The sequence below is a fragment of the Thermobia domestica genome, chromosome 9 (genome assembly GCF_964235325.1).
Source record: "Thermobia domestica chromosome 9, izTheDome1.hap1.1, whole genome shotgun sequence".
Classification (NCBI taxonomy): Eukaryota; Metazoa; Arthropoda; class Insecta; order Zygentoma; family Lepismatidae; genus Thermobia; species Thermobia domestica.
The window spans coordinates 33,264,444-33,508,236 of NC_137462.1; the positions used below are offsets into that span (position 1 = coordinate 33,264,444).

Below are 243,793 nucleotides of genomic sequence, written 5' to 3' on the forward strand. Positions count from 1 at the left end.
TTCCCTAAAATCGGTTTGAAAATATCCTCTCGTCCTACCGTCGCATTGAAATCCCCTAATAGTATGTTCGTATGGTAGCGCGGAAGTTGGTCAAATATCCGTTCCACTTCTTCGTAAAAACTGTCTTTTATATCGTCATCCTTATCTTCAGTTGGGGTATGTACACTTAAAACTATAATATCGCACCACCGTCCGTGAAGAGTACTAAAAGAAAGTCTGTCAGTAAAAAATTAAACCCGTTTAATTGCTGGTAATATACGTTTATTAACGAAAATCCCTGTTCCTAACTGGTGATTTTTATTTCCTTCCCCGTAAAAGAACGTAACATTTCCGGAATTCACAGATCCATTTCCTTCCCACCTAACTTCCTGAACTCCTACTACGTCCATCCTGTATTTCTCTAACCAACTCGTTACGGATTTTAACGCGCCTGCCCTATAAAGACTCATAATATTCCATGTTCCAAATCTCATGTCCATTTTCTTTTGCTGAGGTCGTGCCAAGTTATCAGTCCTTGTCCGAGGCTTTTGTGAATATTTCTGAACAAGTGCTTTTTTTACAGGATGAAGTTGTTAGCCTTACCCAAACCCCCAAGCTGGAGGACCACTCCTAGTCGGCTGTCCGCGACTGCTTATTCAGTATATTCGCAGCTAACTTCCATATGTAGAGGCCTTCTCCTCGATCCGCAACCTGAGGACGTGCCATGCCGTGGTGACAGGAACCCACGTTGCACGGTACCATTTCAGTGTGTGTTAATTGCAGTAATCGAAGTTAGAAGCGTAAGAACGTTGCCTGTAAACCAACTTCATAAACATTAAAGCAAACAATTTCTTTTCGCCGACAATACCAATAGTTGTATGCATTATTTGTGAAACTTGTGGAAAGAAATCATGATTTGAAAGCCATTCTGCTTTTTTTTCATTTCTTTTCTTTATTTTTTTAAAGGTACCATAAGGTCATGAAGGTCGTGAGCAGATGTGGGGTAAAGGAAGTGTCATGGCCAATGCGAATATAGTAATATTTGTTAGTAGCACTTAAAAGTTCTTTCCAACTAGCCATTCGTTCAGAAAAAAAAACTCCGGCGACCGAAATCGAAATCGTAAATATTGCTTCAACAATTGTGCAGTTGGACCTCTTATTTAACACTATTTAAATTTGTTTAATAATTCTTTCATGTATCTTCAGAATCGTCAGAACTTGTTATGTGTTCGTATGTTATTATGTTCCTATTCACGTTAATAATGAAATTCCTAATAAAGTTGGCAAAATCTATATCTATATCTATCTATCTATCTATCTATCTATCTATCTATCTATATATATATATATATATATATATATATATATATATATATATATATATGTGTGTGTGTGTGTGTGTTTGTGTGTGTATGTATGTGTAGGGTGTTGGGAGTTATAGGCTGCCGAAAACATGAAAAAATGAACTTTAAAGATCGATGGCTTCAATACTATCCGACCTACCGTAGTCGGTTCAAGACTTCACTTAGGAATTAGTATAAGCCCTATCCAAAATCTATGTTTCAGAATCCTGCGGTACTTCTGCAACAATTTTTATACCTGGTAGAGGTAGTTGGTGAGTACTTCAAATTACACTAGCCTGCGATGGTTCTGTTTTTAAACATTTGATGATGGATTCCTATGTATCTTAGTGCAACTAAATTCAAAAAGAATCTTAGTATGTTTCCACCACGTTAGACTTGTTTGAAAATGACAATGTACCAATATGTCCAAAAAATATCAAATATGCGAGTTAATGACAATGTTTGATCATTGATATTACCGTGAGATCACCACACATTAACCATTGATGATCGTCATATTTAATTTTCTGAAGCACAAATTGTTAATTTTCGTAACAATTCTTGTAAGTGTACAGAATGTCCTATGGGTATTGACCCCTACCTTTTTCCGTTGTGAATCCAACTGTCAGGCTTCGTTTCGAAAAAATTGATGAATAGTCTGCAATCAGTGCTTTCATACGGAATGTTAAATGGGCTGAAACAGTCCACATAGCGTTGCAGAATATTAAATGTCCTTTTTCCGATAAGTCCGGAAGAAATTGATGTTCTCTGTGTCTGAACCAAGACAACGAAGTGCCAGTTGCGAGCAAATTCTTTTCTTTCAGCCTGAAACTAAGCAATTCTACCGCCTCTCTGGTGAGATGTAAGCCGCAATTAACATCGTTTAGTTCTAATTGTGTAAATGGTTGTGGTCCAGACATACCAGGTTCGTAAGCCTCCTCGTTCTCGTCGGTGTCTTCACGTCCTTCGTTTTCAGAACCATCTACGTTAGGTGAATATTCTGGTTGCATAGGCACGGGCACGTCTGTACCATGAGGGACAGGACCTGACGCCCATGGCACATTTAGATAGACAATGTTCTTTTTAATTTTGATATTGAAACCGTAAACACTCTTTGTACAAAAGTAACAATCAGCACTGTGATTTTGTGTCTCGCGCCAGAACATCAGGACGCCAAATCTGAAAGCCTGTTGTTCCCTCATTGATCACCATCTTAGTCTTTCAGCACAGTGTAACAAACACAGTAGGGTGCCCAAGATTTGTCTTGATGTCCTACTTGTACACCGAAATACGCGAGACGCACTTGCCGCACGAACGTTATCTGTCTTTTTGCCTTGTCAACATGAACTCACCGCAAATGTAACAAAAATAATCTGCAGATGTTTCTCAGCCTCTTGATGCCATGTGGAACACTATGTTTGCTGCTCCGTCGACACACATACGTTTGATCGCGAAAAATATGTTCGAACGGATGCACCAGCACTACCAGATGCAGTGTACATCACGTTTAAAAATGCAAGCACTGTCATCTGCCGGTTTATGTCGCCAACGATTCGTTTTCATCATAAACAAACAGATGGCAGCAATTCCTATGTTCTGACATCTGTTCGTACGTCTCATACTTGTGATGTTTTTAGAGCGTTCGAGCAGCTTAAGCACGTTTTGAAGTGTTTTATCAGGTTTCGGAATGCCATAGATGTGCAGCGTGAGTGGAGAGGGGAGTTTGGTACTGAACCACCAATCCGCCTGATAATCAAACGCATAACAATCGAACGTCAAGTGTCCACCTGCCATTTTCTTATCTCACTAACCGTGCTGAGAGTACGGACATCTGTTGAGGGGAAAACCATGCTACAACATAAATTTAACTGAAAAACAATTGACGAAGCCGACATCTGTTGGGCGAAAAACCATACTACAACATACTTAATTTCAGAACAATTGTCAATACCAGCGTCCTGATACAAGATGACAAAGAATTTATACATTTTTATGTCGGACTTTGTATAACACACTGGATTTGCAAACAATTCTGACGTGATAGACACAAACTACGGTCATTTTTGGATTAAGCATACCAAGATACATAGGGATCCATCATCCAATGTTGAAAAACATAACACAATCGAAATAATGCAGGCCTGTGTTACATGCCCATAGCCAAACTCACTGTATAAAAGTTGTTGTATTCTGAAACATGTATGTTTGGACAGCGCACATATTAGTTCCTAAGTAAAGTCTTGACCCGACTACGGTAGATACCATAGTATTGGAGCTATGGACCTTTGAAATGTATTTTTTCCATGTTTTCGTCAGCCTATAACTCCGAAAGGAAGCATTTATACACCCAGGTTGGTCTATACTTTTTTGCCTTATCTTCGTGTATATATATATATATATATATATATATATATATATATATATATATATATATATATATATATATATATATATATATATATATATATATATATATATATATATGTATGTGTATATATATATATATATATATATATATATATATATATATATATATATATATATAGGAGTAAAAGGAAGAGGGAACGCGGGGAACGCCGTTACCCCACTTCCGAAAAGATCTATGGCATCTTCCATTTCCTAAAAAATACAATGGGCAAAGATAGGCACGGGAGATGGCGTGACGTCATGCATCCTCCTACTTTTTCAGATCTACTTTAACCCCTATATATATAAAGGTAATATCGGAAATAAATCTCTGATTGACTGTAAACTAAATATCCACATAGATACAAAAAAAAAAAAAAAAAGGCTACATCTAAAAATTGTTTGTCCAGGAATACTCATACGGAACATGATGCCAATTGTGTCCTTAAAATTTTGGGGGGGATTTCTTAATGTCCCAAATAATTAAAATTCCCTCATTTCACACAAATACAAAACATAACATAAAATCTTACTACATTGTTATACTGCCTGTTCCCCTGCCCCCCAGTCATAATACTATCACCATTTTAATGAATGTTTTTCTGCCTTGTAATATGATTTTCTCCGATTAAACACATAAGCGTATAACAAATGAAATCACACTCCTTCTTCCCACAAATTTCTAAGTCTACCATAAATTCTTGCCAGTACGAATAGGCAATAATATTCAAACACATACATAACGAAAATTCACTTAATACTTATTTTTATAGGAGTGAAAAAATAATTTTGTAAACAGGAAAACAGAACCATTTTAGCGTAAAATGAACACTCTACTACCCCCTCCCCCGTAGGACTGCCACTAGCTCCCTCGACTCGCCTTGGATTGCACCCACCAGACACCAAACAATTGCTACCTGTGAGTGGTTATTAAAAGAAGAAAGTTTGTGTAATACTGACTGTGCTTTTTGAATTGATTTTGAACATTAATTGTATTCTCATCAGAAATGCCTCGACCATTAAAACGGACATACAAGTATAAATGCCTCGAACTACTGTGTAACACAGTACATCGGCGGGATCAGTGGGTCGAACAGTGCAAGAAGAAGAATTGCTTCCCTTTCAGCAGCGAGGCTATATGAGACGTGGACCTACTGATTAACGTGAAATCCGAAACACACGAGCTCCCGCCGGGAATCGAACTGTGGTCTTCCACATCAAAGGCGTGTACGTTAACCGTTTAGCCACGAGATAACTCTGCAAGAAGAAGCATTATTATAAGTGATTATAAGTTGATATCGAGGTGTATAGAGAGTTTTAAATTAGTTAAAAAGTAAAATAAAAGTAATTTTTAATTAAGTGTACCGGAGATTGAAGAATTGCTCTGATTAAAATAATTAAAGTCGGGGATGAATAGTAAAAATTCTTGTCAAGGGTAGTCGAGCGTCACATAAAAATCAACAAGCGAACAGAAGAAGGGATTATATCATTCAAAGTTGATTAACATAGCACACATTTTGCCTACCGACTAGACCTATTAATCTTAGTGTCTAGTTTTAGTGTTGTTTTAAGTTTGTGATGTCTAGTTTTAAAAATAAAAGTAATCAGCATTGACAAATGTATTTTTGCATACTTTTACAAAACTGATCAAAGTGTGCAACCTCTGAATATTATCCAGTCTTTTTGAAATTTGTATCGTATATCTTTTACGTCACTGAGACTCGGTCATAAGCAAAGTTTGCAAAAATTTTACATTTTAGTTTTAGCATTTTAGTCTTTAGTTTCCGTTGTTCTTCCGATGAATAAAATCTATGTCTAGTTGAGCTATAAGCCAGTGTTTCCGTTAAGGTTGTTGCCTACCTCTAGTATATGCAGAAGGGTAAAATTTTCAACCTTTTTGACTTTGAATTTACTTTTAGTTCATGTTATCTTTAAGTATTTTTTTTAGCTTTTATATGTTTAACAAGAAAGAATTAAAATTAAATAAGATCTTAATATCTGCAACTTTCACTGCAAAATATTCTATATCTACCTACTTTCTTGTCATACGATGCTGTATCCACTTACCGACCCTAAATGTATGTATCAATTATTTTTCAGAATTCAAATTTTATATTAAAAATATGCATTAAATATATAAAAGAAAAATATATCAATGATATGATAAAGATATATTTCATTCAAACAAAGTTAAATTACGTTGTGCAACAAAAATAACGCTTATTGTTTTCTCCTTCTTCGTGAAAAATCTGTACCGTGAACATATTTTGGAATCTCCTGCCGAAAAAAAATCACCATTATTTCTTTTGGAAACAATTATAAATGACTGTATTGCAAAAGAGAATGTCAGATGATATTTAAAAGATTGAAAGATAAACAAAACCAAACAATGCATGAATAAAACTCAGAACAATTAAATATCTAACAAAAAAAATCAGTTTCCAAATTACCTGATCAAATACACGGTGCATCAGAAGCGCGTATAAATTACTACCCAAGAAAATATCCATTTTCCATACATAATTTTCCTGTTTTGTTATATACAGTATGGCGCTAAATTCGTTGTACAAAAGCAGAGTAGTGATTACTGAGAGTAAAAGAAACAAAAAAAGTTCCAATAAATATAGGGCGAAAACCTCATAGTTTACGTGTTAAAGGCTGCCGGAAACATGAAAAAATGAATTCTGAAAGGTAAATAGCTCCAAAACTAAGGGACCTACTGTAGTCGGATCAAGACTTCACTTAAAAACTAGTATTTGCTCTATTCAAAAATACATGTTTTAGAATCCTAAGGTACTCACGCAACAATTTTTATGGAGGTAGTTGGAGAGTACTTTATATCATAGGCCCGTAGTCAAAGTCCCTCTATAAAAATTGTTGTGGAAGCACCTCAGGATTATGAAACACGCATTTTTGACTTCTTCTGCTTTCAAGAGATTGTAATAAATATTTGTTTCGAAGACCTTCGTAATTCTCAAATTTTGGATATATACCTGTTTCTTTATATGTCAAAAAGCGCACAAATTTATTTTGAATGTTTTCGATTTTATTTATATATTTCTTACTATTAGAACCCCATATTATCGCTGCATATTCCACCTTAGACCGTACATTGGCAGTGTATAATGTTTTGAGAGCATTAGTATTAGAAAAATCACCTCCTAATCTCATCACAAAGCCAAGATTTCTAAAGGCCTCACCAATTACTCTGTTGACATGAATATCGCATGATAGGTTTGACTGCAGAGTGACTTCAAGATCAGTAACATAATCCACTCTCTCAATTGGTGTTTGATTAATAGTATACACATTGCGTACATAGTTTATTTTCCTGGTGTATGATACTACTTTACATTTTCTAATATTTAGTAGCAACTTGTTTGATTCACACCATTGGGAAATAGCATTAATTTCATTTTGCAAAGAAATTGCGTCTAATTCCGTGGAGATACTGCGATAGATTTTTAGATCGTCAGGAAACAAAAGTTTGTGGGAAGATGTTTTGACAGGTGGTAAATCGTTAACAAATAGTATAAATAACAGAGGTCCTAAGTTCGATCCCTGAGGCACACCAGAGTCTACGACATATTCCTTAGTTGAAATATTCTTGTATCGAACGCGATGTTTCCGCTGGTAAAGATAGGATGCTATAAGTTGTTGAAGATTTTGTGAAAAATTGAATGTCACAAGTTTGCTTAGAAGTATATCGTGATTAATTACGTCGAACGCCTTGGAGAAATCTGTATAAATTACATCTACTTGTTCCTTTTTATCAACTTGATTAGCTATAAAATGTGTAAGTTCTGAGAGATTAGTTACAGTTGACCTCTTTGGCATGAAACCATGTTGAAAGGGAGATATTACTGACCGTACATGTGAATAAATTTTTTCGTATATAATAATTTCAAATATCTTAGATGGGGCAGATAGTAGGGTTACCGGTCGATAATTTTTTATTTGGTCTGTAGGACAGCCTGTTTTGGGAATGGGACAGACGTCACCTATCTTCCATTTCGTAGGAAATGTAGAAGAAGCTATTGACTTGTTAAAAATAACTTGTAGGGGATGTTTCAGTATTTCTGAGCAGCCTTTAATGATATATGGTGGTATTTTGTCTGGTCCACAAGATGACCGTGGTTTAAGTTTTTTAATAGCATTCTCCACATCTTCGATATTTATAAAGTTAATGTTTAATTTGTCCAGGATTTCCGAATTATTGTGTTGCTCCATAGGAATAAGATTGTAGCTCGATTTATTGTGTGTAACTTGAAAATTTGTCATAAACGCGTTTGCAATATCAGTAACGTCACTCAAAGTTTGACTATCATAATGAAAGATATTACTTCCCGAATTACTCTTTTTATTCTTAACATACGCCCAGAAAGTCTTAGGATTATTTATAATATTGGCCTCACAGTTGTTTAAATATATATTGTATGCATTAGAAATTTCTTTTTTAGAAAGAGCTCTCAATTCTTTAAATTTATTATAGTGATAAAGTGCGTCCCGAGAACCCTGCTTTCATTTCTTATGGTGATATGATTTGCTCTTAATTAATCTAATTATGTCACTTGAAAACCAAGTAGGATAATTGAATTTAGCTCTTTTTCTCGGGATGCATCGGTCAAAAATAGAATAGAGTATATTATAGAAAAAATCCACAGAGTCATCTACAGTCAAACTATCTGCGATAGGTTCCCAATTTGTTAGTGATATTTCGCGATACAGTTTATCAAAGTCAGCTTTAAAAAAAATATAGTCTCTTACTTCGCTTTTGTTTGTACACTTAGCATTTCTAGAATTAATACATTTATATTCAGCTAGGAGGGCTGGGTGATGAGCATCCTCCGGTAAAAGGGGAGGGTGTTCGTGTATGACCTCTACGCTGGTAAGATTCGATAGTATTAGGTCAAGCGTTTTGCCATACGAGTTTCTAATATTATTGTAGGTTTGTAAATTATAAAAATTCATTAAGTGAAATAATTCTTGACAGGTTCCAGTAGATGTTAAAAAATTGAAGTCAGTTCCCGTGATCTGTGAGAGATTATAGTCGCCTGTCAGAAGAATGTTACTCTTTGGTTGTAGTACACTAAATATGTATCCAAAATATTCTCTATATATTGATTGATTTGACCCAGGTGCAATATATACAAGACCAATATATATATAATTAACCGTATCTACAAAAACTTTTACTGTAATACAATCAACACCAGGAATGTTTGGGGAAGGAATTTTCTGCACACGATGTTTTTTATTTACAGCTAATACAACACCACCACCCAATTTCTTACCAGAAGTAACAATATTTCTGTCAGCTCTTACCACGACATACCGCGAATCAAAGAGTTCAGAGTCATTATGACTGTTAGTAAGCCAAGATTCAGTTAATGCAATTACCTGATAATTGTTACTTAATACATTTTCGGTCAGCGTTCTTAATTTGGTACGAGTTCCCCTTACGTTTTGAATATATATATTAAAATAGCCATCTTTCCCCTTAACTATATTGTCACTTTCACCTCTCACTTCGAATGTTTTTGTACTTACGGAAGTGTCCTTGGTGCACCCCCCTCATGCTGATATCTTTCTGCCTGCCTTGGAATGTCCAGATTGAGGGCTAGGGGAGGGAGCGGATGCTTGGTTTTCTTGTCGCAGATGCTGTCGAGGTTTTCCTTGTTCTTGATTGACAGTTGCTTTAGGCGATTCAGGTGGCTGGTTGTAAATTCCCTCGGCTTGGCCAGTTTCTTGGAAATACCTGTCTTCACTGTTCTGCAGTTCGGCAAGCGTGAATCTTTTCCCTTCAATATACAAATATCGGAAATTGATATTTGCATATTTTCCTTCTTTGCGCGCTTTCATTAAATAATATTGCACCTGTTTACGTTCCTGTCTTACAGAACTAGAGTAATCTTGGTCCACATAAATGTTTGTACCCCGAAGTTTATTTCTATTTTTTAATACGTGTTCCTTTTTCTTATCACTTAAAAATTTACATACTATGGGTCTTGTTCTGCCCTGACACTTTCTTCCAACGCGGTGAGCCCTCTGTATAAGTTGGTCATCAGTTTCCATTTGCAGTCGGTCGTTAAGCAAATCACACAGTTTTTTTCTGTAGTTGCCCAGTCTTCATTCCCTTCTTCCTTCACCCCATAAAACACTAAATTTTGTCTTCGTGACCTGTTTTCGAGATCGTCAATTTTTTGTTCTAAGAACGTAGTATAGCGATGTAGCTCACTTACTTCACTTGTCACTTCCAATAATTTCGTCTCGATGGTATCTACTCTGTCAACCAGTTTTGTTACTGTTTCCCTTAATGTTTTGATTTCAGTTGTTAAGCGTTCATTAGCTGCACAAAGGGATGCCACTTCAACCACTACTTTTTCATTGGACGCGCGAAGAGAAGATAATATATCTTTAATTTCAGCAATGTCATTACGTTGAGTGCTAGGAGGCCCAGAATGCTGCTCTACACCCCCGATGATTAACAAAGTAAATATTATTAATCCGTAGGCAAAAAACACTTTCGTATAGCCTGGTGTATTCACTAACACAGAACATGATGATTCTTTCACAGCAATTCTGAATAAGCCTATTCTGGCCCTATAAATTCCAAGCTCAACACCCATCACGGTTCACTGCACTCAGGAGCAAAAGAAAAACACGTCCACTCGCTACCACTACCACTCTCATTTAAAAATACAACAAACTTTGTCTAAATTATTATTTTATCTAATTAAAAAAATTGTTAGAAAACACATTTTATATATCATTATTAGTAAATTTACAACATAAGAAAAGTATAAATAAAATTATCATCTATAACACAATTACTCTCCACATACACAGACTATTATTCTCAAATCTTTCATCAGTTATTTGTACTTTGTAAAGACCATTCATTTTTTCAATGATGGAGAATAAATATAATAATAGTCACTATCAAAATACATCATAACTATCTGTTACCCGTTAAAGAATATCTGTTGGAGTAGATCCTAGTGTCAAGGATGTTGAAATAAGAATGCAGCAAAACAGCATTTGTAACGTTTACCACACTTAATGTAAATTTCACCACATACTTATAAAAATTAACTAGTATCACAGATTTCAGAAGCATCAAAACAGAGAAAAGCAATTTGAGTCTTTATTTCATTGAATATACACAACAAGCAATCTTCAAGGAGACATCTGGATGTATGGATAATCACTATTTGTGTATAATTGCTATTATTTAAAGGCAAGGTAAGGGCAGACTTTATGAACATTTATTCATTATGAATATCACAGTCATAAAATATAAGCATTCTTCGCACTTCATATTTTCATAATTGTATTACATACATGCAGCATGAATAATGAGTTATATTTTTATTATATTATCATACTAGAAGAAGATAACATTATAGGGAAGATGGAATTGATTCAATTGTATTTAAAAATAAATATAATTTGTGCTTCTATTCTTTTACTCGTTCCTAAGAGTGTTACGTATCAATATATAAGAAAGAAGTGTAATTTATTCTGTAAAATTAAAACACAAACCATAGTAAAAAGAAATGAAAGATGATAGTGTACAACATAATAGTAATTAAAATCTTAACTACGATGATGGATTTCTGAATATAGCACCTAATACAGTGCTTTTTAATTAAAGTAGAAATAATAAAGAAAGATAACTTTGCAATAAAGAAGTTAAATATAAACTGAAAACAATATTTGAAAGGAATTAGTTTAGTTACTGATATGTAATAATTTTACTTTAGAAGGAATTAAGTATATTTTCATAGATTAACATATTAATGGTAACGGTAGCAAAAATTTCTATTAAAAATACTATTATCTTTGTAATGCAATTGCAAAGAAATAAGTTAAAGTAATTTTCTTTATAATTATGGTTTATAATTTGTGTAATGTCAGAACCATTTAGCTAAACAGCGATAAGAAAAAAATGTATTAATTACTTGAAAGTCAATGAACAAAAATAACAATTACAAAATAATATGAGTAATGCAGAGAAAACGTAGATTATGTTTTGCAATATAGCGTGAAAAATAAAAAACAATGTTAAGGTCTTTTTGTTCTGAATTATCAGAGTGATTTAATGTATGTTATTGCCTCAAAGTAAAATATTTCAGGTTTTGTTTTTTTTATTTTTCTGTATGGTATTTGTTTTATTTCAGAATCCAATTTCTGCGAGAATTGGACAGAGAGAAAGGTGAAATGTTTAAGATATTGAGAAAATAAACTGAAGCTGCAAGTGTAATCAAAGTTTGGTTCGAAACAAAAGTAATTAGAAAAAACAAGCGTAAACTTAGATATAAATCAACAAAAATGAAGTTTAAACCTAGAAGAAGAATACATTTACACATTAACCTGGATGTTAAAGAAGTAACTAAATCATTAAAAATCAATGACGTTCATTTTACTCGAAGCATGCTGAAAGATGCTTCATTAGTTTTGATTCCTAAAGATACAACACTATCATTGTCAGAACACCTCAGCAACACTTCTGAACAACATAAAAACTTTTTTCTTTAAAAATAATGCTACAAATACAGCAGTATCTCAGCTCACGATAGTTAGTGGGTTCGTCATTCCATCGTGATCATTCATCTCACCAACACCGTTGTATCTCAACATCATCATCAGACTTTAGTGCATAAACGTGAAACGTTAAATGAAGAAACATCAGCAACATTTCAAATAAAACAGGAAGTTCCAGCGAAACTCGACATGAGAAAAGAAACTGCACGAACAACAGTTTTACTTGGTAACAACACTAATACAACAGCAGCAGTAACAAGAAGAAGAAAAAGAAGAACAGAGAAACATCAACATGAATAACAACAAAAAACATCAATCATCAACATCAACAGCGCAATCGAAAGATCTGCCCTTTCGAAAGATAGTGGCAACTTTATCAAAAATTCTGTAACTATCATTAGAGGAGTACTGTTCTGTGATCAAGTAAAAAGAAATAGTCAAAGATCAGCAAAATCATCTCTATCACAAAACGCATGTAACTTTCACAAAAATTCACAAAAAATACTTCCTAAAGCATCTTCGCAAATAGGAAACAATTACTGGAAACTACTTATCAGACAGAAGAAAAGTGCCAAATACACTCGACTGAAAGAATCGCAAAAAGTCCTTCAAACGTTGGAACTAAACTTAATAAAAGTAAAACAAAATTCACAACTGAAATTCCGAACGTTGAGAGACAGAAAATCGCCAATGTCCTAACATCACTAGCTGAATTCCTCAGTCTGAAAAATGTACATTTGCTACATTAATGAAATTAACCATTCATAATATTCTTGTAATAAAAAAATCCTCGTTTCAACTACAGAAACAACAATTTCAACAACTTCAACAATTTCAGCTTAAGCGTAGATGTAAATATACAATATATATTCACAAATATCACTAACTTCGGTCAATTAAGTTCTTTACACAATCAGGTGTTCCGAAATCTTTTCTCGATTTTCGATTATGAGTAGTGTGGGAAAGTGGCCATAGGTGACACTAAGTTCACACACAAAAAAATTCAGAACAATTCCTTGATTTGTGAAAATGCTTTATAGTTTTGTTAAAACGCTGAGTTTCGAAATGTTTAAACAATATCTTATTTCTTCTCTTTTGGCTGTATCTACATGTATGTTGATGTTTAGTATGCTAAATGTCTAAATAATGTCTATTAATTATTATTTTGGTTTTATGTGCTTTGATCTTCTTGTGCTCATTTGCCATTGCCAGCAGTAAATTCTCAGGATGGGCAGTAGACAGTGTCCTGGAGGACTTCAAAGCAAAAGCCCAGGGCGAATTGTGTAATCCTGTCGCATCACAAGTGCCTCCAGAATTTTATGCCTCTACGTTGGTACCTTGAATCCTCACGAAAGTTTCAAGTATCTCACGCGGTACTTAATACTAGTTTATGCACCAGTATAGTTTGCCATAAAGATATGGTCAGGGCATGTAGATGGACTTACACATGTGCGGCCGATAATTGAACCCTAAGGACAGTTCACGCAGTTTTTCAGACAAGTGGATAATATGCTCTTCCCCAAAAATTTACTGGTAGCAAGGACAAATGATGAAATACAATATACTAGATAATTTTCATGGAGAAGAATTTTAAAATGTCGAAATTTACAGAAGAAAATTATCAACAAAGTGCGATAGTTCCAATCCCTAGGTTAAAGTTTAATGCGTAAGTGTAGTATGACTGGAGACCTCAACCGCTATCAGTGAGCTTCCAATTACGAAAACTCTGTCATCAAAAGAAAGTAAAGACAACATAAATTCACGATCGCTGTTAGAAAAAAAAATGGTTTGCTTCCCATAGGCTGTTGATAGAACGGTAAAATTGAGAGAGAAGTTGCTTCGAAGATACATGGAAATGAAGAGATGCCTTCATGTCAAAACAAAGCTTCAATCACAAACAGAAGTGCCAAAGCTCACTTCGAAGAAATAGTTCGTACTAGAAAAAAAGACAAAACATTGTAAATACAATATTCAGCAGGTTCGACCGTTGTCGAACTCAGCGTAAAGCTATCTTCTCGTGGTGAGTTCTGCATTCTTTTGCGATAATTAAAAACAAAAAACAAGTTTAAGGTATATATTTTCAAAGCACATATAATTTAAATAATACTTAATCAGAACTTATTTAGGGATTTCGTACACTAAGCATGAATATGAATGTAGATGCAGCCAAAAAATAAAAATAAAATCGTATTGTTTAAAAATTTCCCAAATCCACATTTTAATGAAACACATTTAATAAATCCACATTTAACGCATTTTCGGCAAATGAAGTTATCCCCCCCAAAAATTAATATGTGAATTTAGCAATAAAATATACCTATGTATATTCGACAAGAACGAATAAAATATACAGCAATAAAATATACCTATGTAGAAAGAGAGACACATTGCTCCTATATTCATTAAAAGTCTTATTCGTTCTTGTCTAATCTATGAATAAGAATTCAAGCAACCTTTGCCATGGAGAAAGTGTAAGTATATTGTTCTGCGGAATGGTGTGGAAACAATGATTTGAGGGGCATGTGCGAGTTACATAAAATTGGATGTCTTCGGGACAATACTTTACAAATAGGTAACTATAATTTTTGATGTGGGGTGACGGAGATAATACAGAAAATCCTTGGGGACGAAGACTTCAGGCCTATTATACCATACGGAATGTTATGAAGAACACTTACTGTTTTCTGGGACATGTGACCATATAATTGTCTAGCATTTATGGTGTATGTCATTCAGAATCACAAGTTGTAATTTAGAGAATGGTACGTTGCAGTTATCCAAAGTTGGATATCTTTTCTTTCTTCGGGATAACCTAACATGAGTATGATGTTAATTTAGCTTAATATTTTGCAAAAATAACACTGTAAAATTCTACATTAAATGAACAATGTTAAGAAAACAGGGAAAACGGAGCTTCGAGTATGACGTCAGAAAACTTGGAGTTGGATGCTTTATTTATATATACAAGGACAATTTACCCAAAGTTTTTAATACGTTGACTTTTAAACATTCTTTGCTTTATTATGTGTGACTTGGGAGCTTGAATATTTTTCTATTCGTTAAATTCCAAGCATATTGAACCTAGTTGATTAGATATGTAATATCTTCTAATTGCAACTGAAAAGGTGTACTGCAAATGGCTTAGAAAGAAAGTAATGAAACATTAACATTTCACAAACAATTTATTCACTAGCATGCGCTTACATACTGTTTTACGAATGAAAAGAATGTTGGAAATATTTATCAAACATGAAATTCTTAATTTCTAATATTTCATCTCTATATACAAGAAATTTATTATAATTGCATTTTTCATATATGTATGAAAGAAGTATTCTATCTAAAGAAGTTTGTATATGATATTACTTTGTATTAATTTTGTTGTGTGAATAATAATAATTGTAATCTCACAAAATAATTATAGAGTATAGTAATTAACACTGTACGAATAAGAAAATTCGCATCCACATATAAATGATCACTGTAAACACTGAAATCAAATTTAAAAGTCTTTAGAAAGTCTTCATTTTCTATGAATACTATGTCAAAAATTCATAAAAAGAAACTAAAGTCAAGAGAAAAATTACTAGTTTATTTTATGTTCATTGGGTACACTTCTTGAGTTCTGGTTGTCTTATGGTTAAAAGAGTAAATATTTCACGCGATCACAGCTTGCCATAGGTTTTTACTGGTTAAATTAGAAATTAACAAAGTAATTACATTCAATACCGTGTTTACTCACATAATGGTCGCATTTTTTTTTGTATCATTCTTTAAATATGAAAATCCAACTGTGACTATTACGCGAGGAAAGCTGCCATTCAATTATCGCTATGATCAAAACAATCTCGAATTTTGATACATCCAGCATTTTGTCAACATTAAATGGAGGTTGGAAGTAGGTTGGCACATAGGTCATGATATTACGTATCAGCAAGGAAAATTCCTTTGCTTGGATTCACGCAAGATAAACAATATCGAAGGAATTCTCGTTCACAATGACAAAAATCCCATAGACTTTTATGCGGGTACATTTTTTGGCGAATATTTTTACTTCAAACTTAAGGCGCGACTATCATGGGAAGGCAACTATTACACGAGTAAACACGGTAAATACACTCCTTCTACAAATAATATTGCTCCTTTCTATTGTTGTACGTAAATGGTGTTTCTCTAGGAACAAATGTTTTGCTTTACTATTGGAATTAACTGCAGTAAATGTGCTAGTAGTTCGAATGAAAACTCTGTGTCAAAATAAGACTAAGAGAAAATGTGACCAAATGGCAGTAATGAGCAATTTTGTCTGATCTTGCCCCTTGGTACACAGTAAATGAAGTTGACGTATTTCTTAGTGTATCAAGGTGGACTGTCCAACATGCCTGCAGAGAATTCTCGAACACGCATATGAACGCATATCGTGTCAGAGCTATGATAGGATAAAATATCCTAGCACGCAAGTGCTGTTCATGAGTCTGATGAAGGAAATTATTTTACAAATATACTGATTTCACTTGTCTCGAGATGCTGGACAAGTCCCAACTATTTCTGAAAGAACAGTGCTAAAACGTTTATGCGATGACTGTTTGGAGTAAGATACAGCGAAAATATGCAGATCTCACTGCAATGAGGTAAAGAAAATACATAACTGGGTTGTAGCAGTCTAGAAGCGTGTAGTTGGAGCGCAGAGTGCCATTTTTTAAATCCACTATTGCAAGGCACTGAGAGCACTTACATATCAATGATGTATTTCACCCGCATTACATACGGAGTGTGTTTCTATCTGGAGGAGGTTTTGATGTCGACTATAGTCAATGTTTGGAAAATTTTCATTCCGTATCCTGGGCTTGTCGAAAATAGTCGCCGAAGCTGTTCTATGCGAAATTTTGCCTTCTACTGTTTTCGATAGTGCTGCCATCACTCGAGAACTCCGGAAACTAACAATGTAAATAAAAGGCCATTTGCAAGCGAAACTGAAATCGACAACTACGTTGCAGAAACGTATTCAACATTTTCGTATTGTTATTGGTTTTAATAATGACTAATTGGAGGAAAAGAGGATTAGATGAATCGGAAATAAATGAACTTATAGATGAAGACACGCATTCTTAGAGGAAATGGACTGGGAAGCCGAAATGAGTGAAGGTGAAAATAGTGATAATTATTCCTTAGGTTTGGATTCTGTTGTGAGTGAAGATAGTGACTCCTCTTTGAACGAAATCAATGATGTGTGTGATAAGAATGCTGACGATCAGTGGAAAAAAATCAAAGATGCGCAGAGTGCAGTTATACAGTTTGACTCAATTCCTCCATTCAATACTAATAGTCAAATAAAGAACATAACAGGGCTTGGTCCTTTGGAATGTTTGCATAAACTCTTTCCTGAAGAATTGTTTACGCATGTTGCGAATGAAACCAACAAGTATGCTGATCTATGTCTTGATTCTACGGTTGAGAATCCACGTCGTTCACGATATTGGCAATGGAAAGGAGTCAATGCAGATGACATAAAAGCTTTTGTTGCACTTGAAATGGGTATGGGATTGTGTAAGAAACCCACTCTTGATTCATACTTTCGAGATAACTTTTCGTTGACAGAGATTCCAGGATTCAGAAAAGTAATGTCAAGAGAACATTATTGTTTGTTACGATCGTTCCTTCATTTCAATGATAACACGCTGCAGCCGGGTAGAAATGACGAAGACTATGATCCCTTGTACAAAGTGAGACCAATTCTAGATGTAGTGGGTGACAAGTACATAAAGATTTATGAACCAGGACGTGAACTGACCCTAGACGAGACGATACTGAAATTCAAAGGCTGTTTATCATTCAAGCAGTACCTACCGAGTAAACCGTCAGCAAAGTGGGGTATAAAGCTGAGGTCATTGCGCGATGCAAACACAGGTTATCTATTAAACTTTAAAGTGTATACTGGGAAACAAACGGAGCAAAATTAGAATGAGGGACTGGCTTCTTGCGTAGTGAAAAATCTTACAGAAGGGTTCGAAGGTAAAGGACATGTTGTGTACACAGATAATTTCTACTCAAGTCCGCAATTGTTCAAAGATCTGCTGTCGGAAGGTATTGGTGCATGCGGTACGGTTCGTTCAAACAGAAAAGGACTTCCAAGTGGAATGAAAACGACAAAATTGAAGAAAGGTGACAATCTGGTCATTTGGGTTAATGCTGACAAAAACATGATGGCGTGCACGTTTCAAGATACTGGACGTGCTAACCTATTGTCAACTATTGGTGACATCGGTTTAGTTGATATTGAAGTGAAATCAAAGAAAGGGAGTCGTCTAGTCAAAAAAACCGCCAGTGCATGCCCTGTACAACATGTATATGAGAGGCGTCGACAGATTTGATCAGTTGTGCACTTCGTACTCATTCGAACGCAAGACAATGAAATGGTACCAGGTTTTGTGGCACTTTGTCGTGGAAACTGCATTAATAAATAGTTGCATGGCACACAACATAGAAAACCCCACAGAGAAACATACACCAGGGGATTTTCGTGTCGCAGTGGCTCAAGGCTTTTCCAAAGATTACAAGAAATGCTCGGAATTGACCCAGAGGCGCCATTCAGTTCCTACACCCAGTCGGCGGCTCTTAGAACGTCACTTTCCCGCACAGTATAAAAATAGAAAGTTCAAACCGGACTGCGAGGTGTGTAGTGTCCGAAAAGCTAAATGTAAAAAGTTGGGGAAGGGGTAATGCAAGGGGAGACAAACACCACACTCTTGTCCGGACTGTCCAAACAAGCCAGCGCTTTGTGTTATTACGTGCTTCAGAACATATCACACCAAAGAATAATTCCGCAAGTATTGCCCCTGTTGAACTGTAGACGTTGTCGAGAGTTGAGAAAATGTAATTTGTTTAGTTTTAAGTTCTTTGAGTTTGTATTGAATTATTTGAGTGTTTATTCAGTTCTTTGAGTTTTTATTGAGTTCTTTGATTTTTCGGCAGGACACGTGACAGTTAGAAAGAGCACATAAACTTTATTTGTGTTAATTCGTGTCTCCTTCGATTAGTAACATAACATCAATATTTTATAGTACATGGTCGACTGCAGTCGACTTACGCAAGAAAGGGTTAATAGTGTTCCACTGTTGGTCGACTGTAGTCCACTTACGCATGAAACGGTTTAATAGTTTCACATTGACCATGAACTCAGGTTACAATATATGAAAACAAAAAAGGTGGGAAAATGATATATGTGTTAGGTTTAATAAAAAATAAACAAAAGTTAAGTGAAATTACCATATTTGGTTTTTGGCGGAATTTGGCAATTTATAAGCTATTTTGTGTCACCTCATGTCCCCAGTGAAAGGGATAATAATCGGTAGTTTTTTTTCTGTATCATGGTTTACTCCAGTTCATAGGAAATATGAACATGAACCAACATATTTATTTGTACATTCTAAATTGACAGACTTAAATCTGATTAAAATATTTGTTTTGTAAAATAATACGTTGATTGTACAAATATATTAACGTGTAACAGATTAGCCAATTATCCGCTTCAGCCTCATCAGGCACTCACTATGAATACACAGGTAGTGAGATATTTAATATAAGGCACAGCAAAAATAATCCTGACTCCTTGTTGATCACCATAGGCTACTGCAGCCAATCCCCTTTCATCACAAACCAAAATATAAAACAAACAAAAATCGCTAATTCCATACCCACACCCCTGTTGATACAATATACATTCATAACTTATAAGTATGCCTAATCTAATTTTAAAATAACCATAACAAACAACTCTCAAATGTGAATAATAAATAAATAAATAATATAAATAGAAAATAAATAATACTACGCAATAATACTAAATAAATAAATACTAAATTTACAAAAAAACACCTGTACAATTATGTTATTTAATCTTTAAGGCTCCTTAAGAATTTACTCTACTGTTCATCAGTTTTAAGTAATGAATTCCGGTTCATGATTCTATCGCTTTCTATTTCAATAATTCTAGCTTTTTTTTTCATTTCCTAACTAACCTTCTCTCCTCTTGGTCCAGCATTTTCACTTCATTCCAATTAATTGAATGTTCGGTGTTTCATATGTGTTTGTAGACTTTATTACTGTCTCTCTTCAACCTAATGTCGTCCTTATGTTGTTTAATTTGTTCTTTTACTCTCTTTCTCATTTTCCAATTCTGACCAAAGCATATATTTAATATTAACTAATAAATAATTTGCCGGAACTGTAACGCTATTATTTATTAGTAAATACATGCTTTGGTCAGTATTTGTCTTTTATTATATACAAGATATGAATGTATGTGTTATCAGCAGGGGGAAGGGAATTAACTATTTTTGTTTATGTTTTATAGTTTGGTTTGTGACAAAAGAGGATTGACTGCAACATCCTAAGATAACCAATAAGGAATTGTTTTCCGCTGACTCTTATATTAAATCTGTCATATCTGTATATTCATAGTGTCTAATGAAGCCAAAGTGGATAATTGCCGTAACCGTTACACGTTAATATATGTATATTTTTTACATATAGTTTTGCTCAGCGAATAATTTAATCAGATTTAAATACGTTAAAACCAAAGCTTGTACAATCGAAGATCAATTGGCAGTTGTTGCCATTTATGTACCATCTTTATAATGGATATACAGGAATTCTCCAATCTTCCAAGATGATGACAGGGGTTCCTAAGGATAGAGCATTTGATATCATATGAGGAACATTCAGTTATCCTTTCACACTGGTTTGACCTGCGAAGTCCGTTGTTCTAAATCCAACTAAAAATTGTAAAGGTCTTTGGAGCAGCGGGTGAAGCACATATATACCCATCAGCGTATTTTGCGAAAACTGTGTAAAGTATTGATGAGCGAGTACATGCAACACCTCGTGCATTCACTTTTGAACAATATTCTACGCGATTATTCAGACCAGAAGTTGTATTACCCAATATCAAGCAAGTTGTACAGGAGAGAATTTATTTTTTATACGCTGTGCCTAGCTTAGGTTGTGTCTTTTATACAAAAATACACAGGGCATAAGATTAAAAACGTATTTTTCGTACAAACGATATATAGGAAGCAACTAAATTCATTCTATGTCACACATATGGAAGTTGTGGCTTCCATAACTACACAAGTCGAGCTAAAGAGATATTGAGAAAATCAATAAGAACTTTATATTTCTTGGAAATGTGAACTTGAAAATCAGATTTTACACTTTGCTTAATAAAAAATGTCACCAAGTATTAAAATAATTAGTATTACAAGTACATTGTCTATAATAAAATAACGAAAATAGCCGAACTTAAGTTATTATAGAACTTTTTAGTCTGTTACAGTGGTTTTAGATACCATAACTCTGATTTGGAAAAGGAACCTACTAAGGTTTAAGCAACAACGTCTGGAAATAAAATAACAAACCTAGTGTATATTTTCACAAGAACGTAATACAACAAACATAACATTTAGTTTACTTAGATCTTTCCTTCAATTAATCACAATCCCAAACTTCACTTTGTAACGAAACACCCTGAATCCCCTTTCTTTCAGTATGACCACCCCGGGCTAAAATTCGTACTTGAAATAATGAGAGAAGAGCACATATCTAACCTTCAAATTACAGACCTGCCCACCGGGGAAATAATACTGAAAAAAAGTGGGGAGAGTTTACGCCGGTACTGTATTAAAAGGCCGTGTAGCGCACCCAAATAATGTATATGTATCACTCTCAAGTTTAATATGCAAAATTCAGGCAAAAGAATATTTACGTTATTTTAGGAAGTTACTTATTAATGACAACCCTACTATTTCAAATTAACAAGGATAAACAATTTTATTATAAACAAAGAAAAAAACTAAAAAATCCAAAAAAATAATACACAAAATATTAACAATTGGCTAATAATAAAAAACCTACAGTTCCTGATGGAAAACAGCCTAAAATACATTTATTTGTCAAAAGCGCCATTCCAAGATGGCCTACAGCAACCTCCAATTTTCTCATCTTTAAGTAGTCAAATTTTTAATTAGCAAAATCATACACTTGCTCGTGTCTAAATATGTCAATCCTTAAATAATCGTTTTCCAAATACATTTGATTATCTCACGGAAATTCCACTGATAAATTTTTCACCATTTTCCACAAAAACAATAATTTAATTTAACAAAATGTAAAGAACAAACACTACGTACCTTAAACAGTGACCAACTGACGATCTACGTCAGTTGATCCATAGCTTCCATTCCGGGTTCGAAACCAACCAATCACAATCCGGATTCTAGAGCACGAGTGTCTCGTCATTTTACATTACCAGCTGGTACCAGATCTTCGAATATATTTTCTCAAATCATTACACACCTGTTTGAGATCAGAAAGGGCGGATGGAAGAGTTAAAGGGAAAATAAGGTCGTATGTCTCCATAAAATGAAAGATGGCGAAATCTACTTCCTAATAAATCCATAATGATAAGTTACCTATTTATATATACATAAATCCATATTACATTTTTGTAACAATCCATGTCGTCACACATCCCCCTCCGTAGATGAAAAATTACACTCAAAGAAATTTTTCATTACTGCCCAATTCTTAATTAAATAAACTAAATCATCTTAACCAGATTTGAGGAGTACCTTACACATTTTTCAATGAAGATGAAATGATGATGGGAAAAAGTGTTAGTAGATGATTGATTGATTATGAAAGTGAACAATAACAACAAAATATACACACAAAACCGGTACACCCAATTATCATTATGCTTTTCAATTTTCGCTGATGTTATTAACATTTCTTTGTTCTCTGTATATTTTTGTTAAACTTGTATGGGTAACAACCATTTTACCATCTTCAGTCTTACATTGAAGTGAATTGGCAGTAGGTTTCGATACGACTGTCATTGGCCCCCACTAACTTACTAGTAGCATTGCGTAATGGAACTAAATGTATATAACGACTCGCGTTATCTAAGCACAGAAGGACATACTGATACCCGAAACTAGAAGGCAACTGCTCCGCTAAGTCCGCATAATAATTTCCTTACAATATTTCGAAATTAGTTGTCCTTGCGGAAGAGTATTTCGTGCCTTTACTAATTGACACTCATGGCACGAAAGGACAAAGTCCCGCACTTCATTGAATATATTTGGCCAAGAAAAATATCTACAAATCTTTTTGTACATTTTCAATAAACCTAAGTGCCCGCCATTAGGCAATAAAGTATGATAATAACTAAGTAGTAAGTATCTCAATATACGCAGGACGAGCATTTTATAAGGCGACACCTTGGCCTTGGTTTTTATGTATAAAGTATCACTCATTAACTTATATTGTTGATGCTCTCCTCCATGGCTCTTTACCATATCATAAACATCCTTAGTATCTGCCTCTGATTGCTGATACTGTTTAATATCCTCATGTGCTAGCGGTAAATTCCACAGATTATACATATACCCCTCTGAGTCATTAAAAGGACAAGGATCAACATCTATATCATTCGGATTTATCTCATAAATCCTTGAAAGAAAATCTACCTGATAGTTCTTATAACTCGATACATGTACTATTTTAAATCTGAACTCAAATAAGTTTTGCACAATGTTGGCATATCTTCCCAAGTTCTTAGGGTTTCGTAACATGTTAACTAAGGCACTATTATCCGTGAAAATAGTAAACTCCGAACACAAAAACGGACGAAATCTCATTATCGCATTATATATAGCAAGAAGTTCAAGTTGAAAAATAGTGCGATTAAAATCAGCTGGTTTCAAAGTTTTACTGTAGAACCAAACATGACGCAATAAACCTTGCTCATCCTTTTGTGACAATATAGCCGCTTGGCAACGTAAAGTTGCATCAGTATGGAAGTAAAAGCGCTTACTCATGTCTGGAATTCGCAAAATAATTTTTCAGCAAAAGCCTCTTTTATTTGCGCAAGGCTCGCATCCTGTAACGGACCCCACTCAAACTTCACTTTCGGAGATCCTAATCGATTCATCGGTTCTACGATACCTGCATAATTATCGCAGAATTTAGCGTAGAAATTTAAAAATCCTAACATTTTACACAACCCCGGCTATTTACAGGCGGACGGAGATCCTGTATGGCTTGCAACCTATCTGGCAACATAGATATCTCACCATCTTTAATAAGAAACCCCAAAAATTCAATACTACTCCTCAAAAGTAAACATTTATCGGGTGAGATGGTTAAGCCCTTTTTCGCAAAACGTGATAAGACTTCTTTTAACAACTGATTTTGTTCTTGGATTGTGGAACCAAAAATCATGTCATCTGCATAGTATTCTACCCCGCGTCCACGTAGGTCTCTCAGGATATCATCCAAGGCCCTCATAAGTGCTTGTACTCCAACACAGATACCTATTGGGATTCGCGAATATTCGTATAGTTTATCCTGTACGGCGAATGCTGTGAGCTTACGGCTATCGGGAGTCAACTGTAGCTGAAAAAAGCCTTGTTTCCATCGATCTTGCTTACATATTTAGCCTTAGCGAGCGAGCTAATGCATTCATCTATATTAGGATACGGCAAACAGTCCCCACAAATGAGCCTATTCAGTTTAGAGTAGTTGACTACTAGATTAGGTGATCCATCTTTATTACGCACTAGGAAGCAAGGAGATCTATATTCAGACTTAGAAGGTTGTATCACATCATTTTCTAATAATTACTCAATTCAGTTCGATAACTCTTGTTGCTGACTTTTCGGAAAAAGATATTGGCGCTCCCGAACTATTTCATCAGACTTTAATTGAATAGTGTATTCAAAGTCGCTGATAGTACCAATTCGGTGGGTAATCACATTCGCATATTTATCTAATAAATATTCTACATACTAAACCAAAGTAGGATCTTGTTTCACAATTTCCTCATCGATACCATTCAAAATCTTAATCTTCTCATCTGTACTAATTTCCCACTTATCGCTTTTACAATTATTAAATGCTAATAGTAACGGATCCCCTTCCTGACCCAAAACATCAGAAGAATTATAATCTTCATTACTATAACAAGACGTTACATCAATATTAACATATTGTTTTTCTCCCTCTATTGGCATAGAACTAACAGAGCCACCTACATCCGCGACACTTTTTCGATTAGAATTAAAGCTGGAATTCTCTTTTAGTTCCGCAACCGAATGTTTGTTGTTTCTCAGACCATTTACTGTTTTATGTTGTTTCTTCTGGAATGAATGCTTTTTGTCAAACCTGTTCTTTTCCTCTCCATTACCAAGCATCTTCGGACCACCAGACGAAGTTCCAGTGTCGCTCTCCATATCAGCAGTAGTTTCAGGAAAACTCGAGCGAGCGAAGACCAATTGCCTATTTACTCCACGCTTGTTCTTTCTTTTGCTCCAGGGCGTACTATCGGGACTAGAGAGATCTCCCAAAAATAGCCTAGCGGATGACCCTCCGTCACCAGGACCCCTGGAATGACAAGAAGCCGCAGAAGAATTCATTTGGAAAGATGAGGGGGAGGGGAAGTCAACAAGAGGGGTAGTAGCATTTCCTTTGCAAAAAACAACCTTAGATTCATTGAAATCCACTAAACCTCCTTCCTGAAGAAAACAGTCTAGTCCCATCAAAATGGGAAATTCCAAATCTTTAAACAAAAACAGTTTGCATTTAAAGGTGTAATTATTCACCGTAAACGGAACCAAAACTGAAGGTCTCAACACCATTGATTCTTTATTTATAGTCTTTCCTTTAAAGCACTCTTTATAATTTATTTGCACATCACTAGAGTTTTAATTTTCTTGAAGAGCTCCAAATTCAAAAGATTAGTCACACACCCACTATCTAAACAACTATTCACTGCAATCCCACATACTTTAACTTCAATACACGCCGCATCATCTTTTTCATTTAAACGATTTAAGTTCCTATCAGTCTTATTTGAAAAAGAAGAAAAGGTTTTCGAAGATTTATTTTCTGCGCATAGCCTCCCTGGATGTGGACCCTGACATTTGTAACAGCTTATAGTTCTACGAGAATTCTTAAAGTCACTCTCTACCGGAGCATCCGGCAACCCTGTTTGGGACCTCATTTTATAAGTAAACTGCTTCATATAAAGTTCATGATACCTATATTCACTAACTAGTTTATTAAGTTCATCTATAGTCTGGGGTTTTCTATGGTAGAACAACCGCTCCCTTATGTTCGGAAGAACGCCACTGGTAATAAAACTAATCAGGTTTTCGTCCCCACAACTTAACTTCAAAAGTTTATCAACAGTGGTTACACGCTTTACAAAAGCTTTTAAATCCTCGTTATTCTCTTGATGGCGGTACATGTATTCTCCTATTATTATCTGAATAGTACATTCTGATAATAAATTATGAAAAACAAAATCACGTGCAAAATCCCAGGTTTAACATGTATGTGGCAGCTGGTTCAGAATTTCCTGCAGTGGGCCCGTAACTTATCCACGCAATGAATACAAAACCGCAGAAAAAGAAAAACGCTCAATATTACAGAATTCATCAATCTTTTGAATAAATTGATACAATTTTAAGGGATGCGTACCATCACAATTTTCTAATGATTCCATGAATGATCGTAAAACTAAAAATGCTGATGACTGTTCTATCTTATTAAAACAGTTGTTTTGAGTCAATTCAGATTGAGGTTCAGCTCTAGCTTCATCGTTCACCGAGCTAAGGGTTCACCGAGTAAATGACCTGGCTGACTGCCAACTGTTTGCACACACACACTTCCACCCGGCTGTGTGGTTGTATTATCAATGCCTCTACCCTGACCTACTACAACACCCGAACCGACAGGTGCAGTCTTGCTGTTATCAGTTACAGCAAACAGTATTTTCTTAGCGTCACTTTCATTCATAGAAAATATTTTTGATTGCTTTTAGTCTATAGTCATATTCAAAAACGCATTATCATCCACAGGAATTTCGTCTACAAACTCTTCTTCAAGAAAGAAACTAGAGTCACCACCTACAGTCATTTATCTATTTTCGATACAATTCTATACTTATATATCAAATAGCATGGGTTCGATCCCCGGAAGCAATTCCTTGAACTGCCCTACAAAGACTTTCTACAAGATACCCAATTAATTTATACAAGTAAGTAACTACTTACACAGCCCTGACTTTATATAACATTAACATGAAAAGTAAACAACTGAATTTAAATTTAAATTTTATAAGTGAGAGAATTTTAAGTGAGTTGGTCACTGTTTTGTAACGAAACACCCTGAATCCCCTTTCTTTCAGTATGACCACCCCGGGCCAAAATCCGTACTTGAAAGAATGAGAGAAGAGCACATATCTAACCTTCAAATTACAGACCTGCCCACCGGGGAAATAATCCTGAAAAAAAGTGGGGAGTTTTCGCCGGTACTGTATTAAAAGGCCGCTACTCTAGTAGTCAGTAGTAGTTGGCCTAGCTATAGGGAATACCTTTCCAACAGGTTAACACCTTTATCCGCTCCAACTTCAGAGTCTGAACTATACGACACTATTGCTGAGATCACTGATAGTATTCATCAGGCGTCCTTGCAGTATATCCCTCAGACTACAATCGATCCCTATAGACCAAAACTACCGCCACAATACTTACCTTTAATACGTCGATCACGCCAACTTTATCGAGATTTCACTCACACGGGCAATCTGGAATCGCTTCGTCAACATCGTCAATACCAAAGGGCAGTGCATAATTATCTCGTAGCATACAAGACCAGAAGCTGGATAAAAAAAATGCAATACTCTCTCTGATACAGCACATTCTAAGTACTGGAAGTTTCCTAAGTACTGGAAACGCTTTCATCAGCTCACTGGTAACACCACTCGCCCTTCATATCCACTCATTCTCCATGATACGCCATTACACTCTGACCTGGACAAAGCCAATGCCTTCGCTGACCAACTTCAAGGAGTCTTCACACCTCTTGGACCTGCCCTCTCAGTTCGCACTCATCCTACTGACCGGCTCAATCTCAACTCACCATCACTCCAACCTCATGTTGATCATCTTCTACCCGACAATTCACCATGGACGGTTCCTGTTACCGTCAACGAAATTACTACCACCGTCGCTCGTAGACGCAACACCGCTCCCGGGCTAGATTCTATTACGTATCGCCATATCAAAGAAGGGCCATACATCCTCCATTATCTTCTGTCTCTCATCTTCACGTTCATCCTCAGAACTGGTTTCATCCCTAACGACTGGAAAACATCTAAAACTCTAATGTTTCTGAAACCGAACAAACCAGCTTCATCTGTGTCTTCTTATCGCCCAATTCAACTCGCCCTTGTTTTCAGTAAGGTACTCGAACGGATACTTGTCTCTCGCCTACACATACATCTCGCTGATCACAAAATAATTACCTTTCATCATTCAGGATTCCGTCCAAATTGCAGTATTAATGACCAACTACTCCGCCTGACCACGTACATCATTGCCCAGTTTAATCAATCTAAGCCTTCCTGTCTTGTCCTTTTCGATTTAGAAAAGGCTTTCGATAAAGTTTGGCATCTTGGCCTTCTCTATAAACTATTTTCTTTTCGACTGTTAATGTGTTATATTCGCTTCATTTACCATTTTCTTTCAAGTCGCCTGACTTACGTTTCCATTAATAATGTTCACTATCACCCTGTATTTATCCATTCTGGTGTTCCTCAAGGCTCTGCTCTATGAGCACTTCTTTACTTACTCTATGTAGCTGATTTCCCTACTGAGCTCCTCGGTGGCTAAGCGGTTAGCGTACGCGCCTTTGGCGCGGGAGACCCGGGTTCGATTCCCGGTGGGAGCTCATGTGGTTCGGATTCCACGTTAATCAGTAGGTCCACGTCTCATATAGCCTCGCTGCTGAACGGGACGTAAAACTCAAAATCAACTCAACTCAACTGATTTCCCTACTCTCCATCCAAATGTCAGCCTTTTTCAATATGCGGATGATACGGCTTTTCTGGCAACGGCAAATACCATTCAACGCATCAACCATATTCTTCAAACTGCCATCGATGCTTTCCTTCAGTGGTGTGATACGTGGCGGCTCAAGCTTAACGCCAATAAAACTCAAGCCATTATCTTTCTACCACCAGGCAAACGCAGTCGGATCCATCGCAATCCCTCCAACCTCAATATTGAGATTGCAGGTATGCCACTTGCTGCTAGTCCCACAGTCACGTACCTTTGCATCATCTTCGATTCACATCTGAAATGGTCTGCGCACCTGAAAAGTCTTGCTCTAAAAGCGACCAACCGACTGAGCTTACTTCGACGCCTAACTGGGACTACCTGGAGACTGAAACCTAAAGTCCTACTTAACACCTACAAGACATTTTTACGTCCTGTTTTGACTTATGGCTTTACAACCTGGCTTTCCGCACCTGAGGCATACTACCGCCGACTCCAAATTCTTGAGCGCCACGCCCTACGCCTTGCCTTCCGAATTAAATTACCCAGCCCTACCCGGGACTTATATGACAGAACACCTTTTCCACACATTCTCTATCACCTAGGAGACCTCAGACTCAGGTACATTACAAAGCGATTCCAGACACACCATCCATTGCTTTTTGATGCTATGCATCACGAAGCCACTCTCCGTAAACCTTCAACAATTCTCCGGCATTCTCCACTCTCTCTGCTGTTTACTCTGTTCCACTACGTTCTCCCACCAAATAGTCCCGACTTTCAACTCCTTGAAGACTTCCTCATTGCACTCCCCCCCCTCATCACTCCATCTCATGTTGCACAGTGACTTTCCCGCAACAACAGGGCTCCCCTCGTCTCCATTGCGTCTAGAACAGCCCCTGGACAGAAGATAACACTCATTCGTCTCACTAACCCTCTTCTCTGTATTGTGTTGTGATGTCAAGTGTACCTCATAGTTTCATTTTCATTTTCACCGATGCTCTGCTCTCTCCACTCTCATGTTGAATTGCTCGCCAGTGTACATTTCCTTTTTCCAGACCTGATGATTATGGTTAAAGGCCATAATGTCCTCTAATGATAATCAAGTTCCGATATAATAAAGTTAATAAAATCTCCTTTGCCTGACGACAATAGCCCAACACCTAAAGTTCCTGTCAACTCCGCATCCCAAATAAAGGGCGTAACCCTTTGGGTGGGTGCTAGCTGCGGCTAGCAAAAAAATCTAATAGGCTTACGTGGTCATCATTGTTTTTCGATGTACTGTAGTTCTCATGGAGGTCTATGCACCGTCGCCACTTTGTGAGCAGCGAAGAAACAAATAATATTTGTCATGGCCTGCAAACTACTGGGGAAAAGCCTGTTAGACCTCGTTGTACGACGAAAAACGTTGTCTCCGATGGTGTTTCTTCAGGTTTCGGAAGAGATAATAGTCACTAGTGAGAAACGAGTGAGAAATTTGATGACCGAGCGATGATCCAACTATCTGAAAATCCATTGTTAACGGCGTTACACAAACATTCGCTACGCGTTATGACACAAATACTCTGCTCACGGCAACTGCGTTGATCCCACTGGCCTCCAACTGCGCAGCGGGGTTCTCCACAGTGGGCTTGGCGCGCATGTCAAGCACCATTATGCTCCGCCCCTCCCTTCCTGTTTAGGTAGACAACTTATTGGACGCTCCTCGTAGTTATCATTAATTGGTTGGTAAATGCTCGGAAAGTGGCTTTAGAAATTGGATGGTCAAGTATTCCTTATAGTTGGACCTAAAATTTATATTTCTATGAGTGTAATAACTGACAACAATAGCGAAAGAAAGGAATAAAATATACTTTAAGAAAAAAAAAGTTTTGTGAAATAATTCCTTTCTTCTTTCATTACAGCAAGGGACAAATGTAGAAATAGGCCAGAGGAACGAACTAAGTGAGGCTGACATTGAAAAAATTAACCGCATGTACAACTGCAGTCAGGCGAAAGGTAACAAAACGGAGAGAACTACCGCGAAACGAAGCAAAAAAGAGACAACTTCAAAATCAAAAACTTCAACTGATTCCTCAGAAACAACAGATGCAGGTGAAGAAACCACAGATTCAGTAACATCTGGTTCAGAAGCAACAGATTCAGAAATAGATGTAACAGACATCGATTCAACAACAACAGATTCAGAAACAACAGATTCAACAGAAATAGATTCATCAACGACTAAGCCAAGTGGTAAAGGCTGCAACAAAGTAGTCGGAATAAAATTAAAGCGAAAGTCTTCTAAGGGTAAACGTACTACCAAAAAGCCAGGTAAATCTACTACGAAAAAGCAGGGTGAATCTACTAAGAAAAAGTCGGATAAATCTAAGGAAAAGCCAGGTAAACGTACTAAGAAACAGACATCAAGTGGCAAAAGAAGTTTCTCTGCAAAACAGGCAAACTCTTCAAAAACCTTATCCGACAGTAACGATTCACGTCCGGCCAAAACATTGAAACGCCAGGCAGAAATAAACGGTACATTAAACACACGCTCGCAAAAATATGAAAAAAACAAAAGCAAGGGCCAAGAAACCATAAAAGGAACACGTTCCGAAACTTGTGACACAGAAGAGTAATAACTAAAAACACAATATCGTTATGGTCTATTGATGTAATTTACATATTTGTTGTGTACACTATTTTCTTATTCTCTATACTGTTTCCTTATAAACTTTGTTACAATATGGTATTCACAACATACTCTCATATGTAATTTTAAAGAAATCAAATAGTAAAAAGATGAGATTAGGATCGGTAAGAAAGGAAATAATACATAAACTCTGGTGTACCTACAGATAGAAAAGAAATTCAAACTATGGGTTTCATCAAACAACATATAATTATGTATATGTGTATGTAATAACCATTTGTAATAAACTTTGAAGAGGGCTGAAGGAGAAATTCGAATGTGAAAGCTAAAATTAAATAAATAAATGTAGAACAATTAAACTTTGAAATAATTTCAAATAAATAAGATGATATTTTACATGAGTACAGATATATATCGATACAAATGACGTTCCGTATCTTTTGAATAGATGGTTATAATATTGGTACTATTTCCAATATGATGAAAGTTTAGGTGAACATACTTTGGTCCTTTTTCTATAAGGCTATATCACTCAGTGTGGCCTCCAACTTCTGTAACACATCTCATCCAACGTTCTTTCCATGCATTGAGTGCACTTTGGTAAAATTCAGGTGGCTGACAGCTACACCATTGTTTCACACAATAGATAAGGATCTTGTCATTGTCGTATGTTGTTTCTCGCATTTATTTTTATTTGACAAAGATCAGACCAATTAATAGGTCACATTGAATAGAATAGAATGATACGCAACAGTGTAAATCGCTCATGCCCAGTTTTCGAGTAAAATGAAAACAAAATACTTTGTAAACCTAAAAATTGATACTGAAGCTAATATTGAACTGAACTGAAACTGATACTATTAATGTAAAACTGTTACTGAAATACACGCTCATGAAGCTACTCATTGGCACTAGGGAGATGACAGTACATAGTAGAGTTAATGAGGTATGGCCAGAAATTTTAGTTAACTCTTTAGGTCGTGTCTTCTTCTAATAGTGATACAAATACCCCTTACATCACATATGCTTCTAACAGCTACAAACATTCTAATAGTGATATAAAAACCACCCCTAACATCATACATATTTCTAACAGTTACAGACATTCTAATAGTGACATAAAACCACCCCAAAAATCATACATGTTTCTAAGACTTCCAAACATTCTAATAGTGATATAAAACCACCCCTAACATCATACATACTTCAAGCAGTAACAAACATTCTAATAATGATATAAAACACCCCTAACATCGTACATACTTCTAACAGTTACAAACACTCTAATAGTGATATAAAACACCTCCAACGTCATGCATACTTCTAACAGTCACAAACATTATAATAGTGATATGAAACACCTCTAACATCATACATACTTCTAACATTTACAAACATTCTAATTATGATATAAAATACCTCTAGCATCATACATACTTCTAACAGTTACAACATTCTAATAATGATAAAAAAAGCACCTCATGATGTAAATATCGCCAATACCTAGTGGCCCACTTGACTTTAAATGTCTATCGTTGATATAGCGACGCGTCGAAGGATTGCCGCTAGTGTGCTACTAGTGGCAGGGTTTTGTCAAGTCGAAACATATCTAGAGTCGGGGTGTTGAAGTTACCACCACGTAACACCGAGGACTTCATTTCGGTCCGCGCTCCTTCGATTCGTAGCGGAAAATTGCGAAGGGACCAACATGAAGTATCGTCCCTCATGAGAATGCGCTTATTATTATATTATTTTTTCATGACAAATTCTTCCTAAATTGAGCTCAAGAGGTCAAGAGTAATCCCTATTTCTACATCATGAAGTGAAAGATCTTGAGATGAATGCGTATACTTGTATGAACTTAGATGGCAACTATCGCCGATGATAAGAAAGTGAATATGGGAGAAGTATGAAATGAAGTAAATAGACGCGTGTTATTTTGTTATAAAGTTAGGATGAATACATTTTATCTAATCCCAAACGCTTATGGCCGAAAATACACGGTCAAAGAAGTATACTGATTAGCCAAATTAAAACGACTTCAACGACTTATCACTATACAACCGATATTTTACTCATCGCCTCCGTGGTGAAGTCGGAAAAGCACGTGCCTAATAATCACTAAGTTGGTGGTTCGCGCTCAGAAATTTGAGTTTTATTTATTTTTAAAAAATTGCCTTTTAGACTCATCTTAATGTAAACAACTCACTCAAATATGCGATTTAACGTATTTTGGGGGGAATAATTTTATAGTTCATTGGCGTTACGTCGTATCTCTGCGGCTGGTAGATCGCTCGTAGTATAATTTTCAAAACGGAAGAGGAGAAACTGCGTAGCGTCACTGCGAGGCCGAAAATTTTTGACGAAATGTTGCTGGTTCTCCATCGGTGGTCCATCGACGCTTACGGCATGGGTACTCTTAACATCATACATACTTCTAACACTTAAAGACATGTTAATGGTAATATAAGAACACCCCTAACATCATACATACTTGTAACAGTTACAAACATTTTAAAAGTGATAGAAGAACACCCCTAATATCATACAAAATTCTAACAGTTACAAACGTTCTAATAGTGATATAAAACACTAGTAATATCATACATACTTCTAACAGTTACAAATATTCTAATAATGATATAAAGCACTCCTAAAATCATACATACATCTAACAGTTACAAACATATTAATATTGATATAAACACCTCTAACATCATATAACCTTCTAACGGCTACAAACATTCTAATAGTGATATAAAACACTCCTAACATCATACATACTTCTAACGGTTACAAACATTCTAGTAGTGATATTAAAACAACCCTAACAAAATACATACTTCTAGAAGTTAAGAAAATTTTAAAAGTTAAGTGAAACACCCCTAACATCCTTCATATTTCTAACAGTTACAAACACTGAAATAGTGAATTAAAATACTCCTAACAAAATAAATACTTCTAGCAGTTACGAACATTTTAATAGTTAAATGAAACACCCCTAACATCATACATAAATCTAACAGTCATAAACATTCTAATAAAGATATTAATACAACCCTAACAAAATACATACTTCTAGCAGTTACGAACATTTTCATAGTTAAATAAAACACCCCTAACATCATACATACTTCTAACGGATCCATACATTCGAATAGTGATATTAAAATACCCTAACACATACATACTTCTAAGAGTTACAAACATTCTTAATAGTGATATAAAACCTCCCGTAACCAAATACACACTTCTAACATTTACAAACATTCTAATAGTGAAATAAAAACACCCCTTACATTATACATCCTTCTAGCAGTTACAAACATTTTAATAGTGATATAAGAGCATCACTAACATCATACATATTTCTAAGTCCCATATATTCTAATAGTGATGTTAAAACATCTCTAACGTCATACTTCTAACAGTTACAAACATTCTAATAGTGATGCAAAACAACCAGTAACAAAATACATAGTTGTAGCATTTACAAACATTTTAATAGTTTTATAAAACACCTCTAACATCATACATACTTCTAGCAGTTACAAATATTTTAATAATGATATAAACATCCCTAACATCATACGTACCTCTAACAGTTACAATATTATAATAGTGATACAAAAACACCTTAAGCTAAATACATACTTCTAACAGTGACAAACATTCTAATAGTGATATAAAAAACCCTAACTAATTATATACATTTAGTTACAAACATACTAATAGTGATATAAAACACCCCTGCCTAAATACATAGTTGTAACTATTACGAACACTCTAATAGTGATATAAAAACACCCCTAATATCATACGTATTTCTAACATTTACAAACATTCTAATAGTGATACAAAAACATCCTTAACTAAATACGTACTTCTAACAGTTACATACATTCTAATAGTGATATAAAACACTCCTACCTAAATACATAGTTGTAACAATTACGAACACTCTAATAGTGATATAAAAACACCCCTAACATCATACGTACTTCTAAGATTTACAAACATTCTAATAGTGATACAAAACACCCTTAACTAAATACGTAATTCTAACAGTTACAAACATTCTAATAGTGATATAAAAACTCCCCTAACTAAATACATACTTATAACAGTTACAAACATTCTAATAGTGATATAAAAACACCCTTAACTAAATACATACTTGTAAAAATTACAAACATTCTAATAGTGATATAAATACAACTGTAACAAAATAGCACTTGTAACAGAAACCTCCTAATAGTTGTATAAAAAACACTCTTAACATCATACATACTCCTAGCAGTTACAAGCATTCTAATTCTGATATAAAAACACTTCTAACAAAATAGATACTTCTAGCAGTTACATACATTCTAATAGCGATATAAAAACACATCTTACATCACATTTACTTCTAACAGTTACAAACATTCTAATAGTGATATTAAAACACCCCTAACGAAATACATAGTTGTAACAATTACAAACATTATAGTAATATAAAACACTCATAGCAAAATACATACTTTTATCAGTTAGAAACCTTCTAATAGTGATATAAAAAGCATCCCTAACATACACATACTTCTAACGGTTAGAAACGTACTACTTTCATATCTTGCAACATTTCGCTATATTAGTTCAGCTTTCACCAATTTTCATGTACGTTTTCCAAAACTAGAAGTCAGGGATTAAGAAAGTTGTACAGTAACCGGAATTTCGTAATGTAGGAGTTGGAATTCTGTAATATTCACTATTGTAATTATTTCAAAAGTAGAGTATATAATACTATTTAACATATATTAACAATATGACAACATAAATGCGAAACAATTTAGTCAAAGCAATCAATTAGCAGAACCATTTGCAAAATAAGAAAATTGAACAGAAATTAACATGAAATGTATAAGCTGTAAATTACATTAACAAAAAGGAATAGTATATAGTTAACATTTCATGGGAAAAGCTATTGTAACGGAACGGACAATTACCTGTTACCAGTTATCAGCATGCTAGATTTCTAGTAATGCATAACGAAAAAAACAGGCCCAGGTTCTAGGGGGCCGCCCCCCCTAAATTTTTGAGGGCCCCTAAAAATTTTCACGGTAGGTTTGCAAATGAACTATAATATGGTGATGAACTATAATATTTTTGGCTCGGTTCCCCCCCTAACTTCAGCCGCCCACCTACATTTTTGGGATGGCTACCTTCCTGGAAAAAAACTCCAAAGATGAAACATAACAATCGATAGATTTCACTGAGCTGAATCAGTGTAAATCTTCGAACGAGTTTTCCAGGAAATAATAATAATAATAATACGCTCCGTTGTGATAAACCTATATTTTGAAGCTGTACAATAAACACTCTACTTATTAAGATGAGACTTACGAAGTGTGATTAAAAAAATACAGTTAACCATTTTATTAGAAACTAAGTAATAAGCTTACATTGAATTTGATATAATCTCCTTCAAAGTACTGTTCTTGACTAGCAATGCGCTTATTCCAGTGTTGAATTTATGACTGGAAGCATTTCTGGAAGGCTTCTTTTGGAAGGGCGTTTAGCTATTCTAGCATGGCCCTATCAATGTCATGAATGGCGTCAAAACGTTTTCCTTTAAGCACAGTTTTGATTTTTAGGTAGAGTCAGAAGTTGCGTGGCGCTATAACCTATCTAAAGCACAGCAGATGTGGACAGACAGGAATATTTTTTTTTGGCCAAACACTCGCGGATCAAAACCAAAAGGTGACAAAAGCGCGTTTTCGTGGTGAAGAAGGAAGCCATTTGGTAATTTAATCAACGCTTATAATGCTTTCTACGAACCCACACGAGATGTTTAGTTCCTCGGAAATCTCTCGAATAGTCATTCGCTTCTTTGAACAAATCATTTGTGCCACCTCCTGTGCACTTTCATCTGTTTTTGATATCGAAGTACGTCTCGATCGTCGCTTGTTTCCAACCGACTCCTTGACGCTTTTGAATCGCTCATAACCACTTGTAAACAGTCTTGAATGCCACCGCTTCATCGCCATAAACTGATTTGGATATTTCGTGAGCTTCTTTTTCTTCTTCTTCTTTTTTTTTTTTTTTTTTTTTTTTTTTTGCAGCTTAGATAAAAATTTAATGTTGAAGCGCGACTGACACTCTTAACATGTCCTTACGCTTCTACCTCTAGAAGCCAACTAACATGTCACAACTCGTTCAAACTCGACACTGACTGTACCAAAGATTTACGCTGCTGGGTTTACTAATTAAAATGCATACAACGTCGATAGATAGTACTGTTTAACTATATTCACCGTACGTTTTGATCATGTCTTGTATACTGAAGTGTACAATAATCAAGCTTTTATTACATCACTAGCAGGAAGACGGTATACAATATAGTTACTCTTCAAATAATGATCTACTCCTAAACTTCACTTTTTCTTTTAAAATGGTATTGCCTAGAGATAAGACATAGAGTGAATTATAGATGACATCGAGCTGAAGGAAGTAAGATGCTTGAAGATATATTCACATGCATACTTTTTGAAACAAAATCAGGAAAAGAAGACTAATTTTTTATATCCTTTAATGTGTGTTATTTGTGGCCACTCTGGTTCAATTGATGTTTTTATTCTGATTGAAACGTACTTTAGGGTTTCGAAGCAAGTACTTTATTTTAACGTCCTCTTGTGACCTCGAAACGAGATTAGAGAACAAGTAAGCACGGTTCTAACGGTTGCATATAAGTGTAGGATGCAGATTATTAACAATACTTATATCAATAACTGGACAGAGATAAATTTAACATTTATTTTGAACAAAATTGAAATATAAATGGCAACAAGAACAAAATTAAACTTTTCATGTAATAAGCAACAAACATGTGAAGTAGGATACCTATCTTTGTAAAGCATCAGAAACGTACATTAGTAATGTAGGTATTTAAAACAATACGTTTTATTGTTATATGTGTAGTAGAATGGTTTAATTTTGTAAATTTTGAACTTCAAATTTAAAGTGGTTAGATATATCAAAAGGATTGTAATACGAATTACTCAAATCCAACTAATAGTAACTCCACATGGCCATTGGGGATTACAAGTTATCCCTAATCAAACCAAGTATGCTGAAAGTTAACTACATACAAAAAGAAAAATAAATAAACAAAGACTGTAAAGCTGACTAAAGACAACCTATAACAGGTTTCTTACAAATTTTCCCTGACTTTTCCCTGATTTCCAGGTGCAAGACCAACCATTTTCCCTGACCCAAGACACCTAATAAGATAATGATGTACTGATGATAAATGCCTGTAAGAGCTAAATAAAGGCTGAGGCCAGTGATTTTCAACCTGAGTGCTACTTTCTGTTTGTAACACTATACAGTAGACACAGAGCCATAGAAATGGTTAATTAATAGTAGACAGGCAAACCAGTGTAAGCGAACCAAAGAATTACTATTTGAGTTTGTGAAGAAACTTTATAACACATCTTCAAATAATATTACACATGAACGTTAAACTTCTTTAAAAAAATGCGAAGAAGAAATTGGCCACCCTTCTCTCCAATGAGCAGCTATAATTTAAGAATTCTTTTTTTAAAAAAATGTAAACAAATTTCGTCTGGTAATTTAGAAGAAATTAATATGCGGTCCTAAAAATTTAGTGAACAAAAGAAAAACAATACTTTAAAGGAACTTCTCAATATTTCTTTGAATTCAATAAAATGAAGAAAATTAAATGAGTTAAATTTTTCAAAAATAATGTGTAAATGTATATGCAATTGTGAGAATGCAAATTCTGAATTTTTTTTTCTTTCAAACGCAAAAATATTTTAAATTTTAACATAATGAAAGTTATGGGAAACGGACATTACAGCTGCCCATGTCAATTCCCTAAACTCTCTTTCTTGTACCGATTTTTTTCAGTTATTACAACAGATCCTAATTGTTATTACAATAGAACATAAATTAATTGTTACTAGGCTGAACTTGCGCTCTCTACACAGCGCATCATTCACATATAAGCATGAATCTCCTTGTCATTCCTCAAATCTGTACATGTTCCTTTACAGACACAAGTAAAAGACGACTTGATAAAAAAATCGGCAATGGATATCATAAAGGGGAGATTTTTTTCGATTATATTTTCCTCGCACTGTTTACAAGATTTTAACCTACTTCCGGTTAGAGTTTCTAATTCATGTACGATCAGTGTTTTCTTTCTTCTTCCATGCAGTATGTAATAAGCAAATACATTACACACACAATTAATTATAATGTCAGCGATATATGATGTTCATTGGGCAAAACACTCCAAAAAATAAAGATTCATCTTAGACTGGAAGAATGGTTATTCTTCGTTTTTCATTATAATTTGATCATAAAATAAACATCTGAGAGGCATACAACCCCTGTCTACAGTTATGTTGAGTTGGAATGTATAACTCGTAGGATACGATGCTTTTTTAATTTCAACACTTCCAGTTTACCGCTAAAAATGTAATAAAGAAATAACGGCTATATTTTTTAAAATATTCAATTAGAACTGAACAATCTACACAAAATTTGGAATCGACTGCTGAAAACGACACGTTTCTAGCACTTGTGGGTTTCAAGATCTCATTGTCGAAAGGATTGGGGACAAACATATAAACTTTTCTTTGGAGACAAACATAAAAATCTAGCATTTTAATATATTATCTAGCTGAACCTGCGCTCTCTACACAGCGCATCATTCACATATGAGCATGAATCTCATTCCTCACATCTGTACATATCCCTTTACAAACACAAGTGAAAGACGTCTTGATAAAAATTAGCAACAGATACCATAAAGGGGATATTTTGTCGATTACTTTTTTCAATATATTGCATTTACAAGATTTGAGCCTACTTCCGGTTGGAGTTTTTAATTCACGTATGATCAGTGTTTTCTTTCTTCTTGGATGCAGTATGTAATAAGCAAATACATTACACACACAATTAATTGTAATGTCAGTGATATACGGTGATCATTGGGCAAAACACTCCAAAAAATAAAGATTCAACTTAGAGTGGGTAAATGGTTATCCTTCGTTTTCATTAGCATTTGGCAATGAAACAAACGCCTGATAGGTATGCAACCCCTACATAAAAGTATATGGTGTTGGAATGTATAATGAGTAGGATATGATACTTTAGTTTTTTCCCTAATTTCAACGCTTCCAGTGTACCCGTAAAAATGTAATAAAGAACTAATGGTCATGTTTTTTTAAATATTCAATTAGAACTGGACAATCTACATAAAATTTGCAGTCGATCAGTGAAAACATCATCTTGCTAGTGCCTGTAGTTTCCGAGATCTTATTCTCAAAATGATTGGCCACAAACATATAAATGCCCACAAACGTATAGTTTAAAAGAACTCTAACGATGGCAGCACAATTCATTCGTATTGATTTTGGAAAAGGCGTATTAAAATACAAAGGCTTTGAACAATAATTTAAAAAAGATAACCTTTATGAAAAACGGATCTATTTAAATTATTTATTTAAAGTACACATATTTAAAAAGTATATTTGTCTTTATTAAACGTGAAATTACAAATAACCGCAAATCAAAGGTTATAGCTTGGAGCTCAGGCGCCTTTGTTGCTATTGTAGCATTTAGGGATGCACGCGAGACGAGACGAGACGAGAAATGGAAAAGTCTCGTCTCGTCTCGCAGCCTCAAATATTGGTCTCGTCTCGCAAATGTGAAGTCTCGTCTCGCGTCTCGCATAAAATTTTGAGTCTCGTCTGGCGTCTCGCGCGAGACTTTCTCGCATCGTCTCGCAGTCTCGCATATATTCTAGTCAAAATTTTGCAATGTGTTATTCTATGGCTGTTAATGAATGATGATGTGATATTCTGTCAGAAGGCAGGTATTTGACCTAAAAGTCCCTTGGCAAGGTAATCCATGGTGGTTTGCCATTGCTTTCCATGGGATGAATGTTCATAACATCCTAAGGAGACGGAACCTGGAGTTCAACATGGTATCCGAACTTGTGTCCCCTCCGCTTCAAATTAAAAGAAAAGTGGTGCTGGAATTTGATTCCTGGACCATTTGCTTTAGTCAAATTAACCCTTTCCGGTACCCGGCTTTTTGGGCTATTTTTTTTAGACTTTCAGTCAAGCAGCTACTGCATAGGCACTATTTATCCTAGGATCATGGTTCATACCTCATTCTCTTCAGAATGAAGCTGGCTTTCAAATGGTACCACTTGCATGCTCATACCATATACCAGGAGCGGGAAAAAGATGTCAAAGGGAAAATTACGGAGGGAATTTTTTTCGCACTTTGGGCCCCTCTGGAGCGGCCCTGTGTGAACGTATCCATCTAAAAAAAATCTGATAAATAGTACTTGGTATACTAAATGTGTGTGCCAAATTTCAAGTTTCTATCTTGAATAGTAAGGGTGGAAGAAATTTTATCAGGAATTCCCACCATGCCCAAAATTACCGTAAAACATCATGATCTCAGGTAAAAAAAATTCCTGAGACATCCCTAATTACCCTAGGGTCATATTTCGCCCATCATTCTCTTCAGCTTAGAACTGCCTTTCAGGCGGTATGACTCACATGTCTCCATCATGTATCTAAGGCGGGAAAATCCCGAAAAAAGGGATTTTTTGGGTCTAAATATCCTTTTTTTCAACTTTTAGCTCCTCTGGACCCCCCTGTTTTAACGCAGAGATCTGAAAAATCTGATAAATACTACTACGTGGGCTGAATGTTTATGGACATTTCCAATTTTCCAGGTGCAAAAGTAAGCCCGCCAAAAAAAGAAATATATATACCGACAATGTCCCATATTCCCGTATACAGAGGGAAATTTTTAAACATTACCTGAGACATCCATAATTACCCTAGGATCATGGTTTGCACATCATTCTCTTTAGAATAGAACTGCCTTTCAGGCGGTACCATTCACTTGTCTCCATCGTGTATCTAAGGCGAGAAAATCCCGTAAAAGAGATTTTTTGGTAAAAATCTCCCTTTTTCAACGTTTAGCTCCTTTGTACCCCCATGTTTTAACACAGAAATACGAAAAAAATCTCGTAAATACTCCACGGTGGACAGAATGTTTGTGCACAATTTCAATCTTCTAGGTGCAAAAATAAACCCGCAAAAATAATACCGAAAATGTCCAAAATTCCCCTATACAGAAGTATATTTTCATAAAAATTCCCTGACACTTCCCTAATTATCCTAGAGTCATGTGTCGCACATCATTCTCTTCAGAATAGAACTGCCTTTGAGGCGGTACCATTCACTTGTCTCCATCATGTATCTAAGGCGGGAAAATCGCGAAGAAATGAATTTTTTGGTAAAATATCTCTTTTTTCAACTTTTTGCCCCTCTGGATCCCCCCTGTTTTAACGCAGAAATCTGAAAAAAAATCTGGTAAATACTACTAGGTGGACTGAATGTTTCTGCAAAATTTCAATCTTCTACGTGTAAAAATAAGCCCGCCAAAAATAATGAACATAGACCGGCCCCGCAATATTAAAAGAAAATATATATTTTAGAATTATGACGTCATCACCTCCTATGTCTCGACGCAGGAAGGTGTGAAACCATACTGTAACGGGATATGAAGGCCTGCCCACCAGCCTTCCCGAGATTTCATCTATTCTTTGGAAGTGCTTCAGTCATCGCCCTTGGGAGTTCGTCGCCTGGCAGATGTCAACAACACCAGACCACGTCGCCCGATGTCAGCGTTAGTCTTTTGAATCATTAAAATTGAAAACTGTTTGCTTACTACAAGGAAGCTCCTTGTATGTATTTTGTGTAATAAACAGTGGTAGCAACCTTCAGTATCTTAACCTCTAACAGTCTCATCCGCGTTTGCTATTTTCCGTACTTCTGGTTTGATCAGCTGCTTTCTCAATAAGTTTGTTTCTACTGGACTCTCATAGTCATGCCTTATTGTCGATCAATGGACGCTCCGAACATTTACCCAGGGTCTGACACAACTAGGAAGCATCACTACTAAGTAAGTCTCTCTGAACATCACTACTGTTCAGAGAGACAGTCGGAACAAATAGACTTGAGAAAGCTTGATCTTGGTCATTTTGCGGGTCGACTTGCTGAGAGGAGACCAGTCGATGGTAACTTAACCGCAGTATTACTTCACCGAAGGTTCACTTGGCTGCCGGAGAATTCCAGACCATCCTCAGAAGGACCAGACACCGGCCTGCTCATCTTGTTAGTGTGGGTGAGACTGAATCTTTAGTTGCTATTCCCTTGCTCTACCATCTATCCCTTCACGCACCTTAAGCTACCATTCTCTAATTTGAAACCGTTCTTTTATTTGTTATATATTTGCTCTACCATTGCCCAGTTGCTTTAGCCCTCTCGAGCTACGCAACCCCCCATTTTTCCCTTTGTGTTGCAATACGTAAAGGTCTTCTACAATGCCTCTGGACTTGAAAAACAAACAAACAAACAAAAACAAAAAAAAAAAAAAACGGACGAAAAAGCTTAAATAGGAGAGTTATAACGCAATGTACCATGAAACATCCCGTATGGTACAGATTGTACCATGGGATCCCCAAAGGGTTAATAGCATAATTTACAGCAAAACCAGCATAAATTGTTGCTGGATCCAACATTGTTTTCCAGCTTAGAGGTCTCCAGCAATATTTGGCTCTTCTAAAATATCGTCGCCACTATCAACATTTACACGTTTTGGTCGTTTCCTTGAAGGGTGATTTTCCATTATAAAGATGTTTTTATACCACCAAAAGCGCTTGTAGCAATGTTGCATTATCGCATTTTATCAACTTTCGCTTTCAACTTATATAGTGTTGCCAGATCTAGAAAATAAAATTACTGACAGATATAGGGCCATTCATACTATCTCGCATCAAACCTATAGGGCCATCCTACCAAGCCAGTGTTTGAATTAAACTTCCGAACTAGAGGGGGATGTTTTTGATAAATATATAGAAAGAAAATACTTATTCCATGTAAAAATATCATGTTATTTCTGCGAGCCGGACCCGGGATAAACTTTGACGAGAGGGGATTTCCCCGCCATCCCCCAACATAAATCGCTAGTAGTAATGTGAAAAAAACAAAAACAACAGAAATATCACATTTTGCAGCAATAGGGAGTTTTATTCGCTTTTCAGACCAAAAAACATTCATGTATTCGTGCGCCCCCGCGTTTATGTGTTTGTGTCGCAAAATAAAATCCTAAATCGATGCTGTAATAAATTTCCAATTTACAAAGCTTTTCTTTTTTAATGATGTTTAGAAACTAAAGAAGGGTTTAATTCTGAAAATCAACCTTGAATGATAATGAATCTCATAAAATGTCTATTGCTCCAATGCCTTTTTTGTTCCTGGAGGCATTAACGCTCAACTTACAAAATTCTATAAATGTAAAATCACTAAATATATAATCACATGTAACTCATAAATGTTGCGAGACTGCGAGAAGTCTCGCGAGACTTCTCGTGCGAGACTTAACTGAGTCTCGTCTCGCGTCTCGCATAAAATTTTCAGTCTCGTCTCGCAAATGCGAGACGAGACGAGACTTCTCGCGTCTCGCGTGCATCCCTAGTAGCATTTTAATATATTATCTAGCTGAATATATATATATATATATATATATATATATATATATATATATATATATATATATATATATATATATATATATATTGTACAACATATTAAAAGGTAAAAATAACTTAAATGGCATTAAGTAAGTAGAAACACTTTTAACAATAATAGCTACGATTACTTGTTTCAATTACTTAGATTGACTGCTTTAAACTTTTGGTCTTACTTTCAATTTCTTCTGATTCCAATGGTCGTTTTTTTTCTTAACTTCATCTCTCTTTTTTTCCCTAGTTCTTTTAACTCAGACATTTTCCTTCGTTTAAGTACTGCCTGAGACCTTTCATTTTCTCTTGTCTTCCAAAGCCGAATTATATCTTGTTTTTTCACCTTTTACAGAAGTAAAGAGTTCTGGATCTGAAGCATTCAGATATCTAATTTCACTTATGTAGTCCAACTAATCTACAAGTTGTCGTTGGGCTACTAAAAAAGCCTCTTGCAAATTTTCTACCAAAAAAATTTTGTTAATAGAGAAACCAGACTCTACACTTGCATTTCCATGTGAAATAATTAATATCATTTTCACAAGACTCAAGAAGTGTTTAAATACATTTTTGCCACTTAGAACTGATTTATAAAACTCATCAAGTATTGTTTTGCTTCCACCTGAATTATAACAAGACGCCAACATATTATAGAGGGCTGAAGGAAAGATTCGAGCTTTTTCTAAATTAGCTCTGCTTTAACATCATCGAGGCGAAACGACTGATGGAGTATTTTCAAGCACTTCGTCATCTTTATCTGGGCATTTTTAGGTTTATGCAAGATAACCTCAGGATCAAGGCACGAAATGGCACGAAATGAAAAATGAAATGAAATCTTTAAGTTTTACGTCCCACTCTTATGCCGGTTAGGCTAAAGGAGACGGTGATGATGAGTAACGAATGAAATGGTGGAATGAAGAAAGTGGGAGGTAATAAGAGAATCCCTACAAAACCCACGCACCCGAATGAAAAAATGGCACGAGTAAGAAGATATCTAAGAGGACATTTTTCGAGTATTTTTTCAGTAGTGCCTATCAAAAATTTTTAACAATCATTGAAGAAAGTGTACTTGTTTACTTGGCATCTTTAAGCTTTCGAATACGTTTTTTCCTTCTCCTCGAATCTTATATCTATGTTCTTTTGAGCTTTCAAATTACTTTTAACTTTTAGATCTATAGACATTTACTTATTTTGCCGTTATGATAAAGTGAAGAATTTGTTCTTTTAGAAAAAGCTTCAGTAAATTTACAATAACAGTAAACAATTCTTCATATAATGTTAAGAGAGAGCCCATAGGTTTTTCGGCCTGAAACTCAGTTAAAAATGGCTCTAGCTCCAACGCCACAGATTTGAAAATTTTAAGTTTAGCAGGCATGAGGGGATCTTGAATGCCTGATTTCACTCTGTTCACGGTGGAATTTTTGGGAAAGTTTAATGTAAGGACTTTCAATGGAACCTTTCACATTTTCGAATAGTTTTAAAGCTCTGTCTACACAATCAGCATTTTCCACACATCGAACCTCACTTTTTTCTTTTCTTTTCTTTTTTTTAAAGAAGGAATTTCCTCTGAATTTTCACTGCTTCTACAAAATGAGACAAACATTGCTCTTCGGGCTGGTGACTCACTGCATAAGTAATAAAGACTTCATAAAAACTTGTTGAGATTCCATTCAACTATTTAATGCCCCGTTAAAAGAGCACCGTGTAGCACATGGAAATCACAGGATCAAATCTGTGGAGGTTTGGTTTCACTTTCCTGCACCTCTATTTTAGTTTGTAGAGAAGTTAGAAAATTCCAATTAACATTGGTTTCGCCCATGCTTATTTGAAGTATCTTGGGCAAATCAAAACTCCCTGGAATAGCATCTTTAAATTTCAACAAACCATTTGCACCTACCCACCTGCCGAGGTTAAATACCTTTTTGTAACACTATCTTCAATTTGATCCCAAAATCCCACATACAGATTCATTTGACTCTTCCCAGCAATTTTGTTAAAACCACTCGTCAAATGCAACAACAAAATATTCGCATTTTTCCAAGCTGCTTGTAAAGTTTTTCTGGTTAAATGGGGTAATTCCATAACATACAGTGTAGCTATATTTAACAGGCTCAATGTGAAAGTTCGCTACTATGGTATTGTCTGGAAACATAGTCTGAAAAAGATAGCCATTATTTTTGCACAAATTGTAAGTATATTTGCAGTTGATGAGTCCAAAGCACCCCATAACTTCAGCAGCTGTAGCTTCTTTCAAAGTTTGGAAGGTCTGCAGTGGTTTTATTGTCACTTGGAATAGCACCATGTACACCATGAAGTTCTTCAGAAGACTTTACGAAATGGGTTTTTGTATAACTCAACGAAAATCATCTATTTGTGGTGCCTCTTTCAAAGAATAATGAGTGAATTATTGGCTTATTTTAACAAATAAGACGGACAATAGTTACATTTCCTGATAAAAATCCCCAATTTTCCTTGATTTCCAGGTTTTGCAGGTTAAGCACCATTTTCTCTGACTTTCCCTGATATTTGGCCTTCGTTTCATTTTCCCTGACTTTCCCCTGTTTTCCAGATTTGTAAGAACCCTCCTATATTGGTTTAAACACTTGCAATTCCTGTTTAAATATTCGATATAACTGTAACTAAATGCCACATCATAACAATAGAATAGCTAAACTTCTCACTCTTCCAAAAATCCATGGACAATTCCAAGTTTGTTAAATTCCTGAGAAATTTTATCGTCAAATGCACGAAGCTCAAGGAATGATTACATTATGTTACATCATGTAGTTCACTGTTCTCCCGCGAGATGGCATCATATCTTAAGAATTCATAAAACTAGTATTTTTTCTCAGCCATCACACGGATAAACTGTTAACCACAATGTCTCTATTACATTACATTTTCACAATTACTCAGTTACGTGATGGAAAAGTTATTATTAATACTACTTTATGTACTGTATAAGATAAACATGAACCATTAAGTAGCAGATTATATTAATTGTTATTTAATTTCTGTTAGTAGTGATGCAAGTACTACTTGTAATCAATCATCTTTATTCTTATACTAAAAGAATGAGCTTGTGGGACGGATTACTTGTCACTAGGACTCTACTTATGACCAGGGATAAAAGTGTAGGGGAACGCGAAGTACGCCGTCCCCCCACCTCCAGAAAATATATACGGCGTCCCTCCAGTTCCTGAAAATATAAAATGGGCATAGATATATGTATCGTTTGCTATGATCATTAACTAATACACTGAAGTGTATAACACAAGAACTTATTTATTATTAATTTCTAATTCACATTACAGCGAACACACATTACATCACATGACCAGTTCCTGTGCTGTCACAGACTATATCGTAACTACAAACTGTCAATGTAGCCAGAACCACTTGACAACTATTGCTTACATTACAATAGACAAGGGGGACGCCATGATGTCATGCCACTACGTACCGTCCCCCTACCTTTTCAGATCTACTTTTAATCTTGCTTATGACTAATCCGTGGAAGCTGGTTGTATAGATGTAATCCTCTTAATTAGAGTCAAAATAGTATGGAGAACGATCTATACCATGAAGATTGACCTGACAGTATTATCCGTGCACCCGCTAACTGCACAGTATTTAGGCCCATCGTGCTTTAGGATTGCCAACTCTGGAAAATGAAACACCCAACACCCGTCAGAATTCCCTATGATATAAGTCGAAGTGTGAAATATCTCTGTTCGGACCCATCCATGAGAAGGAAATGTACTATCGTGAAAAAAAAATGCATGAGCACCTATATTCTGCATATCCTTAGTACATTCACGGATTGATCATTTTATTGTATTTACCAGTAACTGCCACTTCTTTAAAATTATTGAAGCAGATAAACAAAAGTATATTAATCTTTACGTGACAATTTTGGATTTACAAAATGAAATTTATTCTTTAAACTTATACTTCAATTACAGGAAATTGCTTTAAGAAGTCTTTAATCACTCTCAATAAATGTATAAAATTCCTTTCAAGTAAATTTCAAAGTTTTCCTGATATAGACCCTGTCATCTCTTTAAAATTATCTAAATTTTTAAACAATATATATTAATCGTTGATAGATGGAGAAAGCTGCTAGTTTTCGATTTATAGAATGAAAGCTACTTTTTAAATCTATACTTCGAATTAGATGAATTGCTTTGAACTAGACACAAATAAAAATGGTCATAAAGAGGCTGGTAAGATGTTTGTACCGATCACTGGCTTTAATCAAAATAATAGCAATATTTCTGGCCAGGCCAGTGAAAAATCGGCTAGTTGGTAACACTATCGTGGTTGAAATCTTCGTTAATGATATTATAACCTTAAGGTGGATCACAACGTGTTCTCGGTGTTATACTAAACGGTGCTTGAATAGTGCGGCGTTGCCAGATACACTGAGAAAAATCTATTCTCCGGACAGCGGTATATTGTACAAAGGCTACTGCAGGATGTCCGATATCTAACAGTTTTCCGTATATCACATGCATATACTTATGTTATATTCTCAGCTTTATGTTATATACGTCCATTTGTATGTGAGATCCTGACCGCCTACATTGTTTCATACGGAAAGTACGTATAGATGGAACACTTATAAGGAAAGTATTATAAAACATGCGTTTTCAGTTATACGTATTCTATACGTTAAGTCCAAAAACTACAGGAATTACTCATGTGACCTACCTTTTTAAGTATGCCACCTACATTTTTTTCTCAGTGTAGTGCAGAGTGTTTACTGATGCCAGATAATAAAGGAAGTAATCATGGAATTCTGCTTGGAAACTTACTGGTGAAATTAGTTTTTGACCCTTGCCGCAATTCATAACTAAGTTCCGCTTCTTGAACTGCAGCGCTACGATCCAGGAGTTTTCTTATTGTGACTACTGCAGTAAACGCACAAATTTGGCAACAAGGCATTACGGTGTTCTGCGAAAATTTCTTCTCAAAATCTATTTCCTTAAATGTCAATTAATATTCAAATAAAATGTGAAACATAACACGAAAAACAGTCAAACAATATATCTATTTCGTAATAAGATCGTTACTTTAAAATGCTTTACTCATACAAATAAGCATTTCTTAAAACTGAGTACTTCTAGTAAGATCTAACAGAGAGTGCCATCTTGTGTGCTCACTGTAAAAGGAATCAAATATTTTATTTTATTTGGTATCATTTTCTATATCAGACGATACAACCAAACGAATCAGAGTCTTGTGTTGTAGCTGAAACATAACTCTATCTTATGGTATATACGATATTTATAATATGTAACGTTTCATTGCGCACTAGTTAAGGGAACGAGCTAAAAATTTGTACTGATTTCCGGGTGGTGATTCACCTTAATCTTGCATAAGGACAAGAAACAGAAAAAGCAATAAATTAGAATACCCAAACTAGGCTAAGAAAAAAAAACCTTATGAGCATAATAATCAAACTTGGAGAAGGAGTAGTTCTTCATATAATAAGCCCAAGGGCGCCCATCAGGGGGGCAAGGTGGGGCGCTCGCCCCAAGAGAAAATCGTACTTGGGAATATCGAAAGCCCAATAGAATTTTTACATTAGTTATAGCAAAATTTGAAACTATATTTGAAACCTCGCTTATATTTGCCCCCCCCCTGGAAACCACAACATGGGCGCGCTTGAATAAGCCTATTACAAATGTTCACAAGAAAACTGTACCTGGTGTCGGTAACGTAGTGGCGCAAAGTAGTGTGGTGAATAATGGCCTAGAGTGTAAACGATGACACTGCACAGTTTTTTTTTTTTTTTTTTTTTTTTTTTTTGCACCAGTCAACTCCATTGAACATAAATAGTTTATACGAACCAACATTGTTAGAAAGTCCCGTATTTCACAACCTTGAGTTTACATAATGGTGCAAAACCTAATCTAAAATTAACCAGTTGAGAATGCTCCTACAGCACTGCCAGAACGAACTTAAAAAGAATTAATTTTTCTTACTAACCTCTACAGGCTTTATACCAATTGTTCTATGTACTTTATTATTATACTCATTAAACAATTTTTATAATATAACTATCCATTTATAATTTCCTTGAGTACTGAACTTTTTCTACATGTTTTGTTTAAGAGTTCTGTTACAACGTTCTACGATATGTTGGTTCACGAAGACACATGCTCAAAATGTAGGGCTCAACATTGAAAAATTCACAAAATATTATCTCTTTGCGACTTACGGTTCCCGAGATATGGGTCCTCAAATCTCCCGAAATCGGAAATTTTTTGGCCAATGTCTCGGGAACAGGGAAAGTGACGCGAAAAATTCCATCACTTCTTTAGGTAGTTTTTCATGCTCTATCAAACTGGAAACAATACAAAAATTCGAAAAAAAAAAAAAAAAAAACGGAGTACTCAGTAACGAAATTTTTAACTTTGTTGAAAAGCAAATCTGATATTTGGATTTCCGTAAGGGGGATATCCTCAGAACTGACTTCCCTATCAGTACATTATGTTGCCTCACCAGGCTTAATATCGAACTAAGGAAGAAGTTGGGGAGGTGCTATATATGGAGCATTGGAAGGTATGATTCAGAAATTTGAACATTACAGAAGTTAGGGAAGAAATATGTAGAGACCTTCGATATATGGCATTTGAAATTATGAAATGTACAAGATAAAGTGAACAGAGAAAGTAACAAACGAAGATGTATTAAAACGGATAGATGAGAAGAGAACGTTTTTAGCAGTATCCTTCGTAGGAAGATCAATTGGATTAGACACATCTTGCGAAGAAATTATCTTCTTCATGCCGCCATAGAAGGAAAGATGGAAATAAAGTGAGGAGTAGGAAGAAGAAGAACACAAGTGATCAATGACTTGAGAAATAAAAAAAAAAAAACTATCGGGTGTTAAACAAGGATCTTATAAATAGAATATCTGCCCTTACAATACAATCTTGAAGCCATACGTCACAGCTTCGCCACCCCTACTCTGCCTACTCCGCTCAATAGGATCGCAATGTTTTGATCCAACAATCATGGCGGAAACGAAAGTAGCCAATCAGACGATGGCGGAAACGAGAGTAGCCAATCAGACGTGCCCATGCTCGGTTGTTTTTTGGTTTCATCGATTTAATAGGATGAAGATACATATGGGCAGATCCTCTCTCTATTTATGACATCCTTGGTGTTAAAAGAGGAAGCTGAGGAGAAACGTGAAATAAATATTTTCAGTCCCAAACCTAAAATAAAATAAAAAAAAATATTAACCCCAGAACCTGCCAAAAGGCAGAATAATAATAGTACTCACCTTCGATTACGTCATTACAGTCGTTACTACAAATTCTCTGTGTATTTTTCTTTCTGATTTCATAGGTTCAATTGCAAAGAGTCGATTTGTTTCTATCCAGTTATTAATTAAACATGTTTATGTTTAAAAGATTCCAAATCTGTACTGTATAATTTTATGAATTTTCCTGGCAATTAAGTCGACAGTTTCATAGTTACATGATGTGCATCTGAAAAAAATAAGAAATTATAAATAATATTTGAAAGGAAATCATAACGTTTTTATAACTTTATAAATTCCAAGAACGGATCGAGCTTGAACGCGACGCTATGATAACATATTAAACTCTACATCAAATTTCTATACTAAATTGAATACACATTTCTACTTAGAATAATTCAAGATTTCTTGGATCCTTCATGTGGGACCCATCGATCCAACTTGTAGTGCTTCCTAGTCCAGTCAAATTATATCAAAAACGGGCCAAACCCAGACATTTAGAATAAAAAGATGGGACCTGCTGCAATTTCTTCGCAATCTCTTTTTCATCAACCTCCAGAAAATCTAAGAAAAATCCAGTTGCGGGTTTTCCGCCATTTTGAATAAATAATCTCCCATCTTGGATTTCTTACATACACTTAGTTTATGCCACATAACTTCTAAACTAATTATCGTAGAATGGTCGTTCTTTCTTTATTTATTATACCTCTAATATTATAGGCAATGTAACAAACGATTATCACTTTTCTCCGAGTAACCATTTTTGCCCAACTTTAGGATAAATTGAAAAATTGGGATCTGTATTATGGGACATATTCTTTTCATTGCCTCATACATCTTAACAAAGTAGAAATATGAAGAAAGTGTTCGAATAAAAGTTGTTGGAAATTTCATAAGCTTTAAAACGATGTGTATATATTGTCACTATATACAATGCCAGAGATGGTCAATGAAGCTTTGAACGTCACCAGACTGCGCACAGAAACATATAAATGAATCATTTAACATGAATAAAAAGATATTTAATGATTTTAGAGGCAGGAGATGCGCAAGAAACCTGAAAATAGACTTTTGCACTATCTTTCTGTATATAGGCGCTATGTGTCCATTGAAATTAGTGTTTGAGATAAACCTTTTAAGAAGAAAATGAAATCTATTGAAATAAGTTTTACTACATTAAAATAAAGTCGCACGTTTTCCTCCTTTTTGTATAAATAGCCGTAGTCCAGTGCAAAAGAAGAGAGCTAGATTGTACATTATTTTGTGGGCAGAGTACTGGAGACGGATGTGGTAATAGCAGTACTTTAATTGAAGATGCAGATGAAGGGAATGATGATGAAGCTGTAACCAAACCTAATTTCTTTGGGAAGGAAGTTAACGAAAACTGTGAACATTTAACTGCAAAATGCCATCGAGAGAAGTAAGTCTCAAGGTACTTAGAACTTTTGTTTAAGTTCATTTATCATCGCAAGGCTTTTTACGGTGCCATATACACTGATCAGCAGTTGAAATAGAGACAGCAGAACAGTTGCAGAAACCGCCCTGCAGACGCTCCATCAGTGCATGTGAATGAAAATCATAGTGCGTGTACTGCTGCCGTGTGCTTCCTCTCTCGACATCCGTATCAGTGCAGTGTGTGATGGGCAAGACGAATGACCTGAGTGCATTTGACCGTGGTCAAACCGTAGTGGCCAGATGACTTGGTGGTTCGATTTGAAAGTGTCTGCAGCACTCAGATATTCAAAGCCAACTGTGCCAAGAGTGTATCGTGAGAGCCTGGCTTCTGGCACCCACACGGGCAAACTGTCAGGGGCGTGTCAACGACAGGGGTAGACGCCGACTGTCCCGCATCGTAACAGAGATAGACAGGCCACAGTGCGTCAAATCGCGGGCAGGTTTAATGCAAGACAACAACGCCGTGTCAGCAGTCACACAATTCGCAACCACCTGCTCGCCATGGGGTACAGAAGCCATCGACCCACGCGAGTATCCCTTCTAAGAGCACAACACAAGAGACAACGTCTAGCGTGGGCAAAGGAACACAGCCTTTATACCGTGGAAATGTGGAAAAATGTTGCCTGGACAGTTTCACATTGGTACATGCCGATGAACCGGTAAGGGTGTGTTGCCAACCGCAAGAGGATATGGATCGATTGTGACAGCAGGGAACTATGCAGGCCGGTGCTGGTGGTATTCTCCTCTGGGGCTTGTTTAGGTGGATTGAAATGGGTCCCATAACACGTGTAACACAGTTCCTCTCAGCTAAACCCTACCGCGATATTCTGAACGACCATGTCATGCCATTTTTTTGGCTGCTACATCCAGGTGGTGACCTCATCTTGCAACAGGACAATGCGCCGATCCACCACTCTAGGATGGCATCAAACTGGTTTAATGAGCACTCCTCTGATCTGGCAACACTTCAATGGTAACACGGTCTTCTGACCTCAATCCGATCTAACACATCTGGGACGCCATGGAACGACGTCTTCGGCCCTCTTCCAACTAACCTGGAAGCTATGTGGGAAACTTTGCTGCAGATATAGTTTGAGATTACACAACAACACTTCAGGCGACTAGTGAAGTCCGTTAGCCACCGTTATCAAAGCGAAAGGTGGTGTTACATGCTATTAGGTAGGTATCTATAATTCAACTGGTGATCAGTGTATATTGTCTTCCTTTTTATAACTACAATACTTGTAAGTTTAGCAGTTTAATAGGTTCGCAGAAGTGGTTTGGGTACAAAACCTCGCGGCCAGAATCTCGCGGCGACAACCTCGCGGACCAAAACCTCCCCTGGCCAAAACCTCGCCTCCCAAAACCTCGCGGGAAAAAATCTCGCGAGGCCAAAACCCCGCCTGGCCAAAACCTCGCAGCCCAAAACGTCGCGGGCCAAAATCTCGCGGGGCCAAAACCTCGCCTGGCCAAAACCTCGCCACCCAAAACCTCGCGGGCCAAAATCTCGCCGGGCCAAAACCTCGCGTCCCAAAATATAGCCATACCCAAAATCTCGCCTGACCAAAATGTAAATGTTCCAATAGATGATAAGGATGACGGTATAAAAGACGCTCTTTCAGAAGAAGTATCACGGGTATTTGACCAAGTCCCGCGATACCATATGAAAATTCTATTTCTGTATTATAGGATTTTAATGTGAAGGTAGGGCGACAGGATGTTTTTAAACTGGTTATAGGGAAAGAAAGTCTGCATACGGAAAGTAATGACAAGTAACGAGGTTAGTTTCGTGAACTTTGGAACATCCAAAAACTTAAAGTTTTAACAAAAATCTTATAATATTTATGAAAGTATGAAATAATATATGAGTTTTTACGACGTCCCTTGATTATGTCCTATAGGTTAAAGGAGACGTAGATGACCGGGATGAAGGAAATGATCGAATAAAGAAAGTGGGAGGAAACGGAATAACCCGAGAAAGCCCACGCACACAATGTTTTGTATCTTCTTCTTCTTCTTCTTCTTATTATTTGTAATGTGGAATTGCATATTAGGAAACACATTGGGTAAAATTTAAAGAAAAGTTTCATTCGCGGCGAGGTTTTGGCCCGGCGAGGTTTTGGCCACGCGAGGTTTTGGCCTGGCGAGATTTTGTCCCGCGAGGTTTTGGACTGGCGAGATTTTGTCCCGCGAGATTTTGTCCGGCGAGGTTTTGGCCACGCGAGGTTTTGGGCGGCGAGGTTTTGGCCACGCGAGGTTTTGGCCCGGCGAGATTTTGTCCCTCGAGGTTTTGGCCGGCGAGATTTTGGGCGGCGATGTTTCGGCCGCGAGATTTTGTCCGTATACCCGCAGAAGAATCTAAGCACAATTATAAAAGCTAGTACTTATAGTGAAATGGAGAAAATCATGAAACAGGATATGATGGTACTTGTTATAAATCGGATACAAAATTCATCTCAAATAATTCCGGTAAATATACTTTCCATCGTTTTTAATAATTAATCCCTTCTTTTAAGTCACCATTTTTATTTTTCCTAAATTTATAAATTGAAGCACTAATAGATAAAACTTGAACTTTTGGCAGATACACTGAACTTTTGGTAACACACGTACCCAATAAGGCAACCCTTCGAAACCAGAAATGACATATAGACCTACATACAGAAATCTTGTGCGAGAGTCTTCTTTCGGGGTTCTTGCACACACCCTGCCGACGTCACTGTTTGCGAACCATTTATTAAACCAGCGGGCTTCCAAACTTGTTGATACTTACCAGAAATTGCAATGAAAAGCCGTCTAAAATACCTAAATATCTTTTCCTTCAAATTAAATGATTCATTCATACGTTTCTCTGCGCAGCCCGATGACGTTTAAAGCTTCATTGAGCATCTCTGACATTATATATAGTGACAATATATACATATATATATATATATATATATATATATATATATATATATATATATATATATATATATATATATATATATATATATATATATCGTTTTAAAGCTTATGAAATTTCCAACAACTTTTATTCAAGCACTTTTTTTCATATTTCTACTCTGCTAAGTTGTATGAGGCAATGAAAAGAATATGTCCCATAATACAGATCCCGAGTTTTCAATTTATCCTAAAGTTATACAAAAATGGTTACTCGTAGAGAAGTGGTAATAATTTGTTACATTGCTTATAATATTAGAAGTATAATAAAGACAGAACGATCGTTCTACGTTAATTCGTTTAGAAGTTATGTGGCATAAACTAAGTGCATGTGAGAAATTCAAGATGGCAGATTATTTATTCAAAATGGCGGAAAAACCGCAACTGGATTATTTTAGATTTTCTGGAGGTTAATGAGGAAGAGATTACGAACAAATTCCAGAAGGTTTGATCTTTTTATTGTAAATGTCTACCTCAAACCTTATTTTGACTGCACTATTCCTAAGTTCCACTATTCCATGGACTGCACTATTCCATGGAGGTGCTGCCGAATGGTTTCTCCACTATCACTGAATTGTAGTCCAAGTTCCATACATGTCTGGCCACTGTTTGCCTCAATTGTTGCCTGAAGATCTTCCTTTTGTACATGTGTTGGTCTTCCGGCACATAGTGCGTCTTCGAGTGTTTCGTATCGTTCTTAAACTTGTTAAATCACCGCAGCACTGACCGCACACTCACGATACCCTATTAAAGACTTGGCATATCTTCCGCCCCGCTGCAGCGGCGTTTGACTCCAGTTTGAACACGTACAGCATACAAGCCCTTATGACGCTCTGTGGAGGTCCCATGTTCACTCTGTCGTTACGCAAATTCACGGTGTAATTCAACTGCCACAACCATGAAATATGTTGGATATACCAATACTAACAACTGACCTTCGTCTTATCTCCATTTGCATTCAACTCACCGTGTGAGGGCCAATTCAACACACCTCCACAAAAAGCGACAGAACTTTGTTGGTTACCTTTATAATTCGTATTGAATTTTAAATCTCTTCATTTCACTAAACATTCTTATGAAAGCCTTCGCAAATGAAACCATAAATGAATAATAAAGTAGTTTCCGAGCAAGCACAAAGGAAATACCTTTAAAAATTATGGTAATAAATGTAATTAAAGGAAATTTTCAAGTACTAAAAAACTGGCAACGAAAAAATGAAATTTTAGTACAATTTAGAAATATCAAGTAAATTCGTGTTCGATTTAAACATACATGTATGATTAAGATCCTAGTCTAGCAACACTGCAGAACACACTTTTTAACTAATCGATTCATTAGGTAAGTACTTTATCGCCCAGTTGCACACAATTGTTCCAACGATCATTGAACAATTAATAGGATATTTATAAATTTTGAAAATGTTTTCAATTTTTTTAAAATATTAAAGCTGTCAAACTTTTGTTTTTCACTTTCTCACGCGCACAAGTAAATATATTATAACAAATATATAATTTTTAGAATTGAGTAATTGAGAATTAAAGTTAATAGGCTTTTATAATAACCTATTTTATTTAAAATCACTAATAAAATATGTTTTTTCTTTCAATTATAACGCATTAAAAATCATTAATCTTCTGGTACTTTAACAGCTTTTGTAGTTAATTAGAAGGAAACTAGAGTAGGGGAGACCGGGGACAATTGTAACAAATTGTACATTTTACTTTTTTCTCACATGTTTATGCTGCAATAAGTCTGAAAATTATAGGCTACAATATTTTAAGTGAAACTTTGTTGCTCCATTCAATTTTTTTTTCATACATGACAATTTCTAATATAGAAAATTACGAAGCATTTTATAACAGCATCTGTCTTGTTACAAACCTTCCACGTGCCCGGGTGAATTTCAACAGAGCTTTGGGACGATTGTAACATGATGCTACTCGTATATGACATACCAAACAATAAATATGGTTAAATAATACTGATACTACTAATAATGACTGATAGGTTTAACAACGGATAGGGACAACAAAATAAGAGTGTAGACTACATCTTCAAATTTAAAAGTAGACATACAGGGTGCGGCACGTAAAACCGGCCCGTCGTAATATTCTGGTATATTGTGTTTTTGGCAACACTTAAATAATTTACCTTCCTACCAAGAGATGGCGTGTCGAGGTCGGGTCGACTTACGTGACCTGCAGCAGTCACGTGCAGCCGCAGCCAGTGAAACTTGTCGAAACCAATTGAGAAAAAGGCCTCGTTGTGTTAAGCCGGGTGAGTGTCAGTGTGTGATAATGCCGTATTCGATACCCGAGCGTGTTGCCATTGTTGAAGGGTTCATTCTCACTGGATCTTTTGTGAAAACAAAGAATTTGTTTCGGGAGAAATTTCCAGGACGTTCTGTGCCAGCAAAAAGCACCATTCAGGAATTGATTGAAAAATGGCGGCGTACAGGATTGGTTCAAAATGCTCCCAGGAACAGGCGACCATCTGTCTGCACACATGAATTAAAGATGCAGGTGAGGGATATAATAACAAGGAGTCCTCGAAAGTCAACCAGGAGATTGAGTCAACAGGTTCATGCAAGTGAGAGAAGTTGCAGACGTGTTTTAAGGGGACTGAAGTTAAAACCGTACCGGATAAGTGTTGTGCAAGAACTGAAGGAGCCTGACCTGCAGAAGAGGAGCATTTCTGTTCATGGCTGTTGAGCAATGTTGCCAGTGGTTTCTTGGATCCACTAATGCTCATCATGAGTGACGAGGCGTGGTTCCACCTGTCTGGGTACGTAGATTCCCAAAACAACCGGTATTGGTCGACAGAAAATCCACACGCAATACACCAGGTACCCTTGCATGATGAGAAGATTGGTGTTTGGTGTACCATTTCCACCACACGCGTTATTGGGCCCATATTCTTTGAGACGACAGTGAACAGTGACGTGTATATGGGAATCCTGGAGGGGTTTTATACACACTTGACCGAAGAGGAGCGTCAGTTATGTTACTTTCAGCAGGACGGTGCAACATGCCACACATCAGCTGCATCATTGTCCCTTGTGCATGAGATGTTTACACCAGAGAGGACAATCAGCAAAGGCTTGTGGCCTCCTCGGTCACCAGACTTATCCACGTGTGACTTTCACTTATGGGGACTGTTAAAGGGAAGAGTATACGAAACAAATCCACACACAATTGAAGAACTCAAGACCAGGATCCAGGATGTCACCAATAGCATTACAACACAAGAACTGACAAGGGCATATATGAATCTCCTCAATCGTGCTCACATGTGTGTTGAAGTGGGCGGAGGACACTTTCAGCACCTGTTGTGAAGGCTGCTGTCAAGGTGAGTAGTCATATTCAATACATTACATTTCATTTATGTGTTGTTGTTAATCATATTCAATACATTACATTTCATTTTATGTGTTCACTTTACGGGCCAGTTTACGTGCCGCACCCTGTATTTAAAAGTATACAATTTCCACGCGTCAATAAGATGCATGAGTGATGAGTTACTTGTTACCGGTACCGTGCCACATTAGCTCGAAATAACTTTTCATTGGCCTAACTTAAACATGGACAAGCAAGTCAAGATTAAAATATGACGTAACCCTAAAAGTTTCGTAAAAATCGCTTTGTTCTTTCTAGAGAAATAAATATATTTGTATGTATACTGTGTGCACTGTTTATTGTACCTGATATTAATGCTTTCAGATCTCCTGAGTTAGGGTAAAAACGATTTGCTTTATTACTACAAACACAGACATAAAAATGAATATTTACAATAGTTACAACACACTTGTATTGCTGTCTGTAAATTAGAAACGTGTATAAAAATAGAATGTACTTCCAACGTATATTTTTTTTTAAACGTACAGTATATGTATATCTTAATACATATATATACAATTCTCCAAGTTTTTTCGTTTTGTTCATGAAATGGTTATCAATATTTGTTATCAAATGTTTTTTATGTTTATGGGATAGCCGAGCTGATGACAAACATTATGAAGTGAAGGAATGGGAACCTAGAGTGAATTACGTACCTGGAGAATGCAACGTCAAATACGCTCCTTTGGTAGATCCTAATAAGATATTACTACCGCCACTTCATATCAAGTTAGGACTTATGAAAAACTTTGTCAAAGCCATGGACACATCTGGTGAAGGTTTCAAGTATTTGCGAGATAAGTTCCCTAACCTGAGTGATGCTAAGATTTCAGCGGGAGTGTTTATTGGTCCCCAAATTAGGAAATTAATGCTTGATGATAGCTTTGACAGCAAGTTAAACAGTGCTGAGCTAGCTGCCTGGACAGCATTTAAGTGCGTTGTGCGCAACTTTCTGGGCAATAACAAAGCTGAGAGTTACACAGAAATCGTACAGGACATGATACAGAAATACAAAGAGTTGGGTTGTAGGATGTCTTTAAAAATCCACTTTTTGCACTCCCACCTCAGCTTCTTTCCTGCTAACCTAGGTGCTCTCAGCGACGAACAGGGGGAAAGATTCCACCAAGATATAATGGCAATGGAGAAAAGGTACCAGGGACGATGGGATCCTTCAATGATGGGGGACTATTGTTGGTTTCTTGTTAGAGAATGCAACATTTCTTACAAAAGAAGGAAGTAGTGTACGTTTATGTAACCCAATGGAAGTTTCATATATTGTGATAGTTTTGATTGTCTTTTCATGACCTTTTGGTACATTTGTATTATTGTTTATTGTAAATTGTCACACTTGTAAATTATATTGTATTATATTTTATATATGTGTTTGTGGTAATAAAGCAAAACGTTTTACCTCAACTTAAGAGATCTGAAAGCATTACTATAAGGTGCAATAAACAGCACACAGTATACATACAAACATATTTATTTCTCTAGAAAGAATAAAGCGATTATTACGAAACTTGGAGGGTTTGTTAAACATGAATCAAAGTATACTTAGGTATAATTTCTATGTTAGTATATGCAAGGGGACAAGATCTTGGGGTGTAAAATAAACGAAAAGGGAAATTTTTGAGGGATTTTATCGAAAATCCCTCTGTTACGGGAAAATCGTACGTGATGGAGAAAAACCGAGTGCATATTCGAATTCAGCGCAAAAAGTTCCTTTAAGAACAGGTATTTCCTTTTATGTAACAAAACCTTTGTTAACTAGTGTTATTTGTGATGAATCAGAAAATGAGTCTATTTGACAAATGAATCTACATGCTGTTGAAAGACGAGAGACTTTGCATATATATATATATATATATATATAGAGAGAGAGAGAGAGAGAGAGAGAGAGAAAGAGAGAGAGAGACTTTGAAAGAGTTGAGTTTTAGTTTAGCGTCCCTTTCAGCAGCGAGGCTATATGAGACGTGGACCTACTGATTAACGTGGAATCCGAATTACATGAGCTCCCGCCGGGAATCGAACCCGGGTCTCCCACGCCAAAGGTGCGTACGCTAACCGCTTAGCCACGAAGGAGCTCAGACTTTGAAAGAGTATGAGTGCCATTTTGTATCAAAATCGCCACCAAATTTGTTTTAATATTAACGTAAATAGCTAACATCGAATAGAAATCATCTTTACTGCAGAAAAACTTTTAGTTCCTGTAATAACATTTCTGTCAATCAAAAAGAAGCTAAATGTATCAACAACTTAATATAGCACGCCTATGGACGCAGGAGGCTCATTGTCGCGTTTAGGACAGCTCTCCATTGATTTCTACTTTATATTTCAATCTCTGCGAGAACCATTTTAATATTGTCCTCCCATCTGCGCCTCGGTCTTCCTAATGCTCATTTTTCTATTTGGATTTCCAGTTACAACTTCGAAGGTGTTTCTAATTTCTTCCATTCTGGCTACATAACCTGACCATTTGAGCCTTCTAGACTTGATGACCTTAACAATGTTTGGTAAACGGTATAAAATTATGCAGTTCCTCCTTATGAAGTTTCCGCCTTTCCCCATTCCCGTTCCTTTCGGAGTTCGAATATTGGTTTAAGAATCTTGTTTTTAAATACTTTCAGTCTGCGATTTTCCCTCAGAGTCAGTGACCATGTTTCGCAACCATACAGCACAACAGGCATGATTATCGTTTTATATTTTGAGCTACAAATTTCTCGACAGAATTAGCGAAAAAATGAAAAGATTTTTAATTGAATAATAGCACGAAATCCCGGAAATGAACTTTTGAAATTGTACTCAAAATCTGAGATATATTCGTTATGTTAACATACACGCTGGGGATGCGCACCTAGTGAGCAGAAATGTGAGGGTGAGTAAGCGCATAATTGAAGATTCGTTTCAGCATTTGCTAATACGACTGGTTCTCCATGTCATTGTCTGTGTCTGTACAAGCACTTCAACTGGAGGGGCTTTTTCCATCTTTCTTTTCGCTGTACAGTTTGCAGTCCACGCCAATAATGTTGTCTGGAAAACTTCAATGTAATGTTTTACTTTATTTGAATAACGTAGCACATAGTGAATCAACTCATCTGTAACCTAACAGTAAAGTAATTGTTAGTGTTGACTGCTTGTGCTGTCACGGAATCGAACTGCTTAAAAGGGGCAGCGGTGGCTCAGTGGTTGCCCTCCCCGCTGGTCTAGTGGCTAGCACGTGCGCCTTTGGTGTACGGGGTCCCGGGTAAGATTCCCGTTCGGAGAGCCTTTGTGATTTTAACTGTCCTCGATATTTCTGTGTTTGTGTCCCTATCGTTCTAGGTAATTGGGTAATTGGAGAAACCAAGTTAAAAATGAGTAAAGCAGGTAAAATTAGTTATAAGTAGTTTAAGTAAGTTACTGGAACACGTTCGGTGAGTCAGTTGACTTTAAAAAAAAAAACAAGTGGTAGAGCGTTCACCTCTGGTGCTTGCGGTCCCGGGTTCGATCCCAGCCCCCGGCAAGTGAACTTTGTGGTGGACAAACACCGTGTGCGGGGTTTTCTCGGGGTTCTCCCGTTTCCTCCCACTTTCTTCATTCCACCGTTTCATTCATTACTCACCATCACCGTCTCTTTTAGCCTAACCGGCATAAGCGTGGGACGTAAAACTCAGATTTCATTTCATTTCATTTCGATATTTAAAAAAAAAAAACGTATGAAAAGTGCAGCTTTAGCGGGGAGTAGAAGCGCAAGCCGAAATTTGAATTGAGATTTTTCAAATATTTGGCCTTCGATTTGACTTTGATGCCAGAAATCGGGACCAACAACAATCCTTTTCTCGTATGATAGGCTAATACCTAGATTTTTTTTTAAAAAAAAAGTAAGTCCGGTTTAACTGATAATTTTAGTGGTTTTCATAATACTGAAGTAGTTTTTTTTTTTTTTTTTTTTTTGCTAGCTGTGTGTAATAACGCGAAATAGAAGATTTCAATATGAGTAGAAAAATTAACATATGCTTGTGATCATGGCTATCGCTTGGGCCGAATTATTAAGTAAATGAACCTTAGAGAACTACGGGCACAAGAGTGAGTACATTTAAACACGTTCAGAAAGATTAGATGTGGTGTGTGCATGTTAGACAACATATACATACATAGTTATTGTCAGTAGGTTATTGAATAAATAAATCTCTTACTTATTAAAGATGTCATATTTATGTGTGTGTGTGTGTGTGGGGTAAGACATTATTGTCTCATTTTGAAGTATTGCACCTTCAGACTTTATGTCCTGTTGGCCTAATTTTATCCCCCCCAACATACATTATCTAATTCGCACACTGATTTTACCTAAGTCCGTCCTGATAATCTCCAATAATTTCATCTGCGTATGGAATCAATCTTGCTAATACAATTTTTAAGAGGATTTACTGGATGTTGTCAGAAGAGAAATGCCTCGATAATTATTAAATCTGTTTTGTTGCTTGTAAATACTGTATTTTTTTAATCGCCATCCTTATTTTCTGTTGGGGCATGTGCATTTAAAAAAATAATGTTACACCACCGACCCTTAAGAGAAGTAAAAGAAAATCTATCATTAACAAATTCAACCTATGTAATTGCTGATATTACGTATTCGTTTGTGAATGGAAAGCCCTGTTTCTAGTTCGTAATTTTAATTTGTTCACCGTAAAAGAACGTAACATTTCCCGACTTGACTTCTCCATTTCCTTCTCATCTAACTTCCTGATACCCCACTAGATCCAACCTCTATTTCTAAACTCATTTTTTACAAATTTTAACGCGCCTGCCCTATAGTGACTTCTTATATTTCATGGTCCAGATCTCATGTCGATTTTACTTTGCGGAGTTCGTGCCAAGTTATCAGTTCTGATCCGAGGATTCTGCGAACTTATCTGAACAATCTTTTTTTACAGGATGAGGTTGTTAGCATCACACCAAATTCTCAAGCTGGACGATCATCCCTTGTCTGTCCACGAATACTTACTCAGTATATTCGCAGCTAACCTCTATATCCCAGAGGTCTTCTCGATCCACAACCTGAGGACGTGCTGTGCCGTGGTGACAGGAAGACCACATTTTACGGAAATTAATACAGCTATATTTCAGAAATACAACAGGTACTGATTATCCGAACACTGCTTTAAAACACACAGGAACAATCCATATGCTCGGATGTATGGATGCATATTAAGACTGTGAAAGCTTCGATGCCGTAAAAATCGTAAATTAGAGATTAGTGTCAGTGTAGTATTACATAAATGCATCGTACGTTTGACTAACCGAACTATTCTTGATGTATGACATTGTTCCGTTTAATAGCCATATAACTTTATAATATTTTTATAAGTGATTCTACTCTTTACCTGCTCAATGCCAATAGCAACTGTATGAATTTATAATACAAAACTGAAATACAGAAGAATAAAATTTTAAAAAATAATGTGATATTTCGCAGGGCATCTTGTATTCTTCATAGGTTCTGTACTACCAGTCAGTATTTGAATTTATTAAACAAAGCTGATATACAGGATAACTAAAACCACTTATCTATAATGTGACGTTTCGTAGGGCGCCTTATGTAAAGGGTGCACTGTACCTTTCACGGGTTCTTCGCCAACAGTAACTGTGTGTATTTATTGTACAGAACTGTGCGATACAGAAGAGTAAATAAAATAGTTAATCTTTGATGTAATCTCGGAAGGGCGCCTAATGTAAAGGGCCCACTGCGCCTTTCACGGGTTCTTTACCAATAAAACTGTAAGAATTTATTACTAAAAACTTGTACCTTTATTTATACTGTGATATTTCGGAGGGCGCACCGGGACACGTCCCGGTGTCCCGGTGGGCCAGCACGGGCCTGCAAAGAAGAGACATATTGAAATCCTTGTTTCCATGTTTCAATATCCATGTTTCGAGGAAATATCCATGTTTCAGAATTCACCGGTACCAGCGAAAGCAACGCAACGTTAGTACTTAAAGGAGTATTCCTACACTTCAACTTCCTTTTTACAGTTCGTTTCGCGGATAACGGAGTATGGTAAAACATGGATATTTAGATAGAGCGCATACTAGTTCCTGTGTAATTACTTAAACCGCTTGGGATAGGTCCTATAGCTTCTAAATCAGGGTGTTTTGAAACATGATTTTTCGAATTTTCGGCGTTTCATAACTCTTAAAGGAGACGTTTTTCGACCCATGTTTATAAATGCTTTTTCCTTCCATTCCACGTAAGGAATCACCTCCGAAAGTTTTTCGGTGGAGTTACCTACAACCCTGTATAATGGTGTTAATGAACTATACCGACAAACTGTAAGAGGTGATTCCTCACATCAAAATAAGAGAAAAAGTTCATATGGACCTATGGCGAAAAGTGCATAGTTTCAGAGCTAGAGCTGACCAAAATCGCGAAAAAGCCAAATTTCAACGGGCCCTATTTCGAATTCTAGAAACTGTGGATGGTAGTTCTTACGAGCTTAAAGAAAGCCACGCATATACAATCCAAAAGTGCATATTTCATCAATTGTCAATGGGTATTTCCTACAGGGTGGTAATTTTCAGATATGTTTTCAATAGAGTTTTCATTGACGAAATACATATCATCACACGTTATTCCGAACACAAAGAAACACGGGGCTGCCGGTTTCTAACACTTTTGCTTTCCTTCCGAAGCATTAGTTGTCCTGAAAACCCTGATTTCAAGAAGAATCCAAAGTAATCAGGAGTTAAACCTTGACAACAATAGACATCCAATGCTTAGGAAGGAACGCAAAAGTGTTAGAAACCGGCAGCCCCATGTTTCTTTGTGTTCGGAATAACGTGTGATAATATGTATTTCGTCACAGTATATTTCATTTTTTCTTCACCTATAAACGTGAAAGAAAACATCGCATCATCCGTTTTCTCGAGTACAAGAGACCATGCTGCTGACTATCCTTAACACTTCCGACATCGCGCCAAAGGAATCCGTGTTCACTGCTATCGAGGCTTATCGTTTGCCTACTTTGGACCAATAATAAAATAAGAGCATATCTCAAAATTTGGTTGATGGCATGTCTTGGAATTTCAGCATGCAGGGAATAATCTGTACACCCATTGAACATTAATGAAATATGTATTTTTGGATTGCGTATGCGTGACTTCCTTTACAGTGATAAGAACCACCATCCACAGTTTCTCGAATTCGAAATAGGGCCTCTTGAAATAGGGCGATTTTGGACAGCCCTAGCTCTGAAACTATGTACTTTTCGCCATGGGACCATATGAACTTTTTCTCTTATTTTGATGTATGGAATCACCTCTTAAAGCTTGTTGGTATAGTTCATTAACACCCTGTATATATATATATATATATATATATATATATATATATATAGATAGATAGATAGATAGATAGATAGATAGATTAGTTCAAATACCCATTCTTCGCATGGGTCAGACAAAATATCTAGGTAAACAAACTGAACAACGAAAAAAATAGAAAAATATCGGTGATTTTTCTACTACTTTTACATATTCCGGTAAACGTCCCCTCAGACACTCTGATTCGAATTAAAAAAAAACGCCTCTGGTTCACAGCCGATGGAGGCTGTATTTGGAAATCAACGCTTGTGGGAGTATCACTATCCATCTCAGCCACCGCGAAAACTATGGATTTGACACTAATATCGGTCATTTAGGATTATTTTTACATGTCCCTGTAAACGCCCCGCTGAGACTCTCCTGTTTTGAATTAAAAAAACGCTTCGTCTTGGTCTGGGACCTGGACCAAGGTACCCGTGACTAAAATTTGGTAATTCTCGATCCAGTTGTTTGGTCCCCAGGCCGCGCACAGTAACAGACTCTTTATTATATATATTGCAATGTTTTTGGTAGAGTCTGCTGAAACAGACCGTAATTAAGGCCTTCACCTATTTATTATAAAAATAAATCTATTGTAATTTTCAAAGTTTCTTTCTAATATTCAAAATGTTTTCAGAGTCCAGTGTATCATCAGCACACAGTAGTGGCTTCGGAAATATTGGTTCAATGAATTTTAAGTTATAATTGAAATTCCTTCCCTCATCGCAGCCTTCAGGATAGGTGATTGCAAGAGTCTCCAATGTCCACTGCGACCTCGCGAGACAGTTATAGGATTTATCCGTAACTCATTGCAGCCCAAGGAGAAAGGTGGTTGTAGGATTTCTCTTTCGCTCACTGCAGGTTCCAGGGATAAGATTGACAGGGAATCTCCATAGCCCATTGAGGCCCTCGGAGAGAAGTATTGGTAGGTTGATGATCAGCTGTAGATGATACTTCTGTTCACTTGTGGTTGTCTATTATAAGTGTCCTCAGAAGGAGTGGTCGTGCATCTTTGGTTCCTTTCCAAAACAACTTCGAGACTTTCTGTTGTTCTCCTGCCATCGTCTCCTGGTGACAATGTTTGTACATAATAGCACATGGTTGTGAATGAAGCACGTGTTTATAGAGGTTGCTTACACGTGAGTGTAGGGAACCTTACAATATATATATACCAATCAGTAGATCTCATTGACTTAAGCGAAATCATATTGGTGAATATAAATCCTTATGAGTAGTTTTCGAGAAGGTCGGAAGAAAGTATTCTTTATAATAGTCTGAAGCTAAATATCGATGCTGTACGATACACACATTACCAATGTGCCCCTAAAATATACCCTAATTATGGTTTTTATTACGGCACTAGCAAGATGGCAGACGCAGTATGGTTAATAAGTTATAGACTGTGATTGTTATTAAGTTTAAAACTGTAATGCTCAGCTATAATATTGAGCAAAGTTACATTACATAGATACATCATACAATACATCAATCGATTCATCACTTTAAGCTGAATATCATGATACGGTTAGGGGCAAATTTTCATTCACACCTTTCGAATAAATCGAGGAAAACGATACCTTACGGTACTAAAAAAATCGTTTTTTTCTAACCATAATAAATTATGGTTTATATTCAGATCATCATTATAATTGATGATTTATATTTAGATGAGTATATTGTTTATTTACTTAGGTACTTCTATGTAAATAAAATACTGTATTTAGGTAGGTGTAAAAAATATTGTAAGGTTCCACTCCCACACACACTATAACCACATGGTTTTATTATAAACACGTGGTTTTACAACGAACATATGTTACTACGTTCAAAATATAAACGATAACAGACCTAAGATGTAGACTACCGAGAAGGTACGAAGAGGAATCGAAAGATTTACGTAGTAAACCGACCTTCTGTTAACGGTCCTCCCTCTAAGGAAAGGCCTATAAAAGAAGACCACAAGAAGAGAAGACTATCAGTTGACAATTGATCACTCGCCTATTTTTAACATCTTTCGTCTGGAGTCGCCATGAGCTACAGAGAACTCTATTAACTGTCTCCCAAAGCTGCTATAGGCAAAGGAGACAGCTTATAATCACCCACTCCGGAGGCTGTAATGAGCGAAGGAGTTATTCACGATATCTATCTAAAACCAAAGAAACATTAGAAGCTAAAGACAATTGAATCTTTATTTTGAGTCTACTTTGTGTGTGCTGATAACTTTATTGAACTCTCAAAACATTTAGAGCTTTACAGAAACTTTGTCTGACTTTTATAAAACTCTATCTTTGGTAATAAAAGGTGATGTGTTTAAGCCACGATTTCGTTGTTTAAGTCTCTACCAACAAAACATTGCAATATGCTATACAGTTGTAGATTGTATCTATTGTATTTGTCTTATCCTAACGATGACACACTGACAGTGACACAAATACTTCTAACAATCACACACAATCACTTCTAAGAGTGATACACACTCCAAACAGTGACATATACTAACAATGATACATATACTCCCAACAATGACACACAAACTCCTAACATTGACACACATACTCCCAACAATGACACACAAACTCCTAACATTGACACACATACTCCTAACAATGACACACAAACTCCTAACAATGACACACATAATCCTAACAATGACACACAAACTCCTAACAATGACACATATACTCCTAACAGTAATACACAAACTCCTAACAGTGATACACACACTCCTAACAATGACACACATACTTCTAACAGTGATACACAAACTCCTAACAGTGATACACACACTCCTACCAATGACACACAAACTCCTAACAGTAAGACACACGGTCCTAACAGTGATACACAAACTCCTAACAACACTGACACAAATACTGCTGAGATACACATGCTCCTAACAATGATACATACGCTATACTTCTAACAATCTCACGCGAGCACTTCTAACAATGATACGCATTAGTTGTAAATAAAACAACTCAGACATTCTTATAAATTTATGTGTTCATTTTATTTGGAAATGCATCAGTCGATTTTGCAGTGCATTAGTCAAGGATAAACGTGTTTGTGAGAAGCATAATTTCGTTATTGTATTGTATTTATTTATTTACTTTTTAGTGTTATTATCAAGAGTCCATGCGAAATTTCTGTGATTATGTTATTTTTTGATAAGAATTACTAGCATTCGGTTGATATTATTATGTATTATGTAACAAGCAATGCCTAACCACAGGATCTCGTGTAAATGTGGTATAATAATAATAATAATAATAATAATAATAATAATAATAATAATAATAATAATATTTTACTACTACTACCGCTAACAATACTAATAAGTAGTAGTAGTAGTTCTTTTAAAGTCCCGTAATTATGCACGGAAGCTGAAGAACAAGTGATGATGAGATGGACGAATGCAGGCCTAAAGAAAGTGGAAGAAAACGGGAAGACCAAAAGAAAACGAATGTACAAGATATTTGTCCACCACAAAGCCCACTTGACACAGTTGGGAGGGAACAAGGGATTTCACGCACCAGAACTGAGCGTTCTACCACTATGGCACCAGTATTACAACGTGATTTTTTAAAAACACACGGATTTCATTTGAGTCTAGAATTTCTAATTGAAGTCCAATTTCCATGTGGTTTGCGGCAAATGACCAACGAAGGATGGGAGATTTATGAAACTATGTTTACTCGTTTAAGGTGGATCACCACCCGGAGTCAGTACATATTTTAGCGCATTCCCTTAACTAACAAACTGAAACGTTACATATTACAAATATTGTACTATAAGATAGAGTTATGTTTCAGGTACAACACAATGCACTGATTCGTTTGGTTGTGTCATCTTATATCGAAAAAGATAAAAAAAAATAAACAAAATATTTGATTCATTTCACAATGAGCACACAAGATGGCACTTGCTGTTAGATCTTTCTAGAAGTGCTCCGTTTCGTGAAATGTTTATTTGTGTGTGTGTAAAGTATTTTAAAGTAACAATCTTATCACGAAATTGATATATTGTTTGACCGTTTTTCGTGTTATGTTTCACATTTTATTTGAATTTTTATTTAGATTTAAGGAAATAGATTTTGAGAAGAAATTTGCGCAGAACGCCATAATTCGTTGTTGCCAAATTTGTACGTTTACTGTGGTAGTCACAATAAGAAAATTCCTGGAAAACTCCTAGAGTTGCAGTTCGAGAAGCGGAACTTAGCTATGAATTGCGGTAAGGGTCAAAAACTAATTTCACCTATAAGTATCCAAGCAGAATTCCATGATTACTTCCTGTATTATCTGGCATCAGTAAACATTCGGTACTCTCTGGCAACGCCGCACTATTCAAGCAGCATTTAGCATAACACCGAGAATACGTAGTGATCCACCTTCAATTCATCCGGGGAAGTATCGGCCACATCTCAAGACAAAAAGCAAATATTCACCAGTGTACATTAGAATTGGAATGAGGTGCGGTGCGGAGATATTTTCTTCGTTAGATGACAATCTCAATAAGAAACAGGAAACTGGGCCTTTGTATTGGGAATTGTGCTGTACAGTTCTGTGCAATTGTATAAGTAAGATTACGACACACGGAGAATAATGTATTCTTTGGATAACATGAGTTTATCGTTAAAAGCCTGTCAAGAACGGAATCTGTTGTTGTTACGCAAAGGGAATTTAGAAACAAATTCGCCTCACGTTCTGCTCAGACAGGAACATAATACGGTCACTAGTGAACAAATTGGAAGAAACAGGATCGCTTCTGAGTGAGACAGGGATGCATCGGACTCCGCAGGTGGGTATTGTGGAAGATACCGGTTATCGACTCTTTAGGTCGCCTAAGAAATCTCTCCGTCATTTGTCGCAAGAAACAGGCTATAGCTGTTCCACATGTTAAAAAACTAACACTTCATTTGTATTCTGCAATTTCGCTTCAAAAATACAAAATTTCATTCCAATTGTAAGGCATATTAGCGATTATTTGCTGTTTTTCCTGAGGCGTGGTCGATATTACTCGGGATGAATTTAAACTAGTAAGCATAGTTCCATAAATCTCCCATCCTTCCTTGATCATTTGCCACAAACCACATTAAAATCAGACTTTAGTTAGAATTTTAGACTCAAATGAAATTCGTCTAAAATTTCTATATTTAAAAAATATATCACTCTGTAGTAATAGTAATAGTTGTTTTTATTGTAATACCTAATAGGGGCGATATGCTGATGTCACAATTTGAACATTTCGCAACCCCTATCCCCGAACGAAAATTCTGTATATCATTGGCCAAATCTTTCAGTCCTTGTTAGATATATTTTTCAATCTCTTCTTTCCAATAGGGAAGAGTCCATTATCGAAGCATAAAAAGTTCTGACAAATATGCACAGATAAACTACGTTACACACAGAAGTCACAATCCTGTTGCGTCTCTAAAACGTCGCATGGAAAATAGTTCAATGGGACAGGTGTAAAAGGTATACTATATTTTTTATAGGTATATTTCAACACGTTTGACAAACTTTATGCCAAAAACTGGATATCTCATGTTGCCTGCTAACACATAGAAATCCTAGAATGTAAAATGTTATTATTCTAATCCTAGCATAATATTGGATTTATTATTTTCAAATCACAACATCAATCCACGTAAGTATTCTCTAGTTTTTAGTTACCATAGATTTTTTCTCTAAGTTGGCTGGATAAAGTTCAAAATTGATGCCTTCGCTACACTACTAGTATAGAAAATCTTGGAGTGAAGTTTACATACTTCCAAACAACGCACACCAAAGGGAAAAGAGAAAGTTGGAACAGTTTTGTCAAAGAGGTCAATAGCTTCTTAACACTCAAGAGGTGACTATAATGTGACACTAGTTGAGGCTCTAGTGTAGAATTAGTCCCTGGCAACATGAGTTGCACAACATCCCTGAATGATAATATGTTTGTAGATAATCTTGTTCTCTATCAGGAGGACATACTGTATAGTTGAAGCACTTAGAGGATAATTGTGTTATATGACAAACTGTACCTTTCGAGAAAATTAACGTCGAAGTTTCTTCTTAACTGCATTTTTTTATTGGATCAATATACATATTGCAAATATAACTTTCCTTGTTGCTATATGTACTGTATGAAAATTCGTCCTAAGGCTTTACACTTTCAAATGTTTCATTTTCACTCTCCCATGAGAGAAATTGTGTACATAACCCTTTCATCCGCTAATAGTATAAACAGTATTGATATCTCCAAAAAGTTCTTTAGGTGCTATGAATAAAGTTACGATAAACGGATGCACATGCTAGTGGCGTATTTATATTCTTGAATAAAATAAAATGGGAGGAAGTTCTTTATATAATACAGAACAGCATATTAAAGAGAAAAAAATGCTCACATACTTTTAACACTAGTTTCACTCATTTTTCAGAATATGTTCTTTGAACAAATTATATAAATTGTAATGCTCCTTAATATCTTGCTTTTTCTCTTTCTTCAGCCCTCCAGTTTTGTGACTAGCCCTTAGAACTACAATGTTGTTGTGGATATTAGGTTGTCTGTGTGTTTCATATTGACGAATGTCAATATTTGTAAAAGGTGTGAAAGTGTGATAGCTTTCTTTGACCAAATAAGACACAAATTGTTTTACTTGTATCCACTTAATGCCATCCCTGAAGGCAAAATTTTCACCAAGGTTATCCTTTTCCTATTTATGAGTTTCAAAGACGAGCCAGACTATCAATACTTCTAAAATGTCCTTGCATATCAATTATATGATTTCCTGTACTTGCTTGGATAATAATACTATGATATTCCTCTGATATATATATATTTGGATGGTGTCTCATTTTCTTCTCTATCAAACCAAAACCACGATCAAACTCCAAGTAGGTGTGAATCATTCGGGAAATTTGTGTTTGACTGACTTGTAGTAACCTTGCAAAATCATGTATTGATACACAGATATGATTTGATTTTTTTTTTAAATTCTGTCCAGCATATGAATTTGGCCACCTTACAAGATCGTTTTTCTTTTTTTTATAAGACATTCATCTAGCTCTATGGCAGGTATTAGTGAACTTGTAACTTTAGTACTTCCGCCAGAAGTAATATTTTGTGTCCAAGTAGAATATATAGTTGTACCCTATCTTGAAAGATTGTATGCAAACCACATCTCATTTATATAAAACGCTTTCGAACTGCTCGTTTATAGATCTTGCTACTTTTCTATCACATTTTTGAATATTGAAAATAATTTTAGAGCTCAATATACTCTTCGATACACTGTCCACCATCAGAAGTGCAACACGTGTTGCTTTTGGGACAAGCGGAAGCTAGATTAAATTCACTAAGCAATAACTTCTTGCTATGCATTAGCACGAGCTAACTTCAGAATTTCATAGACTCTCTTCATTGTGGTGGTACAGAGTAAAATAATATGTATAGATGGCTCAAAGTAAACGAACCAGTACCGAAATGAACTTATAAACTTTTAAGTTCGTGTAAAGTCAGTCGTCTAATTTTCAACGAAGTTAAAAGAAACTAAGCGTTTCGTTTTAGTATTGGTAGATTTACTTTGTGCGTGTTTACACATTATTTCACTCCGTTTTCATTTTCTTGCTTAATTTTTTAGCTCTATAGTATTAAAATGCTATTATATTTACCTAAAAAATTAAGTAGATAATGTGTTTTAGTTCAAAGTTTTCTCCTCTTCACAAAAGGGTATTGGCGAAATCTTTTGAAAAAGGAAAAAATAGTACCACTTTGTTAATACTATAACATGCTTACCTAGTTTCACATTGTATGTAAGTGGATAAAAGAGCTAAAAGCACACATTTGTTACATGACATCTTCTTCCACAAATAAACTCGTTTATCTGTGTAACATACTTCCATTTTATTTCAATCTCTTTAATGGAACGAGGTATCACTTAAATGGAATTGTCGTAGAGCAAGAGGAACATATAACACTTTCATCTACCACCAGAACTCATTTTTTTCGCAAAATGTAACATGACATATTTATCCTCTAAGCACTTCAATTATCCCTGGAGAGAAAGGCAAGAATACATGTTGTAAGGCAAGAATTCTGAGTACATGTTGCTAGAAAAATAGATTGAGATTATAGCAGACCAAACTGGGAATATAGTAAGTAAAATCATTTATATTATAGCTTCTCGTCTCTAAAAACATCTTGCTTCTAAATTTTTTAAAATCGTATTTCCAAACGTTAATTAATTACAATATCTGGTACTCAGGTATCTCAACTGAATTTTGAAAGAATTAATGACTGTTTCATATACTTTAACTGCACAAACAATCGAGAAAGAACATGTTATTTAGACACAAAATATGATAGGTGTTTATCTAAAGAAACGTTTGATAGAAGTTTACACTAGTAGGTTTATTCTTATGAATAATAATAAAAAATCGTAAAAAAGATGCAACAAATGATAATTTAGTGTATTACGATAAAAACTCTCTATATTTTCAGTATTTCATCATATTTGTTTGTTTTAAAGACTTACGCAGCGTGTATTCAACCATAAGTTAAAATAATTTATAAAATATTACGATCACAATAAAAACTTGTTAATTAATTTAATGTGTTTTCTTAACCATTTGGAAATCTACAACATGAACTAAGTCGTTAAGTTATATAAAACCAAATGGACACTGTACCGATACATATAAATTATATAGACATATTATTATTATATTACGCTAATGAGCAAACAACTCTCCAAATGCGATCTAGAATTTAATCGCTGTAAACAGCCCACAAGATCCTTGCAATATAATGATCAAAAACATTATGCTACAAATATGATAAATTAATATTTTAATAGATCATCAAAGATTTGTATTAATTATTCTTTTCTCCTGGAAACCATAGTGCCGTTTTTCATTATAACATTAATGTGTATACTGTTTTCAATATATTTTAATTAGTTCAAAAACCAATAACCGGTTATTGATATTAAACATACGTGTGTGGTTTTTAATAAACATAAAGTAAGATATAATAAAAAATATAGAAGTATTAGTATGATAAATAATATAAAACAATGTGTAACATTAAAGTTACACAGATAATTAATATTTTTAATTTGATTAAGTCTGAAAACAAATAACATATTATTTTAATGTTTCCATAAACTGAAGGCCTACATTTTATATAACATCGATGTTAGAAAAACAACGTTAAAATCTAAAGAATCATCAGATGAAAATGACACAAGTCGCAAATGTTGAAATATTTCATCACTACCTTGTCATTGAGATATCATCAAGTCTAACAATATTTCTTCTGAATAATAGACATTAAATAAAATGTTATTATTTAATCAGGATTATTTATTTAGAATTAAAAATTATTCAGGACTACCTTTATAAGACTTATAAATATTATGCATTAGCAGAATATCAGTTCTTCCCACGGGAAGAATATGTTTAATTTTGGACATAAAAAGCCGAATTTGGCTTTAAACGACATCGGAAGTGTTACTGTTCGTCTCAGCAATAACGAAAACTATGGATTCCACACTTATATCGGCCATTTTCGATCATTTTTATATATTGTTCCTCCCCTCCTCCAAGTTGACTGAATTTGGATTAAAATGGCATCGAAAGTGCAACTGTTCATATCAACGATTCCGAAAACTATGGATTAGGCACTAATATAGACCATTTTCCATCATTTTAATATATATATCTTCCCCTCTCCCAAGTTGCGGGTCAGAATTTGGATTTAAACGGAATCGGAAGTGTTACTATTCATATCAACGACCACGAAAACTAGGCATTCGACCTAATATCGGCAATTTTCACTAATTTTAAACATCTCCACATCCCCTAAGTTGCACCGTCAAAGTAAAACGATAGAAACCATCCCACACCCAAACATAATCTATGTTGAAAATTTTATCGAAATCGGGCGTGTGGTTCAAAAGGTATGACATCACAAACATAGTAACTTTCATTTTTATATATAGAAAAGATTAAAATGTTATTACATCATCAGAAAACCATACCTAGAATTCAGTGCGTGATTAACCGTTGAATAGTTGTTTGCACACCGGATGAAGTCAGTACATGCTTACTTTCTATTTAACGTTTCTTCGGACATGATCACCTGTTGTTTAATCAAGCTTAAAGAAATTTGACAGCACTTCTAAATTGTCTATCAATCTTTCAACTGCCGAATTCGTATAAAAATAACAACTCGAGCACTCAAAAATGTTAATTTTGTGTGTATTAGCTTTTTTGAGCATACTCTTGGAATCGCATGCATTGTTCATGTATCTGCCCACTTCATATACTGAAGGACGAAATGATACAAAGTAAATCCTACAGAATGCTAATGAAGCAAATGTTGGCATAAAGATATAGAGACTTGGGGAAAACAAAACATATAAATAAAATGTGTTCAGATGTTGCGCATGACACGAGTCTCGCTAATTTTGTAGACATTACATCTCGAGTCTCGAAGAATTTTTTCTCCTTTCGTCTTGATTCTCGTAAAGCTTTTCTCATCTCGTTTTGTAGATTTATGACTCTTTTTGAATGCTTCCGCATCCATTCGGAATTCGGAATGAAGAAATTAAACGTCACTAAAAGCAGGGAATTCGTGTTACTATTTGATTGAAAATCTCTTGTCATCGCGAATTCTGTAGAAGAATCTGAAGCTTAAAATATACAAAACGATAATCATGCCTGTTGTTCTGTATGGTTGCGAAACATGATCGCTTAGTCTGAGGGAAGAACATAGACTCAAAGTATTTGAGAACAAGATCCTGAGACGAATATTCGGACCCAAGAGGAACGGGAATGAAGAATGGCGGAAATTTCGTAATGAGGAACTAAATAATTTATACGGTTTACCCAACTTTATTAGGGTCGTCAAGTCTAGGAGGCTTAGGTGGGCAGGTCATGTAGCTAGAATGGAAGAAAGTAGAAACGCTTTCAAAGTCTTGACTGGAAGACCAATCGGAAAACGACCGTTAGGGAGACCCAGGCGTAGATGGGAGGACAATATTAAGATTAATTTCGCAGAGATTGGAATACAAAGTAGAAACTTAATGCAGTTAGCTAAGGATAGAAGTCAGTGGAGAGCTTTTGTGAACGCGGCATTGAACCTCCGGGTTCCATAGGCCAGAGAGTTAGTTATTTAGTTTGAATGCTTCCGCATCAAGAGAGATCTTTAATGAGTGTAGTATAAACATTAAAATCATATGTTTATTGGAGTTGATTGTGCAATGACTTGTGTATCATTAAACGTTGATAAATGTTATTTACTGTATATGTACAACCACTTATCAATTTCTAATTTTTTATACAGGGCTGTTGGAAAGTCCTTCTTATAAAACACTTATAACTTTTTAAAATAATGATATTGCAGTGTAATAAATGTTAATATCTTTAATGAGACCTATATTTTGTATCATCATCCATAGATACACCCCTGCGATCATCGCCACAGCTCAGCTGGGCTTCGGTGACATCCATACATTTCTGCAACATCTAGTGAAATCCGCGAATGCTATTTTGTCTGGCGTCTTCAGGAAACTCATTGGATACTTCACTTAGCTTTCAGGTCCCGCAAGTCCTTTTGTTTTTCCGTATACACCTGTGTCTTAAAATGTCCCTACAACCAAAAACACAGGGTGCTAAATCGGGGAATCTGGGGGCCAACTTGTGGGGCGCCTGCGTTCAATCTACCTGTCAAATAGCTCACGGTCTAGGTAGTCCCTGACGACTTGTCCATAAAATGGGGGGAAGGTCTCCGCCTTGCTGGTAGTGGATGGGATCCTTGATTCCTAACCTAACGAATACGGACATCATGAAATTTGTAAGCATTTGAAGGATGTCTGCCCTACCACAGTGTTTTCGTCGAAGTAAAACGGGCCTATGAGATGGTCTATTGATACAGCACACCACATATTCACTTTCGGGCTGTCTCTTTTGTGCGTTATATATTCATGGTGGTTTCGAGTTCTCCAAATAAGACAGTTGTGGCTGTTTACCCACCCTCAAACATGGAAAGTTGCCTCCTCTCAGAACATGAGAAACTACAGAAGTTCCCTGTCATCATCCAATCGTTTCAGCATCAGTTTACAGAACCCAAGTCTCGTGTCTTGATCTTCTTCTGTCAGTTCATGCACAAATTTGCTCGTGTACGGTTTGGTTTTCAAATGTTTATGCATTATCCTGCATGTTGATGACTGAGGGATCCACAACCCCTGTGACCGCCGTGGAATCGATTTTCTTGGATTTCCCCCAGGCTGTTCGAAACCCTATGCACCGTGTTTGGGCTCACTGGAAACCGTCCACTTCTTTGCACATCACAAACTTTCCCAGTAGCCGGAAACTTTCTGTACCAACTGTTTATACTCCTGACATCAGGAGGTACTTTTTCTGTACACTCGTCTGGTTTCGTTACACCAGCACACCTGATTTCAGTTCTGCATATCCAGTTAAGATTTGCTATTACACTAAATCCTATCCTAAATAAAAATAAGTCCATTTTTGTTACTTCATTTCCAGTTTATACACTCTTGACGTACCGACCTTTCGACTATTTAAGAAAGCATAATATGATAAAGGCTACAATTCGAAAATCAGATTCCGTGGAGATTAAAGTTTGGTTTATATTTAATCCATATTTTTATTCGTATTACTTATAATTGTTTCTTTCATATGATGCTCCACTCTCCCAATATAACATACCAAGATGGCATCCTTATAAGCTGCACATGTAACATAAACTAATTACAATGATCCAAATCAACATATAGAACTCTGTACGTAGGTTATGATCCAATCCAAACTGGATCCCTCGTTTACATCTCGCATACTGTTCCAGCGACTATTTCAGTTTGAATAGGGAGATCAATCGGCGTATGCGCTCTTGTGACAGTAATCAGAACTGGATTCATCCAAGTAAGGAACTTAGTCCTACAAAGGTAGTGGTGATGGGACCCAGCATCATTGGCCCACCTTCAATGACATCAATTTAATGGCAATAGCATTTGATGCTCCTGCGGAAACATGTGTTTCTGTCCTTTCTGATCCCGACGATAATATTTCTTCTTACTAGAACACGATAGCACCTTCCCCACTGTGGAGGTGACATACATCAACGGCTCGAACCAGAACTACCACATAACTGGTTGCCGTTATATTGTGGAATGGCCGATCTGACACCCATCATCTGATCTCACACCCCTTGATCTGTGAAGCAGCTAGTATACTGAAAAACCCTGAGATTTAAGGCTGACAGGAACGTATTCAGCACGCGTTATCATTTATGTTACACCGAATATTTTGCTATGTGTGCAGTCGGAGTGGATCCGTGATGATTACTATTGTGCATTATACAGGATGGGCACCATATAGAACATGAACTCCAGTGTGCTGTTGGTAGATTATTTTCAAAGTTCCAATATTGATAACTTGTAAACCATACAAGATGTGAGAGAAACAATTACATGTTTGGATTTATGAGCTCATAGTAGTGTTACTTGATATGTGACATGTCTCACTTTCCATTTGAAATTTCAAACTTTGATTCAATATGCTGGCCCTATCCATGTGCCCTAGAGTCACTGCTCTCTCTACTATAGTCTCCCATTTACAGGTTTTACGTTTTTTGTCAGATTTCAAAATAACAGTGTGTCCAAAATCTTTTGACTAGTAGACTATATTTATAGTACTTTAAGAGATTTTGACTCATACTGTGAAATTTAACAAGGAACCTGCTTGAGTGTGAGGTCGAGATAGTAAGAAATTGTCAGTTGCACGGGTAATCCCAGCTCAACAAACTACCGTATACAAAATATTAGCTGCTATCCACGAAAGGGAGTAAAAGGGAAATTTACCTTTAAAAAACAGGTGAATTTTTGGACAATTTCAGGAAGACATAACGGACATCCGCAATATTGAAAAAATGTGATGGGAATAAATAGTCAAAACGAAAATAAGGCATAGGCCTAATATTTCGCGGGAAAAGGTGTACAACGACCGGGTAAGGGGTCACAAGCATCTGAAGTGTGTCGGACGGAATGGAATATAGGAATAGCAACAATACACCAGATGTCCACTTTGCTTAAATACAATACCTACAGTATACCATTCGACAATTCCAGCATAAATAATGAGGAAATATAATAGGGCTGCATTAACTTAACCCATACAGATGATACTGATGGAAAGACAAGGCCCCATTGTTAATGGAATATCCAGTCCCATGCGAAACATACATGCTGCACGTCACAAAAGGGTCCAACAACACTGGCACCCCACCCTGATATTGGCACTGCCAGTTTCAACAAGGAATAAAGAATGAGGAGAAACATGGATAGCAGAATGTAATCTCAACGAGTTCAAAGACAAACTTCTTCGGAACCATGAGGTTTTTTGAACTACTACAATTGTAGCCATTTCTATAAAATGCATACGTAATAGCATTGGTACACGGAGGTGAGGAATACTCGTGGAAGGTGTTTGCAAAGAATGGAATGAGAAAGTCTGTCATGAAATGGTTCTTGTATTGGGAATTTCGAATATCACAGCTACACATGGTGCGAAAATCTATCTTCTATCGGTTCAAGAAAATATACGTCCAACAGCCGGATTTGTTCAGTGCTTTGAGTAGAATGAATTGCAGCGTCACACACTTTACTGGAGATATAGCTGGTTCCAGAATATCATGATTTTTATAAGCAGATCAAGGGTTCAGTAGAAATATCAGTAGCTATGGGCCAAAACAGTATTTATACGGCAGCCATAGTTCAGGTAATGTAGAAGTTATAGGTTATTGAGATGAGAAAAGCTCAGATTTAAATCACATAAAGAACGTTATTAGAAACAAACATATGTTTAAAACTTACATTCAGAATACTAATTATAATCGCTTAAAACCACACATATAATCAATAATAATCTCACTTGTGATTTTGCTTAATCACACTTTTATTTAGAACAAAGAGTGCAATTCCTCCACAGATAATGATTATTTCTACCGAGCTCTCCGGTAACAGAACTCAAAATTATTCCGGTAACTTATTATGATCTCCTATAAATCATATTTCTCTATCCGAATAATAACTGCAGATCAAACTACCAGTTCTCCTAGTAGTAACTAACATATTGATCCATTGGTAAGCCATTTTTCATCCTTTCTGAAAATGAAAATATTTTTAATCCTGAACCTCTATTTTATCACTCTTCCTTCCTGTGTCTTGTACCGCTCTTAATGTACATATGAGTTCGTCGACAACGTGCCGAATGGTAGGATAGAGAACTCCCAACTTCACGCAGGACAATAAATAATTTGCCCACTAATATCCCATACAAACTAACAAGCGGCCTTATAATGAAGGAAAATGTCAGAGCGTTGATGTTTCTTCTTCGTGCCACATTTGTCTTGATACCAGAAATAGTCAGAGTGCTCTTCTTATGCATTTCTTCTTCGAGTTCTGATTGGTATTCATTGAAAGCATTTCCCCTGGTGAACATAGGAATCCGTCTGTTAACCTCATGTACAAATCCTCGTACAGACATTGTAATTTATAGTTCATTATCCAGTTGTCGTCTTATTTGACATTTTGTGATCTTCCATATACCACTTCGTTTTTTGTTTTTTTAGTTTTGCATCTACCCATTACTTGCTTGAAATCATCGAACATTGTGCAATTTGTTGTATTTTTGTTGAACGGCGGAACATCAGCTTTTGTAACAATTTGGCTTAATCCCTTGTGACTCTCTGTACTTGAAGTTTTATGCATATTTCTATCATATTGCTGTGAACTAATGCAAATTTTATTATAATTGTTTTCATTTTATGATTTGGATGTTCAATCATGTACGTTATTGTTGCCTGTACCATTTTCCCTTCAATTTCTGGGAAGGAGTTCGTGACATATAAGCTTGTCGATGATGGCAGTCACTAACATACACCTACTCGTCTTAATATACCTCTACGTTTTATTACAAATCAGACTGTATACTGTTGTGAAATCCATTTCATCATCTTGCAAAGGTGCTTAGAATGTAATTTGTCACTTCTTTCTTCTTACCTGATTCTCCCTCCCTAGAACTCAAAACTTCAACTGGACCATACAAGGATAGTGTATATTTTGTATGTAATTTTAAGTATTGTATTTATTTACGGGTAAAAGTGCTATTTAAAAGAGCACAAGCGGTTAAGAAGAAGAAGAAGAAAATATATAAAGAAATAATTTAAACTATTTTGTATTATATCGATATATTTCTTGTTTTCGTTGCTATGACAACTTGTTTATCTTGTTGTTAAGGTAACTAGAAAAAGATAGAACGAAGAACCATATTGTTAGTATTAAATGTATATTATTTTAATGTGAAGAATTAACGTTACATATTTATATGGTGCCGAAACCGTGGGAACCTTGAGATTAGTCAGAAGTTTTAGTAAACTTTTCCAACATCATGGATTACATTCTACTACGTAATAAAAGAAAAATATATCGAAGAACTAAAATGAATAGCAGTACAGGAGTTGAAAATGTGAATATTACAGCAACTGAGACTTCAACGGATGTGGTGGATCTTTTACTGCAGTTAGGACAGCAGAAGAATTCCATGACAAAATTTGGAACAGATGTATTCCAAATTGGATTCCAGATTAGAACAAGTAACACAAAATTTGGATTTCAGATTAGAACAAGTAACACAAAATTTGCATTCCAGACTGGAACAAGTAAAACAACAAATAGGACAGCAGATGGATTCCAAATTGGAGCAAGTAACGCAGCAGATAAATACCAAACTGGAAATAACCGACAATAGGATAGAGCAAATTGTCCATTTTGCAGTGGTGAGAAGTACCGTTAATGTAGTAGAAATGCAAGTTAATGAACATACAAACCAAATTCGGAGACTGCAAGAAGAGGTACATACCATCAAAGAGAAAATCAGTACAGCAAAGTGTAATCCTGATCCTGCCCTCAACGTAGTGTATGAGGAACATAGGAGAACTGAATCAAGACCTTGTGAGGAAGACAGCAATTCATCAGACGGATATTCTGAAAGGGAGGTCACCATCTCTAATATCGAGCACGAAGAAAGAAGACCACGTCGAAGGAGCCATACACACGTAAAACCTAGACATTTAAGGTATTTTAGTACTAATAATCGCGTGAAATTTAATGAAATAAAATCCTTAACTAAATTCAGCGGTAGATCGGAGGACATCCCAGTGAGTACCTTTTTAGAAAAAGTTAAAGAAGAATGTGAACTAATTTGTATATATAAGGCTAATTTCCTCAAAATATTGCCACATATTTTGTTACCACCTTGTAAGTTATGGTATAAAGCAATCAGAGGTAGTCTGTGTAATTATTCAGATTTTAAAAAGGCTCTGTTAGCAAATTTGGAAAACGATTTTATGTTAGCAGACCGGGATGCTCAAATTAGAAACCGACGTTTAGATCTTAAAGTGGACAAAAGTCTTACCGATTTTGTAATTTCAGCATATAATGACTTGAAACAGATCAATCCATATCAGCAAGAATTACGCATCATTGCATCAATGAGAATATTATTACCGTTTAGGCTACAGGAAGTATTGATCTCTTCGCAGTAGATTAATTTCAATCACTTAATAATGATAGTTCAAAATTATGAGAGTCAGTCTAGGTTACAAAATAATAATAACAGAAATCAAGCTAGCCATATTCCTGTTCAAAATATCAATGTTAGAGAAGATTGTAATCATAATACGAGAGGTAATGTTGGATTTTCTCGTAATGGCAATACGACCGAACCTAATTTTAGAAGAAACAGAAATAATAATCATACAGCTTTTAGAAATAATGTAAATAATCAATCTGATTCATCACGTACTCCCAGATTTTGTAGTAATTACTTAGGTGGCAGAAATTTTTAAAATAGAAATCAAAGAGCTGGTGAAGTGAATAATATACTGGACTGTACTCAAGATTGTGCCATTCAATGCAACCTAATCGAATATTTTGGTAATGTCACTTAACCTAAATGTGGTTGACGTGGAACTGGTTAAAGCCACATCAGCAATTTATTCGCAAGAATACAAAATTGTGGTTTAAACATATATGACAATGTTTCAAATTCTTTGATTAATCTCTCTGTAAATATATAAGTTCTAAAGTGCATAAAAATCTAAGATCAATGTAGATAATGTCGAATTTTCAGATTAACTCTTAGTGTAACAATTTCTTTATTGTGTAATTATTTTTTGTGATATCAATTGGTTTTTGTTTTGTTTCACTTTGAATACTCTTAAGATTTCATTGTAATTTTTACTTCGTTCACTAGTGATGGGCAAATGCAAGACCAAGACCAAGACCGGGGTGGTCTTGGTCTTGCTTGCAAGAGTCTTGCAAGTCTTGCTTTTAAGAAATCTTATGCCTTTCATAGGTAAATTTTACTCTGAATATAAGGGATAATAAATTCTACAACGCTCCAATAGTCACGGTAATACAATGTATCTTTCTAAATGTAACAAAGATAAACTATGTTACATTTAGAAACATACATTGTATTTCCGTTACTATTGAAGCATTGTAGAATTTATTATCCCTTATATCCAGAGTAAAATTTAGCTATGATAAGCATAAGATTTTTTAAAAGAAAGCATTGCAAGACTCTTGCAAGCAAGACCAAGACCAAGAGCGAAGGTTCCAGTGTAGTTTATCTTCGTGTAAGTATGATAATAGTGTACAACATAAGTGAGGACCTTTATTTTTTTTATTGGGTGCCCACGCTTTGCTACTTATAAGATAAATCACGACATTTCGTAATCTTTTTTATATTTTTAAACAGATGCAACACTCCACTGGTTCCCAAACTGGGGAGGCTACCCCTGAGACGAATGAAAGAAAATTAAAACGGTACAGATTATTAAAATACCATGAACTGCAAAAATATTTTTACACTCTAAATGCGTCAGATTTTTCTTTACAACCACGATTAGCTGATCTTTGTATTAAACAAACTTATAATAAAATATTGAGATTTTGTTTTACTGATCCCAATGGGGCAGAAACATGGACATTACGCAAAAGCAATGGAAAAAATTGCAGACTTTCGAAACCTGGGCATGGAGAAAAAAAGGAGACAATTAGCTGTGTTGAAGGGAAAACGAATGAGATGGTGTTAGAAATATTAGCAGTAGGAGAGAAAAGAAGAATTTTAGATATTGATAAGAGGAGAAAGAGGAACTGGTTGTGATATTGGCTGTGGAGGACGTGCCAGAGGGTATGGTGAAAGGAAAGAGAGAGAGAGAGCAAAGGGGATTGTAGTTGAAGGAAGGTATTAAAACAGAAAATTGCTACATTAAGAGGAAGAGACTAGCTGAACCACTGTACATCGAGGTTTCTCAGTTGCAGCAACCAACCTGCCAATAATGGCAGAATAGCTTTGATGATGATTAAGATGATGATATGTTTAGCATATCGACCAACAAAGGAAGAAAAAATTAAAATAATTTTTATAATCGAAACTTAATATTTTAGAATAATTGAGTGGAAACTAAAAACGACCCAACTGTCTATGTCTTTTCTGTAAACTCAATTTGTATAAATACTTTTGACCTATATTAGAAATACGACATGAAACTACAAGTTATTTAAAGTAATTGTACAAAATCAGTCTCACTTGTGAATATGGATTACTGGCATCAATTACCCAGTTCGTTGCGTTAAATTAAAAAAAATAATAATATGTTTTGTTAATCAGTCACTTTTTATTAATACTAAAGGACTTTCTGATATCGGTCATTTTCGATTATTTTTATATTTCTCCCCTCCTTCTCCCCAAGCTGCGGGGCTGAATTTGGGTTTAATCGGTATCAGAAATGTCACTGTTCATCTTAAAGACACCGAAAACTAAAGATTAGGCACTAATATCGGTCATTGTCAATAAATTTATATATCTCCGCCTCCCCATGTTGCAAGACACGGCATCGGAATGACGATGATGACTGTTCGGAATGATGACTGTTCATCTCAATGACCTCGAAAACCACGAATTTGGCATTGATAATAATGGTCATTTTCGATAATTTTTATATATCTCCTTCTTCCCCCTTCCCAGATTGCGATGCTGAATTTGCTGAAAAGTATCACCGTACGCTTTAGCAACACCAAGAACTATGAATTCGACACTAATATTAATTTTTAATCATTTTTAGATATCCCCCTCCACCGCCAAGCTACGGAGCTGAATTTGGATTTAAACAGCATTGGAAGTGTCACTGTTTATCTCAGCGGGCCCCAAAACTAAACTCCACTCTAATATCGGTCATTTTCCATCATTTAAAATATTTCTCCTCTCACCGTTTACTAAGCTCCGGCGTCAGTGATGTGACAGAAACCATGTGAGGTCCGAACCTCAGCTATGTTCAAAATGTGATTGAGATCGGTTGGATGGTACAAGAGTTATTAAGTTTTATTTTTTTGTACACTTCACTTCCCCTCCTCCTTTCCTAAGTTCTACTGTCAAAGTTATATAATAGAAAACACCCTAAGTCCGAACCTCATCTATTTTGAAAATTTCATTAAGATCGATTGACTGTTCAAGAGTGATTAATTCACAAAAACAGTCACTTATACCTTCATTTTTTACATATATATCTCCCTCCTCCCCATCCCCTATGTTGCACCGTCAAAGTAAAATAAAAATCGTGCCAGGCCTGAGCTTCATTTATGTTGAAAATTTGATTGAGATCGGTCAGGTGTTTCAAGAGTTATTAAGTTTTATTTATTTTTATATATACCTCCCCCTCCCATAGGTTCTACCATCAAAGTGAAACTATATAAACTTTCCAGTTCCGAACCTTATACATGTTAAAAATTTGATTAAGATCAGTCTGGTGGCTCAAGAATTATTAAGTCACAAACTTCGTCACTTTTATTTTTATTTGTTTTGAGTTTTGTATGCCTCCTCCTCCTACTCCTCCCATACGTTGCTCCTTCAAAGGGAACTAACAAATAACATTCCAGGCCCAAACCTGATCTATATTGAAAATTTGATCGATCTCGAACAGGTGGTTCAGGAGATTAGGAGTCAAAAACATAGTCACTTTCAATTTTATATCGCTCAATCCTCGATGTGCCGTATACCTAAGGAGGCTAAAAGGTATATTGGTAAACAATTATTCAATGTATAAGCATCCCCCCATGAAATCAAACTTGCGGTCAGATGCACCAAGTGTTTGTCAATGTCATGAAAATGTTATTTCAATATTAATTTTATGAGCACACATTAAAAATCTCCAATGGATGCTTGAGTCTCGAAGCCAAGGTCATACCCATGTAGTCAGCACCTATGGTGTACGGAATTACCGATGTTCAATACCACATTTCTCTTCAGTTTTGGAAGAATAGCACCACTAGTATGCTTTGAAATTAAATGAATTATCTAGTTTAACGTCCCACAGTTATGCACCAAGGTTAAGGGAGACGGTGATGATGAAAAGTGACTGAAATAGTGGAATGAAGAAAGTAAGAAGAAACGGGAAAAACCTCAGAAAACCCACGCACACGATGTTTGTCTAACAAAATAGCTTACATGGCGCAAGATGACACCTGTGTGGCTTGAAGACGAGGAATATCTACAGAAAACGCGAACAACCAATTCAGCAAACGATATACTGTAGCTATATGCTACAGGGGCAGTTCGACTCACACGGATTTCATAAAACTACTGGGAACACATTCAGTCCAGTCGCATTTTTAATGAAGCCAAAAAATTCAAGTAAAAGATGTAATGATTTTTCTCCTTTTTTACATTCTATAAAAAATTCAAGTAGTACCAGTACTTTTGCAAGACTCCTGCGCCAAGAGTCTTGGTCTTGCAGGTATAGTCTTGGTCTTGGTCATGCATGCAAGACTCTTGCAAAAACTGTAAGACCAAGACTCTTGCGCTCATCACTATCGTTAACATTCTATGCAATCACATCTACGCATCAAGACAAAATACTATCTATTAAAATAATGCTAATTATGCCCGAATAAATCAAACATGTTATGTTGTATTTTAACTTACACCAACTTTATTGTTAACAAGTATAAATGATAGTGAATTAAAGAATTTATTTAGGACCTAAATAATCAATCAACTTATCATATTTTGAATATATCTTTCTCATCGATTTTTGTAAAATTAAAATAAAATTGATTATTGGACAAATATAAAAATGATATTGACATAAGAAGAAAATAATATATAATATATAAAATAATATATAAATAATAATGTATGTATTGTAATTTTTATATATATATAAAGGCTATTCAAAAAGTAAGGTAACTTGATATATGAAATGTTTAACGGTCCAGGATTCTTTCTTCAATTGTAATCAATTCAAGGTCCTATAGTTCGGGAGCCATACATACAACGATAATGTATATTTTGTATGTACTTCTAAGTATTTTTTATATTTACGGGCAAAAGTGCTGTTTAAAAGAGCACAAGTGGTTAAGAAGAAGGAGAAGAAGAAGAAGAAAATATATAAAGAAATAATTTAAAATATTTTGTATTATATCGATATATTTCTTGTTTTCGTTGCTATGACAACTTGTTAAGGTAACTAGGAAAAGATAGAACGAAAAACCATATTGTTAGAATTGAACGTATACTATTTTATTGTGACAAATACGGTGTATGTTGAAAAATATATATATATCCAAAAGTGCATTAACTGTGTTGTGTGATTCATTGTAATCTCCTGTCCTATTTGGAACCAGGAAATGTAACAGAAGAATTAACGTTACAGCCAAATCCTGTTGCAGGTACAATGCAATATCTGCCTTGTTCAGAATTTCTGTTACTATACTGTCATTTACACATATATTACAGACCTGTTATTCTCGTCACTGCTCGTTCATGTCTTCTGGTATTCGAACATTTCAAGCCTATTCGTCTACTACTCGTCCGAACTCATCTACTTATTCTCACCTATTAGCAAGCTTACGCCATCGGCGGGAACAGGTGACGCTGCGATCGCTACTAAAGCACGCTTCCCTGCGCTCCGTTGACCTCTGCTCTATCGTTTCAATTACTATACTTTGTCTCGGCTCGTTGTAACATTTTTCCTTGAAATACACATTCTTTACTTTCGTTTAGTCTATTTATTACAAGAATAATGTTCCTATCATATTCTGTGTGTACGTTACGTCCTCCTGCAATGGCCCAAAACACATTTGTTTTCTTTTTTAATTTCCCCTTTGTCTCCCCCTATGATGACCATTAGTCATTAATATTTTGAATGTTTGATGAACGAGGGCTTAATGAACCACCGACAATTTCTTTCACTCTCGACCTTGTATTCAAGTTTATTCCTCATGATGTTTAGATGCTACTGTGACCATTGGAAGCTAATATTTTGAATACCGTTGTTTGGTGAGCTGGGACTTCACGTGCCACCGACAATTTCTTGCTATCTCGACCTTGCACAGAAGTTCATTCTTTATAATATTTAGATGCTAATCTTGCTGAGAAACTGAAATGCAAACACATTTAATTTGGGTTAAAAAAAACTTTAAACTTTTAAAATAAGTAATGAAATCTGTATGGATAAAACTGCTTACATTACATTGAAAAAGTTGAATATAAAGATTTGAAGGGGCAGTTCTTTCCTATTGAGTCTCACACATATACAGATAGAAATAGTTTTATATCTTGCAAGCACAAACGTAATATTTTATAAGAAACATGTCTTCTAATTTGACTGACTAAACATACAAAGGTTCTAATTTGACTGACTATACATACATTATCCGCAAGTTGAATTTATCTATTGAAGCTAATCACCATTATTATAATTCCAAGCTTTCATTATTTCTCGGTACCTAATTTATATCCAGAACATTCTGTGGGCATTGTACGATTTTTATAACTAAAACTAGAGAACATTTGTGTTAGTAAACTTTGTATAAGCAACTAAATGCTCCAATTGTAGAAATTGAGTTTCATAGCTCACATAAATTAAGACGCAAACATTTTCATTATCATACACACTTTTATTTATATCCTCTGTTGATAATTTCCTTTAATGTACTGCAACTAAATCATAAGTTTCTCCACTTCTAATTAAAAGGTTCTATTGTTGTCCGCAGTTTGTTAAGCTGTGGTAACCAATATGTGAACATGCTATAAACCTTGAAAGCCACACACACACACACACACACATATATATATATATATATATATATATATATATATATATATATATATATATATATTGACGTAAAATGAAAAGAAAAAGCACCGTTTAATGTTTTTCTTTATGTTTCTTTTGTACGCAACACAAAAATGGCACAATTATTTACAACGTCACTAGTTTGAATATTAATAATTTCCATGAGAATATTTAAATCTCCTGAGAGGCTTATCTGCAAACATTGCAATATTTTAAATAAAAATAATAAATTAAAAAAAAATGTTAGTAGTAAATATATGATACAGAAAACTGAACGACAGTAGTTAGTGTTTGCGTTTTATACATATATGAAATAGTACGACGTTAATATTCCTTACATCCTTAAACGAGAAAAATTTCTCTCTCTTTCTCAAAGTTTATATATATAAAGATAAAATGATTGCGTAGCTAAAGTAAGATATATTACAATTGCTTTAAGAGGAACTACCTGCAATGAACGCACAACATATTTTCTTAGTTATTTTTAGTTTTATTGTGATACCTTCACACCAGTGTTGTTGATTCCCATTGAAGAAATCGAGGACATATATCAAGACGGTAAGACACGTTAAATTATTCTCACGATACCCAAAATTATTACTAAGTACTCATGTATAATAGAATATATTTGATTACTATGGGAAAGTCCTTCGTGGAAATATGAGAAATATATATATCTATATATATATATATATATATATATATATATATATATATATATATATATATATATATATATATTAATAATTATATATACTTTTTTACCTAAATAGGATATCTTTTCAAAATCTACAAAAATATTCCGTATGATTTAATTTGTATTTTAAAAATGGTGTATGATTAAATGGCTTAACAACATTAGATTGTTTATTTTGTTTCCTATTCAATTTAACATAAAATAGTTTTCAATAATATCTAATAAACAAATATCTAGTATATTGAAATAGTCTAGTATATTGAAATCTAGTAGTATTTCAATAATATCTAGTAAACAAATATCTAGTATATTGAAATAGTCACTGTGTTTATTTCAATATTACTAAACTGAGTTACTAAATAGCTGAAAATGATTTGTCAACTCCAATCACAGTAAGTAATGGCCATTACTAATCATAGCGCATCATAGTTGAGATGCTGAGATGATGCTGGAACTCATAGGAAACAAACTTACTTAAATGAGACGAAATTCTCACATCTACTAGTTTCCATTTTAGTTTGCTAATATTTGTTATGTGTTTGTATTTGTCAAATCTTGTGTATGTTATGATTAAGTTTGTGAGTGACACTCCTGTACATGCATTCATAAACTACACACACTCATTATAATGAAAATACATAAACATCTTGACACTAAATGTGTAATGTTAAACTAGTTAAAAGATTTATATATTCAATATAGTATTATTTGCCACGAAATTTCACATCACCTCATCCAAACGTTATATTTCGCAAAATAAAACATCACTACTGTTGATGTTTTTCACATACGGAATCTGAAGGAGACAGTTCTTCATCTTAAAATATGAAATTCAATCACATTTCAAACTAAAAATCGCCATTTTTATGGTTATAGTTATCACTATAAATATCCTTCCAATGCTAGTTTACTAATATTCTTATTTTATGAATGATCATTATTAATAATCAAGTTTTCGACTATAAACATACTTAATCTTCGCAGCTAACTGTATTTTTACTTATTAGAATGTTTTATTACTGCTTTAAGTAAAAGTTCTTAATGTATCTAAATTATCCAACAACGAGACTCATTTTCAGAAGTTCTCAATGATGACTTTGAATTATTGATATACATCATGCAAATTGTGTTTTGTTTAGAACTCGGTCTCTCTCTCTCTTCGGTAATAATACACTTGATACAGTGATGTTAAGTTTTTATGGAATTGCAGGAAACCACACTCCTTTAAACGTTTAAAAAAAACTACTCCACTGATACTTTAAGCTCTTTGTTTCAAGACAATTCCATTCTACAAAGTGCTTTTTTCAATTTGGGAGTAAGTGGAAGTATGATGGAGCCAAACTGGGCAAATAAGGTGGATATGACAACAATAAAACCTCAACTCGTTGATATTGACCATTGCAACATTTGTAAGAAGAAGGACTATTGCAGTGATGCAAGACGGCTCTCTTCTTTAATCAACTTAACCTTTCTCCGGTTACCTTTTCATGTCAGTGTTCCAAAAGACGTAGTTTTCAGTGGTAATGTGTTTACCAACTGAGATAGTTTTAATTAGAAAGATAACTTTTCCATAATAAAGATTACAGCTATTATCTTCTCAGGAGACTTTGCAAAAACGCTTTCATTGGAAGAAATAATCAGGATGTTGTCGATCAATGTGTGGCTGTTGTGTCGTTTCTGGTGTACATGACATGGGTCTTCATTCATCGATGGCTTTGAATTGTCGAAAAAAAATAAGTTGTACTTTCCTTTTTTTAAAAAAAAAAAAAAGAATTATAATGTCCTTAGAGATAAGCACTTTGATTCGTTTTTGGACAAACGAAAGCAGTCATGATATCCATTCTGCAGGCAGTTACTTCATGCACAATTCTTTGGCCAACATTGGACATGCTTATTCACCTGAAGATACTTGAACTCCCACAGCTACATTTACCTTTGACTAGCAATTCTAGGTGTAGTGACATATTTTGGTCATCCACTTCGCTGGTTATCTTACAAGGTTTTCGCGTCAGAAAGAAATATATTCGTTAACATCCAAACGTTTCCAAGTAAAGACAGTTTTCTTAAGACTCTTTGAAAGGCATTTCGCTATTCTAGCTGATCACGGATGCTGAAGGAAGTTTTTCATCTTCTGATACCGCCTGTCGTTAAAAATTTATTTCAGGTTGTACAATAATATCCACAAGAATATGCATATCCGACAAAACGGAGAAATATTCAGACATTAATTTTTATACATACCGTTCTACTTTTGTGTCATCCAGTATGAAAGAATTAGAAGTGGTGGCTTTCTCATAAAACTTGTATGATCTTTTCTAGGTTTCATCCAGATCTAATTTTTTTTTATCCTAACAACCGACTGTGTTTTCAATGTGCAAGTTCCACTTTCTTCTGATTGCTCACGGTTAAATCTTCAACACCTTGAAATGTGAATAGGTTTGACACTTTCACAAACAATTTATTTGTTTAATCTGCCATTCTTTGTTTGCATGCTGCGAGCTCAGGGCCTGAATTTTGTAGTTTCTCATACTGTCATTGCCAGAAAACGTCGTTCGACAGGATTTACACTATAACGGATGGACGGTTACATTATTTTTACCCGAGTGTGCAATTGATTTTAAGTAGCATTTATCTATTCGTAACAATTCTCATTTTGTTTGACAAACGCAGAAGCTAAAACATTCTGAAATCGTTCATTTTCTTTCTTCTTTTTGGCAAGGAACAATGTATTCTCTATGCGAGAGACCACTCAGGTCTTCTCCAGATATTTTGTCACCAGTCAGGTGTTGATAAGAGACGTTATAGCGTATGGGAACAATGACATTTTGTGAATCTCAAAGCGTAACTGGACAGAAAGCCTAACTAACATGTTACACTCAGCATTGCCAATTTATTATTATTATTATTCGGATATTTTTGTGTATCGTTAATGAAAACATTTATAAACTCAATACATTCCCACCCAAGATAATTGTAAATTATGATACGGAAGACATCTTGATTGAATTTTTGTTAAGGAGGTAAAAGCACGTAGCGACTTTCAGTGTTACTCGAACTAAGCATATCCGCCTAAGTGTGATTACCATACATTCATATATGGATTTTCAAACGTCAACGAGTAACATCTCAAAGATGGTACTACCAACACCAGGATTTTCCAGTTTCTCTAATGTAGTCCAAAACAATCGCTGAGAATCTCCTTATTTCTGATGCATTCGTATCTTTGTTGACATAGAAGAATCGCCAGGCCGTTCTTCATTTGAAAATAGCACAATAACGTTTAGAGTTTGTCTTTTATACAGATAATATAGTGAACAGACGCTGAAAAGGAAGCTAATGGTTTTCCATTGCGGGAGAAGTTCTAACGTTTCCAACATTGTTTGCAGGCTACAGGTACATGGAGTGAAATTACCGTCAAGTTGTTAAGACAATTATAATTGTCTAGTCAGCCTTCTTCAACGTCTTCACGGCACTTCGAGGGCTAGTAAAATCAATATGGAAGAAATAGAATCCATCATAGTTTTGGATAATCACCAATCCATCTACACCAGTAAACCTTTGAATTATACTCCCTCTCGTGAAATAAAAATCGGTGTACTTAAGTGATCAGAATTGTGAGAATACCCGTGAGAGATCATAATAATAGTAATAAAATATTAAATGTTTAATAAACCCATAATTTTAATATCACACTTAATTCATGCAAATATTCATGTTATATTTTCATATATCATTATTTGAATATACACTATAAATATTCAGTAACCAGGTGACGTATTCGAATTTTTATGTGGTTGTTGACATTTCATGCACTCCGATATCGTTGCACGTTTGACATTTACCGGTTTGCAGAAAAGAAACCTTATCCGGTCGATATTTAAGATTTACATCAACAGTTTTTTTTTCTTGTATTACGAGTATTAAAGCATCCAATTCTCCGATCACTCAGAGAATTGTTTGATTTTTTTCTCTTTCCGTTTAACATACTTGGTCCCCAAAGAGTGTATATCTTGATCGAGGTATGTCATAATTACTAGTCTTCCAGGCCAAATTGCAATTTTAATGGTTACCATGAGAAACCAAGTTAGACATTCAGGATTCAGGATTTTTTTCAAAGGACTGGAAAGTAGTAAACAATTACAACATCTTGTGCTTTGAAAAATTGAGATAATATCAAAGCAAGATTGTCTTATTCGGAAACGTAGCCGTCTTGATGTCTGTTAATCTTTGCTTTCGGCATGAGAACCATAGGAAACACACAGACTATATGTTACACAGCGCGATCAAAGTGACATTTCATTCCTCCCTTTACCTCCCTCAATTAGTGGCGCCCTTCACAAGTTAATCATAGTAATCCGAAACCAAACAGAAAATTCATATTTAGAAATAAAGTAAGTCAAGTATTTCCGTAAAATATCTGACCAATTTACCCTCCCACGGCACACTTGTCCTTTTTAAATTTAATGTTATGTTTTTATCACACAGACCGGGGTATCCTCGATTCCAAACTTTAGAATTCAAAATAAATGTTCAAGTACATTTAACTAAATTTACCCGTACATAGATATAATTACGAGTATAATGTTTGAGTTCAGTGATATAGCTAAGTCTTTAAATATATTGTTAGCTGTGTTAAATGATGATAGTATCTATAATTTCTTTTCATGAAAACAATAATACAGTATACTTTTAAATTCACAGAAAAGGAACCAAAATAGGACCAATTGAAATAGTTCTAGTTTTCAATGACAGTAGTGGTTGAAGATTAAGATGTCAAAAGTTTGTTTGTCATACTCCAATAGGTTGAAACGTCGTGATTGGGAAGACACTCTAAGTCCTCGCGATCTTGAAATTCTAAATATTTAATTATCGAATATGTCATTTCAATAAACAAACTAAGCCAATTGCTAAATCTCATGTTCTACATGTATTTCTTTAATGATCATTCATTATCGGATTTCCGAAGAGAAACGTATTAAACTTATTGACCGCGCCTATAGCGACAACTCACAGTCACAACTTTCTTTCAGTTTTAATTTAAAGTAGAGAAAAACGGAGAAAGGAATATAGGGAAGTAAAGAAGGTAAAAGAAGAAGAAGAAGGAAAATAGAAGGAAGAAAGAGGTTTAGGAAGGTCTCCTGATGGTAGTATATTATGTTAGAGATAGTGAAATACAAGGGAAAGTGTTACAAGAAATGGATTGGATAGTCTATAGCTAAAAGAAAAGAAGCTATTAGGGAGGGAAAGAAAAAATAGAAACGAAAAAATATGGGAGAATTATCGAAATATAGTAAAGAAGCTTAAATAGGTGCTAAAGGCACTTCATATCCAAATTTTGAACTGCTCATGATAAAACATATTTCCTCATACAACTCTGACCCAGATCCAGGTAACTGCATAAGTTGGAGTTACCCTAACCCAGCCCAGATGATAAGAAGTGCTAAAATAATTGTTTTATTTGTTGTTTCTGATAATTAAATGTTTCCTTCATTTACTGGCTCTTATGCAGTGAACCAAATACATGTTCAAGTTAGCCAGGAAAAAATCCAGGAGATAATCACATCCTCCAAAAATTGTAGTTCTTGTTGAAGATTTTGGACAAACTGTTATCATCCCTAGTTTCAATCTGTTACTTCGGTTTGCCTTTCAGAGCCGATTTGAATTAACTAGAGATTAGTCATCTTCATAATGTAGGTCATGACTCATAGGAAGATACATTTCTAATTAGTACATACATATAACAAAAATTATTAATTTGCATTAAACCTTACAATTCACTACTTAAAACTAGACTTACCATTCACTCGCACACATTCGTATCTTAATTGACAATGTATTGATATAGGTTGGGTTAAATATTGCTTTAAGAAAGGAAACTATCACCTAACTACTGTTTCGTAACATTTATTACATTCACTAATAATAAAAATACAAGAAAAGATATCAGTTACATGCAAATATACACACATATATTAGTGTACATATAACATCAAAACATATCAATCAATATTTAGATGATGAAAGGGGGAAAATATTTTAAAAAGTTACTAAAGTTTAAACATTGGTAACATGAGTTCGAATCTCGTTTGTTATAGTTTAGAAAAAAGAATTTCACTCAACGAGTTTATTCTCTCGTTGTTTTAGATAGTGTGATTTATATAGCATGTTCATATTTCACTCGTTTGGTGTCCATATACGCGGCATCATTTCGCAACATACATATAATGAGATGCTTATTTATTTATTTCAAACTAATACACATTCAGTCTGAATAATTGGCAGAATATATACATATATCCATTTCTAAAGCTACTTCAATTTCTTTATCCAGTTTAATTAGACTGAAATTGGTATTTTCTTCATTTGGTTGGTTATCTTCAAAATCGATATTAATTGAAAATTTCAACGTCAAAGTCACATTCGTATAATTTAGAATACACGACGAATACATAGGATACTTTGTTACGATAGTTGCCCAAGGTTGACTTGTCATAGAAAACTTGGAATTGTATTTCAGACATTTCTTATCACTTTCAAAATATAATCAAAATGTAATCCATAATGTATAGGTTGATTTACATCACAAGGACAAAGATGACATTTAAGTACAAGGCGGTATACTCTACGTCTACATTTTATATTTGTTGAATTTATGAAACTAGAGCAACGAACGTATTTCTTATATTGCAGGTAAAATAATGAAACCATTTATCTACACCAGACAAAGTATTTTAACATTATATTATACTCTTAAATATAACACGTACATTCATTACATATCTATCTTTGAATATAATCTCAAGGTTGCAAATCTATATCACATAGAACGAAGAAACTTGACAAGTGGAATGAGTAACCGCACGAAACCACAAAAGAAATGTTCACATTTTACTTAATCCTTAGTGATGCAAATAGTAGGTATAATGAGTAGCAGTCAGGCATGTAAATTGGTTTATAACACTGAAAAGTTTACAGTTTAGAATACAAATGACAAACTTAAAATAAATTAACAATAAATTCATGGGACCATGTAAACCTAAGGAGAAAGATTCATCTCTATAATATGGTGTTGAAACAAAAGTGGACACAATGACCACGACGATGGTGGTGCTGATGTCCGGAATATGTTAACGAAAAAATGTGAAGAGTATTTCAATGTTATTTCACCGTGGAGAAAATCAAAGCAAAATTAAATTATTCACCGGACGATCGCTCACAAATACAGTAGGTCAACTAGCGATGGTAGACGGTACCATGATATATGTCGAAAGTATATATATATATATATCCCCAAGAATTATAACTTGCAACATCTCGTGTAAATCCAAACGAATATCTAGATAATATCTCTAAATTTGAATCAGTTATACTAAATTCTTATATAAATTTATTCGTTTAAAAGATGGAGCAAGTTGGAAAAAATCTTAGGAAAGGAGATAAGAGGATAGACAGACAGAAAGAAGATAAATGTAAACAGAGGAAGGTAGAACAAAAGAAGTATTCGGAATAAAAAAATGTACAAACGTTGTGTTGATTTCAAACCAAAATATTTCTATGCCAAAGATATAGGGGGGCTCTCACAAACCGGCCTAAATATCCACTCGGAGCCCGCAATTAGTCTGTGTCCTGGAATATCTTAGAAAGGGAGTAAATTTAAAAACTTCCCATTTTCAACATGCCCTTATGTTACCGTATCCGGTTGAACGTCCTCCGAGGGTCTGACTGCTCCAGGGTGGTGATGTGGTGTCTTAAGTTAGAGATTTCTAATTAAACAATTCGACTCCTTAGAAAATACTAAGGAGAAAACGTTAAGCAAAGATACGGAGAGAAACAGTTTAGGAGTCAGTAAGTAAAGAGAATCCTAAACGCGGAAAACCAGGATAAAAAAAATAACTTTGTAATGGCAAGTTAATATAAGCCTAATCTTGCTAGTCCCTCTCAGTCCACAAGACTTGTGAGGTCTTGAGACGTCGATTAATTTCGATTACTACATCGTTTAAAAATAACGAAAATGAAGATATGTGGACGGGGGACATCGACAACCTGGTACGGGACAAATAAACTTTTACTCTAGTAAACCTAATATATTGTTCGCCCTTATCCATCCTGTCACCTGTGTAAAAAGTGACTGACTTAATTCCGTAAGGTAACATGGAAGGAAGAGAGTAAAAATCTCAAACAGCAAACAAGTACTATTGCGAGTCGAAGGTTGACGGCACGCGTATACATTAACTGTACCGTAATTTACTAATTGATTATACTTTTCTGTAATTCCTCTGTAGTGTACGAAGTATACCAAAATATTTAATAAACAAACGCTACGCACCTCGTCAGGCCGAATGTACTGTTAATGCATACAAACATTCACAACACAGGTTTATTTGAGTCACTAATATGTGTAAACGGGGAAAATTCTATAAAAAAATTACGAAATATTAAATCGTTTCCAGCAATACTACTCCGTTCATATACTTATACGTTTCAATTTGAATAATTACGGTTTCCCAACCAAATTACAAAGTGTAAATATAGCTAACCATATATACAACAATCCCTTCTTTTATATATAATAACTTACTTACATTTATTTATATTTCATATCGTAGAGATTCATTTTCATACTGAATAATAATTATCGAGGCATTTCTCTTCTGTCAACATCCTATAAAATCCTTTCAAATATGCTATTAGCAAGAATGACCCCATACGCAGATTGACCCTTATACAACGTTCTTACAGAACTTGGAATACCGAGAAAATAATTAGATTAATTAAGATATGATTAAATGAATCCCAAAGTAAAATGCAGATAGGAAAATTTTTGTCCACGAGCTTTCCAGCCGAAAATGGCCTGAAACAAGGAGATGCGTTGTCGCCATTATTATTTAACTTTGTGCTGGAATACGCTATAAGGAAAATCAAAGACAGCAACCAGGGCCTAGAGTTGAACGGTATTCACCAGGTTATGGCATATGCTGATGATGTAAATTTAATAGGGGATGATAGAAGAACAATCTTAGATCTTCTTAATGCAGAGATCTTCTTAAATGCTTGCTGGGACATGGGTTTAGAAGTAAATGCAGAGAAAACTAAATACATGCAAATGCGTCGGGACCGTAATACGGCAAATTGTGGATGCGTTAAAATATTAAATAATACTCAAATTGTGGATGCGTTAAAATATTAAATAATACTTTTGATAAAGTGGATACTTTCAAATATTTAGGATCGATATTAACAGACGAAAATCATATTCACGAAGAAATTAAATATCGACTAAAAGCAGGGAATTCGTGTTACTATTCGGTTCAAAATCTCTTGTCTGTCGAAGAATTTGAAGGTTAAAATATATAAAACGATAATCATGCCTGTTGTTCTGTATGGTTGAGAAACATGGTCGCTTACTCTGATTGAAGAACATAGACTGAAAGTATTTGAGAACAAGATCCTGAGAAGAATATTCGGATCCAAGAGGAACGGGAATGGGGAAGGGCGGAAACTTCATAAAGAGGAACTACATAATTTATACGGTTTACCCAACATTGTTAGGGTCGTCAAATCTAGGAGGCTTAGGTGGGCAGATCATGTAGCTAGAATGGAAGAAAGTAGAAACGCTTTTAGTCTTGACTGGAAGTCCCATCGGAAAACGACCATTAGGAAGACCTAGGCGTAGATGGAAGGACAATATTAAGATGGATTTCGCAGAGATTGGAATACAAAGTAGAAACTGGATCCAATCAGCTAAGGATAGAAGTCAGTGGAGAGCTTTTGTGAAAGCGGCATTGAACCTCCGGCCATAGGCCATAGAGTTATTTACTTAGTTAGAGATTCATTTTCCAGACACGTTATTCTTAAATATGCCCAAAAGTATATACGCCACTATGAGTAATACTTAAGCTAATCGTTATAACCCATATTCACATTATCCAATAAGAATTATAGAGTAAGGGCTATACACTTAAATCAAAATTCTCAAGCACTGACCGCTACGTCGAAAGATTCGCATGAACCAAAATTCACTTCTCCTAATACGAACAACCCTATGTTAACACTCTTGATAGAAGTATATATGCAAACTCAATTTGTTACATCGAAATAATAATCCATATTTTATAATTATCCAAATGAGATGCCCACAAATAAAAGTTTACGGGGAAAAATAATATACCATCACCATCATCATAGGTATTCTGCCATTATTGGCAGGTCACTTGCTGCAATTGAGAAGCTTCCATGCTCCACGGTCTTCCGCTAACCTCTTCGTCTTCACGTACGATTTCTCTGTTTTGATAGCGCTCACTAATTGTATTCTCCTTTGCCCCCTCCCTCTCTTTCCCGCCACCTACCCTCTAGGACGTCCCTCATGATACAATCTCTTCTTAAGCAATGTCCCAACCAGTTTCTCTTCCTCTTCCTAATAATATCTAAAAGTGTTCTTTTCTCACCCACCATTACTAAAATAATATATAAATAAAATAAATTATTTTCCGAAAACCTACATTTTTTAATTATTGTGACACTTCTAAATTAATCTTATTTGGACAAAAACAAAACGGATTTAGTATGTAAACTGAAAGTTATACAGTAAAACATGATAATATATACTATTGTTATACAGTATGGTGGAAAATCATTCGTACCGGAAAAAAATTGACACTACCACAGCTGTAATTGAAGGTTACTAGGTTTTCTTACAAATCACTTCGAAATTGGTTAATGTTTACTCTTGCTCGGTATTCATCGCCTATAGTTACTTGTATAGAATCCTCAACTGAACTTTTCTTATGTTCCTCTTTCTCCATGAATTTCTACATTGTCTACCTCCTGTTGAGAATCCTCACTCTCTATAAAAGAATGAATTTCCACCTCCAAAAACCACTTCTATAGTTTTTTTTTAGGTTGAGAGTTCGTTCTTAGTTTTATATGGTTGGTTACTGTACGTGACTTTGACACGGGAGACCCTAGTTCAAATACCAATGAGAGCTCATGTTATTAGAACCCCACGTGAAATTGTAGGTCTAACTTCTCATTTAGCAATGGTACTGAAAGAGATAATGAACTCCAAACTTAACCAAATAATAGAAATATGACTAAGAAAGAACATATTTTTTGTTAAATTTGTTTGTAATTTAAAAGATAGGTAGTTGAATTTTTCCTGGCGACGTGATTTTAATAATACTTCTCGGGCTATTAGCCAGACATCAGACGTATCAAAAGACATCGCATACATCTTCAGGCATCGTAATGAAGAGACCGGATACGTAAGTATGTATATATACAAGATGGTCCGGAAGTGGGCATACCCCTCTTTAGCTTCATCAGTATAGTGTTAGTTATGGTAAAATGTCTGTACACTTTTACATTGAAGTCTTAAGAGTCTTAAACATCGGTATGATTACCATCCATGTCGTAATACAGCTGAATTATGCGCGCCAACCTCTCGCAGATGTTTTGCGCAGATACTCCGGAGTCACGAGAGTGAAGGCGTGTTCTACAGCTGTCCGTAATTCTTACATTGTGTGATATCGAGTGTTTCTTACTTGTTGCTTTATGAAACCCCAGAGAGCATTTCTGATGTCGTTAGATCGGGACTTCTTGGAAACCAGGCTAAGGGAGCTGGTGAAGATGCAAAACCTCTTCCAATCCAGCTGCAGGTAACGGCAGATTCAGGTAATTGCGCACGTGAATCGCGATTCGCGAAGTGCGCTGGTACTCCATCCTGCTGTATCACAACAGTGTCTTTGATACCATTTTCTTCCAGTTGAGGCACCAATCACTTATTAAGCATCTCCAGGTAAGAATGTACATTAACATTGTGTTCGAAGAAGTAAGGCCAAAAATGTGTGTTGCACTCAATCTAGCCAACACCATCACACGCGGTGGGTTTATCTTTATCTCTTTTTAAAACCGGGGCTTTCCTTACACCACACTACAACCTTACGAGAATGCATACTCCGGTAGATAGCGCACTCGTCTGTAAAGAGGACTGCACTACGGGACCGTTTGGAAGGGAACGCCTTAAGGAGAGTTCTGCATGCCTCTTTCCGCGCATGCATGTCGGCGTCACTCAGGTCATTCACATGCATTGGACGGTAAATCTTCAATTTTAGATATTGTTTCATGTGTCTCGTCATGGTGGTCCGAGGAATAAAAAGCTCTAAAGACCTTTTATGTGTTGACTTTGAAGGCGAGTTCTGCACTGGTGCTTCCACTTCACGGCACGTTTCCCTCCGTTTTATTGGTCGACCGCCTCGAGGAATGTCTCGTTGCAATTGCACGTTTTTCCCACCCCAACATTGTTGGTTTTCTTGGTGTATTAATACCAAAGCGATCTGTAAATTTCGCTTTAACACTTTCCATGGTGTCACCTGTGTAAGGCCTTTCGTAAAGCCAAAACGCAATAACTAATCTTTGCTCAATGCTATATGGACTTTGATCACACATTGTTGATTACTCCAACCTCACTGTAAATAACTGTTACCAACCAGAAAACAGCAGAAAACAAATGAACATGGATAGTAATGTTGCCATACAATGCCAAGCAATGTTACAAGACAATGCCAAGCAACGTTACAAAACAAATGCGGGTAAAACCTAAAACCGTCAGAAAACACCAATTAGGGGTACGCACACTTCCATCCATGCTGTATAATGACCATTTAGGGCCAGAGCTATGAATGGGGCTTGTGATTGGCAGAGGGAAAAGCTAGCTTCTGACAATACTGACATCTCTCCATTTCGTGTATAGGCCTACTAATATTTAGTTATATGTAGACAAGTGAAACAATTTCAACAGACAGGAGGTCAAACTGTGAACTACCACACGTCATTATTGACAGGACAAACGGCGTCTTCGAAGGTTTTACGAATCCTTTCCAAACTGTTAATAGCATTACTACGAAAATGAATCGGAAAACTGATAGGCATGCTTCCAGGACAGCAGTAGAGAACTTTGCTGATTATGAGACTCCGCAGCTGACTCCTATACTCAAGAAGGTTATTCGAGAATAGCTGCTGAAATGTTCTAACTAGAATCGAAATTGAACCTTCAGAATGGCAAAAGGCTGCATTCTACGATGAGTCTGTATTTTGGTTCCACCGAGTGAACAGATGATGAGCATCAGCTGCAAGCTCTCGAAATACAAAGCACTCTAACACCGAATGGGTAGAACACATTTTTGCGGATCTAGGGTCATTGTTTGGGAGAATAATTTCATGATACTCTCCTGCTCCTCTAATACCTATAAAAGGTAATCTAAGGTCGCTTTGCGTATATGTCCAAATTTGCTGATGCCGTATGCCATAAATGTTTACAATTTCCCCTGATAGTGACAGAGACTTCTAAATTAATACTTCGACCTGAAATATTACTAAATCATCAAAAACAGGTTCAAAAGACATGATCAAAGTTTGAAGTATTCCCCTGACCTTCAAATTCCGCATATCTCATCAAGAATCGTTGAGGTAACCTCGAAAGACCTGTAAATTCTCCACCATCATCCTACATTCGCTCCTGAATTATAATCTTTTGGTCTCACACGTCATTAATAACATTCTAAAACCTCATTGAATTTCTGTGCTCATTGCAGTCCTTGTTGCGAAATTATATTAGGAACGTGTTTATGGTGCTGCATATAAAGTCGTTGAAAATTACTACAATGATTAAATACGTTTTACGATGTTTGAATTAAAGCAAGGGGACGTAAAACCAGATCAAATGTAGTTGTGCTTTATACATAATAAAATATAATAATTTCTAATGATAAACACTATTTTATCTAATGTATGTTACTTTACCTTAAAAGCCCTTCCTGCTGTTATAATGGGCAGAGCGTTCGCCTTTGGTTCCCTGTGAAAGAACAAAAAATTTAAAGATTATTCGCTTTCACCAAGCATTCGTCTTCCTTAGGGCTAGTGGGATCTTAAACTTTTAGAAAAATCATTTCATTCTTTAAATTTTACCTCCAGGTTGTCTTGTAAATCAAGACAAGAAATTATTGAGCACTGTTTAAATTACGCAAATTCCATCCTTGAGACAGTTATGGCTCTCTGTGACACAGCTTTCCTGTTTAAACTCCGGGTGTTAAGAGAGTATCATGACTTCTCATCGAGAATCTTCGATTGGCATTTCTACAAATCTTGCTCATGATGTGATCAACAATAACCAAAACGAAACGTAAAGAGTATTCAATTCTGAGGAAAGGTGAAACGAATACTGAAATAATAACTTATTAGAAACAATGAACAGGATGAAGTAAATTTCATTATTCAAATAGAAATGTTCCCAAAACGCTAGTAAGAAGAACAAAAGATTACATTCGATAAAGTCCAGCACATGCTGTTTACCAGGATACATGCTGGATTGAGAAATCTCAAGAAGGCTTCCGAAATATTTCCCAAATCCACACCACCAGCGCGAAGAGGAATGAAGAATACAATATTATAACGTATCTACAACATCTTTAAGAGCTCATTGTTTTTTGTGTTTTATTCCTCTACAGTGCTGTACTGAAAATGAAATTAGTATATTCTATTACGAAAGAAACATAGAACGTCTCAAATATGGTATATAATTGAATGGATATGAAATAAAAGAACAATGTAATACACGTTTCAGGGTAGCATCCTGAAATTATCGTCTTCGTTATTATGAAATTTGAAGTTTTATGTCCCACGCAGACAAGTAGCTACAAAGCTCAGTCCTTTCTGAGACCACCTTCATCTCACCTGAAATTTTCAGTTGTTTAGATAAACGCATGTTTGAAAAATAAGGAGTCAAAGACGTAAGGTGAACTTCAATTATTCCTTTCAAAATTCTGTTGGGTCCTCTGTTTTAATGTTGTGGCTACAGACTTGGCCCCACAGCTATGTCTTTTAAGCTGGAGGGCAGAGATGGTGAATTCAAACAAAATGTAGGAGAAAGCAAGAACTTCGACATATCCCACGGACATAACGGTTCTGCTAATATCATTAAATACTGCACGGAAAAGAGATGTATATTTATGTATGGTACTGAGCTATGAGCAGTTGTTGAAATGGTTCCGTTTTCTATATTATGCAAGTATATTACCATTTCAGTAACAGATATGGCTAGTTCTTTACCTAAATTTTGATTTCTATCATGTCATATACTACAGCTATCAGTGATACTGTCGATTTCAGGAAGTGTTAAGTTATTTAGTAGGCGTAGCATGCTCGTACCATAAAATTGCCAGTGAATGTAATCCCTTTGACCTACTTGAACCAGAAGCAGGACTTAGGGGTTAATCTATTGTGAAAAATAAAGTTGAAAGTTAAATATAAGATGTGACTGAACACAAAGTACTAGTTCCGTTACTATTATAAAATCAAGGTACATTCTAACAAGTCTAAGTTTTATAATATATGAAAAAAATACTGTTCAGAATTTCTTAATACAGAAAAGATAATTTGAAAGATAAATAAACGACATAATTTCATACATTCTTTTATTGTCTATGTTTTGTTACTTTTTAACAAAAAGTTATTTGATATAGATAACTACGTTTTAATGAAATCACTTGTGTAAAATCTGGATGCTAAACATTCATCTTATAGAAATCTTGATAAATACATCTATTTCCACGAAGACGGGACAAGCTTCATCTTGTGGGGAAAAATCATTTCTCTATACTTCTTTTGGAAGTCGCATCAATAGCTAATATACTCCACTAAATTTCTGAAGTACTCTCTAATTTGTACTCTAACATATTCACATGTATGGAAAGGGTTATTTATTTTCTTCAAGTAATTGTGCTTCCGTAATAGTAGTTCAAACAATATTTGAATACCACTCATTTTAGCTTTGAAACTTCTTGTATAAAATACAAGACAAATTCTTAACAAAGCATATACTATCTAATAAATAATAGCGTTACAGTTTCAGCAAATTAACTTTACCTTCATCAGACACGTTATCTATTGCCTAGATTGTCTATTATATATTATCACATCAGATAATGTAAATGATGAAAGATACTTGATCGAAACTGTAATGCTATTATTTATTACATAGAATATATTTTGATCAGAATTTGTAGCATCAATTACCCACTTCGCTGGGTTAAATTAAGAAAACATATGATATGTTTCGTTAGTCAGTCACTCTTTACTACTACTAAAGCGCTCGGTGATAGACATGATTTTATATTTCTATCCCCTCCTCCTCCCATGTTGCATGGCTGAATTAGATTTAAGCGGCATCGAAAGTGTCATTGTTCATCGCAGCGATCACGGTAATTATGGATTCGGCAAAAATCATCGGTCATTTTCGATTATTATTATATATCTCCCCCTCCCCTACCTCATTTTGCTAGGCTCGGCATCGGTAGTTTTATTGTTCATATCAGTGACCTCGAAAACTATGACTTCGATACTGATATCGGTAATTTTTCCATCATTATTATCAATCCCTTTCCTTCTCTCATGAGTTGCAGTGCTGAATTTGGATTTAAACAGCATCGGAGGCGACATTGCGTATCTCACCGATCCCGAAAACTGGGATTCGACACCAAGATTCGTCATATTCATCTTTTATAAATGTCTCTTCCAGTCCCCTCCCCTAAATGACATCGTCAAAATGATATGACCAAAGCTATCTCCGGTGCAAATTTGTTCGAGATCGCTTGGGTAGTTCAAGAGTGCTGAAATCGCAAAGGCAGTTACTTTCAATATATATCTATATCTATATCTATCTATCTATCTATCTATCTATCTATCTATATATATATATATATATATATATATATATATATATATATATATATATATATATATATATATAGATGGTGATCAGAAAAATGAAAACGCCTGTAATTGTCAACACGTCAGATGTACGGATTGGCAGTGGTGTCGTGGCGCCCGCAGCGCCGGACCGCTCGTGGTGGTGTGTTAGGTGGGTCTCCATAATACGTCAGGCGCAGTAGAACAGCAGTGTCCAGTGGCTGCAGCAGACGGAGGTAGTGTAAAATGGGAGATCTCACAGATTTTTAAAGAGGGCAAATTGTTGGTACGCGGATATGTGGAGTGAGTATGACGGCAGTGGCTACTGTGTTAGGTGTGTCGCGTGGGACAATGTCGAAGGTGATGACGGCCTACAAAACACACGGGAAAACCACATCGGGGAAGCGGAACAGTGGACGGAAGAAAATCATGAGTGACAGGTCACACCGGGTATTAAAACGCATTGTCACGCAGAACCGTCGTGCCACTCCGGAGCAAGTAACGGAGAAACTCAATCAGCACCTCCCCCACCCTGTTTCGACAATCACAGTCCGCCGCGAATTACATGACATGAACTTACGGGGTCATGTTGCAGTTGCCAAACCGCTCATCAGGGACCATAACGCTTTCCCACGCCGCAAATGGTGCCACGACCATGCAACTTGGACCGTTAGGACTGGAAACGTGTGATATGGTCGGATGAGTCATCCTTCACCCTATTCTCAACCACGGGCCGTGTTTATGTGTGGAGAACGTCCAAAGAAGCTTGTGATCTGCAGTGTCTCCGCCCAACTGTGAAACATGGCGGCGACTCGGTGATGCTGTGGGTCGCCATATCATGGTTTTCATTGGGTCCTGTGGTCACACTTAGCGGACGAATCACTGCCAACGATTATGTCGCAATTTTAGGAGACCACTTGAATCCTATGGTCCGGATGTTGTTCCCGGACAATGACGCCATCTTCCAGGATGATAATGCACCCATTCACACAGCTGGCGTTGTTGCAGCGTGGTTTGAGAAACATCGGGATGAAGTTCAACACCTCCCCTGGCCGTCTTGAACATCTGGGTCCGTCTTGGAAACACGACTCCGGCGACGATTTCCACCTCCACCCTCTCTCACAGAACTGGCCGATGCCCTGCACGAGGAATGGTGTAAAATTAAACTTGCTACCATTCACAACCTCTATACCTCCATCCCACGTCGCATCAAGGCTGTTCTGAAGGCGAAAGGTGGCCCGACAGCATATTAATCTGGTAAGTTGCAAATTCGTTCAAGTGTTTCCATTTTTCTGCTCACCATCTGTATATATATATATATATATATATATATATATATATATATATATATATATATATATATATATATATATATATATATATATATATTTATTTATTTATAGGGTATTCAATTATTATGTAGCCAAAATCCTCACACCTAAATAATAAAGAACGTCCATATAAACATAGGGCAAAAAAAGCGTTGTTTGAAAGTTATTAGATTCCGAAATTGAGAAAATTGTAAGTTTGAAGCTGCCTAGGTCGAAAACTATGGGAGATATCAAAAGCGGTTAAAGAACTATTAAAGGAAGTAGTATACTGTCGCGAAATGTCGGATCTTTTGGCGCGATGTCGGAAATGTTAAGGATCGTCAGCAGCAAGGTCTTTCATACTTATAAGTGAAGCTTATAAGTGAAGAAAACATGAGATATACGGTGACGAAATTAATCGCATCACACGTTATTCTGAACCCAAAAAACATGGACATGCCGGTTCCTAACACTTCCGACTTGCCTCCAAAGCATTAGATGTTCATTGTTATCAAGATTTACTTTCTGTCTATTTTGAACCATCCTTAAAATTAGAGCATATCTTAAAATTCTATTGAAAACATATCTGAGAATTACACCCTGTACACCTATTGAAAATTGATGAAATATGCACTTTTGGAGTGTGTGTGCATGGCTTCCTTTACGCTGGTAAGGACCACCATTCACAGTTTATGGAATTCGGAATAGAGCCTGCTGAAATTTAACTTTTTCGCGGTTTTAGACAGTCCTAGCACTGAAACTATTCACTTTTTGCCATAGCTCCATATGAACTTTTTCTCTCATTTTGATGTGAGGAATCACCTCATAGTTTGTCGGTATAGTTCATTAACACCATATATATATATATATATATATATATATATATATATATATATATATATATATATATATATATATATATATATGCCCTTCCTCTCACCTAAGTTCTACCGTCAAAGTAAAATTATATAAAAAACTTTCCAGCCCCAAACCTCATGTATTTTGAGAATTTGATTGAGATCTGTCGGGTGGTTCAAGAGATTAAGAGTCACAAACATAGTCACTTTCCATTTTAAAATATAGACTTGTTTTGGTATTTTGAATTCCATGTTCCAATGTTCAAATACTATGTACAGTGTGGACAAGGTTCACTTCTGTGCATACAATAAAGAGGGAGCGATCAGATAGGCTTAACAATTATGGGAAATGTCCACAATTTAGTTTTAGTGATACACTCAGTATTTCAAGGATTTTCATTCACATACTAGCATTTTTGTAGATCTTTACGTGCGTAAATTTTATTAAAAATAATAATATGATCACAGTGTTGAATACCGTAAATGCCTATTAAAAATCGTGTCCAGTATTCATCTGTCAGATTAACCTGTCAGATTCCTCCAGTATTTAGTTTCTAGAATTGCTAGTAGCAGTAACTTCCAGTAACCTAATACACGTATCAAGAATTGTGTAATGTGTAATTGTAGTACTATTTCAAGTATTGACAGTGTAGTGACTAACGCACCATGATCACTGGAATTGCATTAAGATGTATATATTTTATGAAACTGTGTATTTCCGGCTTTTAATACTACGTACATATGAATCTTTATTTACTTTAATTTCAGTTTCATGTAGACTGCGATTATAGTTTATAAAATATTCATATGGCTTGATATCAAAGCGAATATGTATACATAGCTTAATTGAATTAAATATTTCCCACATATTAAGTTTTCTTTCTTAAAAGGCATAAAAAATTCATTTGACTTTAATATAGCGGAGTAGAAAATAGAAATTCCACATTCTTGTGCATTGTAACGAAATAGCTGGAAGGCAGAATTTTCAAGAACTGGGGAATATAGAAAATATATTATATATTAGAAAATGAGATTCCTTTCTCTGAAGGAAAACAGGAATTAACAATATAATTTTATTTCACCATGAAGTTGTAAAAATACCTTATTTCACGTGAATTTGAAATTGTATGCAATATTAATAATATATGTTGTTGTTCCCCACAAATGAGATGTAAAGTACAATAAAAAATTAGGAATGAACATACTTTAAACATATTCCTCTGTAATTTCCTTTTGTTAGGACTAAGTACCCACATGCTCAAAAAATGCGCGTATAGTGTGACTAAAGATTTTTCACATTTATTCCATTTTTCTTATGTTTATGATTAAAATTGAGTTATTAGTATGTGGAGATAATAGAAAGATATCCATCTAAGGAGATATTTAGAAAAAAATATAACAAAATAATAAAAATATAAGCAAAAAACAAAATTACGCTCGGTTTTGTGTATACTGGCAACGATGATTTCTAGGGATTTTTCAGTAGCAGAGCACGATTGCGAAGAGAAATTGACAATAGGCAGTGAAGGAGCTGGCTGAAGGAACTAGAAAGTGGAGTAAAACATTGAATTTATTGGTTTAAACCTAGTGTCTAGATGGTTTGCCAAATATAAATTAGCTTCTGTAACTAAGATGTCGTGCGAAAATATAGAATTAAACAGAAAACATCTTATCTTAAGGTTCGAAGCGATACGCACCATGGTTATGCAGATTATTTTTTAAGAAAAAAGAGCAAAAACAACGTAGCCTCCGTGGTTAGGTGAATATAGTGGAGGACTAGTACTTATTTTATTATTTTGACACCACATCGAATCCCATCCCATCCCATATTTGTTTCACAAAACACTATAGGAAATGTATAATTTTGATGTTAAGAAGAACCGAAACAATATAATAAGGAAATAACTTATTTAATGACGTATTTATTCAGTATTAGAATACGTGTACTATTGGAAACAGTTATTGTTTTCAGTTTATGGTCGTGTATTTTACACCTCCCCTGTCCGTTCTTGAACAGCAGACAACTCACTTCGGATTTGTGTGTCAGGAACAGGAAAAAGAACATACGCGATCTTGACAGTCTTTCTAGTCTTACTCCTTGTTATATCGACATGACGTTACATCGAATGATGCTTGTTGTTATGAAAAAAGGAAGACAGGAAAAAGCTGATGTCAAATTATCGTTTCTGTGTGTGTATGTGTGTATGCTTGTGTTTTCTCTTTTAGAGTATTGACTTTCTCCCTCTCTCTTTTTTTCATATCCACAAGTGCAAGAAATGCAATCATTAGTCTGTGTAAGGAATGTTTTCGTTGATCAAAACTAAATTATACAGATCTATGTATGCGGAACACGAATATTTCCAAAAGATAGCATGAATATGAACGATAATCATACCATATTTCTACATTATATAGTAGCGTGAAAAACTGATATTAAAATTATATAACAAATAGCCATAAGCTTTTTTCTAGCGTGGCAACAAATTAAACGTAACTCATTAAATTTTGGGAATTACAAATCATCACCTTACGTGTCGTTGTATTTCTATTCGTTTTCACGTTCGAGCGACGAAAAAGAAATGGTAGTGATAGTGATAAAAATCGAATTCGAGATTTCAATGAATTCAAGTTTAACGCCCCCACATACCGAAAAAGTTATATTGATGTCTGTCCATCTGTTCGTCTGTCGGTTTGTCACGCTCTTACATGCATTCAAGTAGAGGCCATACTGTTCGACGTATCTGGACTGAATTCTAGACATGAAGTTTTTATAACGCTTTATCGTTTCGAATTCTATATCCTCCGACACCTAAAAATAAAGATAGTTTACTGAAGGATGAAAATTTAAAATAATTAAATTGTCTCAAAAACAGCTGTAAAGATTTGGCTTATTTTTTTACAAATGTATATTTTATTAATAATCCTTCACCCCAATATGAATCATTGCTCTGAAAAATACATAACGTGTAATTTACTGTATGGGATGCGTTTTTTCGAACAATTTTCTCAATCACATTTCATAAATAAATGTGTGATTAATAACCTAAGAATATGACACAACTCGTTCGTCCTGTAAGCATTCAGATGGAGTAGTTTACTCTTCTCTGACGATTTTCCCATTAACGCCTGACGCAATTTTGTTCGTATTTCATAAATAAATGCTACATAAATAACCTAACGATATGGTATAATTCCATCATCCTAAAAAGCTAGAAGTGGTATATTACTTTTCGGAGCAAGTTTTACCCTACGATTTTGTCGAGAACGACTCAGGCAATTTGTTCGTATTTCATAAATAACATAACTCGTTTGTCCTGAAAAGATACACAAGGGATATTTTATTCTTGAGGATGACTTTTTTGACGATTTTCTCAGAAATTACTCAGAAGCTTTTGCTCATAGTTCACATACAATTATTTCCCTAATAATTCTAATATATGGCATAAGTTATTTCTAACAGAAATATTACCAATGAGTACTTTACTTTTGGACATAAGTTGCTTCGAACAAAGTTTTCCAAAACATATTATTTTATTCGCATATCTCAAATAAATGTTTAATAGCTGCAGCCTAACACGAGTCAGTTTAAAAAATTCGAGCGAGAAAATTCAGTGCCTTTCATCCGTACCCATTCTTAAATATATTTTTAAATGTTACACCTAATCGCAAATTTCCTAACAAAATCGAAACTTCTTTTTAAATGTGCCTTGTTGTGGCCAAATGGTTTAAGTGAATTGGTTCTGGAGTTGATTCCCGGTGAGAGCTAGTGTATTTTTATCCAACGTTAAGTTATAGGTAATAAGTAGGTGCAAAGAGAAAACTGTTTAAGCAAGCCTAACCAAGCTAATGAATGATACAAAGAAATAATACAGTATTACGAAATTATAGAAGAAACGTTGTTAATATTAGATATTTGCATGTGAAATGTTCATCCTATGACTGTCAACTCCAAAAGTAGGAAAGTGAAACATCCAATACTAGGTTAATTAGTGGTCTCTAGGTAAAGCTATCCTACTAGGAAGTGATTGAGATACCGAAAAATGTTGTAATCTCTGGGAGACATATTAGGAGAATACATTGGGTAAGAGAGTTTAATACTGCAACTCATGAATAGTCTGCACCTTCGTTGAGTATTGAAGTGCATAGGCTTATGTAGGTTTGCATTGAAATAAGCATTAATATACAATATCTGTTGAACATTACGGGAGGCTTGCGGACAGGTTTGCAGTACATTTCACGGGGTTCGATATTGTAATGATCCTAGCGAACTCCTGAGCCTTCCCCACTGTACACTATAAGTTAAATTCGTGCTTAATTAAAATTATTTGTTTAAATTTAATATTGTTAACCGTTATCACCTGTGCACTACGGGCAACAATCCGCCAGTAATTCTTTATTTTTTCCCTTTGGTTTTAGCGACCTAAATGTCTTTGTTCATAAATTTCTTTGTCTATGGTTTTGCACATTATTTTATTATTAAATATTATTTTTCCCTGACGAATTGTTATTATAAGAACAATACTTGAGCTCCGGGAGTCAAGAGTAACTCCTGTCTTTACATCATGAAGTGAAAAATCTTGAGATGGGTGCGTATAATTGCATGAATTTAGTTGGCAACTGTCGCCGATCACTAGCAAGTGAATATGGGAGAAATATGTAAAAAGTAGACGCTTGCCATTTTGTTATAAAATTACATGACGAATGCATTTGATCTGATTCCAAACAGTTAACGTCAAATATACACGGTTAAAGGAGAACTCTGATTAGAAATATTAAAAAGACTTCAACGATTTATCACTCTACAAGCTGTGTCTTCATAATCGCCTCCGTGGCGAATTCGCAAGAACACGCAACTAGTAACCCTAAGGTTGGTGGTTCACGCCCAGCTCAGGGCACTTTTTTTACTTTTTAAAAAATGTTTTTAGATTGACCTTAATGCAAAGAAATTACGCATATAGGCGATTTAACGTATTTTAGGGGAATAATTTTGTGGCTCATTGGCGTTCCGTCGCTTCTCTGCCGGTTGTGGTATAATTTTCAAAACGGAAGTGGGACCAATTTTTGGCTGCGGAACCGCCAAGTTTTGGAAACATGTCGCTAGGTGCCTATCGGTGGTCCACCGACGCTTACGGCATGGGGTTGTCGCCTCCAAGAGAGGCAGATTGTAATCGACCTAGAGTGTTTTGGAAAAATGGGGAACATCTTCCGACTTCGACTTCTGAATAAGCCGTTTAGGATCAAGACGAATCAAGGCTGCGCCACGGGAAGGTAGAACAAGTGAGGCAATTGTTCCAAGCACTACGCTCGAGAGCCTCCGTTTCATTCAAGACTTAGACTCTTCAGGAAAAGTAACAAGTTTATTACTTGTAATTTATTCTTTGAGTCAAAGTATTTTGCAATAAATCATCGTTTTGTAAGATATTTTTTACGATTGTATACTATTAATTTCGAAACTTGTACTCATAATATAATTTCCCATCATGGATTTGAAAAAATCAAAGTTCGAACAAAGAAAGATCTCCAATCAACATGTCTCTTCATGTTTGATATGGAAGTCTCATCTTCATTATTGACCCTTAATTTGTTTTAGCCCTAGGCAACGCGAATCGACGGGATGGTTCTAAGTGAAAACATTCATTTAGATGGTTAAGTAATTAGGAAATTGCTGCTTTTATTTCACGATACACAACAGATCTTGAGGAAAAAACAATTTTACTTACCAGGGGGAGGGAGTAAATCATCTGCTTACATTTGCTTTACTAGGAAGAAGGCAAGGGCGTCGATCTTGGGGGGCCGGGCCCTTCCAAAGCTCATGTAAGCCCCCTTTATATTTATGAGTATACAATATTTGGCATATTGCGAGTTCAATTTGTCTTAAAATCCTCATATATATATATATATCTTCTGCATTTGAATGCCCTCCCCCAAATTTATAGAGAAATCGGTGTCCTTGGAAGAAGGTCTAGTGAAATGAACAACAATGTGATAACGTAATACTTGAACAACTCTAATTGAGAAACGTAAATTAATATTCAACACTTCTTTCAATTTTAAACATTTCAAAGATTATCGTAATTTAGTAGCGTACCGGATTTGCATTTTTGAAGTACGAGAACTCTATCTATATCTTAACGTGGGAATCGGTTTCGGGCCATGCACTTAAGCCGCTTTGCCACAAGAGGCACATAGGAGTTTTTCTTTCGATCTCCTTAGGAATATTGCGAATGGTATGACTTAAAACTATGTTTAAAAAATAATACACATCGACACAATAAGATGATAATCTGATACCTAGGAAATATGTTGAATTGTTATTAATTTGTTCTCACGCTACCAAAACAGTACCTATTCTTTTATTTATTCCAGCCTTTTAATATAAGCATTTCACACTATTGTCTGTTCTAGGACGATACAATTCTAGTTCATGTATATACAAGCTTTGGAAATACTGTAGAGTTTCGCTTATCCGACATAAACAGGCAGGGAAAACGCTGGATAATATGGATGTGTTAAGAAAAGACCTATTAAAAGTAAAACTTATGATATAATTTTACATATTACGCATCTAATAATAATGTTTTATAACAAACAACTGCACTGCACTGAATCAGAGACGTATCCAGCGTGAGGGCCTGAAGGCTGCCCCCCTCCGAAACTCAGGCACTTTTTAATAAACTTGCTTTTACCCTTTTAAGGTTCTTTTATATCAGTTTACTAGTAGTCAGTGTCCAAACTCTGGGCAATGTGCTGTTGTCTTGTTATAATTCTAAGAACATATCATAATTCCATTATACCACCTGGAATTAAAGAACAGTTTTAAATAGGATTGACATTTCGTTTCCGTTCTGTTTTTAACTTTAATATATTAGAACAATACACTAAATGTCTTCTTGTTATTTTTGTTATGTAATATACGTAGCAGACAGTTTTCTTTATTTACATTTCTCTCGAAAATATGTTTCATTTTGTTTGTGCTATAATGCAGTTTCCAAGTTAAACCGGTTTATAAATGAAAAGTAGGAAAAAATTTAAGAGGAGTACAGAACTCTTGCATTATTATTATTATTATTGATATTTTAAAAACATTAGAATTACGTGCTTACGAGGATTCGTGTTGGGCCCCCTTAGAATAGAAAACCTGGATACGTGTCTGCACTGAATGATAGACGTATGAGTCAAAGTGTAGAAAGGCGCGCTAGGCGATAGACTCCAGAGCATGAAAAATAGATTAAGACCACAACTTGCAGTTCTTCTTGCCGATTGGTGCTATCTACAATGATATATCGGATCATACGGTATGTGAAACAAAGGATGGTCGGATAAGCGAGACTATGGTGTATTGGCGTTTCACGCACCTAAACCTGTAAAATGTTTGTATAAACAATTATCTTTCACTTCCTAGCTACCTTTGTGGGTATGATCACTCAGCTTGCCTCATAAAGTATAGTCTTATAAAAAAATATTTTTTTTAGCTAAAAGCTAAAGAGAACCCAACTTCAATAATTTAGTTTTTTTTTAAATAATGGCAAACTAGTCCATTTCATCACGATAAACTACGTTTGGTATTTAGATGTCTTTTTCTGTCCGTATATATCCTTCACACTTTGTTGGAGACAAAATTGTTCTTTTCCCAAGTAAACAGGATGAGAGAAGCTATACAACAGCATGAACTGAAAACAATAGCTATTACCAATAGTACTCTAATCCTGGATAAATACGTCATTGCAGCAAAATATCACTAAGTTGTCATTATATTGCTTCGGTTCTTATTAACATGAAAATTATGTTTTGTAAAAAGAAAAAAAGAGAGAAATGGATGGGATGGGATGGAATGGGATTCGATCTTGTGTCAAAATAGTATAAGAACTACTAATCCACCACGCTACCCACCTAACCACGGACACTACTTTTTGCTTGTTCTCTTTTTCTTAACAAATAAATGCTAATATCCATAGCGCATGCCACTTCCGACCACAAGACAGTAGTTTTCCTCTTTGTTTCTATATTTCCATACGACATCTTGCTTACAGAAGCTGATTTATATTTGCCAGGCAATCTACACACTAGGTTTTAACCAATAAATGTAACATTTAATCCACTATCCAGTTCCTTGATCCAACTCCTCGACTCCCCTACTGAATTCCCTCCGCAATCGTGCTCTGCTACTAAAAAAAATCCCTAGAAATCATCGTTGCCAGTATACACAAAACCGAGCATAATTTGTTTTTTGCTTATATTTTTATTATTTTATTATATGTTTTGGAAATATCTCGTTAGATGGATTGCTTTCTATTATCTTCACATTGAAAAATCGCGAGCTACAGTATACGTGAAATTTTTATTGCTCATGGGAGTACGTATTTTCTAATTTTCAATATAAAACAAACTAAGATGTAATGATACATGAACGTTATTCACTGTTTACGATTCTCGAAATTAACTTTTCAACACTTTCGCACCCTAATCTGTAGTTATCATTTATAGGTCGACATTTGGTAAGAATTAATTGCATCAGTCGCTTCATTGGTGGTCACATGACACTCAGATTGAATGAAATACTTCAGGCTCTGTGAGTTAGGAACTGTTACTACTGTTGCAGTCTCTTATGACGTTGTTTGCTACTAACAGGATATTCCGAAAATTTTTCGTTCATACTGTTACTGATTTTGACTATTTCTCCACATTTATAGCTATCTTTCATCTTCTTGTTACGTAATACAATGTAGAGTGTTTGTTTGTTTATTCGTTGTTCAAATTCACGTCGTGGAACCGTTCAAACCGAATTTTGGAAAACAGTTAACTCTTGAGTCAACTTGAGATATTAACAAATTACTTTAACTAAAATGCGTATCACAAGACGGAAATCACCGTTCAGCTATATGCCATAAACAGAGCATCTTACGAAATGAAATGAAATAACATCTTTTAGTTTTATGTTCCACGATTATGCTGGATAGGCTAAAGGAGACGGTGCTGATGGGATATGAATGCAATGGTGGAATGAATAAAGTGGTAGAAAACGGGAGAACTCCGAAAAACATACGATCACGGTGTGTGTCCACCACAAAGTTTACTTGGCGCTTTGCTGGGATCGAAACAGGGACCCCACGTATCTCACGAGTCCCTTAAGTTAACCACATGAAAGTCTCTGTAAAAAGAACTTGATAAAAACACATTTGAAATGTGTCCCAGCGTTTTAAAGAATTCCACCTAGAAAGGGCTGAAGGGACATTTTATATAACATTTTAATCTTTCATCTTGTACTGCATTCATAAAATGGCAAAAGTAAAGAAGTGGTAGGACCGTTTACAATACATTCTTGAACATAGTTGCCACTTGGGTTGATTGTATCATTACATTTTGATTGTAATGCACATCCTAATGGGGGGAAAGGATTCAAATTATTATGGAAGAATAACGGCTGCATCGTCTGAAATGCATTTCTGAACAGTAAAACTTGATTTGAGTTTTCCATTTTATTTTATATCAATTCAAATACACATCATAAGCGGAGAAAGGAGAGGATTTGAAAACACGATTGAAATATTTTATTTTATATATAGATCTACCTAGTCTTCTCATGCTAGGAACAGATATTTCAGCTAATATTCAATAAAGTTTAGAGTATTCTTCTTCGCCCCAGTATATTCAATTAGATAAAATAAAGTGGATTGAAATCTACTTCAGTCTAACAAATGAATCTCTTAATTCTTCATTTAACTAGATGACATACAAATACTGCGAAGCGTTCCGAACACTAGTTGAATAGAAGAGACATGTACGAAGTTTTGAGAGGAAATGATATAAAATTTAGCGGTACTCTTAAGCACATAGAAAACTTAACAATGTTGTTAACATATACGAGTTATCTACAAACCTGGACCGGAATCTTTCATAATCTGAAAGGAGCTTTAGATATATTTCTTAAAGATAAAGTATGTATAAAACTAGAAAAAAAATGTACTTGATTCCTTTGTGCACTTAGCACATCCTATTGCGATTTTGACAAATATGTAGTATATTTAACAACGTAGTTCCGGCAAATACAAAGACAAATATACACATAATCTCACATGCTTAAATAGTCTATAGAAGAAATATTTATTAAAGGTATTTGTGGGTAAGTTTGAGCATTGAAATAATTAAGAATGTTAATTACATTTTGTCTATGTATGGTTTATTATTTTAAACAAATGTGCAGCTTGAATGAGATTTCCAAACGGAATTTTTTAAATAAAAAATATTAGTATTCAGTAACAGGACAGTGTACGAAAAGCTGTTAAACTTATGTATTAATTATTATAATAACTGGTAATGAGTTTCTCAAGTTAGGAAATGATTCGTTTTTCATAGACTTTAGTAAATATTTATTGTAAGTACACGCTGCATTAACTTAACGTTTAACCTTAAATTACCGATTAACCGCTTATTATTGAAGTGGTTAACAAGTAATGAGCTTCCATTTTGCAGAAAATATTAACTCTTTATTCATTTTAGTAACCTTTATTGTAAGTACACACTTCATTTACTTAATATTTAAGCTCAAATTAACATTTAACAGATTTATTCCTTGTATTTTCCCCTAATTCTCCTTCTAAATTTCACCCACTTCTTCAAATTATTATTTATACTTTAAATAGTCCATTGTTTTAACTCTTAAATAGTACTGAGCTTCTATTTTGCAGAAAAAAATAACTTTTGATTGATTTTCGTACATTTTTATTTTAAGCACACTTCAATTACTTAATGTTTAACTTCAAATTAACATTTCACAGATTTATCCCATGTTTTTTCTTCTAATTCTTCTTCTAAATTTCGTCCAATTCTGTGAATAATTTGTACTTTGTACAGATCATTGTTTAAGTGGTTAACGCGCAATAAGCTTTCATTTTGCAGGAAAGATTAATCCTTTATTGATTTTAGTAAATATTTATTGTAAGTACTTAATCTTTAACATCAAATTAACATTTCACAGATACATTCCATGTATTTTCCCCTAATTCGTCTTCAAAATTTCACCCAATTCTCAGAATTAATTATACTTTGAAGAGATAATTGTTTATGCAGATAATGAGTAATAAGCTTCCATTTTGCAGAAAAGACAAATCCTTCATTGATTTTAATGAAACTTTATTGCAAATTCATACTTCATGTACTTAATGTTTAAGCTTAAATTAACATTTCACAGATTTATTCCATATATTTTCACCTAAATCATCTAATTCTGTGGATTATTTATACTTTAAAGCAACCATTGTTTAAGCGGTTAATGAGTAATGAACTTCCATTTTCCAGAAAAGATTAATCCTTTATTGATTTTAATATATCTTTATGGTAAGTACAGATCGTAGTTATTTAAGGTCTACCAGGTTCATGTTTTTCTTCCTTGTGAAACATTTCACTATCTTGGATGCTAACACTCAGTAAATCATTCTCATATTTCTTATCATGATTCTGCGACCCCAAAGAACACATGATATTATACTTTCTTTCTATTTCGCCATCTCTCTCTTCCTTCTATTAGTTATATCCACGTCCATATCATCATTCATTCTTGGTAACAGATGTGCCGTAATATTTTTGGAATTTCAATTTCATTGAATCTTTCTTTTTATATAGCCTTACTTCTCTATTTCCCTTTTTGTTAAACTAGGATACTTCGTTTTCTTTCCACTAATTTTCGGCCTCTCATTTCAGAACACTTCCTCGAACAGCTTTTCTTTCCACTTTTTCCTAATGTGTATTGCACAGTACAACAACGTCGGCAAACATGATACAACACGGTCATTCATCTCTCACATCTTGTGTTATAACATCCACGACAACATACAAGAGGTATGGACTTAAGGCTGAGCCTTGGTGTAATCCAACCCTAACAGAGATTTGGCGTGTTAATCCCATACCACTTTGTACTTGGATCGTATCTCCTGTATACATGTCTTAGATGATCGTTACGCAATTCTCTGACACTCATTTCTTCCTCAGCTATCTCAATACTTCTCGTAGTAAGCTGTTTTCAAATCAGTTAGACCATATACAATCCCTCTTGTTTCTTCTGAAATTTCTCCGTAGTTTGTCTTAGCACAAAAATTGCATCCGTTATGCTCTTTTCTGGCATAAATTCACATTGACCTGTTATTGACGCTTCCTACCATAATCCTGCCCTTGTACAATTTTGTTTCAAGTTCCAATTCATCGAGTGTGACAAGTTTGATTCATTTGAAGTTTCCAGACTCCTGTACATTTCCCAACACCTCAAAAATCGGAACAATAACACTATATCTTTATTGACTTGGTTTTTATTCTTTCTGCATGAGATTCCATACAATATTTATACCTTCCAGTCCCAAGCTCCTCTATTCCTCTACTGGTATACCATCTAGACCTATTGCTCTTCCCGTCTTATTCTTAATGTTGCTCTAACATTTGGAGTTCCAGCACTGAAAACATTCCCCTGATTTTCCTCATTGAGAACTTTACAAAATAAGCTTGCACTCTGTCTTTGATCCTCTTTTAATCGGTAAACACCAATTAATGATCATCTTTTATTTTTCTCACATGAATATTATTCTTTTTTGCCTTGTCTCTAATTTTTGCTAACCTGAATAGCTTTTTCATTTCACCTGATGTTTCAAGTTTGTCATGCGTTTCAACCAATGCTTGTGCTGTCATTCTAGCCATTGCCCTCTTTGTTGGTTTTTTAGGCACTTTAAAACTACTTTTTTCTTTTCTGCCCAGAAGAATTACATTTTTTTCCTTGCTTCTCTTCGCGTTACTATTCCCTTGCACTTCCTCGTTCCACCACTATGTTTCCTTTCCTGCAGGGGAACTCAAAAGTCCCTGAAATTTTATTCAAAGTTGTTTCTGCTGCTATTAGTATGAGTCTGCTTACGCTCCAACAATTTTTACATTCCCTTCTTGCAGGTTTATTCATTCTATAATATTTTCTTTAAAAGATCTGCTAAATGTTTCCTCTTTCGGTTTCCACCATCTAATTTTCGGATCTCTATTCTACGACTCCTGTTGTGTCTATTTGCAATCGATTACCATTCTGTACTACGGGGCAACGTTTTTACCATTTATTACCTTGTAGTTCTTAATTTCTTTGAGATATTGTCTTCAGCACAAAAGATAATCAATTTTTTACTTTCTTCTCCACTATTCTTGCAAGTGAAAAAGAATCTCCTTTCTCTTTTGAAACCATGTATTGGAATATTGTCGAATCGAATGCCTTCACTAATTTTATTATTCTTTTTCGTTCCTCGTTGCTTTATTCAACATCTCAGACATCATATATGATCTAAATTCCTTCCGAGCTTGTACTGACATGCTAATTAGTCAATAACCACAGTGACTTTCCACTATCGGAATGCTGCGAAGTTCATGGTTGACGGTACTAGGACTGTGGATGTCTACCTTCCTTTCATCTCACCCCTTCTTGCGGATCACATGCACACACTATATTGATCATTTCGTCCTTACATATCTTGGTACTCATCACTCTGTCGCTCTTTCTATTCACAACTGCCATACTATCTTTCAGATCACTAGAAAGAGCAATCCCCATGTTGCTTTTTCGTTGTCGATTTCCTCTACTATAGTAACTTGTAGCTGCCTCTTAGGTTACTTGATTTATTAATTTCCATATTCTTTCTTGAACGTACAACATTCACAGTTACCTTCTTTGCATCAGATCTGCAATTTCTCTTGCTCGTCCATTCATGGTCTGGATACTCTTTCATTCTTACCCTCACGTGAACTAGTTTCGTTAACGATCCCGTCTCCGACTCGGTATCCCTTGCCCATTTCTCACACAAGCCGGGTTAAACATCTGTGGATTGACTACGGAAAACACCATAATATTTTCTAAAGGTTTATTTAGAGGACCGATCATGATGGTTTTGACGTATGTTTTAGGACCGAATGCCGTTCCTGACGTTATATTAATCCTTCTCTTTTCCTCGAGCTGAGGACGAGCATCAAGTCGGGGTGAATTGTCTAGTCTCCCTCTGTTCCTATAATGGCTCAGTTTAAAAAAAGTATAATAAATGTGTGGATTATAATACTCACATGTCAGTATAAACTTAAACTGTAGTAACCAACAATAGGCTATATCGTCAATAACTCTTGACTTCTTTATTAATTATTTAAAATGATGAATTGTGTACAAAGGTTTATTTGTTGTGTTAGGATCTAAATAAATAAATGATTAATGAATTTTCTAATTCTATACTTTTAGCTGTTCCTGAAAATTTATACCCAGAATTAGGAGATTACTTTGAAGGAGATATTATATTATCCAAAAAGGGAAAGGGCGGACTGATACTTGAAGACGCTCAGTGGCCAAATGCTACAATACCTTATGTAATGAGTGATGATTACAGTAAGTTATTCTTGGAGCTTTTCTAAATATCTTTCGAAGATTTCGTAAAATTTTTACGGATATTTAATGCAATTTCGAGAAGTATCCGCACCTAACTTAATTATTAATCACACTATCGTGGGTATATATTTGAATGCAGAATAGCACTCAATATCTTAAAGCAAATATGGTTCTAGTATAACTAAGATTCACCGACTTTTTCTCTATGTTGTTCAGAAAAATAATGCATTAAATTATGTAAAGGGTAGTTCAATCTTCAAGTGATTTTTGTTCACAATTGCACATGGTAAATATTATGTTTATGGTTTAATAAAGCTTTGAATACAACATTTATCCTAAAAAGCTATGTTAAATCATCATCATATATCATCAAGTACTGATAAAATCTTAATTAAAGATATATTGAAAACAAGTAACTATACACAACGACATCTAAATATTTTCATATATAAATATACGACTGTGTTCAAAAAGTATCGAACCGTATTTTTCCCGCGTAAACCAACGAAGCCGGGATATTTTCTTCAGTGTAGATGTGGAGGGGACACTCATGTACAGTCATGACTTTTTTCCCGCCCGCAAAAGGCGTCAATTTCTGCCAGTAGGCCAACGAGTGAAGACGTGTAGTAAGAGGTAGTCACATTGTCTTTTTTTTTTGTAAAATGACAAAAAAAACTTGAGAAGCGGTATTACATCAAATTTTGCTAAAAGGTTGGCGATACCCAAGCGGAAATCATTCAATCTGATCGGTACACTCAATTTTTAACGAGAATATGGGCATGAGGAGAGTATCCACGAAATCTGATGCAGGCTTTCATCGCCAAACGCAACATTCCTGTGTTTAATCAGGCTTCCTACTTACCCAACACGGCTCCGTGTGAATTTTAGGTATTTTCCAAGCGAGAAATGTCACTAAAAGCGACCCGATTTGAGTCAAGAGAATACATCGTGCGGAATGCGATGGCACGTGGCTCACCGTTCCAGAGACTGCGTTCCAGAAGTGTTTCCAACAATAGTGAGAGCGCTGGGAGAAGTGTGTGCATTATCAAGAAGACTACGTTGAAAGGGATTAGTGTTTCAGATTTCCAACTCAGTAAACATAGGGGCCGCGGTGGCTTACCGGTAGAGCGTTCACCTCTGGTGCTTGGGGTCCCGGCTTCGATCCTAGCCCCCGCCAAGTGAACTTTGTGGTGGACAAACACTGTGTGCATGGGTTTCCTCGGGGTTCTCCCGTTTCCTCCCACTTTCTTCATTCCACCATTTTATTCATTTCTCATTATCACCGTCTCCTTTAGCCTAACCGGCATAACCGTGGGACGCAAAACTCAAAGATTTCATTTCATTTTTCAATAAACATATTTTTGCCAACCAAAGGTCCTCAGTGTATGAACACACCTTGTATGTATCTAAATACTCTAATATTATTCTTAAATCATAACCAAAATATCGAAATTCATTGTATACTTAATATAACTTCTGATTTGCAATAGAGGCCACTATACGGACATTTAGTCGGCTTAGAACGGACCAAAACGACGTTTCAGAGATATGTGCCATAGATAAAAACGCCTGCAAGATTTTGACCAAGGAGGAGCAAAAGTCTGACAGAAAAGCGTAGTCATGAATATGCATACCTTATTACTTAATGTAAAATAATAATTACTTACGCATATTGTATAACTGTATTAAGGTGTTTGGTTTACCAAAACTCCTTTATATATATTTACCCTGCCCGTTCGCAAGGCAAAGAATCGCATGAACTATTTTACCAATTATAACCAAACTTGGTGTAAATGCGAAAAGTCAGGAATTTAGTTTCTTTTTGTAACCAGTACTCAAATCGGAAGTGGAGAAAACTGTTTCTGTTTCTGATTTTAACGTTTATCGCTATAGAGAAAACTCACGGTAGAGAGACACGGTTTTCTGAATTCGATTAAGTCTCCCCAAAATACAATACATCTCAATCCATAATCCTCAACTATCCAACATTGATAGAATTTACTATAAATTATGGATTCAATGTTGATTTGCGTGGACCAAAAGCGATAACAGATAGCGAGAAGTGAATATTTGGGATCGATTTGGGGTCCTAAGAATACGTATCATTTTCCCTTTTAATCTTCCGTAACTTAATAATAAAAAGAAAAACTCTATGGACTATGGAACTCGGAGTTTCATTGTCGCGTTGACAAAAGCTCTCGATTGACTTTTGTATTTAGCCAATTAGATCCACTTTCCTATTTCTGCGAGATTCATCCCATCTGTCCTTTTATCTGCGCGTAGGGTTTCCCAATACTGTTTTCCCCATTGGATTTATAGTTAACACTTTGAAAGCGTTCCTACTATTTTCCATTCTGGCTGCAAGACCTGCCATTTGAACTTCCTAGACTTGACGACCCTAACAATGTTTGGTAAATGGTGTAAAATATGCAGTTTCTCGTTATGAATTTTCCGCCATTTCTCACTCCCGTTCTTCTTGCATCCGAATATTCATCTCAGGATTTCATTCTCAAACACTTTCAGTTTGCATTCTTTGCGCAGACTAAGCAACCATGCTTCGGAACCATACAGAACAACAGGCATGATTATCGTTTTATATATTTTACAGTACAAGTTCGACGACAGAATTCGCGGCTACAAAAGACTTTGAAGTGAATAATAACACGAATTCTTTCCTTTTAGTCGATATTTAATTTCTTCGTGAGACCTTAGCGTACCATTCAAAAGATTTGGTTGAAATCAGCCGCTTCGGGCTTTACTCTGTGAGCGTGTAGACTCCTCACTCCCATTCCATTTTAATTTTCCCAGTTTTTCTTGGCTGAATTGGAATAAGGCTCCATGTACTGTACGTTGACGCAAGTTGTGTTATGGTTTTATCTTTTTCTATGAGTTGGCAGTCCTGTGAGTGGTGACTTGTGCATCCTGTTCACCGAACAAAGGAATGTGATGTGGTCGTGACGTTATAAAGAAATAGTACGATTGAATCTAAATCAATCGAAGCAGATTTTTACTATTTCCAACATTTTAATCATCTTATTATAATAGAAAATACGTCTAAAGCCGTTCAATGTATATATTCCTTATAAAGAATGCTTCTTATGGATATTTTTAAAATATTTTTCTGTCGTGACTAGCGCAAACTTACTGACGCTTAGTCTGAAAGGCGCGAAGGTGTGCTTGGTGATGATGGCTGTATAAACTGTCCTGCATATGTTGCCTCCATCGAAAAATCCAAGATTTCCTTTACCATCGTTGAATATATTGTGAATTTAATCATGGGAAGACCAAGTGAAACCTACATAAGTATTTAAACGTAAAAGTTTCAGAAAATCTATGTGCGTGTGTTAAAACAGCGCCTAATATGCAATACAATGAAAATCCACGATGTATAAGTAAGGAATCGACGCAGGTAAAAGGTTGATTATATTCACAGTCGAAAAGCAATAACTACAACGGAGCCTAAATCATGACCATTCGACGGACAACAAGAATCAATAGGAAATCTCATTGCTGAGAATAACTACGAGGTCCCCCTCCCCCCAAATCCATCAATTTGCAGTGCAGTGAAATTTAGTGCTAACAAATAGCGTGTGTCGAATGTTAAAATATCGTGTAAAGTGAATTTTAGCCGGCAACTACAGTGTGCTATTTACCTTAAGAAAAGAGATAAATCAATCTTTCATAATTATTCCTTCGTATAAATCTTAAATAAATTACAGTATGGGCTTATAAGGTGTGAATATATATTTGAATAAATTTCTCAATAAAATATAGTAAAGTTGTACACGTAAGTAATATGCATAACTTGAATAAAGGTTAATAATAAAGGTTAATAAAGGTTAATAATAAATATGAATAAAGGTTAATTAATGTATATGTTATGATTGTAATTACCTTTACTGCATTTACTACATGAATCACTATCGAAATGGTGGATATCATATCTAGAAACTTGTGTACATTGTGTTGATGAATGCTGGCGTGACTAGGACGTTGGGCACCCGCAGTCGCAACCTCAATCAGAGTTCTAATTGGTTCGAGATCCAATTGGGAGGTCTGCGCATCTTTTCATTTAGTATTGCCGGCTGGAGAGTGAAATGCTTTTTCCCACTTACCATTAGAATCCACCATAAGAAAAGCGTACCGAACAAGATTCGAACCCAGAAGGGTTATGGGAATTGGTTATCCCGAATGGGAACAGGTAAGGATCAGACCCTTCCGGTCATAACTCTTGATAATCTTAGAATAAAAACCGCAGTAGATAGCATCCCAAAAACATATTACATCTCTGCTAAAACCAGAATTGGCACACTCAACCATTTCCGGCTTTGACGTTCAACATTAAAGAATTAAAATGGTAATAGCGAAAAACGGTTTTCTGCAGTAGATTAAGCAACTCAAAAATCCATTCAATCTCTACTCTGATTTCTCTATTAAGACCGCAAATGGCAGAAAATTAACAAGTTCCAGTTTTATCGTTGATTGTTATGGAATAGAAATGGTAATATATAGAGAAAAACGCTTTCCTGGAATCGATTAAGCATCTCAACAATATATACCATTTCCATGACTTAAATATCTTTCCTTAGGGTCAAATTTTTAGAAATTCACTGCAACTCCCGGTCTCAATATTGATTTACACAGTGCAAAAGCCCTAAGAGATAGGGAGAAGTGCTAAAAATCAACCACTTCCAGTTTTAACGTTGGTGGTTAATTTTTGCGTATTCGTTGTAGAATGAGAACCGTAACCGATAGCAAGAAGTGATTTTACGTAATCAATTAAGCATCACGGGAATATACTGTATTTCGTCTCGATTCTAATACATCAACTAAAACCGGAAGTGCTAAACGCCTATGACCACTTTCGGTTTAAATAATAGTTTAGAAAATGTCAAACGATAGAAATTAAACTCCTTCACGTGGTATACAAGTGACACTGCTATTTATTAGTGATGTTCCTTTATCTGTGTCGTTACCACATAGTACAATTCACGTCTCTCATTGAGAACCAGAAAGATATACAGTTATATATACACAGGGTTATTATAACGATTGGATGATTTCACAACCCTATAATAACTGTATTACCGTATTTATTGCGATAATTTTTTCACACATAGAAAAACTCAAAAAGTTTTTGTTAACAATTACAAATGTTCGACATATGCCCCCTTAGTGATTCGATAGAAATCAAGCCGAAAATCAAGTATGTCACTGTCACCCGGCGCAGTATGTCATTGTCAATGAGTTCTAAAGCATTGCTGATGCGGGATCGCAGTTCTGGTAGGTTTGCTGGTGGACGAGGTGTGAACACTGAATCATTCACATAACGTCACACAAAAAACAAAGGTCTACGCCACTGCTGTGGTCCCGTGGGAGAAACCTGAAGCAACCACATGCTCAAAAAAGGCGCATATACTGTAATTCACGATTTTTCACATTTATTCCACTTTCCTTACTTTTATGGGTAAAATTATGTTGTTAGTAAGTGAAGATAATAAAAAGCAATCCATTTAAGGGGATATATCCAAAAAATATAATAAAATAATAACATAAAAATACAAGCAAACAATAAAATCATGCTCGGTTTTGTGTATGCTGGCAATCATGATTTCGAGAGGTTTTTGCAGTTGGAGTGCACGATTGCGCAGGGAATTTCACAATTTGCAGTCGGAGAGTTGAATCAAGGAACTGGAAAGTGGAGTAAAATATTCATTTATTTGTTTAAACCTAGTGTTTAGATTGCCTACCAAATATAAATTAGCTTCTGTAACCAAAATGTCGTACGGAAATATAGAAACAAACAGGAAAACTCTTGTCTTGAGGTTCGAAGTGACATGCACCATGGCTATTAGCATTAGAAAAAGAGAGCAATCAAAAAGCAGTTTTCGTGGTTAGGTGGGTGGTGTAGTGGATTTGTAGTTCTTATACTATTTTAACATCGCATCCCATCCTTTTTTTACAAAACATTATACGAAGTGTATGATTGTCGTGTTAATAGCAATAGAAACAATATAATAACGAAGTAGTTTCCTTTAACTGACGTATTTATTCAGGATTAGTGTAGGTAACAGCGATTGTTTTCAGTTTATGGTATTGTATGCTTAGTTCCCCCCTTGCCGTTTTTCCACAGCAGTCCAACTTGAAGTCACTTCGGCTTTGTGTGAGTCACGAACAGACAAGAAAACATACGCGAATTGCAGCCTTTTCAATACTAACATCAAATATAACATGTTACAGCGAATGAAGTAGAAAAGCTTGTTGACATGAAAGAAAAAGAAAGAAACGCTGATGTCAAATTATTGTTCTGGTGTGTGTGTGTGTGTGTGTGTGTGTATGTATGTGCTTTTCTTTATAGAGTATTAACTTTATATTGCTCTTTTTCATATCCACAAATGCAAGAAAGGTAATCATAACTCTGTGTGAGAAATAAAGAATACTTTCTTTGAATAAAACAAAACTATACAGGTCTTGGTGCCCAGAAAACAAACGCTTCCAAAAGATAGCATAAGTATGAACGATAACCATACAATTCTTCCAAATTAAACAGTAGCGCGAAAAACTTATATTAAAATGATATAACAAAGAAGCATAAGATTTGTTCTGGCATAACTACACATTAACAGTAACTCATTAAAGATTTGTCGTTACAAATTATCACCTAAAGTATCGGTGTAGGCCTATTCGTTTTCACATTCCAGCGACGAAAGAAAAAAGTGTGGTGATAGTGATAAAAATCGAATTCGAGATTTCAATGAATTCAAGTTTCATGGGCCCTACATGTCGAAAAAATGATTTTTCGATGTCTATCCATATGTTTGCCTGTCGGTTTGTCACGCTTTCACATGCACTCAAATGGAGGCCATACTGTTCAACGTATCTGTACCGAATTCTAGACATGAGGTTTTTATAACATTCTATCGTTTTGAATTTTCCTCCGACATCTAAAAATAAGGGTAGTTCACTGATGTTTAAAAATTTAAAATAATTAAATTTTCTCAAAAACAGCTGTAACGATTTTGTTTATTTTTATAAGTATATATTTTATTAACAACCCTCCACTGTAGTATGAATCATTACTCTGAAATAATACATAAGGTGTAATTTACTATAAGAGATGCCTTCTTCTCGCACAATTTTCTCAATCATGTTTCGTAAATAAACGTATCATTAATAACCTAAGAATATGGTATAACTCGTTCATCATGTAAACATTAGGGAGGGTAGTTTACTCTTAGGGTGATCTTTTCCCCGATGATTTTCCTCTTAACACCTAAGGCAATTTTGTTCATATTTCGTAAAGAAATGTTTAATTAATAACCTAATATACTGCATAACTCGTTTATTCTGAAAACATCCAAAAGGAGTGATTATTTTTATAATTTTCTTAGTAATACAAGTTTGTTCTAATTTCAGTAACAAATCTTTCAGTAGTAACCTTACAATATGGTATAACTCGCTTATAGCGAAAAGAAAAGTACGAAAGAGATGGTTTACTTTGACGGTGAAATTTTTCCTCACGGTGAAATTTGCTTAAAAGTGACTCGAGCTACTTGGTCCAGATTTCAAAATTAATAATTTACAATATGGCATAAATCGTTTATCCTCAAAATTACAGATAGAAAGCTTACCTTTGCCGGTAAATTTATGGTGATGACCTTTGCAAAAGCAACTCAGGAGATATTGTTGTTCATGTTTTATAAATAAATGTTACATAAATAAACCTAATGTTATGATAAAATTCTATCATTCTGAAAATCTAGAACTGGTATATCACTTTTGGGAGTAAGTTTTACCTTGCGATTTTCTCAAGAACGACTCAGGAGATTTTATTCATATTTCATAAATAAATATCTTATGAAAATACTAACAACACAGCTTAATACGATTGTCCTGGAAAGGTCCACAAGGGATAGTTTATACTTGGGGGTGACTTTCCTGACGACTGTTTCAGAAATTACTTAGACGATTTTGCTTATAGTTCAAATACAATTATTTCCTTAATAATTCTAATATATGGCATAAGTTATTTCTAACGGAAATGAGACTAATGGATACTTTACTTTTGGGCCTAAAATTTTTTCGAACAAATTTTTCCAAAAGCAACTATTTTATTCGTATTTTCCAAATAAATGTTTCAGTAATACCTGCAATCTAAGATAAGTCAGTTTAAGAAAATCGAGCGAGAAAGTTCAGTGTGTTTGGTCCGTACCCTTTCTTAAATATAGTTTTAAATGTTACACCTAATTACAATTTTCGTAACAAAATCGAAACTTCTTTTTAAATGTGCCTTGTTATAGACAAATGTTTTAAGTGCATTGGTCCTGAATTTGATTCCTAGTGGGAGCTAGTGTATGGTCATCCAACGTTAAGGAATAGGTGACACGTCGGTGCAAAGGAAAAAGTATTTAAATAAGCCTAACCAAGCTAATCAATGATTCAAACAAATAACACAATGTTACCAAATTATCGAATAAACGTTGGGTAAGTACGATTGAAATGTCCAACCGATGATTGTCAATTCCAAATGTTAAAAAGTGAAAAATACAATAGCAAGTTAATTAGTGGTCTCTAGGTAAAGCTATCCTACTAAGAAGTAATTTATAAATCAAAAACTGCTGTAATCGCTGGAAAACATATTAGGAGAATACAGTAGGAGAGAGATAGACATCCTACCCTTCGATTTAGAAATAAGGTGTGCGAGAATTTTATAAAGAAATAATAATACTGCAAATCATGGATAGTCTGCACCTTCGTTTGAGAACGAGTATTGAAGTTCGTATATAGGTTTACATTGAACTGAACATTAGAATACAATAACTGTTGAACATTGCTGGGGGGCTTGCGGACTGGTTTGCAGTGCATTTCACGGGGTTCGATATTGTAACGATCCTAGCGAACTCCTGAACCTTCCCACTGTACACTATAATTTAAATTCGTGGTTAATTAAAACTCTTATTTGTTTAAATTTAAAACTGCGGACCGTTCTCACCTTTGCAGCACGGGCAACAATCCACCAGTAATTCCTTGTTTTCGAGTTAGTTTTAAATGTCTTTGTTCATAAATTTCTTTGTGTATGGTTTTGCAAATACGTGGTGTGGGGATTAAATTTTGACTTCTACACTATATGTATGTAATTAAATACACATCTATAGAACGAACACAAGAAACTTGGAATAAATTGTTTGTGTATGGAAAATCACACACGCGGCGCTGCACGGAAGATTAAGATACCTTGAAGGGGCAGATTAAGAAGCACAACCTTAAGTAGAATAATTCCTGTATTTTAGCATTGTAGATAAACGATAGTACTGTAATACGATTATTCTTTTCTCATTTTCGAAAAGTAGGCTCAAGGAGGGGCATTTTGAGTAAAAATGACCAGAATTGTTGAATATTAAATGTAGTTCTGATTAACGGAGTAAGACACTATAAATAGTTGATTGTTTGAAATATACTGAGAGTAACAGAGATATTACCTGATGGAAATATTTAAAGAGATATGTTAATCGTGTTAATTACAAACTGATGTAGAAGTGAAAAATGTAAGGAAATCTCTAAAACTTTGAAATCACAGATCCAAGTTGTTTGACTATTAAGTAAAACTGCAAAATCTGACTAATGCAAAAAAAATGTATTAATAACCTGTATTAAAGTTTCAGGCATATCATTCTCATATCAAAACTGTGATAGAAGTAAAGCATGATTATAGGTCAATTTACAGCTTTGGAATACCAACAATTGATTTTGCTAGATGCAAACTTTGGGAGAACTTTCTTAATAAGACTAGATTCATTTATTAGTTTGTTTGTTTATTAGCTTCGCCCTTCACACGTGAGGCAGATGGTAATCGGCCAAACGTGTTTTTGAAAAAGGGGAACAATCTTGCGACTTCGATTTCTGAACAATCTGTTTAGGATCAAGCCGAATCAAGGCTGCCCACGGGAAGATAGGGAAAGTGAGGCAATCGCTCTAAGCACTACGCTCGAGAGACTCCGTTTCCTTCAGGACTTAAATTGTTCAGGAAAAGTAAAAAAAATATTATTCGTAATTTAGTCTTTTGGTTTCAAAGTATTTTGCGACAAACCATAGTTTTGAAACATATTTTTACCATTGTATACTATTAATTGTGAAAATTGTACTCATAATGTAATATCCCATCATAGATGTGAAAAAATCAAAGTTCCGGCTAAGCTAATTTTAGCACAAAAGGAAAAATTCTGGAACAAGGTACACAAACTCATTTTCCTTTTCTGGAACAAGAGGAAACGGCCACAATATTGGAAAGAATCATTGTTCTAATTCACAAGAAAGGTGACAAAACGATTGTAATACTTATCGCGTCATCTCTCTTATTTTAACGACTTTTACAATTCTTGGCAAAATAAATGTATTAGCAAGATTGACATCATATGCAGATGAAATTATTGGGTGTTGTCAGGGTCGATTTAATCAAACTCGATCAACTATTGACCAGATATTTACCATTTGACAAGTACTCAGAAAGAAATAGAAATACAATATCCCGGTACATCAACTTATTGATTTTAGAAAGACCTATGACTCGGTTACGAGGGAAACATTATACAACCTTCTTATTAAATTTGGAATACCGAAAAAACTAGTTAGATAATTTAAAATGTGTTTAAATGAATCCCAAAGTAAGGTCCAAGTAGGAAAATTCTTGTCCACAAGCTTTAGCGTCACGAACGACCTGAAACAAGGGGATGCGTTGTCGCCATTATTATTCAACTTTGTCCTGGAGATGGTATAATGAAAATCAAAGATAGGAACCAGAATCTATGAATGAATTATATATGCTGGTTATGGTGTATGCTGATGATATAAATCTGATAGAGGATAGAAGAACAATTACAAATATGCAGAGGTCTTATTAAATGCTTGCTGAAACAATAGTTTAGAAGTAAACGTAGAGAAAATTAGTACATGGAACTTCACTCGGAATTATGAATGCGTCAAAATATCAAATAATAGTTTCGAAAAGTGGATACTTCCAAATATCTAGGATGAATGTTAACAGACCAAAATCATACCCACGAAGAAATTAAATGCTGATTAATAGTTGGTAATTCGTGTTATTATACAATTCAAAATCTTTTGTCGTCTCGAATTATATCGGGTAATTTTAAGCATAAAAAATATAAAACGATAATTATGCGTGTTGTACTGTATGACTGCGAAATATGATCACTTGCTTTGAGGGAAGAACGCAGACTAAAAGTGTTTTAGGAAAAAAATCTTGAGACGAATATTCAGACGCAAGAAGAACGGGAATGGCGGAAACCTTATAATGATGAACTGCATAATTCATATTAATGGGGCAGTAGCATGGACAGTACACAAAAATGATGGAAAATGACTAGAAGCTTTCGAAATGTACGTATGGAGAAGAATGGAGAAAATTAGTTGGATCGACCTCAAAAGGAATGAGAGGGTGTTAGAAATGGTAGCTAACAATTTTAGATACTATTAAGAAAATAAAGAAAAACTGGTTAGAACATTGGCTAAGAGGGAACTGTATCATGAGGGACGTGCTACAGGGTACGGTGGCAGGAAAGAGAGGGAGGGAGCGAAGAAGACTACAATTATTGGACGATATCAAAACAGAAAAATCGCATGGAAGACGAAGAGGTTAGCGAAAGATCGTGAAGCATGGAAAGTTGCAGCTAGTGACCTGTCAATAACGGCAGAATGCTTATGCTGACGACGAAGACCAAACGTTGTTAGGGTTGCTAATTCTAGGAGGTTCAGGTGAGAAGATCTTGTAGCCAGAATGAAAGTAAGTAGGAAGGCTTTGAAAGTTTAAACTGAAATCCAATCGGAAAACGACCATTCCTAGGCGTAGATAGGACGACAATATTAAGATGGATCTCCCAGAAATAGAGACACAAAGTAGAAACTGGATTCAGTTTGCTAAGAACAGAAGTCAATGGAAAGCTTTTGTGGACGCGACATTGAACCTCGGAGTAAAATAAGCCATGGAGTAAGTTTTAATAAATATATAATTCCATTAAAAATGTATAACTAAAAAAGAATGCTTATTCAAGACTTCCCTATTGGGACTGATTTTGTAAGAAAGCTTAGGGAAAATACGCTATGGTCCTTGGTAGAAGAAGATGGAGATTTAAAATATTGATGTTAAATTTTATTTGGTCAACGTAGTTTTTACAGTGTTTCTTAAAAGAAATAATATTCCATACATGTTTAATTTGACTTTAGTAATCTCATAACCGACAGCTGACACTTTTAGACTGATTCGAACATGCTTCTGCCACCATAACACAAATTAATAAGCGCAGACTATTCAAAGTAAAATGAGTAGAGTGCACTGAGAGAAAAAAAATGTAGGTGGCATACTTAAAAACGTAGGGTTCATTCGTAATTCCTGTAGTTTCTGGACTTAACGTACAACCGTATATAACATCCTTCAGCAAACGTATAGCTGCAAAAGTATGTATTATACGTACTGTCTGCATAAATGCAATGACGTCATTCGTGTGACGTCATCTGCAGTAACAAGTATATACGGAGATGATATCTAGCTTTGTGATGTCAGGATCGTATGTAGCATGTGGGTTAATAATGACGACACACACTGACTATCAGGACGGAGCATAATTTCAAGAAGTATGCAATATACGTTCTGTACGTATGTTTCTTGCGTTCAACCCCGAGACAGCATCTATATCGTACTTGTGCCCCGTACGTACGACTAGATACAATATACGTATTGTACGTATATATTACACAGATTTTCCTTATGTCGCACACAGCTTGTCCAGATACAGCATACAGAATATCCGTATGCACCATACAGAGTGCACATATGTAGCTTACAGACTGTCTGCATGCAGCATATAGATTATACGTATGTCGCGTACAGGTTGGCCATACGTAATGTATGGATTGGATGTATATAGCTAATAGGTTGTCCATATGAAATATACGGATTTTACCTGTATCGCATACGTATTGCCTTCTTGTTAAATATGGATTGGACATATGCAGGATCGAGATTGTACGTATAGTGCACCATTATTAAAGTGCTGCAACATACTGCAAAGTGCATGATACATTCTTACTGTAATGTTGTCAAATATTGTTTTACTCTGTATGAAAACAAAAATAGCTTAAAATATGATTGATCTCCTTTGTGCCAATAATAATAAAATTAACAATACTACACTTTTCAAATCTTAGTTTGGAGCAGTGAAACTGTCCAAAGGAATGTATTTACCTGCAAGGTGTCCTATAAGTTTGGGCTTCCTGCTAATTCGTTGGAAAGCTACTGCAAAACCAAGTGTTGAAAAGTGACACAAGCGTTAATTTTAAAATTATGGGCACAAAGGAGGTTAACCATATGTTAAACTATTTTCGTTTTCATACAGAGTAAATCAATATGTGATATATTACTGTAAGAATTTATCATATGGTTTGCAGTTAGTTAGTTGCAGCACTTCAATAATAATGCAAAATGCACAGCCGTATACAATCCTATATTCAAACTCAAACAAGATTTACGTACAATCATTTATTAAGCTGTTATCATCCATTGCTTGTACGATATAAAGATTATTTTACCTCATTATTTTCCTTAATAGTATCTTCTACTAAAATGCAGTTGTTACCACAAGAGGCCTGAATAGAATATTCCAGAAATAACTTCTCTGTACATTTTAATTAACAGGTATGTTTTTTTTTAATGTCGTAATAATTAAAAGTATGGTGTCAGCCGAAAACGTATTCGCTCACAAGATGAATCCTACTCAGTACTCGCCATTAAAAATGCAACACCAAGAAGGAGACATGGTAGCTGCGCCAAAGTTCCCAGGCCGATACCTAATAGTAAGTGCAGAACACTCTTAAACGTCCGCTGTATTCGCTGTGTGACAACTTGGTGACAGCGGAGGCGTTGTGCAGCCACCGACTAAACATATTTATCCTTCCCTGCTCTAGACATTCTGCAAATTTGGACTTTCCTGGATGCATCCTTCTTAGTTTTAAGCAATGAGCAGTTTAACAGTCTCATACATTCCTTAAAGAAAGAGCAATGATTATCAGAATTACTCGGAAGATATATATACAATAATTTAAAACTGTTATCTCAAACTTTGCAATTCAGAGCACGAAAAGAACTATAGCTAAAGGAACACTGATTTTAGGCAGATAGTAACTAGTAAACTCAATCACACTCAGTACCATTAGTTGCTTGGTGTTATCCGTAAGTCAGAGATCATGGTATCTCATTTCGTGTAGATTTTTGCATTTGTTTAATGCTAAAAATGTATTTTATCGCTAATTGAACCCAGTATCACATATATACCGACAGGACGTACCTTCGTCACAAGGTGACATGAATGAAACACTAAACTATTCGATTCACACCTGCGACCTTGTCAACACTAGAGAAAGTTACAAAGTGATTAAGTAAATACGGAACATAGTTCATACAAAGTATAGCGATGTATGGAGTATCCGTTTCACACGACTTGGATAAAGGATACATCTGAAATAGCAACAAAGAAATATATAATGATTTCTCTGGATAATTTGGATTAGTCCAGAATTCGAACACATATACGTTGGTAAGTCCAACATTTTTTTTAAACTTTTTTCTTTGGATTCCCAATAAAGTTGACTACTGAAAAGCTGAGTTATAGATTTTGTATTAAAACAACACCTTCGCTAGACATGTTCAGTATACACATTGTTTTACATATAGAACAATACATTAGTTATTAATTCATGTCTGAAATAATAGTACTTCGTATAGAATTTTACTTCATCCAATCGTAATAGCACAAAGATAAAAAATATTGCGAGAGATAATGTTCTTATTACAGAGAAAAAGAGTTGAAATGACTTAACATTAACAAACATCTTCTTTAAACAGAGATAATATTTTATTCTAATTTATGGAAGAAAGAAATAATTTGTAGTACAGTATCTTTATTAGGGTTATACAGTATATTCGTACAAAAGAATGTAAGTACAATTGGGTCTGTCTTCAGAAAGGACGTACTTTTAGCCACAACCTACACTGCTTCTTTTGACTGTCTTTCAAGCAGAATGCTGGTTTGATGCACGAAATACCTGCAACAAAAATCACAAAATATTTAAAATGTTACATTCAGTGTGCTTAATTTGGTTGTACTTAACAATACTAAGTATCTTAACATTTTTTAGATTAAATGGACAAAATCTGTTTGGTCAGGTATGGATTTTTGGGTTGCACGTAGAAAAACTATGAAGTGTTTATTGATACTGAACAACAACTCAAAATGTATTACTATTCAAAAGTAAGTGGGTACCCCAATGGTGTTCGGGGTACCATGGGGCACCTAATGTCTGTATTTTTAAGATATATGGAAATGTATGTCTCTAAAATGTAAAGAACTGACATCTGTTTACCGAAAACCTCAACTCGGTAAGCCTTATGGATATCGAGATATGGGAAAATAAAGAATGACACCATAGAAGTGTGGGGTTTGCGTACTAGATGGTGCAGTTTCGGAAACGTAATTACGAGGGCTTACAACAACCTCAAAAGTACTTCCAATTAAATACACTACACACACGCCCTGATGGGGGTTTTCGGGTACCATGATATTCGCAGAACTCTCATTTCTAAACATTCTAAAATATGTCTTAATAACGTTTTAAAGAACGTTAGAGGTGTGTGTTTACCGAAACCGCAAGTCGGTACGCCTAACAGTTACCGAAATATGTTGAAATAAAAAGCGACACCGTAGGTACGTGGAGCTTGCATATTAGACAGTACAATTTAGAAAATTAATTAAAATATGACTATCAAGATATTGTCAAATAAAGGGAGGATCCATACAGTTATGGGGTTTTCGTGTTAGGTGGTAAAATTTCCGAAACCGGTTATGGAAAGTTAATAAGCATCAGTAGCAATTTCATCTTAAAGTAATTAGGTATTTCCATGGAGTTTAAGAACATCATGGGATCTACCAAGATTAAATTTTAAAAGCTTTGGAAAATATATTTTGACATTTGTAAAAAGTATTAGAAATATGTATTTACCTAAAAGTTCCAGCTAGTACATTTAGCAGCTAGAGATACACCACACCATACAATAAAAGCGTATTAGATCTTGAAATTTCAGAAAACAATTATTGATCCTAACAAAAGTTAAATAAGATGGTACTTCTATGGGTTAAGTGAGTACCTCAGACTCGTCAGTACAATTTCGATCGAAAGGTTAATTCAGCTCTAAATTTTCTTTGGACAATTCCAAGCGTTTATCGGGCTCTGAAATAAAGTGAACATTTTTTGTCAATATCTAATTTAGCAAGCGAGATATAAGGAATTGTGTATTTTATGACGTCGTAAAAATAGAGACCCACATGGATTTGTACTTTTGAGTGTTTGCTGTAAGAAGAAGAAATTTCAGAAAACAACCGTATATACCTTAATAGGCAATTAAATGAGCGGGGGCACGGTGGCTTAGTGGTAGAGTGCTTAATTCTGGTGTATTTGGTTTTTGGTTCGTACCGCAGCCAAGTCAGTTTGTAGTGGACATCGTATTCCTGGGTTTTCTCGGGGTACTCTCTTTCCTCCCACCTTTGCATTCCATCAATTCTGTCAACAACATTCACTTGCTTTAATCAAAATCTCCCTGAGACTAAAACGCATAATCGTGGGTCGCTACACTGAAATATTTCCTTTTATTTAATTAAATGGGGAGTTAAGTATGATCGTATCTCTATGGGTTAAGTGAATACTCCAATAGTTTCTGCAAAAAAAGATTAGTTAAACAGCCTACCACTAAGCTACTGTATCCCCGCCCATTGAATTGTCTATTAAGATATATACAGTAGTTTTCTGAATTTTTTTCTTATAGGAAAGACCCAAAAGTACATATATATAAAGATCTCTATTTTTACGTTATAAAATATATAATTCCTTATATCTTGGTTACTATCTTAGATATTGACAGCGAATTTTCATTCTTTTGCACAGCTCGATGAACCCTTGGAATTGCCTGAAAAAAACCTAGGGCTGAACTAATCTTTCGATCGAAATTGTACTGAGGTACTCATTTAACCAATAGAAGTACCATCTTATTTAATTTTGTTGCGACCAATAATTGTTTCCGAAATTTCAAGATCTCATACGCTTTTATTTCACAGTGTTTCTCACTGTTTACAAATGTCAGATTATATTTTCAATAGCTTTTAAAATTTAATTTTGGTAAACTCCATGATGTTCTAACACCCCATGAAGATATCTAATTACTTTAAGATGAAATTGCTACTGGTATTTATTAACTTTCCATGACTGATTTCGGAAATTTTAGCATCTAACACGAAAACCCCTTAACTGTGTTGGTCCTCCCTTTATTTGACAGCATCTTGATAGCCGTAAGTCATATTTTAATTCATTTTCCGAATTGTAGCGTCAAGTATGCAAGCCCCACATATTTATAGTATCGCTCTTTATTTTCCCATATCTCGGTATCCATAAGGCTTACCGAGTTGCAGTTTTCAGTAAAAAAAAAGAAAGAAAAAAAGAAAAGAAAAATCAGTTCTTTACATTTTGGAGACATGTATTTCCATTAATCTAAAATGCAGAAATTAGGTACCGCATTGGAACCCCATTGGAGTACTCACTTACTTTTGCATAGCAGGGTAAAAGCGCCAGTGGTTCTCACTTTAAGGTTGAAAACATACTATTTTGTCTTTTCTCTGAGCATTGTGAATCTGTCGGAGCTATACCGTAGTTGGAAAGACTCACTGTCCTTCCTATAATGACCATGTAGTCAGAACTCAAAAAGGAGTAGCCGTTGGGGGAAAAACAATATTTTAAAATAATTGCACCAGTAGTCCTCACCTTAAAATATCACACAGCCCTAGGCTCCACCTGTTGTCACCTTTAAAATTAATGTGAAAATTGCTGACTAATCTTCTGTAAGTACCGTAAGACGGGATTATTTTGCACTTCAGGATTAACTTTGCACAAAATACGGCAAAAGTTTCACAGTCCTCTGTCGGTAAAATTATGGACTAAAGAGAAAGTTTCAACTGCCACCGTAAGATAGAACATCTAACTGGATTTTGACTATAATGTTGGCGGTTAACATAAGTTCTAATTAAGTGAAGGGTTTGTTGTTATAGAGGTATGGAAAGCAGTAACTGTAAAGGCCGACAAAATTTGAAAGATATCACCTACAAGAATTTTTGTCAAAGTCAAGTCAGTTTCGTAGAATACTCTGTGTATAATGGGACTTTGATGCAATAGTTGAAATTGAAGTGTGAAACTTTGAAAGTCATACAAAAATAAAACTGGGAGAAGGCTGTTTCAGCCTCTAATCGGGGCTACTTTGCACTGATCAAACGTAACCCCTCAGATAGGAAATTATTACTACTGGTACCTCCTGCCGTCTAACTTTAGAAAAATTTCCTATTCAGGTAGATGTGGGAATGGATTTCTTGTTGGGAAATAAATTACGAACAGCGGCGGATTCAGAAAAATAGTTTGAGAGGGCCTTCACACAGAAAGATTTCCTTTATTTAGAAATGACTAGACTTTTTGAAGGGCTTGAAGTGTAGACGTATAGGAATGACTAACATTAGATTTTTTTAAAAGAAATTCTGCAATTTGGGTGGGCTTCAGCCTGAAAGCTCCAAATCCCGTAAATCTTCCACTGATTACGGTTGGGATAATATTCTGGATATAAAGAGAAACCAAGGCAAATCAGATCTCGGAGAGTTTTGCTGTTCTTGAGTTGCCATTTTTGTGGGACATACTAAACTATCAGAATTTGGTTCCTATGTCCGTACCAGAAAATACATAATTTTGTAATGGAACATTACAATTTAATGTATTGATATTTTTGATGGGAAGGTCCCAGAAATTTTTGCACCGATTGTACTTCCTATTTAGCAAAAATTACTTTCGATCCATATAAATTATTTATTTGTTCGTTATTTTATTCCAAATTAACATGGAAGACGGTAAAAAATTGTTTAGGAATCGTATTTTGGGGATTCATATCTTTATTTATCTATTAACTAATTATAAATCTTATATATGCATATTTTAAATGGACGATTACAAATCTCACGGTTCAGTGCTATTCGGAAATATAGTCCCACCATTGGATGGAAGTTTAGAATAATTAGCCAATCTAAATTTTGGCACAATATTTTGGACTCTCCTCACCCCTCTTTTGGTACCAATGTTCATCTAAAGATCCGGTTCAATCCAGATTTTACCATTTTTTATTCGTTTTAAATACTCCACCGCCAAAAAAGCTTTACTTTGATTGGTGCAGTTACCCACGCTACAGATTAAGGCGCGATCATCTTCACTCTACCTCGTCGACCGAAGAAAGAAAGCTGTGCGTTCGATCGGATAGCAGATATGAAAGAAATTTAACAGTAAAACCGTGTGAGATAGGTAAATAGTATATCCAGGTAAAAAACTACACTACCAGGAAGCACAGGAGCTCAAATTTAGAAAATTTTAACAGTTAAAACAGGATAAAATCGTAGTGAAATATAGCCAGAACCACAGGACGCCATGTCGGATGTAAATATTTAGTGTGGACAGGTTCGACATTTAAGTGCGGTTAATTTGGTGTGATAAAATCTTCATTTGCTTTGACTCAGTAAATTCAATTCAGGGATTATCCTTTTCACCCCTCCCAATATCATTTACAGTCAAGACCTGTCCGTGTAGTAATTTATTACTATAGGTAGTGATTTTTTTTCACTAACCCACATGGCGGTATTTTGAGTTTTGCAATCTTGGTAACATTAGAATGATGGCTTAGGTTAACTCTCAGGGCTCCTGTTTTCATCCCGAATTGGGATAGTTTCCAGCAGGGATGGGTTGAAAGCATAGTTATCATAAGGTTCTTTCCCTTCAGGAAAGGGGCCTATATATATTTTCCAATAAATAGTTTGGGTATTAACTGAATAGTTTGCATTAAGAATGTGATTTAGTGAATACAAGGGCCAATTGGCCCTGTTCCTTTCTTTCCCTTTCCTTTCGTGAACCGATAGAGCCGAATTAAAATGGTAAAATTTGAAGGTTGTTTGTGTATATTTATTAGTATAACATGTATTAATGTAGTGTGTAGTATAGATGTGGCATGTAGATATTCGTAATGTAGTAAACATTTTCTTGTAATAGTAATTGTGGTAGTGAGTGATTGGGAGTGTGAGATAACTAAATATGGACAGTGTAGTATCTACCATGCGATTTTCATATTCCGTCATTAAATGAACTTATAAACAATATTTGAAAGTGAACGTGGTATGGTACAATAATCCTGAGTACAAGGTCACATTTCGTAGTTTACAGTTCGAACAAATCGTTACTAGCGCCCTTGTGTCGAAATTTCGTACTATCAGTCGTGCATATTTTACCATTGAACCCAGTTAGTGATTTAGATTTCACAAAATTGACCTTTATTTTCGAATTATAACCGAGTAACCATAATTTTCGGCACATATGAACAGATAGTTGGATAATGTGATTTGACACTTTAATATTCTGAAAACTACAACATTCTGTGTAATCCAGTAATGAAAATATTTAAGTAAATAAACTATGCATAGATTCTTAACCGAAGTCAGCCAATGTGATGCTATTTCCGTTCTGAAATTAAGATATTGAATTCCAATTCTTTTCTTGTAGTTGCAGAATAATTTTCATTGTTGCTGTCAGAATGCTATCACATTCAGCAATATTATCGCACATATTTTATTTTTTTGTGAATATTTCTATATAGAGAATTGTCTTAAAACCGCTGCGAAGTAAGATATAGGATGGTTTGTGTGGCAAAGAAGTCTTGGGTTCGAGTAATGTTTCTTGCGTGTTGGTCGGGACGCGATTTATAGATTTTTTTTAAGTATTATGATGAAATGTGTATATTGGCTGGGCGTAGATAGAGGAGACAGGGTGTTTCTTTTTAAAATATAACGTCGTAGTAAATGGAAAAAATGATGATATGAATATATGAATATTTATTTGAATGTGAATATGAATATTGTAGTAAAAGTGAATAGATGATAGGACACCCGTATAGTGTATACATGGGCCCGGTGTATTTTAGCCATATGATGATATATATATATATATATATATATATATGAAACGTAAATGTGTGGTGAGAATCGTTTCGAGTTCTGACCTCCACACCGAGACATCACTCGACAAGGTAGGCGAGTTATATATTAGAATGTATTATTACTTCGCAGTTGAGCCATAACAGTAGTATTTATTTATAACAATCTCGTCTGACAGCAGGGTAGGGATAGCATCATGTAATGGCTAACTAAATGTAATTGTTCATCGATTACGATACCAAATAGTTGGCGTTTTGGTCTGTTGTAAATTATGTTTACAGTCGGGTATGAAAGAGAATATCCTATGACTCTGAGATTTTTTTTTCTTTTCCACGTTACCTACTCGGGCTAGTTTACAATATTCATGGAGGCGACAGCTCTGACAGGGTTGCAGAATTAAAACAATTAGTTATTGGAATTTATTATACCGTACCCGGACATCGACCCCTCCCCCCTTGAATATTTTCGTTTTCTTTTCTCAGTTTTCAAACTAGATAGTGATGGAAATTAATCGATGCCTCAGAATTTAGCGCATTCTGCGAAGGGGAGCTATCGGTGATGTTTGGTCATTGAAATCACCGATCTAAAATTCAGTTTATTTTTTTTATTTTTGCAAATCACTAATTAGGGATATCTTAGCTATTACTTTTACTCTAGTTTCTTTACTGTCCTTGAACCTTCTTAGTTCTTCTGAGGGGTCGAATGTTTTTTTTTCTTTCTTAGAGATTTCAAAATTGGGGACGCAGTTACCTGGTCCCTTCCCCCTCTCCTTTTATCCTGCTGGTCTGGGCCGGATACGGGGATCGGATTTCAATCTTAGAAGCAAACTCTTGTGGGATTGGGATCTGATGGACACAGAACTTGCATCCTTGGCAGCAGGACTCCCTCCTAGTTTACTTATTTAAGTAAACCACCCTCTTTCGGCATATGTGAATATTTTTGGCTATGAGTTGTTATATATTTAAATTCGATCACTCTTCTGTGTAGTGAGTAGTACTTTAATCTTTCTTCTTTCGTTGGCGCCGCTTTCTCTCTCTTGTCTCTTCCCTCTTACTTCGAGATTTTTTTTTAATTTTCAACTTTCGCCCCCCCCGATTTTGAAAGTATGATATATCAATGAATTAATGTATAATATTTTTTTAACCGAAATGACCAGCTGAGACATCTCAAGACACGATTCGTTTGATGAAATAGTTAGGGACTGGGTTTACATTATATTTGACCCATCGACGGGGTGAGTAACGATTCGGTACACCGTAATATTCCACTTTCATTCCTTCACCATTGTCCGTCTGAGATTTCTTTTTATTGAGTGGTCACTTTCCATTTAGTTTATTTCCGTGAATGTTGTTGTAATATTGGGCCCAAAGTTAAGATAAAAATTGTTTTGTTTATATATGTTCATGTATTTAGAAATGTTCTGTAATACGTGCCTGCCTCACAATTTTTTTTTCTTTCCTTGATCTACTCTCCAATTGGATACGTGAAAATTTAAAATTACTAGACGCGCGGTATAAATGAAAATAATATTTTATGATGATACGTCGGAAGTTTTGTTTCTTGGTGTAATGTTGCAACTTTCTTGGACAAATTAGTGTTGGGGTTATGTAATTAAATGTGTGCGCGTATATTGAATATATATATATATATATATAGAGAGAGAGAGACGTCGAAATGTAAATATGTATGAAATATAGAATATTAAAGTGAAATGTAAAATGTTAAATTTATAATATGGATATATGTAAGAGCACCGCATCTGCCCCATATGTTTATTGGTTGCCATGGGTTTTAAGTAATGTTTTCCGACGAATGGAATGATGTAGTCTAATTTTCTTTTTAAGGAATACCGCCGCGAACTTAAATAATTTCTTTTTGTTCTGCATAAATGTAATTAGTAATCAATAATGTAAATAGTTTCAATGGCATGCATTTCAAAATAACGGCAGGTCTAAAACATAATCCAATCCCTCGACAAATATTATCCTTTAGTGATCAACCAGAAATTCTTTTTTTCTGGAAAGTGTACCTAGAATCCCCCCCGTTTTCCAATGTGTATCCTATGACTTAACCAGTGTTTTACCACGATATAAATCACCACAATCCTGCCGACTAGTGAAGATCTTCTCAAATATAAATACTATGAGTAAAAGTTATAAGTAATTCACAAATAAAGTGTTATGATGTGTCCCAGTGATGAATGACTAACTAGTAACCTGGAATGGACTGAACCGAGAGGAGAATTCTCCTCTGACCAAATGTTGTTGGTGAAATCCCTAGATGGGTATAAACATTGTAGTATGCGAGTACTGTCACAAACTGAAAATAGTTGATGAATGGTTTTATAAACCAATAGTCATATATATATATATATATATATATATATACAAACTAACTTAAATGGAGCGAAATGTTTTGGACACTACGAGTAGTGCGTGATTTGTAATTTGAACGCTCAGAATTATTATTTTATTGCTCGACGTGAGGTAGAGACTCATAAGTTCTAATACACCTAAATTTTTTTTTCTTTTCTTTCCTCTTTGTCCATTTTTTTAAAAGTGAAATAAGTGTCTTCTTTGCGTATGTCGCAAATCATAATTTGCTTTAGCATGCCTAAGATACAATATATGTAATTATTTTTTTTTATTTGTCAAGATGCTTGAATATATAAAAATTTACTAAAATATAACTCTATGTATTCTATTAATATAGAACCAAGAACTTGTGCTTTTAAGATTTTCTTTGTAATTATTTTTGCTTTTCACTATGAATGTAATAAGCTATTTGTACCCTTGTAGCTAGTTGGTTTTCCTTTAAACATATATACACTGTCCTGAGTGAGTGAGCGAGTGAATGCATGATAGATTTAATTTAAGTAATTTTAGTAATATCATTTGTCATATTAACATCTATAATATATGTGTCATGTTTTAATATGTGTGTGTTAAGGTAAATAACCTACGTCATGAAAGACCGCCACTAACAAATTTAAAGTCGGCTCTAGGAGTGAGACAAAATAACGGGATGAGCCTAAATATGACATCTTTCTTCCAGGAAGTTGAAACTCTTGTTGAGACGATACATAAATTTTATATTGAGTTTATATTTATTTTTTTTCTTTCTCTTAACTAATTCATATGTGTGGTCGATCTCAGATCATGGAGTTCAGATATTGGATAGTTATCAATTATGGTTTGAGATTAAATTACAAAGAATTAAATTTCACTTTTCTCATTTCCAGGTCTAGGTCTGGGCAACCCCACGAACGTGGTGCCTGGAGCTAGGTCTGGGTGGTATGAGGGAACATGTGTCTATTCCACATCACTTCAAATTTGATTCTCCACTAATAGTATTTGTAACGATTTACCGGATAATAACCATTCGAATTCATTACTATATCTCCTAAATCATCCAGTAATCCATTCTCCTTTAAAATCCTCAATCTTTCCTTTTCCCTCTCCTTTTCCTTTTCTTTTCTTATTTCTTTCTACTTCTCTCCCCTCCTTTCCCTTCTCACTCTTTCTTTTCTTATTTCTAACGAAACTAAAAAACTAATTAGGTCGTGACTGGGAGTAGTCGCTATCAGCTTGGTCAAAAAATTCGATTCGATAAGTTTCTTCGGAAGTCCGATTTGGGATAATTACCTCTAAAATGAATATGTACAGAGACTAAGAATAATAATATAATTGATTCAAAATTTACTTTACTAGAAAATTTTTACAGTTTCAATTAGTAGTGGATATTTCATTATCACTCTTTGCTAAGTTCAGGCGACTCCTCCTTCAACCACGATGTTAGTTATCACGCCCAAATTCGTTTTTCAGAATTGGCGACACGTGACAGGATTTTTGTCATGGAAACGGTTGTTTCTATGACAACGGATCTCAGAAATGGCAAATAGTTTATTTTCGGTATTATAACACGACTGATGATTCAAGACAGTCACTATGGAGACAATTGTCTTTCCCTGGTAACAGATTTAAAATTATTTATTGAGCATTTATTGAGATCGAGCACATATGGAATTGGCCACAAGAATGCAATTAATAGAAAAGTCATTATGGAGTTAGACAATTATAGTCGTTCGGCTTTTCCGTTATTTTTGCTTCTCTCTGTAGAAAGGGGAAGAAATGGAAGGAACTACAAAATTTTCTAAATTAAATAAAAAAAAGCTGGAAGCTGGTTCAAGGAGGGAAAAAATGGGAGCCCTTTAATTTATGAATAGTATCTGTAGAACAAGTCTATTTTGTTAGTTTGTAAGTGTTATATTGCATGTGTATTTGTATTGTATATGTTGTATGTAAAAAACTATGGCAACCAATAAGAAAGTAATCGTCACGCAAGACGAGGTTGAAGTTTCGTGTACACAATGTACACTAAATGATAAGGAAAAAAAGGCTCGCGTCCCTCGTAGATTAGTGAGGTGTCACGGGTGCGGGAAAAAATGGATTCATTTTACCTGTATTAATTTAGTTGACTCAGTTGAGAATGAAGAAAAGATCCGTGCTGGGGAGATAATTAAATATTGTGACGAATGTGAAGGGAAACTCTGCCAGTCTCGGGAAATAATGAATCCAACCCATTCTAAAGAAATTGAGCACCCAGACTCAGATGGAGAACGTGGGTATAGTACTCCGAAAGACCGAGGCCAAATATCTCCATTAGAGATATCTTACCTCGATGATGACGAAAAGAATAGGGATCACATTAGTGATTCTCAAACTGATTCGAATCGCGATCAGACAACCAACCCAAAGGAAATTGCATCATCGGGCGGGTCTGATATGTTTGTCTTATTTCAGCAGTTCGCTGAACAAATAAATAAAAATATGACACAAATGAATCAGAATCTAATACGAGAAATGAATGAAAATAGCCGGGAAATGAGACGCAAAATAAATGAGAAATTTGACACCGAGAAACCGAATCTCGATTCGAGGTACTAACTCAGAAAATAGACAACATATGTTCGGACTTTGCTTCCTCAATAACCACATTGAGAGAGCAAATGTCTACTGAGATTGACCTGGTCAGATGCGAGGCTCAACAAACAGTAGAGCAACTCCAACAGGAAACAGAGGGTAGATTTAATAAAGTAGATTCAGAGTTAGAGAAGGTAAACACCAAATTTCAAGAAGTAGATCAGAAACTAGAAGTACAGCAGTCTGAAATCAATGATTTGAAGTCTACTTTGTCTCACTTATCATTGGAAACTAAAATGGAAGTGACAAATCAAAAAATTACTGCAATTCAGGATGAAATAGATAATATGCAAGAGAAAATAGGGAGGCCGAGTCGGGAGAAGTTAGATGTATCCTACCCTTTCCCCGGTAACGATTCTCCGAATACATTACCCGGGAGAAAAATCACATTTAGTACTGAGAATGAAAATCAGGTGTCAGCTGACGCATGGGGTACTGCAATGCACTATCCTCCGCATCAGTCAAGGTTAAAACCTTGGTCAGAAAGCCATAACATGCCTGCTCAGACAAGTGTTGTGACAACTACGGTTACTAGTGTTAATGCGCCCTCTTTGCTGGGAGGTATACCGTCATATAGTGTGTTGCCGGGAAGAGGGGAAGGGTGCCGTGCTGAGTCGTTGCTCGCGAACGCGGTTGGTCCGAAGATGGAACCCCACATAGTCGACTCGACTAACAGAGTCCCCTTTAGTTACAGAGGTACATATAGCACTGCTACAACGTCGTCAGTGGCGAATCCGGTGACTACTCCGTTTAGCCAAGATAATGCTTTCATGCCATTAAATTATTCTTTTACCGATAGTAGTATGAGTTCCAAAGTTTCGTTAAGGGATATCGAATGTTTTCCTACGTTCGACGGAAATATCACTAATGGATTACCTCGTGTCTTCCTACGAAGACTACAGCAGTGTCTGGAAATGTATCGGTTAACGGAAAGAGAACGCTTACAGATAGTAGAGAAGCGTCTAGTTGCAGCTTCAGGCGCATGGTTTGCATCCGTCAAATATAGAATCCATACATACAGCGACTTTCTGATCCTTTTTAAAGAGGAATATTGTAATGAACATATCGAAAGGCTTCAGAAACGTACCCTCCAATCCTTAAGGTACGACCGAGCTAAGTATGGGTCCCTTCTAGACTATGCCTGGAAAATCATTGAATTATACTACCAAATTGCAGAAAATCCGTCACAAGCTGAACTCGTGGATATCATCATAAATGCTCTTCCACCGGATGAGTCGCGGGCTATAGCTTCCCACTTATGCCAAACTGTGCGAGAAGTGACTTCACGTTTAGCTGCTCTGTGTGGGAAAGAAACTGGCGGCCCACCAAGGAGGTATTTCGCCCGGCAAGCTAAAATCTTAAAACCTACTAAGAATAAGGCAACGGCCAGCTGCCAAACAGATTTTCTGAATTACACCCAGGCTGGATCTCGTTATCCAAGTTGGTGTGGCTTGGAAAACAACCAAAATTATGGTCGGCGTCCGTACCGTAACCGGCCTATGTTTAATAATAGCCGAGGTTATCGCCCCTATGACCGTACTGCTGGAGAATCGAACCCTAACAGGGACGATAACCGGAGGAGCTTTAGCGGGGCGTATTGGAGAAGAGAAAGTGGTAACGGCCAAGGCGGTAACAATAATAATAATAATAATAGTGGAAATAGACCTCAGAATCCGGCCCCGTCGCAAATACAGAATAATGGCGGAAATAGAATTCTAACAAATGAAGGGAGTGATAATCGAGAAACTAGATCCTAATGTCGTCAAATACGTCAGTCAGCGAGTGAAATCCTACGGGTTGTCTCTTGATCTCTCAGCTGGATTTTCCGTCCGTTCTATTCCTATGCAAACACCACTGGCCCCTTTGTCGTGAAAAAAAGCGCAGTATTACATAACTTAATAGGTGAAAGTATCGGAACTCACAATTTTCAAAATCTCAAACTCTTCAATTGCACTGATGATAAGAAAAAGAAACTTTTGTCACAGTACCCAAAGTAAATGTTAACACTGTTCTTATTTAAGTGAATGCTTGAGTGTATGAATGACTAGTTAGTTCATTATTATTAATACATGTTAATCCTCTCCAACCAAAATTTCGTTATCCTAACAAAAATTTTTTTTAATGACACCGGGGAATTGTAATGGAACATTACAATTTAATGTAATGATATTTTTGATGGGAGGATCCCAGAAATTTTTGCACTGACTGTACTTCCTATTTAGCAAAAATTTCTTTCGATCCATATAAATTATTTATTTGTTCGTTATTTTATTCCAAATTAACATGGAAGACGGTAAAAAATTGTTTAGGAATCGTATTTTGGGGATTCATATCTTTATTTATCTATTAACTAATTATAAATCATATATGCATATTTTAAATGGACGATTACAAATCTCACGGTGTCAGTGCTATTCGGAAATATAGTCCCACCATTGGATGGAAGTTTAGAATAATTAGCCAATCTAAATTTTGGCACAATATTTTGGACTCTCCTCACCCCTCTTTTGGTACCAATGTTCATCTAAAGATCCGGTTCAATCCAGATTTTACCATTTTTTATTCGTTTTAAATACTCCACCGCCAAAAAAGCTTTACTTTGATCGGTGCAGTTACCCACGCTACAGATTAAGGCGCGATCATCTTCACTCTACCTCGTCGACCGAAGAAAGAAAGCTGTGCGTTCGATCGGATAGCAGATATGAAAGAAATTTAACAGTAAAACCGTGTGAGATAGGTAAATAGTATATCCAGGTAAAAAACTACACTACCAGGAAGCACAGGAGCTCAAATTTAGAAAATTTTAACAGTTAAAACAGGATAAAATCTTAGTGAAATATAGCCAGAACCACAGGACGCCATGTCGGATGTAAATATTTAGTGTGGACAGGTTCGACATTTAAGTACGGTTAATTTGGTGTGATAAAATCTTCATTTGCTTTGACTCAGTAAATTCAATTCAGGGATTATCCTTTTCACCCCTCCCAATATCATTTACAGTCAAGACCTGTCCGTGTAGTAATTTATTACTATAGATAGTGATTTTTTTTTACTAACCCACATGGCGGTATTTTGAGTTTTGCAATCTTGGTAACATTAGAATGATGGCTTAGGTTAACTCTCAGGGCTCCTGTTTTCATCCCGAATTGGGATAGTTTCCAGCAGGGATGGGTTGAAAGCATAGTTATCATAAGGTTCTTTCCCTTCAGGAAAGGGGCCTATATATATTTTCCAATAAATAGTTTGGGTATTAACTGAATAGTTTGCATTAAGAATGTGATTTAGTGAATACAAGGGCCAATTGGCCCTGTTCCTTTCTTTCCCTTTCCTTTCGTGAACCGATAGAGCCGAATTAAAATGGTAAAATTTGAAGGTTGTTTGTGTATATTTATTAGTATAACATGTATTAATGTAGTGTGTAGTATACGTAGATGTGGCATGTAGATATTCGTAATGTAGTAAACATTTTCTTGTAGTAGTAATTGTGGTAGTGAGTGATTGGGAGTGTGAGATAATTAAATATGGACAGTGTAGTATTTACCATGCGATTTTCATATTCCGTCATTAAATGAACTTATAAACAATATTTGAAAGTGAACGTGGTATGGTACAATAATCCTGAGTACAAGGTCTCATTTCGTGGTTACATTTCGAACAAATCGTTACTAGCGCCCTTGTGTCGAAATTTCGTACTATCAGTCGTGCATATTTTACCATTGAACCCAGTTAGTGATTTAGATTTCACAAAATTGACCTTTATTTTCGAATTATAACCGAGTAACCATAATTTTCGGCCCATATGAACAGATAGTTGGATAATGTGATTTGACACTTTAATATTCTGAAAACTACAACATTCTGTGTAATCCAGTAATGAAAATATTTAAGTAAATAAACTATGCATAGATTCTTAACCGAAGTCAGCCAATGTGATGCTATTTCCGTTTTGAAATTAAGATATTGAATTCCAATTCTTTTCTTGCAGTTGCAGAATAATTTTCATTGTTGCTGTCAGAATGCTATCACATTCAGCAATATTATCGCACATATTTTATTTTTTTGTGAATATTTCTATATAGAGAATTGTCTTAAAACCGCTGCGAAGTAAGATATAGGATGGTTTGTGTGGCAAAGAAGTCTTGGGTTCGAGTAATGTTTCTTGCGTGTTGGTCGGGACGCGATTTATAGATTTTTTTTAAGTATTATGATGAAATGTGTATATAGGCTGGGCGTAGATAGAGGAGACAGGGTGTTTCTTTTTAAAATATAACGTCGTAGTAAATGAAAAAAAATGATGATATGAATATATGAATATTTATTTGAATATGAATATTGTAGTAAAAGTGAATAGATGATAGGACACCCGTATAGTGTATACATAGGCCCGGTGTATTTTAGCCATAGGATGATATATATATATATGAAACGTAAATGTGTGGTGAGAATCGTTTCGAGTTCTGACCTCCACACCGAGACACCACTCGACAAGGTAGGCGAGTTATATATCAGAATGTATTATTACTTCGCAGTTGAGCCATAACAGTAGTATTTATTTATAACAATTTCGTCTGACAGCAAGGTAGGGATAGCATCATGTAATGGCTAACTAAATGTAATTGTTCATCGATTACGATACCAAATAGTTGGCGTTTTGGGCTGTTGTAAATTATGTTTACAGTCGGGTATGAAAGAGAATATCCTTTGACTCTGAGATTTTTTTTTCTTTTCCACGTTACTTACTCGGGCTAGTTTACAATATTCATGAAGGCGACAGCTCTGACAGGGTTACAGAATTAAAACAATTAGTTATTGGAATTTATTATACCGTACCCGGGCATCGACCCCTCCCCCCTTGAATATTTTCGTTTTCTTTTCTCAGTTTTCAAACTAGATAGTGATGGAAATTAATCGATGCCTCAGAATTTAGCGCATTCTGCGAAGGGGAGCTATCGGTGATGTTTGGTCATTGAAATCACCGATCTAAAATTCAGTTTATTTTTTTTTATTTTTGCAAATCACTAATTAGGGATATCTTAGCTATTACTTTTACTCTAGTTTCTTTACTGTCCTTGAACCTTCTTAGTTCTTCTGAGGGGTCGAATGTTTTTTTTTCTTTCTTAGAGATTTCAAAATTGGGGACGCAGTTACCTGGTCCCTTCCCCCTCTCCTTTTATCCTGCTGGTCTGGGCCGGATACGGGGATCGGATTTCAATCTTAGAAGCAAACTCTTGTGGGATTGGGATCTGATGGACACAGAACTTGCATCCTTGGCAGCAGGACTCCCTCCTAGTTTACGTATTTAAGTAAACCACCCTCTTTCGGCATGTGTGAATATTTTTGGCTATGAGTTGTTATATATTTAAATTCGATCACTCTTCTGTGTAGTGAGTAGTACTTTAATCTTTCTTCTTTCGTTGGCGCCGCTTTCTCTCTCTTGTCTCTTCCCTCTTACTTCGAGATTTTTTTTTAATTTTCAACTCCCCCCCCCCCCGATTTTGAAAGTATGATATATCAATGAATTAATGTATAATTTTTTTTTAACGAAATGACCAGCTGAGACATCTCAAGACACGATTCGTTTGATGAAATAGTTAGGGACTGGGTTTACATTATATTTGACCCATCGACGGGGTGAGTAACGATTCGGTACACCGTAATTTTCCACTTTCATTCCTTCACCATTGTCCGTCTGGGATTTTTTTTTATCCAGTGGTCACTTTCCATTTAGTTTATTTCCGTGAATGTTGTTGTAATATTGGGCCCAAAGTTAAGATAAAAATTGTTTTGTTTATATATGTTCATGTATTTAGAAATGTTCTGTAATACGTGCCTGCCTCACAATTTTTTTTCTTTCCTTGATCTACTCTCCAATTGGATACGTGAAAATTTAAAATTACTAGACGCGCGGTATAAATGAAAATAATATTTTATGATGATACGTCGGAAGTTTTGTTTCTTGGTGTAATGTTGCAACTTTCTTGGACAAATTAGTGTTGGGGTTATGTAATTAAATGTGTGCGCGTGTATTGAAAATATATATATATATAGAGAGAGAGAGACGTCGAAATGTAAATATGTATGAAATATAGAATATTAAAGTGAAATGAAAATGTTAAATTTATAATATGGATATATGTAAGAGCACCGCATCTGCCCCATACGTTTATTGGTTGCCATGGGTTTTAAGTAATGTTTTCCGACGAATGGAATGATGTAGTCTAATTTTCTTTTTAAGGAATACCGCCGCGAACTTAAATAATTTCTTTTTGTTCTGCATAAATGTAATTAGTAATCAATAATGTAAATAGTTTCAATGGCATGCATTTCAAAATAACGGCAGGTCTAAAACATAATCCAATCCCTCGACAAATATTATCCTTTAGTGATCAACCAGAAATTCTTTTTTTTTTTTTTTTGGAAAGTGTACCGAGAATCCCCCCCGTTTTCCAATGTGTATCCTATGACTTAACCAGTGTTTTACCACGATATAAATCACCACAATCCTCCCGACTAGTGAAGATCTTCTCAAATATAAATACTATGAGTAAAAGTTATAAGTAATTCACAAATAAAGTGTTATGATGTGTCCCAGTGATGAATGACTAACTAGTAACCTGGAATGGACTGAACCGAGAGGAGAATTCTCCTCTGACCAAATGTTGTTGGTGAAATCCCTAGATGGGTATAAACATTGTAGTATGCGAGTACTGTCACAAACTGAAAATAGTTGATGAATGGTTTTATAAACCAATAGTCATATATATATATATATATATATATATATATATATATATATATATATATATATATATATATATATATATATACAAACTAACTTAAATGGAGCGAAATGTTTTGGACACTACGAGTAGTGCGTGATTTGTAATTTGAACGCTCAGAATTATTATTTTATTGCTCGACGTGAGGTAGAGACTCATAAGTTCTAATACACCTAAAATTTTTTTTCTTTTCTTTCCTCTTTGTCCATTTTTTTAAAAGTGAAATAAGTGTCTTCTTTGCGTATGTCGCAAATCATAATTTGCTTTAGCATGCCTAAGATACAATATATGTAATTATTTTTTTTTATTTGTCAAGATGCTTGAATATATAAAAATTTACTAAAATATAACTCTATGTATTCTATTAATATAGAACCAAGAACTTGTGCTTTTAAGATTTTCTTTGTAATTATTTTTGCTTTTCACTATGAATGTAATAAGCTATTTGTACCCTTGTAGCTAGTTGGTTTTCCTTTAAACATATATACACTGTCCTGAGTGAGTGAGCGAGTGAATGCATGATAGATTTAATTTAAGTAATTTTAGTAATATCATTTGTCATATTAACATCTATAATATATGTGTCATGTTTTAATATGTGTGTGTTAAGGTAAATAACCTACGTCATGAAAGACCGCCACTAACAAATTTAAAGTCGGCTCTAGGAGTGAGACAAAATAACGGGATGAGCCTAAATACGACATCTTTCTTCCAGGAAGTTGAAACTCTTGTTGAGACGATACATAAATTTTATATTGAGTTTATATTTATTTTTTTTCTTTCTCTTAACTAATTCATATGTGTGGTCGATCTCAGATCATGGAGTTCAGATATTGGATAGTTATCAATTATGGTTTGAGATTAAATTACAAAGAATTAAATTTCACTTTTCTCATTTCCAGGTCTAGGTCTGGGCAACCCCACGAACGTGGTGCCTGGAGCTAGGTCTGGGTGGTATGAGGGAACATGTGTCTATTCCACATCACTTCAAATTTGATTCTCCACTAATAGTATTTGTAACGATTTACCGGATAATAACCATTCGAATTCATTACTATATCTCCTAAATCATCCAGTAATCCATTCTCCTTTAAAATCCTCAATCTTTCCTTTTCCCTCTCCTTTTCCTTTTCTTTTCTTATTTCTTTCTACTTCTCTCCCCTCCTTTCCCTTCTCACTCTTTCTTTTCTTATTTCTAACGAAACTAAAAAACTAATTAGGTCGTGACTGGGAGTAGTCGCTATCAGCTTGGTCAAAAAATTCGATTCGATAAGTTTCTTCGGAAGTCCGATTTGGGATAATTACCTCTAAAATGAATATGTACAGAGACTAAGAATAATAATATAATTGATTCAAAATTTACTTTACTAGAAAATTTTTACAGTTTCAATTAGTAGTGGATATTTCATTATCACTCTTTGCTAAGTTCAGGCGACTCCTCCTTCAACCACGATGTTAGTTATCACGCCCAAATTCGTTTTTCAATTTTCTTTACAAATATCGATAATTCGTACTAACTATTGACACCGGTACCGTAAGTCCAACCTCAATATTTGTAGACTGCATGCAGTATTGTGTAGGAAGTAAAATGTATAAATAGAGGAGAGAAAACATTGCACAGAAACATTATGTTCATATGTTGAAAATACTTCTTTTTTGTATTTGTTGCAAAGTATCTTCAGCTATCAGGTTACTTTGCAACAAAGTTTATATGAAATGAAATCTTTGAGTTTTACGTCCCACGATTATACCGGGTATGCTAAAGGAGACGATGGTGAGAATGAATGGAATAGTAGAATGAAAAATATGTGAGAAAACGGGAAAACCTCGAGAAAAACCACACACAGTATTTCTCCAACACAAAGCCCATTTAGCACGTGCTGGGATCGATCCAGGAACTTCACGCAGGAGAGGTGAACGCTCCCCAAAACACAACCTCAGAATATATTTCATATAGAGTAACGTATAGTATATAATACAACGTATATTTCATACATGTTGTATAAAATGGCCGGTCTGAAAGGCATGTAAGCTAAAAAAAAAAAAAAAAAAATACAATTGCTACTCGATTTGTTTACTAGCATTGTTTTTTATCTATGGTACTGAACATCGCACACCAATATCATTATGTTATGTCACATCCTTTCAAAACTAGGAACTGCAAAGTAGACCTGCTTTTCTTCGTGATGTCCGAAGAGTAGACGGCTGAAAGGCGAAAGCAGGCAAGTAGCATACAAATTTATGATGCTGAAGGTGTTATTTTTCACAGCTATGGAGAAAAGAGAAACATAAAATAACAGGAAATCTTTGTTTTACGTTCTACGAATATGCTATGTAGGCTGAAGGTCACAAATGAGTAATGAAAATTGATTATCTTGGAATACGATTTGGTGGAATAATGAGGGAGAAAAATAATCATTGATTAAATATTAAATTGAAAAGAAATAAGAGCCTGACGCTCAAATACTTATCTATCCGGCACCCATCTTAATCCCCATAAAATATCATGAAGTGTGATTGATTCTAAACCCAATATTAGTAATAGTAATTTAACAATAAACACAGAATATATAATTTACGCACCTTGAAATGTAGAAAGTAATGATTGTAATCCCCAGCTTTCCAATAGACCTTTAATTTCTCCAAATGAAGATTCGGATATCTTGTTTCTTCTCAAACAATAATGGGTTACAATAATCAGTTGCAGTCCAAAGCCAAGTCACTAAGTTAAGCATGAAAATAAAAGAATTCATTAGTTAGATGCATACAAAATCCTACGCATGTAAATCCGAATCTACTTGTATTAAATTGTAAATTTAAACAAACTAAATTATACTACAGTTATAGTGACATCAAACATACATTAAATAAGATATACAGAGTGTCTCAAAAGTCCCCTGACATAGGGTAACTGTTATTATCAGAGTTACAACAAAATGTAGGAGAGGAAAGCATCTCCAAATATGATGTTTTCAATCTAAAGTGAAGGAATTTTTAAAATCGGATGACTCGTTTGCGCTGTACACTCTTTATGCGCCCAATGTGAAATGAAAATGCAACGTTGCCATCTCCCTGGACCCAAAACATAAGTGAGTGAAGTTACTGTCTTTTACGCTAACATGTCAATGGCCAGCCTCCGTTTCAATCAGTAACTTCATTCAGGCCAGGTAAATGACCACGTTGCATTTCATTTAAAATTGGGTGCATAAATAGTATACAGCACAAACATCTCGTCCGATTTTTTAAAAAGTGTTCACTTAAGATTGAAAACGTCATATTTCGAGATGTTTTTACCTCTTACATTTTGTTGTAACTCTGATAATAACAGAGTCACCCTATGTCAGGGAACTTTTGAGACATCCAGTATACATCATAAGAAGTTCCTTTCTAAATTCTACACGGATGTGGTTTCATTGAATGTGAGGTGGGTGATATACATTAGGCCTTTTGGGAGTACGTCACACGGACGACCGTAATTTTGTGTTCAAAATTTTTATTATGAACTGGTGAGATATGTGATACACATGGCCACGGGCTAGAATTTTCTTAGCGGTTCAAACTCGCGGGCCCTTTTTCCTTCCCCATTTTGAATCGGTACATGAAAATGGGATTTTCTTTATGCTTGCCTGCGCCGATTTTGAAAATTCCTTCACTAATCGACTTTTCTTGACGAGTACTACAAGAATCAGTTAAAATCTCGCGGTCCCTTTTTTCCTCCCCATTTTGAACCGGCACATGAAAATGTGATTTTCTTCATGTTTGCCTGCGCCGATTTTGAAAATTCCTTCACTAATCGATTTCTCTCGACGAGTACTACAAGAATCAGCTAAAATCTCGCGGGCCCTTTTTTCTTCCCCATTTTGAACCGGTGCATGAAAATGTGATTTTCTTCATGTTTACCTGCGCCGATTTTGAAAATTCCTTCACTAATCGATTTCTCTCGACGAGTACTACAAGAATCAGTTAAAATCTCGCGGGCCCTTTTTTCTTCCCCATTTTGAACCGGTGCATGAAAATGTGATTTTCTTCATGTTTACCTGCGCCGATTTTGAAAATTCCTTCACTAATCGATTTCTCTCGACGAGTACTACAAGAATCAGTTAAAATCTCGCGGGCCCTTTTTTCCTCCCCATTTTAAACCGGTACATGAAAGTGTGATTTTCTTCATGTTTGCCGGCGCCGATTTTGAAAATTCCTTCACTAATCGATTTCTCTCGACGAGTACTACAAGAATCAGTTAAAATCTCGCGGGCCCTTTTTTCTTCCCCATTTTGAACCGGTACATGAAAATGGGATTTTCTTCATGTTTACCTACGCCGATTTTGAAAATTCCTTCACTAATCGATTTCTCTCGACGAGTACTACAAGAATCAGTTAAAATCTTGCGGACCCTTTTTGAACCGACACATGAAAATGCGATTTTTTCATGCTTGCCTGCGCCGATTTTGAAAATTCCTTCACTAGTCGATTTCTCTCGACGAGTACTACAAGAACCAGTTAAAATCACGCGGACCCTTTTTTCTTTCCCATTTTGAAGCGGTACATGAAAATGCGATTTTTTCATGCTTGCCTGCGCCGATTTTAAAAATTCCTTCACTAGTCGATTTCTCTCGACGAGTACTATAAGAATCAGCTAAAATCTCGCGGGCCCTTTTTTCTTCCCCATTTTGAACCGGTACATGAAAATATGATTTTCTCCATGTTTGCCTGCGCCGATTTTGAAAATTCTTTCAGTAATCGATTTCTGTCGTCGGGTACTACAAGAATCAGTTAAAATCTCGCGGGCCCTTTTTCTTCCCCAACCCAATATTTTTGTATATTTTGAATGTATTCAAGTATAGAACAAAAGTATTTAATTAATTCCCTTAGTAGGCTTCTCAACTTAATATTTTTAACTTAAATTTTATTTATTTTAATTATTTATTTTCTTGTGACTCAATATTTAATTGCAATCGTTCATTAGGGAGAAGGGTGGGCATTCTCAAATATATAAATATAGTATTCTTAAAATTTGTGTGTTCTCGTATTATTAGTTTCTTCCACTAGACATGGAAATTGCAAATTAATACCTGGTAAACCTGAAAAATTCAGGGAAATTGAGTTCCATATTTATGTATGAACCCTGCTATTTACATTTTTTTTCGATTAGGGAGAACTGTACAAAAGGGTGTTTTGGGAATGGCATAACAGTAGGTTTCTGGGGGTGTTGTTCGAAATTAAATGAAATCTTTAAGTTTTACGTCCCACTATTATGCTGGCTAGGCTAAAGATGACGGGATGTTGTTCGGTGGGGGTCAATGTTGCGAATTTTGGGAAAAGTCGCTAAATCAGGGGAATTCGACCTCAACGATAGCGTAGGGTGACCATAAAATTTTCAGTTAGAAACGGGACAGGTTCTGGCAACAATAGACTTTTAGATCTATCTTTGTTCTTATCAGTGCCTTGATATCAGAGTTCCCCCCTCTCTCTCTTTGTTACAGAGCGGGTACTTATGAAAAAGGAAAGACACGTTGAAGTTTGTTCAACACACAACCAACAAACAACCTCTGCTGCCTTTCGAGCAGTACTGCAAACTATAGAGTATGTTTAATATAGGGAATTTCAGTTGAATTTTTGCCTCTTTGTTATTATTAATTATTAATACTTTTAAAAGGAGTAAAGGTACTGGGTTTGTTTTTACTTCTTTCATTTACATAAAACGGGACGAATACTACTTTTTTCCATCTACTGACGGGACGGCTGGGACACGCCTCTAAAACGGGACTGTTCCGGTCAAAACGGGACGTATGGTCGCCCTACGATCGCGACAAAAAATAATTTTTCCGGTTGGAGACTTTTTTGGGTGAGTTTGAAATGACGATTTGGCTACTTACAAATTTGGCGAATTTTTGCTACAAACAAACTGTTCATCTGTAGAGAAGCATTATTAGTTCAAAACAGTTTTTACGTTCGTTTTTTCTGTTTGTTTGTTTTAATCAGCGCAAGTGATGAAGAGTTTGGAAATACAGCGTACCAACTGCCCCACAATCCTGCATTGTTATGTTACCCTTGCCCTCTAACGAAGAACAACTACAAACTTAATGTCCTTTAGTTCGCAGAGTTTCCGTTGAGAGGCACACGTAATACATCATTACCGATAGCAACAAGATTAGCTATAGATGCGTGAATAAGGGCGAAGTGGGTGTTTGTTATATTTGTCCTTTGGGGTCTTTTAATTATTCTGCACTTTTTCTTTTGCAAAAAAATTGCTTAACGTAAGTACTGTAGTGTTAATTATTTCGGAACTATTTTGACTCCACAATATGAACAAAAGTACCCGAAACAATCTGAAATGATCCCTGAATTAAAGGATTGGTTGCGCCCTGTTTACAAAGATGTGAGTAGAACCAGCGGCGCAAATCTGTCTTCAACATTGGGGGGGGGGGTTAGACCATTACCATACTTTTTTTTGCGATGTCCAAAATACTTATGAAGTTGAAAAACAATGTTGTGGAGGATCAGAGTTGTCTTCAGCGTTGGGAGGCTGCAGATTTGAGGCTTATTCTGGGGGACGTCTATTTTATCTCACGTTCCTTTGTAGAAATCGGACAAAAATCATCAAATTTCTCCCAGAAAACACATTTCAAATCGGATTATTGGGGAGAAGTCCCCCTCAGTTCCAAGATTGGAGGGGACATGTATCCGTCATCCCCCCGGGATTTGCGCCAGTGAGTAGAACATATTGTTTAGTTTACATCTACGACTTTAAAACAATGCTTATAGGCAATGAATTTCTCGATTATTTTTTATAGCGACTTTTCACCCAAAATTGGAGTTGACACATCTCGTTTCGCAAACTTATTGTCAACATTTTGGCAACACTGGTTGCGGGTAGAGCTACAATGGATGAGTCAAGTTATTTTGTCGCTTCCGCTGTGAATCTAAGTACAAGATTCCAAAAATTAAAATATTTTTTGGTTCCAAACAATGTCTGCTGGGTGAAAGTATAGACTGGAATGTGTTTCTCTTCATTTGCATGCAAATGTGTTGCCTTTCCTACCTTATCTTTAATCCCATAGTAGCTTCTTTCCGAAAGTTAAAAAAATGCAATTCTTCCTTTCTTAATAGTATTTATAACTCAAAGTATTACGTAAGCATTGTATATTACTTATGTAGCTCACAGATCCGCAGCTATGGGCGAGCAAGCAAATCATGTGCCCCGGGCACGTGGTTGGAGGGGCGCCTAAACGAGATGTTTTATATTAGTACTTTTCCTCGCGGTATTTAATACTTTTCATCAGAGTGCGAAATCGTGAAATCAAAGTGAGAGGAGACTGGAGGAGTGAAGAGAAAGAAAGAAAGAGAGAGAGAGAGAAGAAAACGCTCGCACGTTTACACTTCAAAGTAAATTAAGTCTTGTTTATTTTTTCTTTCCCCCTCCTCCCCTCCCCTAATTTCTACTGTCAAAGTAAATAGCTAAAAACACTCCCAGGCCAGAACCGCATCTACGTTGGAAATTTGATCGAGATCGGTCGGATGGTTCAAGAGATTAAGAAAAAATGAAATGAAATGAAACCTTTGAGTTTTACGTCCCACATTTATGCCGGTTAGGCTAAAGGAAACGGTGATGATGAGCAATGAATGAAATGGTGGAATGAAGAAAGTGGGAGAAAACGGGAGAACCCCGAGGAAACCCATGCACACGGTGTTTGTCCATCACATAGTTCATTTGGCGGGGGCTGGGATCGAATCCGGGACCCCAAGCACCAGAGGTGAACGCTCTACCGCTGAACCACCGCGGCCCTAAGAGATTAAGAGTCACAAACATAGTCACTTTCAATTTTGTAATATATATATATATATATATATATATATATATATATATATATATATATTGCATCACTAACTAAAATGCTGATAACTGATAACTAAAATGCTTGGATTGTATATATAAAAGTCGCCCCCTGCCCGTGAAAAGCTTCATTCGAACTCGGAATCGAAGAATTGCATCTGTAAAGCAGTGCTGAGTTGATTTTAACGTTCCTTTCAGCAGCAAGGCTGTATGAGACGTGGACCTACAGATTAACGTGGAATCCGAACCATATACGGTCCGGCCGGAAATCGAACCCGGGTGTCCCATGCCAAAGGCGTGTACACTAACCACTTAGCCACGAGGGAGCTCATCTGTAAGGCAGTGTAAGCAAAAACAAAAAAAACGCACACTGGATGTTTGCGCAACTGAGGGTCAAAACATTCTCAATGGAGTATGAGAAATAGTAAACGTCAATCAAAGTGTGCTTTTGCTTATTCATTACTTCGTTAATACGTAATTCCTTCTAGAAATAGTGAAACAATACTATGAAGAAACACTAATTAAACTAATAACTACTACGTTGTATTTCTTACCACACCACGAAAGTAATATACCGTTTTTACCAGCCACAGAATTGGAACCTAGTACTATACTGCATTAGTCACGTCGTCACGAAAGCTGAAATTCAAACACCTGGCACTCGTAGCTCTTGAAGCTGTGTTGTAGCTACAGTATATCACGCGGCCTGCGTTGGTACTCCTCAACATAAATACGTCACAGCCCAAAGCCAGGAAACATCACAGACAGAAACCAGGGACACAAGCAGTGCCTGACAGTTCACGAATTCAAACCCGCCAAAACTCAACTCAACATGACCTTCAAGAAAAGCTCTGTAGTAGAGCGCTTACCTCTGACCCGTTAGGTCCCTGGTTCGATTCCTGCTCCCGACAAATAGGCTTTTGGTGAACACTGTGCGTGTGATTATTCTTAAGACTTTTCAGTTTCCTTACATTTTCTTGATTCCACCATTATCATGTATCTCATCGTCCCCTTTTCACTTACATTGATGTACAGTACGCAGCAAAAAACCTGCAACATGAGCATATAAGTTTATTGTGAAACTACGCCTAACAGCCCAGGGAATCAACATAACGTCTAAGTGGCATGAATCACGCCAGGAGAAACCTTGGGGTCCCCCCTGCACACTTATTTTGTAGCAAAAGACTTCGTCGTTTCACAATAAACTTACATGGTCATGTTGCAGGTTTTTTGCTGTGAACTGTACAATCATGGGGTGTTAAACTAAAAGCAAAAAAAAAAATCTTGCAAGTATCCTAGTAAAATGAGTTATCTAGACTACACAAGTGGCCCCGTGTAGCGTAGTCGCTAATGCTCTCGCCTTCGGTGCGAACGGTCCCGGGTTCGATCCCGGTGGGGGAACTCTGTCGAAAAAGTATCAAAAGATTTTAAGTCCAGCCATCCTGAATAAGGTTTCTTTGGGTTTTCCTCATTCAGAGCAGGCAAATGCCGGAGCGGTACCTAATATATAGATCCCAGGCCATTTTCTTCCTCCCCCAATCCTTTCTTCCCTTCCTTTCCCCGGATAGTGTGCTCACCGAGGGAAGTCATCCCTCATATGTGACGGGCTAACAAGGCCATTGATGCCGAAAGCCCAGAAATCTAAATCCTAAATCTTCTCTAAACAAGGAAATTTTCGCGCTGAAAACGGTTTCTTAGCAATTATGTTAAGCAGTCCTGTAGAAAATCTGCACCAAGTAATAAATCGTCACACATAAAACGGAATAAATAAACACATAACATTCATTTTGCTACCTTGAAACGTAAAATGTTTCAAAACATTAATATTCAAAGATTTCTCAAAATTCAGATACACCCATTACATTCTCCTCAATCATTAACGAGTTACAATAGTAAGAATTGTAGTCATAAACTACATTACTTACTTAGTACTATATTAAAGCAAGTTACACTAAAAGAATATATAGTTAATGGAATATTTAACTAAAGTAATAGTTAACTATTGTACTTACCCAGGCTTTTGTTTCCTTCCTCTCTTCTGTTCCGTTTGTAAACAACCTCGTTTCGCAAGCAAAAGACGGTAGTTCAATGACGTCAGCCATGGAGAAAGAAACAGTGTCTATAGGCGGTCTGGATCTCACACACAGATGAACGTATATAACATATAGCTGAAGTATTTAACATACGTATACGTATGTAAAATACAGAAGATTGTTAGATGTCAGACATCCTGCAGCCACATGATGTAACATCTAAGCGGGTAAAAGGCAGTACCTGTGTAGTATATGGATAAAGTACGCTCCGTACAGATTTCCTTAGTAAACATAACGAATCCTTGTATTTGTACAATATACCGCTGTCCGGATAATTGATTTTTCTCAGTGTGTGTTCTTAATAAGTAGTGCCTATAGCCTTTTATTTTCAATTTTAAACTTTTATTTAGAATAGGAAGAGGTTCTAACTTCTACATAGTTTCACAGCTTTTGATCATTCTCTTTAAGTTTATAAGTGGACGTTTTCCTTGTAGTCCTATGTAAGCTTCGTAAGAATCTAACTATAGTCTTTGGACTAGCCAATATAACTCTATAGTGACTGATACTGTTCAAATCACAATTGTGTGGCCACGCATAATTTCGGTATATATTTTGATGGTTCTCCTTTCGGTATAAAATTAGATACCTGTAATCTACACCATATTCTGTGTCAAAGGTCGTTTAGATTATGTGAAGGTCATTTCCGGTTGTCCCTGTAGAGCGTTCGGAAGTTACCCCTGACTCCAACCTTCGAAAAGCCGAAGTGGTGCGTGATAAACGGATTTGTGTATGAAAGTGTCAACATGACAGGTAAATTCATAATAATGTTTTGTTTCCTTTATAAAAGCACATAAAATAACCAATTAGCAAGACCATAGGTTTATTTGTCACATTATGAGAGCAATTTCTTTAGGAAAATGGAAAATGCGTGTTTTGTGAACCTGTATTTTGCCATCAATATTCGTATTTGGAGTTGTAGTAACGATAGAGCGGACACTCAGAAAAACACCAAAAATATGACTAACTGTAGTCTGATATGTCTACTTGAATATACTACAAACTCAGATTCTTCTGGAAATCCCCTATATATTTAAAAAAATCTTTGTACTTTAAGTCACGTGTATGATATTAATCCACAGTGAAGCAAAAAAGTCAAACTATCAAAAGGAAAAAATGAAAGGACATCGAGGCTAAATACCGTCCTAAAGAACGCTTAATCATCCTCTGCATCGTCAGTCCAGTCACCATCCACCTTACTCTGGGCAACTTCGACGTAATCCTCATACGATGTAGAGTCATGGAATGTGGTTGGGTCGTGCCTGCGAAACGCAAAGTACCAGAAAACCGAAGCTGCATGATCACAGCAGCCTATCACCCTGGCACCGGCCTTACACTGGCAATACCATCCCAGGATATCAGCAACATCATACTTTATCCAGAGAGTGTAGGTGCGGGAACTCGTGTGGCGAGACCCAATTTTAACACGAATGAAATCATCGTCTTCCTTATTAAAAAAAAAGAATTTATAGCTTCCTCCAGTGTTCACATGCTCCCCAGAATAGCTTTCTGCTTGTTTCAGCTAGTATACGCTGAGAGTTAGTTCACACAACATCTCTTCGGACAATACATTAAAGTACGAAAGCTGTGCCGCATCCATCTGATCCCATTTCATTTTACTGCGCTCGAGGTCGCAATCTTTCCAGGTTACCGCAGTTTGGAGTTCGTTTTCTTAGTGAAGAAGAGCCCACATCGTTAGTGCAATGTACTCGAAGTGGGGGTGTCAAATATGAGTGGAGGCCGAATTGTATTGCAAAGCGCACAAACAATTCGCACAAAGTTCTCAATAAATGGAATCTAGGTATTAGGTTTAATATGTCCCGGGGCCTTCGATCTCTTCATACTTTAATTGGCGGACTCGACAACCCATCTTATTTTTCTTACCATTGTTGTGTGTTGTGTTTCTGCGTCTTTGGAAGGAAGCACGGCATTTGACTATGGAATCTGAGGTCTTCTAGTATATGCAGTGAGTCTCTGAAACCCCGGTCTACGACGAATACATCGTCTTCTTTTAACCAGGCACACATTTTTCAAATTCAGCATGGAATACTATACCAGCTCAAACAAGCAGAAAGCTATACTAGAGCGCATGTGAACGCTGAAGGTGCCTATGAATTCTTTCTTAATCAGCAAGACGATGATGCCATTCGTGTTGAAATCCAGTCTCGGCACACAGTATGAATAAAATGCGATATTGCTAATATCCTGGGATGGTACTGCCAGAGCAAGGCAGGCGCCAGGGTGATAGGTCTGTGCTCACCTAGCTTCGGTTTCGTATTACCTTGCGTTTCGTAGGCACGATCCAACCGCATTACATGACCCTACATCGTATGAGGATTACGTCGAGGAGTCCAGATCATAAGGAGGTAATGATAGTTTCCGGAACTAGATCATAAAATTCTTTAACGGATGAAAGTGTTAATATCGTAATTAACCGACTTCATAGTGGGCATGTTCACGCATATCTTTAACATAGGTGTAACGAGTTGGTTATCCTTTTTCTTAATTTTCAAAGACTATACTATATTGCAAGTTCCATAGAAATATTATCATGATCCGATGAAACTTTATAACATATCATAGTGTTAGTGATTTTTATCATTTCACTTTGACGGTGCAACTTTGGGGAGGGGAGGGAGGATAACTATTTATCTATCTATCTATCTATCTATATATATATATATATATATATATATATATATATATATATATATATATATATATATATGTATATATATATATATATATATATATATATATATATATATATATATACTCAAAAATGACTGATATTAGTGTCGAATCCATTCTTTTCGGGGTCGCTGAGATGAACTGTGTGACTTCCGATGCCATATTTAGTCCACAATATTTAATTTTTATTTGTATAGATTACTTATTATCTATTTTCTGATTTTTATTACATTTTCTTTGTTTCCATCAGTTTCAGAGTACTTCAGTAATAGTAAAAATTGACTGACTAACAGATCATAACTATTTTTTTTTTAATCAGCGAAGCCGGTAATTGACGCTAGTACCTGTAGATCATAAATTGGATGTGATAATTGATCCTTGAATAGTTTCGAGTTTCTTTTCGCTAATAAATTCAATGAGTTACATATTATTAATGTAGTCGCTGGAACTATGTCTTCAGTTTCATGCCTTGTAGATTAAATTCAAATCATAGAAACAAACCTGTAGTAATATATTTTTAATTCTATTTTCAAGTGATGTCGAGAACTGTTCTTTTTCTCAAAATGGGCATAGCCAAAATGTATAATTGACTTAGTTCAAATGGGGCTCATTTTCAATAGTTATACATAATTTGTAGTCAGTGAGTTGTACTTATGTACTCTTTCTTCAAAATTTCCCATCTGAACGTTTCCTCTTACCCTTAAAGCGAATTGTCGCTTGTTTCCTGCATATTCTTGACATACCTATCACATTTGTTAAATTCTAGTGTTATTTTCAAACAATATACTCCAATTAATTACAGTTTTCATAACATAGGCATGTACAAAATTTGCAATTTTGAATTATATTATCAAACTTTGGTATATTTTATTTATTTATTTTTATTTATTCCAGATGAAAACCAACGTCAGCAAGTGCTAAATGCTATTAAATTCTACCACGAAGCTACGTGTATAAAATTTATTGAAAGAACAAATGAGCCCGATTATATTGTGTTCACGGATGGTGCTGGTTGTAGCTCAAACGTCGGCCGCCAAGGAGGAGCTCAGAAAGTCACCCTGAACAACCCAGGATGCATGCGACTGGGAACAATCGAACACGAGATGATGCATGTTGTGGGATTCATCCATGAACATTCCAGGCCCGATCGAGATGACTTTGTAGACATTAAGTGGGAAAATATTGATGATAGTAAGTGTAATTAAAATTATGTGAACTAGATAATAATGACGGCAGATCGGGAGAATAAAGGATATAATCAAATAGAGCATCCTCCTTCGAGATAAAAAATTAATGGATAAGCACAATCCGGTTATTTGTTCCATTGTCAATCAAAAGTTACCATGTACCCACAGATGCATAAACATCTCAAGGATGAACTTTTTGACCATCTGTCTATTGGAAAATTCTCTACCAATGAATACCAATGAAGTTGAAGATTGTCATGATCATCTTCTTAATGCGTGACTCCTACAGGCGATATTTCTTGGCTTTTGGGAATCATTGACTCTTGTATACCGAGCATTAGCATTTAGATAATGTCTCTTATTGGAAACCCTGCTATGGTCACTAATCACAATAGTTTTCAAGTTACAGTTTCGGATGCAGGTTTTCAAAGTTTGTTGCAAAATTTAATAGTTGTTCAGTAACCTCTCTTTTTATGGTTTTAGCTTATTGATCTAGAATGAAGTCACTTGTCTTACTGTAATTTTGGAACCAACACCTCCACAACTTTCAGTTATATCCGCAAGAGATAGTAAGTATTAGGGTAATTGAAAAAAAATTCTGCTTTTTTTCAATCATACAGTACATGCACGACAATATTGGTCCGAAAAACTATCGGAGGCACTTTGTGCAACTCTCTCGCATCTTTTGAGTTTAAATGTTTCAATTATACCCTTTTCAAGATTCTGAAAAGTTTCAGTGACATATTTTGCGTCATCATTTCTTGTAAGCAGTTATGGTGCTCTCTATTAAGCATTCCATGACAAACGTTCAACTTAATATTACTATTTGACGGAAATTTTGCGTACATGTACTTAGTTCAATGGTTCATGAATCTTCCCCCTGCAGTAAAATGTTTAAACGTTTATCAAAACCATTTATTTCAAAAGCTTAAACCGTTATTGAAATGTTCGAAATGATATACGTTTAAAGCTTTACTCTAAAAGTATCGTTTAACAAGTCCTAATATGTATACAACAGGGACAACATCGAGAAGATATTCTATGGTGGATTTTTTTTTTTTTTGTAGCGTAGGATTCTAAAATATAAACCAGGAATAGATACAGCTAGCGTTGATTTAGAGCTTGAATTCTAACATGAACCACAATCATATAACGTAATCGACACCTATATGGAACTAATTTGTAAATCTTTTAATCATTACCTAACTGCGAAGACATATGCGCTGGAGTGAAAACCCTTGCTCAGTCAAGTACTACTAATGCCTCTAGTAGGAGTTTTTAAAACTAAAATTCTTAGTTAGCTGTTTGGCACCGCTTGCTTGTCATTGCTGTCTACAAACACCTGCAGGAACGGTGGCAAAAAAATCTTCTAGAATAAATTAACTTATATTTGAAATTTATATTCTAAGTTATTAGGAAGTGATTGTAATATTCTGGAAAAGGTCTGGCAAGTTAATAACATAAATTTATGGTGTAAAACATTTGTGTGGCAATTATGGTTCAAAATTACTTGCTACAATTTTGCCTTTGCATTGCCATGCCATTATAATACTACATACCAATTCTTCATTCCACTGCATATATTTACTAGTACAGTCAATATATTCATGACTCGTATCCGGAATATAGGCAACCAGTAGTACCCATGGTTGCTGTGCTTGATGTGAACGTCCACACACACACACACACACACACACACAGGCAATTACACAGATACACACTGATCTTCAAAATAGTTCAAGTATCATTTTCTCTTTTGACCTATCCTGCCTCGGGTTTTTGCATTTTGGAGATGACGGCGATTTCCAGGTGGCTGCTGGTCTCATTAGTTGTGGATCGTAGAGGAGACATCATGTTTCATCTCTTGTTATTATCCAATTCAGGAACGTTCCATCAGCGTCAGACTTCTGATCGTTGGTCTTGTGTCAGAATGCGTGGGACACGGTGCTGGCTGACACGCGACATATTCAAGTCATCCGTCAGAATCTTGTGGCACGTATCATAGCTGTTCCGACTGCAGCTGCAATGTCTCTACCGATTAGGAGCGGTTAGCTCGCACAACCATTGCAACCTCTTCGATCTTGCGTTCTGTTCGGACTGTTGTTGGCCTTCCTAGTGGTTCATAATCCTCTAAACTGTTTCTCTCCTCCGTAAACCGTTGGTGCCACATAAACACTGGACTGCGGCCCAGGGCGTTGTCACTCTACACTTGTCTGATCATCCGCAGTATTCCTGCAGCGAATTTGCCTAGTTTTTGGCACAACATAAATTTCCCCGGTTGCTCAAACTGCAACATTCTCCAAGTCTGCCGCGCCGCAATCAACTCCTTCCACAACAGAAACAGTACGTCTCTTTACACTCTATGCACAGATTTGCCTCTTGCTGGGTCGAGATATGAACTTCCACTGCTTCCTCCAGGATATCACTTATCAACTGTAGTATACCATTAGCGCCATACTGCGTCCAGTCCACGAACTTATTGACTGTAGTAGTATAATGTTACTTATTAAATTAATATGTTTCAAAGTTTCTGCAAGTTTCAATGGTAAATATTGTTTTGCAAGTTTGCGAAACTTTGTATAAAATGAATGTTACCATGTGTTTCCAAGTACGATACTTGTTCAACCTCATAAAGATAAGGGGCCTTATGCAGAATCGTTTTGTCGTGTAATTAGTGACATGCTAAAAACTTCGACTAACATATGTTTCCTGTAGTAGACAGGTCTTTAGTATGACACTAATCATATGTCAAAACGACCCTGCATAAGGCAGAAGAAGTTTAACTAAATTACGCAATATATGCTCAGAATACCGAGGACTAAAAATTCTGTATCTGAGCTTTAATGTTATGTACTTATATATTCACATATTTTTTTACAGTTGTTGTTCCTCATATTTTCATTACAAATAAAAAGAGCAACATAGATAATCTTCAAAAAAACATGCATTCGTCATTCCGCCACCAACTTCATTTGTAGGTTGGGTTTAATATTATCCACATTTAAACTATTACAAACACTTGTTATTATATACATAGCCCTATGAAGGTTTACTTTTCTTTTACTTTCTTTAAAAATTTCTAGATAATTATTCATACAATAAGTTAGAACTTTAACATGCTCATGCAACTTAACTATTATGCCACTTTTTCTCACAGAAAAAGCTTTACAGACTAGTGATTTTCTTTTCTTTTTTAATATGTCTTTCTCCCGATTACGTGGCTTGACATTTTTGATGCTTCATTTCCATCTTTCTCCATTCCAAACAACACCCTCTATTAAATCGTTTTCTTCTAAGTCCATAATCACATTCACACAATCTATCCATAGGCGTACATCGCAATATTTATCCTTATTTTATATTCTTGTAAACCGTTGATTCTCAACCTTATTCCTATCATGACCCTTATTTTATCACATCCCATTTTATCTTCCCTAATTATGGGTCATATGATAAAAAAAAATAAAGTGATTTCTAATTTTGGTTTTAAAAACCTTAGACAGTTGTTAGAAAGTTATTGAGTATTTTAAGTGACTTGATAATGTACGTCATTGCCGCACTAGGGAAATTTCCCTATCCTCAGGTATCTCATTAACTTTCAATTTTAATTGTATTTCAATATGCAGGTCTCGTTGTATTTATATTTTTCTAGCATTTCAATATGCAGTTCTCCTTAGTTTCATATCGTACCTCTTTTATTTAAATTGTTTTTTAAACAATTCTGCAACCGTTGAAAATGTTTAGTAGACCTATTTTTCTGCTGTTCTTAATAGTGCGTATAAAAATAAAAATATACCTATAAGAAAAAAATTAAAAATATTATTTAAAATTATTTTCCGGTATCAGGTTGTAATTATATCTTCCGTTTATCTTCCGTTTATCTTCCGTTTATCTTCGAAACCCCCAGTTGAGAAACAATTTTGTAAACAGTAAATCAGTAAAAGAAAATAGTATACAACATAAGAAAGAAACCATGTTAATTCGGAATATTTAAGTCACATGAAAGAGGTAATGTTTTAACCGTCTTATGTTAAAAGAGAATATAGATCCTAAAGAGGTCCTACTGAAAGAATGGTCCAGTAGACACTCTTTAATCCTGCAATATTGTTTTAACTAGATATCAAGGAAATCACTCTAGATAGAAATGAAAATGTAATAAAAACATGTAATTTTGTGTTTACGCACAATCTAACATGCATCGTGTATAGATAATATAAATATCCTACTGCACAAAGTATTTCGTATTTTTTATCAGAAATTGTTGAATAACCACCTTTGAAATCATGCTTTATGAAATTTTTGTTTTCACGTTTTTCAGGATGATTAATTATCTCTACATTTTGCTGTATAGTGAGAGTTACAGCTTACGCTTACTAGCTTTATTAGCACATCAAGAACTCGTGCTCGGCTTAGAGTACATTTTACAGTGTAACACTTTGTGTGTACGTAGTTTTAATATAGTGCAAACATAATATATATCACTCTACAAAACAGGAAGCACTGTGTTGCAAAAATGTCCGAATCCACTTGAAAGAAACGCGAGCAACTCCATCAGTGTCGACTTACAAAATGTGCCCTTTGCCACACCGTAAAATGCTGAATTAAAGAGCGCTTACTGTAATTTGTTATCAACTAGAATTCTAAATCCTTTGGTAGATAGTTTTATTAGTAATTGTTTCAAAAAATTACACTCCGTTATCAAAAGTATTTTTTTTTTACCGAAATATATATTAATTAATTTTCTTTTCTATTTTGATAACACATAATTACTAACACGTGTACGATCAAACTTAAAACGCATGCATATATGGTTTGCTAGCGTGACAATAAGCGATGGTTTGCATAGTATGGCAACGAGCAATACATGATATCATATTTTGTCCATTTTCTAGGAGTATTAAGATTGCAAACAATTGTTTGCTATGTACCGTAGTTAAATACAGAGAAAAGGAGAACTAATGTTGTTCAGTTGCTTCTTCATTTTTTTTATTCATAGGAACCAGGGTAAGATTTGTTGCTGCGATGAACATAGGATAATGTGATAAGAGTGATAATACATATGGTATATAATATATTATTGCAGTCAATTCGATATGGTAGGATCAGCTATTAGAATGGATGATATTCTAATAGTAACAATATTCTAAAATCCTATGTATTGACTATAAACAATAGCAGATGATATCTCAGCCACTAACAAGTCCTCACATGACCCTGAAGTATGGATCGATAGCAGCACAGCAAAGAGAATGTACAAGAAACTCCGAATATCCAAAATAATAACGGGTGCATCAAACACCTCACGATCAGTCTTTTTGGGGTTGACCATTCCTCTATCTTTCTCTCCAACTGCTTGGGTTGGTACAATCTGACCCTTTGGGTCGGAATATCTTTAAAAAAAACTACCCACTTTTGTAGACTATTTGAGTCGAAGAAGTTAACCCATCCACAAACTTCGAAGACTGCCTGAGTCTGGAATTCTCCAATACAAACGCTTTCCGTACTCCTGTCTTGCTGCTCGGGATAAGATTAAGACTTATAGAAAGGGACATAACTATATCACCAGATTTAGTTTTTCTTAAAAACAAAGATTTGTATTACAATTAATATTTATAATAAAAGTTTAAGGGTCTAGAAACATAAAGCCCCTGTAGGTTACCCGGGTAAGACAGAAACTGCATATACGTTGTACTACCATAATAGGTGTTTGCTTCTAGTTCACTTATGTTTCAGTAACATATTGTACAGTGGCGTATGCATAGGAATATACATGGAAAGGAATTTAAGACCTATTAAATGTAACCTTTTTCAGGGCACACTTTTAATTTCAAACGAGAAGGAAGAGAAATGATTGATACATTTGGTGTTCCTTACGACTACGGTAGCGTTATGCACTATCCCAAAAATGCATTTGCTCTTGTTCCTGGAACGCCCACGATTGAAAACAAGGCAAGTAAAATGTAAAGTAAGTGTTTATATATAATATTGATTTTGCATATAATAACAAATATATGCACTTATCAGCTGTTTTCGATAGTTATAACTCAAAACTATTACATATTATGGCCAAAATAGAGTTTCAGTCTTTCAAATTGTATGCAAACAAAAGAAAATAAACAGCAATAAATAAATAACACAATAAACTAACAGCAGCAATCTTAAAACTAAAACAAAAAGAATCACTTACGAAACAATCATTGATGTTTCTGTTAAACTGCCAGTACGTCAAACTGTAGGGTCTTAAAGTAAGCTACTTGGCCATACCTCTAAAACATTTGGTCGTTATTTCACCATAAATTATATTTTTAAAAATTAATCCGCAAAAGGGACTTATATATATATATGACTACATGATATTATTTACAGAGTGTTTACCAAAATTATCATTGTATTCTACATTTGAAAAGAAACTGCAAAAATTAAAACAAAGCACAGTGGAAATTTTCACAAAGTATGAACTTAAAAATACTTTAAACTTATGAATAGGGTCTGTTTTCATAATATCATAATTATGTTTAATATTGAACTAAAAATCTTTCGAAAGCTAAATGATTCCATTTTCGCATTACGTGAGACAGATGGGATTCAATTTATGACGGGAGTACATGTGGTTAGCATCCAACCGTTAAGCTTTAAGCTTATGTTTCACATAAATCTGTTACTGAGCACTGACGCTAAATTTGAAACAAATTAAACTAATTATTAGTGAACCATCATTCATCAAGGAACACCGATTTCTGTACAGAAATTATTCCAGGTCGTTGTTTCATAATGACTAAAATACCGCTTCTTTCAATATTTTATTAAACCATACCTGGATATTCATTTCTAACCTTAAATGACAAAACATTTCAAAAAATCGTGCTCAAGGTTTGAACAAGAAATTTTATTCTAATTTTACGTGTTTCACTAGTATATTTTGATACCAAAGTGATCTTGTTTGTCACTGAATCACAGTTAAAGGGCTGAACGACTGCGATTATTATTCTTTATATGTATATAGTTGTACTTATTTTTAGTAAGTTTATATATATAGTTTCATGTTATTAACTTAACGAATTCTTGATATACTAAATTTTGTGCATAATTTGTGAACCCCAATGAGATTCGCTGTTTACTCTTACTAAATAATTTAACTAAAAACATGTGATAAATAACATTTATTCTAATTTGGGTTTATCTTACGGTTATATATCAATTCATTTTAAAGCGTCAATTTTCTCTTCTATTGCCTAAATTCATTGATTATTATTATTATTATTATTATTATTATTATTATTACATATCCAATGAAAAGTATATCACAAACCGATGTTATATACCTTGACATGAGTAAAGCTTTTGATTAAGTTGATCATAGATTACTCTTATAAACTGTCAAACATAGGTGTAACTCCCTATTATCTATAATTTTTGAAAGCTATTTGACTGGTAGAAAATTGGAAATGTCCTGTCAGGTACGTCCACTATCAGTAACGGCATTCCTCAAGGTTTTCCTCTGGATCCATTACTTTTCTCAATTGTTATCAGTGATTTACCAACAGTTTTACAACATTCCAATATTTTAGTTCATGCTGATGACATTAAGATTTTTAGAGTAGTAAACAACATTGAGGACAACGTTAGGCTAAAAGAAGATTTAAGTGGAATCATTATATAGTGCATGACCTACAGTAACAAATCATATTATTATATGAGCCAATAAGAAATACAAGGTACTATAATACAGAAAGTTGACACAATGAAGGATTTAGGTGTAAGATTTCACAGGTCATTACGCTTTAGTGATCGTATAGAGAACATATATAATGAGGCAAGAAAAATAATTGGTTACCTGTTTAATCAATGGCTTGCATTTTGTCAATCAGATACGTATGTACGTTTACATAAGTTACTGGTAAGATCGAAACTAGAATACGCACTACTGATTTGGAACAGAATATAAATACTCTCATGAACAAACTTGAAATGGGCGAAAAGTGTTTTCTTAGAATACTTTTTTTATGTTAGGACTATGATATTACTCAAACACATATGAATACTGGAAAAAATATTTTAAATTGGAACCGATGGCTGATAAGAGAAATTTAACTGACCCTGTATTTGTAGAAAATGCACTTGACAACCGATGTAACTCGGACTATATTTTTAAAATGTTCATTTTAAATTTGCAAATCACGGTGCAAGAGTAAAAATTGTATTGCAACCACATGATAGGAAATATATTTTAAACTCTAGACTATTAACAATCTGTGATAGACACATATCTTAAACTGTGACTTTATTTTTTGAATTTTTAATATATCTTAGTAGTTGTTTATATTTTTAATTTTAATTTTTGATGTCTCAGTGTTTTAGAAATTGACATAAACTACACTCTTAGAGTTTATCTTATTATCAATTCATGTTTGTAAGTTAATCATTATTTATCTCTTTTACTATATTATAGTGTTAAAATAATGTAGAATATGAACAAGTGCTGTATTTTTGCTGCGTTTCAGTTGTTCTCAGCACTTAAAATAAAGTTTATTATTATTATTATTTTACCTTAGAAACGTTTATAGCTTTGTTGCTATGGAAAGGTTTTGTCCATATGAAATCTTGATGGGCGAGTTTTGGCTTGCAAGAATTTGGGCGGCGTAGTTTTGGCCACGTGAGATTTGGCCCGCAAGGCTAGGCAAGTTTCTGACCTGCGAAGTTTTCGGCGACAAGGTTTAGGTCACGCGAGGTTTCGTTGGACGTAGTTACGGTCACGTTAGATTTTGGATTGTGGATTTTGGACAGACAGGTTTCGGCCGCGAGAGTTTGCCCATATACCACACTATATTTATTCGGATTTCATTACTCATTAACAAAAGAGAATAGTTGTTGTTGAGTATTTTGGTGTCTAGTAACCGAAGAATATCGTGAAATTGAATGTGTAGAACCACATAAACAAACAACATATTTAAATAACAAATTAAGAGTATGGCCATATTTCTATTACACACAGACAATCTACATTTTCCATTATTCCGAACAGGACACTTTAACTAATATAATTTAGTACATCTAAACTTGTCTCTTAACATGCTTTTGGTGCATCTTTTTTACGTTCGATTGCAATTGAAAATTAATTTTATGTCCTGTGCCTTTCTATTTCCTTACACTGTAACGTCATGTAATACAGTAATGTAATGTGATACAATGCACATGTCATGTCTTCCTTATCTTATGAAACACGATACTACAGCACATAAATTCTACTTTATTTCTTAACAGTGTGTCTTCTCCGAGTAATATAATTAGATTTTAAACTTGTAACTATCTCCTGATCAATAAGTTTCAATATTTAAATAATTGTTTCAATTGTTTCAATGAACTGTCTGGATGGGTTATAAACAGAAAAATAAACTATATTTTACTTTATCCTATCGAATTTCATCAGGTAGGCAAGAGATAAAATAAATCTTCCATGATAATGTGACAAAATTCTTCTTTCCGAACTTCCACTAACAGTTTATATTAGCTCAACAAACATTTATTTGTATTGTTTCTTGGCAAGCTGATGAATATGAGTAAAATTAGGTTAAATATTTTTAATATTTCCCTCTATAACGTAACCGTGTATTAATACTCATTTCTTTATAAAATAATTATAAATATACATGGGTAATTATCTTTCCAAATTAAACACTGGAATATAATAATGATGTTTTTCAATACGAAAAATTTTCAACACTATTTCATATTTCATATCCATTCGTCGACAGATATACTAATATTTTTATAAAAATCATTTCAATAAACTCTAAAATAACTATAAAAACTAAAGCTATGTTATTCCTTTAAACAGAAATAAGGCAATCATGCTTGTGGATGTTATCGCACGTGAACTTTTAAAAATCCTATTTAATACAAACCATATAAAGTCAACAGAGCAAAGTTATATTATATCATAAAGCGTTAGCTATCCTGCCGGTAAGAATATTTTAACGTAATGCAATATCCAATCAATACAAATTAGAAGAGGTTGAATGGTAGTTTGAAGTATTATTATAACTTTACACACTCACAAATGCCTTAAGGGGCCCATCACGGCGAAATTAAAATACCATTAATTTTTACAGTAATTATGTGATAACGTCAAATAGATAAAATATAATCAACAAAGTGGAACAAGAGCTCCGTAGACAATATTATTTACATGATATATCATTATCACAACTCACTTATCTACTTTCGATTTCCAGCCATTTAGAAAATCGACATTTATTTTCGCGTTTCTAAATGGCTGCAAACGAAAAGTTGCTAGGTGACTCGTGATAACGGAACCTCACGTAAAATAATATTGTCTAGGGCGCCCTTGTTCCACATGTTGATTATGTTTTATCTATTTAAAGGTATCTCATAATTACTGTAAAATTAGCGTTATTTTAATTTCGCAGTGATTATTCCTCTTAAACGAACTCTCCTTCTTCTACATAGAAAAAAGCAAGTATCTCGTAATTCATGTTAAATTAATACCTTATATAGTAGCTTTTCAATTAGTTGTAAAACAAAACGGACAATAAATTGATGCATTCTTTTCCTTTGGCCAAATTTTCCATATTCTTAAATGTTTTAATATGCGTTTCTAAATTTAAATGTTCTCTGTATGTACTACATATGTCGATGTGACTATATATGAGCAGTTAGTAAAGGCACTGATACTTAATAATTAACAACTTCCTTTGTACATCGTATAAAGCTTAAATAAAATAAATTGAATATTAACTCAATTTTTAAAAATTACTACTTACTAAACATTTAACATGGAGTTACAAAATCGTTTAAGCTACCCTTATGTGTGTATGTGTGTGTGAAATGAAACATAAAAGTTTGTTTTTTCTGCTTAAAATACATATACTGTAAATGATTTATTATTAAATATTTTGTATAATTATGAATATTAACGTACTAATCATCTTTATTTAAGACTTAAACGTATAGTGAATTTAGTTTCAAGGAAAAGGAAAATTATTATGGTATTAAATATATTTTAAATCGATATACTAACGCTTAATTATGTTCTCAATATCTAATAAAATCACGTATTACTATATCAATGGAAGACTGTTAGACATTCAAATTTCACTTGCCATTCACGTTTAGAAATTTGACAATTGGTAATTAATTCTTTCATATCTAAATCTTTCATATCTAAATCGTAAACAATAGCAGCAGCAAATTACATAAACCTATCGTAGAAATATTTCAATTACATGGTGTTTCAAAACAACACCGACAACATTTGGGAGGTGATTCCTGACGTCAAGATAAGACGAACAGTATAGACCAACCTGAGTGTGCAAATGCTTCCTTTCGGAATTATATGCTGCGGAAAACATGTCAAAACAAACTTCCTCCAAAACTATGAACTTGCCGTAGTCGAGTGAAGACTTTATTAATGAAATAGTATAAAAATATGCCCTATCCAAGTATTCGTGTATCAGAATCCTGCGGTATTTCGGCAACAATTTTTATACAGGTAGTTGGTGAGTACTTCAAATTATATGCCGTAGTCAAACAGCTTCTATAAAAATTGTTGCGTGAGTACCTTAGGATTCCGAAACATATGTTTTTTGATAGCGAACATATAGTTCATATGTAAAGTTTTGACCCGACTACGGTAAGTCCCATAGTGTTTCATCTATGGAAGTTTAAACTTCATTTTTTCATGTTTTTGGCAGCCTATAACTCCGAAAGGAAACCTGTACAACCAGGTTGATCTACCTGTCGTCTTATCTTGAGGTTAGGCATCACCTTCCAAACCTCGACGGTATAGTTTAGAATAAACATTCCATTGGTATTACTGTAATTATTTCTGCTAATTCGATCAGTTAAAATACAAGGAATACATGACAAAAGAAATCATGAATATATATCGTCATTTGATTAAAGGGGAAACATTTGTTTCATAAGCAATTATAATTTAAAACGATATGTGAGGATAATTGTTTATAAAATAAGTTTTAATGAAAAGGCAAAAATTATTGAAATTTCAAAGTTTTAACCTGAAACATGAAATTTCAACATTTTAGCCTGAAATATTGAAACAATAAAATACATATTAATAGCATCCTAATATATTACATCTTTTTCATATTACGTTTAAAATTAATTACTAAATTTAAGATAAAGTTATTATATAAATGTTAATTTTTAAAATATGTGTAAAAAATAATTAGTCTTTCTCTCCCTATTTCTGTCTTCGTTTGTGTTCGTATACTTCATAGGTACTCTACCCTAACCACAATTACACTGCACTCGGTTTACCTAAATTCTTAAAATTAATACATCGAAATATGAAACACAATGTTTTGCTGATGGCAGTAATATGTTATGCGAGGAGACGAAATGAGAATGAAAGTCTCATAAGGAAAGTAATGACAACGGCGTTAGATATGCAAACTTTTCAAACATACAACAACCTTATCGAGAAGAGTGCGAACTTCTCGATTCGAGACATTTATAATCATACTTGGATCTCGTCAGATTGAAAAATACTTAATCAAATTGATCACGTTTGAGTACGTAGAAGAAAAGAGTGTAGCGGAATTTATATTCGATCGTTGAGAGGAACAGACTATGACACTGATTACTACCTGGAAACAGCGTGTAGTGACCTCATCTATAAGAGATCGAGTTATTCCAAAACACCCAACCAAAAAACTCACAATAAAAAGTTTGGATATCTCAAAATCAACTAAATCACCGCATCGTAGAAGGGACTATGGTGATTTTTCAATTTCGACATAAAGGTTGGGTACAACATAAAAATATAACAATTCCAATCAGTTGGTGATTTTTCAATTTCGACATAAAGGTTGGGTACAACATAAAAATATAACAAGAAATGAAAGAATAACTTCAATATTATAACAATTTTCTTAGAAGCAACTTTTTTTAAATGGTGGAAAATATGTGCTCATATGTTAGATGCTCATATGGAAAATATGTGCTCATATGTTAGGGGGGCTGAATTTTTTTTTTAGAATTTCTATTGGCCGGCTTGCGGAAAGGTTGCCTCGTGTTAGTGGTAGTCAACACACCAAATTTCGATCTTTTTGGTCAACCCCTTCCTTTGCCTCATGTGACTTGAATATTTTTATAGCTGTGGCTATGCAACCTGCATGACACGGTGAAGAAAATTGTGCTGCACAGCTATTTTTGTTTTAATTTTCGATTATCTGGGTTGGGGAAAAGTTGCCTCATATTAGTGGTAGTCTACACAGAAAATTTGGATATTTTTGGTTATCCTCTCTCTTTGCCTCATGCGACTTGATTATTTTATAGCTGCAGCTATGCAACCATCACGACATTACGAAGAAAATTGTGCTGCACAGCTATAATCTTTGGTTCTTTTTCACACTGAAGCATTCTGAGGCTCAATATAAAACGCAAGATAAAATTGAGATACAATATTGTTTCTACGTGGTTAAAAATTATAATCAATTAGACGAAAAATTTTATTTTTATGTTTCAATTCATGTTCTTCCTATATAGCGTGAAAAATATACTGTCAATCTTACTTTGCAGCATTTTTCATGTATATCATGAACAATTTCTTTTAGACCTGTTTATATTATAAAGAAAATTTTAAACAAGGAATCTGATATCCAGTAATTTGGAAATCGGCTGTGATATATAAAAAATATACATACATATCCACAACGTTGTACACGACTATAATAATAATACGTAAAACATTATTTTATAAGTCGGAAACATTATAATTCTATACACACTCCAGCGCTCTGTGTTTCAACGCCGGCCTGACCTGACAAAATGGTGTTAAAAGATTTGAGTAATGATCAACAATACCTTTTGAACATTTGTAGATCCGTTTCAGAAGGTTTGTGTCCGCCAGATTTTCTGAAAGAAAAGCCTGAATCAATTGTCATGCCCCGATTGTTGATTACAGCTTCTCGGATTCTCCGAGTATATATTTGCACCGAAAATCCCGAAGAAGCATTTCATTGACTTGCGCAGTATGTCAGCAAAGTATTTACACAAGTTTGGTTTGAAATTAAGTGAAATTCTTCTCTCTGTCGCCTACGGGACGCAATACTTGTGGCTACTCGTTTGATCTGCATCTTTTCTTCCAGAGGAATTGAGAAGAATCCTGTATATTGTGATTAGGTGCAGCGCTTACTTTGCCTAACCTGAAAACTTGTTGGCAGTGATCGTCAACAGGAACCAGAATATCCGTTTTAGGGTGGAGAAGAATAAAAAAAGTATCGAGAGAGAAAAAAATAAGCTCTACGTGAATTTGTTCTGAAAGTAAACTTAAGCGCAAGTAAATATCACAAGATGATCGAATGTTTCTCAACGAACATTACCAATCCACCATTAAAAGGAGAATTTTCTTCGAGCCAGATGGAAAAATATATTATGATGATGGCTACAGCTTCTGAGGAAATTAGATGTTTTTCTTGCCGTACGCAATACATGGAGAGAATGATAAAACTAGTTACAGAAACGTCAGCATTAGTGTGCGGAACGGATCGAAGAGAAGGCTTTATTATGGCAAAATTACAGTCTTGAAGAAAAAATGAAAAAATTGAATTCCCAGCAGGACTATCAAATGTAAATAAGCCAAAAACGGAAGCAAGTGGGTTGGCGGGTGGAATTTGATTTGCAGCCACCTCCTCGTGGTGGGTTCTGGGGCGTTTCGAAGTGTATGTGCCAAGACGAACTAAGAGATACAAAGGAAGATTATAAACAATTTTTCATGACCTATATTCAAAATGTGTTCTGAAAACATCAATACAATTTCTTCATCTAATTGATTATAATTTTTAACCACATATCACTCAATTTTATCTTGCGTTTTATATTGAGCCTCAGAATGCTTCAGTGTGAAAAAGAACCAAAGTTATAGCTGTGAAGCACAATTTTCTTCGTAGTGTCGTGAGGGTTGCACATCTGCAGCTATAAATTATTCAAGTCCCACGATGCAAAGAGTGAGGATAACCAAAGAAATTCAAATTTTCTGTGTAGACTACCACTAACACGAGGCAACTTTTCCGCAACCCGGCCAATCGAAAATCAAAACAAAAATAGCTGAGCAGCACAATTTTCTTCGCCGTGTCATGCAGGTTGCATAGCCGCAGCTATAAAAGTACTCAAGTCACATGAGGCAAAGGAAGGGATTGACCAAAAAGTTAAAATTTTGCGTGTTGACTACCACTAACAAGAAGCAACTTTTCCGCAACCTGGCCAATCAAAATTCCAAAAAGTTTTTTTCGGCCCACCCTAATGCACATATATTCACCAAAAGAAAAAACATATTAATAGTAAAAAAGAATTTTAAAATACCAATTATCCTAACCCAGACAAAATATATTCTAGAATAAAATTTCCGAAAAATTGAAATTAAAATGAAATCAATTATAACAAAAGAATAAATTAGGCTAAAATTTGACATCTGCTGAAAATCCACACAACATCAAGACTAGTGCTCAGTGAGTATTGGTTAATTCATTAAAGAATCATATATTCTCAACACAATTCTCGAACTATCAAAACTCCAGTTAAAGTTAACTAGTATCTCCAAAATTTCAAATCCTAAATTTACATACACGGTATGGAATTCTGATCTAATTCAGGAATGCAAAAATTAACAATTCTTTCAATATATGTCAGGTTCTTGCAAGAATGTAACCTCCAAAGACAAATTTCTAGAGTATTGCACACGAGGCGAGAAAACATGAAAATCCAAAAATCCAATTAATTTATATATTCTCGTTCGACAAAATCGGTAGCTTTAGATATACTAAAATCACTCAGTCATTCAAATTAAGGCAACAATTATTTCAAAGTCGGTCAAATGTACACACTCTCGCCAATTTTCATAAATCAAAAACTTCATTAGTAAGAGCTCTATAATATTTTTTAAAGAAATCTAATTCTTCCCATCAATCCTTGAATAACTCTATCTAATACAGATTAATACGGACTAGCAACAGTCGTAAAAGTTCAGACTTATTTATTAATTTACCTAGTTTCTAGAAAGAGTCGTAATGAGGTTAGAGAGATTCTGCACCTTTATTAAACATATTAAAGAATCAAATGAAATAATAAAAGGTAAGAATATAAATATTGGATAATCTCTTAAATTGGTCCCAAGAAACAATTAAAGCAGCACTTTTCAAAAGAAGGAATCTTTTGCTGGGGGGAGTCAAAAATTACTTTCTTAATTTTTTAAACTTCTAAAGTATAAGGGGGAAGAAAAGGAATAAAAACATACTCGTAAATGATACGAACTTTGTTCGAACACATAACTACTACACCACCAGAAAGGTTAATTGCCATCTCTAGAATAAAAAAAATAAATTTTAAGCTCACCCAAGAAATTTAGTATTTAACTTCCTTTCCTCAATATAAAATTTACTACCTTTTCGCAGAAGTATTACCAGTGGATTCTCACCATGACTTTCTGACAACTCCAGGCCAAGATGAAGTGAGATGATAAGTAGCGAAACTTCCAAATCAAAAATAATTGAAGCTCGAAACGCTCAGAATAGATTGCTAATAATAGCAAGCAAATCCACAGATGGAGTAACTTTAAGCTACATTTTGGGCATAGAAAAACATGGAAAAAACAATTTACAATAGAACTATGAACCAGGTCTCAAATTTAACTATATCAAACTTTTAACAAATATCGAAAAATCCAAAAAGAACCTTCAAAATGATCACTGTTACACTCAAAATAGCTTATTATTTCGCACAATAATGTTCGATAGTTCACTCACTTCACCTTCAGCCTCACTTTTCAACATTAAATTAAAATGCTATTTTACGCTAAGCAACATGCCGAGTGCAGAGAACGCCCCAACTAGAGAAAAAACAAGAACGCCAAGATCTCATCGTCACTGTATAAAAGGAGCAAGTCAGCTTAGAGAAATCACAACCTCATGAGGAAGCTTCGGAAATCAATGTGGGCAACTCTCTCACCCTGCCATTACTAATCTTTCTTTTTTCTCTCTTTGTAAATAATGCAAATTATTTTCTCCAAAAATTAACCAAAGCAATAACGAAATTGAACGTATTATTAATACAATTATAATCCTAAACCAAAAGAGCTCTAGAATCCTATTTACAACCATTCAATAATAATTTTATCATTTAAAAATATGCGATGTTCCATCGTATCTCTAGTGGTGTAAAATTCGGACGTCCGTAAGAAACTTCAATTGGGGAGAGTTCACTGATGTTAAGTATGGATTGCAATTCAGGGTTCAAAGAGCACCAGAGATGTAACTGTTAGAGAAACAACAACGAAGAGAGGATTTCAGGGTCTCTATGAACCTTTCCGTCCGATTTTCTTCAGAATGATAGACTCAGACTTATATGTTTAATATCGAACTCAAACAAAAATTTACGAAAGTACTCTGAAACAAACACAGATAAATCATCTGTGGAAATGACTTCGGGAAAATCGATTCTAGAGAAGATTTCCAATAACATTGGCTATAAGTATGGAGTTGATAGTTCTTAATTTATCCAAGATTAAAATCGTCTGACATTGTATACTCCGATCAGAATAAGTCTTTATAGTCTTTTGAAACAGGTAAGACCCCCAATTATATCAAACATCCAGCGTGAATTTACCCGCTTCCTGAACTCCAATACTAAATGTGTCATCTTTCTATTGCCCTCTTTTTGTTAACTGCTAAGCATGGCAAATTCTAATGTACTCTTTCACATCTCTTGTTATAATAGCCCAAGTATATCTCTTCATTAGTTTTTCAGTTTTGTAAGTTCCTGCGTGTCCACCAACCAAATAACATTAAGATGATATTCGAATAGCGTTCATCTTAAATCTCTAGGGATAATAATTAACAATGTCGATATTCGGCAACCAAATTTTCTCCAAGTCTTAAGTGTCTGATCTTAAAATTGAACTGGCATGAAGCTCCACAAATGGTCCATACTTTCATATATGTCTTAAATTCGTCAATATCAATGCGTTGCTCAGTGCCTTATTATCAGTTGGAACAAAATCATTAAATAAATAGTGTATAAAACTTGAAATGGCCTTACCAGGCTGATAAATTCTATTTCATAAATACTTCTGTGCTTGTATGCTTCTGATAACTTTTTTATTGTAAAATGCGAGATACATCCGGCAATGCTTTTTCCACTTCCATCTACATTCTCAATGAATCTTTACCCAGATCCAAAGTTTTTGAAACAACTTTTTCAATCAGAATATTATTTAATTTATCAAGAATACACTGATGCGCCGATGCCCAACCAAACTTGGATTTAATTGACCTAAAGGAACCTAAGGAAAACATTGATCTCTTGTAACTCTGGGTCAAATTTAGAATAATAGAGAGCCCTAAAATTTTCATCAATCCGCTCCTATTTGTGGGGTAAAGTATTTCTAATAAACGTAACTATTGTCGGGTCTATTTACATTTGCCCTCCGTTGATAATTTTCCCTAGGTTATTGATCTTACGGAAAAATACGTCAGTGTATATTTAAAATTTGTTATTGAAAGTAAAACGAAACAGGTTAAGTTTCTATAAACAAATAGAGTGACTTTCAAGAAAGTGAAAACAGATAAATGACAATGACGTAAAAAATACAATAAGTAAACAAGGAACTCATACAGGTTAATGGCCAAACCAAAATATATAAACTGACCAAAAAATAAAAGCCAGGACAGTCAGAACAGAGAACAGTCAGACACGTCAATAGCTTCGTAAGAGGAGAATCTGTCAGTATAGTCAAGTTGTTGACAACCGTATTTGAATTTCCGTAATGGGTTACGGTCTGTTAAATCCTTAATCTATCTTTTAAGTAGAACCTCTACATTAACTATGTAAAGAAACAACATAAAAAGTTGATAATGCACGTGTCTTCCTCCTTATCAGGTTTGAACACGTAGAGATTTACCATAGACGTTAGAGGATACTCAGACGATAGGTGAATAACATATTGAAGTGTCCAATAGATTCTCGGATTTATAAGGTTCAGAAAGTACTATTATAGAGAATATTTGGATTGAAATTAGATATAACATTAAAATGTAAGTAAAAGTGAAATTGAAGCCCGCGGAAATACATAGAAACAAGCATGTTTCGGCCAAGAATGAACTAATTTTTCAGACAAGATAAAGCAATCAAAGTTGCGTTGACAACAAAATCCAAATGATATAACTATGGAAAATTTTGTGAAACTTCTAAAACTTTTGGAATAAATGCAATTTTTAAAAGCTAAAATGAATAAACTTGAAGATAATAATAAAAGCAAATGCATTTGGGACATATATAAGGGTATCAACGATTTAAGAAACGATATCAACCTCACACTCATATATTAAAGGAAGCCGATGAAACAATTCTCGTTGATACAGAGAGCATCTTGAATAGATAGAAATATTTCTTTGACGACTTGTTTAACAGGCAGTTAAAAACTCAAGTTCTTGTAGAAGGTGAAACTACACACAGAAGACCTGTATATTAAAGCGCCAACCAAACAGAAACAGAAATCGCTATAATGAAATTAAAGAAACACAAATCTCCGGTTGTAGATGAAATTTCGACTGACTAAATTTTAGCAGGAAGAAGAAAATTGTGGAACAAGATACACAAACTTATTCTCCTTATCTGGAACAAGGAGGAATTACTACAAGAGCGGAAAGAATCAATGATTGCTCTAATTCACAATAAATTCGACAAAACTGATTGTAATAATTATCTAGGCATTTTTCTTCTAACAATATTCTATAAAATCCTCCCAAATATCGAGTTACAAGGATTAACACCCTACACAGATAAAATTATTTTGATTATCAGTGCAAATTTAGCCGAAACTTATCAACCATCGATCAAATATTTACCATTCGACGAATACCCTAAAAGAAATGGAAATACAATACCCCAGTACATCAATTATTTATTGGATTTAGAAAGTCCTACGACTGACTTAGGAGGGAAGATTGTACGACATTCTTACATAATTTGGAATACTGAAAAATCTAGTTAGATTAATGAAATTCTAACAATTGAAATTCTTACTTGAAATTCTAACAATTGAAAGAAATGTTTTGTTAAGCTTTAAAATTTTGATAATTTTAAAGTTTCGACTTTGGAACTATTACACCTATTATTTCTACACTGAGCTGTACTATAGCTGTAAGTCACACTAACATCTTCACCATCTCAACTGGGTTGGTACTTGTTTTAAAATTGAGTTTGGAATGTAACTAAAGTTATTATTGAGCACTCAGAGTACTATCAGATTGTTTTCATTACCTCAAGATAAATCCCAAATTACCTATATTGCTGTTATGCGAACGCAACTATAATGTGCTTTTAGGTGCTTCGGGGAACTTATCCACTATTTTGATAACGGCAAAACAGAACCGTGGGTGTAAATGATAAACACCTTCAAAGTAGTAGTTAACATGTATTTTCCTTCATTCTTAATGTGTTAAAGTGTATGTTTGTATAGCGAATGTTGGCTATGTAACTTTCAAGTGTATGATAATTCCCAAGGATAGGTCAACAGGATTATTACTGATGATGACGACGATGTCCCAAAATCCAGAAGTACACTGAACAAATGCAGCAAACTTTGGTGTGCACTATTAGTATATTCAAATAACTTCGTAAATGTTACATTCAAGTCTCGATTATCAACTTTGACTAAGATTCGTTATGCACTGTACATTAAAGAAGTTCACGATGCTGTGTCCGACTGTAACTTCAACTCTTCGACTTTGACTTCAACCAACTTCTATTTCCATTCACTTTAACAAAATAGACTGAAGTATATATATATATATATATATATATATATATATATATATATATATATACAACATTTCAGCACATGACTCAAAAATTCGGATCATATTCATTATAGTTGCGCCTGAAATTTCTCTGAAGAAATCTTAAAAGTGCACTCTCAGCACTCTGCGTTTTACGTAACTTACATAACGCTGTCCGTTGCAATGTGTTTGTGTTAACAGAATTTCAAAAATGCTTACTTCACAGAACATCTTTTTATATAATTCACAACCTTAATAACATTCACAGAATATGTTTTATGAAATTACAAATACCACCAAAACCAAAACAAACAAACTAATAAGTTTCTATAACTGAAAATTAAAATACACAGTATTTCCAATTTATAAGAATCAAATGTTAAGATCTCCTGTACACTAGCACCAATAAAATGCATTATTTCAATGAACACAAATAATAGTAACCTTGAAAGGGACGAAATATAATCCCACACTGTTAATAGTATTTAATGGGAGATAATGGTATGCCAATCGATATAGCTAAAATTCTGATATGGGTGAATGTAGAAGCTGGTGTGTATTTTCGAGAAAATAGTAATAACGCCACTTCCTTTGCACTCGTAAAAAACAATGCTGTACAGGAACTGCGCCACCTATTGAGATGAAAACAATGTTATATTCTTATCGAAACAATCTTAACGACACTAGCAGGAATATGGTTTATAATATGATTAATGAAATATAATTATAATTAACTCTTAAGTTTTAATTTCCGTTTGTCTAATGTAAAATCCAAAGTCGATTTAGACATCAATCGATAAATGACAAAGAACTAATTAAAGTAATATGCTTAATAGTTAATTTCTGATTGATTTTCAAGCAAATCGAGAAAAATAAGTTTTATGTTGTTAAGAAGCGTGTTCGTTATTGCCCATAATAAATGGTTGTTTTCATTATATTCTACTTGTAAATTAAAGTGTCTCAGAAAAGTTATAGCATTTCGTTTGAATTTTTGTAAGGCTTTCGTGACTAGTCCAAGTTAAAAGTCGACTAATCTTTAAGAAATACGAAATAAATTAGTTTTTGGGATGATACCCAAACAATCTATTCTATACTTTAGATTTGTTAATGATAAACAACAATCGATTAAACATTCTCCCTAATATATAAGTGCTATATGTATTTAAAAAGTAAGAGTGCTGAGTCTGTAGGCAGAAGATTACATGTTTTGTCATACCAGTGAATGACAATAGCTACAGATTTGTACGAATATTTGATATTGTCTAGTTTTTCGCTTGAAATGCCAATAACACAAACAATTAGCCATTTGTTATTTTTATAACCTTTCGTATAAGTTTTAAGCAGCAATATCTCCAAATTGATTGAGAATTCGATCTATGGTTTACATGAACTTCGTGAGAGTGGTTAGTAAATTTCACATAATTCTTCTCTATATACCATTAAAATACTCAATAAATATTTTAACATGTATTTTAATACGAGCATCAATCTATACAACCTACCGGTATTAATAATTATATATTACTTTGTTTAAAAATGCTATGTAATTGTTATGAAAATTAAAACGCAAAACAAAAATTTAGAGTAGAAATAAATAAATGGAATCGGTATTAATATTTTTGTGTATTTCTCTAATGACTAAAGCCGAAATAACTCGGAGAATTACAAAAAGAGCAATTTATAGCAATGATTTGAACTATTTTTAATCATATTCAGTCAAATAAGTGTATTTTACGTGCACTACAGTGTTACGTATTTAGAAGTACACGAGTAATTTTTGATGTAATTATCGCCATTGTCCAACACTTTTAAACCGAAGTACTAGCTTCTGAACCCCATTGTTATGCAATTTTAGCCCCTACTGTTGAAACCAACCATATTACAATTTCGTCCTCACTTCTGAGGATTCGTGACATCATTTCATTACGTGTTGTCGATTTATGTTTCCATAAAGTCCTTTGTGAATATCCATTGGGCTCTTACCTTGTGCTTGGAGAAAACATATGACGCAGTGCACATCACATTTGGCGGGATTCTGAACCAGCATAGCTATAGTAAACACGTGTTACTCGCAATAGACTCCATGTATCAATCAGGAACAGCCATAAGAGGGAAGTGAAAGACTAAGAATTAAAGTTAGTATAGCAAACTTACGCATGAAAGTATTACCTGTATGTCTACAGAGGTTCTAACATTTGCTTACGTATACGCATTCTATTTTCAAAATTTCAAATTCAACAATTTTCATGTACATAGGCATATTGAATATATTTCTCTTCCATCAGATTGTAGAAAAGGTTGTTAGTTCTGCTGCTACCAATAAAAATAGTTAAACTCCACATTTATTTGTAGTTGTAATTCTCTACAGGGTATTGCTTCCTTTAAAGCCAGTCTATGAAAACTTTCTAAAAATATTTTCATAGTCCTGGTATTAAAAAACCTAAAAATCCACTAATCTTTTTCAAAGGCTAAAAATCGCTCAAATGAAATAATATTAATATCTAATTTGACAATCTATTGTAAATTTAGCTTCACCTTTGTGTTAACTTTATTAAAATGAAATGATATTATTTATAAGAGGATATTTGGCTTGATTATACTTTATCTTAAACTTACCTGAATCGTAATGCACCAGTAATCAAAACACATACGTTCACTATTATGCAAATCTGGAATCTTTATTCTTACTTTAATTCGTAACTTTGTTCTTTAATCTTTTAACAATAATCTCCTTTGAATCTTCCCCAATTCATATACTTATAATCTTCCTAATCTTTTATCCTTACGACATATATTCATAATCTTTCAATACATCTTGTTTATCTTAGTGACCACAGACTAACTATCATTCATTTAAGGCTACATCGGCATATATACTTTCGTGACTTTTCCTGCCAACACTCTCTCCCCTTTACAAACTTCAACAATAATTCATTAATGAACCTTTTGTCTATTTCTAATACTTTCTTTTAGCTCTATCTTCTGAGTGCCACTTTCCAAAATGCTTCATAAATGTAGAGATTAATATGATCTTGTTCTTGGAAGGTATACCACTGGCAACCCTGATAGGTGTATTCCTGGCAATCCTTGAAACTAGGCATTCATCATCATCTTTCTCCTGCCCAGCTTTCCAGTTAGAGTTATTATCCCAAATTGTCTCGTTTGGTCTAAGGTTCCTCCTAAGAATCTTCGCTTTAACCTTATCGCACTTCTGCTTAACTTCCTGTACTTTTTCCTACATCTTCCTCTCCGCTTCTTCGATTTGATCACTTCTCGAATTTGCTGCTGATGACAACACACCACTCACATTAGTAGATTTTTCTTTACAGTGTGCTTTGACTACTGAAAACAGAGCTTCATTGCAGGCTGGCTTCCCTTTTGATGTCTGCGTTTAACTTGGTTTGATTAGGCCTAAGTTCTTTCTGGGCAACATTTGGAACTTCCGAGTTCTGGCGTGTATGTTTCCATTCAAACTTGGGGTTCAACCTTTTTGCAAAACATGCCCTCTCATAATAACCTATAAACAGGCAAATGAAACATCGTTTGGATTTAACTGGACAATCCTTATTTTTGTGAACTTGTTTACATCTTGTGCAGGACTTACACACTTCACTGATGTTTGACGACGTAGTTAAATGGTCATTATAATTCAGTTTAGTCGCTGTATCTGCCTGCTTACACTTTAGTTGTCGTTTTAGCATACATATCTCCTCTTTTAATAAAGTTATTTGCTTATCTTGCTGTTGAAATTCTTGTGCAATCCAACTTTTAACTTTTGTGTCAACCATATTCTGTATCTATTCCCACCAACTTGAGAGCATAGAATTCTTAGCATTCGACTGCGCCATTTGTTAGATTACTTAATCAAAATATTTTCTATCGTACCAATGTCTCTTTCTAGTCTCTAACTTACTACAATAGTAAGCTACTCCAAATCACTACTTCATATATCTTATTGAATCAATTTATTCTTAATCTGTGCCGTATTCTCTTTTCATACAAATCTCATTAGTAACATCAATCTCATTAAATCATACTTATCTTATAATCGTAAACAGTCTTATAATCTTAAATCATATCTTTTCATAACATCATTAATCTATATCTTCATTACACCTTATATCTTTCTATTTGCACATACTCATGCCCAAATTACCTTAGAAACGGCTAGTGCACATTTTTAAACACTTTCTATCTATGTAGTCTTATATTCCAACATTCATATTCCAACTCTTTACAAACAAAACTCTACATCTTGCAACTTAATCTAACATCTAGTAACATAATCTAACAACTTGCAACAGAAGCTAATCACAGAAACAGAAATCCAATCTAAGAAATCTAAGAATAATCGGAATAATCTTCATTTCCTTTCCATCTTCTAGACTTCCTTCTTCTTTGCTGCGCCTGCCATCTTTTCAGCAGACAATCTATTTGTGTCTGCATGCACTTTTGTTTCTCCATCAGCTGAGCAAGAATTACGTCACGCTCTTGTAGTTCCTCCGTCCACGAAGTGTTCTTGCCGGCTTCCATAGAATCACACTTGTCCGCCTTTCTATCAAACCCTTTCCGATCATCTCGTGACCTTTTTTTGTAATTCCACCAATTTGCCCAAACATGTTTTATTCTCTTGGGAGAATTCTGCTTATCCTCTATTACTCCTATGTCTGGGTAGTTTGATATCTCTTCTTTTCCCAACCCAATCATGTCCTGCTGTTGATCCGTGCATTTAGCCCTGTCACACTCTTCATCCTTGCACTCTGAATTATCTTTGTTCCACTGATCATACCACAATACGTCCGTCATGCCATAGTGTGGATCACAATCGGATAATGTGCGCTCATCTCCTGTATCACAAAATATGTGATCTAACTTCAGCTGATTTGCCATTTCAACTAGTTCGTCCTATTCCGACTTCCTGATGGTATTTTCAGAGGCTTCAAAAGTGTCATATTGACAGGCTAATGCGAAGTGATTCTTCCGTCCGCATTTTAAACATTGTTTTCCCCACGCAGGACAAGCTCCTCTCTTGTGTTGTAATCTACAGAAACTACATCGAGCAGGAAATTTCGGTGATGATCTTGGAGTTGATGATGATTTTGGAGATGCTGAACTCGAACTAGACCCATGCCGATCGTTAACTTTTGCAAAACGATTCTTTGCCGGATGCACCAAATTTATACCAGACTCTGGTTTAGGCTTATATAACCTCAACTGTTGTTCGGTGCTTTCCATAGTTAAAGCAATGTTTATAGCTTGCTGGAAAGTCAAATCTTTGGTGTTTAACAGTTTGCGCCGAATCGCCTTATCAGTGACTCCAAACACAAACTGGTCTCGAAGATTCTCATCCAAGCAACAAGTGTAGCCACAATACAATGATTGCTTTTTAAGATCTAGTACAAACCTAGTAATCGATTGACAAAGCTTCTGCTTCATGCTCTGGAATTGAAATCTCTCCGAAATAATGTTCACTTTTGCAGCATAATATGTTTTCATAGCTGTCTTGATTTCTTCATATGATTTTTCCGATAGTGAAGCTGGCCAACAGATATTACAAATTTGCTCATACGCTTCAGAACCAATAACAGCAAACAATGTTGAGATTTTCTGTCCTCCGGAATTTGCGAAGCAATACACAAATGCTCAAAACGTTCTAAATATGCTTGCAGCGATCGGTTTCACAGTTAAAAGATGGAAATCTTGGCAATGAAGACATTGTATAACCTAGCTTTCTCTCATAATCCTTCAATACAATCTGTTAACTTTAATTCTTCTTGGATCAATCCTAGAGCTTGAATCCTATCCTACCGACTGCGCCATTTGTTAACTTTATTAAATTGAAATGATATTATTTCTAAGAGCATATTTGGCTTGATTATACTTTATCTTAAACTAACATGAATCGTAATGCACCAGTAATCAAAACACATACGTTCACTATTATGCAAATCTGGAATCTTTATTCTTACTTTAATTCGTAACTTTGTTCTTTAATCTTTTAACAATAATCTCCTTTGAATCTTCTTTAACTCATATACTTATAATCTTCCTAATCTTTTATCCTTACGACATATATTCATAATCTTTCAATCCATCTTGTTTATCTTAGTGAGCACAGACTAACTACCATTCACTTAAGGCTACATCGGCATATATACTTTCGTGACTTTTCCTGCCAACACTTTGAAACAAACTGGTTTCAGTAAAGACTATTAAGTATATAGCTAAGACAGATTTCAAAGATGTATGGAATTAATTCGTAAACAATTCTCTAAAGAACAGCATTACTAAATCAAGATTTTCGTGATTAAATATCAACATTTATTGAGACATTAATAAATAGTTATTTAAACAATACAAGTTGCAATGTACCCCGTCCCATATAATATGGAATAGCAGTGACGTTGGGTGGAAGTGAGCCGAGACAATTAAAACTGCCCTACAAAACTCACTACTCTGAAATTACAATTGAATTTAAATTATTTTAGAATAATAATTATATGATTTAACAAGGTACAACAAGCTACGAATCGAATTAACTCATTACCTATCGGGTTCATAGGTCAGTTGAATATATTAATTTTAGTTTTATCGTAAAGAAAAAGCTGTATATGATCGAAAAATATTTATTAAAATGACAAACTTGAATAGATCGATATATATATTACTATTCATACAACAGAATTTAATATATATATATATATTGTTATTTTATACATATATATATATATATATATATATATATATATATATATATATATATATATATATATATATATATATCAAAGCATATAATTGGGTCACTTACCAATAAGTGAAACTTCTCGTCCCTTTTACAATATACATGGGTGTTTCAATAATCCTCTCTACATATTATATTTTTTAAACTTCTTCCTACAATCAAATGTTCTTGCGAGAACTAGAGAGAAAATTCTTTTCTGTACGTTGTATAATTTCAATTTAACGAACAAATACATAAGGCAAACTGGCCAACCACTAATAACGTCAATCGAAAAGAACAAATTTCAGCAATACGGAATATAACTTCACTTCACAAAATGTCTAACTTCACTTCACAATAGTGTATAAAACTTGAAATGGCCTTACCAGGCTGATAAATTCTATTTCATAAATACTTCTGTGCTTGTATGCTTCTGATAACTTTTTTATTGTAAAATGCGAGATACATCCGGCAATGCTTTTTCCACTTCCATCTACATTCTCAATGAATCTTTACCCAGATCCAAAGTTTTTGAAACAACTTTTTCAATCAGAATATTATTTAATTTATCAAGAATACACTGATGCGCCGATGCCCAACCAAACTTGGATTTAATTGACCTAAAGGAACCTAAGGAAAACATTGATCTCTTGTAACTCTGGGTCAAATTTAGAATAATAGAGAGCCCTAAAATTTTCATCAATCCGCTCCTATTTGTGGGGTAAAGTATTTCTAATAAACGTAACTATTGTCGGGTCTATTTACATTTGCCCTCCGTTGATAATTTTCCCTAGGTTATTGATCTTACGGAAAAATACGTCAGTGTATATTTAAAATTTGTTATTGAAAGTAAAACGAAACAGGTTAAGTTTCTATAAACAAATAGAGTGACTTTCAAGAAAGTGAAAACAGATAAATGACAATGACGTAAAAAATACAATAAGTAAACAAGGAACTCATACAGGTTAATGGCCAAACCAAAATATATAAACTGACCAAAAAATAAAAGCCAGGACAGTCAGAACAGAGAACAGTCAGACACGTCAATAGCTTCGTAAGAGGAGAATCTGTCAGTATAGTCAAGTTGTTGACAACCGTATTTGAATTTCCGTAATGGGTTACGGTCTGTTAAATCCTTAATCTATCTTTTAAGTAGAACCTCTACATTAACTATGTAAAGAAACAACATAAAAAGTTGATAATGCACGTGTCTTCCTCCTTATCAGGTTTGAACACGTAGAGATTTACCATAGACGTTAGAGGATACTCAGACGATAGGTGAATAACATATTGAAGTGTCCAATAGATTCTCGGATTTATAAGGTTCAGAAAGTACTATTATAGAGAATATTTGGATTGAAATTAGATATAACATTAAAATGTAAGTAAAAGTGAAATTGAAGCCCGCGGAAATACATAGAAACAAGCATGTTTCGGCCAAGAATGAACTAATTTTTCAGACAAGATAAAGCAATCAAAGTTGCGTTGACAACAAAATCCAAATGATATAACTATGGAAAATTTTGTGAAACTTCTAAAACTTTTGGAATAAATGCAATTTTTAAAAGCTAAAATGAATAAACTTGAAGATAATAATAAAAGCAAATGCATTTGGGACATATATAAGGGTATCAACGATTTAAGAAACGATATCAACCTCACACTCATATATTAAAGGAAGCCGATGAAACAATTCTCGTTGATACAGAGAGCATCTTGAATAGATAGAAATATTTCTTTGACGACTTGTTTAACAGGCAGTTAAAAACTCAAGTTCTTGTAGAAGGTGAAACTACACACAGAAGACCTGTATATTAAAGCGCCAACCAAACAGAAACAGAAATCGCTATAATGAAATTAAAGAAACACAAATCTCCGGTTGTAGATGAAATTTCGACTGACTAAATTTTAGCAGGAAGAAGAAAATTGTGGAACAAGATACACAAACTTATTCTCCTTATCTGGAACAAGGAGGAATTACTACAAGAGCGGAAAGAATCAATGATTGCTCTAATTCACAATAAATTCGACAAAACTGATTGTAATAATTATCTAGGCATTTTTCTTCTAACAATATTCTATAAAATCCTCCCAAATATCGAGTTACAAGGATTAACACCCTACACAGATAAAATTATTTTGATTATCAGTGCAAATTTAGCCGAAACTTATCAACCATCGATCAAATATTTACCATTCGACGAATACCCTAAAAGAAATGGAAATACAATACCCCAGTACATCAATTATTTATTGGATTTAGAAAGTCCTACGACTGACTTAGGAGGGAAGATTGTACGACATTCTTACATAATTTGGAATACTGAAAAATCTAGTTAGATTAATGAAATTCTAACAATTGAAATTCTTACTTGAAATTCTAACAATTGAAAGAAATGTTTTGTTAAGCTTTAAAATTTTGATAATTTTAAAGTTTCGACTTTGGAACTATTACACCTATTATTTCTACACTGAGCTGTACTATAGCTGTAAGTCACACTAACATCTTCACCATCTCAACTGGGTTGGTACTTGTTTTAAAATTGAGTTTGGAATGTAACTAAAGTTATTATTGAGCACTCAGAGTACTATCAGATTGTTTTCATTACCTCAAGATAAATCCCAAATTACCTATATTGCTGTTATGCGAACGCAACTATAATGTGCTTTTAGGTGCTTCGGGGAACTTATCCACTATTTTGATAACGGCAAAACAGAACCGTGGGTGTAAATGATAAACACCTTCAAAGTAGTAGTTAACATGTATTTTCCTTCATTCTTAATGTGTTAAAGTGTATGTTTGTATAGCGAATGTTGGCTATGTAACTTTCAAGTGTATGATAATTCCCAAGGATAGGTCAACAGGATTATTACTGATGATGACGACGATGTCCCAAAATCCAGAAGTACACTGAACAAATGCAGCAAACTTTGGTGTGCACTATTAGTATATTCAAATAACTTCGTAAATGTTACATTCAAGTCTCGATTATCAACTTTGACTAAGATTCGTTATGCACTGTACATTAAAGAAGTTCACGATGCTGTGTCCGACTGTAACTTCAACTCTTCGACTTTGACTTCAACCAACTTCTATTTCCATTCACTTTAACAAAATAGACTGAAGTATATATATATATATATATATATATATATATATATATATATACAACATTTCAGCACATGACTCAAAAATTCGGATCATATTCATTATAGTTGCGCCTGAAATTTCTCTGAAGAAATCTTAAAAGTGCACTCTCAGCACTCTGCGTTTTACGTAACTTACATAACGCTGTCCGTTGCAATGTGTTTGTGTTAACAGAATTTCAAAAATGCTTACTTCACAGAACATCTTTTTATATAATTCACAACCTTAATAACATTCACAGAATATGTTTTATGAAATTACAAATACCACCAAAACCAAAACAAACAAACTAATAAGTTTCTATAACTGAAAATTAAAATACACAGTATTTCCAATTTATAAGAATCAAATGTTAAGATCTCCTGTACACTAGCACCAATAAAATGCATTATTTCAATGAACACAAATAATAGTAACCTTGAAAGGGACGAAATATAATCCCACACTGTTAATAGTATTTAATGGGAGATAATGGTATGCCAATCGATATAGCTAAAATTCTGATATGGGTGAATGTAGAAGCTGGTGTGTATTTTCGAGAAAATAGTAATAACGCCACTTCCTTTGCACTCGTAAAAAACAATGCTGTACAGGAACTGCGCCACCTATTGAGATGAAAACAATGTTATATTCTTATCGAAACAATCTTAACGACACTAGCAGGAATATGGTTTATAATATGATTAATGAAATATAATTATAATTAACTCTTAAGTTTTAATTTCCGTTTGTCTAATGTAAAATCCAAAGTCGATTTAGACATCAATCGATAAATGACAAAGAACTAATTAAAGTAATATGCTTAATAGTTAATTTCTGATTGATTTTCAAGCAAATCGAGAAAAATAAGTTTTATGTTGTTAAGAAGCGTGTTCGTTATTGCCCATAATAAATGGTTGTTTTCATTATATTCTACTTGTAAATTAAAGTGTCTCAGAAAAGTTATAGCATTTCGTTTGAATTTTTGTAAGGCTTTCGTGACTAGTCCAAGTTAAAAGTCGACTAATCTTTAAGAAATACGAAATAAATTAGTTTTTGGGATGATACCCAAACAATCTATTCTATACTTTAGATTTGTTAATGATAAACAACAATCGATTAAACATTCTCCCTAATATATAAGTGCTATATGTATTTAAAAAGTAAGAGTGCTGAGTCTGTAGGCAGAAGATTACATGTTTTGTCATACCAGTGAATGACAATAGCTACAGATTTGTACGAATATTTGATATTGTCTAGTTTTTCGCTTGAAATGCCAATAACACAAACAATTAGCCATTTGTTATTTTTATAACCTTTCGTATAAGTTTTAAGCAGCAATATCTCCAAATTGATTGAGAATTCGATCTATGGTTTACATGAACTTCGTGAGAGTGGTTAGTAAATTTCACATAATTCTTCTCTATATACCATTAAAATACTCAATAAATATTTTAACATGTATTTTAATACGAGCATCAATCTATACAACCTACCGGTATTAATAATTATATATTACTTTGTTTAAAAATGCTATGTAATTGTTATGAAAATTAAAACGCAAAACAAAAATTTAGAGTAGAAATAAATAAATGGAATCGGTATTAATATTTTTGTGTATTTCTCTAATGACTAAAGCCGAAATAACTCGGAGAATTACAAAAAGAGCAATTTATAGCAATGATTTGAACTATTTTTAATCATATTCAGTCAAATAAGTGTATTTTACGTGCACTACAGTGTTACGTATTTAGAAGTACACGAGTAATTTTTGATGTAATTATCGCCATTGTCCAACACTTTTTAAACCGAAGTACTAGCTTCTGAATCCCATTGTTATGCAATTTTAGCCCCTACTGTTGAAACCAACCATATTACAATTTCGTCCTCACTTCTGAGGATTCGTGACATCATTTCATTACGTGTTGTCGATTTATGTTTCCATAAAGTCCTTTGTGAATATCCATTGGGCTCTTACCTTGTGCTTGGAGAAAACATATGACGCAGTGCACATCACATTTGGCGGGATTCTGAACCAGCATAGCTATAGTAAACACGTGTTACTCGCAATAGACTCCATGTATCAATCAGGAACAGCCATAAGAGGGAAGTGAAAGACTAAGAATTAAAGTTAGTATAGCAAACTTACGCATGAAAGTATTACCTGTATGTCTACAGAGGTTCTAACATTTGCTTACGTATACGCATTCTATTTTCAAAATTTCAAATTCAACAATTTTCATGTACATAGGCATATTGAATATATTTCTCTTCCATCAGATTGTAGAAAAGGTTGTTAGTTCTGCTGCTACCAATAAAAATAGTTAAACTCCACATTTATTTGTAGTTGTAATTCTCTACAGGGTATTGCTTCCTTTAAAGCCAGTCTATGAAAACTTTCTAAAAATATTTTCATAGTCCTGGTATTAAAAAACCTAAAAATCCACTAATCTTTTTCAAAGGCTAAAAATCGCTCAAATGAAATAATATTAATATCTAATTTGACAATCTATTGTAAATTTAGCTTCACCTTTGTGTTAACTTTATTAAAATGAAATGATATTATTTATAAGAGGATATTTGGCTTGATTATACTTTATCTTAAACTTACCTGAATCGTAATGCACCAGTAATCAAAACACATACGTTCACTATTATGCAAATCTGGAATCTTTATTCTTACTTTAATTCGTAACTTTGTTCTTTAATCTTTTAACAATAATCTCCTTTGAATCTTCCCCAATTCATATACTTATAATCTTCCTAATCTTTTATCCTTACGACATATATTCATAATCTTTCAATACATCTTGTTTATCTTAGTGACCACAGACTAACTATCATTCATTTAAGGCTACATCGGCATATATACTTTCGTGACTTTTCCTGCCAACACTCTCTCCCCTTTACAAACTTCAACAATAATTCATTAATGAACCTTTTGTCTATTTCTAATACTTTCTTTTAGCTCTATCTTCTGAGTGCCACTTTCCAAAATGCTTCATAAATGTAGAGATTAATATGATCTTGTTCTTGGAAGGTATACCACTGGCAACCCTGATAGGTGTATTCCTGGCAATCCTTGAAACTAGGCATTCATCATCATCTTTCTCCTGCCCAGCTTTCCAGTTAGAGTTATTATCCCAAATTGTCTCGTTTGGTCTAAGGTTCCTCCTAAGAATCTTCGCTTTAACCTTATCGCACTTCTGCTTAACTTCCTGTACTTTTTCCTACATCTTCCTCTCCGCTTCTTCGATTTGATCACTTCTCGAATTTGCTGCTGATGACAACACACCACTCACATTAGTAGATTTTTCTTTACAGTGTGCTTTGACTACTGAAAACAGAGCTTCATTGCAGGCTGGCTTCCCTTTTGATGTCTGCGTTTAACTTGGTTTGATTAGGCCTAAGTTCTTTCTGGGCAACATTTGGAACTTCCGAGTTCTGGCGTGTATGTTTCCATTCAAACTTGGGGTTCAACCTTTTTGCAAAACATGCCCTCTCATAATAACCTATAAACAGGCAAATGAAACATCGTTTGGATTTAACTGGACAATCCTTATTTTTGTGAACTTGTTTACATCTTGTGCAGGACTTACACACTTCACTGATGTTTGACGACGTAGTTAAATGGTCATTATAATTCAGTTTAGTCGCTGTATCTGCCTGCTTACACTTTAGTTGTCGTTTTAGCATACATATCTCCTCTTTTAATAAAGTTATTTGCTTATCTTGCTGTTGAAATTCTTGTGCAATCCAACTTTTAACTTTTGTGTCAACCATATTCTGTATCTATTCCCACCAACTTGAGAGCATAGAATTCTTAGCATTCGACTGCGCCATTTGTTAGATTACTTAATCAAAATATTTTCTATCGTACCAATGTCTCTTTCTAGTCTCTAACTTACTACAATAGTAAGCTACTCCAAATCACTACTTCATATATCTTATTGAATCAATTTATTCTTAATCTGTGCCGTATTCTCTTTTCATACAAATCTCATTAGTAACATCAATCTCATTAAATCATACTTATCTTATAATCGTAAACAGTCTTATAATCTTAAATCATATCTTTTCATAACATCATTAATCTATATCTTCATTACACCTTATATCTTTCTATTTGCACATACTCATGCCCAAATTACCTTAGAAACGGCTAGTGCACATTTTTAAACACTTTCTATCTATGTAGTCTTATATTCCAACATTCATATTCCAACTCTTTACAAACAAAACTCTACATCTTGCAACTTAATCTAACATCTAGTAACATAATCTAACAACTTGCAACAGAAGCTAATCACAGAAACAGAAATCCAATCTAAGAAATCTAAGAATAATCGGAATAATCTTCATTTCCTTTCCATCTTCTAGACTTCCTTCTTCTTTGCTGCGCCTGCCATCTTTTCAGCAGACAATCTATTTGTGTCTGCATGCACTTTTGTTTCTCCATCAGCTGAGCAAGAATTACGTCACGCTCTTGTAGTTCCTCCGTCCACGAAGTGTTCTTGCCGGCTTCCATAGAATCACACTTGTCCGCCTTTCTATCAAACCCTTTCCGATCATCTCGTGACCTTTTTTTGTAATTCCACCAATTTGCCCAAACATGTTTTATTCTCTTGGGAGAATTCTGCTTATCCTCTATTACTCCTATGTCTGGGTAGTTTGATATCTCTTCTTTTCCCAACCCAATCATGTCCTGCTGTTGATCCGTGCATTTAGCCCTGTCACACTCTTCATCCTTGCACTCTGAATTATCTTTGTTCCACTGATCATACCACAATACGTCCGTCATGCCATAGTGTGGATCACAATCGGATAATGTGCGCTCATCTCCTGTATCACAAAATATGTGATCTAACTTCAGCTGATTTGCCATTTCAACTAGTTCGTCCTATTCCGACTTCCTGATGGTATTTTCAGAGGCTTCAAAAGTGTCATATTGACAGGCTAATGCGAAGTGATTCTTCCGTCCGCATTTTAAACATTGTTTTCCCCACGCAGGACAAGCTCCTCTCTTGTGTTGTAATCTACAGAAACTACATCGAGCAGGAAATTTCGGTGATGATCTTGGAGTTGATGATGATTTTGGAGATGCTGAACTCGAACTAGACCCATGCCGATCGTTAACTTTTGCAAAACGATTCTTTGCCGGATGCACCAAATTTATACCAGACTCTGGTTTAGGCTTATATAACCTCAACTGTTGTTCGGTGCTTTCCATAGTTAAAGCAATGTTTATAGCTTGCTGGAAAGTCAAATCTTTGGTGTTTAACAGTTTGCGCCGAATCGCCTTATCAGTGACTCCAAACACAAACTGGTCTCGAAGATTCTCATCCAAGCAACAAGTGTAGCCACAATACAATGATTGCTTTTTAAGATCTAGTACAAACCTAGTAATCGATTGACAAAGCTTCTGCTTCATGCTCTGGAATTGAAATCTCTCCGAAATAATGTTCACTTTTGCAGCATAATATGTTTTCATAGCTGTCTTGATTTCTTCATATGATTTTTCCGATAGTGAAGCTGGCCAACAGATATTACAAATTTGCTCATACGCTTCAGAACCAATAACAGCAAACAATGTTGAGATTTTCTGTCCTCCGGAATTTGCGAAGCAATACACAAATGCTCAAAACGTTCTAAATATGCTTGCAGCGATCGGTTTCACAGTTAAAAGATGGAAATCTTGGCAATGAAGACATTGTATAACCTAGCTTTCTCTCATAATCCTTCAATACAATCTGTTAACTTTAATTCTTCTTGGATCAATCCTAGAGCTTGAATCCTATCCTACCGACTGCGCCATTTGTTAACTTTATTAAATTGAAATGATATTATTTCTAAGAGCATATTTGGCTTGATTATACTTTATCTTAAACTAACATGAATCGTAATGCACCAGTAATCAAAACACATACGTTCACTATTATGCAAATCTGGAATCTTTATTCTTACTTTAATTCGTAACTTTGTTCTTTAATCTTTTAACAATAATCTCCTTTGAATCTTCTTTAACTCATATACTTATAATCTTCCTAATCTTTTATCCTTACGACATATATTCATAATCTTTCAATCCATCTTGTTTATCTTAGTGAGCACAGACTAACTACCATTCACTTAAGGCTACATCGGCATATATACTTTCGTGACTTTTCCTGCCAACACTTTGAAACAAACTGGTTTCAGTAAAGACTATTAAGTATATAGCTAAGACAGATTTCAAAGATGTATGGAATTAATTCGTAAACAATTCTCTAAAGAACAGCATTACTAAATCAAGATTTTCGTGATTAAATATCAACATTTATTGAGACATTAATAAATAGTTATTTAAACAATACAAGTTGCAATGTACCCCGTCCCATATAATATGGAATAGCAGTGACGTTGGGTGGAAGTGAGCCGAGACAATTAAAACTGCCCTACAAAACTCACTACTCTGAAATTACAATTGAATTTAAATTATTTTAGAATAATAATTATATGATTTAACAAGGTACAACAAGCTACGAATCGAATTAACTCATTACCTATCGGGTTCATAGGTCAGTTGAATATATTAATTTTAGTTTTATCGTAAAGAAAAAGCTGTATATGATCGAAAAATATTTATTAAAATGACAAACTTGAATAGATCGATATATATATTACTATTCATACAACAGAATTTAATATATATATATATATTGTTATTTTATATATATATATATATATATATATATATATATATATATCAAAGCATATAATTGGGTCACTTACCAATAAGTGAAACTTCTCGTCCCTTTTACAATATATATGGGTGTTTCAATAATCCTCTCTACATATTATATTTTTTAAACTTCTTCCTACAATCAAATGTTCTTGCGAGAACTAGAGAGAAAATTCTTTTCTGTACGTTGTATAATTTCAATTTAACGAACAAATACATAAGGCAAACTGGCCAACCACTAATAACGTCAATCGAAAAGAACAAATTTCAGCAATACGGAATATAACTTCACTTCACAAAATGTCTAATAACGAAACTTTGTAGAAAGCACCTGGCACAATAATAACTTAATGTAGATTATTATTATAAATCACACTCAAAAGTAGGGTTTATTTTCGCTATGTTAACCCATTTTTAAGTTCATGTTTCAACGAACCATATCTATACGTTTTCTATCTAACAGAGCAAGGCTTCAAAATTCAATGTGTTCCACCTGATATTTTAAGTAGCTATATTAACCCGAATCCGAAACAGCTACAAGCAGACAACGTAGTTCCATTTTCTGGCACCACGGCGCTACAAACCTGAAGTATTATCATAAGGTTTCGAGTTCTGCTTTTTTTTTTTTTTTTTTTTGCCGAACCTTTCTCTCTTATTCTCTCTTCCAAATATCGTTACAAAGTACATCCTTAAACTTGTAAATTAATAAACTTAAGCACTTAAAAGTGTACTGTCCCGTTCTCATTTACATTTCGGTGCCAGAATTTTGAATCTTCTTTCCGTCGCCGTTAGTAGAATCATTTACGAAATTAACGAGTTTTATAACAGAAGATAAATAACATTAAATGTACATATCAACAGTATATAAGTAACATTTGAATATAAACATATTACTTTCACTCTGTAGCAGATGTAACGCTTTAAGATGAAAGAATTTTAAAGTAAGTAGGGATTTAAGCATTAACTTGAAGTTACTTTAATTTTCTTATTTCCTACGTATAACATAATTACTGCTGTAAACAATTAGCATTATATTTTTACAAAAGTTCATGACACTATTTGCGCTATGCTATTTTTAATTTGATTCTTGAAAGTTCATTTAAATAAAGATCTTATGTCGATCGGCTTCGTGTCAATCTCTGTTCTTTTCTTATATCTCAAAATTTCTTGAATTAGTAACACATACCTTATATTACATTTACTAGCTCACTTATATTTCATGATGTCTAAGTGAAATTGCTTTTGTTCAATTCTATTTCTTATTGCAGTATTCTTATGCCCACAGCCACTTTTGAATTATTATTTGTATAAACATCTATTGCCTTCCTAGTCCCTGAATTTTGGGGTATTTTTGCGAACATTGTCTAGAACACTTTCAACTCCCCATTGCTTGCCAGAACTCTATATGAGGACGGAAAGACATGAGTTGTCGCCTTTCGGCCATTTTCTTACTTTTCTCTCCGGTAACTGGTCCACTGAGATCTAAATTCTGAAAATTTAGATTATGGCTTAATTACATATCTAGCAATATGTCAATCATATATATATATATTGCTCTTCTATAAAAATGTAAATATCATGTTTTGTCATCTTGATATAGAATTACTACACCAACCTGCTCTTCACTGTCTCCAGATGGTCACCAGCATAATCAATTGCAACTCCGAGTACCGAGTCATAAATTCACATATTTTATAACGCATGTAGTCGCTAATGATTTAATCCTTAGAACATAACATGGCAGAATAGTTTAGGAAATCAGTCTAAGACAGTGGTTTACTAAATAGAATTTGACAAATATTGAAAAATTATTCAGAGGAACTTCAAAATTATGCTTTCTATACAAAATATTTGTTTAAAAAGTCGGAGAAAGCGAACGAGTAGACCACATGTTAAAATTAATCACTAAACTAGATCAAATGCACTACTAAGATTAAAATGTGTTATATATTTAATATTTCCAAATTTCTTTAGCGTCATTTATTTAATTCGATCTCAAAAATTCTACACGTACATACACCAACATACAGAAGCTGATACCTACACACACTACCCAGAAGCTGGACAACTTAATTTTACACATATCTTCTATACAAAGGAACACAACACTGGCGAAGATAGAAACAGAGAGATTAAGACTACACTGTGTAAGTACTTCTCAAAATATTTTTCTTCTATTAATAAGTTTCTCTGTACTTATTTCACTTGTTACAGTATCCCACTTCACAGAAACTTGGTCAGAGAGTGCAGTTAAGCAAATTGGATATTATAAAAATTAACCGAATGTATAAATGTTCGAGTAAACCACCAGTCAAACTCGTGGAAGAAAAGCAGGACAAAGATCCCGTGTCAATTGTTCTACGAGTCAACAAATTGATAACCGACAAAGGGAGTAAAACATTAGAAGCGCTTAAGCAAAATTATGGTAATATTATTGTCTTACTTGATTCTCAGTTGCGTCGAAGGAAGTGTTCCAAGGAGAATTTTAGAAGGATGCGAAACTCTGGTGTTTCTGTAAGCAGTAAACGTAGTGGTACAACTAATACAAAAGTTACGTCTGAAGCTTCTGATATTATGAACCCTTTCATCACAACGTTACCACCAAACTTACTCTTAAAACCGATTAAACCTGAAAGTGAGCTAAAGTTTTCATTACCAGCTTTCATGGAGTCGTATTCTGCTCCAGCTATCCCGACTTTAAATACAGGAAATCAGTTAGTGAACTTATTGAGTAAAGATAACAGTCCAATATTCGGCCAAAAACAAACTAAAATTAAGTCAAAATCCCGAAAGAATGGGCAGAATACACCTAAAATCAAAGGAAAATATTTTGGTGCAGGAAGAAAAATTTTCTAAAATAATTATTGAGAATGGAACAACTTTAAATATTTTTTCCTTTTATAAAACTAACTTTATTTTTTACTTGTAAATAATGTGTCAAGTTAATTTTTCATTTGAGGCAAATTATATTTTTCAGAAAGTAGAATAATTATTCAGAAACGACTCTCGGCAAACGAAATACTTTTCAGTCAGCTTTCATACCATCTTTCAGATATATAATAATCCGTATAAAGATGAACAATTACCATAAAGTATCGGAACAAAGAATTCCCAAAATTTCCTCTGTTACTTATATTTACCAGATTGACAAGGATTAAAAATGTGTGTATCATTGTTGTTGAAGTTTTAGACTTACAGATTTTTATGTTATATTATCTTCCATTCAAGTAAAGAAGCTTCCACAATCCAATTCAGTGATTGGAAAAATGTTTGCATATTTACGTTAAACTTACGAAATTCCAAATTTTACTGCGGTACTCCTATAGAAAGGAAATTATGTGATCCGTTGTGAAATGTATTTTAAAATGTTTTCTTGTTATGTATATTATTCAGAGTACCCACTTTACACCCTTTAATTAATAAAATGCAATTAACAAAAATATTTCCAAATTGATACATAAAATCGTGCAACAAAAATTGTTTGCTGAAATGTATCAAGTATGAAAAATGATTAGTACCTAAAATTGATTTGAAATATTTTCTTAAAGAAGTTAAATAGTTTGAAATCGATACTACTTTCTTAAAGAAACAGGAAAAAATCATTATGTTTATTATATTTAATTTTTGATATTTAGTTTGCATTTCAACCTGTTGAGAATTGCAAAATAATGTAAATGAATGTATATGTAATTGCAATCTAATAATTTTCACGATTTTTTCAGTTTAATAAAATATTACCAATATATAGGTGTATAATTTCGACTAATATTTCATTGAAGTAACTTATTAAATTATGAAATAAAAAGGAAAAATATCAGTTAGTTCTGAATTAGTAATAAAATTTTCAAAAAAAAATTCCATTCTAATGACATTGAAGTAGAACTGTGGTTTGCGGAAATCAATTTGAAGTATTGCAAGAACTCACATTAAATGTCAAGTTAAAGAATTAAAGTATTTTAGATGTTGAATTTGAAGCAATGAATATATTATCGTATTACCATACGTAGATAAAGGAAGATTTTGTAGGCTATGTTGGCTATATAACTAGGTTAATTCTAACAACAATTCTGTATTGGTTTAACTAAAGTTTATAATGTTACAGAAGATTTTTTAGAACATTCTGAATCAGTCATTAGTTGGAAGTCCTCTATCAAATAAATGTGTTGGCTAGGTTTGTTCTTCATACATTCACAAAGAGAAAATAAATCTAAGATTGTTACAACAAACATCCGTCAAAGAGTAACGAACAATCTGCTGTAGCTCAGTAATCATAAGCACCAGAGAAACGAAACAGAAGTAGTATTATTGTGCTTAGGTCGGTAGGAAATGGTACTTAATATATGATCATTTACTTCACTACATCTGTGTTCCCATGGTATGAAAGCACATTGGTGAAACGCTTGAGATTGATCAAGACATCATGTTTTCACACATTCTGAAAGACTTCATTTCATCGTTTGTCTTTTGCTGTCAGGATTAAGATGATGCAAAAACTTTTAATTCCATAAAAATATTCTGGATAAGTCCCAGACATACTTGCAGAATGATCATACACGTTCTTCGTGATTTGCGTCATCTCTCTTCCAAATAATTGCGTCAAAAGATATGAGACGACGCAAGCACATTTTTCTGCTGCATTAGTGTTAACGAAGAACCTGTTGACATATCTTTCCGCTCCAAGTCGTGGCATTACATCTGTCTTTTTGGATGAGTTCCTCAATGACGTGCTTTTTCATCTGTTTAATAGTGCCTGGTCCTGGATGCTGCGATAACTACGCCGAAAGCTCTGAAGTTACTAACACTACATTTCATGGTGTTGTCCCCGTAGATAGAAACAGCTTATTGTAAATCAATGTTACTGAGTCATCTCCGAATTAGTAGATCATTGCACGTTGCTGTAGGAGGATGTCACATTGATCATCCATACTGCCTTACTTGCAACAACAGGGAAAAATAGGTAGAACTTAGATGGTAAAGAACCAATGAGTCTATTTACAAATATTCTTTTCTCTAGTCCTTAGCATTACCAAATTACTTTCTACCTGATCTCTATATAATCAAAGGAATGTTGAACTAAGATTTAAAATCTATCTCATGTATACAAAATATATACATAGTGCCTTAAGAGAAGGCGATATATTTTTTCTTGTTAAAAAATCTTTCGATCTTTTACAAAGTAAAAACAATAGGAAAAGAAAGTAGGAACAATTTCAAAGTCTTAATTGGAAGACCAATCGGAAAAAGACCATTAGGAAGCCCTAGGCGTAGATTTGAGGACAATATTAAGATGGATCTCGTAGAAATAGTAATACAAAGTAGAAGTCAAAATATAAAAGTCAATGAAGAAGGGTTTCATAGGGCATAAAGTTAGTTATACCAATAGGAAATTGCAGAAACGAATGCAAATCATTAGATCAAAATTGTATGTTAGTAGACAACAAAACAGATTTGAATAACATTCTTAAACATATAGATATCTCAGTTTTGAATAAAGTTGTTCAGTTTTGAAATAATCTCCTTATATATTTGCTGCATAAGTCCTCAAAATCGTCACATTAGATAAATTCATTTTTCTATACATCGTTACGTTTATTATGTACAGAACAAATTTTGTTAGCAGTATTATCTCTATCTATAATAATGTAAGGCTAAGGTACAAAATACTAAAAGCGCAAATGCTAAAATAAAATTGTTTATTTTGCGTTTATATTTTAAATTTGTAGAGTCTTAGAGGAGTTATCAATAAGATAAGAAATTTGTTCCAATGTAAAAAACAATAAGGCTATATTAATTATTGATAAATGTTTTACAAAGGTCTCTTCTTTTAGTAATGAAAATATGTCTCAATATTTAAGTGGGTTGCCTTTCATACTTATAGTATTTCTAAACAGATTTATATTCTGAATTATTTTTAATTGAAATAACTGTTTTCTTAAACAACACCTTTTTACACATCTTAGTGTATTTACTAAATAAGAGCTATATTAATAAACCCATAACCAGCAATTACTTTTCACGTGCACTGACTATTACTCTGAAACCTTCCACTAATTATCTCCAATGGTTGGAATGGAAATACAATAGTAATCAATCAAAAGTAAAACTAAGTATCAATTAATCAACTATTTTGAAGCAGTTTATAGTGCCGAGGATTTCGAAGATAAAAATTATGTGAAGTTACCCCTTTGTAGTGGTTTTCTTACTTGAAAAAAGTTTCGCCATATAACTGATAGTCAACACATATCACAAATTTCAGAAGCATCAAAATTCAGAAACTCTGGATCATTCGTTAAGTGAATATACACACTAAACAACATTCAGCAAGACGCCTGGAGCTGTAGATGTTCACTGTATCCGTGTAATTTGCTATTATTCACAGACAAGGTAAGACTACATTTCAGAAACATATGTTCATTATTAATATGACATATAAACGTATGTTCTCACGTAGTTTGGTTTGCAAAATAAACTTTGTAATAAACATTCTAGCACTTTATATTTCAAAAAAAAATTCTACTCAATTTGGCTACATGGACAATATATGTACAGTACTTAAAATGAGGGACAATGAATACACTTCTTTCATACTATAAGAAAGCAATACTACTAGAATGAATGTTACTACTGCTTCATGCCTATGTGTCTTGATGAAAACGGAGGTATTAGTCATTTCCAACTTGATAATAGATGTCACCATAGTTGAACCTCTCTCTCTCTCTTTCTCAATAAACTACACAAACAAATAAGAATTGCCGAGAACATCTTTATAATAGACAAACAAATATTTGACAATCTGTAAAAGCAACTATGATAAGCAAGCAATAAAAGTAATGGCGGATCACTGACTTTTTTAATGTACACTACTCGCTGATCTACGGTAAATCGCACACTGTCAACACTTACTTTCGCCTGTCACCTCTGTACTATCTCTCCTTGGCTCTTTCTGTTTCTCTGTGTCACTGTTCTGAAACAAATACACAAGCCACTTGGAAATGATTGGTATTTCTATTTATAACAATAATTTTGTTATTTGCAATTATTGATATTGTCACTTAAAATAAAACTTTATTTAATTATAAAATTGTAACATTAATGGATAATGATAATTCATCTACTTGAATGAGATAAGTTATTTATATTTCTAAAACATAAAATTTCCTAATTTCTTTCTAATATGACCAATTACAATAAAATTTTATGTACAATATTCCTGGCTAATAATACTTAAGGAAGATAACAGTACTTTTATATCTAGTCTGCATTGTAAACATGATTCATGCTACCGATAACTGAAATAACATAAATACCACCAACTTAAATGTAGTGTTAAATAAACAAACACATAAAGTTTCATTTACTTCCTGTTTGTAGAAAAAGGCTAGTACTAGGGAATTATATAAATATCAGTGGCGGCTCGTGTTTTGAATTTTAAATGGTGCACAATAGATGACCTCTCCTTTTTCATTATTATTATTATAATTATAAATAATAATAGTTTAATAATAATAATAATAATAGCAGTGGCGTATTTACGATTTTGTTTCAGTGGGCTTTGCTAACTCTCGGGGGGAGTGCTTTGCCTGAAAATGTGAAAATTCTGCAAGATATTTCATATACTTTACTATAGTAATTAAGATTTCGGGGGGCTTAAGCCCGGAAGCCCCCCTAAATATGCCACTGATAGTTAGTATAAATAATAAAAGCGATTTCTTCATGGCATGCTTCAAGCATGCAATATAGAAGCTAATTTTGTATGATTTTTGACGTACTCTTGAAAATTATTGCGCTTTCTAAATGACTCTTGAGAGCGCTGTCAAGGTCTGCACTGAAATTAATTAATCTACGAAAAACGCCTCGATTTGAAGAAGAGTCTGTTTTACATAATGTCCTCTTAAAGCCAATTCGAAGGTGCCACGAAACCAAATGCAATTGATGATTATATTGAGCACGTACCTGTTTTGCGTCACTTTTTGATTGGGGGCGCGGTGGCTCAGTGGTAGAGCGTTCACCTCCGGTGCTTGGGGTCCAAGCTCGCACCGTGTGGACTTTGTGGTGGACAAACACCGTGCTCGTGGGTTCTCCCGTTTCCTCTCACTTTCTTCACTCCACCATTTCACTTATATCTCATCATCACCGTCTCCTTTAGCCTAACCGGCATAACCGTTGGACGTAAAACTTAAAAATTTCATTTCATTTCATTTCCACTTTTTGATTGTGATTCTCAATGGACCGCCTATAACCAGCATTTAGTTGAGCAGCAATATTCAAGTTTCCCAACACAGTGAGATCAGAACGTATCTTATATGACCTGACGATTTTTTTTTTGTCGTGCAGATGCTGGATATCCGCACCTTTTTTCCACCATGCATCTCCCTCCGCCCCGAACAACAAACAGGGAAAACAAACAAAGTTTTTTTTAATTTCACAATCACATATCCACTTACGCTGTTCGTACAAGTTGAGATTAAACTTCCTTGTAAATGTTCGTTTCTGATTTCTAATTACTTGCGTTATATTGAGAGTCGGAATTGTCTTCTGATGTCTTTCACAAGTAGGTTTGCTTCTGAAGTTCTTTTCGAAAACGGATAATTCAACAGACACGTTACAGAATTAATTGCTACTGTATTGGTAGTTCACGTATATCAGGGACAGACACGTAATTAAGCAATTATAGCAACAATATTCCAATGAACAACAAAGACCGGCACACACACACACACGCACAAACATACAACACTACAAAGTCCGCTATCCGCTTTAAAATCTCATCCCTTCCCCAATTAACGTCCTTTCTCTAAAAACTGTTCTCGAATTTTCTCATTCACCCATGCACACATGAAAAGGAAAACATTGTATCTATGCTGCCAAATTTTTGCTTATTCAGATACGAGTGTATTAAATATCGACACCCTCAATTTGTCTTCACTCTTCACGGGGTCGCCTTTACTGTCTTCATAGCTACCTTGACCTTACTTGGTTGACAGAACCAATACTTATGACCACTTGGCAATCTCGCATTTAGGCAAGACGCAAGGCTTTTTTTTTTCTCTCTCTCTCTCTGTAGCGACTTGGTTACGATACGCACATCATTGCCACAAAGGAACAGACCATTCCCCTTCAGGCGAGAACCGTGTGTCAACCAATACTACAGGGGGAGGGACGGTGGTGAAATTCCAGTTCCAAAGCGTTATTTTTGGAAAGGCTGTTTTTGTTTGGTAGACTTGTTTGCAAAAGATGTGCAAGCATATGGATCCTTATGAGGCAGGTCATGGCGTGATAACCCCCTCTTACTGCGCAACCCCCGCAATGGCCCACAAGCTGTTAAAGGTGGAGGTTTGGTGAACTCTCAAGCAAAAAGCAACTAGCCAGCCCCGTTTCAAACGCACTTGTTTAAGAAAAGATGATGTTGACAATAGAATGAAAAGTGATTTAGCACAAATAAAAAATGAAAATATTGGAAGGAGGTTTGTACAAACATGCAAACATTAAGGGAAACCGCCAATGATAAATATGAATAAATTATTTATTATACTAACAAATCTTATGAAAAATTCTTTCAAGCTTTTCTTACTTTGGACCAGTAAAAGTTTATAATTCATTCAGTGAGGATTACACGTAAAGTATTTTTCATAAATAAATGATAAACATAAAATTTATTTAGAAGAAACAGGTAATCGATCTTAATACTTGTTAGTTAATGTGGCACGTAAATATTAACAATTATACGTACTTAGTACTTTACTGTTTGTTTCAGCAATATTCCAAAATAATCATAAGTTGCGCTTATATATATACATATTAAGATGTAACAGTGAATGTGTCTTTTCTTCTGTAAGATAAATATACAAAAACCGTAGTAAAAAGAAAGAAAACTATAATAATGCAAAAGAATAATAGAAATTACAAGGAACAATCAAAACGTTAGTTGCGCTGCTTAAGAAAATAAAACAGGATATAAATTTTACAATAACTTTATTTGTATCGTAAAGTTCCATTCACAATCTACTTTCCAATGTAATTACCTCCATTATTTAAGCATTTGTCGAGACGTAGTACGTTTTTTTTATACATTCTGCAAAGAAATGCCGTCCAATGCCCGATACCCATTTTTTGACTGCAGCTTTCACCTCGTCATCCGAGTGGTATCGTCGTTTTAAAAGTTCGTCTTTCATGGAATCAAACACATTGAAACACATGGCGAAGGGTCTGGGTTATAAGGTGGGTGATGGTCTTCCCTCGTTCTCAACCGTGTTGCACCACTTCGCGATACTTTGACGGTGGCATTACATGTTCACCATACACTTTTTGCAACTGCCGATAAATTTCAGTGCACTTACATCTTTTCGCCCAGAGAAAACGAATCACTGCACGTATGTCCAATTTAGACGCCACTTGCAGCTGTCGAGAAATGTTTACGACGGATTAACTCCACCTGCCTCGTGAAAGCCGCTACGTCACACGATACAGCTACATGTCTGCAGTATTGCCACATAGTTTCATCAAAAATTGCCTTTGACCGAAAATATTTACGAAGGAGTGCAACTAACTTTCTGACTGTTCCACGTAACACTGAAACGAAGATGATTAATTTCTGAATATGGCGTTGAATATAGTACTTTTAATTCAATTCAGATAAAGTAATAAAGAAGGATAACTTTCTAACAAATGACATCTGTACAAACTAAAAATAAAAATTGAAACTAATTAATTTAGTTCTTCATGTTACATAATCTTACTTTAGAAAAGACTAAGTAACCAAAATTTAATTTTTACATATTAAATACGGTACTAAATAATAATAGTAATACTTATAAAAAGTACTGCAAAAAAACGTGACATTTGAAATGCAATTACAAAAAAAAATCTTGTTTAATTCTGGTTTGTAGTTTGAACCAATTTTTAATATCTTGGATAAAATGACGGTAAGAAAATAAAATGTATTAAGTATGTGAAAATCAATCAACAAAATAACAATCACAAATATGATTAACACAAAGGAATAAATAGTTTATCTTTTACGATATGTAGTACGAAAAATACGAAATACAATTAAGATTTTTAAATACTGTATCATGAAAATAATTAACTCTGTGTTTATATTTGAAGAGTAAAATATTTCATAACTTGTAATATTTGTTATATTTTATTTCCCTTGTTGCAGAATCCAACTACAGCAAAGATTGGACAAAGAGAGAAGTTAAGTGTGCTAGATATTGAGAAAATAAACCGAATGTATAATTGTAGTCAACGAGTTGCTCCAAACGGATCTAATAAGAAAACTATCCGTAGACTTAGATATGGATCAAGAAGGATGAAGCCTAATTCTAGAAGATTAATTTTCCACAATAACCAGGATGTCTTTGACGATACTGAATCATCAAATAGTGATGAAGTTGAATATCCTAAGGAAAATCGGGTAGATACAAAGAATTACGACGAGAGACCCCCAAAAATGGCTAAGTTAACTGGCTTCTTAGCAGCATCACTTAATAAGAGCAAAAAGCCAACAACAACGACGACAACGGAAACAACAAAACTAAAAAAAATAAGATTTGTACCTACAAAAAATAATTGTACAAAGAATAAGTAATGATACTACAATGAGAGATGAAAAGTAAATCATTAAAGGATCAACATCGCCTTTTTTATGAAATACAAATAATATCAAGACAAATCACGGCTTTACGAACAGATAACACGAAAATAATTTCTAAAGCACTTGCACATAATACAAAACAATTACCGAAGACGATTAATAAAAAAAAAGAGAGAGAAATATCAACTGTACCAAGACTAAACGAAAAGAAAAGCCTCTTCAAACTTTGAAATTACACTTGATGAGAGTAAAATACAATTCATAACTGAAATTTCTGACGCCGAGACAGACAACCACCAATATTTAGGCATTATTACCGCAATTGCTCAATTAATGAATCTAATACTTACAACAACGAAAATAACATCTCATTGTGCTATTGTAGCAAAAATCCTCGAATCAACCAACAGAGCAACTTAAACAACCCCAATTCAAATGTAGAAACAAATATATAATATGCGGTATATTCACCGAATGTGTTATTTTTAGTTCAATCAATCAGGTGCCTTATCCAATTACTAGCTTTCCAAGTAGTGAAGTTCCATCAACGAAATTTAAAAAATGGATATACGTAACTAAAGATGAAGCAGTCTTCTTTATAGCCATTAAAGGTATTCCTCTTCCCGTGAAGGAAGAGATAAAAAATGCAGGATGTCAAAAAGAAAAGTGAAATTATTGAAGTAAACATTATCTGACTAAACTTGTTGTTTATTCAAACTATGGGGCTTGGATCTTTAGGGGTAGTTTTCATACGAAAAAGGAAGCGAAAATATTCTAAAATGAGGCGAAAAGAGTCAAAAGAGAATCTATTTTCCTCAACTATTTTAACAAGTGATCTACGTAACTGAAAAATAATGCATATGTACTAAGTGCATCCCTACAATATGTACGTAAGAATATTAGTATCTGTACTAGGTTGTTAAATGTACGTGTGTTTATATTTGGAGATAAAACGATTCTTACAGAGGATAAAACATCTTTCCACATCCACAAAGACCAGAAAGTCAAACTTTGTTTACAAAGTTGACAAGATTCAGGTTCTTCTAAAGACTAACTTCAAGTTTTTCCTATAACAATTTTACTTAGTTGTTCTTTTTAAAAGGAAGTACATAACTACTATTCCTTTCTATGCATTGTTGATTCAATTTTTTTTACTAGCAGCCGTCACATATTGTTTGGATGTACAAATTGCTTGAATTTGTAAAAATTCTCGAGAAGAAACAGAATCCATGATAACTGAGAAAATTGGAATAAAGTTTTGAGATCAGTTTAAAGAGTAAAAATGGAGGAAAGAGTGATTGCGCCAGATTAAGGAAAAAAAGGGGGAATAAAAAACTCCAAAAGTGTAAAAAAAAAAATAAAATAAAATTTCTTTTTATCCAACTGAAGGCAATAATTGACACATTAAGTACTTTCAGAAATCTTGTTTTGCGGTAAAAGGAAAATGTATGCATGTATAAATGCTAACGGTGAAGATAATAACCTTGATCATTACCCTTATGAAGCCTTTGTATACTTAAAAATATATTCTTGGGAAATTTGTCGAACGATTTCCGGCATGGTATAGATTTCTTACTTTTCGGAACTTCCTTCCAGTGAGAGCTGTTAACAATAAATTGTATCACGAAGTATCTATTTCACAGTATTCTTTTACTTTTATCAAAATTATTTTCGTTTTTACCACAAATGTCCATGTTTATATAATTACTTTGTATTGTTTCATTAACAATATATTTATATTATATAAATATTTATTTCTAGTGGTTTTGCTTTATATTGGCAATTGTTTTTCTTAGTCCTAAAGTTACTTATGTGTTAAATATATAAATGGTACCTGAAATCACTTGTCAATTCTTTCTAAAATAAAGGAAAGTGAATTTTATAAATACAAGATACCTTATGTAAACACATCAGATATATATATATATATATATATATATATATATATATATATATATATATATATATAAGTGTATGTATGATTGTGTGTGTGTGTGTGTGGTGTGTGGAAATAGTGTTTTTTCAACTTTCGAAACAGAGCAGTGCATGTCTACTTTTAATGGATTATTATTCAACTTACAATAAAACTTGAATGCTAAACAAAAGACTGCTATTTAAACTTTTTTCTAGAATGTCTCCTTGCGTTTATGATATCGAAATCATATTATTAAATATGTCATACATTGAACATAAGCCCTCCATCCTTTCTGAAATTATAATAGTATTTTATCAAAAAAGTAATTATTTCGATATCTGAACCGTAGTTCTTTATTAAAGGTAAAATTTCGGAAAGCTTAAATTGAGCTTAAATGATCTATTTTGATTGGGAATCAAATTGTAAAATAAAGATAATGTTTTTTATACTAAAACCATTTTAAAATTGAATTATACAAAAGAAATTAATGACATTTTTTAACCGTTTACGAGCAGTATTAAACTATTTTTCATTACAAAAATTAGATGAAAAAATACGACTTAAAAAGATATGGTATTGCAAACACATTGACTTTTTTCAGCATAATTAAATCTGAGGTATACCGTATGTTTAATAAAAAATATATTCTGATCAGAATATGCGATTTTTGGTCTGTTTTGCAAAGTTGAAAATATCACCATGGATACAATATTTGTGAATTTATCATGAAAATATTTTACTCGATTAAATTTACTTCCCGTTTAGTTTCTCAGTAAAGAAAGGAATTACTGTAGAGATGAGACTGCTAATATAAAACATCATTTTGCAATCAATCATAAATAACCTAAAAGCCAAATTGAAATTCATGAAATAAACAAAATTTAACCAATAAATACGTTCGGCTGTAAATTTTAAATTTCACATGTTAAATACTTGAATTAGAAGACGCAAAATAAATCGCTTTTACATACTAACATTTCTAAACAACATGCTCTTCGTATATAACTTTTCAGATATCTTTTTTCTTTTTCTTCTAATGCCCTTACTTATGCCATGACATTGCAAGAAGACTAATTATTTTCATAAGTTGTACAATACATAGATATGATAATACTTTAATGTAATGATTTTCCAAGATAATCAATAAGATACAAAAATAGAGAACTAATAAATTAATATTATGAGCAAACGAGAAAATATATGAAAAACTGAAACGAACTGTAAGGATAATTTTGGGTCGTTATATCTATCTCTGCCATCAAAATAATAAAGAAATATTTTCAAAACTTAAAACATGTTAATTAAATCTTTAATTTCCCTATTGGTTATTTACAGAGTAAATTAAATTCCTAAATTACAGAGAGTATCAATAAGATTAGCATTACTGAGTAAGTTTGTAACATTATTACTCTTCCCTCTCATATATTTGTGTATCCAGTGTAGCCTCTCCAATAAAATCATCACATCTTGAACCATGTTCATCCCATTATTTCATTATCTGAGATTTCCCTTCCAATGTATCCAATCATATCCTTTACTTTCTTTTGTTCTTGTAGATTTTCTTCTCTAGTTCTTTTGGCTTCATTCACTTTATTCTCCTCTTTTCTCTGTTCGATTCTTTATCTCCCTCTTCTGGAAATCTATTCATAATCATGTTTATGCCCTTTCGGTTCTCAATTGATTCGCCGCATTTTCCTTTCCTTTTCTCCTTTCCTGGACTTGCCAAATTCGTTCTTTCTGGTTTTATATTCCATTTCCTCCTTCAGAACACCTCCATCCATCTGATTTTGTACATCAGTCGATATTTAATTTCTACTCGGGATGAACGTTTTGTTCACTATTAATGTATGGTTTTGTTTCGGTTTCTTTTTCTTTTAGACAAGTTTTCCCAATCTGGCTGTCTGCTGTTTCTGTTATCATTAATTTCTATATTTTCACTGATTTTAGACAATATATTTTATTCATTCTTAGTTCTCTTCTTCCTCTTGACTGTTCGGCCTTTTCAATCTTTTACTCTTTTCTTTTCTATCGGTTATCATCTTCTTTAACTTCAAATCTTTCGTTGCTCACCATTACACCATCCATAATGGGCTAATCTTCATAATTCATGTCAATCTCATTTTCTTTTAACGAATTCTGCCTTCCTGGGAACTACATTTACCTTCATCAATTATTCTAAGCTTCTCTGTCTGGTTTGGTATTACATCCTACTTAATCTTCTCATTCTTGTCCTTATTCTCCACATTCCGAACAGCTTCGATTTTTAATTCTGTAATTTTTGCTATACTTTCTTAATGCACCACTTTCTTTTCAGCCTTTTTCGAATTTTCTCTCTCTCTCTCTTTCTCTCTCTCTCTCTTTCTCTCTCTCTCTTTCTCTCTCTCTTCCATATTTATTGTTATCTTTCTTTTCGCCAACACCAGTGGGTGGGTCATTTGGGTCCGTTGGTGCCAATCCACAAATATCAATACTTTCATTCTTGAGGTTACTTTCCCTTCTAGCAGCAGTTAATATTCTGGTTGACACATCTTCCTTATTTCCACTTTCAGTATTATCAGAATTGTTTCTTCTTCGTGTTGATTAAGTTCGACGCTCTTTTCTACTCTGAAGTTCGATCTTAATTCATCCATTCGGTTACACGAAATCATACACTATAATCTCTAAACGATTTAATGATTCGCATATACTCCAGAAGAAGATTCTCAAATCGATCCAGTTGTTTCATGATATCTTGTACCGGTTATCGCATCTTCTCTAAGCGTCATCAATCCTTGACTTGTTCATGGCCTCAGCATTTAAACCTGTTCTAATAACTTCTTCTCTGATTTCATCTAAATTTACCTCTTCCGAATTTGAAAATTTATAACTACTACTGCAATTTACCTTGCAAGTACTTACATCCTCTCAGTATTCTTCTCTCGGACTGTCTGTACTCCTGTTTTCAATTCAACATACTCTTCTTCTTCATCTAAACTAGAATACGATACGTCCTCTTGAGCTAACCCTTTGTCTATTCCCTCACATTTATCGGTAGGCTTATCTTCATATGAGTGAGCAATCCGTACATTCTCGTTCGATATCTTCTGTTGTATTTGAAATTGTTTAGAGTTGATTCAAGTTTTCCTCATTATTAAGACGACTAACTTTCACTTTCTTTACAATAATCATACTTTCCTCTTTAGTTATGTAACTTTCAATCATCCTTCCTTTTCCTGTCATATTATTTTAGTAGCTTAATTTTACAACTGATATTTCCTCCCGTCGACACTCAATTCTACCTCCAACTTGCATTATCCACAGCTGGATAAAATCCTGGATGATAGTCTGCCAAACTCTGTTGTCCACTTTTTCCTCATATGTATCAAGAGGAAGATATCAACTAAATTGTTTTATTAATAAGGAGGCATCTCTCCTTCACTTGTTAAAGATTATATTCGATATTAGCCGAGGCATCACTGTAATAATTCAAACGCCCAAGCAGACGACGCTTCTGACTACATCTCCAAGCAAAGTAGACGACCATCAACAGGATCCATTGTTTACAAGATATATTCTTAATTAACTAGGAACACAACCTAAGGAACTGCCACTAAAATACCATCAGAAATTAAATAACACATAGACCATTTAATCTGTGCAGTAGAAGTTTTATAAAATTAAAAGGTTATTAGTAATATTTACAACAGTTCATGTAGAACTCATACATTGTCGCAAATGATCATAGTAGGTATAACAGGATAGCGCATATGAAAAGATATAACAAGACTCACATCAGACATCATCAGACAGAAGGAGTTTCATATCACAAAAACTAATATTGTACAGATTAATCAAATATCTCAAAAGCCATTTTATAAATTCAACGTAATGATATATAAATCTGATATTTCAACAAAATAGATTTGATTTATTTGATTTTGAGTTTCAGCAGTGAGACTATATCAGACGTGTACTTACAGCTTAACGTAGAATTCGCACTACATGAGTTCTCACCGGGAAGTGAACCCGGGTTTCCTACGTCAAATAAGCGTACACTAACCGCTAACCAAGGGAGCACTAATAGAGAATGGATTGTTAACAGCAAATCACCCGAAACCTCGCGTAGGTTTAATCTCATTAATTTGTACATTTATTCATAATTCACCGCAAAATAATCATTTCATATTCATTATAATTTACATATTCATTTCATCAATATAATTTAGAGTGCGCGCCTTTGGCGTGGGAGACCCGGATTCGAATCCCGGCGCGAGCTCCTGTGGTTCGGATTCCGCGTTAATCAGTAGGTCCCGTCTCATATAGCCCCGCTGCTGAAAAGGACGTTAAACTCTCAATCAAACAATTCATCATTATAATTATAATATTTTATACTTCCATTTCGCTCAAGTCATTTTCATTATATGTTGTTCCATTTGCTCTTGATTCGCATGCATTAACATTAATTTCTCATAGTAATCATATCCTCTTACATACTATTGAATTTATGCATTAAGTTGTCTAAAATGTTATTACAAGTATCGAGTATTAAAACATGAAAATTATTAATTAAAAAGTTCTTTGTTTTGCGCATTATTAATAATCTGGACTGTGAAATACGAACTTCGATCTCAATAAGTGAGTATATATCTGATAAAACATTCCATAACTTATATTATTACTTAAATCCTACTTAAAGGTACCATGAACAATTATCAATGGTAATAACGAAGGAAAAGAATGCATCTTGGGACGATACTGCTTTAAAATATCATTTTGCAATAAATTACAAACGCATCTTGGGACGATACTGCTTTAAAATATCATTTTGCAATAAATTACAAACATCATAAAACTGAAATTCAAATACACGAATTATACAAAATTTAACTAATACATATATTTGGGTATAATTGTTAAATTTGGCATGTTAAATATTTAAATTAGAATATTATTAGAGGTAAATTAAATCAATTTTAAAAATACACAAAGTTTCTAAACAACAAACTCATTAGACATAATATTCATTATATGTTCTTTCTTTTTTCTCATACACAGTGTAATTTCAAGGAGGCTTATTGCTTTCATAGGTTTTGCAGTACGTGAATATGATAATACCTTAATATAATAGTTTTGTAAAATAATCAAGGACATAGAACAATAGATAATTAATAAATTAATAATAATAAATAGAAACGAGAATATAAATGAAAATCAGAAAGAAAATGTAATTGTATATTCGGACGCTTAGATAACTAACTAAATTTTTATAAGGATAAGGAAGAGATCTAGAATTGGTTAGCCTACTTGTCCCGTTAGTAACATATAACCATGACCTCACGTGTAGTGGTTAAATGGAATTTCACAGATGAAAAGTGAAAAAATTCAACCACAATTGTTCACCATCAAATATTTATCTGATGTACAACTCTCCCAAAATCCAGGGGGGGAAACGAAGTTGAAAACAATGATCCCCACGTTTTTTATAATGCTGCTAAACGTTTATTAACATCTTATTAACGAATTTTTTTAGCGCCAACAATTGCAATCATAATAGTTGACAGGTAGACAAAGATATGCAGAGTGAAGGTCAAGTGTTTCTGTAAAGCAAAAGGTATTCTTGCAACTAAGTTTTGTTCAGAGAATAAGAGAGGAATTCTTGTGTATTATCAGTTAATTTGTTTGATCACTTTGTATTATACTTTGAATCGAACACTGACAATCACGTAACCAAATCGAAGCAATTTCATAAGTAGACGTACAGGTCTGTCTGAACCGCTGGTATAGTCCACACATATTACACTCATATATCAAATTTAACTCTGTTCACTGTATTCCTTCTTGTAATATTTCTCCTCACCTGACTGACAAATCATATCTTGTTACGAAAATCAGGATGTGACATAGAATTACGATATACGAACCAAAGTTATTCGGTTACCACTAAATTCGGTTACCACTAAAAGTAAATCTTGTACTGTTTGTCTCGTATGACAGTAATCGCGAATATTCAAAGGTATACAACTTAGAATAATGTCGATCATCGTCCGTTCCATCAGAAATACTTTGAGATTTCTCTACTATAGTCCATGTGAATGACAAACCGAAAAATATTTTGTCCAAAAGCAAAGTGTTTTCTTGAGATTACCAGTATTGTCCACCCATCATAATTTAATGTTCCAAACTAACAGCGCTGCGCTATCACAAATATACAAAATTTTAGTGACATTTCCAACAATCATAACACAAGTAAGACAGACATAACTATGCATGTCAGAAGTACCTTAAATACGAATACTGTGAGCTTAATATGACAATATAAATAAGAAAAAGGTTACAGGGGTTTAATGGTTTGTCTTTCTTCAAAAGGCATTATTTCGAAAAGTTGGTTTAATAAGTATCACAACCAATCATTTAGATGATTTTCGATAGTCGTAAATATTAAAATGTCATTTACAGTAATTTGATTTCCCAAATTGTTCCAGAAATATATAAACATTGGTAAAGTTTACAACAGTGCTTAAAATAATGTAATTGCAAAAGATTGTTATTGCAATTACCAAAACTTTATTGCTCTAATGTCAAAGAAGCAACAAAAAACAACATTCCTTTTATACCTTCCCCACAAATAAATTATTCTAAGAATATAACGATCTCTACCCATCTTACTCTATCAATCTCAACCTATTGTTATATATATTTCTTATTGAGCCAACACCCAAAACTTTTAACAATAATTATTATAATTCTCAACCATAAGGATAAAAGTACGATTGTCAATATTAAGATTGGATAAATTCGACAACATTTATATTATATATAAACATTGCTTATAATGAGCCATTAAAACTCTTATGTAATAGTGTGTTCTACTTTAGGATGAATGTATTACTAAAACAGTATCATTAATATTATTTTTACAGAAATTAAGTTACAGTATAAATAGTGGAATGTAAGTTATCAGATATAAGAAACTCTGTTCATCTTCGTTTGTAACTCGAGATGTGTGCTTGTAAGTGAATTCGTAACTTTTATCTAATGCTCTATTCTAAGCGTTTTGCATCTGTTTAAGTCAAACTTTTACTAACGTCAACAGCTTCCACTAAATCTGGAAGTTCATACAGCGATGAAAGGCTTTTATTAGCAGATTAGGGATCACGCATTTAATTTTTCTCTGAGGATTTCTCTTGGTAAACTCCAGATAAAAATAAGAACCAAACATAGATAGAACTACTATCACACAGAATTTAAAACTATAATATTACATTCCTTTTTACATATTCACCATTTAAGTCGAGGCACTTGTCATTACTTCCAACAAGGTTTAAAATTCCTTCTGCGTAAGAAAATTTACCACCTAAGAATAAGGTTACCCTTTTAAGATCATTTTGAAGCTCTTTTTCAGCGCGGAAACGATGCCACTGTCTCTTGTCCGGTTATACAGGGATTGTTCAAAGCATCCCAACGGAATTGCTCTAAAAGTTGTGAAAAATATCTTGCAGTGCGCAGGTAAGGATAATTGTGAACAAACACAATCGTAGGTCAGTGCTTACGAACTCTTCTGATATGAGTGTCCGTAACGTTTAACAGTAGACTTTTGAAATCATGATCGAAGACCATGAACTCCACAAGAAGTACTCGTTTGTTACCCAAGAATACTGTTGTCACAACCATTTTAAATAGAAAATGTTTGCCAAGCTCTTTTGGCTTTCTGGTGACTGGGTATGATCCTATTCCTTTGAGTGATATTCGTTTTCGACATTTACGTACGAAATCCACGTCTCACCAACGGTCACAATTCTTTTAACAAACTGTTCTCCTTGCTCGGTATAACAGGAAAGAATCCTAACCCAAACTCCATGTTTAACGCTTTTCAGGAAGTTGTTTCGCTACGAACGAACACAGAACCTGCAGAAACCGAATATTTTTGTCAGTAACATTAACAAAACTGTCTGTTAAATTTTTGGAAAGTACGACGAAAGTTCAGAAACTGTAAACCAACGAATTTCAGGGACCTCTCTCACAATTTTCAGTAATGGTTTGAAAATATTAAACATTTAAGATAACATAACGAAGCACCCAACATAATTAAAGTACAGTATTAAAACCAACATTGGACAACATCACCGCTAAACTTATCCAGTAGACAAAGTATTTTTTGCTATTCTAACTTTTCTATAAATTACCTAATGGACTCATTTATGTTGTCAGCCTAAAGTGAATTAATGTCTAGGACAGTGGACCCTCAATAATTCAACACACATAAGAATAAGTTTGTGCGTGGATTGCTGAACTCGCCGAGTTACAGGTTTCCCAAACAAAAACACAAAGCATTGTAAATGGTGTATTGTTTCTAGTATGGTTTTTAGAGTTCCACTTCCTCCCGTCCACGAGGTGTGAACAACAAAACTCAACTGAGTATTAAGAATAATCAAATAGAACTACCCAGTCATAGTTTATATCGAACAATTTCTGCATTTAGTTGAAACTTCAAATTTCTGCATTAACTAGAATTTTGGAAACTTGGTCTCGTACAATACTAGATTTGTATTTGAAAATCATTTTTCACAAAGCGTGATACGTTGGAGGTGACTATTCTACTTCCTCTCTCACTAATGAACTTGGTAATTAGTTTTGAACACAATTTAAATATAAAATATTTTAGGTAAGTGGCTAGCATTTATTTCTCAACAATATATCTTTGCTTCGGTCGATTAGTTCAGAAAAGACATCTGTATCATATAAAATAGGAACAGTAGATGACTTATAATAATCTGATTTGTATCATGTATCTCTGAATATACATCCTGACCCGGAAATAATTCCTGATATAATTCGTAATATAAGCCCTGATTCGAGAATATCTCGAAATGTTTCTAGAGGAAATAAATTTAAAAGAAAGTAAGACTACAATTGGGGATTTGAAGAAGTTGAACAATGTTCCAGAGAAAGATTATATGAGTGTATATTCATAAATATATGCGTCTGTGCATGAGTAAGTGTCGATTTTTTAATTAAATAAATTATTAAAGTATATTGTAGAGCATGAAAAAAATAAGACATTTTCTGAAAATAAATTCTAATGCACCTTTTTGGCAAACAAAAAACGTATAAGATCATGGGCGCCCGCAAGATTTTTTCCAAGGAAGGGCAAGACATACACAAGCACACACACTTATATATATATATATATATATATATATATCAGGGCCAAAATTTCCATTCGCCAGGTCGCCAATGGCGACTAGAAATTTAGAGCTGGCCACCAGTGTTCAGTAGAAATTCTTTCTCCCTAAACTCACAGGACTGCGCAGTTTCTGTTTCGCACGAAAATAATTGTAACTGGGTGAGAGAAAACACCGAACGTGAAGTCTTCACAACGGACATAGAAAGTGAAATCTTCACAAAGGTTGTAATTCGCTCTTCGTTTCCTGCCCTCAGAATGTCTTAGCAGAGTGGGAAGAATATAAACTTTATTTTCTTCACTGACGTTCAATTAGACACAAAATTACAGTAAAAAAATTACAGTGAAAACTTGTTTACGAGTTTCCCAAATTTGCTTCCAATTGTCACATTTTGTACAGTTTTACCTGTGATCATCCTTCATGTGAGAGAGGCTTCGGCAGTCTCAACAGAGTTAAGACTGCCTACAGGAATTCACTGAAGACATGATTTGCTGATAATTTCCATCAATTATCCTTCACGTAAGGACTCTTACCTGAGAACTCAATCGACAACTGATACAGTGCAGATAGAGAAAGAGCGTTACACAAACGGGATAGTTTACAGATATTTTTGAATATGTATATGAATTGCCCAATTCAAAATTGATTATCCTGAATCTACTTGTCTGGTTTTGAAATTTTATGCCCTGATGTAAATCTCTTTCTTTGTCAAACCAAAGAATGCCTTGGAAGGGGGGAGGGGATCTCTCATAATTTCTATGTGGTAGATACTGACAACCATCATTTTTGGATTGGCAAGTGCGTCTGACTTTGAAATTTTGCGCCCTGCATATATTCCACTCTCCCTCACACAATCACCTTAAGAGACGTGTATGCATAATCCTTCATGTCAAACTGATCAATTGTTTTAGCACATAGTATAACTTCACGTTTTCAAAAGAAACAACAAAGGGTGAAATTATCTTTTCAACTCAACTGACGGATAAAGCTCCTCCGTGGCTAAGCGGTTAGCGTAAGCGCCTTTGGCGTGGGAGGCCCGGGTTCGATTCCCGGCGGGAGCTCATGTGGTTCGGATTCCACGTTAATCAGTAGGTCCACGTCTCATATAGCCTTGCTGCTGAACGGGACGTTAAACTCAAAATCAACTCAACTCAACTGACGGATACTATCATTCAAAATACTTTGGCATTGCATTCATCAGGCTGAATATAATCATTACTGAAAAAAAAAATGTAAAACATCACACGGAGGAAGGGAGTAGGTTAAAATCTTGGGGATAGGCTTGACTAAATTTTGTTACTCCTAATCATTTATTTGAATGTTGATTTTAAAAGCAAACTTTTGTCAATAGAAGAGCCTATAAATGTTAACCTCTTTCGAAAATCCCGGGAGGGGCCATGGCCATCTCTGGCCCCCTTCAGTGGGCGGCTATGTATAAGATCCTGTCTTATTTTTGGGGAAACTACACATACGCTCCGAGCACTCCAGAGATATTAAAGCGCTGACAAATAGGAATTCTAAGAGCGCTCTTGAAGAACGCTCTAGTCAAGTATTTGACTGAAAGAATGAATTCCAAAAATAAAAGAAAATTAATTTCTTTAAAAAGAAAAACAAAATTAGAGCTCTTCCGAGATTCAGGCTCAACCATTTTTAATAACTGCTAAAGAATATGGTCTGGGTGAACTAACCGTATGGAATTGGTGTTGATATAGAGAAAAAATAGAACAGTTTTTTTTATTCAGATGTAATTTCCGAAGATATGAGTGAACAGTTTAACTCTTTGCAGACGGACTTGAAAGTGACGTGCCTTTTCTAGCAGACGAAGGAGTTACTCAAAATTGGTTATACAATAATTCGTTTAATTTGCCTTCATTGTGAAGACTTTTTTGAAAACTACAAAGCTTGTTCAATTAATTAAGATATATAACTAGTTATATTTAGAATAATTGTTCTAACATTTGAAAATCTTTTTAGTTAACACTTTTTTGAGAAAGAAAATAACGCGATATTGTATTAGAACTTTTTGTACAAGTATTGACAACAAAAAATACATAATTAATTGATGCATTTTTATTTCTTTAAAGAAATGAATGTATCATTCATTGTTTATTAGAGAGTTATCAGAACCAGAGTCATCGTGAAGAAGTTCCAAAATCTGATCAGTTTAAACAATACAGTATATGAGCGACCCGGAGAACAATAATGGTATATAATATTTTCCAAATTTCGAGTAAATTGAGAAAGAACATTCAACATTCCCATGCAGTTCAATCCTATAACACACGTCTAATAATCTTCCATTACCATCTGTAGGTACATTTTCGAAAGTAAATTGCCTACATACTGTTCTACTAGTTCAATCCCAAACCGTTTCACGTTCGTCCGAAGCTCTTATACATCCACACTATCAAGTGGCTCAAATTTGAACAAAGTAGTGCCAACGAGTGGGCACATAAGATAAATTCTGTGAATATAGCCTGTAGTTCATCCACAATAAAAGAGTAAAGGACAGTCTATGCCTGTCGTTTGTCCTTCTAAGGCTTATTTTTCAAAGCTACTAGTCTTTTAATATGTTTTCACAAGACGAACAATATCATGAGGCAGAAACACTAGAATAATAGTAAAAGTCATATCTAAATATTAATGATAACACCTATAATTTGTCATGATTTTAAAATGATAAAGCAATTGTAAAATTTTTCATTTTGAAAATATTCACACTAGTACTACAAGACTAGTAGATCTGACAAGTAGTTCCCCTGAAGATTAGAGCCAGGACGGGCATAGTTTGTCGCTTGTTAATAAAGTGTGAAAACAAACAGTGCTTCAGAAGCAAAAACTGTAGTAATGTAAGATTATGTTACAATAAGCATAATAATAAGATGCTTCACACTAGGGATGGCCACATTTTCCGGAAAAACGGAAAACGGAAAATATATTTTCCGGAAACCGGAAAATTGAAAACGGAAATTTTTTCGGAAAAACGGAAGACGGAAAATTTTTCGGACAAACGGATGACGGAAAATTTTCCGGAAAACGGAAGACGAAACATTTTCCGGAAAATAAAAGACGGATTTTTTCCGGAAAAGAAAAGACGGAAATTTTCTGGTAAAACAAAAAACGGAAAAATGTGATTTCCGGAAACCGGAAAATCACTTTTCCGGAAATGACCATCCCTACTTCATACTATAATATATTTGTACATAACCTATAAAAAATGAAAAAAAAGTTGTTTCATCTTCAGTAGAACTACTTAGTCTCTACTGTAGAACTTCGTAATTTGTGAAATAGCTGATTCAATCTCTCAATTAGATAAATCAAATTTTCCGAGTAAATTAATAATGCTCTTTATGTAATATTTCACAATATAAACAAAAAAATAACGGAAGTTAAATTTCTTGAATTTTATCATTTATAAATGTGACAACCAAAGTGTCACTGAAAGTTAAAAGAAATGTGTTTCAATTATCTATCATGTAAAAATTACATACAACATTTACGCACTCAAAATTCTGTGAAATTTACTGCACAATTGATTATATCTTGCCACACAGAAAGTAACATTATACCAGTTTATCAAGCAACGTAAGAGGAAATAGATACAATTAATTACGATTTTGGAAACTGAATCAGGAAATATATTGTCACAATACGCGAACATCTCACTGTGATACATAAAATTTTGAAAGTTCATTTGACAAATATTATGCAAAAGATATGTGAACAACTGAATTGACTAGCTAATGATAAGCCATAAGTTGCACTTACCTATTACGCAATGTTAATTGAAATATATACGGGAGAACATATGGAAAAGCTATAAAAATCTTAAAAGAAATTACACCAGGTTCAAATTACATAATAACAGAAGTTTCCAAAACTATTGAAGCAAGTGGTAAAATAATTTCTTTTGGTAACTAACTAACTAACTAACTCTATGGCCTATGGAACCCGGAGGTTCAGTGCCGCGTTCACAAAAGCTCTCCACTGACTTCTATCCTTAGCTAATTGCATCCAGTTTCTACTTTGTATTCCTATCTCTGCGAGATCCATCTTAATATTATCCTCCCATCTGCGCCTAGGTCTTCCTAATGGTCGTTTTCCTATGGGTCTACCAGTCAAGACTTTGAAAGCGTTTCTACTTTCTTCCATTCTAGCTACATGACCTGCCCACCTAAGCCTCCTAGACTTGACGACCCTAACAATGTTGGGTAAACCGTATAAACTATGTAGTTCCTCGTTATGAAGCTTCCGCCATTCCCCATTCTCGTTCCTCTTGGGTCCGAATATTCTTCTCAGGATCCTGTTCTCAAATACTTTCAGTCTATGTTCTTCCCTCAGAGTAAGCGACCATGTTTCGCAACCATACAGAACAACAGGCATGATTATCGTTTTATATATTTTAAGCTCCAAATTCCTCGACAGAATTCGCGACGACAAGAGATTTTGAACCGAGTAGTAACACGAATTCCCTGCTTTTAGTCGACATTTAATTTCTTCGTGAATATGATTTTCGTCTGTTAATATTGATCCTAAATATTTGAAAGTATCCACTTTATCAAAAGCTTTATTTAATATTTTAACGCCTCCACAATTTGCCGTATTACGGTCCCGACGCACTTCCATGTATTTAGTTTTCTCTGCATTTACTTCTAAACCCATGTTCCTGCAAGCGTTTAAAAGATCTCTGCATTTATTTCTATTGTTCTCCTATCCTCCCGTATTAAATTTACGTCATCAGCATATGCCATAACCTGGTGAATGCCGTTCAACTCTAGGCCCTGGTTGCTATCTTTGATTTTCCTTATGGCGTATTCCAGCACAAAGTTAAATAATAATGGCGACAACGCATCTCCTTGTTTCAGGCCATTTTCGACGTGGAAGCTCGTGGACAAAAATTTTCCTACCCGGACTTTACTTTGGGATTCACTTAAACATATCTTAATTAATCTAATTAGCTTTCTCGGTATTCCAAGTTCTGTAAGAACGTTGTATAATGTTTCTCTCCTAACCGAGTCGTAAGCCTTTCTAAAATCAATAAATAGTTGATGTACCGGGGTATTGTATTCCCACTTCTTTTCGAGTATTTGGCGAATGGTAAATATTTGGTCGATAGTTGATCGATTTCGTCTAAATCCGCACTGATAATCTCCAATAATTTCATCTGCGTATAGGGTCAATCTTGCTAACAGAATATTTGAAAGGATTTTATAGGATGTTGACAGAAGAGAAATGCCTCGATAATTATTACAGTCAGTTTTGTCGCCTTTCTTGTGAATTGGAACAATGATTGACTCTTTCCACTCTTGTGGCAATTCTTCCTTGTTCCAGATAAGGAGAATGAGTTTGTGTAACTTGTTTCACAATTTTTCGCCTCCAGCTAAAATTAACTCAGCCGGAATTTCATCTACACCCGGAGATTTGTGTTTCTTTAATTTCTTTATAGCGGCTTCCACTTCTATTCGATTGGGTTCTGGAATATACGGTTCTGCGGTGTGTATCTCCTTTTCTCCACGCACATTAGTTTTTGGCTGCGTGTTCAGCAAATCGTCAAAGAAATCTTTCCACCTATTTAAGATGCTATCCGTATCAGTGAGAACTGTTCCGTCAGATTTCTTTAATATATAAGCACGAGGTTGATAGCCTTTCTTAAATTCGCTGATCCCCTTATACATGTCCCGAATATTTTTATTTTTACTATTATCTTCAAGTTCCTTAATTTTAGCTTTCAAAAAATCCCGTTTCTTTGTTCTAAAAGTTTTGGAAGTTTCCCGCCTGATATCTGCGAAATTTTGTGTAGTTATTTCATTCGGATTTTGTAGCCACTGTAATTTTGCCTGTTTTCTCTTCTCTGCTAGTTTAATGCATTCTTGGTCGAACCATGGTTTGTTCCTACGTATTTCCGCGTGTCCCAATTTTTCTATTGCTGAACTTTTAATGCTATCTCTAATTTCAATCCAAGTATCCTCAACACTAGTGCACTCCGAGTCTTCTAAGACCGAGAATTTCTTTTGGTAAGACAACAAATGGGACAAATGGAAGACCAATCGGTAAACAACCATTGGGAAGACCTAGGCGTAGATGGGAGGACAATATTTAGATGGATCTCGCAGAGATTGGAATACAAAGTAGAAACTGGTGCAGTTACCTAAGGATAGAAGTCAGTGGAGAGCTTTTGTGAACGCGGAATTGAACCTCCGGGTTCCATAGGCCATAGAGTTAATTAGTTAAGACAACAAATAAAAATTCCATAAAGATTGTTATTGTACTTTTACTAAGTAGAAAAATAGGAACCCAGTTAGAATTAATGATTACCACCCAGTGTTTATCCAATGTATTAAATGCTTAGTGTGAGTAGGTTTATCAAAGTTCTGTCAATCGTATTACATTCAAAGCAAGATGGATACATTTGAAGACTAAAATGGTAGATTGATGAACTTACAAGTAACAGAGGGAATATTATCTATAGACTTTCAAGATGTTTTCGAACAGGTTTCAGGTACGGCACTAGGCCATTTTACACTGAAACATTTTAACAATTTGATAACATAATTCAATAACAATTTGAGGTCAAGATGGTACAACACAACAGCAACATTACAAAAGTAGCTTATTTATAGATGATCGGAAAGTATACTCACTTGAGAAAACTACTACAGTTTCTGGTAACTGATTATAGGTAGTGACAATTCGGTTTAGGAGGAACCATTGGACAATATTAAAACTCGACGCTCGAGTGTAAAAGAGATAACTAGACCGTGTTGTTCTAGCGTGTACGCGAAAATTTATCTGACTTAACAACTGTTCACATGATGTGGCCATTTACAACTTTTTGCAAAAATATTAGGTCAGAAATAAAGTAAAATAAAGTGATTTTAGTGTTAAAGTGGAAGTTATACAAGTAAGAGTATTAGGTATATATTTTTATCGAGATCAAAGGTAGAGGATATGGCCAAACAAATGCAAGATTCGATGTTGTGTAGCATTCCCTAGCAGGAATATATATAATATGAATTCATTAAGCAATTTTTAAACAATAAAAAACAAACTGTCGTAATCTACGATATTACGTTGTATTCATGTATTTGGAAAAAGATGAGAACGAGTTGGTCTTTCTTTTCTCCCCACTCTGGTGAGAGTAGATAGTGGAAGAATATCAATCACAGGTAACAGTGAACTGTAAATTACAAACATAAAATAAAATTTAACTTTTCTTAGGAGTATGTTTTATATTCCAATTGCTCTCAATACGAAAGATGTTGATTTCAAATCTTAAGTCTCCTAATCAGGGTAACGCGCATCCATGTACTGTATTCCGTATACGCATTCTATAGTGGTAGGCTTCTGGACCTAAGCCCTATCGAGTACGTGTGAAACATGGTATCTAATAGCAAGCCTGACTCCGGCAATAAGCATTGCTCAGGATTTTTGGCAGGTATAAATATCACATCCTGGACAAGATATTTTGCATTGTATTACCATCCATCTCCTTCTATCCATAGATATCCTCCTCTTGGTGTAGAGATCAGTATGCATATCTTTGGTGTCTATAGTAAATACACAGTACAAACTATGATGTTAAGTCATCTGAATTTTAACAGAGGCAGATGGTCTCAGCGTGACTAATAATTATGATGACATTTCAACACCAAAAGTCCGATGTTGCGTTTAGCAGAAGTATGGTGTTATTGTTTTCCTCTAGAGCGGCTGTTAAGCGGTGTAAAACATCAATAACACCAATGCTGTATTAAAGAGCTAAATAAACGCACAAATAGAAGTAATGCTACAGTCTTCTTTCATTACATACCATGTTGTAACTAATACTCCAACTCGTATGGTGAACACAAATTACTGACGCGCTGATATTGATAAATTTATTATTTGTAAGTGATGAGTTATATATCTTGTTTGCTAAAAGTAATGATAGCAAACGAATCACATCAGCTTCAAAATCCTAAATCCTATGTATCAGAAAAATACATTTATACTGTGAGTTTTTAGATTGCACATTCTTTCATCTGATGCTCGTCTACAAACTATTTTCCCCGAACATTATTATACATTAGATGCCCATTTAACTTACGGCATTTGTCTATACATATGATATAATCTACCATGTGACTGGTAGTACATCATGTGATAAGACGGAATGTTGAATCTCATAAATTCTTTAGAACTGTTTAGCTGCTCTCGTAACGTTTATTATTGACAGTTTAACAATATGTGCTAATTTGATGTGAGAAAGTAACACGGGCAATCTATAACGTCATATTGAAATAAAAAAAAATCTTTACGAAGGGGACACAACAGAATAATTCAATGTTTCTATCTTGTAAATGCTCTTCAGAAGTCCATGTACACACAAAGGACACGACAATATCTTTAATAGTGTACCATTTGACTCAATGGGCTACACATGACGTGTCAACAAGATAACACATGATTTTGCTGCTGCCAATTTAATCCTTCTCTCTAGTCTAGTGACTAGAACACATCTATTTGGTGCATGAGATTTTGTGTTTGAAGAGTATCGAACATAATATAATCGTTTATATACTACATAGTATTGCTACTGACAAAAGGATGTAAATAGAAATCAACCAAGCAAGTAAATAACTGTGAATTGTTTTCAAATTTCTATAAAATATGCAGTGTTCTGTATATGTGTATTGCGAATGCTGCCGTTGAATAGTACGGAACCTTATTTGAGTGTGGCACGTTCTCCTAACTGTGAAGTGGATACTATTATGCACTACATGCTTTCGCAGCACTGTTGGTAGACCCTAGGAGACTGTCGGTCGGCATGAGTCGCCCATTGTACATTAATGTTAACCAACTAACTATCAACCGGCATTTATCCAACAGTTTCATCATGACGCTCGTAATCATAGTTTAACTTCTTTCGTAGAGGTTACGTTGACAATTAATTTGTTGGTAAATGTTCGGCGACCAGCCTACCATTTGCATACTTGGGCCTACTATATGTGCTGCTACCGTGTAAGAAGTAAGAACATTACTTATATATAATTCAATAAAATGATATTGTTTCTTGTTTAAGTTCTATTAACTCCTTTGTCCATTTGCCTCTTTTACAGTATGCGACAAATGCGAAGATTGGCCAGAGAGAAAAACTAAGTGTACTGGACATTGAAAAAATTAACCGTATGTACAACTGTAGCCAAGCGAAGGGTAACAGAAGTATGAGGAAGAACACAATGGAAGCACACGATGATGTGTCATCAAAATCAACAGCAACAGCAAAAGCTTCAACAGAGACAGCTTCTGGAACAAGAGCTTCAACAGAAATAAATTCATCAGACACAACAGCTTCAACAACTTCGTCAACAACTATGCATCAGTTAGAGGCTAGCCAAAACGAATGTGTCGAAGGCGCAACCAAACCAAGCAAGGATGCATTAAAGCAAAAGTCTTCTAAAGGACCTTCACATTCCAAAGATAAAGATACTGCAAAAAAGTTAGCTACTTCATCTTCAAATGATACAAGACGTTTGTCTGTGAAACATACAAACGATTCAACATTCCTTTCCGACGATTCAAGTCCGTTAAAACTTGCTAAAACTACAGGAAAAACAAAAGATAAAGGTACTACGAAAATGTTAGATGCTTCTCCGTCAAAAGGTACGAAACGTTTGTCTTCACAACGTTCAAGGGGTTCAAGATTCCTTTCCGATGATTCACGTCCGCCCAAAATGCTTAAAAAGGTAGACCAAACAAAAGCTATATTAGACGCATCACTTGCAAAATCTAGAAAAAAGGCGGGAAGTAAACAAGCTGGCAAGGTGTAAAACACAAGAAGAATAAAAGTGCAATAATCTAATGATGTGCACATATAATTGAAAAGTATGTTGCGTGTGTGTGTAATATTCTTGATCATTATATTTTCATAAACAATGTTGCAATGCGGTTGTCCCATCACATAATCTTAAAATGCAAGTAGGCGAAAGGTGAGATTAGGAATTGCAAGATAGAAAAAGATACATAATCCCTAATGTACCTGAAGATAGGAAAGAGTTTTAAATATAATTGAACAAGATATAAATATGTTTATGTGTATGTAATAAACATTAATAAATTTTGAAGTGGGACGATGAAGAAATTTGAATGAGTTAAAAATAAGAACTAAATAAACCAATTAAAGTTCGAAATAGTTTTGGATAAATGAAATGATACTAAATATGAATAAAGTAATGTATTTCCTTAATAAATACTGATTGTATTGGCTTAATAAATATTTAATAAATTCTGATGTCCTTAAAATGGGGCCTTAATACGGTACAGAAGTGAATTACTGCTAATATTCATTAATAGCTTTATTTTAAAGTAGACCATGAACACTTAGCAGTATACGAGAATATCTTAAAAAGTTTCCGATCTAACATAGAAATATCGCTCCACTAGTAATCAACCGTTTATAATATATACTGCCATCTACGGAAGAAATAATTTATTAGCTTGAACTGTCTAGCTAGGTCAATTCACTGGAAACAGTCATTTGCATTAAGGGCTGTACATTGAGGTTCGCATACTGCATGACAATGTTCCAATCCATACAGCAGAAGGCGTTGCCAACACGCTAGTTCTAAATCTAGGTTATCTAGGTTAAATCGTGAGGTTAAATCTGAATGTCTTCGAAAACATACCCTTTCACTGCTCCCTGACAACCACAGTCGTGTGAATTGGATCATTGTCATGCAATATGCGAGCACAACAGCTTCCAATGAACTGACACAACCGAACAGATGAAAATGTCACTATTTTATCATACAAGACACAGTATATTATAAACGGTTTATTTCAGTGTTAGGTTGGAAAAGTTTGGATATGCTCTCGCATATTAAGAATCTACAGAGTCTTATCTTTTATAAAAATAATTAAGGAGACTGCAGCTGTACCCACGGAAGCATAATGAGCATATGAAAATTGTAAGTTATTTTATCATTTTCCTTTAATAAAACACTGAACTTTTGAACTTCTTTACCCCGCCCCCCAAAAAATTTCATAGGCGCGAG

The 243,793-nt window shown here is 34.7% G+C and overlaps 1 protein-coding gene across 1 annotated transcript; it reads left to right on the plus strand.

Moving 5' to 3' along the window:
* Positions 1–116,735: 116,735 nt before the first annotated feature.
* Positions 116,736–242,864, plus strand: LOC145660786 (uncharacterized). The gene is made up of 8 exons (XM_081726194.1): positions 116,736–116,808; positions 125,884–126,027; positions 172,417–172,713; positions 178,522–178,669; positions 180,097–180,166; positions 212,306–212,605; positions 221,253–221,507; positions 241,859–242,864. The coding sequence occupies exons 1-8, from the start codon at positions 116,736–116,738 to the stop codon at positions 242,567–242,569; spliced, it is 1,998 nt and encodes a 665-aa protein (XP_081582320.1). The 3' UTR covers positions 242,570–242,864.
* Positions 242,865–243,793: the final 929 nt, after the last annotated feature.

Coding starts and splice junctions, on each gene's coding strand:
- LOC145660786 (XM_081726194.1), top strand. CDS start 116,736: ATGTCGCTAGGTGCCTATCGGTGGTCCACCGACGCTTACGGCATGGGG. Junction 116,809..125,883: donor GCCTCCAAGAGAGGCAGATT/GTAATCGACCTA, acceptor CTATACTTTTAG/CTGTTCCTGAAAATTTATAC. Junction 178,670..180,096: donor GAAAACAAGGCAAGTAAAAT/GTAAAGTAAGTG, acceptor TGTCAAACATAG/GTGTAACTCCCTATTATCTA.